General features: G+C 42.2%; 1 protein-coding gene across 14 annotated transcripts; it reads right to left on the bottom strand.

The window, feature by feature from the left end:
• Positions 1-5,056: 5,056 nt before the first annotated feature.
• PPFIBP1 (PPFIA binding protein 1) lies at positions 5,057-171,141 on the bottom strand. Of its 14 annotated transcripts, XM_067559294.1 has the most exons (33): positions 170,988-171,141; positions 127,641-127,729; positions 122,950-123,044; positions 119,636-119,744; positions 82,427-82,524; positions 80,021-80,226; positions 69,205-69,291; positions 66,902-67,015; positions 66,205-66,336; positions 58,253-58,345; positions 57,639-57,731; positions 55,596-55,710; positions 53,939-53,971; positions 52,350-52,411; positions 51,066-51,150; positions 42,134-42,291; positions 39,083-39,213; positions 37,361-37,414; positions 29,938-29,998; positions 28,847-28,876; positions 27,101-27,272; positions 25,778-25,810; positions 23,202-23,343; positions 22,538-22,666; positions 20,591-20,741; positions 18,928-19,039; positions 17,872-17,960; positions 11,501-11,623; positions 10,208-10,333; positions 9,002-9,190; positions 8,141-8,320; positions 7,714-7,779; positions 5,057-6,861 (listed from the first exon to the last, which is right to left on the bottom strand). In XM_067559294.1, exons 5-33 carry the CDS (start codon positions 82,488-82,490, stop codon positions 6,775-6,777), a joined length of 3,117 nt encoding a protein of 1,038 aa, XP_067415395.1. In that variant the 5' UTR covers positions 82,491-82,524; positions 119,636-119,744; positions 122,950-123,044; positions 127,641-127,729; positions 170,988-171,141; the 3' UTR covers positions 5,057-6,774. The 14 variants fall into 14 exon arrangements, with proteins under 14 accessions (XP_067415395.1, XP_067415398.1, XP_067415396.1 ...); XM_067559297.1 differs by lacking the exons at positions 119,636-119,744; positions 122,950-123,044 and adding an exon at positions 127,368-127,409; XM_067559295.1 differs by lacking the exon at positions 119,636-119,744.
• Positions 171,142-213,273: the final 42,132 nt, after the last annotated feature.

Genomic DNA, 213,273 nt, shown 5'->3' with positions numbered 1-213,273 from the left:
AGGGCCTTGGTTCCCCTGCCTCTCCCTCTCATTTGCTGCCATGACTACCCAAAGATTCCAGAAGGGGATGGGTATAGAGGCACTCGTAGTCCTTAGACAGGACAAAGTATTTCCTCTCCACCTTTTTGGCAGTCAGGGGAATGGAGGCTGGGGTCTGCCACACTGCCTTCATGGATTGTTGAACTGTCTTTATGAGAGGCAGGGCTATCCTGGTTGGTCCTGACGGGGTTAAAATATTCATCATTGGGTCCTCCCTCCCTTTGGAGACCTCCTCGACCTGGAGCCCCAGATTTTGGGCAACTCTACGAAGGAGTTCCTGGTAGGCCCTACTGTCCTTCACTGCTGGTGCCGGTGAAGAGCCAGCAACTGCTTTGTTTGGCAAAGAGGGTGATGATTCCCTTACTGGGGAGGTCTCCAGACCCTCTGTGCCCAAGGGATTCCACAGTACTGGTTGTTCAAGTTCGGTGCTGGGATCGGCGACATCTGACTCAGTGATGTGGCTGCTGTCATATTCGGTGCTGGAGTCAGTGTCAAACCTGGGAATGGTCTCTGCCCAGGGCTACTGGTATCTGCTCCCAGATGCCATCAAGAGAGAACGTCCAGAGACCGCCTGAGCTTGGTGAAAAGCCAAAGGGGTCCAGAAGAGTCACTGGGCCAGGATCTGCCATTTGGTTCGCCATGGGATGGAGAAGGGGTGAGTGGTCTCCAGACTCTGGTACCTCCCTCTCTCCTGGTGCTGACTCCGCCCAGAGGTGTATGACTCTGTCTCTGAGTTGGATCCTTAGCGTTTGCTCCTTGGAGAACAAGGTGATCCAGTGCCCTTCAGTGCCGGCAAAGGGTGCCAGGATGATGGTTGATGGGGCATTATCATGGGCTTCCCCTTAGAGGGTATCACATGCTTCCTCGGCACTGGGACCGACCTCTGCCTCTGCTGCTCTTTCACTAGTCTGCTTTCGATCAGCTCCCTGGCAGCCTTGAAAGTCTCTGGAGTGGAGGGGGGTAAGGTCGTAGGCACCAGATTCAATGCACCCCTCTCCCTGGCTGGAGGCTATGGTATTGTGGCAGTGGTGGCCTGGCACGGGTTGCACTCCACTTGTGTTCTTATGCCCTGATCGTTTGGGAATTGGTGAGTGACCACTGTCTGTTTTCCTTTGGTTCTTCTTTAGAATAGGGGAACAAGAGTGGTGTCGTGCTCTTGAGGCATCCCTTGCTGCTAAAGACCCATGGCAGTGCAGAGGGTCTCTTGAACCAGATTTCTTCCTCGGCACCGAATCTCACATCGACACCAGAGAGCACTGGATTGAGGTTGACGTGTTGGGCACCGGTTTCGACGGGCTCAGAGATGGTCGGAGGGCTGCCTCCATGAGGATAAGCATTAACGTCATTGATTACATCACAACGTCATTGATTACATCACAACGTAATCACAATGTACATCACAACGTACATCACAACGTCATTGATTACATCACAACGTAATTGTTATTGATGTAATCAATGATGGGCTAATCCTGTGGTTTTCAATGGGGTACACATACCCCTAGGAGTACACAAACTGTCATCAGGGGGTAGGCGAGAAAAATCCTGTACTAGCGGACAACACATTTTATTTAGTAAGACTTGGCAATCTAATCATAGGTATATTATTCACCTATCTCAGATGGTGAAACACAGTAGACTACGTTATGTGGAAAGGAGTATGCAGTCTAAAAAGTTTGAAAAAGAACAGTTACTTACCTCATAACTGTTGTTTTTTGAGACTCCCGGATCCACAACAGTGGGTGGAGACCCTTTCTAGGCTAACTCCAGCTTCTCTGAAGCTCTCTTAGCCGAATTCAGCGCCAGTGAACACTTCCTCTCTGAGGGTGCCGTCTTTTTTGGCACCGGGGATGACGAACGATGCCGTGGGACCGCCAACGCCAGCGGAGTGCTTTTCAACAAGGCCGCAGTACTCAGTCCTGAGTCCGATCTCGGCTCCGACGCCGGTCTGAGCGCTGCTTCAATCAGAAGGGCCTTGAGTCTTATATCTCGGTCCTTCTTGGTTCTCGGGCAAAAGCTCTTACAAATTTTGCACTTCAGGGAGAGGTGGGCTTCCCCCAAGCACTTCAGACAGCTCTGATGTGGGTTGCTCAGTGGCATTACAAGAAGCACAGGGCTTGAATCCTGGGAACCGGGGCATGCCCCAACCCTGGGAGCTTCCTTAGTTGTGAACCTAGTTAACTATTAACAACTTTCTAGAATTTTGAAACTATATACACTGGTACTAAATAGATAGAAAACCACTAGGAGGACGGAGACTTGCGAAAGCAAGAGAGTTGTTCCAGCACCGTCACGGGTGGTAAGAAGGAACTGAGAGGAAGGGGGCCGGCAGCACTATATATGCAAGTGCATATGTGCGCCGCTGCAGAGGGCGCTAGATCCATCCCTACGGGTACCGCTAGGGGACAAACTTCGAGCACTGGTGCGTGTGGCGCACACACACATCTACATTCAGAATGGACATGAGCAAGCACTCGAAGAAGAACCAGTGGGCTAATCTCAAAAGGCTTGGTTTGGATAAGCACCGTAGATAGCTCAAGGACCCCTTCTGCCCATCATTTTAAATAAACATACAGAAAAATTTTATTTATTGTATTCTAGCTTCCGTTGTTCATTCTCCTCCATTTCCTGAGAGAGGGGCTGGAACAGGGAATGCACTGCCACAGACTACCTATATCAGTGTTTCTCAACATTTTAAGAAGCAAGTATCCCCTAACTTCTGAACATTTTAATAAGTACCCCAACACTCAATTTTCCATGGGATTTTATATTTACAGACTAATGTGAGCCATATGTTGGAAGAAGGGCTGAGTATATAAGACTGTGATATGACAGATGTCAGATCTAGTGTGGGTAGGATTACCACCTTTACACCAGGGGTGCACAACCCAACTATGTACCTAGGCTAGAGGTGATGTTGGCCAAAGCTACGAGGCTTTAAGCGGCATGCCAATGCTGCGGAATATAAAGCGCCGTGCCAAATTTTTTTGCCATAGATTTGAGAGGAGGAAGGGGTGAGAGAGAGACAGGGAAGGAGGGCGAGAGAGAGAGACAGGAAAAGAGGCAACTGGTAAAATCTGGGGCTGTCATAGAGCAGTGAAATTGACAAGTTTTCTGGGCACTGGGCTTTGAGTCAGGGAGGGGGGCCTGCCACCCAGGAGGTGGGCGACTGCCACCCAATCCGAGCTGAGGCAGAGGAGTTTTCTGTGCTGGCTGGGACCCAGGGATGTGGGCAGGCAGCTGCTGCCCATCTTCAACCAGGGTGCTGGAAGTTGTACCTCGGCTTGGAGCCGGGGTGTGGGTGGCTGTCACTCAGCTGTGAGCCCAGCTCATGAGACGCAGGAGGCTGCCACTGGGCTCCCACCTGGGAGCTGGGACCTGGCAGGAAGTGGGGGGCTGCTGCCCGCCTCCCCCAGAAGCTGGTGGCTGCTGCCTGCCTCCCAGCTGAGAGCTGTGACCTGGCGGGAAGCAGGGGGCTGTGATCTGGCGGGAAGTGTGCTGCTGCCACCAGGCTTCCCCAAAAGTCAGCAGCTGCCACCCTGCCTCCCCTTCTCTGCCTGTGTCTTGCATACCCCTAGGGATACGCGTACCACAGGTTGAGAAACTATGACCTATATGCCCTTGGGCAAGTCACTTAACCTATCTGTGCCTCTGTTTCCCAACTGCAAAACCAGATTTTGTGAAGCTTAACTACTGTTTGCAAAGCACTTTGAAATTCTCTATGCAAAAATGCCAAATGTCATTTCACTCTTTACAGTGTAAATCCACTATGGCAAGGTATCAAGAGATCAATGAGTCAACTAACGTGGTTTTGAGAGATCATTATTGAACAACCCAAGAACAGAGCGCAGAGCCTTTTCATTACATTTCTGCCATCAGGCTGAGCTGGTTTACGTCTTGCTCTCAGAAATAAAACACAAGATCCCTTGGGCTAGCCGGTTCTTTGATTTCTAATGGGACCTTACAAATGGGATGGATGAACAAACATATAACCACTGGGATTCTGTTTGGCTTTTTTTTTTTTTTTTAAATGATGGGAACAGAACTTTCCAGAAAATTAATTTGAAAAGTATTCTAAGATCTATTGAAACTATGAAGACAGACACACACTTGAGATACTGTTTTAAAAATGCAAAAGCCCAGAAGTATTTGGCATTTTCCAACTGACTTTATTTGCTTTTACACAGCAATACATATTAGTTTATGTTGCCCTCTTTACACACAAAAATTGAAATATAAAAAAGTGTGTGTTTGTTTTAACTGTCTGACTTTATTTTAACATTTATATTACTCTCTCCATAAAATAATCAAAAAGTTCAGATGACAAGGTAGCTTGGACAGGATGGCCTTTTTCCAACCAGTAAACTGTCAAAAAGAATGATTTTGAATAGATCTCTGTTCACATTCAAATTAAAAACAAATGAATATCTAAACCTGTCAATAGGCTTATTGATAGGGCTGGATAAAAAAAAGCTTTCTGTGAATATTTGTTTCAATATTTCAATATGTATGTTTGTAACCCTCTTGGGATCCCTTTCTGGGAATATTTTAGCTATTGTGTTTACTTCCAAGAAAAATTTGCAAAAGTGTGAATTTTAAGCAAATATTGGTTCCTAAGGGCAGGGACCCATATCTTCTTGTGTTTTTGCAGTGCCTAGCACAACAGGACCCAGATCCTGAATGGGCCTGGTTGGGCACTACTTCAATACAAAGAATAATTATGTTGCTGAATATTCACAAAAAGCAAACTTCAAAATGACTATCACAAGTATTCATACTGGAAACATGATTCTAAGAGTTACACTTAGCCAGTCAGGGAACCATATGACTTATCTGTCCTATCAAAATAGCTCAAATGTCAAATCATCACAAGGAATTGCTGATGAACAAGCTATAGACCAAGAATTATTTGCAGAAACGATTCTGTCAGTAATTTTGAATGATGAATACAAAATTCATTATGAATTATTGGCCTGGCACCTGTTAGTAAAGAATGAATAACAGAGTTCAATGTAATACATAACATAATTGGGTCTACTGAATTTATTGTAGTTATAAATAAATATAAACCTAGGCTGCACATCCTTTAAAGAACCAGACTGATAACAGTTCATACGGGTTATACCGCTAAATATCAGAAAAAGTCTTCAGTCCCTCCCAGCAAATTGTAGAAGCCCACATTAAAACTCTTGAAAACGTCTTGATTGCCTTTCCAACTTCTGTAACAAAACTTCGACAGAAATTGCCATAAGCCTGGCATTGTTCATATAAGCAATTTATGTAGAACAGTGTCCCTCCCAACGCTTGTAACAAGAACTATGATGAAAAGTATGATGAAACCCTTCTGTTAAAGCGAAACAACACAGTAATTTAATTACTCTAGCTGCAGTTTTTCTTTACAAACAATGAAGCATCATGCCGTTGTGCTACAATACATGCAACATTAACACCCTAACAATCATTATTTTTACAGACAAAGAGCTAGAGTTTTTTGGCAAGAATTATCATGTTCTATAAAACATGTGACAAAGGATTTTCACCGACTAGTTAGAATTTTAGAAACCTGATTATTTCAAAGCAAAAAAGAGTTGTGCTTTACAGAGGCATAAATATTAGGCAATGTGTGTTTTGGCATTGACTTATTTTTGAGGCAAAATCCTACCTTAGGTTTAACACTGTGAAATTATTCATTTCCTATATGTTTACATAACTTTTGCAACTATACAAGCCATCCTATTGGAAATACAACACAAAAACATCCTTCCCCACACTGAGCATTCCTCAGTTTCAAGCTGTAAATTTTCCAGAATATTTAAAAAAACCTAAAACCTTATTTTAAAACTATAACTGCTAATTGGTGGGGGGGAGGAGGAGAACATGGGGGAGGACAAAAATAAAAGAAATCTCAGATATTATAGAGTTAGAAATGATGCAAGCAGACCTACATTTCACAATAGCTTCATCCCAAACATAAGAATGTTGACAACACTAAGCAAAACTTTAAAACATAAGGAAGCAAACAGTTCAAAGATCAGTCTGACTTTTCCAGTAACCAGCTGGTTTGCAAACTGGGATCATCCCTTTTTAAAAAAAAAAAAAAATTGAACCTTTCACCACTTTATGTCACAAAATAAAACTTCTGCTTTACATGCACTTCATATAATATTTTTTTAATATAAAACAGTATAAAAATAAGACAGCAACAGTCAAGCGTTACCTTGAGTTTTGAACAGGGCATTGGCTCCTGCAGGCCTACACTGGATACTACAGGAAAGACCTGGTACTTACTTTGGACAAATCCATTAAAATAGGACACCAGTGATATCTTTTTTTTCACCTGAAAGCCACAGTGAATGCTGATGCAGGTTATCTACAAGTTGAATATTCTACTTAATGTTTCATGTTATTTGAAAAACAGTACATTTCACTACATGAATAAGCATGAAGAGCATCATGGTAACAAATTTTAAATGCAATACTTTGAAATATGTGTCACAGGTTTGTACATTAAATATAATAAAATCAATTATACTACCACTAACCAGTGTCTGGTTGGTTTATTTTTTATGGCAACTTAAGAATAGGCACCTTTTCTCCTTATCCACCCAAAAATATCACTTCTAACAAACAGAAGCAAGAGCAATGGTAATGTACATGATCTGCTGCCCATCACATATAACGATGATGTTTCTAGCATGTAAAACTGAATTCTTGATTGGTATTTGGCGGTTACTGTCACACATTTGAATCTTCATCTGTTATACTGGTGCTGGGAGAACGAGTAGCAAAGTCTTTAAACATTTCATCTTCTTTTAACATGTGCTGCAACAAAAACAAAGAATTAACACACAGACGCTCACAAAATTAAGAACTCAGAATTGTCTATTCTCAGGAAAATACAATGGAATTGTAGTGAATCCTCTGGTGAAGTGATTGGCCCCAGGCCTCTGCTACATCCAGTGCATGCTGGGTGCAGATGACAGTAGAGAACCATTTGCAGTTCACTGATCCTGGGGCTGTTTTGGTACAGAATGGTGCAGGATTGCTCTATAGTATTCCTGGCTGGCTCTGGCCCATAAAGGGACATCTACCAGCCAGGGATTGCCAGAGCACAGTGGCCACACTCTTCTTTCCCACCCGGATTGCTCCTACACCACTAGTGATGTAGGAGTGAGCTACAGGAGGCTCTACACACTCCCTGGGGACTCCTCCCCACCAGGGGAACCTTCAGCTGGGGTATCTGGCTATTGTCTAGCCCCTTTGCCATATGGTGCAAAAGGACTTGATTTAGGTTCAGGTTGGAGCCCATTATTTTACAGAAAACTAAACCAAACCAAATGACAGATCTGACATTCTTTGTGGAGATTCGCTATAATCAGAACTTTGATTTGCACAATAATTCTGGATTTTTCAGTCTACTTAGGTATAGATGGCGTTTCACAATATCAAAACTAACTTTCAGCAAGTTCCACGATAGACTGAAACCTGCCCAAAGCAACTATTCAAAGGACTGAAAAAAATCAGCTCCTCAACACTGAAGGCTTGCTCAGAGTGAAGCAGAGTTGTACTCAACATGCTGGTCAATCTCTTAATACAGGAGGCTGGCTAAGGTTTTGTACTATGCTCAAAACATGGATATTTTACTTCTATTTTAGTAATATTTTTAAAGCTTACTGTCAAGTTGTTGATGCCTTCAGAGAATGCTCCTATTTGCCTCACTGTCCCTTCTGAATCTTCCATCTACAAGAAACAGGGTCACAGGAAAAATATAATTTACGCTAATCTGTGGTGGTGATTAAATAAATTCATTAAACAACAAACATGCTACATTATGGCATATGTGATAAGACAACCTGGGGGAGTAAGTTTTGGGCATTGTGGAAAAGGTTACTTATGCCAAATTAAGGTCCAAGTTTTATGCGTAAGTAGTTCGTATGGACTTGTGTCAGGAACTATATTTTTTGGCAGTACCAGGGTGTTCCAGGACTGCTACTGATAAGGAGTTAAACAAGCCAAGACAAACAGCACTGAAACAGTAAGGGTATGCCATTCAAACGCAACAATACAATCACAGAATCTAAACAGCAAAAGCTGGTTTCACCTGCTCCAATCTATCCAAATCGTCGTCATCATACACTCGGATATCCAAGCCAGGCTTAAATCCTTTCTTAGACCCACTTCCAGATGCCTGTCCCAGTTCCATCGGGCACACATACTCTTCCACATCATCCTGCTTCTTCTTCCTCAGACTTCCAAAATTGCTGAAGGCAAGCTTCTTTGGCTTAAAAAGTTGGAAAAAATCATCATGAAATAAGGAACTCAGTAATTTACGCACGCTTGGATTCACTAAAACCTTTATTCTTGCATCATCTATTTAACTGCAAGCGCATAATGGAGGCTCAGATCCAACAGCTCTCCTAAACACATTGGCCTGAATATTTCAAACTTCACTACAATCTCAGCCTGGAAGAAACAGATCCTCATTGTTCTTATTTGTGTACCAGCAGCACCTTGAGGTTCACAACTGAGATCAGGGTCCCATTGTGTTAAACACTGAGCACACACAGAGTGTGAGACTGTCTCTGTCCCAAACGGCTTACAATTGTATATGGTCAGGGCAAAAGGCAGGAGAAAGGAAGTATTATCTTCATTTATAGTTGGGAAACTAAGGCACAGAGAGATCACACAAGGTCTCTCAGAAAATCTGTGGCTGAGCCAGGAACTGACTGATTATCCTCCCATTCTAAAAAGCACTTGCCCCTGAGCAGGGATTTGAATTTTGGGATCTCAGATTAAAAGCCCAATACTCTACTAACTGAGCTAGCTTTCCTCCCTTCTCCCCCACAAGGCCTTAGGGAACAATACTCTGATCGCTTGGAAAACCACAACATGTCTAGCAAAGCGGCAGTTGGCTACTTAAAATGAGCACACACAACCACTGGACAGTCAAGTCTTGACCTACCTTCACTTTGGCAGTAGCAGTTAAAAGGACATAGTCTGGAGATTCCATGGCTTCCCGCTTTTGGTGTTGGGCATCCTGACCAATCAGTAAATTGAAATGGGTTGCCAAATGGCGTCTCAGCAGCGTCTTGTTTGGTGGGATGTTCAGCAACTGTGCCATGGTTTCCACATTAAAACGAGGTTCCAGGACCTATGAACCAGACCATGGAGATTCAAACTGAAATCAACACCCTTTGATTAGGCCCTGGCAATGACAGCAGCCAGGCACTTTTGAGGTTTCGTAACCATTTTTAGGGGAAATGTACCACAAAAGAGTTAACATCTGATGGGTTTAGAAAATGTTACTCCTGTGGTTTTACAGAGTTCTCACTGGAAACGAACCAGTAAGCATGAGAAAGCAATAGACTGAGCCACCATCATGTTTAAAATATGCATTCATTTACGGCAAAAGATGTTCCCACCACCCCCTTTTAAAAAAGTATATATATATGTCACTGCGATGGGATGAATGAAGAGAGAGAGATGGAGAGATCCCTTCATAAACTGATAATGATATGCTCGTGTGTAATTTTCATTTCCATTTTAAGGTTGGATACTTTATTTAAGCTTAACAGCAATGATAATGGAAAGTGAACAGGCATACAATGGAAGTGTTCTGTGTGGCGTGCTTCTCAAAGAGCAAAGCGAAGTTCTGCATTCTATAATCAGTTTCGATATAAGAATCGTATCTACCAGCCTAGTTATTTACATTGCTCTTTTGATTGTGGAATCTGAGCCAGCAGAGATTAATATTACTATAAGAAGATGATTTCTACTAATGACAGTGCCTGAAATCCAGAAGGGTCCCAACATACTTTATGAAGTGATGTACAAATTATACACAGGAATCAAAATATTCACCTAATGCAGAAGCACATCCAGCTTTTTAACAGCACACAGCAACACTATAGAACAGTTTGGGGCAAGAAGTGGAGAATGCCTTATCTAAATGGGAATGCAAGGGAAAATAGTTACCGAAATGGCCAACACGCTAGGGTTTATAAAGTTCCTAACAACAAGGAGCTTACTGAAGAGGACAGCCCAATGTACAGACTGAAGTGAAAAGGAGGTTGATAAAATGGCAAAACTTAGTTAACACTTGATTTTAGCCATAGTTAGTTTTAAAACAATCTGAACTCTCTCATAAGTGAAAAACTAAAACCCTTACCATAAGTCCACCATGCACACCGCTTCCTCTCAAATTAGGTGCATATTCTGCTAGGTCAACTGAGCGTAACCACTCCATGACCCGGTGATTGGTCCACTGAGTAACCTCTGATGGAGCGATGTTATTCTGTAAACAGGAATAGGGGAAGCCATGAGGATTTCTTAGTTCCTTTAATTCAGTCCCTCTCTTCCCTTAACTTTAACCAACCTTCCACTCTCAAATGCATAACACTTTTCTTTTTGATTGGTACTTTGTGGCATTTCATACCATCAAACTTGAGATGTGCCTAGGAGCTGGGGCTAGAGGCAGAGCTGGCGTGGGAGCAGAGGAGAAGGTGGAGGGGTGCTGGGGTAGGGGCAGAGCTGGGTGGGGCCCGTGGGGACTGGCCCAGGCCCTGCCACACACCCCCTCTGCATCCCCTTAAGGGGGGGGCGTGCCCCACAGTTTGGGGACCAGTAGCCTAGACCAAAATCCCAGATCCAACCCCTCCCCCCTAAATAGTGGGAAATTTCAAATCAGATCTAATGTTTATGGGTCCAGCCCATGTCTTCATTAGAGATACTGTACTAGGAGGCACCCTATAATGTTCCTGACAAGTTGAACAGATGTCCTTCTCCACCCTCTCTGACTGCTGTCTCTTGTTCATCATCCATATCTCCGAGTCCGGTATTTCAAGATCATTTATAAATGTGTGTTGAACAGGCTGATGGCACTCCTGTTGAAATGTGGAGATAACGAAAGCTACCTCCTGCTCCTGTGAATGTTATGATGAATCTTGAACCACAGTTCAGGTGGCCTTATCTTAGTTTCATAATTCCATTTCAAGAACAAGCTGACTTTAAGACAAACACAGCTACAGCAGTAGCCCAAGATAATATTTGATTATGAGGTTCAACCCATTTTAGAAGGTAAATATTGAGAAGTCTTTATGAAATCTGTAGTTAACAAGGCTTCAGAGGAACGGTGCACCCAATACAAGACAATTAGTAGCTTGCACTGTTGTCCTTAAAATAGCATAACAGAATATATTCCAGAAACAGTCAGTCAGAAACTAAAGACAGAGATTTGACAAGAGAAAGTGACTCAATGAGCTGGTGTAAGGAGAAGAAAAGGAGCCAGAGTTCCAGATAGGTAAGGCACAACATGAAAGTTGAAGGAAGAGAACAAGATAAGGGACAGAGAAGAGCTGGAATAGGCAGCAGTCAATGCTGGGGGTGAGTAAACCAAGAATTACTTGTAAGGAAAGCCAGTGGATTACTCCCCATAATTTATCCTTCACTTAAAACTGGTTACCTCGTCAGACGGCCTCCTGCGCAGACAATTGGGTTCAAAGTTATTTATCCTCAGGACCTGAATGGCTCTTTTAATGCTCAGATGGTGGAGGACACTAACAACTTTCAAGGAGAGCAAGTCATCCTGTGAAAAATGAAAAAGGTGTGAAAACACACACACACACTTTTGGAATCTATACTAAAGTATCCCCTGAAAAGATAGGTTTAGGTGTCTGCCCACAGTGACCCATTCAAGAAACGCTGGGATAGCTTCTCCCTCTGATAATTTTGAAGGATAAAAAAATAATTTGTGCCAGACGAGAGCCCTGCCTCCCCCCTACATTTCCCAGAATTGTGTCCACCAGCTATTGTGCGACTTCCTCCCAAAGAGCACAGAAGCTAGTGCAAAGGATTCTGGGAAACGATTAGGAGAGAGAGTGCCATAACCTGTCATCACTGAAGCAACCAGCAACAATGTAACTTTCTGAATACAGGATATCAAACTCATTTTAAATTTTAATCCAGCCTAGGCATGAGCTTTCTCATGGCAAAAAAAGAAAAAATGAAAAATCCATCCATAGTGCTAAGATGAAAACACGAGAGTCCCCACGAAGAGAGAGGCACCTCCTATAGTAAAATAAAGAAACAGTCATACTGGTCTCAAGCCTACAGTAGCTGAGAAATGTTTTTCAGGTGCTTCTGATAAGGAACTGGATGGTCAAGTGACTGACAACAAGACCACTAACTCACCGGGGAGGAAAAATGCTACTACATAAAGGCTGGTGAGAGGTCTGTGTGAAATGATTTGGTGGCTGCAGGCACCTGTAAAGCCAAGGTGAATTAAATCATTAAAACCACCTGTGATGGGCACTTAAACCCTGCACTGACAGAGCCCTGCCTCTGTGAATTATGCATGGTAGGGAGGAACTTTGAACGGGGGAAGCTGCAATCAGCAAGGGGGAAGCCCTGAGAAGGGAGTGACTGGAGAGCTCCTGCAACAGCAGGAGGAATCGTCACACCAGAAGCCTCTCAGCTGGGCGAGGAGTCCATCAACTCCCAGAAGTAAGCCCAACAGGGAGGGGGCAACTCAGCTACCCAGTTATCAGGACTCCAGGCACCCCTGAAGTAAGGTGATGCTGCTGACTTTTTTTGCCTTGTTATTGAGCCCCCACCCCAGCGGGGCTTGGTTTGTGCTGACCTGAACTTTTGCCTACCCTGCCCCCTCCCCTGAAGTGAAGTAAACAGGCCCACAAGGGCGGGGCCACCACCAGGACTACAGGTATGTCTAAACGGAGATAAACCACCCGTGGTTGGCCAGTTGACTTGGGTTTGTAGGGCCAAAAAATTGCTTGTAGATGTTGAGGCTGAGGCTGGAGCCCAGTTCCTGGGACCCTGCAAGGGTGGAGGGTCCCAAAGCTAAAGCTCCAGCCGAAGCCCAAATGTCTACGCAGCAATTTTTAAGCCCCGCAGCCCGAGGCAGCTGACCTGGGCCAGCTGCGGCTGTGCTGCAGGACTTTTACCTGCTGTAGATGTACCCTATGGGCCCGTACAAGGCCAGATCTGTGGTAGAAACTGGGTGTGGTGAGCAGCCACAGCCAAGCTAGGGTAGCAAACCAGAAAGACTCCTTTTACACTTCCATCAAAAGTGGCATCCTATTATCAGTCTCACAAAGACACAAAGGTCTGAATGGGATGAGAGTGAGTTACCACCTCACCTCCAGGTCATGGTTGAGGCACATGCTACCTATTTGGTGAAGAAAGAGAAGATTTAATTCTCCGGGACTGTCAACGTGGCACCTTTCACATGAGCTCTGAACTCACGCTTTATACAATGCCTCTCATCAGGAAGGTGAAGGAAAAATGACAGCGGCTCATATCCTTCTAAGTACAATACAGTCCTTCCTGCACATGGTCAGTGACACAATTGAAAGGAGGTTATGCTGTCTCTTCACTATAGTTTTGATATACATTTTAATCTCAATGACAAATAAACTCAAGGTTTAAAGCCACTCTGCAACTACAATAGCAGACTACATGCACTAACTTTGCTTTGACCTCATGCAGCTTTCCCTCACATCATCTCAAAATCTCAGGATTTTTTCAAACCTAGATACAGCTAATAACCAGACAGATAAAGCTTTTTATTACTACTTCCAGAGCAAAGAAATGATATATTTTCATTTGCTCAAGTACATATCAAAACATGTCCACCTTCTGGATCATTCAGTGAATAGGGATGCACCCAGAATTTTTAATCCTGTTTATTTTTCAGGGATGTTTGTGGCTGTTACTCAGTTGCAGACCCAGATTTATTCAGTGTGAAAGATCACACTTGGCTTTTCCACATCTGTTTTCACTTCAGCATCTAACCTCAGAAGATTCACACATCAGGAAAAGAACAATATATATATATATATATATATATATATATATCTCCCCCCCCCCCACACACACACATGCTTTGTTAAAACTGAGGTGTATGTGAGATGCTTAGCCAAATTTTACAGCTCTCACAGCTACTGTATTTTCAAACAAATGTCTTAATAAAAATACCTTTACAGTCACATACCACATTTCACTCTGAAGGATCCTAAATTACATTACCAATATTATAAATATTAAATGCAAAAGCTACATTATTGCAATATTTTTGCATAGTTAAGAACTCAAAATCAGGAGATGTCTAAGTTAATGCTGCACATTCAACCAGAACTGTGCCATGAAACAATGTTTATTTAGTTGAAGTCTCAAAGTCTAAATCACAAAGTTTAATTCATTGGTGGTGTAAGTAGATGCAACTCTACTGCCTTCAATGGATTTAGACATACTTATCAGACTTACTGATAGGCAATCTGGCTTCACACATTTCAGTGCTATTTACATTAAATTAATACTAGAGTTCAGATTGTGTTCTAACTTCCATTCTAACCACTGTATGTCCAGGGAACTATAAGAAAATGTCATGGAAAATCCAGTAGTTCACAGAGGTTTATGCATATATTTTCTTTGGTTTCACGTTGCAGCATTTTCCACAAAACCCCCTTAGATCCTGAAAAAAATGTTGCTTTGAATTTCAGGCTCAAATTACTCCAAAAAAACCAACATGAAACTTCACTAAAATTGCTCAGCTTCACCTGGTTCCATGTCAAAGTCATACAAAACTTAGATTTTTACATGGTTTAAAACATAAAACCCCTAAAATCTGGTCAGGTGAATTCAAAATGAACTCAGGTTCACTCACGTTTCACCAGCTTTAGCTTTAGCGAATTTTATGATGAAAGTGGCCTAAATTTTGAGTTTGAATTTCTTGTTTGAGTTTGAACCAAGTGAGTTTCAAAATGAAATTTAAAAACCACATGACTTTGCAGACATCTCTATTTACAGTTAATTATTTAGAATAATTCAGTTATTACAATTCATTAGGTCCCTGAGCATGGTTCGGACTTTGCCTAAAACACAGTAATGGATTTAAAAGTAGGAAGGTACAGTCCCTGCTACACACATCTCCTTCTTTCTCTTTACACGTAAATTACACTGGTTTTAAATGCCAAATGGTGCAAATAGATTATACTTCTTTATAATCAACTTTCAACCCCTGTGTAATTTATACCATTGTTTAAGTCACTGCTGAACTGATCACAGCCTTCTATGGGACCTGCTGGCCAGAGAGTTTTCAACAGAGGCTTAAAAAGTAGGAGCAAATCAGGTCTTAAAAGTATGTATTCTATTTTATATTAATGGCCCAAACACAAAAAAAGAAGGCAAATTCAGAAAAATATGCTATGTAAACAGAGTATTTAGCACATTTTTTTCAAAATTTACATGAGGCAGACAGCTAACTCACACTGGGTAAAATTCACCACAAAATTCACCATGGCCCACAGTTCTAAAGGTACCTAAAGAAGCTGATAGGTGCCTACTGGGATTGACAAAAGCACCTAAATGAGTAAAGCGCCAAGACCCTATTGATTTCAATGGGAATTAGGCACCTAACCTGCTTCAGTGCTTTTGAAAATCCCACTCTGCATCTTTAGGTGCCTTAATACCTACATAAATTTGGCTGTACCACAATTTCCCTTGATTTAAGAGCACTTAAGGGCTTATGTGGGATCACAGGCATTGTGCTGAACCTCTGCACAAGAGCGAATTTCATTGCATGCGTGTCCTTTTCTTTTTCCTCTGCAATAGTTCATATGAATTTGAAAAAGCAAACCCAGCGGTATGTACAATCGTCATTATTTATCAACTGCCAAAACGGAACATGTAGCTCCGTGTTTGTACTGTAAATAAGTTAATATGGGAAGATCCTAGTCTGTGCTAGTGTACAGAATGCACAAAGAATGTACAAACAATACTTTGTCAGGAGATGGTAACATTTAGCATGGTCATGGTACAAGATATTAGAAAATACTTTTGTGGCTGATTTCTTTTTTTTTTTTTTTTTTAAATACATATTGTATATGATCCTCAATTTCCATTCAAATCTGTAGGAAAGAACAGAGCCTTGCCTCCTCAATTGCATTATGCCTTATCTGGCCTTCAAACAAAACACTCTGAGCCAACTTCACTCATGGTGTTGTAAGGCGGGAGACCTAGATCAGAAGTTGGTCTGATATATTTTAAAAATACCACCTGAATTATATAAAACTTAGTCTTTATTGTTAATAATCATAGTTTAAAGATTAAAGGAAACTGCGCTGATTTTCCTACCCTAGTCATCCAAACAGTAACAATATACTGAACATTTAAGATTAAATTTCTTAGAGAGAAGAATGATGTCCCTCTACTTGAAATAGTTAATATGAATTTGAACAAAGGCCCAATTTTCAGTAGGTGGATGGATGCTAAAGATGTGACTACAAAATTTACACACACAAAATGTGTCTGCAAACACTGCACACTTGCATTTGAAAATCATGCAATTTTGTGTGCAAATGAAATAGGCACAAGGTTACCCCATTTACACATATACATTTATACACACAATTCTCAAATTTTCAGGCACAATGGAGATGAGTGAGTACATTTTGCAAGTTACTTTACATTATTATCTTTGAAAACTTGGCCCTTAAAATATTCTATATTAGTGATAACCTGTGAACCAATCACATATGTAGTACTATTTGGATTTATATCTTCTGCAGGATGTAGATTTTAGAAGGCAGCATACCACTGAATACACTTAAAAACGTCTGAAATTCCAATACAAGATATTTGCACACAACATTGTGGGAGGACACACACGGACAATTACAGTATGCTTTTACATAAATATTTGATTTCAAAACTCATTTCAAACGGTGGGAAATTTCTAACATGCTGATATTTATTAAACACTACTCTGCTATTATTCAGCATATTTGTAGAAAAGATTTTTGGAAAATTCAACAATTTTAATATTACCTGCAGAAAATCCCACAAGGCAAATAAGCTGTTTTTCTGTTGAACAGTTTTATTACGATAGATTTTGTAAAAGCAAATAAGGTTAATCTTCTAAATTTGCTCATTTAAGTGAACTATAGTTATCTTCCTTATAATAGAGCTATTTACTATGGGGAAAATTCATCCCTGTATAGAAGGCTAGCACAAGACTTATCACCATTTAAGTCCCCTCTTAAACCCTCAGAATTTGGCCTAAGTCATGCATAGGCATTCTGCTGGCCTTCTGCACGTGGGAGAATATTACTCTATGTAGTTACTACAGAGATGATAAATAATAAGGAAAAAGCCTACTGATTTCCATTTTCTGAGTGCATGGTAAAATAAACTTTAGTTTGGTAATACTTTTGGAATCACCATGATACACAGCAGGAAGAGCAAGTTTCTTTAGGTTACTGAGGTCTGGTCTACACTGCCGCGCTATGTCAACATGTACTTACGTCTTCACGACGCTACATCGATGGCAGAGTGTCTCCTGTTGATCTGCCTTCCGCCTTTCTGGGAGGTGGACTAATTCAGTGGATGGGAGACCTGCTCAATCAATGCTGCTGCATTGTAGACATGCGGCATCAATTGAACAGGTCTGTGTAGACTCGCTCAGTTGATGGGAGAGTGCTCTCCGGTTGACTCAATTAGCCCACTTCCACGAAAGGTGGAAGGCAGCGTCAATGGGAGACTTCCTCCTGTAGACGTAGTGTCGTGAAGACGCCGCACTGTGCAGACCTAAGTACGTTAACATGAGATACACTAGTTACGTTATGGAAATAGCATATCTCCCATCGACCCAGTGTGGCAGTGTAGCCCAGACCCGAGTCTCCAATTTACCACCTAGAACTGTGTTATTCTGTACAAAACAAACAAACAAACAAACAAACAAAAAAAAACCCAACAAACAAAAACAACCAAAACCAAGAACACAAAAAAATGCCAGAAAACAGCCTGCTGTTTACTTACAACACTCATGTAATGGAGCATTCGACCATCCACCCTTCCTTCATCAAATTGAGTCTTATACTGGGGAAGTCCAATGTCATCCAACCACCCTAAGAAAAACACGTACTACTAAGTCAAAAACCTTTAGACTAATGACAGTTATGTATCTAGCCAGCACTCTCCATGTTATCATTACTCTCAGGTATTCATAGAAACTTGAATTATCCAGGACCCTTAACCCCCTTGCCCCTATCTTAGGGTACGTTTATACTGTACATTCCTTACAGCAGCATGTAGATTACATATGCAGCACCCCCCGACATGGGTATAAACAGCCATGTGGATGGTGAGGCACTGCTTAAGTGAGTAAAGACATGCCTGAACCCTTAGGGTATGTGCCCTATGTGGTTCTCTACATGCCCAAGCAGTGCCTCCCCCTTTATACTGCCACTTTTAGCAGTGGAGTCCCGCTGGCAGGGATTTTCCTTACCTCAGGGAAAGGCTCTGCAGCAGATAAAGGCCCTGACAGTAGGGAGAGGTTCCGGCAGCTACCCGCTGCTGGAGCCTCTCCCCACCACAGGGAGCTGCCGGAGCCTCTCTAGGGAAGGCTCCAGCTGCTCCCTGTGGCGGGGAAATGTACCAACAGCAGGGAGCTGCCAGATCCTTTCGCCGCCACAGTGAAAGATTCTGGCAGCAGGGGAAGGCTCCAGCATGTCTCAGCTGCCTTCCCCCCGACAGAGCCGTGTACTGCCATGTTTAACTACAAACAACATCAGGACACCTAGGGAGGTGTGGAATTCCATCCTTACAGGTTTTTAAGCTGAGGCTTGACAAATCCCTGACTGGGATGATATAGCTGAGGTTAGTCCTGCTTTGAGCAGGGGGTTGGACTAGATGACCTTCTAAGGTCCTTCCAACTCTAATATTCTATGATTCTATGATTCTATGAGGACACAGCCTGATGTTCACTGCTGCTCAGAGCTATGCACAGCCTACACGCTGCTGCCAGTAGTGCGCAGTGTAGACCTACTTTTAGAACGCACAGATGCTATTATATTAAAGTGCAATGAATCTTACTGGTAACCCAGTTGTAATCCAGTTTTCCATGATTGTTTTCTTCTTCCGACCCCAGTGCCTGAAGAGCGAGCTGAAGTTTCTTCCGATGCAGTGGATGCTTTATTCCAAGTTCCTGTGAAGACAAAGAAACCAAAGCACTTAATTTCTAGCTCAGCAGCACATGGATTTTATGTTGTCTACACAGAATCAAAATGTAAAAATAACCAACATCCATTTTACCCAACCCACAAACTAACACAGAAACTCCAACACTACAGGCTAATTTTGCCCGCCCACCCACCCACCCACACAGAGCAGTTGCTGTTGAAATTAACAAATTGTATGCTCACATGTATCTGAGGACAGATCTGGTCAGGTGTCTAAATTTAGATATACAAATCCATAATGAGGCATCTATATGAACATACCTTGATGTTTGTTGAGCACCCACCACACCCCAAGATGCCAATGGGAGTGCAACTGCTCAGCACTTCTGAAAAATTAGGCCACTTATTTACGTGCCTAACGGATTTAGATGCCTCGTCCCTTTGGTGATTGCTAGCCCCAGTATTCTTATGTGGGGCAAAAACAGCCTGCTCACTAAATTGTGATGGTATTCAGCATCATATTTTAAGGGATAATATACTTATCTACCTACCTACCTCAGATTTAGGCAGATAAGGCTGCGAGGTTTAGTTAGTTGTTAGCTATAAAGTACTTTGAAAACATGAAATGCTACATAAATGCTAAGGAATAAGTGCTTCCAAAGGCATAGGATATTCCTTCCCAATACTGTGGCAAGTGCAGCTGTCACAGGAACTCTTCAAACAGTTTTTCGTTGTTTAACTAATCACTGATATCAAACATAAACCTGGGGGCATCTGTAGGCTAGAGTGGCTATTATGACCATATACATTTTTGATTTAAAAATAAACTGTTTTTCGATGTTGCATTATACTGTATAACCACCACTTTGAATAGCAGCTTTGAACTAACCCAGGACTACTTAAGGAAGTGGATGCCTTATTTGTTTATAACAGCAAACAAAGCTAAAAATTCAGTAGAGCCAGACTCGTGACTGAAGTAAACTATGAGAAATGCTGTGGGTCCAAAGCAGGAAAAGAATTAACTTTTCCTCATCTGAATGTTATTGAAAAACTGTGGCTTGGACAATTTAAATTTAGAAGTTATATAAATTGAGGGCCTGGTTCTCCAGTGTCTTGCATCTTGTATGCCCCACCACTTTGTACAGTAGTGAATGACAGCACAACCAGACCAGAATAATAGCTTTTTACATTCACCTTGCATCGGTGTAAATAAAGGCACAAGGTGAAAGACAATGGAGAATCAGGACCACAAATCAATGGTATTGTAACAAGTGATTACCTTATTTGAATGTATTTTTAAATGTAACATATGGAAGAGTTAGTTGATGTGCCAATGTTTATGGCAGCTAAATTGTACATTTAATTACTTCTTTTATTATGGAACATTAAAATTCATACTAAAGTTAGGCACAAAACAATTTGTTTTGTATTACTAAAGATAATGTATTCTAAAGATTCACTTGCTGGGCTTTTCGATTTTAATTGCTGCATCTCACAGCCCTGACTTACACACACACAAAATGTACACCAATGCTTAACATTTATCACAGTATAAATATTGTTCTGACATTTCTTACCTTTTCCAGATCCTGCTGAGAAGCTTGCAAGAGAGTCTGCCCAGACAGTATCCAGTGTTTGCCATGATTCATGTATGAACCTAAACCCTGGCCCTGGAGCCAGTTGCAAACTTGCTCCTTTGTCCATTTAGCAAATGGCATATCCAGGTCACTAAAGCAGAAGAAAAATTAAAAATAAAAACAAAAACATTACAAGGAAAAACTATTACAACTTCATAGTGTTTTTGAGAGCCGAAACCATACACAGCAAAAGATGTGTGCCTGTGTTATTTAGACAGTAAGCCATTTGGGAGAAGGTATGTCTACTGCTCTGAGTCTATACAATGCCTAGAAAATGGGGCCCTAATCTCAGTTGTTGAGTTCGAGGCACTACTATAATAAACATGATGTGGAATCAAAGAATTAATCATAAAATTGATTAATAGAATGCCTGGTCTGAAACTGGTCATAGAAGGGCTGGCCTGAAGTTGTAGCCTGAAACTGAAATAGAAGCCCCAGGCTAAACCATTAACAGAATGCCTCAACTGAAAGTAGGATAAAGATGTTAAAATCCCACAAGAGGTCTCTGAACCACACCCCAGATACAAGTTCTCTGTTATAAGCCTGAAGCCTTTTGAAGTCTGTGAACAGACTTGACCTGTTTTGATAAGTACCAGTACCTGCCCCCCTTTGTCTTACTGGCCCCATAGACACTCACTCCATAAAAATTAGCATCTAAACAGGTATTGTGTAACCACCCATCTTCAGGTGTTAGCCAGGGTCCCTGAAAACTACATTGTATACTCAAGTGACTCCTTGGGCATTCCTGTGAGGGCGTCTGGTGTGCCCCACTGGGCATTGTGATTGATTAACAGTTTATATGCAACAGGAAAGACAAATTCCACTATACGATCAACATGTAAATGAACCTAAGCAACCCCTATATAAAGTCTTTTGTGTCTGGTAGCCAGGTGAAGTACATTTGCCCAGCATCCAGACATGCTGCTTGACTTCCCTATAGCCACCTGGGTTTTCCCTATGGCTATAGTATTCCCCATAGCTCTGGTTAGCTGATTGTGTGTGTCACAATTAAAGCTGCACCTGATCCAACTCTAAAATGTAGCAGTGTGATTTTTTTTCCACGACAATGATGATGATGTTTATTATTCATCATCATAATCTGTGCACTCCAGGCTGGCTAAAACTTCAAAATCCAACTGAAATATTTTATTTACTTAAAATAACTGAAGATACTCCAGTGACCTACCTTATAATGAAAGGAACTTTCACAGCGTCTGAGTTGACCGAGGCCTTGATCATGCCTGAAATCCATGTGATGGGACTGACATGTGCACCCCAGTACAGCTGCATTCACTTCAGTGTATCTCCATATAGGCAGATCCTGAGCCCATTCACCTGACAGTCCCACTACAGTCAACGGGATTGCACTCAGGGGCAAGATTCAGCCCATGTGAATCTCACGGCAGGACTGTGGGCCATACTTAGGCCTTGTCTACACTTCAAAAATAAGTCAACATATATTATGTTGACTTACGGCCACTGCAGTAATTACTACGGTGGCTGACATCCACACTACCCTCCTTCGGTCGGTGGAGTGTGTCCTCACCAGGAGCACTTCCTCTGACCTAAGAGGGGCAGTGTGAGGGGAGCTGCGCGACCGGTCTCTCAGCTTCCTGCCGGGAACCCCACAGGCCGACTTTTGTTGACAAAAACTCTTTAATGTACTAAGGGCTGGTCTACACTAATTTCCTGACCATCCTCTGAAGGAGGGCAACGTCCCAAAGAGCCAGGGCTTGCCTGTTGCCTTTTGCTAGCAATGCTAATGTTACTCTAACTTCACTTTTGCAAAGCACAATTCCTCTTAATACAGTAGTAAAATGAAAGCCTACAAAGGCAAATTGAAGTGGAAAACCACTGCATGTTCTGGTTCAGTGCAGTTCCTCTTACTTGTTAGACTGTCCAAGATCTCGAGACCAGCCCAGTCTTGGTCCTGCAGTCGCTCTTGTCCCTCCTCTTTTGAACTCCACCTCAGACATATCATCCGGGTTAAATGTGGTAGACTGGCTTCTTTTAAGTCTAAGTAAAGAAGGCAAAGCACATTTAAAATTCTTTGCATCACATATGATAACCAGGAATAAATCCCTTTATTGTCCCAACCACAGAATACACTGTGGAATTTTGAAATAACCTGCAATACATTTTGCACCTTTTCATCTGCACTAAGCTCAATTAGGTCTATTTTTAAAACTGGGAGAGTCTAGACCAGAGCTACTTGGTTGGAGGAAGAGGAAAGAAAGATGAGAAGCTGAGGACAAAGAAATAAGATTGAGAGACTAAAAAGCCACAAATATATGCCAGATGTGGCAGTGACTTTGTGATAAGGATAACTATTTACTAGGAACTGTGTTGAGACCACTAAGTGAATCCACATAGGCCACCAAAGAGATTTCAAATAGGAATGACTATGTCATGTCCAGCTTGAGCTGCATTTCTGGTGACCTAGATATGAAAGGTTATGTATCATTAGCAATCCCCTCTAATGATGCAGCCCTACATGACGTTCACTTTTCCTTTTCCTTTTAAAAAAACACCAAACGGACAAAAAACTAACCTTCCAAATAGTTTCTTGATTCCTCTGGCCTTCTTCTTGGAGTCCGGAGAAGACGGAGACATCTGCCCACCATCAGTTTCTTTCGGCCGAGGGGGCAAACCAGCTAGGTCCAAATGATCTGCAGATCCCTTTTCTGTTTCGGCTATTACAAAACAAACCCCAGTAGAACTTCATCTGGCAGTACTTCATCTGTATTTCATATTATGAGCACATTTCTGAATTCTGTAATTACTCCTGCTGCAATTACTGTGAATCATCAATTTAAGAAGACGGAGAGCCAAAGGAGTTAAAATGTATTCCTTTCTGTGGTCTATTGTTTGAAAACTGGTAGCACTCAATACCATCAATAGCATTCATTAAGTACATTGCACCAAAAGAGGGCAAGACCCTTTATGAATGATTGATAAATTAAAGCCTTACGTAACTCTGCCAGGGAAGCATTATTTCCCCCCATTTTACAGACAGATACACTGAGGCACAAGGAAGCCTTGCAGAAATCCAGTGGCACAGCAGGATTACCCTAACCACTATAAAGCATTTCCACCCTAGCGTTGTTGATAAAAAAATGCCATTTCTGATTTGATCCTCATCTAGCAAGATCTATCAACAGCCAACTCCTTCTGACTCAAAAATGCAATCGGGAAAAGCGGGCCTTCCGCTTCTGCACATAGTGGAATATTTTTCTCCTTTACAGACAGTTACCATGAACTTTGGGTTGTGTCCTGACTAAAAAGCCATTGCTTCTTATTTAATAGAGACAGGACGGCTACATCTAACATCCACCACTGCACTGGGAAACAACATGTTACCCTCCAGGATGGAAATCTTACATCTTTATCCTGTATTTGTCTACAGAGACTTCATATCCAGCCCAGGTAAACCTGAGGACTACTCAAGAAAGTATTTGGTAACCAAAATTATAAAATGAAAAGTAAACAATAGAGAAACAGATGATTAAATAAATTGCAGAATCTAATATTCTACTTAAGCAGAGATGTGCCAGCAAGTGCCATACAGCTGTGGGCAAACAAATGATGAAGAGTTTATTTACATCACTTATTTGCTAATGGAAGCTTAAAACAAAATCATAGAAGAGTGAATATAAATCTACTGCCTGAGTCTGTTAAGGTGAAACAGCCATTGCCAAAATGTAGGCCCTAGAGTACACAGAGCAGTTTGTGGCCATCTTTATCTTTAATATGGATGGGCAGCTACAGGCACCATTATTTCTTTTAAAAAATAAACCCTTTATTGCCTTTCAAGAGAAAACAATGTTCAGTGAAGCAACTGCAAGTCATTTGGGTCAAGATGAAGCATGGTATGCTGGGACTTGCAGTTTAAGACCTCAGAGTTAATGATGAAGGTGGATGACATTTGCTCCAATTAATGCAAGTTCGGCATGGCCCTGTGGCTCCTGGCAACTCGCCAGCGTGGCCCTTAATTGGACAAAGTTTTGATGCCCTAGGGGTCCCATGTTAGCAATATCTTATATCAATTTTATATCAATATTTTATAGCAATGAAGAGAAGCAACTATATCATTTATTTTAACATGTGCTTTCTGACCACTTCACCTCTACTGTTGGGTGAATGAGGTCTTCTCTGTTGGAGGATAGATCTACGGTATAGGTAGGGTATTTTAGAAAGGAATCTAACTTAGGAAAAAACACATTTAAGCAGCATGCTTGTTGGGGAATATCAGAACATGGTTGAATGAATCAGAAGCAGAGGTTTGTGGGTACTAGAATGCCTGCTCACTGTATCTCCTTCTCTGAAATAATCCTTCAGAATAGCTGTTTTATGAAAGAGACGTTTGGAAATTTGGAACACTAATGAGAAATAAGGAGATTAGCTCTGTTTCTGTCATGTCTTAGGACCATATTCACCTTTAGTTACCATAACTGATTTAGGGTTACATGGGTATACATAAAGGCAAAACATTCCATTCCGATTCCTATACTGCCATTGTCACCAGCATAGCTGAGTACCTGCCAGAACTACCAGACTATTGTTTGTCATGTGTGGTTCTTTCTCCCTTACGTTTATTACATTCATTATTTGGGAAAGAGGACTTGTGTATCCCTCCCCTCAGTGCCACCTCAATTAAAGCATTACAAATACTTCCAAAATTCATGTTGCATTACCTGTTAGCACCTTCCAGAAGCACTGAGTTGGATGACAACACAAAGAGATGATGATCCGACTAATAACCAAGTCATTATGATAAAGTGAGCAGAACATGTGGCTAGGCCTCTGTAGATTACACACACTTCTACAATTACCACCCATTCTCTACCTTCATTTTTGCCTTGATGGGTAACCTTTGTGTTTGGAGGTTCATTAACCTTTGCAAGCCTACCCACAACATGTCTCATTAGTACTGGTTATCATGAAACAATGCAGCAGACTTTTAGTAGTAGGCCAGCGTTCCAGAGAAAATTTGTTTTAGTGTTGTATAAAAGTTTCAACATAGAGATCTTGTTTCTAGTTTTGTTTTAAACGTGCATGGCCATAACCAGCTGTTAGCAGCAATCATGACAGAGCACTGGTACAGGCAGACATGCAGGACTACTATACCTAAAGTAGGTGCACTTGCACTTCGACTGCGATCTTCAGATATCCAAACAATGCACATAACCACACGCAGCACAATGGGAGAGAACACGCAGAATGACAAGGTAAAACACACATCAAAATTTACACTGGCAAAATATAAGAAAGGGGAGAAAAGTAAAACAGACACATGCACCACACACAGCACTGAATTCACACAAAGATTAGGATTACTGATAACTGTTAATCCCTTCCTCACCAAAAAGTAATATAGCAAAGTTATATATTAATGAGAGTAAAACATCCTGATGATTTCAGTCAGCATTTGAGCACAAGAAAATAATAGATTGCATGTGTAATAATAGTTGTGCCTGTGCCTCACAATACCCCTGTGAGGGATACAAGTATTATTGACTAGTTTTCCAGATGGATACACTGAAACATACACAATGTAAGTGAGTTTCTCAAATTGACAAAGCAAATCCAAAGCAGAGCAAGGAACAGAATCCAGGCTCCCACTCCTCTACTCTACTCTGACCCCGCTGTTTTCAGATAAGAAGGATTATTTTAAAATTGCAATTTGTTACATTGTAGCTGTCATATGAAGAAATGGGCACAAAAACATCTTAACGGGACGAAACAACTGGTCTAACAATGGATAATAAATCTGTTTCATGTAGGCCAATCAATTTTCATAACATATATGGGAGAGGAAGACATGGGTCCTATATAACGAGGCTGTGGGTAAATTAACTCCCTGGGGCAAGGTATCAGAAAGACCATAAAGTGGAAGTCTTTTCTTCTGGACAAGGAGGCAGAAATCCCTTTAAACTTCTGAAGGATGGAGGTTTTTCACCGCTCCTCTCCCAGGGGGAAAATTAAAATTCTGGGTGGATGTATCTCAGGTGCACACATTCTACAAACACTTTTAATAATAGATGGAAGACGACTTGAGTAGAGGTGCTATTGTAGGTATAATATTGGATTGTGGTAACAACACTGCCCTTGTGATAAGACTAAGATCTGGAGCAGAGGTTGGGGTGGAAGAAAAATGCCTATGAGCTGCTGTGTTTCAGTAAGAAAATTGCTGCTTTAAAACTGCTGCATGCTACAGAGTCAGAGCATAAAGGCCAGGGCCAGGGTTGGACTGAACTCGTATGCAATAGCAATAGCACAGCACTTTTTTTGTGCAGCCATAAGTGTCTCCATACAGCCTTTGGGTCAGACCGTGGCTGGCCCTGCCCCTGTTTATGATAGCTACAACACGCATAAAAAGAAACCCTCATCTCTTATTAAGAACTCCTATTCAAAATACCCTGGAGACGCTTTCAGGAGCACGATACCTACCCAAATTAGGTGCACTCGCTGTCCTCTTGGTATTTTTTATCTTGAAAAAGCCTCGTCCGAATGAAGATCTGGCTTTCCGGGAACCAAAACTATCCTCATCACTGGTGCCACTATGGCTTGGGGATTTTGGAGGGAGGGTTCCACCTTTGTTACCTTCCACGGGAGCTTTAGTCTAATTAGTCAGGGAAACAAAACTTTTGAACTCAATATTATTGCACTATAAAATACCTTTGAATTGTGCACCATCAATTTTGAAAGGTAATTTGGAAATAAAGGTAGTATTTTCACTGTAAAATAGACTATAGCATGCATATACTGACTCTGGATTAAATAAGCAAGATCTTCAGTTAAACGTGTTCAGGACTCAGTTATATTTATTATCTCTTCAACAGTAGCATTTCTGTACTAAAATGTTTCAGATCTTGCAAAAGTGGTACTTTAAAAGAATAAATTGAACACACATTCACACAGGGCTTGGTCCTGTGAAGTCCTGAGCTCCCTCATCTCCCACTGATAGAAGTTTCTGGAAAAAAGGAGGAAGAACAAGCACCTTATGACTGGCCAGTTCTCTGCAGATTGCCAGAAAGTCTCCATGGACCATCAGCGGTTTGCAAGAGCAGAGTATGAAAACCACTGGACTAGTAGCCTATTTCCATTGTCCAATGGAGAGAAATGGAAGCAGCTAGTAAGCAGCATAAGCGGTGACACATAAATTAGATTTGTATAATTCTGGCAGTTTTGATAATCTAAAATAATTGTAAAATAAATAAGCATCTTTCTTTTTATTTATTCTGGGTTTTTGAAACAGTTTTTAACCTCCCATGGTCTCTTACTGATTAGCTAAGTAAACACAGTAAAGTCTCAAACATAAGAATTCTCTTTTTGCTGAAAAATCACAGCTTTAGAAGTGGTATTTGAGATACTATGATTTGTCTCCATTACTTAGAATAGGAAATAGTGGCTCCACGCTAGGTATCACTGCATGGTAGCGGCTAGTAAATGGCTACTTTTTAATGGCAACCACAGCAAAAAGAGAACAGCAACTCTACTACAATACATTGTGAACTTGGAAGGTTTCTAAGGAACAAAAACACGACAATTTTAAATGCTACAAAGCTAACAACAAATCTGAGACCTGGCTTTGTTAGTTCATAGTGCAGCAATGTGTAACTGCACAGGGTTACAGGGCTGGAGACTATCAATCCCTTGATCCTGGGCTGACAAGGGATGAGCATGCTGAAGCAGCAGAGCGCACTTCGCCATTTGGGAACAGGAGCCACTTGTGCTGCTTTGTGAGGAATCCTCTGGCTGGCCCAGGGGTTTTGATTTTGGCTGTAAGCCCCATGGAGTCCTACTTAGCCAGGACAGCCTACCACAATAAGGGGTGTCTTTGGGGCAGAGTGAGTAAAGGTGACAAGAGAACCTTAACACCTCAACAGAGTGATTTGAAGATGTTCCCCACATTCTCTTGGAACAAACAATAGCTAACGGGTGATTTTATTTATTCTCAGCCAGTCAAAACGAAGACCCATATATGAGAAGAAAAGAGTGCGAGAGAGAATATAAACTTGACACAAAGTAATAGTGGAGATCCAAATAGATTCTTTGTATCACACTCCAGAATCTTGCTTGCAGTTCTGCTATTCTCCCTTAAAATGTCTGACACTGAATGTTAATAAAACTATGCTAATTAACACACACACTGTTTTCTGCATTGCTTCACACAAAGATGCATATGAAAGTTACCTCTGCTGGTTTCTGTACAGTTTCTTTGTCCTGTTTGGGAAGGATTGAGAAGTGTTAAAATTCTTATTTATCACAGTTATTTAATTAATTTAAATTTAAAATAGTCAAGTTCTTATTGAGATATTTTTCCTCTTCTATTTTTCAAAAGAAATCACATAAGAACTATACTTCCCATAGATTAACGCCATTCTTTATTTTCCCCCATGCACACAGTTCTGTTTAGGTTCTGGATTTCATAATATAGTCCTTTTTAGGTCCTGATTTATTAACAGCTTTGCACAACCACGATTGGTTTTAATTATAAAAATTAATATTAATGCAGTGGTGGTAAGAAGTATCTCTCTTTGAACGCAGTGCAAATAAATCTTATGAGGTATAATTGCAGGTTTGCCCTACCACTGCTCTGCAAATAGCAATCAGCCTGAACTACAACTACTTATCTGAGTTTTGGGGATTTGGATAAAATGGGACTCAGATCTAAGCCACCTGTTGAGTTTTGGTTTTTGGTATGATAGATAAAGGTTTTTAATCCTAAGAAAAACTCGCCTTCTCCATATTCACCCATCACGACTGCTGAGATGCTGCGGTTCCCTTATTTTTAACTTGACCTGCTAATTTACATGAAAATGACAAACTGCCTCATCTTTACTAGGATTTTGCTCTAGTTAGGTAACTTGAGTTAAGAATACACATTTTTACCTATTAAGACACAGCTTTGGAGTGCAAGAGATTTACTTATGTAAATACCCTACAGTAAGAGGATAGGCCCCTAAATATTCAGGGACAGATTTTCTCCTTCACTAATATTCACAGGATTTTGTTGCAAATGAGACCATAGCCAACTGTAAATTGAATGACCAGAGCTATGCTCGGCTCCAAACCTAATCCGGGGCGGTCAGGCAGAGTTGGTGGACGAAATGGCTTCATGCCACCTAAGAGGCCTCCACCACCATGACGAATTCTCAACCAGCCAGTTCCAGTCAGATTCCAATTGCTTGCACCACTCAGGGGGCCAGAACTGAGGTAGACAATTTGGTCCTCAGTATTAAGGGGAAAGAAAGGAATAAAAAACAAAACAAAACAAAACCAACCACTTCTGATGCCTCTTTCTTCAAATTGCCCAGACTGCTGGATTTTTGCAGGGCTGAAGCTCTACAATAAGAACATAAAAATTAAAATTAAAATAATTATGAGTTGATGGAGCTAGACCCCATTGTCTCAAAGGCAAATGTATTCTCAAGATCTATATAAAGATTGTATTACAATATAATTTAAAATGGTCAACAGCAAAGGAATTTTGAGTTAAGGCAAGTACTCCCTTGTTAATTCCTCCTATGTGGTGGTTAGAAATTGCCAGGAGATCTTCCATAGCATAGTAGTAATTATGCTAAGGTACAAGAGGATGAGCTAATGCTGGAGTGACAGGATGTTTACCTCTGAAATTCTTCACTTCTTATTTTAAGCTACATTTTCCAAGAGATAGACTGAACATACACATCCAAAACATGTACTTGCAGGAAACACACTGCATGCATAACTTGCAATCCCTTAGTATTTAATTTGCATGTGTTAATCTCTTAGTATTTAATTTGCATGCATACAGTAACCGTTTTATACAGGTTTCATTCATGCAATTTAGGTGGACATTTAAAAATTCTCTCAATGTTATTTCACTTTTTAAGAAATGTATATACATATTAAAAACAAAATAAATATTTTTAAAGGACAGTCCTTAAAGGAAAGAAGTTACTCACCTTGTGTAGTAACCATGCTTCTTCAAGATGTGGCCCCCTATGGGTGCTCTGCCCGCTGTAGGTGTGTCTGCATCCCTCCATTGCTGATTGGAGAACTTTGGTAGCAGCGCCCATGGGGCCTGCATATGTGCGCTCTCACTTTGTGCTGTGCCTCGAGGCTAGCCAGTGCATGCGAGCTAACCGCCCTCAGTTCCTTCTCTACTGCAGAGCCATGAGAACTCCGAGGCAGAGCGGAGCAGGTTGGGCAGTAGAGCACCCATAGGGACATACATCTTGAAGAACCATCGTTACTGCACAAGGTGAGTAACTTCTTCCTCAAGTAGTGTCCCTAAGGGTGCTTCAGTGTAGGTGATTACCGAGCAGTACCCCTTTTGGAGGGCTGGGACTTCGGAGTCACGTCAGTTACAGATGACAGTACTCTAGAGCCAAAGATGGCATCAGAGGCAGAGTCCTGGGTGATTGCTAAATGTTCTGCGAAGATGTGGACTGACACCCATACTGCCGCTGTGCAGATCTCTGAGACAGGGACATCCTCAAAGAAGGCGACAGAGGAGGAGATTGATCTCATGGAATGTGTATGGATTGAGTCTGGAGGGGTCATGTTACGGATTTGGTAGCATTCTCTGATGCAATTCAAGACTCACTTGGAGAGCCTTTGGGCTGATATCACTGAGCCCGTAGATCTTTCCGCAATGGAGATGAATAGTTTAGGAGACTGCCTGAAGGCCTTTGTCCTATCACGGTAGAATGCCAGGGCTCTCCTGACATCTAAGGTATGCAGTATGGCTCCCATATTGTCTTGGTGAGCCTTAGGGTAGAAGGCTGGAATATGAATAGACTGATTCATGTGAAACTATAAGTGCATTTTAAGGATGAACCTATGGGGCCTAAGCATAACCTTATTTGGGAAGAACACTGTGCATAGGGGATGTGCCCTCGGGGCTACTATTTCCCAATTCTTCAAGTCAAGGTAATCGCAATCAGAGAGACCAGTTTTATTGATAGGTATGTTAGCAAACAGGTGGCCTTAGGTTCAAAAAGGGGCCTCGATCAGCTCTTATCATTAGGTTTAGGTCCTGTGTGGGGGTAAGGAAGTCGAGGTTGATGGAAGAGGTTAGTTATTCCCTTCAGGAACCTTTTAATGGTTGGTTGTGATAGAACTGAGTACCCTTCCACAAGTTGGTGAAATGCTGTAATAGCTGCCAGGTGGACTTTGAGGGAACCCCGGGATAACCCTGATTTTTTAAGGGTCTGGGCATATTCCAGACTATGCGGAAGAATTATTGAGACTGGAGAGATTTGTTGGGATGTGCACCAAATCTGGAACCTGGACCATATCTGCAGGTAAGTGTGTCGTATGGAGGACCCTCTAATGTGTAGTAGAATCTCCTGTATTTCCTTTGAGCATGAGCTGTCTAGCTGCTGGAACCACATTGGAGCCATGCTTTGAGGTGGAGGATCCCTAGGATGGGATGTATGATATGCCCCTTGACCTGAGAGAGAAGATGCGGAGTGGCCGGAAGGGAGATCGGTGGGCACATCGTGAGCTGCAACAGGTAAAGGTACTAGGCCTGTCTCGGCCACATGGGAGCAATCAGAATTACATGGGCTCTGTCCGTCTTTATCTTTAACAGGACCTTTAGCAGGAGAGGAAACGTAGGGAAGGGGTAAAGAAAGTCCTTTTCCCATAAAAGGAGAAGAGCATCGCCCAGAGAGTGCTGACTGGTTCATGCCCTGGAACAGTACCTCAGGCACTTCTTGTTCTGGTAAGTGCCAAACAGGTCTGTGGATGATGTTCCCTATTGTGGAACCATGTCGTGAAGTATTACCGGGTGCATCTCCCACTCGTGATCATGTGGGAATTTGCAACAGTTTGTCTGTTACTGAATTTTGCATGCCTGGGAGGTAAGCTGTGGACAGGGTGACAAGAGAAATGCACCAGTTCTATAGTTTCATTGCCTCGGAACACAGATAGGGCAATCTGGCTTGCCCCTGGCGGTTGATAGAATACATACAGGCTACGGTGTCCATTAGGATCTTTATATGTGATCAGCGGGAGGAAATGGGCGCAGGCATGCCGACTGCTCTCAATCCAAGGAGGTTGATATGCAGAGATATCTCTGCAGGTGACCATTTGTCTTGTGCTGTGAAACCATTTAAATGTGCACCCCATCATATAAGGGATGCATCAGTGGTACAAAGTGATAAAGCGGAGTTTGAAGAAAGGGGATGGCCTTGCCTGTATTGGTTGGGTTCTTCCACCAATCCAAGGCGTTCCTTATCCTGATGGGTACTGACGGGAGTCTTACTACACTGTCCCTGTTAGGTCTGTAAACAGAGCCAAACCATATCTGTAGGCATTGCATATGCAACCTGGCATGTGGAATCACCACTGTGCTAGCTGCCATATGCCCCAGGAGTTGGAGGCAGATTCTGGCTGGCACCTGAGGGCTGCATTGAGCCGTGTCTCTGAGCAAGATCAGGGATAGAAACCTGTCTCAAGGTAGAAAGGCTTTGACCTGCCATGCCAAAGGTCGGACCCTATGAACTCTAGATGTTGCACTGGTGTGAGGGTCGACTTCTGGGAATTGATCTGCTGGTCCAATTCCATGAACAAGTGTCTTGTGTCCTCGATGGCTCGAGAAGCTTCCTGAAGTAAAAGGGGTCTGAGGAGACACTTGTCTAAGTAAGGGTAGATCATGATCCCTTGCGAACGTAGATGGGCAGCCACAACCGAGAGGACTTTGGAGAACACCCTTGGGGCCAAAGACAATCCGAAGAGTAGAACTCTGTATTGGTAATGGTCATGCTCCAAGGTGAATCTTAGGAAATGTCTGAGCTGGTAGTATCAAAATGTGAAAGTAGGCATCTTGTAGGTCGAGGGCCAAAAACCAATCTCCTTGTTCCAGTGATGGAACGATTGTTGATATGGTGAACATCCTGAACTTCTGAGCTTTGATGAACTTATTGAGAGTTCTGCAGTCCAGGATGGGTCTTCAACCTCCCTTCCTCTTGGGTACTAGGAATTAGCGAGAGTAGAATCCTTTGCCTTGAAGATGTTGAGGTACTGGGTCTATGGCTCCTAACTGTAGGAGGCAATCTATCTCCTGCCGTAACAGACTCTCATGAGAAGGAGAGTCCCTGAAGAGGGATGGGGAAGGATGTTGTGGAGGTGGTAGGAAGGTGAAGTGGATGGAATAACCAGATCTGACGATCTCTAGGATCCACCTGCTCAAGGTTATGTGCTTCCAGGCACAGCAGAATGCTGACAAATGGTGGCTGAACGGGTGCATGGATAGGAGTGGGGAGTGGTCTTGTAGCACCTCTACCTGCCCATTAAAAGTGGTGTTTTTGGGCAGGTGGTTGAGTTGAGGACTGGGAGCTGGAAGGCTTATGTCTCAAGAATTTTCCCTTTTTCCTCGGGGTTCATAGCCCTGCCGTGATGGAAATTGAGACAAATGAAGTCTTTGTTGGTATTGAGGGCTAAAGTATCTCTTTTGCCCTGATGTGCAGGTTCCTAGAGACCTTAGACTGGCCCTGAAATCCTTTAAGAAGTGGAGAGAGGCTTCTAAACAAAGAGTTTCACACCCTCAAAGGGGAGGCCTTCCACCATGATCTGTACCTCCTTCCGGAATCCCAAGAAGTGGAGCCACGATGACCATCTCATCACCACTGCTGCAGAGATGGTCCTAGAAGCTATGTCAGCAGCGTCAAGGGCTGATTGCAAAGACATCTTTTCCACCAATTGCCCCTCCTGGATGATGGCCTTAAAAGGAGTCTCAGGAGGTCTCCAGCAATTTATCAATAAAATCATGTAGTTTGTTGTCGTTCGCATAGTCATATTTTGCCATGAGTGCCTGGTAGTTGGCAATCTGAAGTTGTAAGGTGGTTGAGGAGTATGCCTTTCTATGAAAAGGTCCAGTTGCTTCCAGTCTCCATCGTAGGGTGTAGACCAGGAGTGGTGTTATCTGTCATGAGCGTTCACAATGTCCACCATGATGGAATTGGGTAGCGAGTGGGTAAATAAGAACTCAGTCTTTTATGGGGACAGAATACTTTTTGTCTGCCCACTTGTATTTCAGGGCCACCGAGGCGGGGTTGGTCACACTGTCTTAGTTGGATCTAAGAGAGCCTTGTTGATTGGGCAGGCGATTTTGGAGGTGGCTGAAGCATGGAGGATGTCGATAAGCTGATTGTGCATGTCTTTAACCTCCTCCAAAGGTATGTGGAGTGTATCCGCCACTCTTTTTGCCAGCTCCTGGAACACATAGAAGTCTTCTGCCATGGATGGTGGTGACGGTATGACCACTTTGTCTGGGGATGAGGAGGATTTGGCCTTGGGTGTGACCTCTTCATCTGTGTCCACCTCTTGCTCCTCCACCTCTTGGGGTTCTGAGGCCTGCGATGCGGCAACCGAGGGTGCATGTCTGGGAAGTTCATGCGTGATGCTTGGTGCCTCCGAGGCAGGCTGTTGGAGCGCTGCCCAAGTGTCCCAGTTTGGCCACTGTGGTGGCATAGGGCCCGGTGGAGGTGCCCCTGGGTATCTGCACCAGGAGGTGGCTGGCAGTACATTCCCAGACCCTGTTGATATTGGGTCCCATATGGAGCTTGGGAGAAGTATACAGAAACCTCATCAGGCTCACTGTCTGATCCCTCGCTTGACATCAAAGGGGCATGGCACGACTGTAGGGAAAAACCCCTTGATCGGCCATGGCTAGGTTCCAGGATCTCGATATCGAGATGTGGGGAGTTGGGATCTTCTAACACAGCCCGACGACGACACCTTGTCTGTACTGATCTCTCTGATGCCCAATGGGCCAATGCTGCTAGCGGTACAGACACTAGCTCGCATACCAGGAGCATCCTTGGGCGCTTGCCCACATGTCTCTGTAGCAGAGCTTTGGTGCATATGTGAAAAGGGTCCATGGGTCTATCAGTGGTACTGGACATTGGCGGTCACCATGAGGCATGGGTGCTGGATGATCTCCAAGTCTACGGTGCTGAGGATACTGAGCGATATGAAGATCGCTTTCAGTTATCCCTGGGCTTGCTGAGGGGCCTTCCCATTCTCTTTTTCGACTTGTGAGAGGAGTCCCCTGACTGTTTCTTGACCCAATATTCTTCCAAGTCAAAGGTTGAGGGGAAGACTCACGCCTGCACAAGGGCTTTGGTTGGAGAGCTGCCTCCATAAATATAATTTTCTGGCAGCATGCTCTGTCCTTGCAGGATCTCAGTTGGAGCTCTTAGGAGAGGGAAAACTTTTGTTGCATTATCCCTTGTGGAGGCAGTGAATGCACTGGGTGAATTGACAAGTTTTCTGGGCACTGGGCTTTGAACCAGGGAGGGGGGCTGCCACCTGGGCAAGTTGCAGGCAGCTGCTGCCTGGCTGCCAACCCGGGAGGTGGGTGATTGCCACCCAGTCCAAGATGGGGCAGAGAAGGCTTCCACACTGGCTGGGACCCAGGGATGTGGGCAGGTGGCTGCTGCCCGTCTTCAAGCCGGGGTGCTAGAGACTGTCCCTTGGCTCAGAGCCAGGGCGCAGGTGGCTGCCACCCAGCTGCAAACCCAACTCACAAGATGCAGGAGGCTGCCACCAGGCTCCCACCTGGAAGCTGGGACCCGGCAGGAAGCAGGGAGCTGTTGCCCCTCTCCCCTTCACTCTGTTTTTCTCCACATACCCCCTGCCTGTGTCTTGCGTACCACAGGTTGAGAAACTATGGTCTACACTATAAAGTTCGGTCCACATATGACGCCTTGCGTCGACCTAATTGTGCATGTGTCTACACTTAAATTTGTCTCCCACTAATGTAGGCACCCCATTATGCCAACATAATAACACCATCTCCCCAAGCAGCATCGAGTCATGTTCGATGTACCGAGGTCAATGCAGCATGAGTGTAGACATAGACTTATTTATGTTGACCCTAACAGTCCTCCAGTAGCTGTCCCACAGCCTGACGCTAACTGCTCTGGTCACAACTGTGAACTCCACTGTCCAGGGTCATGGAGACTAAAGGGCCCCCTACCCCTTTAAATCTCTGCAAATTTTTGAAATGCCCTTTCCCAAGTCCAGCTTGGTGAGTATACCTAACAGCTCTCCACAGACTTGCCACTTTTACACAGAACTGCATGCCATACGTGGCAGAGACCCCATTGCCACCCCACAGACCACTGTGGATACCTCCGAGGAGACCGAGACAGAAACTCCTGCCATGAACAGTGAGGATGAGGAGGAAGATGGGGGACTTGTGACAGGGGTCCAGCTCCAAAACGAGCCAGGACATGTTTGAGATTCCACCGCAGTCAAGTCGAGCATGGGTGAGCCCAGTGCAGGGGAAGGAACCTCAGGTCAGTGTGCAAATGTGTTTCCCATCACAATGATACACTGATGGCACCCCCAACTTAACAGGATGCCGCTAGCGACTTTTCATTAATGTACTTGTATTAGAAGTACAACAAAGAGCAGTAGCATTGCTATCTGCTTTCCATTTCCCTGTAGAGTTGGGGAAGGGAGGCCATGCGGAGCAGTTTGTTTATGTACACAGGGATGTCTTTCGAATCCTCCTGAGAGATCTCAATGAAACTTTCATAGAGGTAGTCAACGCTAAAATGATCAGAGCAGAAAATTATCAACATCACTACATTTTTTTAAAATGAATTAACATGGTTAGAATTTACACCCATTTTCATGTGATCATTAAAATAATTTTTTTAAAACGTGTCTAAGTAGAATCATTTCCTTAGCTGATATGGTACTTACAATGGACTGTCACTCAGCTGAGTTTCTGCGGAGGAACCTGGTGTTTTCCCTTCACTGTAAAACAGATATGGTACTACAGCATGAGATATCTAAGAATCTCATTAATAGATCCTATTGATACAGAATTCCTATTGTCTCAACTAGTGAATTTTATTTCTCTCTTTTCATCTGAATGGCTAAATATTACCACAAATCAAATCTTTCCTTCGGTCATCTCCTGTTATAAAAGGAAACAAGGTGGGAGTGAACTCAAGAAGCATGGCAAAGACTTCCTACATCACTGCAAGCACTGCAGGCTGATCAATATATTCAGGTTTGAGTCTGAGTAAATTAAGAGGTCACAGCATGTGTAATGTCTCACATGCCATTGCAATAATTGAGGACACAAGCAGCTTATGATAGGAACTCCAGCAATGAGTCCGGTCAAAGTGTTTTCTTTAAAAATAGAGAAAATGAACAAGAAACAAGATTTCACATTGCCTAAGGTTAGAGCTACATGAATTGCAGCACAGCATGAAGAAATACGGGAACCAGTGGAAGAGTGTGAAGGAGGGAGGGAGAGCAGAGAAAGGCAGAGGCCCTCATTCAGGAAAACACTTAAGCACAAGTGCTGTCCTGGATGGAGATGCTTTCCTCGATCAGGGCCAAAATAAAGCACACTTCAACTCTTGTCTGCTCTAGTTTTTACAATAAAGTCAAAGATAAAGTCTTATGTCAATGAGATTTCATGGCATTTGGATTCCTAACATCCAATATTACTATAGATAAAAATAATGGTTCAGATCTTCAAATACCAACTAAGGAATTTAGCCAAACACCCATTAGATTTGCTGGCATCCAGAATTAAACAATTTATATGAAGTAAAAACAATTATTCTGATTGCCCACTGCGTTACCTTAGTTTTATAGTCATCCCTGTCACAGGGTGACTGGTCCCTTTAAGGGGGAAATGGAGCCAGCTACACCTGTGCCATAATTTGTTGCTTCACTGCCTGAGGGGGCAGGGCTATGGAGGGCCAAGTGATAGCTTAATGGACACTTAAGCCTTGTAAAAGGGCTGAGAGAGATCAGTCTTACCTGTGGAAATCTCTGAGCCAGAGTCTGCAGGGAAAGGGTACTCCAGTGGAACCAGCCTGGCGACCCCGTGCTTGATACTGGAGCAGGGGGCTGGGTGCTGTATCCCAGAGCCGTAAAGACTCTCAAAGGTAGCCCAGAAACTGGGAATAGGTCCCAGAAGGTGGGATGAAAAGGAAACCCTCAAACGGTAGAAGAACCTTTTTCTTTGTTGGGACCTTTTAAGAGGTTAAGTTTTGTTTTTGCTCCAGCACTGACTGGTATGAGCTGAGGAGACCCACCTCGGGAAAGGAAACTGAGGCAGGAAGCACCTATCGTTACACAGTCAGCCAGTAGGGGGCACCAAGGAGCAACCGCACCTCACAACAATGCTATCATGCCTTCTTTCTTGGAAAGCACATAGCACACTATTGGTGCTTTAATGAATAACGACGACAACAGGAATGCCCACTTTTTTAGACTTAGAAAGGTGTGTTTGGTGAGCATACAGTTTAATCCCAGATGGACATTATATGTGCCAGGGCTAACTTGAGGAAACTGACTTAATACTCTAATTGTCCAGGCACTAACAAAAACAATTTCACCTAACATTTTGCAACAAAATGTTGGCTTCACACACCAGTTAGAAATAGTTTGTGATAACTATACCTCACTTCACTTGCAATGTCTGGGTTAGGCTGTACTTTCACTTTTTCTGTCGCTGCTTCTGAGCTTTTGGTTGTTGGTGAAAAAGAAGGGATTGAAACTTGCAAGATGCTGGTGTGAATCTGTAGTGAATTCTAAAAGAAGAAAGAATACGTCACCACAATGGGCAAAAACTATACAATCACTGAATAAAAATAAGAATAAAATATAACAGCTACAAAAATAGAAGTCTGACACAGAGTGTCTTCAGAGCATATGGTTTGATTTATTTTCTTTTTACTATAAACGTAGTTTAGGGCTTATAAAGATGGGCCAGGCTGACAACACTGGAGCTTAAAACCCTCTATTGGTATACAGAGCAGGTACAACAGGATCAATAAAAGCAGCATAAGCCTCTTGATGCTGCCTGGTCCATGTGTCTCCCCCTTGGGCCCACCCAATGGCGTGAAACAATAGTTCACTCTCCATCTCTGTTCAGTCCTTGGCTGCTCTGAGACATCCAACAAGGGTGCCAATTATTTAAATTTGAAAGAAAATAAATAGATTGATTCAAGTGCTTCTCTCTGGCTCCAGGCACTAAGGCCCTGATTCAGCAAAGCATTTAAACACACGCTTAAGGACTCTGCTGAATCTGGGCTTTAGGCCTAATCCTAACATTGATTTATGCATGCGTAACTTTATGCACAGGACCCATCCCATTGGGTTCAATGGGACTACTCACATGCATATCAGAACATTACATTAAATTGTATCTATAACATTCAAAGATAAAAGCAATCCCTGGAAGATTCCTATAGAATTTAATAGCAAACTGTAAGTTTCCTATACGTTATTTGAAACATTCCATAGGATTTAACAAAAATTATATGCTATCTTCTTCAATTATATAGCAGGGTTCAAAACATCCTGTAGAAAAGTTATTTTTATTTCTATTAAATTCTGTAGGGATTTTTTAAAGTAATTTCTCTAACATCCTATTAAATATCTACATAATGTTAATAGTTGAATTCACTTTATGCACTTATGTAAATCCATCCCTGGTCAGTGAAGCACTTAGGCAGGTGCTTACCTTTATGCACGTGCTTAAGTCCCATTAAATGTAACTTCAGTGGGACATAACCATGTGTTTAAGTGATTTGCAGAAATGAGGCCCCAACAGAGAGTTACAATATATAAATTAACACTAAACGTAAAAGAAAATGATAATAAAAATTGAAAATTAAATATATCTCAGATATTAATAAAAACAAGAAATAGTTTAAATATATCATGCATAACAGGTCAGTATGTCAGCTAAAAAAGATCCCCATTATTTTACCATGCAAATGCGAGACATGCTTGTGAAGAAAACTGCTGGTAGAATGCAGCTGGATTTCTCCACTATCTCCACCTGTTGTCTCTTGTCTTATATTTAAATTGTAAGCTCTTTGGGCCAGGGATTTTGGCTGGCTTTGTACAACCTCCGGAACAATGGGGTCCCAGTCCATGACTAGAGCTTCTAGGTAATAAAGTAATACATTTCCACCATTGTTCTCTATTTCTTTAAAAATAAATCAAGAAAACAATGTGCGAATATATCAATTGAACCATGGAGGCAAACACCCTATTCCAACCTGTTCAGAGACTTCCAGAAGGCAGAAGCGCTGGACTTGTAAATACACTAAATAAAAACTAGGGCCTTAATCCTGCTAATACCTACACAAATGAGTAACCTTTCCCATATGAGTAATCCTATAGATGTCAACAAGGCTTACTCATGTGTATAACGTTACTTGCTCATGTGTCTGCCAGATCAAAACCATTGCGAGTAATTATGAGATCTTCTCAGGCCATTTAAACTTGCTCACATTAGCACATTTTATAAATAAATGGTAGAGCAATTATTCACACTTAAGGCACCAGACAAGCCAAGACAGCTTGCATATTCTAAGATCACAATTAAAAAAAAAAAAAGTGGATGGGGCAGGGCAAGGAAATAAGTATAAATAATATAATATATCATATCCAGGAAGAAAAGGATTGAAGAGTCTTGAAGACACAGCAAATTTAGCTATTCGGAGAAGGATTCATCACATTATTTCATTGTAAGATATTGCCTGACACTATACAGAACAGTCATGATACAGCACACATTGTTAGTGCCCAATCCTGCACTGCCCGTCCACCTGGATCTCCAGATGAAGGAATTCAGGGCCAAGCCCTAGGTTTAAAGGGACATTACTGACTTCAAAGAATCACACTTCCCTCTGAAACTTTCTGACCCACTATTTGTTACAAGTTACCCTGAAGATGACTATAAATGAAACATGTGGGAGGGAGGAGCAGGGGAAAGAGATAGTATTTTTCAAAACAGCAAGAGTCCTCTGGCACCTTAAAGACTAACAAATTTATATGGGCATAAGCTTTCGTGAGCAGAAACCCACTTTGTCAGTATCTTTCAGTTTGCTTGCTTAATGCATTTGATAGCATTTGGTTTACAGCTGTGTTCACGGGTATAGTCAGTTTCCCATTGCACGAATGCTTTGACGGGAGAGAGAAATATTTTAAATATATGAAAACAGGCTTGTAAAATCAGGGATGTTGGCATGGGGGGGATCATAAACTACTTGTAACTTTTTTTTTTGACTGTGTCCCTTTAAATATACTATAGTATATATTTTAGCTGATTTAGAATAGTCTCAGTTTACTTTAGATAAGTGAAAATAAGCTTTTAAATAAGATTTTACATAAAAACAATGAGAACACAGTTCCAGAAACTCTCAAGTTTGATATTGAAATAATTTCTGGACTTTTAAATGAATTAAATATGATTTTTTGTGTGTGTGTTTTCAAATTTGGTTCTGTGATTTTAAAAAATCTAAAGTAAAACCTAATTCTTAAGAGTTGGTGGCTTTCACACAAATCCTATACGGGTGAGGACTTTCCAGACAAAATGGGGAAGTTTTACTGAAACTGCCTAACCAGGGAGAAAACGTAAAAAGTGGGTGTTTGGTTTCTGAAGCGTGAGTAATGTTATCAAGTAGTGATACACTGAGAGAAAATATAGAACAATACCTCTTCGGGATCAGTGGTGTTAAACTCTTCATGGCTCGGAGAGCTGATTACTGGGATAGGAGATGGACTTTTCTCTTGATCAATTAAACTCTGCATGTCCAATAAAACCGCTGAAACAGATCCTGAATTTAAAAATTCTTCACATTCACCTTCTTTGCCTGACAGAAGAGAGATGCAAACATATTGGCTTTAGTTCTCTACATAGGAGTATTGTTCTCATGGAGGACAAAGCCAGGACTCTTATTTATGGGCTCAACAGGGTGGGGGATGATGGTGATAGGAGGAGACAGGGTGTGAGGGTGGGGTCGGATGGCTGGCTTCTTTAACCCCTTCCTGACAGGCATCACGATTTCCCAACACAGTTTAAAGTAAAACTCCACCAATAAAAACATGCATCAGTGCTTAATAGCAGGAGCTCCAATTCCAGCAGTACCAAAGCAGTATACAAGTACCCTGTAGGCAGCAATGGTATCATTTTTGTTGCAGTGCCAATGCAACAAAAGGCAAGTAAAGATTCACACTATAAGCCAGATCCTTAACTGATGTATCTTGGCACAGCGCCATTGGCTTTAATGGAGTTATGCCAACTTCCAGCTTAAGATCTGGCCTGAAAAATCCCTAATTTGGAGTTCGATGTTTGGGAAACGTTAGGCACAAACCCTGCACACTAATGATCCAACTGGACTTTTTTTTTTAAATCCAAGAGGGTTGAATTTCATGAAAGTCATGGTTTTAAATAAATGGACCTTCCCAAAATGCGTGCGATTAGTGGGTTCTAGACAGATTCTTTAAGGTTTATTTAGGGTTTATGTGGAACCAGAAAGCACAGTCCTCATTTAAACACATGGGGTAGGATGTTTTGCTGTGCCAGTAAGAGGCAAGGCACAGAACAGTGAGGCCCAAGCAAAGGGACTAAGGTGGCTTGGTGCCTTCCCAATCCTGGGATTACTCAAGATGCCACTGTGGGTCCTTGGGTAATGTAACCCTGAAGAGCTGCCTGTCTCCGGCTGCCTATGGGTAGCAGCAATGCCTGGAATCCACACAGTGCTTCATGCTGTGGCCCTGCCCCATCCGACTCTGGGCATGTCCTGTCCACTCTCATACTGGCCTCTGATATGCATCCAAAGCGGGGTTTATGGTGGGGCCCTCATAGGGCAGTGTAAGCCACTGTGTGTAAAGCCTGAGCTGGGGGAACTTTCCCCTAGCTGGATCCAGCTATCTAATGGCTCTTTTACACAACTGTAGCAGCATATAGGGGCTGTGGTGGATGGGAGCATCCGGCTCATGCAATTATATTTCGTAATTACAACAGCAGAAACCCATTCCCTCCACACTGGGTTCCTTTTCAATATGCTGAACATTCTTTGGGTTCATTAACATATCAAACCACAAAACATTGCACAGACACACTTCTTTTCCCATATTCATTGAATGAAAAAGGGGGAGAGAGACATGTTTGTCTCAAATTTAAGATCAAGAATCAAAATCTGTCTCCATTGTGCCATTCACTATCTATGGGGAAAATGGGGAACAAAGCTCAGATCAGTAAATAACTGGAAAAAGAACAGTCAGAATCAATTACTATACTAGCTCCTAAATAAGAAAAAAAATTATCTGCCAGTTTGTACAGTGCCACAAATCAATTGCGTCTCATTCTGTCAATTCACTACCATGTTAGAGTTTGTATATTCTGCTTTCACTGACAGCATGGCCATTCTTTAATTAGTTCAGTAATTTTGAAAGGTATGGATTTCTACACTTCTGATCAATACCAAAGTACCACACGACTGACAATGACACGAAAAAGCACTCAGGCGTTCACAGCGCTGTGTTTCTAGAAAATAACAAACCCACAGTTTATTGCCAAAGTAAAATCTCAATTTTATTGCCCCCTTTTCTCTAGCTGAAAACACTGTGTTCTGTGAAGCATGCAAGAGATAGAGGTTCTTCAGATAAAATAGACTGTTTTATCATTTCCTTTCCTGGCATGTACAGTATCATAAATGTGCACGCTTAATCTTGCTTTCAAAACTTCTCTCTCTCATTATGTTTCCATTATTAAATAGGCTGCTTTGTCATACCAACCGCTGCTCTTTTCATGTAAGTGCTCAAATTCACGACATAGGTATATGACGTTTGCATACAGAAATGCAAGCTGGGGTCTAATGACACTGGTAAATAAATTACCTGCCACGAGGAGTTGAGTGCTCTCAGTTCCCAGAAGGACCATGCTCTTACATCCTGATCCAAAGCCCACTGAAGTCAGCAGAATGACTGCTACTGACTTCAACGGACTTAGAGTCAGGCTCTTAGTAAGTGAGGAAAGACTGCTTTCACCATGCCACTTATCTAAACAGGAATCTGTAAAAGTGCTTCTATGTGCATTATGCAGGATGATAAAGACGATGTAAAACAGCATATTCACTATCCCATTAACAGGAAGGCATTTCAATGATCATTGATGTAATGCAACTGCTTCCTATGAGTGGCTAATGCAGTATGAACTGGTGATTTTCTCTGGGCATTGCAACAGGGGCAGAGAAGATGGATTGGGTGCCTTGTTTCAAAAATGAAACCTAGCACGGTGGGTTTTTCATTTGTGTTTAATGCTAATGTTTTGAAAGGTCAAATGCACTCAAACCACAAACACACCCCTGCAACTTTGACTTCACCTTCATGAAATTTCTCTCTTTCCTTTAAAAATGGTCCTAGGACCCGCTGGGGAGGAGCCTTGCTCCTACAAACCCTTTGAGGGCCAGGAGATCCAACAGCTCTTAGGGGGATGGGGAGATCCCCCTTATTCTGTTGACCACAAAATATCCTGCAAATCAGAGTCCCAACAAAGCACATCCTGTGCTATGGTCCAATTCATCTGGATCTCTGGAGGTCCTCAGGATGAAGGCTCCTCTTCCGCAGAGTTTAGGAGCAGCACAGCAGTGAGACTTCCTTCTAGTCTATTTCCTAATGGCTGGGACTCTCCTCCTAAGGCTTGCAGAAGTGAGGCTGGCAGGTGGCTTTGGAGTCAGCAAAATGGGGGGGAGGGGGAAGAGAGGGAAAGGGAAGATTCTTCCTTATGCATCCTGCTGCTAACCCACAGGTTTTGCAGCCTACATCCCAGCAGGCCCAGATCAGAGGATCCCCAGGCACAGGTATTTGTCTGATCTCGCCAGAGCTGCAAGTTAGCTTGTGCAACAGCACTGCTCAGTCAGGAACCCTCCTGCTGCCTTGCAGTGTTACTGACTCCCTAGACTTCCAGTCTGCCCTTGATTCGGTTCCTGTTCCTGCTGCAGCTTTGCCTAAGCCTTGTTCAAGCCTGCTCCAGCCTTGTCCATGCCCTAATCCCATCTTGCACCAACCTGTTACTGATCCACTCCAGCCCTGACCCCACCTCCTGGCCTGCCAGACAGATTCCAACCTGGCTTTGACCTTTGGCCTGTATCCGGAGTCCTACTGATTTGGCTAGCCTATAGACCTTGACATTGGTTCTGATCCACAGCCTGTCACCAGACCACAGTTTCAGCACTGCCCTCGGCCCAGTCACAACTCTACAGCTGGTACCTGTTCTCAGCCACAGCTCCAATCACCGGGTCTCACTGCCTAGAACCCAGAGCCTATCACGTTGTCCTTAATTCTACTAGACATATTTCCCCTTGTATCCGCTGCTTCCCTTATCCATTTTCTACAATTCCTAACTGCTGATTATTATTCATTATTATACACTTCCCCTTTTGTCCATTTGTTTTTTATATATAATTTTTATAGCTGCCTTCACTTGCCCTCTAAAGCAAGTGTTTTTTAACCATCATGGCCTTCTTCCACAATTGTGGCTTTCTGGGCATGTAGTAAGGTGCCCTTAAATGATTCTCAATTATTATTCACATTTTTCTGACTAATTTCTTCCTGCCAGCTGATCTGGCTCATAACTGTTTTCAACTTTGTGAAACTGGCTCTATTAAAGCACCACGTATATACATTACTGGGCTGGACTTTATGCTGCTCACACATTATAAACGTGATCAAGTCACAATCACTTGTACCTAACATGTAGAGAGTAATGCCCCTTTTCCACTCAGAGACTGAAAAACCTGAACCCTCCACTGAAATGAGTTAGCTATTCTGCTCCCTGTCCACTGCCAATCTTCACTCCTTGAGAGGCTCAGTGCAGCCCACCACATCCTATCCCCAACAATCGTAGGAATCCTCAATCTTGAGCCTTAGGATCTTCATCGGGGTCGCCTACAGAGTTAATACACATCCGCCCATCCCCACACTCTCAACAAGCCAAACAGCCTGGTCAGGGACTAACAAGTCCGTTTTCAGTCTTGTGGAGGTTTGGGGTTAGTCCTTTGAAACCTTCCAAAGGTTCACAGTGAGAAAATGTTCCCGATGCAAGGTAATTCAGCACTGCAAGTCACTGGGCTGCCTTTATAAGTTATGCAGTCTGTATACTCTCAAAGTCTATTGGAAAAATGTGAGGCAGCCTTCCAGCTGGTAAAATGCCAACATCTATTTTAATAATTATTGAGCAAGACTAAATCTTTTAGGAATAGATGAGCTAGAAGATACAACCTATGCAATGAATGAGGCAGGGGTTTTGTGGAAAATACAGTAATGTGATCATGTAGTGAAAGACTATCATAATGCATATGCACAAGGGGGCTAAATTAAGATTGCACAGATAAGAAGTTACTCATCTTGTGCTGTAACGATGTTTCTTTGAGATGTGTCCCCCTACGGGTGCTCCACTGTAGGTGTGTCTGCGTCCCCGTGCTGCTGATCAGAGAACTTTGGTAGCAGTGTCTGTTGGGCCCGCACATGCACTGTCTCTCCTCATGCTACACCATGAAGCCAGCCAGGGTGTGCGGGCTAGCCATCCTCACTTCTTTCCCCACCGCAGAGTCATAAATAGAGAAACTACATAGTAGAGAGGAGGAGGGCGGATTGTGGAGCACCTCTTGGGGGACACATCTTGAAGAAACAACAAGGTGAGTAACTTCTTCTTCGAGTAATGTCCCTATAGGTGCTTCACGGTAGGTGATTATTGAGCAGTACCCCTGTTGGAGGGCTGGGACTTTCGAGTCGGGTCAGTTTCAGATGACAGTACCGTGGAGCAAAAGGTGGCATCGAAGGCGAAGTCCCCAGTGATTGCACAGTGCTCTGCAAAAGTGTGGACAGACGCCCTTGTTGCTGCTCTGCAGATCTCTGAGATAGGGACATCTTTGAAGAAAGTGACAGATGAGGAGATCGATCTTGTGGCATGTGTATGGATTGAGTCTGGAGGGGTCACACTGCAAGTTTGGTAGTACTGTCTGATGCAATTCAAGACCCACTTAGAGAGTTTTAGGGCTGATATTGCTGAGCCCTTGGATCTTTCCATCACAGAGAGAAAAAATCTAGGGGATCTTCTGAAGGTAGAATACCAGGGCTCTCCTCACATCTAAGGTATGTAGTATGGCCCCTTCCCCCTATTGTGTTGGTGAGGCTTGGGGTAAAAGATAGGAAGGTGGATTGATTGAACAAGGTGAAATTAAGTTACCTTAAGGGGAAATTTTGGAGGCGGCCTGAGTGTAACCTTGTCTGGAAAGAATACTGCTCCATCAAAGCTGCCATCTCCCCTATTCTTCTAGCCGATGTAATTGCCATCAGAGAGGCAGTTTTCACTGATAGGTATGTTAGCGAACAGGTGGCCATAGGTTCGAAGAGGGGCCTAGTCAGCCCTTTCAGTACCAGATTTAGATCCCACGAGGGAGCCGGGAGTCGAGGTTGCGGGAAGAGGCTCATTATACCCTTAAGGAACCATTTAGTGGCTGAGTGTGATAGTACCGAGTACCCCTCTATGCGTTGGTAAAAAGCTGTGATAGCTGCTAGATGGACCCTGAGAGAGATTAGGGATAACCCCAATTTTTTAAGGGTCAGAGCAATACGTCAGAATACGTGGAAGAGCTGCTGATCTTGGAGAGATCTGTTGGAACGTGCACTAAATATGAAATCTGGATCATTTCTGCAGTTAAGTGTGTCATGTGGAGGACTTTCTACTGTGTAACAGAACCTCTGTACTTCCTCTGAGCATGAGCTTTCTAGATGCTGGAACCACATAGGAGCCATGCTTTAAGGTGGAAAATCCCCAATTTGGGGTGTAGGGTACGTCCTCTGTCTTGTGAGAGGAGATGATGAGGGTCAAAAGAGAGATCAGCAGGCATGTCACGAGATGCATCCAGTAAGGATACCAGGTTTGTCTCAGCCAAGTAGGACCCTCAGGTTCACTATCCGATCCCTCACTTGACAATGGATGGGCATGATTTGATTGCAGAGATATGCCCTGTGCCCGGCAAAGGTTCAGTGCCACAACATTACTGAAGGGCAGAAAGTCGGTTGCCTTTGTCATGCCTACGTCACCGGCATGGTGGGATTCCACTGGTACTGACTGTTCTAGTGGCAATGGCGGGGGAGATGGAGACCTCATTTGTACCAAATTCTCTAATGCTGGGTGGGTCATTGTCACTGGTGGTACAGATGTCGACTTGCGTACCAGGAGCGCCTTCCTAGGATGTTTGCCCTTATCTCTCAATACTAAAGATTCCATGCCCATACCCAAAGGGTCCATTGGCCTGTCAGTGGCACCAGATATCAACCGTCACCATGAGGCATAGGTGCCAGACTGTGGTCTCAGTGTCAGCAATTTCGAGGATACCAAATAAGATGGTGATCGCTTTTGGTTATCCCTAGAGTCGCTAAAGAGCCTTCCTGCTCTTTTTTTTTTTTTTTAAACTTGTGAGAGGAGTTCCTGGTCCATTTCTTTGACCCACTATCCTTTGAAGATGAAGGTTGAGGGGAGGACTCATGCCTGCCGGAACGTTGGGGTCGAAGAGATTCCTCCATGAAGATGATTTTTTGGGGATGCTCTCTGTCCTTGCAAAAACAACGAGAGTTCTGTAGCACTTTAAAGACTAACAAATTTAATTTCAGCAGGCATAAGCTTTCGTGATAGATAACTTCTCCAAAAAAACTCCAAAAACAGACTTCAAAGAGAAACTGCTGAGTTAGAATTTCTCTGCAAACTTGACACATTCAAACTGGGTTTAGACAGGGATTTGGAATGGCTCTCTCATTACAAGAAGTAATTTGCTCTGATCACCCATTCTCACCTCCTACTCAATGATTGTCATTAGGCCTCAAGTACCTGGCTTTTATCCACCTACCCCATTGTTATCTACATCCTTGGATATGTATATGTTGCCTCCTATATATGTTACCTATTTGCTGTATCATTTCTACCAACTGCATCTGAGGAAGTGAGCTGAAGCTCACGAAAGCTTATGCCTGCTGAAATTAAATTTGTTAGTCTTTCAAGTGCTACAGAACTCTCGTTTTTGCTGTATACAAACTAACATGGCTACCCCTCTGGAACTCTTCTGTCCTTGCAGGATCTCGGTTGGAGCTCTTGGCAGAGGGAACACTTTTGTTGGATGTGGCCCTCGCTGAGGCAGTGTATGAACTGGGGAGTGCTTGTCCGTGGAGTTGCCTCACTGCAAGTGTGGTACTTCTTGAAGCCTGGAGAGCCAGGCATACCCTACACTCCAGAGGAGTCCTGCCACCGGGGGTTGACAAAAGAACCAAGTCCTTTGTCTTTTTTGTTGGCAACCCCCAAATCAACAGTAGAACAAAGAAAAAAAACAAAAAAGGCTTCAAAGGAAACGAAACATTAGCAATTGTAAAAGAGTTAACGATCCACGAATGGATAGGTAAAGCTCTCTCTCTAGCCAGGGGCGGTAGAGAAGAAACTGAGGACGGTTAGCCTGTCTGTGCTGGCTTGTTTCGTGGCATAGCACAAGGAGAAACAGCGCAAGTGTGGGCCCAACAGACACTGCTACCAAAGTTCTCTGATCAGCAGTGCAGGGCTACAGACACACCTACAGTAGCGCACCCACAGGGACACTACTCGAAGAACCTTAATTCTGGCATTTTTTAACTTTTGAGTGTTTGATTAGGAAACCTGATTACATTTTCTAAGCACAGAATTCTGACACTTGAGCTATGGGACTAAGCACATGATCTGGCAATAAAGAAATCTGTGATTCCAGAAGGGGATAGGCCATTGGTACCATGTACTGGCTCTAAGAGATGGTCAGGAGGAGCCTGGCCCAGCCTGGTTCTCTCTCTCTTCCCATCCTCCAAAAGAGATTGGGGGGGGGGGGGAGGAAAGGGGGGCTTGTTCCAAGTCATGTCCTCCAGAGGGAGGACGGGATCCTGGGGCCACATGCTGGATCCAGAGGTTGTGATGAGGATGGGGAGAGCCCAAGCCTGGCTCTCTCCCGCCTATCTTCTACTGGGACAGTTGCTCCGGCAGCCCTCAGACAGTCCCAGTGTGGTAAATGCTGCTGCAGTGGTGGTGGTGTGAGCTCAGCTCTTTAGAATGTCCAGTTATTATTTTGGCAGGCTACTGAGTTTCCCTGAGGAATGTGAGCAAGGTGGGGGAGTGGAGGGGATGGGATGTGTTTTTTTTTTTTTTTTTTTTTAACAGTTTAAACCTCAATGAAATTTCATGGGACAAAGAAAAGGAACTTCTTTAACCCAAGGACTTTCCCCTTGATGAATTTCACAGGCCTGTGGCAATCAGTGGAGGTGACAGCTTCTCAAAAAAGAAAAAAGGTCACAAGAATCTTTTACAATGGAAAGCGCCAGGGAACCTAAATTATAGGCGTCACTACTTGCTCCCTATGAAATCATCAAGGTCAATCCTCGCTGGTGTAAACTGGTGTAACTGCATTGCTTGCAATGGAACTATACCAATTTACATCAGTTTAGGAACTGGCTCTTAATGTACTCTTATCTGGAAAGATAATAAATCCAAGAGTTAAATATCTATTGGTATCACAGTATGTGCACAGTTTAAATGCTAGCAGAGTGGGAAATCTTTGCACTTGCACTGTACCTTTTTTACCCTGAGCCAATATTACCATGTCTTGCACTTTCTTATACCGATTCAGGGATTGTCGCAGCTCTTCTATCTTCCGATCCTAAAATAAAGGGGGGGATCCATCCTGTGATTGTGATTTCTTTTATGAAGAGTCAAAAATAAAAAATAAAAACCTAATAAATGAAATTGTCTAACAGATTTTAAGAAACTAGAGGAGGATAAAAACTCAGAGCTTGAAGAGTGCTGAAAATCCAAAACTGGATCTATATTTGGGGAAAGCTGGTTTCTGTATAATGGACGTAACCAAAACTCAGGATCTAAATACAGAGGATTCAAATACCCCCAAACTTTAAGATGGATCTCAAATTTTGCAGCTTCAACCCATCTCCAAAAGAAAACTAAAACACCATATATATGTAGATATTAAGATATCATCTGCCATTTTTAAAGAAATGGATACTCAAGCCATGTCTACACTTACAAGCTTACAGCAGCACAGCTGTACATAGCTCTCCTGTCAACATAATAAAAACAGCGGTGGTAGCTATGCACACAAGCACTTATGCCAACATAAGCGCTAATGTAGACATAACCTCAGACTATTGTTTTAGACCAGTGGTTCTCAACCTGTGGCCCAATCAGCACATAGCTGTGGTCCATGTGACATCCTCAAGGTCATACAAGTAGTACATATATCTTGTGGATGCAGCTCAAATAATATACAGAGAGCTACATATGTGGCCCACAATGGCAAATAGGCTGAGAACCACTGTTTTAGAGGCTTAGATGACTAATAGAGCCAAATTCCCAAAGACATCTGCAAAATTTACGTGAACTCATATGCATACACAAAACGATATATGCATCCGCAAATGGTGTGCATCCACATTCCACAGGTGCTATATACCTTATAGAAAGCTCCTTTTTAAATTTGACCATAATAACTCATGACACTTACATGTAGTGCTTTACATTTTCAAAGCACTTTACAAGAAGGTCTTGAGATGCAAACCTTTACTCATGAGAGTAGTCCCATTGAATTCAAAGGCACTACACTTGTGTGAATAAGGATTATTTGCATGGACAAAGTTTGCAGTATACAATTTATAAGTGCCTATTTGTGGTCCCAACAGACACAATTGCAATACACCTATTAACTTAAATGAGAACAGAATTGGACCTTTACTAATTAATCTTCAAAATGGACTTTAACAATTTACATCCGGCCCATGTGCTGACTGTACTAGAGGTGTACCTTCATACAATGAATGAATGCTGAACTAATGACTCTTTTGCTACCTTTTCTTCATTCGCTGCCATTAGAGACTCCATAGCCTTCTTCATTTTCTGTACCTCTATATCTAAAAATACACAACACAATTGAACAAGTCAGATTAAATGAGAGAGTAAATGGAAGAAAAAAATCCTGACAATTTCTGAAGCTATGTTTACAAGAAATAAACAAAATGCAAACCACTAAAATTATTTCAATCTGAAATAGACAGCAAGATTCAGAACATTCTCTCCATGGAAGCAGTTTTCAATAACTAAATGACTGAATTTAGCAAATATTTATATCCTAAATAATGCTAAGAAAACTGCTAAATCAATGAATGATGACTTTCCTGTTTTCTTTAATCCTTTAAATAATGGAATAATTATAAATAAGAGTTCCAAAATAAAAACAGTACAACAGGAGTGCAATAAAACAATCCATTATGACAACAGCCAAACATTCCATAAGGTGTTTATAAACCCAGTTACACAAAGCAATGGAATTTAAGCAATGGATTGTGGACATAGTGAGTAAAGCATTGTGTCATGATGCTTAGTCACAACCCCAAATGGATGTAGAAATGAGAACAGCATGATGAAATGGTATATGTATTCACTGTGATGAGCAGTCATGCTAGAATGTGTATTGTAGTTTAGATTTGGAAAAGGAACCTTAAAACAGAGATGAATACAAATTGTGCTTCATCTATAATCCTCACTTACAAAATATGTAAATGCCACCATTTATTATGGCAATCAAAGAGGATATTTTTTTTTGTTTTTTGTTTTTTGTTTTTTTTTAAGAGGTGGGGATGTTCTTTGTTTCTATTAGAAATCTACCTATTTGGAATGAGCAAATGAAGCTTTAAAATGTTACAAATGTAGAAAAGTGACTTAAAGCACGAACAAGAAAAAATTCTGCTCTGTAACATCACAGATTGGTGTTTTAACCTCCTACTGATTATCGCACACCAACAAATATAACTACTAAGGGTTACTGCTAAAGGGGTGAAGAAAGTTCTTCCTCAGGAAAACATAAGATCAAAGAAAGATGTATAAAATATATCATCCTGCACATGATTGGATAAATCCAGCTGTTTAAAGTTAGATATACAAATTCTCTGCTGGTGCAACTCCACTGACTTCAGTCAAGTTATGCCAGAAGAGAATTTGGCCTCCTGTATTGTGACTAAACTTAATACAGAGGGAAAAATTTTATTTGTATGTGCCTTTTATGAAGAAAAATCTAATTATTCAACCATCTGTAGAAGTACTTTTTAGCCAGATCAATTTAATATTTTACAAGCCATTCTACCAAGAGCTATATTTAGCAGGCGTGTAACAAGTATAGCAGAAATGAACAAGCTCTCTCTCAGGCTGCTTCAGGAAACCAAAGATTTTGTTTACTAGATTTTCAATAAAATATTCATATTAAAAGTCACAGTGTATTTATCTTTTCAACCTCTTTTCATTTCTAATAGTGTAACTAAGGATTATAGATGAGGCAACCTAACAGCTTTTGTTAAAGCCGTTTTAAAAATACATGCAGAAAGCTATTCTGGAAAGAACTTCTGAAGTATAAATGCTTGTGGAAAGACACCAGGAAATCTTACTTTTGTCTTTGAGCTTCTTTCTACAATTTTCATCTGTGCAGGAAAACCCAGTGGATTTGAAATTAGCATACAGGTTATGACATTAAATACAATTTAACATTATATGCTGTTACTTTTGGAGTCATCAGTGAATCATTCCTTACCTTCTTACAACAAGAGCGAAATAAACAACATTTACAATTTAGGGGCCCAATCCTATAAACTTGCACACAAGTAGTCCCTACTCACTTGCTGAAGCCAAATATAATTACTTTCTAAGGGCTACTAGCATGAGAATCTATATTAAGATTGGGCTTTATACAAGGCCTGAGTATTTTTGTCCACCTGTATGTTTTCACATACATTGTCTCATATAGTACTTATTCCAACAGACTGCTCTTACCGTAACACTAGACATGAAATATCTTACACTTGTACTAGCAACTAATAGTATATGACAGAACATAATTGTTCAGGTAATCATAAATCTGCAAACATGGCATATAATCTGCAAATATTTCAATTGCATTCATTGCAAAAAATGCATTATTTAATATTGTCGGAACAGAACAGAACCTTGGTTCATTCACAGAAATGGCTGGGAGATTCTTGTGCGTTACTGAACTTTGCAAATTATGGCTCAGTACCACAAGTCAATGGAATCATGGAAGCTGAGGATGCTCAGCACCTTCTGGGAAAAAGCTCAATATGAATAATAAATGCCATAAAAATAAATAATAGTAAATTAGTGAGTAAGTGAACAAACAAAAATCGCAAGGATAATGCATACAATGTATTTTATTCATTCATCTTGGCAACTGTCATCCAGTTTTATTTATTTATAAGTACAACAATACTTTACAATAGTCTAGCAAATGTAATGAAGAATATTTTACAAAAATAATGAAAACTTAGTAATCTTAAACCTGACAACAGCAGGTGTATGTTACTGAGAAATGAAGCGAGAACTGGTCAAAAAATGCCAATTATTTTTTGTGGCAAATTTTAGGGGGGCAGGTACCCTTTTTAAAATCCCCCTAACATTTTGACAAAACCCACAAAACCGACTAAAATTTTTTATAAAAAAAAAAAAAATAAAAAATTGGTTTAGGTTTCCAGTTTTCCACTGGGAAACCGGAAAAATGTTGACTACAATGAAAATTCTCCATGAGAATTCAGGTTTAATTAGGGCTCAGCTAGGGTGTAAGCGGGACTTCCAAGTAGTGCATTTAAGCCTTGTGCAGGCCCTGAATTTCACCCAAGTAGGCCTGGTCTACATTTAAAATTTTTGGCAACACAGATATATATGTTGGTTAAGGTTGTGATTTTCTTTACCTCTAACCGACTTAGCTATGCAAAGCCCCCACGTAGACACAGTTATACCAGCAAAAAAGTCCCTTTCTAGGGTAGACAGTGTCTTAGAATTGTAAATACTTGGTTACCTTATTTTAAAGCAAAGCAACAACCTATTATTGTAGGTTTTATGATTGCTTTGCAAATACTTGCAGAATATGTTAAAAGGAAATAAATATGCTGGCAAAACATGTAAGGAAATTGAGGTTTACCACAATAATTCCCTTATAACAACTGACACAATTATTTAAAACAGGTAAGCCAGAACTACAATTGTGCAAGAGATACCTCTAGACACTTAACAGAGAGCCTCTTTTGTTCTTACCTCTCTCAGTTATTTCAACTCCTTCTCCTTTCATCTTGCAAACCAACTTTTCTTGTAACCTTCTTACTTCTGCTTCCTTCTGTTCCAATTTCTCTTTCAAAGATGCCAGTTCATCCTGTATAGATACATAATCATTTAGCCATAAGAAGAACTAGGTTTAAGTTTTGAAGAGGATTTTAAAATATTTTTTTACCATTTAAGTTAGAGATGACTCCCAACCGAAAGCTCCTAAGAAGCCCAAGGGGAAGAGCCTCATTTGATGCAAATTGTCATAGGCCCATTGCAATAACAATTAACATCATTTGAGAATCTGTCCCCAGAACTTTGCATCTGAACCTTGCAGCAAAGTTGCTATCTCTGTAACAGGATAGACAGCCCCAAACTTTTCCGTACAAGTCCCAATACCAATTTAAATGCATGATTATTTTTTTGTCTGAATAAAAAATAGCACTGGGAAAAAAGGGGTATTTTTGGAAGCATGCGTAAATGGTAAAAACTATTATGCGTAATAATTGACTCGCTATATTTTCAGCGTAGGATTTTATCAAGTAATATTTGAACACACAGGATGTGTATGCTTATTGCATGCGTTCAATGGTAAATAGATGTTGCTTTATTTCTCTTTAAATACAGTGTTGCCTCAAAACAGGCCATGAACAGTTTTATCAATACATACAACTGGCTGTGAAATAAAATCAATCATAGCATAATAAAAGTAAAACACTCTGAAAAGCAATTCAGACAAAATGAAAAAAATAAAGCACAGGAAGTTTTAGCAGTGAAGCTCTAAATAAGGAAACCAAACCAAACCTCCCGGAATAGATATTCCATCTAAGCTCACTTTGCATTCTGATAACATAGGATTAGGCCACTGCACCTACAAAGATGAGTTCGCCTACAATTTGCACTTGAGAAGGATTTGCTATTGCAACATCTCTGCAATGATTTGGTTTTGTAGAACCAAAAATCAAAGAGGGTGGCTTGAATATGGGTCCCATTTCACTGGAACATTCGAAGCTCAGATGGTGTTTGTGGTCTGATAAACGCCTCTGATCTGTATCTATCCCCATGACACGGACCCAGATTAAGTTTTATTTGCAAATTTGGGCCAAATTCTGCTCACCTTAACAACACGTCCCTTTGGCTTCAATAGGACTCTGATAGGAGTAGCTACAACAGGATTTTACCCTTTGTGGGCAGATATTTTATCATTATGTGATGGTATTTGCCCAACTTCCTTTTTAAAAACAAAACTCTAACTTGCCTTTGCAATTTCTAACTGTTCTACTAAATCCTGAGACCAATAAGATAAACTGTAACATTGGATTTAAATACCTTTCTAAGCTTCACTGACAATGGCAATGTTTCCAGAAAAAGGGCCGGATCTTGCATTCTCCAGGCACTCCCAATTGATACTGACTTCAGTGGGAGGTTTGGTTGCACAGGGCATGCAGGTTTGGGCCCTACATTCTTCCACAACTGTATCCCTATCTTGGAAACTTTAAGCATTTTTAGTATAAGAATTGAGATTTAAATGCGAGTTGCATTCATTTTCTGATGTAGGGTACTTTTTCCAATGAACTCAGCACATAGTCTGTTAATTTATGTTAATAATATATGAGGAAGATGTATTACAACAATTATTTTCTTGTTTAAAAATCCATTAACCAGTCTTTGGTAAGAAATTACTGAGAAATCAGTGCGCATATCTGTGCTTCTCTAAGAAATCAGTAAGAGCTTTTTCTAAATAATGACTGAAGTGGAGGAGTGAAAATTACCCCTTTGAAGAGGGATAATTTAAATTTAAAATTAAGTTGTGGGTAACCCACCCAAGGCCTGTGCACCACTGAAATCCCTCTGAAGTCCAATTTATGCATTAAAAATAATTTGTAAAGAACATCTCACTTCAGAAGGTTTAGTTTCTAGCGGAAAGAGCACACTGCACATGAACAGAAAGTAATCGATAAAGAACACAGACAGCAAGATGCAACACAGACCACGAAGCAGTGGTGTAGAAAGGATTCAAAACAGGCCCTACTACACCTTTAATATCTGGCATTTTTGCTCCATCCGCTGCTTTTCATACTGCATCTGACCCACTTTGATTTTCATACTAGAAAGTTTGGCCATTAAAGACTGGTAACAGAGACAGAGGAGTGAGAGAAAACTAATGACAGAAAAGAAACAAGGCTAGATAGCTCACAAAACTCATAGAGGAGTTAGATCGAGGAGTTAGATACTTAGAGAAATGGCATGCTAGAATTGTTCGGGTTATTTTTAACACATTTAAAAGAAAATAATGCTCTGTTTTTGTCCCACCCTTGGTCCATGCCTTTCTCGTTACAAACGACGTTCCCTGACCCACAAGAATATAAATATCTAAACAGAATTTAAATACAAAAATTGCTGCTTCTAGCTAGTTAACTAATGCAACAGTGCCTCTCAGAAATGGGGCTGATCTGAACACCCCAAACTTCTGTGTTGAGCTTGAAATTTGGTAATGGCCTCTATTTGTTTTGGTTTTTTTTTTTAAATGAGCACCACAAAAGTCCTGGATTGGCAAACTCCCAAGACTTCAGGATGGTTGAAGACCAGATCCAGTTCCAAAGTTTGCAGCTTACACCCATCTTTCCCCTCTTTCTCTCAGTGTAACTTACTTTGGTAGATTTAAGCTTCTTCTCGTACTGAAGTCTTTCATTATTCATTTCTCCCACTCTTAACCGTAATTCACTGATTTCCTGCACCAAACCCTAAGTGAAAGGAAAAAGAAAGAAAAACCCAGAAAAATTCAATAAATAAAATAGAACAACAGCTCAACAACCACACATTAGTGGGGAAGTAAAAACAAAGCAATAAAAAAAAAAAAAAAAACAACAACCCCACACACACTGCATACAGACATTTCAGAGTTCAAAATCAGGTCAGGACAAATATTCAAGCAAGTCAGAGCTTGGTGGACCATTCATGGGCTCCAATTCCAAATTCCTACATTCCTGCACTAAATCCAGGAACGAAGGAGAGAAGCTTTCAGTGGCTGATACGCTCCCTGTGTTCTTTCTGGCCCCCAAGTAAAGTTAGAGCAGTCCACATCCCCCCCCCCCCCTTTTAAAGCCCTTTTATATTTCCAGAGAAGCACAGAGAGACCTTCATGTAACTGAGAATCAGGTCCACGGATTTCCTGGTTTCCTCTTCAAAGCACCAAATTGAAGCATGCAGGAAACAATTAGCTGATTTATCAACTTCTAATTAAAATAGCAGCCTGATCCTCCCCCATCCTGCACCTGGTAGCATTTGATAACCATTTTGCACAGGTGTGAATGACAAAGGAAATGGAGAATCTGTCCCAGTAGCTCTTCAATATCAATATTTCTATGCAACTAGGTCATTTCTGGTCTTATCGCTAAAATACAAATGATAAAATAGTCGTCACACACAATAAAAGCCACTGGCTTCATAAATGTGAATATATAAGCAAGTTACATTTAACCAAAACTAACAACAACAAGATAAAACAGACCTATTATTAGAGAACAGTGAGAAAAGATTACACAATGTGAACCTGAATTATGCTCACCTTTTTTGTGCCAGTACTCCCAATGGATGACATATATTGTCACTGAAATGAATGGGAAATTATCCAGAGTGTCTCATGTTTCTGGTCACATTAAGTTAGAGTGCGTTGCAATACTGTCTACCTGGGGCTAAATGCAACTGCCATAAAAGGCTAAAATTTGTGCAGCACAGAGCTGCGTTCATCATTAGCAAGAAAATCTGCTGCAGACACTGTCGTGTGCTTTATCAACTCCACCGACTCCCCAGTTGCTTCCGAACATGGCTCACAGTCCTAACCATAATGGATTGGGATCTGACTTCTGCAAAAAAGATTGCCTTACCCTTCTTGACCCTTTCGAAGCAGCTACATGCCACAAAAAGTGATGCAGCTAGCGACAAGCAGGTTTCGACATTCCAGTAGTAAGGGGATAGAGCATCCTTAGCTGTGGAATACCAGCTGTAGAACTCTTTGCTAAAAGAGATCAGACTAAACCCAAGGTTGACTGTGTTTCAATCAAGATGCAAGGAAGTACTGATGATGATCACCCCCATTTTACACTGAGGCAGACACAGATTAAGAGATTTGCCCGAGGTCAAACAGGAAGTTTATGGCAGAGCCAGGAATTGAAACCAAGTGTCCCAGGGCCTTACACACTAGACTATCCCTCCTCTCAAATAAACTTCCAAACTGACCTGCCAAACCTTTGAAGGGTTATTCATCTCGAATTATAAAGAAAAGGAAGTGTGCATCCCTTATATCTGTATTTGCGGAGCAGAGGGGAAGGAACTGCACTAGATTACATAAACATCCTCAGGTAGTTAAACCAAGTGAATGACCTGGAGGAGAAATGGGCAGCGTATCTGGAATCCTAAACTTCTCTAACCCAGAACATGCCACTGGACAGAAAGTCTCTCCATAAAAATAAACAAAGCCTGGATTGCTAGAAAATAACAGAAAAGGTACTGATCTTCCTATTTGGCAGGGGAAAACATTTACCCGAGTGCTGAGGCCTGAAGGAAGTTACCTTTCTCTTCATCACATCTATTCCATTATTCTGAGGTTTACACACTGATCCCCAGCGAAGTATTACATTTTGGCTACAAGTGAATTCTTAAGATGCACTGCAGCTATTGTAATGCTGGTCCGTCTGAAAAGCATTCAAGCATATTAGCTTTTTATGAGTCCTGGGAAACAGGCACAGGAGGATGGAAAAATGACTAAAACCTAGTTTAACAACTTTCAAGCCCCAGAGGACAACATGGTGCTCAGTTTTACCAGTTTCCCACATAAGGGACTGCAATCTACTTTCGTTCACTCCTGCCAATGACAGGCACCCTTCTTAGAGGGCAAGCCTCCCCATCAGTTCCATTCAAGGACTTTTAGGGGTGGCTGGAATGACTTGCCTTCCAGCCTCTGTTCCAGGTGTTCTCCATCTACCTGCCTTTTAGCTAGTTCACTAGTTGTACTGTGTTAGATACCCAGTGAATCTGAAGACCACGTAGGAATATTTTTATTTCTTAGCTAAGATCAGACAAGAAGCAAGAGGTAGATAAATCTTACAGAAGGGGGGAGGGAATTTAATGAACTTTTATTACCCAGAACCATGACTGCAACTTAATTTAAACCACTTCTGTTGGCCGGTGGGCACTTTTGGCAGCCAGAGTTACATGAGGTCTCTGACTGGGTCATTTGCTGAGTTCTGAGAGCTCTAGTCTCAGAACCTTGCTTCATTTGGAAGGTGGTAGAACACACCACCCTCCCGCCAAACGGGAATCAGGTTTATTATCCAGGACTGATGCGTCATGCAGAAGCACCCATGCTCTCTTGGAGGCTTAGTGGCACCTCTAGCCAGGATCAAGCACTACAGCATTATTGGGATTGGTGTATTACTGCAGTATCAGACTTGTGACGGACTGGGCTGCTCCTCTGAATGGAGAAGCAGTAACAATAGGAATAGGGAGGAGCATGTCCAGGCTTCTCCCCATCCGATTGGCTTTCACTGTTTCTTGCCGTCTAGTTTTAGTTAGCCATTGGTGCATAGTTCAATTCAGCTGTGGCCTTCCCTGCCACTTTGAAACAGTTGATGCATGTGTCTTTGGAGCATGCACTCTGCAAAACACATTTGCTGTGAATGCAGTGAATGTCTCAAAGAGACATAAATTAATGCCCTTGACAACAATAGCGGGCCAACTAAGAAAGCTCAGACCATTTAAAATGGTAAATTTCAATAGTGAACCACAAACAGAACTGAAGAAGCTGCAATTCTGAACTGGGGGGAAGAGGAGGGAACTATGTTTTTGTAGTTAAACTGATTAAACAAGTAACGGGAAAACACTATAAAACTTGCCATATAAAACAGCTCTTCTCCATCTACTTCAAAAAATGTACATTTGACTTGAAGGTTAGAGTATATAGCTACACCTCATGCAAGTTAAGCTACCGGAACTAGAAAGATAATTAAAAGGGAGATCATTAAGAGTCTGTTAATGATCAGTATGTTAGTGTACAACTTTATGAGTCCATCTCCGATTCTCAATTTAGAGACAAAGTGGGACCTGACAGAGCATGTCAGTTTTCTTATAAACATACACGATTAAATACCTTGAACTGTAGCTTGGCTCATGAAAAATGTTGAAGATTTCAAACAAGTCCCTGCCCACTGGCCTTAGATTAGTGTATTGCTTTTGTCAGAATAGATTGGGGGTTTTTTGGTTTTGTTTTGGGTTTTTTGCTATATGTTGACTTCAAAACAACAGATTATTAATTTTGTATGTCTGTAATTGATGAGGTTATTGTGTATAACTTTAGCATGAACTATTTGACATTGAAAATACCAGAAAAAGAAATCCATCAAATTCTTATTCAAAATCCCTTTAAAAGAAACACTTCCTACAAGAAGTTAATTTAATGAAAAAAATTAACTTTAAAATAGAACTGTTAAGATGTGCACACAACCTCACTGAGTAATCTTATTACTGTAAGCCAAGCATTTTCTCAGCCCATCCTCTATTGTTAGCTAATTTGCCTTTCTGTGTCATATCTAACATTAGATTGTAACTCTTCAGGGCAGAAACTGTGTCTTTTTATTTATTCTATTAAGTGCCTCATACATATTTGGGTGCTGTATAATTTATAATTATCGTAATTAAAATACCGTACGACTATTGCAAAGGGACAAAAAGAATTAAAGAACATCTATAATCACATTTCGAAAAACATAAATATTACCAATATGTTTTTCAGAAGAAAATTTTACAATTCATTTCCTGCCAAAGACTGTTATATACGATATTCTACTCTAAATTACATTCCTCTGTCCATTTTCCAAGGCAGAGAAATAGCTTAAAAGTCCATAGTTTATACAAAACCTTGGCCACCAGCCCACATGGGCCAGATCATGTCCCTGCACTGATGGTCCTGGGTGGAAGAGGGGGCACAAGCATCCCCCTCCTCTGTTATGCATCTACACAGTGGATAGCCACAATCCTGGTCTTTGCACTCCTTGGCCCTGCTCCCCCTCTTCTGTACCACACAGTGAACTGCAGTTAGCCTGGACTCTTAATAGGAAGGAAGGAAGGAAGGAAGGAAGATCTTGTGATTAGGCATTGGACCAGGACTCAGAAGATCTAGATTCAATCTGCAGCTCTGCCACTGACTTTCTGTGTGACCTGGGGCAAATCATCTAGATTCAGATTTTCAATGGCACCTAACTTCTTCAGTGTTCTTTGAAAATCCCAGTCAATCCTTTTGTGCTTCAGTTCCTGCATCAACTGCTTGTGTCATCTTTTCCCCCCATCCTTTGCCTATTTTATTGATTTAAATTATGAACTTTTCAGCACAGGAACTGATGCTTACATGGCACAAGTATAGCAGGCCCCAATGTTGATGGCGGCCTCTGTGGGTTACTGAAATACAAATAGGTACAACAGGCCACGGTCAGAATACTCCTGGGACCTGGTGCTAGTGCGCTCTATATCTGCACCACATAGGGCGACTAGATAGCAAGTGTGAAAAATCAGGACAAGGGGTAGGGGGTAATAGGCGCCTATATAAGAAAAAGCCCTGAATATCAGGACTGTCTCTATAAAAATCAGGACATCTGGTCACCCTAGCACCACATTCCCCAGACTCTTCAGATATGGTGATGTGAAACCACAGTATCATCATTAGGCTCTGATCAAAAGCCTGCTGAGACCAACAGGAATCTTATTAACGTCAGAGGATCAAGCCCGGAGTGGGAAAAGTGAAACACCAATACCAGACAGTTTTTTATTGAACCTGCTCAACTTGCATTTAACCTCTCCTCTGAAAACACAAGTAAAAGGGTTAAAATGATAGCCTTGGTTAGCCTAAGGGTTAAAATGATACCTGTATATAAATGTCCAAAAGTCAGAAGACAAAATGCAGCTGTTATGCTCCAATATTGGTTTCCCCTAGACAGTTTTTGTTGATTGTGCTTTCTCCTGGATATGGACTTTCTGTTTGGTTTTGGTGTTTTTGAGCCTGTGAATGGCACAAAGATGTTTGTGCCTGTGAATGGTACAAAAAGCTAGAGGACAGGATTTTCAAAGCACTCCGCATCAGCCTCATTGAAATCAACTGACCATTGACTTCAGTGGAAGTACAGTTATGTCAACACTGAGCACTTTCGAAAATTCTATTCCCCAAAACGATAGGGCATAGATATGCAGAGTGGTCACCAAGTCTTTACCGCCATGAAGGGCTGGCACATGGAACTAATAGATTCCGTAACAAAGTAAGCAGCTCTATGTTGCCTTAAAAAAAAGACATTTTAGTAATAGCTTATTAGTTCTGGCATGGATGTCCTGCAAATAAAACGATATTATTCTTAAATACAATTATTAATTATGATAATTAAGTGCTATTTAAGTTTAATGTTATTTTATTACAGTATCTTTTTTTATCCTCATAAAGGACCATGATTAGGCATATTCGGAGGCATCTAAGAGAACTCTTGGTATTAATAGCTACCATGCAGGTAAGCCTTTTGCACAGAGTCTACGGTTGCAGTGCATGATGTGGAAAAGTCATCTCTTGATCCCCATACTGTGACCTCTTTTCCTGGAACAGTGCTAGTTCCACCTCCACTTTCTCCATTTGTTGTCTGAATTCTGCTATTACGTTATGGAGTGACTGCAGTGCAGAGGGAAATGAAAGAAGGGGATAATAGGAAAGATTGGAAAAAACTGTAATCAAAATATGAAGACAAAAAGAGAGTAAAGGCAAGCACTGAAGCACTTTTGTTACCTGTTTCAGAAAACTTATTTAAGAAACCAAGTGATGCAGATAGAGAGTAGAATTCAGTTTCAGCAGTAAGTCTTTACTGTGAGCAGTTGGGTTAAATGTTACCTCCCCAAAAACCATTTGCTATTAGTACTGATGTGTTTACCCATCACTCACTGCTCAGTGAGGGCTTTGGGGTCAAATCACATTGTATCTTTTATGTTTTCTACATTAAGGAAAAATTTCATATTTTATTGAGCATCACTTGGGTTAGTACAGAACGTTACAAGCTGTGGAAGTTCAAAGTACCAGCCAGTTATAACTTGACTGATTCACCACCGCACTAGCAATACCTAGAAGAATTCAACCTGCCCTTGCCAGATTGAAAACTTATTTCTACAAATCTGCTCTGTATGGTACTTGTCTGAACTGGTACGTTTGCTGCTTTAAAGCAATGGCAATCATTCATATAAAACTGGGATCAGACTGCAGGGAAAAGGCAATAGAACTCAATGCAAGCTCTGCTCACAGCTCCACAGCAGCTAAAGTGATGAATGTTGACATTTAAATTATCATCATTAGCCTTCAGAATGAGCACACTATTGATGTTAATTGGGCTTGACATTCCTCCCAGGATTACATTGTTTCTTTCTCGCCATAGATTCATTCACATTTGGAATCCTACCTATGCAGCATCAAGGGTAAGAAACTTAATTTAAGCTCTGATTTTATGAAAAGAAACTTATCTTCAACAACATGTGCAGCCACCAGAAGATTGTTGGCATGGGATAGCTCACCGCTGCATGATAGCTCCATCTCACCCCCACTGTTACCACACAGAACTGGGCTGGCCAGTTTGGTCCTTGTAACAGAAAACCACTATAAAACAGTCAGTTTAAAACTTAAGCCCAGAAAAGTGCATGTACTGTGTCCAACAGGCAGCAAGCAGACTGGCTTACCTGCTGGTGAGCTTCACCAGAGAACTCCATCTGCCAAAAAGAAATTAAAACACATGCTTGTTGGGCTCATTAAGGGCTTGATTATGCTGCCCGAAAAGGAAGTGCAGGGGTGCCCTTCCCCACCCTCACTGGGAGCACAGAGTGGCATTCAGTGTTCAAAAATGGTAAAAACATTTGCAGTGAAGACAAGCCCAACATCTCCCAGGTACACAGTGGCAGCACACTCATTCCTAAGTTGCCACTTACTAGCCCATGTGCAGCCAGAAGAAGCAGAACCACGGGACGCAATTCTGCCTGATTCAAGCTGTTCATGGAGAGGAGGACCCTTTATAGTCATCCCCCCCAGCCCCCTTCCCCAATCCCTGTGCACCATGTAAAAGTCTGACGGAATCCTGACTTAAGTTAAGATCTGCTGGCATTTTGGACATCTGAGACACATCTCACACGCTGGGTGAAATGCTGGCTCCACTGAAAAGTCAATGGCAAAATTCCCACTGACTTCAACAGGGCCAGGATTTACATTCTGACTCGTCAAATGAGTGAGATTGAAAAGAACTATCAGAGAAATATTGTATGGCTCTAACTGAACATCACTGCAAAGTCTTGCACTGCAACAGCAACATGCTTGAAAAATCTGCTGTGACATACATGAGCCACGCTCTGAAAGAATGTGACCTGTCACCTTGGAACACAGCAAGGCAACGTACCTGTTTATTTCCCCCCATGAGAAAGTCCATCTTAAATCCCTTTTGTTTCTGAGTAAGAATTTCCAAATTCAAGTCAGTCATTTTTGTAAAATAGAGAAACTGAGGCAACATGAAGCTCTGAGGATCAATCCATCTGCTTTACTCACCTCTGTGTCTCCATATCTATCCTCGTAGTCTAATCTGTCCTTCTCTACAGCCGTTAGCTTTAGCTTCAAATTGGAAATTTCTGCCATAAGGTCCAATTTCTGAGTTTCAAGGGATGTTCTACTCAAAAGCTCCTGAGATTCAAGATGGAGAACAGAGTTATTCTTCTGACGAGGAAAAATTACATGCTTAACACCACATGAAGATAGGCCCCAAAAAACAGACAACAGGAAAGTGGCCTTCCTGCACCTAGAGGCTTCTTGTGTAGAAAGGCAGGACTCCTCTTCCAATCTATCAAGCCAAAGGACACAAGCCCCAGTTAACCTGACTGAATGACTACCTTGACTGTTAAATGCTGCCTCTCTCCCCAATCAGGACTCAGCGTCTAACCTTAGTTTATCCGGGGATTTTTCCCAGGAACATCCAGTTCCACCCAGTTAAGAAAAACTCTCCAATGAGAGTAGAACTGGATCCTTACTCTGTGGGATGGCATGGACATGACTAAGAATTAGACCAATTTTAACAAATAAGTAAAAACGTAAATAAGAAAGTTTATCTGTTCATCCTGTGTTCCAAAATTTTGTACTAAATAGACTAGTTATACTGAAGCAGACAAAACAGTATTCAGTGATACCGCACACACCTCTACTAAGCACTGACAACAAGAGAAATGAAATTGCTCTAGCTTCCTCGCAATACCTGTTGCAGCATCTCTTCTGTGGCATTCAGCTTCTCCCTGTGCTCCTCTAGACAGCACTCTAAATCTCGAATCTTTTCTCCTTGTGCCTCCACCTGGTCAGTAAGCACACTTACCTGTAGAGTACAGAAATATGAAAATCCATAACTACCTCCAAATTATATAGCACCTATCACCCTGAAGGACAATGAACAAATAAGAGGCAATCTCTGAGGTAACTGCACTTAGGAGGCATTCTGCAATAGTTACACTGTACGTGCTGAGGAAGAACGTAAGAGTTGCCATAGTGAGTCAGATCACGGTCCATCTTGCCCAGTATCCTGTCTCTGACAGTGGCCCATACCAGAGCTTCAGGGGAGATAAAAAGAACAAGGCAATTATGGAGTGGATCCACCCTTGTCTTCCACTCCTGGTAGTCAGATGTTTAGGCTCATCCTATGCATGGGATTGCATTCCTAACCATCTCGACTAACAGCCACTCATGGACCTATTTTAACCCAGTTATATTTTTGGCCATCACAACATCCCATGGCAAAGAGTTCCACACATCAATTCTGTGTTGTGAGAAAAGTACTTCATCTTGTTTGTCTTAAACCTGCTACTAATCATTTTATAGACTTCTATCATAACTGCCCTTAGTTGTCTCTTTTCTAAGATGAACAACCCTAATTTTTTTTAGTCTCTCCTCATATGAAAGTCGTTCAATAACCTTGATCACCATTTTTGCCCTCCTCTGAACCTTTTCTGGTTCCATTATATCCTTTTTGAGAAGGGGCAACCAGAACTGCACACAGTATTCAAGGTATGGGCGCACCATGGATTTACAGAGGGGCATTAAGATATTTTCTGTCTTATTTTCTCTCTCTTTCCTAATAGTTCTTAAGATGCTTTTAGCCTTTTTGACTGCTGCAGACTACTGAGCAGAAGTTTTCAGAGAACTATCCATGGTGACTCCAAGAGCTCTTTCTTAGGTAGTAACAGCTAATTTAGGACCCATCATTGTATAAACATAGTTGTGATTATGTTTTCCAATGTGCATTACTTTGCATTTATCAACACTGAATTTCATCTGCCATTTTGCTGACTAGTCACCCAGTTTTGTAATTACTCTGTAACTCCTGCCAGTCTGCTTTGGACTTAACTATCTTGAATAATTTTGTATCATCTGCAAAGTTTACCACATCACTGTTCATCCCCTTTTCCAAATCATTAATGAATATGTTGAACAGCATAGGTCCCAGTACAGATTCTTGGGGACCCCCCTGTTTATCTCTCTCCATTGTGAAAACTGACCATTTATTCCTAACCCTTGTTTCTTATCTTTTAACCAGTTACTGATCCATGAGAGGACTTCCCTGGATCCCATGACTACTTTGGGCTTGTTTATACTTGAAATGTTACAGCGGCACAGTTGCAACACTACAGCTGCGCCAATGTAGCGCTTCAGTGTAGACCTACCTACGCCAACAGGAGGCATAGGTAATCCACCTCCCTGAGAGGGGAGCTAGGTCAACAGATAGGGTTGACATTGGGGAGTGGGTCATCTTAACTACATTGCTCAGGGTATGGCAGACAGTAATTGTCCAAAGGTGCAATTCAGCCAGGATCCCAGGGTTTTATACTTCCTTTCTGAAATGTACCATGGGATCTTAAATTGGAACAGCTGGGCGGGGTCTCATTTTGCCTGGGAATCTGCATGTCTACCAGCACTATGCTTTTGAGGCTCATGCTACATCATTATTTTGCTACTAAATCAGATTCAAAGGTATCTTGTATCACCAATGACACTTTGTAGAACATCTTAGCTGATCCAGCTATTGAACAGTCCAGATCTTGCTTAGCTATTAGTTACTTTATAATGCTCATGACACTAGCTGCATCATACTACAAATAAGATGACATGACCCCTGCCCTTACAATTTTCAGACATGATGCAACAAAGGAGGTTAACAAAAACTGGGAGAAGTTAAAGCAAGAAGGACCAGGACAACAACACTAAGATACGAGTCTTTCCCGAATAAAAAATAATAGTAAATAAAAATACATAGGTGTCTTAGTTGTATGATTCCTTTAAGGTGTCAAAGAAGATGTGGGTCTGAAGGAGGGGATATGAATGAGAGAAGGTAGAGGCCTTGTAAACAAGCTCAACTAGCACGATTCAATAAACGCACAGTCCAAAGGTGGCTTAGCTGCAGACCAACACTCACAACTTTTCATTCAGTCATTTACCACAGAACGCCCAATTTAACACCCATCTAAATACACAAGGGGGGGGGGGGGGAAACTAACTTTGGAGAAGACTTACTTGCAGAACAAGAGATTCCTTATCATTTTCCAGACGCGCAAGCCTTTCTTGATAGACATCTCCATTACCAGATATATGTCCATTAATCTGAAAAAGAAATAAAAGTTTGGTTTATATGCTATCATGTTGTTAGCATTTTTCATCAATATAACTTCAAAATAATGGAACCCTAGAAACTCCAGCTAAATGCAGTATTGCTGGTCACTTCAAGAAAGAAGTTTAAAATGTAAAAGGCTAGATCGTCACCTGGTGTAAACTGGGGTCAATGGAGTTATTCATATTTATTATGAATAACAATTCTATAGCAGTGTTAACTTGCACAGTTTAAAAAACAGATTTTATTTCTAACATTTTCCTGGCTTAAAAGGGTTACAATATAAAGAAAAGACAGGCAAACAGAAGACACAGGACTACAGTTCAGCACAAGGATTGTGTGGGGATTTAAAGACGAGAAGGAAGAAATTGGTCCTCTGTGACCCAATTCCACATATTCACTTACTGCACATTCAGCATTTTAAAAAATGCCTGCATGATTTACCATGCTGAGACACACTAGCAAAGAGATGCGTACCTCAAGAAATTTGCCAAGTGAAAAAACAACACAGTTTCAAAATATCCTATCTGATGTGAAAGAAAACTAATTGTTATTTCAAATATTATTTACAAGCAACATGCTGAATGATAGTACAGACGGAGGTTTTGGGGATTTTTGTGGTTTTTTACACACGCACGCACACAAAATACAATGCATCCCTTCACAACATCAAATGCATTTTACTGGATAATGCAAAACTTTGCACTGTGAATACATTCTTTTAAGAAGTTGCCTCAGCTTGAAGAAGAAAAAAATGTGTTGATACTGTCCAGGAGCCAGAAACTGAAAACATATCAGGAAAATGAATAATCCGAAAGACCTCCTCCTTTTCATAATTATTCCAACAGAAAAATGTAAACTAGCTTAAGAGAGTACAGAATTTGATTTAATTCACACAGATCTTTCACTCTCAAAGTCATCTCAAAGCATCTTACAATATCAGCAATGATTAAACTGTTTAAAAACATTCCTCCTATCATATAAATCACTGGGGAAAGCATGGGAGCCCGATACAAGCCAATGAAGACAATGGAAAGGCTCGCATTGACTTCAGTAGTCTTTCGATCAGGGCCGGTTTCTTTCCTTCTTTTTATCTTCTCAGTACACAATGAAAGAAATTCCCTGGGTTGGATCTAATGACCACCTGTTTTGGCGGCCTGCATGAGTCAGCAGAACAGCCCTGCAACTCTGTACACACTCCTAGAATCAGACATCCTGTTGCACTCTGGCAAACTGCAGTACAACATGCAAAAGATAATGGAAGATCACTCAGTTCAAAATTATAGACAATATTAAGCAGTTAAAGGTTAAACCCTCAAGAAACTGGGGTAAATCTGCCATTTGCTGTAATGGAGCGTAGCGACAGAAAGTGTGCTTCTTCTTACCATGCAGTATCTCTCTGGTATGCCAGGGTACCTAGAAGCACCACTTTCCCAGGAAGGCAAGAATTTGTGTCTTATACTCAAGTGATCAATACTAGCACAAGGGTTAATATTCTCAGAGGAGCAGGAAGCATGCCCCAAAGTACACTGCAGCTTTCCATCATGTGTGCGCCTCTTCTGTGCCAGAAGGATTCCTTGTGCAGAGGAATAACCTGCCAGTATCCCTGCTCATCCCGGTTCGGCTTGATTTGAAGCATCAGGGCAAGGCTTAGCCATAGTCTGTGTTTATATAAAATTGTTCTGGCGTTCACTGGAATTTAGCTGAAGTAATCGGGATTTAACTCACAGACAAGTGAGAAAAACAGGCCAAACAAGTCCAAGAGCTCCCCCATGTAAACTCTTCTTAATTGCTAAGGGAAGGATTTTCTTTTAAAATTACATAATTTTACATAGTGTGAATAATGTGAAAAACAAATTTTCATAGACATTGTTGCTGTTCTGTAGATGAATGTTACATAATAGATCTCTGTTTAGCTTTTTTGTAATCACAATGGTGAAAATATTAATGTTTCATCATTTGACTTGCGTATCCATTGAAAAATAAGGTTACTTACCAGTAACTGATGTTTTTCGAGATGTGTTGCTCATGTCCATTCCACTATAGGTGAGTGCACGCCTCCGTGCACGGTTCCCAGAACTTTTTTCCCCTTAGCAGACCCCGTAGGGCTGGCTCTGGTGCCCCCTGGAGTCCCACGCACATGCCGCGGTATATGAGGCACTGCCAGCCCTACACCCCCTCAGTCCCTTCTTTCTGCCAAGTCCAGCAGCGGGGACAGGGGGTGGGATGTGGAATGGATATGAGCAACACATCTCGAAAAACATCAGTTACTGGTAAGTAACCTTGTTTTCTTCGAGTGGTTGCTCATGTCCATTCCCCTATAGGTGACTAACAAGCAATACCTTGGAGGTGGGTCAGAGTTACCAGTGAGCTGCTCTCAGCACTGCTCTGCCAAATCCCATGTCCACTCTCCCCTGCTGGACGATGGCATAGTGGGACATGAAGGTATGCACCGATGACCAGGTGGAGGCTTTGCAGATGTCCTGCAGGGGCACTCTTTCCAGGAAGGCTGTAGACAAGACTTGAGCTCTGGTTGAGCTCGCTGTGATGGTTCCTAGAAGCAGCACCCTCGCCAGCTCGTAGCAGAACCTGGTGCATGATGTAATCCATGAGGAGATGCGTTGGGTGGAGACAGGTAAGCCTTTCATCCGGTCAGCCACTAAAACAAACAGCTGCATCAATTTCCGGAATGGCTTTGTATGCTCAATGTAGAAGGCCAGGGCTCGTCTCACGTCCAGCGAATGCCATCTCTTCTCCTTCTCCAAACTGTGTGGTTTGGGAAAAAATACAGGGAGAAAAATACCTTGGTTACAATGAAATTGGGAAACCACCTTGGGCAGGAACACTGGATGCAGCCTCAATTGCATCTTATCCTTATAAAATACTGTATAAGGGGGCTCCGAGGTCAAGGCCCTAATTTCAGAGACCTCCTACCTGAGGTAATGGCCACCAGGAAGGCTACCTTCCATGAATGCATGAGCAGAAGGTATGAAGCCATGGGTTCAAAGGGGGGGCCCTGTGAGTCTCGAGAGGACCAGGCTGAGATCCCCGTGAGGCATCGGGTCATGGACCTGTGGATAAAGCCTCTCCACCCCTTGAGGAACCTGACCAACATGGGATGGGAGAACAGGGATCTCCCCTCTAGCGGCTGATGGAAGACCGAAATGGCTGACAGGTGAACCTTCAGCAAGGCCAGCACCAGACTCTGGAGCTTTAGATGGAGCAGGTACTCCAGGATCGCCTGTCTAGGCGAGAGGCTGTCGGAATACCCTGGGACTCCACCCAACAAGTAAACCGCCTCCACTTAGCCCGATACACGACCTGTGTAGAAGGTTTCCTGCTGCCTAGCAGGACTTGCTGGACCTGCACTGAGCAGGCTCTCCCCCTCCATCAGCCACAGAGCCTCCAGATCGTGAGGTGCAGGGAGTCGAGGTCCGGGTGCTACAGGTGACCATGGTCCTGGGAGAGAAGGTCGTGCCGTCTCAGGAGCCCCAGAGGCAGGGTGATCGAAAGGTCAAGCAGTATGCTGAACCAGTGCTGTCTCGGCCAGGCCAGAGCAATGAGTATAACATCCGCCCTGTCCCTCTTTATTTTGAGCAGGACCTTGGGCAGGAGCGGAATGGGCAGAAACGCGTACATGAGAATCCCCATCCAGTCGATGAGGAACATGTCGGAAATCGAACCAGTCTCGCGACCCCAGAGCGCGCAGAACCTCAGGTACTTCGTGTTCCAAGCCAATGCAAAAAGGTCCAGTTGGGGAACACCCCACTTCTGGAAGATCGTAGTCACGACGTCCAGATGCAAGGACCAGTCGTGGCGGGGTAGAAACAACCTGCTGAAGCGATCTGCCTCGTCGTTCCTCACTCCTGGGAGATGAGAGGCAGTCAAGTGGAAATCGTGCCTCACAGCAAAGTCCCACAGATGGATAGCTTCCTCGCAGAGGGCCAAGGAGCGTGCTCCCCCCTGCCTGTTTATGTAAAACATGGCTGCGGTGCTGTCCATCAGCACCTGTACCACTCTTCTTGTCAGGAATCAGAGGAACACCCTGCACGTTAGGCGAATGGCCCTCAGCTCCTTCACATTGATGTTCAAGTGTCTCTCTTCCCCCAACCAGAGCCCCTGAGTGCTTAGGTCGGTGCTGATGTGGGCTCCCCATTCCACATCCAAGGAGTTGGAGATTAGGGTGACCGACGAGACCAGTTCCCTGAATGGAACGCCCTTCAACACTGCCCTGGAGTCCACCACCAGTTTAGGGAGGCTAGGACAGGTGGTGGAAACTGTGACCACCCGATCCAATGGGTGTCTGCTCAGCACATATACCGAGGCCAACTAAGCCTGAAGTGGTCTAAGCCTCAGGTGACCTAATCTCACTCTGTATGTGCAAGCCGCCATGTGGCCTAACTGCTGTAGGTAGTGCCTGGCTGTTGTCGTGGGGCATCGGTGCAGCTGGAAAATAGTAGAGACCACTGCCTCGAAATGTGGCTGAGGCAGGAAGGCTCTGGCCTGGGAAGCATCCAGGGTGGCCCCAATGACCTCTATGCACTGCACCGTGGTTAGCATGGACTTCTGCTCGTTTATGAGCAGTCCCAGCCTGTTGCATGTGGAACAAATGAAGGTCATGCTCTCCTGCACTTGAGACCTGGCCCTGCCCCTGATCAGCCAATCGTCCAGGAAGGGAAACATTTGCACACCCTTTCATCTCAGGTGGGCAGCCACTACCGCCGTGCATTTGATGAACACCCTTGAAGCTGAAGATAGGCCAAAGAGTAGGGCTGTAAATTGGTAGTGGGAGCTAGCCACCGTGAAGTGGAGGAAGCGCCTGTGGCTGGGGAGAATGGACACATGAAAGTATGCATCCTTGAGGTCGAGGACGGCATACCAGTCTCCTGGATCCAGAGAAGGGATTATGAAGGCTAGGGAAACCATGCGAAACCTGAGTCGTTTGACATATTTGTTTAGACGCAGGTCTAATATGGGTCTCAGTCCCCCTTTCGCCTTGGGGATGAGGAAGTACCTCGAATAGAACCCCTTCCCCCTTCTGTCTTGAGGGACTATTTCCACTGCTCCTATGTTGAGGAGGGTGTCCACTTCCTGCAAGAGAAGTTGCTTGTGAGAGGGGTGCCTGAAGAGGAACGTAGAGGGAGGGTTGATGGGGGGGTAGATGTAAACTGTAGGGCATAGCCCCCAGAGACTATCCCAAGGACCCAGCGGTCCAACGTGATCTTTATCCATTCGGGATAGAAGGGTCTTAACCTGTTTAGGAAGGGACGGGGGGGATCCAGGAGAGCAGTAGGAGCACCACCCTCGGGCGCACCATCAAAACTGTCTCCTCCGGTTGCCCGGCCCCCTGGGGGGCCGCTGCTGGGGGCTGAGGATGAGCTGGGGGGCTGATTTCTCCTTCTAAACCCCCTATTCCTGTCCCTATTTCTTTAGGGTTGAAAGGGCCTAGGCAAAGGCCTTGGCTGCTGGTGCCCCTGGGGCCGTGACTGCCACCTGGAAGTCTGAGGCATGTACAGGCCCAGGGAGCAAAGCATGGCCCTGGAGTCCTTCAGACCGTGCAGCTTCGCATAGGTCTGATTGGAGAATAGGGCCAACCCATCAAAGGGGAGGTCCTGGATAGATTGCTGCCCCTCCTGGAACAGGCCCAAGGATTGCAGCCACGAGCACCTTCTCATGGCAATGGCGGATGCTATGGCCCTACCCCGCGCGTCAACAGCGTAACTGGACATCTGGAGTGCTGCCCTAGTCACTATGGTTCTTTCCTCCATGATGGTGGTAAAGTCTGCGGCCTGGTCCTGGGGCAAGGCCTCAGCAAACTGCCTGAGGGAGTCCCACAATTTAAAATTATATCCATCCAGGAGGGCCTGATAGTTGGCAATCCTGAACTGAAGGCTTGCCATGGAATAAACCTCTCCCCCAAACAAGTCCAGTTTTTTGTCATCTTTGTTCTTGGGAGTGGACTCTGGCTGACTTTACCTGTCCCACTGGTTGGCCGCGTCTACCACCAGGGTTCCCGGGGCTGGGTGAGTGAACAGATACTCAAACCCTTCGGCTGGGACATAATACTTTTTCTTGGCCACCTTTGATGTAGGGGCTACCGAGGAAGGGGCTTGCCATAGGGCCTTTACGATTTTGAAGACCCTTTCGTGGACTGGTAGGGCCACCCACCACCAGCACATTAAAGAGGCTATCATCATCCTCTTCTAACTCCTTCACCTCTAGCCCCAAGTTGGAGGCCACCCTCTTGAGCTGCTCCTGGTGTGCCCTGAAATCCTCCAGTGACGCCATGTGGTCTCGGGACACTGCCTCGTCCGGTGAGGAGGAAGAGGACTGACGAGGCGCGTCCTATGGTTGCTCCCCCTCCTGACGAAGGACTGCACCAGTAGAGGGTCCCTCCATGGGGTCCAACTCCTTGCCCGAGGAGTGATGTCTATGCGTACTCTCCTGTGCCTGAGGCACGGACTGCACCCCGATGCCAGGATGGATTGTGGCCCCAGTCCCATCTGGATGCCCCATGGGGCCCAATAAGGCCATTGTTGCGGCCATTAGCCCTGGGGCCAACCTGGGGCTAACTGCGCCACCTGCTGTGACGCCTTGTGGGGGTATCGACTGTCTCGATGACTGTCCCCCCATGGGACCCCGAGCCACTAGACCGGTGCGCTGCCGTGCACATCCTCGGTCCTGGGCGGCCTTCCATGCTGGGGACCGTCCTCTCAATGCCTCCGACCTGGAGGACGACGAGGACTGCCTCCGTAACCACGAGCGGTGCCGACGGACGGAGGTGCACTCCGAAGAGCTAGAGTTACCAGAGCGTCATCTCGGTACCGATGATTTGTGGTGCCGCTTGCCTTTCAGTGACCGAGACCGGCGCTGCTCCGAAGTCTGCGGTGCCTAGCTGGACTCTGGCAACCGGGTTCCATGTCGTGGACTGCGCTGTGCCAGGTCCTTGGATGGCGACCGAATTCTGTGCCGCTTCGGTGCGGGCGAACTCCTCGGTGCCGGGGATCTGGATTGGGAGCTGTCCAAGTGCTGCCTGGCAGACCTCGACCGGTGCCACCTCCTGGCATGCGCTGTCTCCGGTGGCGGGGATTGACATTGGCGCTGAGAGCAACTGCTGTCCCGTGTCGAAGAAGGCTGGCTCAACGACACCAACCTGGAGCAACTGCTGGGGGAGCGTTCCTGCTCTACCCCCAGAGGCCATCTTGCGGGAGATCTTCCGCCCCGTACCAGGGATCTCTACCGCCCCTTGGGGGGACCCAATGCAGGTTTGCCCCGGGACACCAGCCCCTTCTCTCTCAGTGGGGAAGGGGAGGAGGGGGGCGCGGAGATGACCTAGGCAAGGCCATCAAGGCTCTTTCTGCCTGAAAAGGAAAAAGCCTCCGGTGTCGGCAGGGGCACTCTCTCCTGACTCCTGGAAGTGGGAGGCTCCCTGCTCGAAGATGCAGGCACCAGAAAGGACTCGACAGGCTGGGTTCGGTGCATCTCCGCACTTGACCCTGCCCGTACGGACAGCGCAGGGGAGTGTCCGTGCGCTACTCGCTGTTTCTTCCTCTTTGGCACCGGTGATGTTGCTCAGTGCCAAGTTGCGGTCAATGCCAGTGGTGCACCCTGCACCAAGGTTACGCTCGGTGCAGAGGTGGAGCGGGCCGGCTCGGATGCCAGGCAGAGCACTGCCTCTATGAGCAGGGCTTTTAACCAGATTTCTCGGTCCTTCTGTGTCCGTGGTTTAAAAGCTCTGCAGATCTTACATTTTTCTTTTCTGTGCGCTTCCCCCAAGCACCGATCATGGGGGTCGCTGAACGGGAAGGCCTTCCCACAGGAGGCACATAGCTCGAATCCCAGCGACCGGGGCATAGCCCAGCTGCTCTAAATCCCCTCAGGGACTTGCTTATCTAACTACACTTAACTATCACTTAACAACTACTTAAAACAACAACAGTTCAAAGAAGGGAAATAGAACTTGCAATGCTAGTTCCAGCAACCGTCAAGGGAGGAAAGAAGGAACTGAGAGGGCGTAGGGCCAGCAGTGCCTCATATACTGCGGCATGTGTGCGGGACTCCAGGGGGCACCAGAGCCAGCCCTACGGGATCTGCTAAGGGGAAAAAAGTTCCGGGAACTGTGCACGAAGGCGTGCACTCACCTATAGTGGAATGGACATGAGCAATCACTCAAAGAACAACAATTTCATTTTGTTTTTACATGCTTACTGTATAAAATCCTGCCATCCTTCCTGTGTGAGTCATCCCAACGGGTCTACACATGTGAATACAGCAGGAAAGATTTGGTTTGAGGTCAGGAAAAACCATGAGAATAACTTGAGACAGTCAATTTTAATATTGTAGGATTGAAAGAAATACCTACTGACTGTACCTTCTTATACAGAACTGATGACTTGGAGGAATGCCAATCCAGACCCTTTCCCATTTAGGTCACTAGTTCAAATTACCATCTGCAACAGCAGTAATTGACTGTCATTACTATTGACAGCTGTATGGTGGTCTATGTGAAATGAATTTGGTGATCTCATTCCAGTTCCTAATAGGCAGGCACATCTGCATCATAAAACCACCGCCATAACTGGCACCATTTGGCATCCTTATTGATAGTCTTAGCAGAGAAACTGAATGGACCTGGAGACATAACTATTGTCTCGCTGCTACAGATGGCCCCTCCAGCTCACGCATAAGGCATACTACTGGCAGACCAGCATAACCAAACTTGTACTGTCCTTGCTTTACCTGCAGAGATTTTTCATTCACCATGGAAATAATTTATTCAGCACCTTTCACAAGCATTTGATTTTAAAATTATATAATCTCTTGGACAGCACATGATTAAGTCCCATGTTTACATCCGTTCCACACAGACTTGCTATTAGCTAGAGTTGATGTTGATGTTCATTACTGTAAATTACAGACCTTAGAGGTGCTGAAAATATAGATAACTTTATATATTTGGAAGAAATGAATCCTGTATCATTCCATCTCCCCCTTCTGACATCCATGTGTTATGACATTTTGGCTTTTGATCACAGATTGCAGCACTGAGGGGGTGTGATCCAAAGCCTGTTGAAGTCAATGAAAAGACTTCCACTGACTTCAGAAGGCTTTAGATCAGGCCCTGGTCACTTGAATAGCATAAAGCAAAAGCTACTTCAAAAAATACAGCTCTCCTCCTAGAATCTTCAGTAAGAGAAAAAGTTCAGTCAGCTGTATTATTCCCAGGACCAGTATCTCTCAACTGAGATTTCATAGAACTACAAGTGCCACTAGATGGCATCTGAAAATTCTAGCAACAAAAAGCATTACATTCTTAAGGGGGCAAATTTTCAAAAATGGCCCCTAATGGCATTCAGTGTGGTGAAGGTTACTAATAGAATGCAGTCTTCAGAACACAAGAACAGTCGCCCCAAGGTCCACCTAGTCTGGTATCAGGTCTCCAATAGCAAACAGCACTAGATTCTTCAGGGGAAGTTGCAAAACCCTGCAGTAGGCACATAAGGGATAATCTACCCTCTGCCCTTCCTTGCATTAGATGTCATTCTGATCTCGCTAACACTTAAGAGACTGACAAATGCTGAAGTATGAGGTCAAATGTATAATTTTCACTTCCACCATCAGGGCTCCCCCTGAGATATGTATTCCCTAAGCCATCAAACCAGCACCAAAAGGTATCCACAAACAAGGAAGACACCAATATTCTTTCACTTGCACCTGCAAGCAAGTACTGTACATCAGGAATACTGCAACCAGAAGGGGATTAGAATTACAAAATTATGGGTGCAAAATTAAAGGTCAGGCTGAGACCTTTTTGAAAATGTTCCCCCCTATATTATGTCTTACATTTACTGTGCATAATTACTTACTATCTGGTCACCCTAGAAAGCACAGAGGAAGTGTGAAAAATTGGGACAGGGGGTTAGGGAGGTACAAGGTGCCTATATAAAACAAAGTCCTGAATATCGGGACTCTCCCTATAAAATCGGAGTATCTGGTCACCCTAGTGATTTTTCCTAGGTCACACACTACTACAGAGTAACGCTCAGCTCTCAAATGTAGTGGTAACAAGACAGGAGCAAGGGACAAGTAAAACTGACAAGTACACACTGATGCGTCTTCAAAGCGAGGATGTAAAAAACTGGAATTCACAGGCACAGAAAGTAACTCGAACAGATTTGGGTCTCTAATATGCAATTTATGCTGAATAATACGATATACCACTAATTTCCTTTGTAAACCAATATAAGAGTCCGTTAAAGATGCTATCATTCTAAAAGTTTTCCTGATGGATTATTAGTACCAAAAAGTTTAAATAGTAGGTCTGATAATTTTTCCATCAAAACTAATTTTCGATGGAAAATTGGGTTTCAACTAACTAAAATTTTCACTAACAGTGTCTCTGCTTTCCAGAGAAAACTCTGATTTTTTCATAAAAATATTGAAAAGCCCGATCAATAGAAACATTTCTCACTAAGAGGAGACACTGTGGTGCATCATGGAAAATGTAGTCTGACTAGATTATAAAGGACAATGAGATCATGAAGCTGTGCAGCAGCTTTTCTGAACCAAATTATTTCCCATTTTGTCTCGAATATTTTGGTTTTCCATTTTTGGCTGAAAATTCAAAATTTTCTGTAGAAAATATAAACCCATTTTCTGACCAGCTGTAGCATGTAAAACAACACACCAATATTTTATAAGACAGACAAGATGATATTGTACCATTTGGCTTTGGAGCCATTCAATCAAAGCTTCTGCTGTTGAATCTGGGACTTGACATCTCAATCCTTCTTTTTCATCTGCTTCCATCATCTCTAATAAACCTCGCAAATCCTCCACAAGGTGCAGCGCTCGCAGGCTCCCCATGAATGGAGAGGTAGGTGACTGACAATCAAATATACCATTGGAATACTCCAAAGCCTTGGAACCTAGACAAAGCAAGGTAAAGGGACAATGATTACGTTAGATAAACCACAAGAGTAAATAAAATAAATAAATATAATTATGAGACTTCCTATAATATATATAGAAAGTCAAGTACCTACAAGGATACCGAGCAACAAATATTTAATACCTACAAAATTCAGACCTGGATCTGGATTTTGAACCTCCCAGATTTTAAAGATGTTTGGATGCAGGCTCATCTCCATGTTATAGCACAGACATAGATAATTCTTCACTGATATAGATCTGGTGTCCTGATGCTACCTATAACTTGTATCTTTTCTACAATTTTAATCCATAGTGAATCTAACATGATATATCAAGGGCTGTTTAGACTATCTTGCAGCAGAATAATATGCCAATACAAAGCTCACTGGAGTTCAAGGGCACAGCTCCCCATACTACCAGAGTTTGGGAATACTGTGGAAGAAACATGCTCAGCCCTAGCCATATCCTGTGTCACTCTGTAGTTATTACATGACCCAAGAGTGACACTGAAGGGTTCCATAAGGAATTGCATTCAACATTTTTCACTCAAAAAGACAGGTTACCCTGATGCAAGGTCTTGAAAGCCTTTTTAAAAAAAAGAGAATAAACAAAGAGGGAGAGAAAGGAAATATTGAATGACTTCCTCTAAAATTAAAACGCTAAACTCAAACAAGGTGGATATCGTGGTGTTCACACATGCTTATTAATAGGCAAAAGTCATCATTCATGAAGAGAAAGGCTGTTCACTCTAATTTAAAGGTTAAATAAGAAACGGAGAAATTCAGAGTGAAGGCTGATTTAAATTAGCCTAGCTAATTCTGCCTGGATATTGCAATACACTGATTTGAGACAGTCATGTCTATAATGACTTAATACTGTAATGCCAAGGCACAATGAGACATTAATGACAAAGTATCAACTTTTGTGCTGTTAATGTTTGGATATTGCAGATACATGCAGAATATATACGTCCTCCTAAGCCTTCACTTGTCTGCCAGTCTGGAAAATGCAAGCATTCCAATTGTTAATTCCCTTTGAAAAAATAAGAGAGAAAAATCCACTGCAGAAGCATAGGAGGGTGATAGGGTAGATTTAACAACTCCTTTGCAATATTATTTAAAAGGTTATAAAAAGACATATGTAACTAAGTTTTTGGTGACTTAAACCTCCTGATAACCACACTTCATTTTTACTTGAAACCTTATGCTGTCCAGGCCTACTTGGGCCCCTCATAATACAGATTTGTGACCAGATCTGTATATGAACTTCTACTTACAGAGATTTTTTAAAGACAGGCTGTATCAATCCTAGTACATCATTATGACCCACTGTATCCGCTGCATGTGTGCCAAAGATCTTTAAGATAGCATTGTGGAGAAAAGTCAGTTCCAGCAAAACAAGCACTTTTTTAAACTATTTTTTTAAGGAAATTATAATAAAGTGGGACTGTTGAAGCCTTCATATCTCGGATGCTGCCTACGCAGAATACTTCCATTTGAACAGCTGTTTGGATAGCTCTGTTGGAATGGGATCAAACTAAAAACCTCTGTCTGCTTTGTTTCTCTGACTGTTCTATATGACTATTATTTCACAGCTCACTGGACACAACTGTAAGAGTTCAGGAAGTAATATTCTTTTTGATGTCTCTCCCCAGCCCAGTAAAAATTTATGAGTATATTGCTTATACTTATGAAAACATTAAAGTTAGAAATAAACCCAAACCAAAGCCCTGAGTCAAAAAGCCCCTACTCTGAAGAGATCAAAACTTCACTTCTTGATCTGAATTTGTCCCATTCAGGCCCATTTAATTAATTTCTCTGAAGACTTAAGTGAGGTACAGTGCTACACAAGCTTTTCCTTCCTGATGCCCCCTATTTTTCAAACACACTCTGATCCTCATTTGAAACATCCTTGACTATTCCAGTCCTTCAAGTTGAACCAATCAAGTTCACCAATGGGTTTGTGAAGTACAGTGATGGGGGAGGGAGAAGAAAAGCTGCAATTGAATCAGCACTACGTTTTTGCAAGGATTTGTGACATCCTCTTTCAAATCTGTTTCCACCCTTTGAGTTTCACAAGTAGTTAATAGAGAGTCATCAAAAACAGTCCTATTTGTATCCTCTTTATACTGGAACTCAGCCATGCAGAGATGAAAGGAGGATTTGAACTGGACAAACAAACAGCATAATGTTTTACCTGCTATAATGCCGTCCATCTGTTCCAAAGCTGCAGCCAGCATGTCACTTGCATCACCCATCATCTTCCTGCTTCTCAAGAGTACTCACTGCTAAATCCTAACAAGAAATGATATGATAATTCTGTTACATGGACACAAATACGTCAAAAGTCTCAATTATGCAAATCAGTCTGCAAGTGGCTATTAATTTCACTGTTGTACTAATTCAGATGGAATACACGGGCCAAAAGTGTTCACATAACCCAGTAATTGTCCAACATTAAACAGTATATAACAAGTTCTGGGGTTTGGTAAACAGTTAGTCCTATGGCAAACAACCATTAAAAATCCTTGTAATTTTTTATTAAAGATACAGAGAAGGAAAACAATTAAAGCCTCTTCAATTAAAGGCATCAAGTCAGTCTTTCTTGTATTTAGTAACACCCATTGTTCCCTTTCATTTTAGTTGGAGAGAGTTTTCAGAAGTCCCCCTCACTCCCCTTGTCTGACAGCCTCTTAAGATGGTATTAAAGATGGTAACAACTGTCCTTTTGAGGAAGAAAGAAGAAATTAGTTGAAATGGGCTCGAGCTGCTGTTGATGCTGCTGCTGTTAAAGTCCAATCCCATTTTATTTCAGGTGATCTTTGGGATTCAGATGGAACTGGTAGGGTTGGTGGTGCCATCTGGATCCTTCTCTCTGGCCCACTCAGGTCAGGACATCTCTTGGGCTCAGGATGACAAAGGCCGGGGTCCAAGCAGTCATGGGGGGGGAAGCAGTCATGATGGCAAAGTTGCTCCAGTAGCCTCTGTCTGTTCTTATTCTCCTCCCCACTGAAAAAAGTCCATTTTTAAGGACCCAAAAAGGGAGTGGTGGGTGGAATAGCTCCCCTGTCACTATTTTGTCCACCAATTAGGCCTAATATCTGACATAACAATTCTGGTTCATTAATTTTTGGTTCCACATTTTTTACTACTACTAAGCATTTCAGTCTTTTGAGTTATATTAGTAGGCCTCTTTGTTTAGACTAATTCAGTGTTTTGGTCTCGCTTTCATACCTTTTAATGACATTCATTATTACTACTTTCTGCCAACATTTATTTTTATAGCTTATTGCAACATCTCATGACCTTTCATATATATATATATATATATATATATATATATATATATATATTTTTTTTTTTTTTTTTTTTAAACAATTGAGCTTACAATTACGGTACATTTGTAAGTCCAATCATCACAGCATCACTCAGTGTCCTCTCATTTTAGTCATGTTCGTACGTGCTTACTGCCTGTTTCATAAAACATTGGTTGTCCTCTAATTCCCACCAGCAGTGGCATGTGAAGCTTCAGACAATTCACACTGCAGAAACCGCACACTGACAGCCAACTGAAATTTGCCAGAAGGGAGGTAAACTGAGGATGAAGCTTCAATTGCGGCAATAGTCTGAGTGTCTGCTTTATAGCTCCCTATGGCCCCACTTCTCTTCTGAGGGCCCTCATGAATCAAAGAGTCTCTCACGGGATGAGAAAGGAAAAACAACTACTTTGGATAACAGGGCACTGTTCTATATCAATGGTGCACCTGGGGGAAAGAACCCAATTTCAGATAATCCAGGTTTCAGGAACAGGAGTTCAGGTAAGGAGGGGTCTAGTGTTCTGTGCATTACTTCAATAGAGACCGAGGAAAAACAGACCATGTGTAATTTTAGAACTTCTCTAAAAGTTTCTAAATATATATCACTTGCCTTATTGTGACTGGATCCAGAGAAACAAGATGACAAATGAGGGCAAAATAAAAAATGCCATTGTTCTTCACAAATACCAAATAAAATAAATTAGCAAATGAAAATACAAAATAGTTTCTTGCACTTAAGGAGAGTGCTTCTAGTTATCTTTTAACAACAGTTAGCAGTGTGTGAACCAAATTGTCCCCTAGGACAACTGCAGTGAAGACAATGGAGTTACACCACAATTAATCTAAACCCAGAACATTAAAATCCCTCTTTATTCCTCAATTTCTAAAAGCAGGATTGTTTTGCAGAGACACATTTCAAGTAGAGTTTGGAAAAGCTAATCTGCTGGACACACTTCCCAAGATGATGAGCTGGGAGTTTTGGAATTTAAATGGGTGATTTAAAGAAGGAAGCAGTATTTTTAAGTTTTGGTCCTCAAAATGGATTTCTTAGTTGAATCACACCCACTTTTCCAGCTGCAACAACTCATTCTTATTTCCTGTTATCCCTTAGCTCATGAGAACATTCAACTTTCCAAAAAAAAAAAAAAAAAAAAAAAAAAAAAACAAAAACAAAAACAACATAAAGAGGCTTTTAAAGATGCCTTCCGTTGCACCAATTTCAACTGACTGCTTCAGAGTAGGCCCAGAACAGAATGAACAGCAAGATCAGCTACAGTCTCTCACTACTCTGTCTAGCTGAGGCAACCGGGGATTATCCCAGTTTAGCAGATATCAACAGGGGCCAAAGTCAAATGCACAAATGGCAGCAATCTTAGGAGTAGCTCGTCCGCCAGAGTTCAGGTCTCTATGGCTCTTACTTTAAACTAAGTGAAGGGAAGAATTCACCCCTCGCCCCAAAGTATTTACAGCTACTGAATTTTGCCTAATTAATCAGCTTGCCTAATTCATTTTAAGTCTAATGCTCCATGAAGTTCAGAGACAAGTTGGCGTAGCTTACTAGAAAGCAACAAAAACAAACAAGCAAGCAACAAACATACAAGTCAAAAAACATCCTGCACCTGTGCAGGAGATTTTATATCTCTATACAAAGCAGACAATATTTACTGCTTATGTAAAAAGATCCTTGTAGCCAACATAAAATCCGAGCCAAAATGATTGCTATCTCAGAGCTTCCTAACATTTGCTTATTACACCCACGGAAGAACGTGTGGCTCCTTTGCCTTCACCGAAGTTTTAGGGCATTAGGCCACAAACTCTTGTTCAATGAATTATTGTGCTACTATTACACTGAAATTGTATAGAAATCAACACAAGCATATACTCAGCATTCTCATCTATCCAGGTACATATATGGATGATCTCACCATGGTATCCGAGCACCTCACAAACAATGATTTATCCTTGCAACAACCTTTTATGAGGTAGAAAAGTATTTTATCCACATTTTTACAAATGGAGAACTGACAAACAGATTAAAGGCCTGATGCAAAGTCCACTGAAGTCAATGGAAGCCTTTTCAGTGTTTTGCCCAAGGTCACACAAGAAGTCTATGGAATTACTGAGATTAAACCCAGATCTAATTCCCAGTACATTGCGTTAACTAGGGTGGCCAGGTGTCCTGATTTTATAGGAACAATCCCGATATTTAGGGCTTTTATTTATATAGGTGCCTATTACCCCCCCCCCCAAACTCCTGTCCCGATTTTTCACACTTGCTATCTGGTCACCCTAGCCTTAACTGCAAAATCAGTAGGACACCTGAAGATGGTAAAAGGAAAAATTTGGGCTACCACTGTTATTAGGACTCTTAGCGGAACAATACTTCCAATAAGACCCTAAGATTTCAGACTACTGAGTCAACACAGTGTAAACCATCCTCTTCCCTTCCTTATATCTCCTCCTCCTCCCTTTTTCTAACCACCTAATTTCCAAGATTGAAAATCTGGTGAGAGGCAGATGGGTACTCTGAAGCACATATATGGGTAACAGTGAAGTTGCTGGGTGACTGGATTGACAAGGGGCCAGTAATGCAATAAGGAGCCTTCCACCTCTATGTCAAAGCTTAAATCCCAGCCCAGACCAGCAGAGACAGGAAGTTACTAATGTCTGAAAGCCGTTCACAGTCCTATGTCAAATGAGGTAGTGATGACAGTTCAGTTTCTATCGTACACATGCCACATCGTGAAAACCACCACCATGGTTGTTACTCTGGCTGACAGTCTCAGACGAGAGGCCAAAGACTGAATGACCACGAAAACTGAACCACCATCTTGCCCTTAGGGCTGGTCCCATTTCAAGCCAAGTCTGTATCACACCGGTGTGCGAAAGTTTGAGCTGCTGTTTCCCATACCTTACCTCTGGGTACGACTTCAGTAGAACTGGAGGTATAATGTCCAGCTTGGGTAGATGCACACATGCTAGCTTTGATCGAGCTAGTGTGCCACACATAGGCAGAGGAACCACAGCTGCGCAACTAGCCACCAGAGTATGTAGCTAAGGTCTCAGACGGACTGGCCTCCAGTGGTTATCCTTTACCACTGCTGCTACCCTATTTTCAGTGCACCAGCTCAGTCAGAGCTAGCACGTGTACAGCTACCTAAGCTGGACATCATAGAATCATAGAGTTGGAAGGGACCTCAGAGGTCATCTAGTCCAACCCCCTGCTCAAAGCAGGACTAACCTCAGCTAAATAATCCCAGCCAGGGCTTTGTCAAGCCTCATCTTAAAAACTTCTAAAGATGGAGATTCCACCACTTCCCTAGGTAACCCATTCCAGTGTTTCACCACCCTCCTAGTGAAAAACTTTTTCCTAATATCCAACCTAGACCTCCCCCCCCTGCAACTTGAGACCATTGCTCCTTGTTCTGTCATCTGCCACCACCAAGAACAGCCTAGCCCCATCCTCCCTGGAACCCCTTTTCAGGTAGTTAAAGGCTGCTACCAAATCCCTTCTCTTTTGCAGACTAAGCAAGCCCAGTTCCCTTAGCCTCTCCTCATAAGTCCTGTGCTCCAGCCCCCTAATCATTTTTGTTGCCCTCTGCTGGACTCTCTCCAACTTGTCTACATCCTTTTTGTAGTGGGGGGCCCAAAACTGGACACAATACTCTAAATGCGACATCACCAATGCCGAATAGAGGGGAATAATCACTTCCCGCGATCTGCTGGCAATGCTCCTACTAATGCAGCCCAATATGCTATTAGCCTTCTTGACAACCAGGGCACACTGCTGACTCATATCCAGCTTCTTATCCACTGGTACCCACAGGTAACACCTCCAGCAGCAGCATAGACATATCTTTTGTGGCTGGAAGACTGGACTCTCCAGGACTGCCAATCTGGATCCCCTCATAAGCACCATGTTCACCTTTTAAAAAATGCAGTTGTCTTAACCAAGCAAGTCACCCTGTTGAAAGGGAGTTTACACACATGCACTGTACTTACACGCAGAAGTATACTTAAGCATGTGCTTAACTTTAAACACGTCAGTAGTTCCATCAAAGGCATTGTATTTGCATGCTTAAAGTTAAGCATGTGCTTTAGTTCTTTGCTGAATCAGAGCCATGGAAATCAGAGATGCACTGTAGTTTCTATTCTTGCATAATGAAGATGCAAGTCACAGGGATACTCTAAAATGTTGAGGCTTACATCTGGTACACATTAGTCTGTGTGAGAGAACACTTGTACTATAAACATAGATACCGCACAAGGCTAAACAAAAATCAGACAGGGAAAATCACTAACCTTTTGCATGCCCTGCCACATCGTCTTCTCAAAAGGTCAACTATTTTCAGCATCATTGGCAATATTCAGCTCCAATATAAGCAATAAGGAAAGCTATCCATCTAATCTTTGGTGTAAATTATAGAACGTAGATCCCTAAAAAGCAAAAATATTCTGAAGTTTCCCTACACAATTGTCATTTTCTTGGTAGAAACCACCTGCTAGGTAACTTTTACTGCAGACCGCCAGCTATCTCTGCTGAAATGTTACACTAAAGAAGGCTAATGAGCATCTTATCTTTTACATCAAAGCTTTTCTTGCAGCAAATCAGCAAGAAGAGGATCTGAATTTTAAGGATACATTTTGAATGATGGAATAAAGACTACTGAACTTAGGCTTTGTCTACACTAGCACTTTTGTTGGCCAAGGGTGTGAAAAAAACATGCCCCCGAGTGACGTAAATTTCACCGACAAAATTGGAGGGTGCTATGTTGGCAGGAGACAGTCTCCCTCCAACATGGGTACCGCCACTCGTTGGGGGTGGTTTAATTATGCCGGCAGGAGAGCTCTCTCCCATTGGCATAGAGTGGCTACACAGGAGACCTTACAGCAGGGCAGTGCTATAAGGTCTCTAGTGGAGACATAGCTTGACATAACGACATGTGTGTTTTATTATGTAGTTACCGAAGTTACAGAAGCTGCAGTAATTTTTGAAACGGAAAAAGTAACATGTGGATGAGCTGAATACAAAAAGGAATAACCAAAACAAAGATTGTAGCTTTCTAGAAGTAGCTTCAGGTTTTTGGCATAACGTAGGTAAGCAATAAAGATCAAACAATATATTTCCTGCCATAATATACAGTAAATCTTCCTTAAAATATCTATGGGTCAGCTGCCTATATGTTTGATTAGGGGGGTGGTCTCCTCTTCCTTTGAAGTTTGCTTAGACAATTAAGGACCTCTTGCCCTTCTCTTCCCAGATATAGCATAAGAATCTTCATGAATAGAGAACGTGAATGGTCATCTTTAGATTTATCTCAAGTCCTCCATGGCAGAGAGCTTAAAGAGAAACCTCAGAACTTCTTCCGCTCTAGACAAAATGCTGGTTCCCTGTTGCACTGTGGACCAAGGGCCTTATACTGCAAAGTGAGGCGGACCCTGATCTGCCATTTGTTTTAATGGGAATAAAAAGCCCTCAGCATAGCTCAGGAACAGGACTCCTATAAAGACCTTCATAGTGGGAGGAACTAAATAAGACAGATAAGATGCTGCCCATAGCTTTGATAAGGAGCAGAATAATCTCATTGTTACTTTGTGCTCCCCCCAATATCTGTTCCTTGCCTTATGCTTAGAATGTAAGATCTTTGGGGCAGGGACTGTCTGTCACATGTTTGTACGGTGCTTAGCAAACAATGGGGCTAGGGCATCTAGGCATCACCACTATACGAAAAATGAACCATTTTGCTTCATCAGGGCAAAACAAGCTCACAATTTTCAGCTAAATACATTGCCCACTTACTGCATTTTTCTTCTGAACAAAGACTTTGTCTGTACTGGGCTATTGTTCCTAAAAATGACCCCACCAAAGCTACCATCAATACAGCTCTACTAAGAGCGGCAACAGCGAGAAGTACTAGCGTAGCTAGGGCCCAGGTGGGCACTAGTGTTTTAACCAGTGTCATCTAGCCCTGCTCTAAGCAGGGTTGGACAACACGGTGGTTAAAACACAGGCAGCCAGTGTAAAGTAGAGCTCCTACAAGAGGAGTTGCCCTGGGGGGTAGGAGCAGTGGCAAATGTTAAAAAAATAAAGTCCAGTGAAGCAAAAAAAGGAAATATCACTGCCTTTTGTAACCCAAAAGACTTCTCCAAACATCCGCTGGTCACCTCTCAGAGAACATCTGCTGTCAAACTGAGCAGGCCAGAGGCTAGGAAATTGAGAGGTAAAGGACCGTTGGAGACTATATAGCAAGATCTTGTTTCCCTAACTATTCGGCTCTATGAAGTGGTAATTTAAAACCAACATAGCTTGATTTGAACATAATGAGCTGGTCATTCCCCCTCACCCATCCCTCCCAGACAGTGCATCATCTGCGTTCAAGGAAGTGAAACCACTGAGATAACAAGAATAGTGGAAGTGTTCTTCCCGTGCTCCAGAAACAGTTGTTTTTATTATTATTTACATAGCACCAATGCTATATGTATGGCATTCAAATGACAGGAAGGAAGAGGAAGACTCTGTGCTCCAAGAAATTTACAACAGACAAAAAACAAGGCAAGAAAAGACAATGCACCATAGAGAGAGGAAAAGAAGGGGGGACATCATAAAGCAGAAGGAACGGGGAATACAGGACATGCATTTTTGGGACAGGCATTCCAAATCATTTTATGTACCAAAATAGTAGCCACACTTGCCTTGTACATATTAAATGAATCATCTGATATGTTAGATGTTGCTAACACAAATAAAATAAGAGGAAGGACAATAATAATGAGACACCAAAAGGATGAATTGCTGACTTCTGAAACAGACTGTGTGGCATCTAACAAGGCTGCATATGAAAAAATGATACTTGTTGATGAATAGAATAGTTTCTTTTTTTAAATTTACTTTATTCTAAAGGAGGTAAAACCCTACCAAACCCTAGAACAAGCTAGACAGTCAGGTAACACTGATGGAAAAAACAATTTGAACAATCCCACGGAGTTGTGAAGCAGTCAATGCCCTTGGAAATCTTTTATTAACTAAAGAGGTTGTCCACACAATCACCCATAGCTAATATAGAACACCAGGACAAACAGAATAAATCATTTTCTCTTATTCACAAAGATAAGGAGAGAGGAAAGGGGAAAACATCAAGAAAGAACAGATGGGTCCAAATGTATAACACAGAAGGTGAGAGAAACAGACGTTTGCATACAGACAAAGAGAGACATGGAATTCATCCCTGATACAACCGTACTCTGTGTGTGCACGCGCGCACACACACCAGTTCAAACTACAATTATTTCTATCATCAATTAGAATGACTCATCAGTTGCTGACATTCCCAGAATGTGTCTGGCTGTTACATATAAGGAGTTATTTTGTCTTTCTTGTTAAATATCCTTTCTGCTAGTTCCCTCCACCACCACCACAAACCCTTCTGGCTACCTCACCAGTGCAGATGTATTCCAAACCACTTAAAAGAGAAAATGAAAGACAAACCACAGAGAAAAGAAAACACTGCTTTGCAAGAAAACCTAAGGAAAGCCAAAATATTCAGCATCCTGGAGCTTATGCTGCAGTACTCATTCACATAAAGCTCACATCAGCTTCAACTGGAGATTTGCCTGAAGGAGGATTTCAGGATCCTCAACGAAGATGCCAAACCAAAAAGAAGTGCTTAAACATTTTACATATATTCAAAATTATACATAACTTTCTCTCCCAGAGACTATCTATTCTAGCTCAAAAATGCATCTACAGTGGCAACATTTCCAAAAGCGTGCTCTAGTTTGGGTGCCGTTGCTTTTGGAGGCACATATTCTGAAGTCAATGGCAGATTTTGGTGCTCAGCCCCTTTGAAAAGAACGCTTCAACTGTCTCAAAATTATTAGCATCCAAAATTAGTTGACTTTTGCAAAACTATGGCCGAAACGTTTAGATGATTGAAGTCTGCACTAAGCGATGTGGTTAATTGAAGAAAGGTCAATGTCTACCAGTCTTCTTTAGTCCAAGTCTGAGCTCCATACTCTTACAAAGAAACAGCTCCTCATTGGGGCAGAGATAATACGTGGAGGGCCCACATACTGATATGTTAGGGGCACTCAAAAAGTTCTCTATATGCAATTTGAAACAAATGTAGTGGAGGTATCCAAGGCCAGAAGGAATTTAGACAGAAAACCCTTGGGAATTCATTCTCATCAGATAAATCAGAAACCATATGGCTGGAGCCTATTGCCTAACTGTTCAAAGAAAACCAGCAGCGTCTGAAGTCTTGCTTTCACTGAAAGAGAAAGCTTCAAAACCTGCCAGAATGTAGAGAGGCACATGTTGCCTTCTTTTGAGCTCTGAGAAGTTAAAACATCCTTCAGGTTTAAAGAAAAGTCATTAAGTTCTTTCAGTGCATCGAAGAACTCTATGCATGACTACTACTTTGCTCTCATGGTCTTTTGCAATTTCATACTCGTGTCTGCAGTTCCTATATGTATAAAAATGATTAATTCCCTCCTATATAAACCCAGGGCCAAATTCTTCTCCCATTAACACAAAAGTTGGTATCCATTATGTTTAGAGAGTTCAATCACCCCTGACTGAAATAAAGAAGGTGCCCTAAAGAACCTTATTAAAATCTAGACAAGAAGATTGTTCTCTCTTCTGCACAGCAAACAGCACAAAGTGCTATAAAATTACCTTTAAAAATATTCATAACTGTGCTTTTTCAACTTCAGGCAAAACTGAAAAGAGCCAAGGATAGGTGGGATTAAAGGCATGTTTATTTCAATACATTCTGACTTGCATCAAGAGAAATATTTATAAGCACGCTCTATTTGTAAATTTTCTTCAGGAATCTATCAATGTCCAGATTTATTTTGAGTAAAATCTCCAATTCCGTATTTCCTGTCAGCACCAGCTTACTTACATTTGGTGAAAAATATGCATATAAAAATTATCCAATTAGTTATAGCTATCAGCTCTGTCTTCTTCTGGTCAATACAAAGTACATCAATCAGAATTATTTTATTAATTCTCATGAAAAGAAGATCTAATAATAATTTAGGACACTACAACATTCCCACTGGAGAGAAAAAAGAGAGAGAAGAAAGAAAATCAAGAGTTTCACACATAACAAGTGTTAGTCACAATGCTTAACATACTTCTGAAAGGTGCACGGATACTACAGCGATGAAGACAATATAAAAAACAGACAATAGCTCGTATGCCTTTGTCTATTAAATTAAAGAGCCCTCCTCTATGAAACATCTTCTCTCTAAGCAGTTACTTGCAAAATATAATCAAGTTACACGTTATAGTTATCTTATTAAAAAGAAGTCTATCAATCTTCTTCAGTCTCCCATTATAAGGCAGATTTTCCAGTTCTCAAATTATTCCTATGCCTCTTCTCTGAGCACTTCCCAATTTTTCAACATCCTTTTTGAAGTGTGGACACAACACAGCATTTCAGTAACGGTCTCACTAACGCTGCAGACAAAAATAATACTAACCTCCCCACTCCTGTTCCAACTCTCTGTTCCCTTGCTTATATACCCAAGAATCATGTTTACCCTCTTAATCACAAGATTGAATTGGGAGGTCATGTTCAGTTGGTTATCCACCATGACCTTCTCCTTTTCAGAGACACTACATACAAGGACAGAGTCCCCTATCCCATAAGTATGACCTATATGCTTTGTCCCTAGAGGTGTAACCTTGCATTTGGCTTTATTGAAACATTTGTTTGCACCAATTTACCAATCTAGATTGCTCTCTCTATGTGACCTGTCTTAATCATTATATACATGTTCTGAGAAGGACTAGGAGTACAAAATCCTAATAAAGGATCAGGTAAGTACTAAGCATTACTGTCATTTATTGTGATATAAGATGCATGTCTTGGTTAGCCAGTTCCCACATTCCTTTCTGATGCATTTTAAGACTGGAAATGTGGTACGCAGTAATTACCAATCTTTGTTATATTTGTTTCTTAGCCAGAGGAAACAACTGGGGGGGGGGGGGGGTGGAGAGGGGAAAGAATAGCTAGTAAAGAGGTTATTCTCTTAACAGCCTATCTCAAAAAAATCCACCAAAAAAATCAATATTTATATTTTGTAAAGGGGTGGGTGAAAGGAGAAGCTATTCCATGCAAAGAATCAATACGCCAAATTTCAACCTAGAGCAAATTAATTCTATCAAGTTACAAAATCCACTAAGATGATGCTATGGGATTTTTTTTTTTTTTAAATGCGGAAAAACAACACATCCTTAACCATCAGCATTGCTAGGTGAGGCTGTATTTCATGAAAAGAAATGTCACCTCAGACACATTTATGTTTATTTGTGCTCTCTCTAGAGAGCCAAAACAAGCAAAAAACCCATACTTTACAAAGAAATCTTTGTACAATACATTTCAATTATCAACACACTTGTTTGGAACACAAAATATCTAGAGTCAGCTGAATAATTTCCCATAGGATGTTCTAAAGGCTACAAAGCTAATAGCTTGTTGTATAGTTAAACAGGATCAAACTGGTTAATTATGTTTTGCTCCCTGCATGACACCGCACCTCTGCAAATAATTAAACACATGAAATGTTGGTTTATTAAAGGCAATGTAAAGAGCAAAGAAAGGACACTACCACTACCCTTTCCCTGGAGAGGCACTTTATTGTCCATTCCACATCTTCTAAGTCCAAAAAGTCTCATGGTTGTATTTATTTTTAAATTTACTATTAACTTCTTAAAGAAAGTCCATGTGGTTGGTTGGTTGTTTTTTAGAGGGTGGCAGAAAAAAGGTGAAAGGTGCAGAAGCAAAACAATTAACAAGTAATTTATTTTTTATAAAATTACTTTGGGTATTTTTAGTAGTTCTATAAAAAAGGCTTAGCTTCAAATCTGTTGAGCCATCAGGAGTTCCAGCCCTGAAAACACACAGTATAACTGTATTCAGAACATTACTCTGGTGCTCAAGGAAGGAGAATAAATAAGCTTTAAAGTTAAATAAAATAAATGTTGGCAAGGCAGTAATTTAATGGAAACAAGTTGGAAATATATCTTAATACAGGACAGAAAATAAACTGCCTATGATCCAAATTTATCTCAAGACCTTTTTTGAGCAGTGTGTTAGAATCTGTGCCTTAGGCAAGTAAACAAATAGGTGATGAAAACGATGATCGAAGACATTTGCCTTATACTACAATATGTACTGTAGCTAGAACCAAATTGCAATTTGTAACACCTTCTGCCAGCACAGGAAAAAAGTCACCTTACCTATCAATCTCTGGATCAGGTAATTAAGAGTATTTTCATTCTGTATACAATGTAAGTGCAGATTGAGGAACAGGAATTAAATTTGACCTGATTTTAACAGTGAGTGAATTTTTCAAAGAGAAACAAGTAAAGGAAAATTACACATGTGGGTAGCAGGCTCAAATCATAGTATTGGGACAGGTAAATTGTAACCAGATTGTTAGTCTGAATGAAAGAGGTTATAACTGCATAGAAGTAGTCATCCCAGACACACCAAAAGAAGTGCTCAGAGCAGACCTGATCATACAACAAGAGGAAGTGAAAGATGCAGAGAAAAAGAAAAAGATGCATGTTTAGGAAAAGTTAAGTGCAGCTCAGATATGACATGAAGAAACTATTAAAGAAAGAAGAGGTACGTGGGCAGACTAATGGCAAGAAACTTCCCAAGACTGCAGATTAGCTCACTGGAAGGATCAGTGTTAAAATAGAACTAGCAAACAATATTGATTTATGACATCTCCTTCCCTTCTCCCAAACCTACATGTTCATGACAACGCATAGAACATGCTTCTTCAGCAGGAGCATTTCCCGCAGAATACTTCTTAGTGCAGAACATCTACTCCATCTAGCCTGCGTTTGAGCCCTGCTATCATTGTTTCCGAGTCACTAAAAAGCTGCTTTGCAAAGTGAGACGCTAATGTCCTTTCACTCTATCCCCAGGGCATGAAGATTTATCTGGACACCACACAAAAACATTTTGGAGGGTTCTTGTGTACTACTGTGGGATGTTAAAAATCCCATGGTTAAGGTTAAGAATGTGTCATGATTATTTTTAATAAAAGTCAGGGAGAGGTCATGGACAATAAACAAATATTCAGGGAAGCCATGACCTTTCCCTAATTTTTACTTAAAATAACTATGTATGACAAAATGGGGCTGACGGGGGGAGGGGGGGCGGGCGGCGGCGATGAGAGCAGTGGGGCAAGTTGTCCATCCCCCTCCCCTACCCCACTCTGCCTGCTGAAGCTGGGAGCTCTGGATCCGCAGCCTACAACTGTGATGAACTGCTTTCTCCTCAAGCTGGGAGCCATTGCTGGGCCACACTCCCATCTCTTGCCAACCCAGGAACTCAAAGACAGACCAATCCTTGAACTCCAAGTCCTCAAGACAGCAGACACTGATGTTAGTCTAACAAACCATTTTAATCTTCTTTTGTTGGAATCAGTTACACACTGACTTATCAAAAGAACACTGGAATTTGCCAGACTAGATCAGACCTGAGATCCATCTAGTCCAGTATTCTGTCTGTGACAGCAGCCAGCACCAAATGGTTCATGGAAAAATGTAAGAACCTTGCAGTAAGAAGATGTGGGATAATCTGCCCCTTTCACTTGATGTCTCATCCTGATCCTCCAATAGTTAAAGACTGGCTTTAGCCCTGAACCATGAGAATCAACATCCCTCCAAAAACTGTATCATTAATAACTCTTGATTTTCATAAAAATGCCCAATCCCTTTTTGAATCTTGTTAAATTCTTGGCCTCAATGACTTCCTGTGGTAAGGAGTTCTGTAGTCTAATTACTCAAGTGATTAGACTTTTATCAGTTTTGAATTTGCCATCTTTTTTTTTTTTTGTTTGTGTTATGACAGGGAGAACAGAAGTTCCAGATCTACCTTCTCTAGACCATTCATTATATTTTATACTTTTAGCCTGTCCTCCTTTCTAAGGTAAACAATCCCAATCTTTGCACTCTCTCTTCATATGAAAGCTTTTCCTATGCTGGTGATTCATTCCCATCACCCTTCTCTGAATCCCCTCTAATTCGGTCATGTGCTTTTTCAAATGAGGCGTGAATTGGTTGCTATGAGTATTCACTATTTATATCCTGTGATTAGTTACTTATGTTGCACAGTTTCTGCATCATCACTGGACGATCCAAGTTTTTAAAATCATGAAGAGTCTCTTTTTCTGCTCACCAATTACCTGAAAATCAGATCACGATTTTTTACAAATTTACTTTCTGGTGAAACATTTGCCATTTTTTTAGTGAATAAAAACAATCTTTTCTAAAGGTAATGAGCATATTTCCCATGTTAATACTCATGCAAATGTATTTACATGTTTACCTGAGATATTGTTGCTTTACACAAACATTCTTTTGATAAAAAACTAACTTAGGCAAATGTTTACAAATAAACAAGTAAAAGGGGGAGTCTGAATACCAACTCAAAGAATCACTGGATTTTATTCTCAAAAATATTTAATTTTTTTTTTTAAAATAGTTGCTAAACTCCAGTTACTGACATCAAAACGATTTTGAGCTTGTGCAAATGCTAAAGAATACAAAAAATAGCTTTAAATCCTATCACATGCTTCAAAACTAAGGATTCTTTGCCCTGAATTTCATCATGGATCTTTGTTACAGTATCTGAAATAGAATGTACAATCATACAGGGCCAAATTTTTTACTGATGTACATGGGTGGAACTTTGAAGTCAATGGAACCATCCCCATTTACCTCAGCAGAGAGTTTGGCCCAAAAACCTAAGTTCCTTTAAGATCCTTTAGTAAAAAGCACCATGTACAAAGAAGATAAATATTTTTTTTTACAATTCAAAAGGATGGCAACGTTCCTACAATTCAGTCCAGTTATTTATTTGTTTATATTGGGAAAGCCAGGAAAGTTCTCACCCAGTTACCAGCTCCCTGCTTCTAAAATGTGCAATAGTTTTCCAGCCATGGAATGTCTTTTCTCAGGCTCCCCAGTATACTTTTCTAGACTTTGCATTATAAAGAAATTAAATATGGTAAAACTAGAGATAGCATTAAGACTCCACATTTGGATCCAGAGTGATTAGCATGGTATAAATACCTTGGCAGATAGACACACACACACACACACACACACACACACACACACACACACACACACACACACACACACACACACACACACACACACACACACACACACACACACACAGAGGTTATAGAAATAGAAACTGGGATTCGTAAACATCCCAAAGTCTCAGATCCAAGGTTTATGGTTTAGGCTCATCTCTAATTACAAAATCTACTATTTACCTTGGCCTGCAGTTTTGAAGTGTTTTTTGTTGCTTGTCTATCCTAACTTTTGCATCCCTCTATTTTTAAGGAATTTCAGAAACATAGTATAGGGCAAGTTAGTTTCTTTGGTGAAGGACAAGTTAGCACCAGGCAAGGAATTTCAGAGAGCTAAATACAGTAATAGTCTATCATACAAAGTAGACTCTTGGCTGTAAACATTGTTTGGATTTAGCTCTGCCACTAATGTACAAGTGCTCCGAGGGCAAGGGGAGACTTAGGAGTATGCGTAGATGTACTTCATACTATGCAGTTGATATTTCATTGGTTAATTATTCCGTCAATCTTTTCAATGGTTCATGTTAAATAATCTGAGAAATCAATACATTCATTTTCTCACACATTCTGCTTAGATCAGCTGATTAGGAAAACACAGTAAAGACATTCATTTCTAGCTCTTGGACTATAAATACAAGCAAGGAAATACCATACATTCCCCATCAACAGAATATTGACATTCTGTGGCCACACAATCCATGAAACAAGAGAGACATTGTTCATTAAGGGTCCTAAAATTGACTCTCCAAAAAACTAGAGAACCACCAAAATCGCAGATCAGAAGCCATGTTCAGATCAGATTTCACAGCTCATGCCTCTCTCTTTAACTGTTTAACTGAATGAATCCAAACACCAAAATTGGAGGAAAATAAACCCTACAATTTGAAAAAAATTCCAATTTGGATTTCAAACCTGCAATTATATGAGTGTTTGGATCAAAGGTTTTGATGTGGCTGATTATGACATTCAGATCGAGAGTTTTGCTTCAGGCCCTGCAAAATAATCCACTACATACATCAAAACTATTAAGACATCATTTTTGCCACATGGATGAGTATTGTGATCAGGACCCCAACATACACTCTGGCTGTGCATTTGCCATGAAATACCACAGGTTTGCTCTCCAACAATTTCAGTTTTAGTTTTTTCAGAAAACATGTATTTAGCCCCCATGGTTGTGAAGAAAACCTTGAAAAAAAAAGGGAACAGGTATAAATGGATGCAGAATTGTCTTCTTCTGACTGCAGAGAGACAGCAATAATAAATCTAAGTCCTGAGCTACATACTGATTTTGTGCCAGTAAAACTACCTCAGTTAGGGGTGCTGTTTTTCATGAAATAATTAAACCATACCCAACACTCTAGTGTAGACCAGTTATACTGGTATAAAGGAGTCTCCTACCAGTATCACTTATTCCTCTTCCTCTATGGAGATAACCTATACTGGTATAAGGGTTTAAGTCACCTTTATACCACCATAACTGTGTCCACACTAGGAGAGTGGCATTGCTTTAGCTATACCGGTGTATAGTTAAAGAGGTAGAACTGTTGTGCGTAGACAAGGCCTAACACAAGATTGTGAGCTGCGCCACAAATCTCAATGGGGTATTAATTATGAAAACTAAAAAGGACAAGTTAAATGTTAATATGTTAACTACAGCCCTACTGAACATTTTAGATTAAGCATCCAGCTAATGTGCTGATCCCACATTACCTTCTATTAACATGTAGGTGCCAGATGCTCCAAGTGCTTCTACACAAGTGCCAAAACTTGTAGTTTTCCCAGTTGAGAATGCAGAATCTGTGGCACACTGGCTATTGAGACATTAGAATACATAGGCAAACAAATATTTACCTGAAACTGCCACAGAATTGCCAACTGCCACATTAGAGTGCTACAGTAACAAAGGGATGTTGCAGTGGATTAATATGCTGAAACTTGCGTATAGTTGGCCCACTACTGCCAACTCTTGTGATTTTTATTACAAGTATCATGATATTTGATCTATTTCTTAAAGCCACCTTGCTGCAAGCCAAGTAAATGCATGAGAAACTTAGCACTCATTTTCAAAAAAAAAAAAAATATATATATATATATATATTTCTAGCCTTCATGTTTGCAAGGAAAAAGTCTGAAAATGTGACCTGAGAGCACCTTTCAGGCTTCAAAACCCAGAAGGTAAATTAAAAAACCCAAAATGTAAAAATGCATTATTCCCAATCATTTGGAATACTGTTACGGGAAGGGCTCTGCAGGCATTTCCACCACACAGCATGAGTTTCTATGTTTTCTGCCTTGGCCATCTGAAACCAAAGGAAGATAAGACTTGGCATGTGTGAGATCCTGGTTTTCAAGAATATCCCCTCTCCAATTAAAGAGTAAAAGTTATAAACCAGAAAACGTAACATCCCATCACATTTTGGCCCAATTTTCAGATTCTGTCCTACTAAATTCAAATCATGCCTTCGTTGTTTGGGGTTTTTTTTGGTTGGTTGGTTGGTTGTGGTAATTTTAAAGTCCTTTATCAAGAGTTTGTAATGGAGATATGAACAGTTTATTTTTACATTACGAATTTGATAATCTGATCTTTACTTCTCTAATTACTATGAGTCTAACGCAAACCAATTTACCCTAGATAACAGATGACCTTAGTCACTGTAATAAAATGAAATATCTCATCTGGAGTCATTAAAATGTTTGACAAGAGGAACTGAAAATTTCTAGGTATACAGTTCAAGTTGACATAACTTCTAGGTTTGAAAAATATTTACCATGTGCATACAGCAGCTTATAAACCCCCAAAACTGTTATGCTAGACCCTGAACCTTAGTTTGAATCAGACAGATACCGGAAAGCCTTGCATGGCTATTTTCAATTTTTTGTTTTGTTTTTTCATTGGGGGCACAGTAGTATAAGTGGCAATAGGGCTTTTTTGCACAACCACTGTTTCAGGATCCAATCCTGCATGGTGCTGAGTACCTTCAGTTCCTATAGTGAAGTCCTAGTCCCACTCAAGTTAATGGCAATGTATCTACTGACTTCAATGAGGATGAAATCCTAGCTGCTGAATACTATCCAGGATCAGGCTTTAACTAGCAGTATGTTAGCTACAAAACAAAAATACAGTGCTTGAAAAACTCTCCTCAAAATGCCATACTGGTGAGTAGCAAAAAACCTGTTATTAGTGCAACCAGACATTGTTCTTCACAATGTCCCATGCTATGGGTTGCTTTTGACAGAAAGCCACGTGCTGTAATGCCTCGACATTACTGGGCTGAGTCGACTGTCCCACGCAAGTTTTAACTTCAGACTTGCCCGGTTTCTCATTCTGAAGGCTATTTTAAAGTCGTCTTTCACCTCTATTCACATATATGATTATGGGTCTGGCAAAATGAAAGCCACAACTCTACTAAGTATAATGTTTAACAAAAGGTTCTGCTATCCCTCTTGATATACTTGCACAGCTGATAAATATAGCTGAGTGTTTTCATCACAGAGGTTTACGCATATTGCTGGCAAACATCAAGTCTGTCTCCCTACTTATAGCTGTTAAACTTTCTTATGAAAACTCACAAGTAGGTCATTTAGAACAAATGTAGGTATGTCTAGCAGACTGAGAAAAATTCAATTGCCCAGAAACAAGCAGAAGTGAGTGCTGTCTGGGCTTATCGCTGAGTTTACTGATAGATCTACGGATGGGTCTATGGCAGGGCAATCTTCTTTGTACATTGGATTTGCACAGGGTTGGAAATTTTATATTCTCTTTGATGACACACAGACTTGGAATCTAGGACAGCTGAGGGAATTGCAGAGGAAATAAAAAATGTCTGTAGGAGTTGTGTGGGTTAATGCAGAATAACTCAAATAAAAGCTAGTTGGCCTGAATTTGTTATTAATCATGTTTATTATTGTAGCACCTAGGGACCAACCTTCAAAGATCAAGGCCCCATTGCGCTCGGCACTGTACAAACATGCAGTCCCTGCCCTGAAAGCATAAGTAGATAGGACAGACAAAAGGTAGAGAAAGAGGTATAACATAGAAGCAGAGTGAACAATGAGATAGTGATAAAGCTCATGTTAGCACCGTATTTTTTTATTCTGGGTGAACTTTATTTGTGAGGGGATAAGGTAAACAGAAAGACGCTGAAGCGAGGGCAACTGAGGAGGCAGGAATGGGTTGGTGCAAACAGCCAGTCAGCACAGGAGACAGACTGTCCAGTCAAAACTGAAAAAAAAAAAAAAAAAAAAAAAAAAATCTCTAATGACTTCAGCAGCAGCAGCAGCAAGTCCCTGCTTAAGCTGCTGCTGCTCTGCTGGCTACACTCTGGCTGGCTCCTTCCCACAGCAGCTTTCCCAAAGGCCAGATGGAAGGGGGAAGTGAAACATCACATGTTCTAGTGCCCCTAGAGGGAATTCCCCATGTACAGTTCTCAGGGTGAGGGGCTCTGGGGGATTTCGGTTATTCAGCAGCAACTATTATAGCCTAATGGCAACGGTGTGCACACCAAATTTAAAGAAGAGTAGTTGTGCGCTGCATGAGCCACACCCGTGAACCTGCTATTCTGGATCTCCACAAGAAATTGTTCTTATTTTTAAAGTTTGAATTTATTTTGAAAGACATTTTCAAATGTTAAGTTCCAAAAGACAACAGTAACTTCAAGGTCTCGCTGATGACTTTAAAGATACCGTGAGCTATTTCTAAGATAGCCACTATGTTCACTGGTTTGCTAGTATGGCCAAAGCACTGAAGGTAATGGAAAAAAAAAATCATTTGACTCTCACCCATCTGGAATGCATTGCAGAAACTGAGTCAGAAGCTCACAGCCTGAGGGAGAGGCATTCTTAAGGAGATCAAGACAGGCACATCCATGGGCATTTTAAACTGTATTTCATAAACTTAAATCAGCCTTGTAACTGAAGTCTCTTAACATTTTAAGAGGCAGCTTTCTGTTTGTGGCTTTGCAAATGATAGAAAGTGCTATGCTGGAAGTCATGTTAATGAGACAATCTTGGCCTTTATGTCCAAAAACTTATTCTTATCAGTGGTAGATTTTCAGCGTAAACATGGCTCGTCTTTAGAAGCAAAGCTGCACAAAAATAAAATGTAATGTATAGACCTGAAGCGGTCAGTGAAGGTATGGATGCCAGATTCACTAGGCTACAGCTGCCACCATTCATATGATTTCAATGTCTGGACTCCTTGCACAGTGGCCTAGAAATAAGAGGCTGGTCCATTATGGTACAGTACAGACTGACAATCGGCTAGACCAGGAAGGGCTTGGCAAAACATGGCCGGTCCATCTTCTAAGAATGCCAACCTGAAGGGAGTTGAGAGGTGAAAAATTTCTCCAGAGTAGGCATTCTCCCTGCTCTGTCTACTTTTTAAAAAAATTAGTTAACATTTATGCCTCGGCAAATAATTTGTAGCAAGTAAAATTGACACAAAATTCTTTTAATAGATTGTGTGAAGATACTGGAATAGTTTAAGTACTCTAGACTGCAGAGTGTTTTATATTTAGATGAGGCAGAGATTTTAGAAGCGACTGTGTTTTATTATTGTGTTTCTAATATTTATGTTGCTGCCAGCAGATAGGGCTGTCGAGCACTTAATGTTATTAAGGCAAGAAGTGCATAGAGTAAATTTCACTTCAATATAATGGAGTGTGCAAAAGCTGGGTCCATTAGGGAGTGCTGGCTAGCCTACATCTTAGATAGTGCAGTTGTGTTTGATGCTTCCCCAGAATATCAATTCTGTTGCCAATTCTCACAATATCATGATTCTTGCAATATGTTTTTCTTAAAGCCCCACTCCTGCAGACAAGTGATCCATGAAGATTTCAGCTTTAAATAGGTTTCTATCCCTCATGGTTAGAAAATGGAGTATGAGGGCACTCGAGAGGCTCAAACACAAGGCGACAAAAAAGAACCCAACTTTTTTTTTTTTAATCTCATGATTTGAAGGGACCTGACTCATGGATTTTTGAACATTTGACGTTGGCAACTAAAAACATATCTTTGAGAGTGTAAGAGGGTGTTCACTCTAGTAAAAATACCTTTCACAAAATCAACCGCCAAGTTTGGATCCAAATTTGAACTTCCCCAAAGTTCAAGCTGTTTGTATTTAGCAACTTGTATTAGGTCCATACCTCTGTTTTCTTTGAGGAATAATATAAGCTGTTTCCATCTCAGCCCTCTGTAGACTTTACAAACACCCAAGTTCAGGAACATTATTTAGAGACATCTACTGCCAGTCAGAATGGCAGTGAACAATTTATCTAGCAAATGTAGACCTTTTAGCGGTTTGTGAACTTGTCACTATCATTACTAATTTCTTTGGACCATGGAGTGTTTGCAAACTGTTGATAGCAACTATCATTCCAATATTCAGCATTCATGATTTGCTGTGACTGCTCTCCCAAGACACAGTCTTTTTTCTGTTCCCTGACTGAGTGACCTATCCTTTACAAAACTTCCACCCAAAAATTGTACTTCTATTCATGTTTGCAAAAAGTGAGCAAGGAGTAAGCCCCGCTAAACTGAAATGCAGTTCAGAATGTCTGCACCTATCTTTTCTTTCCCACTATTTGCTCTGCTCTATTGCCAGCTCAGGCTTTGCAAACTTAGGTTTAAAAAAAAAAAAAAAAAAAAAAAAAAAAAAAAAGTAGTTTTGGTTACCAGATAACATGGGGGATTCTCTCTCATACTGGGTCCTTATTCCAGATGTTTTATGCAAGAATTCACGTAAGGAGTTGATGAGCAGTCAGTCTTCCCAAACTCTCACTCTACCACAACAGGAAATACACACATTTAACAGATGTGCATGCCTGGACTAAGTAAACCACTTCATCATATTATAACCCTTCTCCTTCCAGATCCCCTCCCTGCTCTGTGTTAGTCTCACTTGTTACATCACATCAAATAGTATCCCTTTGGGGCAGTGATCTTGGCCAAGATTTTCAAAAGTGACTAGTTATTTTGGATGACTAATCTGACACTAGAGCCGGTCACAATTTTTCATTGAAAATATTTTTTTAAATGAAAATTTTTTTTCAATCAAAATGAGAGTTGCTGTGCAAAAATTCCATTTTCTATTAATTTTCTTAAATTGTCATTACACAAATGCCAAAAAAAATTAGGCTGGCTGAGCAACCTTTTTTTTTTTTTAAAATAGAAAAACCAAAATTTTTTGCCCAACTGGATGAATTTTTTTGGTTTTCAGTTGCTGAAAATCAAAATATTTTGTGGGTTTGTTTGTTTTGTTTTTTAACAGCACACCAAAAAAAAGTAGAAAATTTTAGATGAAAAAGAAAAAAAAAGGAAAAAAAAAAGCAATTTTCACTTTTGTCTAAATTGTTCATGGAACAAGAAGTGTCCCCAACCAGTTCTATCTGAGGTGTGTTAAAGGGGCCCACATTTCAGAAAGTGCTAAACAACTGGCCTCTGAAAACCAGGCCTCTTTAAGACCTTGTCTACATTAGAGTGTTGTTGACGCAAGTTACAGCAATGATCAAAAAGCACTATAATTTTTATCACTTGTACATGTCCACACAGCACTCATTTTGTCACCAAACCATGTCCACGGTTGGAACTCTAGCATCAACAGTGAGAACAGTGCAATGTGGGCTACTATCCCACTGTGCAACTTGCCACCTTGTGCCAATAAGAGTTGTGGGAAGGCAAAGGATCACAGTGTATCATGGGTGCGGGCTCAATGTCCCATGATGCACGGATTTCAATCCCGTCATCCATGGGTTTCCAACTGCGTTTCACAGCATTTTTCAATGCCCCCAGTTTCCTGCGCACCCGCCCTCTCTATCTGAAAGGATGGATCCTGCACTGCTTTTCACTGTTGTCAGTGTTCTGAACATATCGTGGCTGGACACTCAGTATATCATGAGCTCCCAATTGGAATAGGAATCTGAGGCATCTGACCCATTATGTCCCATGCAAACAAACTGCATCAGATTACTGTTTGTATTCATAGAGCATCTGTGCACAATGCACCAACACTTTTGGATGCGTGAGACAAGCAGAATGGTGGGATTGCATTAGCAGCAAGGAGCACTTCAACAAGTTGAGCAGGCGCCGAATGATTGTTGAATGGGCATTTGGCAGATTAAAGGCTCGCTGGAGGTGCCTTTCTGGTAGGTTAGACCTCAAATGAGGACAATATTCCCATGGTTATAGCCGCCTTCTGTGTGCTCCATAATTTATGTGAAGTGAAGGGTGAAAAAAAGTTTGTCCCTAGCTGGAGCGCAGAGGCGGATCACCTTGCAGGTGACTATAAGCAGCCTGATGCCAGGGCTGTTAGAGAGACACAATGAGGGGGCCATTCAAATCAGGGAGGCTTGAGGTACTCTTTTGACAATGAGCCCCAATAAGATGTCTCTGTAAACAGCAATGTGTCGTGCTGACTGCTATCCAGCTTGCACTGTGTATCAATGAGAGGTGCAACCAGCGTGTGCAAAGAATTGCTTATCCTTCAGAGAGCATGTCTTCATTAAACAATTATTCACAACACAGAAAACTGGGCAGGAAGGGAGAAAGCAATGAGGGGCAGTGTGGACTATGACCGCTGGATGCAAGTCCAGCTATCGTTCTGGTAGCTGTCTGAAGGGATGGAGTGAACAGGGTACCAAGATGGGCCAGGAGTTTGGTATGAACGTGCGGGTAGAATATGGGGAGGGCAGAGAAAGCAGTTGTTTTGGTTGCAAAGGGAGGTGAGCATGCTTGAATTCAGTCTGCAGCATTGTGAGTGATGTTAGCAGCTCCGTTTGCTCCTCCATGGCTTTTATCATGTGGTTATGACCTGCTATCACTTGCTCCTGGTTTTCCCTCCTCTCCTGCCTATCAATTTTTTGATTTTCGGTCACTGTGTGTGTCTGTGATGGGGCAAGGGGTACTCTCAAGCTGGAGAAAAGGTTCTGGGCGGTTGTTTGGGATATTAATGCAGGTAGATAGGGACAAAATTTCAAATAGTGTTACCATTTTCCACAAGCAGGGGCCATAAAAGCCGACCACACCACCACCACCGTTTTGGCACAAAAAGCTGACTTTGGAAAGAAGGCTGTAGCATAGATCAGCCAAGACAAGGTTGAGGTACCTGAAATCGCTAGTCACTTCTGAAAACTTATTTGTATTTAAAATATCTCTCTCTAAACAAAAAAGAAATACCAGACATGCCCACTTGCAACACACTTGTGTTCTGTCTGATGTAAGAACTGAAGAGTGAGTATACCTGCTCTGCTGTGAATAAACACATTTTTATTTAAATAATGTATCTTCCAGGTCATTGAGAGATTAAGTATTAAATTAAAAGGATAGCTGAACAGGAAACAGAACACATTTTTCACAATTCGTCGATGCATTTCACTAAAATGTCAAAACTTTCCTACCTAGCCTGACAAGAGCTGATATCTCTCCAATGCTGAAATAAGCAAGCTTTGAAAGTGCATCTCCTCCCAGATTGTCCTTGTATCTAAATCAGCCTTGTGCGGAGATTTCCACTTGGAAATAGAGCTTTTTACTAGGATGCTTTTAGTAACATTATTTTTGGTGTCAAGAGATCAAATGGAAATGCATGAACAGGGTTTAATCCTGCCAGGGGCTGAGAACTCAAATCCCAAGACAGCAAAGAATTTAAGCATAGCCTTAACTTTAAGTAATCCTGTCGACTTCAATGGGGTTCTGTTTAGATGGAAGAGTCTGCCTCCACAAAGCTGTCCTGAAGTGAGTAGGGTCCACTTTACATGTATCTGATTACATTAGGAAGGCTCTGATAGACTCCGTGACCTAATTAGTGAAATGAATTAGTAGCATATGCCCACTTCTTCATAAAGAGGTGTCAGAATCAAACAGTGCACTGTCATAACTGGCACCCCTGGCTGGTTGGCAGTTTTGGCAGACAGGCTGAAGACTGAATCTGATTCTCAGCCAAAACGGAGGCTGCTCTAGGTTACAGTAGCAGCCCATTGTCAAAGCAGGGTAGGGAAGTTGTTCTTGCTGTACACTGCAGTTAAAGGAAAGAACAGTGTTGGCTTTCCAACTAATCACTTAAAGCTCTATGGCTAAACCCCATCCTTGGTGTCAGGGGAGCTAGATCAGAGAAGCGTGGCTCACACTCAGGCACTATTTAAGGCAAGTTGTTGAAATGCTGATTCTCACTGAATAAATAATACATCTGTAAAAAAAAGACTTCTTTTCCTTAAGGCTTTTCCCACTGAAATTTCTTTTGTCAAGGCGGACTCTAAGGCTGGTTCAGGACTCATTAAAAATAGAAGAATTGTGTTCAGCGATGTTTATATTGAGTTTAAAAGCATTGTGGATTCTCTTTCAATGACTAAAGTTACGACATGCTTTTCCCTCCCACCCGCCACAAGGAAAGAAAGAATCTTACAAATTCTATTCTAGGATCCCAGAAGACACTAGTCATGCTGAGACCTCAATGGTGTGAAATTCTAATCATATTAAAGGGAAAAGTGAGCCAAACATGCAAAAATGTTAACCTGCAGCAAATGCATTTATATTTATTTTTGGTGTATTATGGATTAAACTAGAGTTTCTTTCCAGCACAGAGAAATTGATATTTTATATTTTGACATAAAAATAGGAAAAATCTTTATGCATTGTAGCATTTGTGTATGTTTCCAAATGATAACTCCACAGTAATTTACAGCAATAGGATAAGTATCAGTGGTACTAAATAGGCTGACACTGAAATCAATGGGACTACCGACAATTTATGGTATTACTCAATGTGTATGAGAGTGGCAGTGTAGGACGGGCTCCTGCCCGGTCCAGTCCTGGCGGCCCTTCCGCAGGCCCAGGCTCAGAGGAAGGCCACTGCGCCTTCCTACACAACAGGGGAATGTTATTCTTTTAGTCTTTCGCCCCGGCCCTCAGGCAGGGCGGGCGAGCAAGGAGTCTTTCGCCCCGGCCCTCAGGCAGGGCGGGCGAGCAAGGAGTCTTTCGCCCCGGCCCTCAGGCAGGGCGGGCGAGCAAGGAGTCTTTCGCCCCGGCCCTCAGGCAGGGCGGGCGAGCAAGGAGTCTTTCGCCCCGGCCCTCAGGCAGGGCGGGCGAGCAAGGAGTCTTTCGCCCCGGCCCTCAGGCAGGGCGGGCGAGCAAGGAGTCTTTCGCCCCGGCCCTCAGGCAGGGCGGGCGAGCAAGGAGTCTTTCGCCCCGGCCCTCAGGCAGGGCGGGCGAGCAATGAGCAGTGGCTCGAGTTTAGCGGGCGGTAGAGGCTATTTCCCTTTTGGGGATTGGCAAGGATCAAGGGGGAGGGGAGGGGGGACGCAGGCCCACCCAACTCCACTGCGTCCCAGCCCAGGGCCTTAGCAGTGGCACGGGTGTTGCCACTCAGTCGGCGGGGCTCCTGCCACAACATGCCGACTGGGCGTTACCCCTAGTACAGCCACACCTCTGGCTGTCCCTGGGCTTCTTCCTCCCCGGGTTCCCCGGTACCTATGTCCGTGGGGTCCTCTGGGTCGTCAGGGTACACCGCACGGGGTAGGCCAGTCAGTCCTTCTGTGTCCACGGGGGGTAGGTTGGGAAGCTCCTCAGCGAGGGGCAGCTCCTCCAGATCGCAGGGCTGGGGGTACAGTTCAGCCTCCGGCAACTCCTCCAGGTCGGTTCCTGCCTCCAGGGGCTGGGCGTCTGGCAGCTAGTCCAGGTCCGGACCGGCTTCTGGGCGGAACTCCCAGCTCTCCGGTTCAGGGGGTTCGTCCCAGCCGCTGCGGGCCTGAGGCTTGGCCCAGCGCCTCAGGCCTGGAGACCTCGGCCAGTCCAGAGGGCCCGGAGGCCCAACCCAAGCCTTAGAGGCGTGTCGCCGGGGCCGCAAGGCCGGGAGGGGGTTACCTGCGGCAGTAGCCTGGCGTGGTTCAGCCCCTTGCTGCAGCCGGCGAGGCAGCGCGTCTTTCTCCGCTGGCAGCCTTCTCCCTTCTGGGCTGTAGGGCCTGATTTTTATAGCTGCCGCCCTCCCTAAGGCTCCGCCCCCCTGCTGCAGGGTTGGCCGCCCGGCAGGACCTATCGGGGCCCAGCTGTCTGGTTGCCGGGCAGACTGGGCTGCCGGCCAGTCTAGAGTCTGATTGGGTGCCTGTGGCCCTTCCGCGGGCCCAGGCTCAGAGGAAGGCCACTGCGCCTTCCTACAGGCAGACTAACCTACACTTAAATTTTCTCCAGTAAGGCTATACTGGCAAAGCTATACATACCAGCAAAATCCTCCTAATCTAGACAACTTCTGCTGGTATAGTACCGTTTATACCAGTTCAACAAACAAAATAAACTATCCCAGCAAAAGCATCTTTATGCCAGCGTAACTGCAACTACATTAGGGCTCTTTCCTAATCAACATCACTATTCTAACTAGACTAACAAAAGTTTCTAATGTAGACCTAGTCTTACAGAATATTTATTTTTAAAACTAGAAAAAATATCACTAATGTATGAAATTCTCATGGATGAACTTCCAAAGCTGTGTGATAAATGTGTGCGTTGAGTGTTGCATGCACAACCACTTGCTTACACAATTAGCTACATAACTTATGTTTGAAAAAACCTGTGTTTATACAGTATGCTACTACAAAAATTCATGACTTGATGCTGCAATCAAATTTGTAGGGCATATGCCAGACCCCACTGTGGGGATTCACAAGGGTGCAGGGATTAGGCTGCATGCAACAGAAAGCATGATCAATGCCTTAGAAAACAGTTTGGCCCCCCAAAAATAAAAAGTGGGTTTTGGCGTTTAAGTAACACATTCTATTAAGCATATATTTCTCTCAGTACAATAGGCTTTAATTAAAAAAATAAACTATTGAGCACTCTTTAGAACTGTAAAAAGAAGTTTGGTTTTCCTTATTTTCCCCAACATAGGGGTATGTACAATAGAATCTGAGGTCAAAATATTAATAAAATATTAAACACTGAGTACAGAGTTTTCTATAAATTATATACTGTCTTGTGCACCATTGGCATTTATCAGTTACTCTTCTATAGTACTATGCAGTGCTTTTCTAAAATGGAATAATAAAACGCTTTACATAAGAACTATCCCCAATTATATACCTTACACTGCAAGTTATCTTTTGATCTCAACTCTTGGGTCCGCACTTCTCAAAGTCAAGTGAATGGGGGTCTCTCAGAGAAGCCCGACTCCTCTATTGGGGTCAAGGAAGGGAGAGAGGATATGCAGGAGGCCCAGGTGAGTTGAAAAATGTAGCTGATGTACCATCCACTATCCACACAGCAGTTAACTGAGGAAGCTGCAGAAAAACGTTTCCCAGCCTTGCACATTTCTGTAATGCACTTGGAAATAAATCTAAATTTGTTCTAATCGCTATTACAGATTTCCTAAACACCAGTTCAAACTCTAAAGTTCATCTTCTTTATAACTAGGTCTGGCCATAGATACCCTTTACAAAATGCCATAATTTTGCCCAGAAGAAAAGATAATGAAAGGGAGCACATCCCGTAATGGCAAATGCCAGGGTACTGAACTTTGAATGGTTTATTTCTGAATCAGAGTTTTTGAGGTTATTTTAAATCTTTCTTGACAGTTCCAATTAGCAAACTTCTGTTTCTTGCGGTAGTTTCATAAATCAAAAGTGCTTTCAGTCTTCATACAGTATTTTAATGAAATATCATCTCTGCTACATTATTTGATTTGCACACAAAATTTGCCTTTTTTAATGAGATAATCTTAAGTAGCTTTCAGAGGAAGTACAAGTTAGCATTCTTGACATTTGTCTTTGTGCATCTACTTGGTGGGGTTTTAAAAAAATAAAACTATTTAAATTTGCTTTAGAAAAAAGCATGGTGCTGGAACAAATGAGCAGTATATCACATGCAATAATTTGCAGAGATTGCAAAATCTGAATCAGCTTTATCACTAATTAAAAACTAGGAAAGTAGCAGAATTTAAAATTTTTTGCTCGCATTAAATGATTGCAATCTAAAGAAAAAACTAGAAAAATAAATTGGCAAGACTGAACTATTTAAATATCAACCCATATTTTTAAACTTAGGGATCAGAAACAGAGTGTGAGACTGTAGCATTTCTGACCTACTTGTACTGATTTTTACAAGCCCTGCTTTAACATGAGTCAAATAAAATTATTGTGATTAAAGGGTAAGATTGTGGCATGGAGATCACAGAACCTGGCGCTCCTGGCTGTCGATGCGGGCGGGGGAGGGGGGGAATTCATCAGAGCTTCGAGCCATGGGCCCCATGGGGGGGAGGGAGGGAAGGAAGGAGGAGTGCACAGACCCAGAGCCCCCAGATCCCTGCCTCTGCAGGCAGCGGGGGAGGGTGGGGGAGAAAGGAGAACCCTGCCCCGCTGATCTCATCTCAGCCCCATTTTGTCATAGATGTTATTTTTAGTAAAGAAGTCAGAGAGGTCAGTGCTTCCCTGAATTTTTTTTTTTGGATTGCCCGTGACCTCTCCCTGACGTCTACTAAAAATAACCGTGACAAAATCTTAACCTTAATTATGATTTAAGGAAATTTGCTTGTTGAACTGTGAATCTTAAAGGTTGCTTTTACTACACTGCAACAATGACTATTACCATGAGTGCCACTGTTGCAGCGCTTGAGAACCTGCCTTTTTGAAGTCACAAAAGATAGTAAGAGTAATGACCTCTTTCTCAGGGCACACCGTGTTCACTCAGCAGACCGGTGACGGAGCTAGGACCAAAACCTCGGTATCCTGAGTTGTAGTCCAATGCCCTAGCTGCAGAATCACACTGTCTTCCAGTGTGAGAAAGATGCTATTATTATTACTATTACTACTACTTAAAGAGATGAATGGAAAGGGGATTTCCCCAGCCGTGCGCACACCCTCCCCCTCCCCTCACTGCGCTCCCTCCCATTATGCACCTTGGTAAAAGCAGGGAGATGAAAGTCAGGACTGCTGAGCTATACTCCCAGTTCTGCCACAGACCCAATTAGTAATCTTGGGCGAGCTGCTTATTACTTCATGGGCTAGCTTTGCCATTGGTACCAAGAAGATAAACACCTCCCTCCCGCCCAACCGCAGTGGTTTGCTACGAGATTTTTTTTTAGCAGTTCTTTCAGATCCTAGGTGAAAAGCATTACACAAATACAGAGTATTATTTTTACCACATGCTGACCTTTAATTCACTCCCTCAGTGAAAAGGCCCATGTCACTGCAACATTTTGAACGTGGACATGGGTAGCCGCAACACGAGTGCCACTACAAGCTCTCTCCAGAAGGGCTTTGGAGGGAGGAACAGCACAGAGTGTCACGGCCCAGGAGAAAGCAGTCCATTTTCTAGCTGGAAAGACTTTGCTAAAATTACATGTTGCTAAAATTACATCTATAATGCTGAGAGATGGGACAAGCAATTTAGCTGGTTATCGTAGAGGAAATTCATTTCGTAGAAATGCCTTGTATAAACCAATTAGAATTGCATCAGTCCCAAAAAATATTCACATGCCTACATTTGTTACCATTTTCAGTTTATAACAGGAACAATTCTTTGTGCAATATATTTCCTGGTGATGCTTTTACAGGCATGGAATGGAGCAGTATCCTCATTCCACTGCCTTCCAGACTCATTCACATCCCTAGCATAGCTCTTAACCTTGCAGAGCGTGGGATGGCTTGAACGAGTCAACACTGCTGCTACCAGGGAGAATGGGGGCTCTCAGAACAGCCTCTACCCTCTTCCATTATCCTGTGAAAGGAACTGAGCACAGGCAACATGGAGCAAGGAAAGCTGCCAAATACTCCTCCATATTGTGACAGGTTCTTGCAGGTGCAGCAGCAGCCTCATAGGATCAAGGAAGTGTTGGTAGCTCTCTGGAAGCTCTTAACACTTGGGTTAATTCTACTCCTATAGCGGCCTGTGGGGAAGCTGGCTTCTAGGGCTGGACATGATGGGAGCTCGCAATTTTCTACGGTCAAACAGGACCTCTAACTAGGGAACCAATAAGGAAAGGACTGAGGATCTCAAGCTCCAAGAAATAGGGGAGCCAGCAGGAGAAAGTGACAGTCACCACAGAAAGGAGGGAAAGGGGTGTTGTTGTGGGGGGATGGAGAGAGGACAGATGGGTTGGGGCACCATTTGCATTCTGTTACACCTTGTGGTGAACGTCACAGAGAAGCATGTGCAATTACAAGCTCTCTCTAGGAAATAGCACTAACCTGATGTGACAAGTAGGGAAGACCTTGTTTGCTAACAACTAGTGAACGGTAAGTGGCTACCAGAAATGCTCTCCCCTAATCAGAGATACTGAAGCATCCCCTACATGGACAGCTTGGGAAAGGACACTTATGGTATGTATGGTCTCCAGTATATTGGGAGGAGAGGTGCAGTTAAAGACAAAACTCCCGCACTAAAATGGCTGGCTTGGGCACTTGAAAGAGACAGGCCAGATCAAATTCTCTTCTTAGAACAGAAATCTTTTTCAGGTCTGTAACCAACACTGAGATAATGAAGCCATATGGCTCCAGCTGGAGGAAAACTTTCACACAAGTATTATCCCAGTTCCCTATACCATGAAGGCATTTAGGGTGTGTCTATGCTGCAAGAAAGCCCCACAGCACCAAGTCTCAGAGGGTCTCAGAGCCTGGGCTTCAACTCTAGCCTGACCGTCTGCATTGCAGTTTTAAAGCCCTACAGCCTGAGACCCAAGGACCCAAGTTAGCTGATCCAGGCCAGCCACAGCTATGCTGCAGGTTTTTTTATTGCAGTGTAAACATACCTATAGGGATAAATTCAGTGTTAATGGATGCAACTCCTAATAAGTATTACTGTTTAAATTAAGTTAATACCTGTACAATACTCTCCATCAACACATCTGAGTGCCTTGCTAAGGTGGGTGAGCATTAACCCGTTTACAGATAGCGAAAGTGAGGCACCTTGCCTACGGTCATTCAGTGAATCAATGCCAGATCTGAAAAGTGAACCCAGGTTTCCTGAGCCCACTTTAATGCTCTATCCAGTAAATGACATCTCCTCCAAGACTGAAGTTAGTCTCTTGAGTTCATCCTCCACCATTGTTGAATACAGCTCTATGCTGAATTGCTGGCTGAAAGATCTGACTTGCATTGTGGGAAAGTTTAAAATTATATTGCCAAGGCCATTTTCATCAATGGTTTCTATTTGTACTTAGGGTGGATAGGACATTCCAACTGGGCCTAGATATTCTGTTGAATGGCACCTTACAAACTAGGAGGGGTCAAACATTATCGTTTGTATTGACTGAGCTAAAGAGCTGAGAGGGGCTTCACGCGTTCTCTTTTAGTTTGCTAATTCCACCTCCCCCAAATCAATAGACATTTGACTATTGATGCCTAGAACATTCCCAGAAATTTTGGAAATTGATGGGTTGCAAGGTTCAAAAATGGTCAGCTCAGCCAATAATATGTATAACTACGACAGGGTCGCTGTCTCAAGTGCAACTATGATTTCAATTTAATAACAGGTACAGTAAGTAAGTATATGCGCTGTATTATGGGGGGCTTTTTTCTGGATGTGATATTTGCAGGTGGTGTTTAATGCCTCACACACAGAAATAGAAGAAGGTACCAAACAGGACAGGAACACAGATGCACAGACACATGAGGCACTGCAAAGGTGTCTTCTGTGTCTCTTCAGCAGCAAAGTATATCTTGCAGGTTTCTCATTCAAGTATTCACCCAGCCTGATGCTACTTAGTTTGTGGGATCTGACAGGATCACAACAAGGTAGCATGGCTGCAGGCCAGAAAGCTTGTATTGTGCAGAGTTTGTGTGACCTTTTACATCACTTAGGTTTTACTGATTCCAAAATACCATCTGCAAATGCACAGTGACAGTCATATAACTGCACATGCTTCTCTTATTTTATGCAAGCAAAGAAGCAGGAGCACCAGCAAAGCTGCAATGTATTTATGGATAATAAATATTTTCTCAGCTGTATATAGATCCAGCATAGCATGGATTATGGAGTATGCTATGGCTGTTGTACCATATTGTAAATTATGCACAATATGTATTTTTAATAATGCAGCCTCTAAACGTAACTACTTTTTGGTGGTAGAAATTAATAGACGTTGACAAGTAAACTTAAATGCATGAAAGGGACAGTTCTGAGTCCAACACATCATGTTTCACTGTATACTAATATTTGTTGCTGACAGAGGGTGCTTTACAATGCAGATAAAAGATGTGTTCTCCACTTTATCTATCCATCTTAGGTACTTATCTGACCGCCATTACCATCGTATCTGAACTCCTTCAAATATTTAATGTATATATCCTCACAAAACCCCTATGAGACAGGGAAATGTTATCTTTATTTTACAGGTAGAAAACTAAATACAGAGAGACTAAGTGACTTGACCAAAATCACACAGGAAATCCAAGGCAGAAGTGGGGAATTGAATCTGGACCTCCCAAGTCCCAGGTTACCACTTTAGCCACTGGACCCCATCTTTCCTTTCTTCCACCCACAAGAGCTTATTCTACCTTATTGGTATATTATGCTCCAATATAAAATTACTGAAAAGCCTTCCTCCAGTTTTGTGCTATTGTGGGGGTAGGAATCCTATACAGTATACTCTTGTTTATCCTAAATTCTGTTATCTGAACTTCTGCATTACCCAAATCCCACCCTTGTCCCCCAGCAGGAGATACCTGCTCTCTGCAGCTTGTACCTCATGCTAAGGGACAAGGAAGTAATTTGGATAACGCAGGGCTTCCAATAATAGAGCAGAGACACACATACTCCGGCCAGACTGTGAGGAGGACAACCACAAGCCCCCGGCCATGGGGGAGGCTACCCTGCTGCTGAATGGCTCCTGCAGCAGTACAAGGAGCCCTCCACAGCTTTGCAGGGGTGAGCAAGCGGGTCCGTGACAGTGGAGCTGCAGAGGGCTCCCACACAGCCGGTAACACCTGATCCCTGCAGATGCAAGGTGCGGGGCTGGAAGGGGAGGCTGCAGCCGTGGTGGGGCGCAGCAGAGACCCCCAGCCAGGACTGGGAGGAGGAGGAGAACAATGATGGCAAGACTCTAGCCATGGGAGAGGCCACCCTGCTGCTGAATGGCTCCTGCCCTCTCAATTATCCAAACTGCTGATTACCCAAATAAAATTGGTGTCCCCCATGCTATTGAGATAAATCATGAGTACTCTGTACGTACAAAGTTATGCTTCTCTGAACCAAAAAGATTGGATGGGGGAATGTCCACCCACCCCCAACTTCGGTCTGTGTTCAGTTACATACCACAGTGGTATCTGGTACCACATAAAAACCAATGGGGACAGATATGTTGGTATGCTGATCCTTTACATAGAGATACCAACAGAACCAGCTTTATCAGAGAACCTCTGGCTGAACAAGAAGAAGCAGTGCTGCTTGTCTCAGCTGGTAGTTAAACTGTAGGCAACTCTCACAGCAGGCAACAATAGTAATCTGGACACTCTTCTATTGCATAATATTTTAAAATAACCTTTCCCTTATCTTTCTTTCGCTCCATACCTTCTATTTCACTTTCAATTCTCTCTTTTTTTTTAAAAAAAAAACCTCATCATTTATCTACAGAGAGATATTCTCGCTAAATATTTAATTATTTATACAGCATGAGAAGGACTCTGTAGCCCAGTGGTCAGGGCACTCACCTGCAGTGTGGGAGACCCAAGTCCCTGTTCCAAGGACTAGATATTAATGCAAATGGAGCAGCTTCAACAGGAGCCATTGAGAAAGACCCATACCAGAATACCCAGTGGTAAAGGCACTCTCTCCTGAGAGGTGCAAGATGTGAGTTCAAATCCCTGCCCAAATCAGGCAGAGGTGGGAATTTAACCTGAGTCCCCCACTTCCTGGGTGAAAACCCTAACTCAGTATGCTAAAGAATTATAAGGGGGAAGACGCCATCAACTCCTCCAGCAGTTTTGTTTTGTGCAAGGCAGATCTATTAGGCAGCCTTTGAGAACGCCTACTGAATCAGGCTCCACAGGTGAGATGGGGAATGCCTAGTCTGAGGCTCAACCTTGCAACGAATGGTCACTATTTCTTAGTCCTAGAGACAAAGTTTAAACTATTTTCTTCTTCAGACCACAAGCAGCAACTACTTTGAGACAAGGATTTTAGAGGGGCCAGTTCTTTTATGCCTTCCCTCGTATTTTTTTTTTTTTTAAACAGTCAAATTTGTTCTTATTAAATAAATATTGTCTTTTGCATCTGTGTAGAGAAGAGACATCAAAATAATCTATAGACTAGATATAATCACATGCAGCATCCACTTAAAGTAAGCAGAAATTCTAGACTATTACATCAAAAATGTACTTTAAAAGAACATTCAAGTTCTACAGTTAAGAAATGTCAAAGTTAAGGCTGCAGATGCTGTATCAAATCAGAACAGAACATGGAATGCCGTGAGTTGAGAGCTATTGTTAAAAATGTACTATATATGTGTTGAATGCAATTTTCAAAGACTCAAAACTCAGCCAGATCACCACTATTTTTTGCCAGATCACATCAAAAGGCACTTTTCCTCAGGGAGAATTATTTCCCTGCCAAATTTTCCAGTTTTTTTGTCTTCTAAAAATGCCTGAGCTGTTTCTTACTCAAAATTAAAAATTTTTACAGAAACCAGTCCTAGGAAATTTCACCTCAAAAGGTCATAGTTACAACTGACTGAAGTGAAGGGGCTTTTCTGTTGTGCATGTAAGCACAAACAGCAGCCAGAATTTGGCCCTTCATTTTCATTCATAAGTTGAACCATAAATGTCTCTATTTTTTCTTTTTATAAGCAATATTGATGTGCATGGAAGAGTCAGGCCCACTGGGTGCTTGTACACATGGGGCACAGAGATCAGCAAATGTCACCTAGTAATCACACCAAGCACTTAAGGCTGGCCTTAGCGAGTGAAGCAGGTACATGGCTAAATCTTGACTGCAGGGTTAATGCAAGTTATCTACGCTCAAGTTAACATCTCCTACTCATGGGAGAGCTGGTACACGGTGAAACAACACTGGTGCTGCACAGAGTGATTGGGTTAGCAGCTGATGAGCTGTGCGAACTCAAACTGTAGCCTGTTTCCCCAGTAGGCCAGCCAATTGGAGTTAAAAGCACCACCAGACCCAAATTTTGCATGTGGACAGAACTCAAGTCAGGGCAACGCTCCAATTACAACTCAAGTTAACTCTGCAGTGAAGATAAATCCTGTGTTTAGTCAGGTGTTGCCCCAAAGCATTTTAGGTAAATTTAACACACTCATCTGCGATAGAGATCACGCAGCTCGGCTATAGAAATAACTAGAGCCGGGGCGAGGCGGGTGGGGGAAAAGAAAGGGGTTTAGTCCTTGGTTAAAAACCCTTAATCTCTCTGGTGTAAGACATTCCTAAGGAAATTAATCATTTATAGATTCTGGAGGCCAGAGGGAACCAATATGATCTCCTGCATAGCACAGGCCATAGGAGTTCTGTATCAAGTCCAGTAACTTGTGTTTCAGCTAGAGTGCATCTTACAGAAAGACACTATGCCTGCTGCCTTATGATACAAAAAACTCGAAGTGAGCTGGGTTGGTCCAGGTCAGTATTTAGAGAAGAAACTTCCCTACCCTGCCCCAGGACATGGCGATGGTGATCTGGTAGGTGTCACTCTGACCTCTGAATGAATTCAGAACCACTTCACCAGCATGGAGCTACAGGATGAATTAATGATTCGGAACTAATGGCCAAGGCAAAAGTGGTCAACCAGCCATGAATCCTCACAAAAGGTGTTGTGTTTTGATCAATATTGCTTAAATCGTCAGCAGTTAAGGATGTGGGACAGGAAAAATGTGCCTGGCACCATTGCTAGATGGAAATTCCAACCACTTGGTCACCCCCCTGGAGTGGTTTCTCTTTTCTTGATTTTTCTATGAGGAAAGTATTTTCAAAATAGAACATACACTATACAGTAACTACTTAGGCTTGTGGAACCTGCAACAGCCCTTTCTGTTATTGTTTACCTTGCACACGAAACATGCTTCTGTCCAAAGACTCCGGAACTTGTCTTAATCAACGTGCAACTCATTGCATTTCAGCTGCAGATCTGACTGCAATCCTGCAGTGATGAGACTATTTAAAGACAGCCAATTACAGCAACTTTAACATCACTTTTCCACTAGTTCAGTAACTCAAAGTGGAAACATACCTCACTGCATTTAAACAGAATAAAATCCAAATGTACATTAGAATCTCATTTATCTGAACCCCCTTCTTATCTAATACTGGGTTGAACATCTGACAAGACATGCATAAAATCGGCAATAAAAAGTTCCACATTTAATAGAATAAACTCCACGTCCCTTAGTCTATTCAGATAAACGGAACTCTAGTTTATATGGGCCTGAGTTTTCATCACCTTTAAGCTTTGAACAGCTGCACAAAGTGAATGTGAAATACTACTGCTCTGATCCGGTAGCATTTTACACACACACACACACACACACACACACACACACACACACACACACACCCCTTTGCACAGGTATAAATGGTGGTGCAGAGAATCAGGACCAATATTCCAATCCTCTCCCCTAAAAAATGGAGGGATTGGCAGTTTTTACATTGTTCCAGTTAGGTAGCTTTAATTTTAAAAGTATGGTCTTAAGGTAAAAGATTTATCAAATCACTCAGTAGAATTTTATTTCATTAATAGGCCAATAAAATGGAACTGTTTCACCTTGCTACTTTCATGTGATATTTTTGTGCATGCTATTGTTGGTGTCCAAATGAAAAATGGTGCTTATAACTATATATGGCATTTATTCTGCCGGGGGGGCGGGGAAATGTACTGATAAGCTAAAAATTAGATACAAGACCCTGTGGATATAAACTATGCCATTTATATATTGGATGAAAAAAGTGCTAGAGGCATTTCAGATGACCAATGTCATATGACCAATATCCCCTGCCTTTGGCTGAAAGCCAATTATTTTAATATTATGATTTTGAAATGTGCTGTGTTCCTGAAAAGGCGTGAAGACACTTTGCACGATTCTGGCTAACCTCCAAATGCTGAATTAATAACTTCAGGAGGTTCTTAAACTTTCAACTTTTGAACAAATCTATTCCCATTTTTACACTTCCCATAAGTACATATAGTTTTAAAAAGTTGAGACAGGCCTGAACCACAAGGTTTGATTTTAAATAGAATCCAGATCTGAACTGCCATCCTCCCCCCACACACCCCGACCCGCCAAGCAAGGTTTATTTAAGAGGTTTAAGCCCTGGGGTTCCTGATTGGGCCAGTCTCTTTCACCAGTATTATTGCTTTATGTTCATAGGACAGAACAACCTCAATACTGTCATGCTCAGGAAAAAACAGACTCTATAAGTAGAAGAGTGTCAGTCCATAGTGGTTCCCATTCTAAATTACCATTTGACAAGTATGTTTTAAGAGAATCTGTATGGCTATTTAAAGTAATGTTATCAATTTTATACCTTATCATCCACACCTTGACATTTTTCCAATTCCTAAACCTTAATCAGGTTTATTAAAGTCTGATTAAAGTCAGAGGGAAGGCTGATTGGTTTAACCATCAGACTGGAAACACTTAGGTTCCTAGGAATCACTGTTTCAAAACTTGGCAGCATCAACTCATCCTCTCGAGACAGAGAACACTGAGAAGCATGCAGTTTGCTGTGTGGAAATTTTACTGACAAGATCATAAAGAGCTCAGGTCCTATCTGCTGCTCTCTGTAGATCTTCACAGACCGCATGACCCTTTCCAAAGAGCAGGAGCTTGCTTTGGTGCCCCTGGTAAACAAAGTCTCCCAAACACATGCATTATCCAGCATTATTCTGCACTGGTTGGCAGGCATCCTCCACTCCAGTGAGGCATGTGTGTGTAAGGTATGCAGCTTGAGAAGCATGTCGGGATCCATCAGGTTGGATGGTGCTATGTAAGTTAATTAGCAAACGTTTGTCTCTGACACTAGCTGATGTGATTTCTTGCACAGAAAGAACCACTCCTACCTGAGTTTTGCATATTCAATTAGATAAGTATCAATCATACTTCAGGTCCTTCACTCAGTACAATACACATAGTGGAGTTATTTTACATTGGTTTTAGATCTTCTACAGATAGTATCTTTAAATTACTATTTTAGGAGATGAATGCAACATGCATTAAAGACTCGTAAAGACACAGGAGAGCTGAATTAAGGTAGTACAGGGAGCCTTGAGGCTGGGACTTCCTAACTTTTTAATGCTGTAGTTCGCAACCTTCTTGTTATTTTAAATATTTTTAATATAATTTCCTAACTTAAAAAAACTGACGCTAACTGGGGAAAAACAACAAACCAAATTTACATCATGTGGAACCACAAATTGGATCATCAGCAGGATCATTAAATCCACAGCACAAACTTCTACCACTTGAGCGAAGAAAATACATGGTGGTAGAAGTAGGCTGATTACATGGATCATGAACTAGAGGGGGATGACTTTACCACTGGGATTTATTGCTACTTGCTGACAGCAGAGTAACACACTCAGGACCCCTGGGTTTGATTTTCAGGTTCTGGAGGGAAATATGCTCTGGGGGTTATAGACCCTTCTTATCCTGTTCCCCCACAGGCTTGTTTCTGTTCCCCACCCTCCAACTCCTGGGCCCCACCCTTCTGCTCCTATCCTCCTCCCCATCTATGCCAAAATACCCCTCCAGATCACCCTTCCCTCCCATTGCTCCCATCCAACCCCCACCTCGTGTCCCCCGCCCCCATCTGCCTATCCCACTAGCTCCTGTCTCTCACTGCTTCATGCCACCAGCTAACCACATATTTCTCAGCCCCGTGCTAAGTCAAGCTCCTTCCTCCTTCTCCGTGGTGCCTGGCGGAATTTGAGAGTGAGAGTGAGAGTGAGAGTGAGACTCCCAGATCTCAGTTCTGCACCACTGCAGCTAGGAGCAGCAATTGCAGGGGAAGGTCCTGCTAACCCCTCCAGCTTCCGGGATGGAGCTTCTAGGTTACTTGATGGGGATGGCACATGCAGTTTGGTTGGCATGCAGGGCTGAAGCAGGCAGAACAGATGGAACCCTCAGCGAGTTTAGCAGCCAAACAAACAAGTCCTGACCAAGATTTGCACACTACAATTTTTCCACAGGCTTAGAACATGGCCAAATGTATGTGAATTTTCATAGGGAAAAGCAAAAAAGGCCCATCCTTCCCAGCCAGATACAACCCCTGCCAAATTTCAAGTCTCTGCTCCAGAGCATGGAGGCATTAGTGCTTTTCAAAATATTTCTTACTGCTAATTAACATAGGCAACATATTATACCTTCAGCCTGTCCTTGGAAACACATGAACCATTTTTGCTGGAACTTTCCATGCTGGGTGTCTGCCTCAGGCTGAAGCTTTTTGGAAGTTTTCTTACTGGAGGGTTCAAGATTGGCACAGTTATAAGCAATTGAAACCAAGGTCTAACAATGGGAAATGTCACGCAACCATAAGCTATAGGTGGAGCTACCTACACCACCTATAATAAAGCCAGTTGCTAATGTATGCATGTTAAAATACACACAAGATAAACAGCACCATGTCAAAATTTTAAATGCATATACATTAGCCACTAGTTTTATAGATTTTCATACTACTATGTGGTGCTCTTCTACTGACCCTGAAATTACATTTGGCTAGATAGGAGCACTTCCTACCCAGAACCAAAACCTCCTTAAGTTCAGTGGGGAGAGGGTTACAGGTTCACGACAGTCCATATGTAAATCCTCAGAGCTGTACTGACATCTGTCAGTGATTCAGGTACATGAACAAAGGTGCTGTGGGGGTGACAAGACACTATTAAGTTGAAGTATGTACTAGTTGAACAAAACATAATACTTTCAGATACATTCAAAATGGCAGAGAGGAAGAATTTAAAAAGAGGGGAAATCAGTGTTTGCCAAATAAAAAAGACTAAGGGCCAAATCTGGCTCTCAGCTATGCCTGTGTAGATACATGCATGGGAGCGCCTCTCAATTCTTGCTCCCCCACTCCTCGCCATGCATGCACATGCACCCATGCGCGTGCACAAAATTTGGGGATTAAATAATATGGTATTACTACCAGTGGATAACTGAAAACTAAAACACTCTTTTTATAACATGCTTTTAAAAAGAGGAAGCGAAAGAACTGTCTGCCCCAGCTAGAAGTTTAGCCTCTCCAAGAGACGACTATATTTCCTGCCTGAAATGCAGAAATAAAAAGCTCCCATCACCCTTGCTATTTGGTGTGGAACAGACAATTGGATATGCCCTAGTAGTTCAGTCTTGAACTCAAAGATGGGTGGGGGTAGGATTTTATATTACTAATTAGAGCTGATAGCTGAAAAAGCCCTCTCTCCAGCCTTCATCTTTAGCAGTCCAGTAAATGGAGCATGCCCATGATAAGGCTGGTTAGTAACACAATACCCTTGTCAGAAAAAATTCATCAAGTGTGGCAGTGTGGGCCAGACATAAGCAGTGCAAGCCACTTTGAAGCACCATGTGGGAAGCACCGTGGGATTTTTTTTAAAACAAGAGGAAGATATTCCCAATGCTATTTCCACTTCTCTGCCTCAGCCCCTTTTCACCAAGAACAGATGAAATACCTGAAATTTCCCAACAGGATTGTCTGGCTCTGACACTATTCAGGTCTCAGATTATCTTCCTTAACCTTTGTGAAATAATCAAATAAAACTGGTCTCCTTTTTTCCAGAGAAATTATTTTTAGCATAACTAACATTAGCAGTCAATGATTATTAGTATGATTTACATGGCTAATCTATTGGGAATGTCTTAATTTGATAATTCAGTGAAGTGAATTACCTATTCTGTAAAGTGCCTATTGCACTTTTGGGCACCATAAACTAACCAAACAACTATAAGTCTAAGTCTGGTGCATGCCCTACTAATCCTTAGCCAGAGTCACTGATTTTTAAAACTATTTCTACTGATGAGAATCTCAAAAGGGGACTGATCCAACAATTTGTCTTGAAGTTGGGCGAGGGGGGGGGGGGGAATGGGGGGGGGGGACCATGGATTTTTGAGAATTGTATTGTGCCCAAGATGCATAATTCAGGTTCATTTTCTATAAGTATCCAAAGATCAAGATGCTTATCTGAAGAAGCTCAAGAGTCTGCACAACTGGGCTGGGACCTTGTTAAAACAAAAGTGCCCTCCTATTATTTCCGGCTTTACTAGTTCCAGAAATAAAAAGAACATTTTCCCAACTCCACAAAAAAAGGTTCATTTTGAATTCAGCTTTACAAATGGGAGACAGTCTGAAGTAGGGATTGGAACGCGGAGGAAGGATTCTCTTTTTTTTTTTTTTTTTTTTTTTGGGGGGGGGGGGGGGAAGAAGAAGAAGAAGAAGAGAGAAGGAATTCCTCCAAACTGGTTCACCAGTCCCTAATAATTTATTTCTCCTATACTCTAATAAATCAAACACACACCTCTTTAGGCTAACACACACTAGCCACTCCTTCTCATACATCCAAACACTCAGAGAAATGTCACCCAATCAAATTAACAATAATGAAAACTGTACATAATAAATCAAACACAAGCTATCATGAAACAAGACATTATTTCATCACTTGATCAGGTCACTCTGCTTGATCATTCCCCTTTTAGTCACATCTCAAGCCCCATCCCTCATTTGTACATTGTTTACTTGGTCCAGATTCCTGTAATCAGATCCAAACAAGCAGATTCATGCAATCAATAGGGAGGGCTCTGCCTACATGAATCTAATTGCAGGTTTGAGATCTTAGACTTCATATTCTTTGGGGCAGAGACCATCTCTTCAGAATTTGCAAAAGTCACTATGCAAATCACATCATCACTTTACAAGTAAATAATTAATAATAATGGTTAACAAGGCTAGGCTAAATAATTTAAAAAATAAAAAGAGACATCCGCCCCAAGTATCTGACTGAATATTTCTCTCGTCTTTTACTGTTGATATAAATTAAATTAATCTTACCTTTCTTTAAATAAAGTTTCATTAGCAGAGAAAGTTTGCAAAGGGTGTGGTACTGTTTTAGCACAGAACTGAGAGCCAGTACCTCTAGTTCTCTAATTTCACTGTGAAAATGATTTGCCCTGCCCTCCATTTCATAGCCAAAGGCAGGTCACTGAACCGCTCTGGTTCTGTTTGTCCCATCTAACAGGTGGGAAACTATAATTACTAACTACTACACAGTTTTGTTGTAACAACTAATTACTTAATGTTTGTATAGCTCTTTGAAGATCAAAAGTGCCACCTAAGTGCCAAGTAGTATTATTAGATGATGAAACAATGTATTTTCTCCCTCAAGGTACTTAAGGAAAAAACAAACAGGCAACTGTCTTTCTAATAAGATGAGGTACTCAGAAAGTGGGACATTTTAGAATAGATTGCATAACCTTTTTCAAATTCAGAAAGATTATTCCAACCACAAACTTTATAGGATGATGCATCCAAGAAAAGAAAAATATCACTCAATTGACTTTCTGCTGGCAGAATAAGCTTGTCTAAATAAATATGAAAAGTCTCAGTCTTGGAGAGGGGAAACAACATCTCGGGGAAATTGAAATCATATTGAAAAGCTCTGAGGTCGAAGAATTTATAATTTCTGAATATAAAGTTATTGCCAGTATCAGAGATGTTAATTTAATAAAAAACTGGAGAGGAAATGAAAAAAAACTATTCTACAAAGAGGTCACATGCTAGATAAATCGAGCAGTGTGCTTAAATATTTATGTATTTTCTCCCTGTCCCGTTGTATTGGGGATCATGGTCAGTGTTTTGGGTGAACAGAAGGCAAAACAGAGCATTTCTATTGCCTAAACCATTAGTGAAACATTTTTACATTATGAAGCCCAGGAACACCCAATTTTCTACAAGCAGCAGCATTTGTTAAAAAGGAGGGAGGGAGGAATAAAGCTCCACTAATCCCCTTCTCCCTTTTAAATTCTGTCATCCCTTCCCCTGCCATCAGTAAGAAAAGAATGGAACAATCCACTTTAATGAATGTGTAGAACAGGCCCACACTACTAGTCAATGAGTTTACTATGCTTCGTTTGCACATATCAATTCCATACAGCAGGAAGAGTCTTCTTTACGCAGATGTGCTGGCATTTTGCCTCCATGCTTGAATGGATTGGCAGCAAGTGTTCAGTGCTCTCAGATATTGTTCGGGCTTTATCTCTGCTCCTTCCCTCAAATTTGAGGTTAAGTTCATTCATACTATGAACAACACAACAACATCTGCCAGGGCTTGTCCAGGCAAGAGAAGAATGAATTGAAGAAGTGTTTATGTGGCCTTACGTCTCACTGTACCTAGCTGTGAATCAAATCAAACTATGACACTCTTCAATTAGCATTCAGGCTACTGATGTGTATTGGCAACCTTAACCATAATTCACTTTTTGTAACATATATACTCCGTGCGTGCGTGCATATGGCAAAGCAGCCAAAGATGAACTCAGCAATAGGTGGAATCAAGTCCCCTACCGACGGAGAAAACAAAAACAAGAAGTAGGTGGCTGTTTTGAAGATCAGCACACTTGAAGGAATATGATGCCTAACAAGCCACATTGGGTTTGTGTTAAAGGCCATATTCCTATTGAGGGCTATGTGCTAGTAACCACATGATATACAATACAGTGATATAACAGCAGGATGCATATTAAGGTCCCAGTTCTACTGCCTTAAAGCAGGGGGAAAACTTTCACTGACCTGAATGGAAGTTTTGCTTGCATAAATTAGAGGATCGGGGCCCTTGAGTGATACCAAAATAAAAGAATATTGCAAATCAAAGGAGGCAGCATTATTACTAAGACAGGTATCAATTTACAATTCATTAAAGGGATTTTATACAGTAAAAATTTTCCCTAACTTTGGAAACATTCAATAGCCCCTTGAGAGGATAAATGTACAAGCAACAAAGATGACTATGGCCATTAAAAATGCCAATAATGAGGATGATTCAGCAGGCTGGGGATTACTCACACTGGAAAAGGAGACTTAATGCTGATCTTTACTGAAGCTCTTCAGACTATACAGATGATTAACGAGTTGATCCATGCAAACTTTTGACACTAAAAAAAAAAACAAGAAATCTTGAGTTATTAATCAGCACAAAGTTTGAGGTAACTTTTTAAGCATAAACAACTTTATCAGAAATCATACAGGATGAGGGAGAAACGGGGTGACATATGTAAGTGAACGTTAAAGACATAGGAGACTACACCAAAGGGCAAGAGTAGAAAAAGCAGGAAACGCAGATTGGAAACAAATCATTTATCCCCAATTTTTTTTTTCTTTTTCTTTTTTATAAACACTATGGTTTCATATTTCTCTCTACTGGCCAAGATGATCAAAACATGCAGCAGTGAGGCAGAGGAGACAAAAATGCTTTGCAGTAGGCTTGCCTTTAATCTCGGGGGTCTACAGAGAGCACTCCATAGAGTTGGGGACCTACAGGTCAGAACATGAGAAAGCCAACAGCACTACTCCCTTGAGCACCAGGCAGACTTTTGGCTTGAAGCAGCATTACCTGCCTTCACAAATTCTACCCCACATTTGTGATCAAAATGAAGCCAGTGAAATTTGATGGCTTCAGTTCAATTTCTCCTTGAGACTTTACATGCTTTCAAACATGAAGCGCAAAGCAAAATTCAGGGGATAAGAATCTAGTTGAATAAAACAGAAATTATTTCCGTGAACCCCCCTACAAGAGGGTAATGTAAGAAACAGTAAATTAGGCATGAGTTTCCAATGAGGTATGACAGCTAAAAAATACATGTACTTTGGGCCATATACATAAAAGGTAACATCACTGAGCAGGATAGTAAAAACAGTCTCTCTCTATGGCTCTGCTGCAACCGCATTTAGATATAACATGTTCAGGGTTAAATACAGACAGCTTGACTAAGTGATGGTTGGAGTAACATGAGATAATCTATCAATATTCAAATGGGTATAAACACAAAGAAATGAAGGAAATATAGTGTGTGGCACATGCAGGCATAGCTAGGAGAAATGCATGATATTTAGAAAAGGAATATTGAATACTGAATATCAGGGAAAACTGTCAATGAGATGCATTAGGCTATGGAATAGTCTGCTGAGAGCAGTGGTGAAAGCTCACTGCCCCCAAAACTCTTAAAACTAAACTGGATAAAAACACTAGCAAACAATTGTATAGTGGCAGGGAGTTGGGCTAGATGAGCTAATTCGTTTTCTAAAATCTAGCTTCGATTTCTAAAGGCAAGAACGTGGCATCACACAGGTCAATCGTATTTTTAACATAAGACACAAGCACTTGATGATGTATGTCGTCAAAGCATGGTGAAATCATCAACTAAATGAATCTATTACCCCGTAAGTGAATTTAAGAAAACACACACTGATGGGTGCTGCAGCATCTAACAAATGGTTCCTGCAGCTGCTAACCTCTGTCATAATTCTGAGACACAAAGACAGCGTCAAGATAAGGCGTCATACAGATTCAGGCCCTGATCCTGCAAAAGGTCACAAGTGTGGACCCTTGTCCTCAAGGCAGCAGGACTCCACATAGGCAGAAGGGGCTGCTCAGGCAGATACCTTTGCAGGAAAGGGGCCTCAAGCTTTTGAACAAGAATAACTATGTTAATTTGAGCTCTAGTCAGCAGCTAGGAAAAAATGTATCTGCCAGATGGAAAAGGGACAAAATCTGATAGGCGGAAAAAACCATCTGAGGTTTCTAAAAATGGCACTGCAGAACGCCACATACAAAAGTAGACAGCTAGGGAAAAAGTTACTTGACAGTGTTATTCTGAGTGTGTCTGGTCTAATACCGAGGGCTCCAATGGAAAACAAATAACCCGTCTCTGTCGTCTTCATCCCATGTGTTAAACTGATAAGATGCTCAAATCTCACTAATTGGCAGAACCTATAGGGTTGAGGCTTCACATTTTGGGGCCCAGACACAGTAGCGGGTCAGAGGGCAGCACAGTAGGCAGTGATGATGCACGCCCTTGCACGAGATCAGCAGCTAGCTGCCGGCTGAAATGAGCAAGGGCTGCTCATTTGGCAGGAAGCTCAAAGATGCAGCAATAGGAGGAAGAGAGCAGTCCAGCCTGGGCAGGCTGGGAGCAAGAGTCTGAAGAGGAGTAGGAGTAGGAAAGAAAAGTCTTCCCCAGCATGTGAGGTGCGGTGGGGGATCATAAATTTGCTTTAGTCAGTACCCCAATTGGCCTTTACTCACTCTCGCTGACAGCATCATGGCCAATTTGTCTCTCTCATCTATTGTGGCCTTTATGAAGATCTGTCTTAAGGAAAAGAGAAACAGAATGTGCCGGTACAGGAATGCTTCAGGGTGAAGCTTTTTTTTCTGGTTATGTGGCGTCCATCCATCTTATTTAATTTTAATAAGGAGAGCTGCATTCACCCATTTCTACCCTGAACACTGAGATTTGGTTAATTTGTTCTTCCATCAGGGTGTGCAGGTAACATTTGTTTATAAATACCGCAGTAATTCTGAGTCTCTTTCCAAGGGCTATTTATGTAAATCAAAGATGGTCTTTGTTAGTCTGGTATGACAGAAAACAAGAAGCTTCGGATATTTCCTCTTCAACAGATTCAGGGTTAAGCATACAAAGCCTACACTTCAAGCAACCAGTATGGTCACTACTTTAGAGAGGTGGGAAAAAATGTAAAGACATATCCCATAAGAGAAATTTTAACTACGTTGTGAGCTGCTACCACAAAGATGAATCAGAGTATTTTCATTTTGTTCAGACAATTAGTGTGCCCATGCTAAATCTTCAAAATAGCTTCTCTCTCTCTCTCTTAAACCTACTTTAGTTTTACTAATAAACCCATACATATTTCCCAGACCCCAAATCGTAGGGCTAATGGTCTCAGAAAGTGCACCCTGGAGCCTCCTATCATATTATACTTCTGTAAGGGACCTATTTTTAGAGGTAAGCCCCAAAACAAAAACATTTAATATCTCCATGTGGCTGGATGCCATCTTACCTCAATATTTTTGCTAAAGGAAGAGTTCAAGGGGGCTCAATATTTTCAGTGCTGGCCCTTGGCTAGCCATTGAGATCCACAACCATCACCACCACTGAAGAAATGCCATTCGAGCACCTGCTGCCAGTGAAGCCTCTTTGCTCCCACACTAGCAAAAAAGTTGGCTGATAACCTGCCATACCAGTAGCTTCCTCAATATTCCCATGCAGTTTATAGTTTTAAAAATCCAAGAAGTCACCCAGTTTATGGATAAATAGGGCAACTTTCATAACAAAGGAAGCAAAGAAGCAATTTTTAAAATGATTGAAATAACTATCCCACTGTTTTCTGCTGTGTTTCACATCACACAGAGACATAAGATACAAACATATGATATTCTTGCTGGAAGGCTGAAACATAATGCTGTTCTATGTTTTAGACTTCACAAGACACAAGAACCCAAAACAGAGAGAGAAAAAGCAGGCTGCTCTCTAACACAGAGCAGCACAAATCACCCCACTTTACTTTAGGTGGTCTGAAGAAGTGACTAACTTCCCTACAAATCCCTCTTCTTGTAATTAGGACCCAGAAAAACCCAGAGAATTTAAAATGACAGATCACAATTTGATCACAATTTTCAGTACATCACATTTTCAAGATTACCTCTGTGTTGTGACTTCTGAGGAAAAGGCAATAATTGATTTTGAAGACTTTTTATATACGTAATAGGAAGGCAGGCTGCATGCCCTGCATGGTGCTGTGTCCCTGATTTCCACCAAGAACAGGGAATTCTGGGAGATGCAAGACCTGCTGTGTCTAATGGCAGAGAGACCAGGAAAAAAAGGATTGTCCCATCAGAGGGCCTGGAAAAGAGCTTAGGGGGAAGCTTTTTAAGATGATGGTAAAAGGGTCTGGGAAAATAGCCAGAGGGCTATCAAGGGATAATATACTCTGAGGAGGTGTTACTTATGGCAGGGCAAGGCAGTAGCCTTGTGGAGGGAGAGAAATGATGGTTAGACCAGACACCAGCTTCATTGTTGAAGGCCCCAAAGGTGGCTCTTATAGAAGAAGGAGAAAGGGCGTGAACTCACTTTTGACTGTGAGGGACTAGCAGGGGTTGTTGCTGCTGTTTCCAGAATAAACGAGAAGAATGACAAACCTTCAAGCAATGGTTGTGACCCAGGCAGACAAAGTGAAGATTGGGACTTTTATCTGGAAAACGTTGACTTTTTGCAGTTTAGCTGGAGAGCTAAATTACCCATCAGTGATTCAAACTAGGGAACAGATACATCTACATGGTGCAGGATAAACATAATTTACAATACCAAATACCATCAAAAGTATGTATCAGCCAATATCTTGGTTATATGATTTATCTAGGCTTATTAAATATTACAGTGCTAGGCCCTCTATAAATGTTAGACAGGATAGATATTAAACAGCAAGATTCTACAATTTTCTCACTCTCTCTTGATATATATATTAAAATGAAGTTTTATATCCATCTATCTCAGTAGCTAGTTGGCTGCGTTTTAGAACTGATATTTGCTATTTAAAGCAGTTTGCAGACAATACGGAAGCATATCTCCACAGAAGAAAATTACCTCTTTAAATTCACTACAGAATTTCAGATTCTGTGCATTCCAATAAGAAAGGGGGAGAGAGGAAAAAAAAAAAGCTAAGGTATGATTCGTTAATTTTTCCACAAATATTATGGCATAGTTTTTGAGGTAACAGAGAAATATACAATACATAGTTCTTCTAATGTATCCCTACTATGTAGTAGGCAGAGACAGTAATGTGATATAAACATGACTACACAATACAGAAAACTGAATTGATGGAGTCCTTTCCAGACCTTAACCTATTAACGAGGGAGAAAACAGGGAACTAACTCAAACCACCAATGCATCTTAACATGTCTGAAATTCCACTTCACCATGCCAAAGGGAGGGTTTTTATATTATGACCACTCATTTCTTTTATAGAACAGGGAGACAGAACTAGCCACTGGACAAAAGAAAAGCTAAAAATGGCATGGAACTACAATCCAAGGAGTGAGGATCTGAAAGACTGATTTAGGAGTGTGTGTTGGCAGCAGTTTAACTGTTTTGTACCAGACGGTGCTGCACACACAGATTCTATTTCTTCTTTGTACCTGTTGCAAGCTCTCTTTCAAAGGCATTTTTGGAAGTATGTTATCTGGAAGACTGGAACCCAGTGGTCTGTTTTATATCTGTTCATTGACAAAGAATCAGGCTGGGTTGATCTATTTACTTTTATTCCTGATGCAAGATTTTTTTTTTTTTAAGTAAATTCTTTAAATATTAAAAAGTTGTTACATTTCCTTTCACTACAGAATAGAGGGATAAAATGAAGTCTTTCAAAGGGATCATAAGACAAGTCAGATTACTTCTCCAACCCACCTACCCGCTTATTCATTATTGTCCAAGTGGGCTATTAAAAGATGCAGTTGTGACACTGCACCTGAATCTCTGAAGAAAAAGTTTGGTAAATTCCATTAGCCCCAGAAAGAAAAAATATACTTTAAAAACTTACATTTATACAGCTTCCTCCAACCCAGATCCAAAGCACTTTACAAACTTAACTGACAAACTACGAGGAATCCTGGCTGTATTGAACTTATGGGCCAAATCTTCACCCGAGGTTTACACGTGGCAAGCAACATACAGCTTTGTGAACTGGCTGATCAGCCATGTTGAGGGTGCACTTCAGGCAGCTGCACTAGAAGGGAGGGCAAGATGACAAAAAGTATCTGCTCTGTGGACAGATGTCTGAGTTATTTTGGCAACAGGAGCTTATGCAAATAAGCTTCCCTACCCCTGAGCAGCTCCATGCTTCCCCCTCTGTGCCTCAGTTTCCTCATCTGTAAAATGAGGATAATGATATTGACCTCCTTTGTAAAATGCTTTGAGATCTACTGATATAAAGTACATCACAAGAGCTAGGTATTATTCATTATTAATCATATAATATTTATTATTATTATTATGATACATATCCTGACCTTCTCCCCCCCATGGTGGGATCTTGGGAAAGGAACAATGGACTTTTTCCCCTCCTTTTCTCTCTCTCTCTCCTTTTTTTTAATGGGGGGAGTGTTTTGGGTGTGTCTGGGTGTCCTCTGGGGTTTTCTCCTTTGATAACACTCCCCCTTTCAGGAAGATGGGGGTGTTCTTCAGTCTCATTGCCCCCCATCACTACCGCTTGGCAACAGCTCCACTGCAGAGAAATCACCCAGGACAAGTCAAGTCTTTAGACCACACAGCCGATTCCACCTCAGTCCCCCCAGACTACCTCTTCCTCCCCAAGAACCTGTCTGTATTTATGGCAACTGGGTTGAGCAGAGAGCCAGAGTTCACTCAGTTGTAGATGTTGTAAAGGAGCTGGCCCATAGGAGATGTTCTCCCCCTGCAGGATCCCAGTGGATTACACAGCTTTTCCGAGTTTCGCATCATAGATGAATGGCCTTTTTGCCAGGAACTGGCCCTCCATTTTTAACCTCCTCTGCAATAACCACATGCCCCGTACATACTGTATTGTATGTATAAATGATGTAAAGCTGCCCCAGAACTGAAAAGCTCCGATTGACAGATGCTTCCCTAACAACCCTAATGCCACTGCTACTTGTACATTTTATCTTGATCTATACCAAAAGCCAGGGAGAAGAGTTTTGGAACCTTTTCCCCCTTCTCTCAGTTTTTTTACTCTTCATATTTAGCTTACTTTAAGTTTCTTTGAGAGTAAAACATTTTTTAATGCAAGGGGGATTTTTTTTAATGAAAGAAAAAGGATACTAATACATATTTCTAAAGTAATCGCCACAGTAATAATAATACATATTATTTATACCACCCAGCTGTCATGCAGCAGTTTTCATCAATGACGACTGTGCACAAGGTTGGGGCAGGATGGAAGCGTGGATTTATACTGAGGCCTTAAATAGTCAAACAGCAAAACACTGAGGAAATGTTTGTTTTCCTGTTTCAGGGAAGCCCAGTGATTTCTTAGCAAAAAAGTAAGTCAACTCCCTGTTCATGGCTGATGAATATCTATTACTTCAATAAAATATTTGGTAAGTCACCATACGACGAGCATTAAGCCAAAACTGTTTTGAACTGAAGTTATGAGGATTACTATTTGAAGAAAACAATGTGCTCACCATATTGATACACAGCACCTCATCATACCAAATATCAAAATGCACCAGTAATCACGCAGTGAGGTCAGCAAACTTCCAGAAATAAATGTTTTCAACTCCCGCTGCCAAGCCAGCAGAGGGACCAGGTAATGAATCTCTTCATAATGCCATTATGGAAGTTGAGTTTATTTTTAGATCATGTTATTGTAATGATACCCGAAATGTTGGCCCTCGAGCCTTGGAGCATCATTTGTGTGTTCAGTAGAGGTATGCACAATGAAAAGCAAAAAACACGCCCATAAAGCCTACCCGCCAGTGGGTTTCACTACAAACTCAGAGCTGAGCCCAAGCTCAGCATAACAAGGATTGATGAAAATGCTGGAGTTTGAAGTGAATTTCACTTTGGGTTTCTGCATTCCTTCAACTCCAAAGCTCAGAGTGAAACTAATGCTCAGGATGCATTCCTTGTGACTGAAACTTAATGTATGCATGAACACCTGAGACCAAAACCACTGGTATTTCATGCTACAGCTACTAACCACTACAAAAATTTTGAAGTTGAAAAAACCAAACAAAAAACCTAAACAAACCAAAACAGGTCACTAAACTCATATACCAGCATTGTAGGATATAGGCTACATATCGGATAGCTACTGCAAATAATATCTAGTGAATATGGTTTGTGTCTCAAAATTCAATTACACATTCTGTGATTTGGGTTTTCTTTGATGTTCAGAAAGCCAGCTGATTCAGCAAGTTTCCAACTTCAAAAGGCATTGTTCTGCAATGAGTGATATGAAAGCTACAGTAGTTACACATTTAAATTACAAAAACACCCAAAACAGGTAACATTAAATTGCCAGTTTAATTCAGAGTAAAAAGTTGGAACTCCATCCTTAATGCCCTGTTTTTCAACATACAAAGTGCACAGGAAATCCCTTCACACATACTACATGGAGACCTCGATAAAAATGCCTACTCACAGCCTGGGGTATCAAGAAATGAGTTTACTAATACTCAGCACTCATTTAGTACTTTCCACCTAAAAGGATCTCCAAGCACTTTAACATTAATCCGGCCTCACGTATACCCTTGTGATATAAATGTTATCCCCATTCTATAGATGAGGAAGCTGAGGCAAAGTGGCAAAGCCCTTTGACCAAGGAAACACAATGAGGAACATGGCCCTTTCTTCCATTCTTCACTCTAAATACTCTTGATTATTTTTTATCTATATGAAAAGGAAATTGACCTCAATTCATCATGTGAGTTATGGACATTAACCTCAGAAAACTGCATCAAAAAACATACATACACTGAGAACACTGGTAAGTGCTAAATGAATTGATCTGTCAGGTATAAACATCTGCAACATGGATGAAAATAAAACGGCAAATCTTTTAAATGTAGTCTTCAGGTAACTGACTGCTCAGGGGTTAGAAGGGAAACTAGACATGACCTACACTAGGAAAAAATTTAAGTCTATGACTAATTTCTATATTAATCACTGACTGAGTCAACTCTAAAATTAAAAAAGAAGTTCGGCACTAATTGTGCCATTTAGTTTATGCTGTAACACAGAATCACAATTTTTTTGTTTTAACTTGATTTTTAAAAAAATACAGTACCGACATTATGCTGTTTATTTTTTCTGCATAATCCTCAGTCAATGAACAATGGGTGAAAGATGCAGAAATTAAAAATTAATCTTCCAACTGCTCCTCTTTAATCTACAAGTCCAATATGAAGTTGACTACAAAATCTCATACCCCAACTCTTCTCTGTTGTATAAATAAGGTGGTAATCAGTCGTCAAATCAGATATCCAAGAGATCTCCCATCTCTCATTGTGCAAAAAAAAAAAAAAAAAAAAGACATTTTCTAGCATGAATTAAACAAAATGATTAAAACTATTTGTCGTGTAAGCATTATGTCTGCCTTTTAGTTCGATCAAGTTTGTTGGTATTACTTTGGCTAAATTCATTGATCTTGCTAATCATATGACAGCAAAGCACAGGTTACAACCTGCAGTTAATAGTGAAATTAACAGCAAGCCATTCCCCTACCCTTATAGAAATTCCAGGAGTCTATTAAACTCTTAACTGATGTCTGATACACTGGGGTCCACAATAACCCTGAAAACACCATTTTTACTCACTACTTTCTTTTCCAGAAAGACAGTTTAAAAAGATGCAATTAGATTACAAAATAAACCCATCAACACTACTTGACCTGTTTTGTCTTTCAGATAAATAGCACTAGGTTTTATTTATGTTGGTAGTTTATAAACTACCATTTCCTCATTGTGATGCCAGAATGCAAAAATCTTACCCGCATAGCTGCTAGAAACATTAGGATCTGTTTTACTCAAGGACTTTCCTTAAACCCATTGCAACATTTTATTTAAGCAGTAAGTAAAGATACAGCCACTAGCATTAAATACTCCAATTTAACTGACAATTCTAGTGTATTATCCTCAGAGAAAAAACATCATTAGCTTTCAATCTATCTACGTCTCTAAAGAAGTCAGTGTCTTGCAACAACAGATTTGTTTTTCTCGCAGGGAAAATACCAACAATGCACTGCATATACTACCCAAAAAGTTTCACAATTTATTTTTCATGTCTGGAGGAAAAGTAGGCTCTGATTAGACCCTAAAGAATAAAGCATATCTCTCCAAGAGTAGGTTTTCAAATAGCGTAGCATCAAACTAAAATTACTATTTCTTTTGAACAAATGCACAGTTTTTCAAAAAAGGAAAAACTTCTCTCCTCCTCCCCCCTCAAAAAAAAAAAAAGGAGAATGGACGGCTCAAGGTATTGGTGATGGGATTACAGCACCTTTTCACTTCTAGGTCACCAATTCAAATCCAAGCCAATCATGTAATGATTGAAATGTACAGCCACTGGATTTTTGGGTGATCTTTAAATAAATTAAATAAATGTGTTCCCGGCCCATTTCTCAATGGACAGATGTCCACCACACCTACAGAAACCACACCATCATAACTGGGCAGTCTCTCCAAAGAGGCAACAGACTGAATGCGCATGGATACTGAACTACTTTATTACCACTTCAGGTGCACCAGGTCAAGGCAATGTGGGGAATTTTGTACTGCTGCCACCTATGTTGTACCTATCCTGTGGCTAGCAATGGTCACCCACATCAGATGTCAGCCTGGCACCCTTCATGATTGAGCTCATTAGTATTATGACAGCATCCAGAGGCCAGGACCTCATTGTGCTAGGCACTGTACAAACAAAACAAAAAAGACTATAAGCTCTTTGGGGCTATCTAAGTGTAAGACTATCGACAACAGATGGATAAAACAGATGGCAACCAAGAGAAAACAAACAATGAGACAAAACTGGTCATAAAAGTAAAGAAGATGAGCCACTGGCACATAATGTCCTCAGCCCTTCCACAACGAATCAATGTATCCCAGCTGAACCAGAAATAAAACAGTGCAACAAAAGCAGCACATTTATTTATGTCCCTTCCAAAGAGACCAGTTCAATTAATTCTTTTGTTTCATCTGCCAAGTTTTCAAAGTGGCGGAAATGCAAGCTGTTCAAAGCAAGATACAGTAGCTAATTAGAAAATTATCTACGGGGAACCTGCACTGTCTTTCACAGCTATTAAAAACAAACCAACCAACCTACTTATATAGTGTAATACCTTCATTTAAAAGCCATCTTGAATAGCTCACCTTTCAAGTGCAGCCACAGGGGACAGTTATTACATGTGGCTCCTAAATGAAGATGTACAGTATTTTTTATTATTATTATATCAGAGACCTAAAATCAGAAAAGTTTAGCTAAAGAAAAATGTTATTGCTAAATCTGATAAAAGTTTTGAACATGTGGGAAAAGGCCGAATTTCACCCTCCAATCATGTTTCTACTGTTTACATTGAATGAATTTAACTAAAAATTCCTATTTAGGATTAGATTTTGACAGGTTCTTACATAGGTGCTTGATGGGAGAACACAAAGAACTTCCTTATGCCCTGCATATCTTGCATAAGGACCAGTCACAGTCACAACCCATGCACTCAGAGATTACTCCCTCCGAGCAGCCCTGGGGATGCACATCACTCACATGCAGAGCAGACCAGGTGCAAAAGAACGGAGGAAGCAGGTTGCACCATCCTAAAAAATATGTCCAGTCCGCACATTTCCAACCCTGAAGCAACAGGAATTACAATCTAGCTTTTATAATGCTACAATGCAATTTACTTTTTTCCTTTGGTAGACAGCTCTTCAGAGACAGCAACAGCAAAATGCTCTAATGGCAACATCAAACCCAAGAAAAGAGGAAGAGGTTTTCAGGGGAATACTTCCATTTATACAGAGGGATCCCAAACAACTTTATATTAAAAACCTATAGAAGAATTACTTCATCTTGTATTGAAATGCAGCCACTGCCAGCAGCGCACTGTAACCCAGTGGAACTGTTAAGGACAGCAAGTGAAAACTACTGCACCCAATTGCAACTAATGGGGGAATTTTAGGTAAGCTGAATACACGTGTTATTTTGCCAGAACAGAGATACACACTCCTGTGTTTTTGACAATTGCCGCTAAAACTTTAAAGACCATGAGCTGTCAGTGTAACATCTTCATGACAGTCAGAAACTCCATTTTATGTCTCCTCCAAAAGACACCACACTGCCCCATAACCCCACCATGGGGAATCCACTCAGAAGGAAGAGTGTCACTTCCTGAAGCACTAACACCATTTCATGTATCACCCAGTTGTTCTTTGGGGCTAATACACACGAGTTCTGGGCAGGTCCAATTCTAGATTGAGAGACAGTGGGGGAAGGAGGGTTACAACAGTATTGGTAACAGGAGATAGCTCTAAAATTCTAGTATAGATGAGGGAACTCAATGTAGCAATCTAGGGGGTGGGGCCCAACACTTGTCTTCAGGAAGGAGAAAAGTTGTGCTTTAGAAGCCCTAAGCGTTGCAGGGTGCAGATTTAAAGAGAAGAGGTGACTCAGTAGCCTGGAAGAAGGGAAGAGATTGTCAGATTGAGCAGCACAAGGGAGCAATCCACAACTGCAGTTACCTGCAAGAAAGAGACAGAAGGAGCCAAATGAGAGAATAGGAGAATGGGTGAAGGCACAGCGAAGTAGAATGGATCAAGTCCATCAAGACTTTACAAATGAAGTCAGTAATTCTGAACTGTCTTTGACTACTGCAAAGTTAATAATGAAGCTAACTAGTTCTTCTCCTTTTCGCAGAGAAACTTAAATCTATTTTCCTTAAAAACAGTCACCAACATGCAGTATCACAATTTTTCTTCCAGGGTCAATTTTCCAAGTCAGTTGGGCATCTACTAGACCACCTTCTGCTGCAGTGTGAAATCAGTGAGATTTAAAAACTTTACCCAGATACCACCCTGCTCATTACACAACAGCAATCCTCATGTGTATAGAAGCAATACAGTTTGTTATAATGTATTTTCCCTTCTCCGCCTGAAGCACAATTTCTCATTCAAAGGGTTTTTGTATAACTCCTTTATTTGAGAAAAATGTGCCAGCAAGGAATAGAGTGTTTCCGCCATCCCCACCTTCACATTATGAATCTGCCAAGGAAATGCTTAGAAACAAATTATTTTGATAGTAGCCTATTTCATGGCTCAACTTCGGGGAATAGGTTTCCAATGTAGAATTTGTTTGTTTTGTTTTTTTAAAGTGTACCGTATGAAGCCAGATATGGTGGGTCATTATAAAAGAATGTCACATAAAACTGAACATTTTATGAAGCATGCCTTGTGGAAAAATAGATACAATCATTTAAGGTTTACTCCCTTGCCTTTACTTACAGCAACTCCCTTAAAAAACACTGCTAAATCTAAGAGCTTGTCTACACAACAGGTTATGGCGGTATAACGTACGTCGCTCTGGGATGTGAATGAGCCACCCCCTGAGCGACGCAAGTTACACCAGTGTGGATAGTGCTAGGTCAACGGGTGAGCTGCTACCACCTCTTGGGGAGGTAGTTTTGTTATGCCGGTGGCACAGAGCATCTTCCCCAGACATGCCACAGCAGCGCAGCTGTATTGGTGCAGCTGCATCATGGTAGCGCTTCTAGTGTAGATTAGCCCTAAAAGCACAACCGGGGCAAAGCAAAAGGATTACTGGGTCTGATTCTGCACTCCCACCCATGTAAATCAAGGATAACTCCACTGCAGTAAATGCAGTTACATCTGCGTAAAACCAGAACAATAAAGGAAAAGAATGAGGTCCATCTAAATACATTCTGATAGGTTGATAGCAGCACAGTCAGACAAGAATGCAGGATGGTCACCTCCTCCACCTCGCTCAGACTTTTTAGAGATACAGTGATCCTAACTGGTATTTAAGTTGTGGGCTCCTGTCCTGCTTTTGGATTGGGGAGCCATTGACACTTGACTTCTAACTGCAGCTCTGAGGGGCTTGGGCAAGTCACTCCACCACTCTGCTTCACATTCCCATCAGTCAAAAACGAAAGACTAATGTGGTTGTCATTGGAGAGCCAACAATTATGCCAGAGCAGGACTCTCAGCAGGGAGAAATAACTGTGTAAGTGTGGTGGGTTATGGGTAAGTGTTGACTTGAAGAGGGACCATTGTCTGAACACTTAAGAGCACCTGTACATTACTACAACGAGGTAGTGTATCTAAACATCACCGTGGTATGCAAGTGCTCCTAATAGTAGGTACAGTAGAACCTCAGAGTTACGAACACCAGACTTACAAACTGACTGGTCAACCACACATCTCATTTTGAACTGGAAGTATGCAATCAGGGAGCAGCAGAGATTTAAAAAAGCAAATACAGTTAAACTAATAAAAAATGAAAGGAAAAGCAGCATTTTTCTTCTGCATAGGAAAGTTTCAAAGCTCTATTAAGTCAATATTCAGTTGTGAACTTTTGAAAGAACAACCATAACATTTTCTTCGGCATTACGAACATTTCAGAGTTATGAACAACCTCCATTCCTGAGGTGTTCATAACTCTGAGGTTCCACTGTACAAAGTAGTAGTCCCTTTTAAAAGTAATCATTATCATCCTGATTGTACATTTTGAAAATGTTATGCAAACATGTAAGAACAGAAAGTGCTACATTAGTGCGAATTATTATTTCTTACTCAGGATGGGCCTAACCACAAAATCTAGATCTGTATCTGAACTTCCCTATCGCTCCAAACTGAGGTTTTCGGTCCTGGCCCAACTCTATTTCCTATCCGATACACAGGCATGAAACTTGCATCCCTCTCTTTCAGCACATGCACATAATTACATCTAAACCTAAGAGCTTTACCTGTTTAAAACCATTTGTCCCCAAAAAAGGAGCAGGCTGTAACTGCAGACCCCAGGAAGCATAGCAAATTTTAAAAAGTAGGCTTGCAAAGTGCAAAATTCAATCTAAGCAGCCAACAGCTGAAGAAAGATTCTTCTGCAATACAAACATATGCTTCTGTCTATTCCTAAATAGCGTTCTCCTATACAGCAATGTGCTCTCTGTTATCACCACTGAGGGGTAGCGAAGTCTGATTGTTCTACATTAATCATTAGTGATTTGACTCAATATCCAAGGGCTAAATTTTTTACTGACAGTCTACATGCTATGATTTAATATTCAAAGATGTCTACAAATTATAAACTACAAAGTCACTTCTAATAAATTCCTTTCAGGTACAGGTAGTCAAAGCTTCTGTGCAGAGATGTGGCTGTAGTTAAAATAAGCTTCGTGAAGTACCAACTAAGATTAACACCACACGTGAAGACCAGAAACATTTCTGAAGATTGAATTTAGTACAATCTATCTTCGGAATCTACTAAAAGGTTTCAGAGTCTGTTGCTATCAATCTCTTCTGTTCCTAGCCATAATGTCAAGCGTGTCTAGCTGTAACAAGTATTCAGTCAGACTTGCAGCAAATTGAGGATTGCCACTTGCATTTTTCCATCTAGCAACCACAGGTCTTTAAATGACAAAATAAAGCCTATGATGATGTGTGATGCAGGAAAAGGACAGAAAGGCTCAAACTAGCTCAACAGGAAGTTCTGATAGTGTATGCCAATAACCATGTGCTCTCTCTTTTTGAACATAAAGGGACCGTTTCTGATCTCATGCGCACACATTTTACATTGATGCAACTCCCCTGACTGAATGAAGTAACTCCTGAATTTACGCTGGTTTGAGCCAGATCTTAATTAGTCCCGTAGGACCACATTGTCTGTAATACTTGCACACAATAAGTGCAGAGAAGATGCCTGTTGGAAGATCTCCTCCCTCTTCTGAAACTCTCCCAAATCCGTCCAACATGTCAGTTCCAGACCCTCTATGGCAGGCGCCGCGAAAAGGCATTCTAGTGATGAGTCCCTGGGGTCCGGTCCAGACATCTGCATGCATATGCCTACTGCTTCAGTAACAGGAACCATTCACTCACCCACCAGGGATGTTGTGCTTCCAGCAGGAGCCATCAGAACTTGGGATATGAGAGAGGGCAGCACTGTTGGTCAGAAGATGACCGTATAAGAAGAAATAACAGACATCCATTTTAGAGCCATTTTACAAGATGGACCAGAATTTGGTCCACATTAGAAACTTAGAAAGAGATTCTCTGCCCCATTTTGCTCCCTTTGTGCCACTCAGATGGCATAAAAGAAGCAGACACTAGCCACATCCCCCTAATCTGGAAGGAAGGGGGCAAAGAGTAGCCACATTCTCCACAGTTCCTCATTCAGGAAACGGCCAGAGTCACGAAATTATGGCTGAGTACACTGCACTCTGTGTACACTCAGTTGGCAAATGATCTTTTGGGGACTACTACTAGCTGACGCAAGTTAGAGCAGTCTATAGCAATGGCATCCCCCGGGGGTACACAGAGTTCTTCCAGGGGGTACATCAACTCATCTCCATATTTGCCTAGTTTTACAACAGGATACATAAAAAGCACTAGCAAAGTCAGTACAAACTAAAATTTCATACAATGAAATGTTTATACTGCTCTGTATACTATCCACTGAAATGCAAGTACTATATTTATATTCCAATTGATTTATTCTATAACTATATGGTAAAAAGGCAAAAGTAAGCCATTTTTCAGTAATGTGCTGAGACACTTTTGCATTTTTATGTCTGATTTTGTAAGCAAGTAGTTTTTAAGTGAGGTGAAACCGGAGGGTACGCAAGACAAATCTGAAAGGGGTACAGTAGTCTGGAAAGGTTGAGAGCCACTGGTCTATAGGCTACCAGGAGCTAGATGCAGAATCAGAGAGCTGTAACCTGCTCCCTGTCAACCTTCCTCTCTGCTTTGAGCATAAGTAGGTTATCAGGATCCACATCTGCATAATCAAAAATTAACGTTCTATACAACAGTATAACTACAAGAGTTGGGAACTTCAGTTCTGCCAAAAATAGGACTTCTTGGAAAACAGAGTCAGGCAAAATGCAAGAGATCTAACAGACAAAAGGCCTTAGAATCAGTACTATTTTGTCCAGAAATATTCTCCAATAGCCATTTCGTTACATCACTCTATTTTCCTATTTAGCAAAAGATCAAGCTGTATTTTCTTTTATTCTATGATTTCCCTCAAATGAAAGACATTTCTCATGCCAAGAAAAAGCAAAATGAGACTTATTTATCCTATAAGATGCTGTGTCAAACTCTTCATGCAAAAAGAAATCATTGTTTTCCTAAAAAGGAACAGAAAGTGAAGAAGGAGCCAAAATTATTAGTACAGGGAACAGAAAACAAAGAAGAAAAGGACCATTGAAAGAACATATTCCCAGGAGCTCTCTCAAATAATTTAGGAAACACCAAGCACTGCAGTTATACTTCCTCTGACCTATAACATCAGGTGGTTATTTAAAAAAAAAAAAAAAAAAAAAAGTCATTGAATCTGAATGGATTACACCCAGACTCTGCATAAGCTGTGTAGTAAAGCAGAATACTGTACTTTAAAATATATTTCATTAGAATGTGTAGACACAGAAATCTGATTTGAGTGATTTTTTTTTTTTTAATGGAGCAAAAGTAAAGGACAGTTAACTGCCACTAACCTGCAAAGCAATTTTTTTTTTTTTTTTTTTTTAAAAGGCAGATCAAACTTCTCAATGGAAGCATGATTTAGAATCTCAGTGACACTTTTTCACATGCAAGCTGATAGGGAGACTCGCCACTGCTCCCAAAGCTGGGAAAAGAACCCAGGAATCTTGGACTCCCAGTCTCCCTCTCCCACCCACTTGACCCCACTGCCCTCTCACAGCCAGGTATAGAATTCATGAGTCCTGACTACCAACCACTTGCTCTAACCATTAGACACCACTCCTAGCTCAGAGCCGGGGACAGATGCAAATCAAATTAAACAGACTGGAATCAAGATGGGAAAGGTGAGTGGGGGGAGGAGCATTAGATTCTGCTGCTCTCTCTATTTCATGCAGTAGGGTTGTTGAAGATTGAACCAAATTAAGTTTTAGCATATTCCAGCTATAAACAAATTAATTATACAAGAAGTTATAATACAATGCATTTTATAATGTGAACTACCCAGAGATCCCTTAATCAGTCATTGAAATGCAACAATTCCTAGAGTAAAACCGAGCAACTGTTTAACACTGTACAGCAAAACACTAGGATAGAAAAGAGAATAATGAAATGTTAAATTGCTGCACGATTTCAATTAACTGACCAATTAACTAAGGGCTTGGCCTCACTGCAAAGTTATAACTGGAGTGTTGCCCCTAACTTAAGTCCCATCCACACACAGAACTTCTGAACTCAAGAGCAGTGGTGCTTTTAACTGAAGCTGGCTGGCCTGTCAGGGACATAGGCTAAGAATAAAGTTCAGGTGAGTGCAACTTGTCAGCTGCTAACACAACCATTCTGCAGCATGGATGCAGGCTATTGCCACTAGAGTGCCACTAGTCCTCCAATATCTCCTCACAATTCCCCCACCCCTCATGTGCCCAGAAAGGACAGAAACTTTCCCACAGTATCCTACGAAAGGATTCATAAAGCAGTTCAGCTTACTGCAGCACTAAAACCCATGAAATATAGCCCCTAACAGCCTTAGCATTACGCATGAGCAAGCGCAGGGCCAGAGTGGGCCCAACAACTCAAGTGTCATCTCCCAATGTGGCCACTCAAGTGAGGTAAGCTAATTCAAGAGGAGTAACAAGTGTAGAGAACTCAAATTAACACTGAGGTGGTGAGAGATCCTCAACTGGAATTTAGCCAGGAAACCTGGGTAATAACCCTACACTTGCTAAAAGCATCTTGGGATTTTTAATTATTACAAGTGACTGGGGACCTCAGTTTTCACTCATCTGAAAGATATTTTTCTTTATGAGTCTATCAGATCTGGCAGTCATTAAGTAATTTTTTCCCCCATTATTGCCTTGTCTTATTGTTTTCCATTTTCAAAAACACATTCAAGCACTGGTGAATCAAGCCATGGAAATAGGAGTTTACTTTTTATTTTTTTTTAAATATAAAAACATTTTTCAATACTCCCTTCTCCCTCCACAAGATACCATTAGAAATTTTAAAGAAACAATTATATATCCAAGTCTTGTGTCCTTTGATAGCAAATTAAATCTTAGGCCTTGTCTACAGTAGAAAGTTGTTGATGCAAGTTACAGCACTTTTCGATCACTTTAATTACAGCACTTGCACCTGTCCACACAGCGCTCACTGTATCGCTGGAGCCATCCACACTCAGTGCTCTAGCATCAACGAGAGTGCAATGCACTGTGGGCAGCTATCCCACTGTGCAACTCGCCATTTTGTGCTGCTAGGAGTTGTGGGAAGGAGTTTGCGCCGCAATGCATCATGGGCGCGGGTTCTACATCCCATGATGTAGTGATTTCCGTCCAGTCATTCCGGGGATTTCCGACAGCGTTTCGCAGCATTTTTCAATGGCTCGTTGTTTCCTGAGCGCCCGCCATCTCTATCTGAAAGGATGGATCTTGCACTGCTCTCCACTGGTGCTGTCAGTGTTCTGAACACATCACAGCTGGTCACGCAGTATTTCATGACTGCCCAATCGGAACTGGAATCTGAGGAGCCTGACCTGATGTGTGCCATGCAAACAAACAGCACCGCATTTCTGTTTGCAGTCATGGAGCACTGCATACGGTGCACCGCCGCTTTTGGCCACGTGAGACAAGCACTGAGTGGTGGGATCACATCGTTATGCAGATCTGGGATGATGAACACTGGCTGCAGAACTTTCGAATGTGCAAAGCCACCTTCATGGAATTGTGTGTGGAGCTCGCCCCTGCAGTACAAGAACACACAAATGAAAACTGCCCTCTCGGTGGAGCAGCGCGTGGCGATCACCGTATGGAAGTTGGCAACTCCAGACTGCTACCAGTCGGTCGCTAATCAGTTTGGAGTCAGGAACTCCACCACTGGCATTCTGTTTTTGCAAGTGTGCAGGGCCATTAGTCACATACTGATATGAAGGACTGAGACTTTGAGCAATATTTATGAAATAGTCGCTGGCTTCGCAGTGATGGGATTCCCTAAGTGTGGCAGGGCAATAGATGGCACACATATCCCAATTTTGGACCTGGACGATCTTGCGATGGAGTACATAAACAGAAAGGGATACGTCTCTATAGTACTGCAGGCGCTTGTGGATCACCATGGGCATTTCACCGACATCAATTCGGGTTGGTCAGGGAAAGTGCATAACACACACATCTTCAAGAACACTGGCCTGTACAGAAAGCCGCAAGCAGGGACTTTCTTTCCAGACCAAGAAATTCCAGTGGGGGGGGGAGGGACGTTGAAATACCCATAATGATCCTGGGAGACCCGCCTAGCCTTTACTGCAATGGCTCATGAAGCCTTATATGGGCAATCTGAATAGCAGCAGGAAGCATTTTAATAATAGGCTGAGCAAGTGCCAAATGACCATTGAATTTGCATTTGACAGATTAAAGGCTTGCTGGAGGTGCCTTTATAGTAGTCTACATCTCAATAAGGACATTATTCCCATGGTTATAGCCACCTGCTGTGTGCTCCATAATATTTGTGAAGCAGGGTGAAAAGTTTGCAGGGCACAATGGGGGAAAGAAGGAGGGAGAAGACCATTCAAATCAGGGAGTCCTTGAGGTATTCTTGACAATGAGTCCCAATAAGGTGTCATTGTAAACAGCAATGTGTCATGCTGACTGCTATTCAGCTTTCATTGTGTATCAAGGAGCGGTGCAACCAGCGTGTGCAAGAGACACAGTGCTTATTCTTCAAACTTTATGTCTTTCTTAAAAAACAGTAATTGACAACAAACAAAAATGGGGCTGGAGGGGAGAAAGTGGTGAGGGGCAGTGTGAGCTATCACAATTGTGTGCAGGTCCGGCTATCATTCTTGTAGCTGTCTGGATAGGTGGAATGAAGGGGTTACCAAGAGAGGCCGGTGACTTTGGTAGGCATGTGTGGGTGGAGTCTGTGGAGGGTATGGACAGCAGTTCTGTATCAGCTGCGGGGGGAATACATTATTTCAGTCTGCAGCGTGATTAGTAACTTTAGCAGCTCTGTTTGCTCCTCTATGGCTTTTATCATGTGCTCATGACCTGCCATTATTTGCTCCTGATTTTCCTTTCTGTCCTGGAGATTCTTGTGTCTCCATGCCCTTTTTTCATTCTTGTCCATGTCAGAGGAGCAGAGGAGTTCTTGGAACATCCCCTCTTTGCTCCTCTGAGGCCTTTTTCTTATCAACTGCAGCCATTCGGCAGGTGTTGGATGTTTGACTGCCAACACCACATCTGTAGAAGCACAACCAACAGTAGCGTTATTGTCAGTGCAACAGATATATTTAACAGTAATGCTGTCTCACTGTACCCTGGCAAGCACACAGCTACATGGTGAAGCAGGGAATGGTGAGTGTTTCCTCAGGAGGCTAGAGGGAGCCATAAACCCGGGAAAGAGGTTACAGGTTGAAGATTGTTTGGGGTTTCAATAAAGGTCGACAGGGAAAAAATTGTAAATTGTGTCACTGTTTTCCACAGGTGGGGGTCATAGCAGCCGATATCTCACTCCTCGGAGTAAGCAGGGATGCTAGAGTGCATCTCCTCTATGCAAGCAACTTCAAACCAGGCCTCTATGCTACTGCCTGTGTGACGCTTTGGTCCCTGCACAAGTGATTGCCGATTGGTGTGGCAAAGTCTCCTTCAACAATGGAAGCAACAAAACAGCTCTGCCAAGAAACCTTCAGCTGCTGATTTGTGAGTACCTCCAGGAAAGTTCTCTTGAGCTCTCTCTGGAGGATTCCCACAAAATCTCCGCATGCATTAACACGCTTCTCCACTGCACTGCCTAGTTGAAGGAGGGGGGATGGGAAGCACATGCAAACATCTACTATTGTGCATTTCTATCCTTCAACCACCTCTATAATGCAAAAAACCAAAGGACAGTTTTACTTCACATACACAAGCAGCAGATTAAAAAAAACACTCATCTGAGCACCCCTCTGCTGCATCCGGCACACCAGAGCTGAAGGACTAGGACTGGCTGCAACCTTCTGGGGTCGAGAAGAGCTGATTCACCATCTCAAACAAACAAACTGGTCCCCAGCTCCAGGTCGTCCTCCAACTTCATCTCCTCATCAACAACTCCTTTGCTGGAGTTGATTCTGGTGTCTGCTGGGCCCCGGGCCAAGGAGGCATCCATGGTTGTCTTGGGGATAGAGATGGGGTCACCGCTGAGGAGGGCTTCCAGCTCCTTATAGAAGCAGCAGCTCTTTGGCTGTGCACCAGAGCGATGGTTTGAGTCCCTAGCCTTTTGGTAGCTCTGCTGCAGCTCCTTGATTTTTGCTCAGCACTGAAGTGTGTCCTGTTCATAGCCCCTCTCCACCATGGCTCGAGAAATCTGGCCATAGGTATCAGTTCATATGGCTGGAGCGGAGTTGGGACTGCATGGCCGACTCTCCACAAATGCTGATGAGATCCAGCAGCTCTGGTGTGCTCCAAGCCAGAAAGCATTTGATATGTGCTATGGTCATCTGGGAAGGTGTGATGGGAGCTCTCCACGCCAACCAAGCAGGAAGTGGAATTAAAAAGATCACAGACTTTAAATGGGGAGTGGTGAGTAGCTGAAGGACAGTGGAGTTCAAACTGCTGGTCAGGATGGGCACTGTGGGACTCTTCCTGGAGGCCACATCCCACGACATAACCAAGCGTGGTGTCTACACAGATGCTTTGTCAATAAAAGTTTGTTGATGAAAGTGCTACACCTCTCGTCAAGATGGTTTTACTTTGTCAATAAGACAGGGCAGTTCATCGGCGGAGAGATGATTGCAATGTGTACACCAGCAGCTTTTTGTCAACAAAAAGCTGACTTTGGTCAGCAAAACTCTCTAGTGTAGAGGAGGCCTTAGTGAAGCACTCGCTTTTCTATAAAGTATCTGTTTATGGCCATTAAATCTCTATGACAACTCAATTTGTAGCAAAGATAATCAAGTGCTCCATATTACTGTAGGAAGTTTATCATGTGCTTTGAGGAAGGATCTTGTGCAAAACTTTGTCCATAAGTTTACCACCACCATTTACTATTCTGCCTATTCAGTCAGACAGACAGAAAACAAATTACACGAACACATGCAGGTGGCTATTTGTTCCGTCTGCAGACCAAGCTGTTTCACAATCTTAAAATCTAGCGGTCTCTGGGCACCAGCTAATGAAATACAACCAAACTGCTGCTACAACGAATTCCATGAAAGCAGATTTCACTGATCGGGTTCTCTCCATTCTTAATGAACCTACTGCTCCTATCTGCCTAATCCTGAGAGATACTGAGCCCTCATAGCGCCCACTGACTTTTGAGAGAGCTGTGGGATCTCAACAAAGCCTAGGATCAGGCCCTCAAAGCCTTTACCAACTTGCAGTTTGTAAGGCATTTTCAACACACATTTAAATGCCACCACTGCAATGACAAGAAGTTGAAGATGTTTGTTTGGCAGTGTATATTCTGCCCAGTAACAGCAGGGGGGCCAAGAGGCGACATGGCCTAGAATACAAGCGTGTCAACTAAGATCTAACACACCCTCGGCTCAATCCTGCAACCAACTCCATAAAGGCAGCCCCCTCTGCCTGCACAGATCCCTGACATGGATTTCAACAGAGCCTTATGCTGCAAGACAGCGAGATGACCTAACGATAGACAGACAAAACACGCAGAATGGAACCACATATTTTATTTCACTTTTTCTTAAAAGTTCCTATATTATAGCAACCTACATGGAGCTTGGAGGGCTCAGCACAAGTTGCAGGAGAGAAGCGTTTGGAGGAAATCCCAGGGGGGAGGGGGGAAAAAAAAAATCAGTCTCTGTGCACATGGCTAGGATGCTAAATGGAGTTCTCTCTGTAAATAGTTCTCTCAATAGAGAACCAGATTAGATTTACAAACATAGAGTCTCCTTATGCTGTTCCCTAGCATGTGATACTTCAGATATGGTGTTTAATTTTGGAAGAGAAAAAAAAACAATTTTAACAAAACCAAACCCTGATTCAGCTCAGAACATGCGTGTTAAGTTTCAGCCTGGGGCAGAGTTATACCCAGGACTCAACAAGCACACATTTTTGTGCTCAGTACTCACCCTACGTTCATTCAACTAAATGTTAAAATTAAATAACGTAATGCAGTCTCAGTTCAAGCCCTAGTTATATACCCTGCCCCCGGCTTTTCCTTAAGGAGGAAAATAACCAAGAAAACCACCAATCAACCTAGCAGCAACACAAGTTAACAAGTCCCAATCTGCAATATCTGAAATGCTGAGAATGAATGCTACAGGCACTAAGCCAATGATGTACAGTCTGGGGGGACAGTCTCCTTGAAAAAGCTTCATAAAAACTAAAATAGGTATGTTCTTCTCTACCTTTCAGGCACATCACCTCATCTGGCTAGGGGTATGGGTACCATGGGGGGGTATGCAGAGGTCTTCCAGGGGGTACGTAGACTCATCTAGATATTTGCCTAGTTTTACAACAGGCTACATGAGAAGCACTAGCAAAGTCAGTACAAACTAAAAGATTTCACACAGATTGACTTGTTTATACTGCTCTCTATATACTATATCCCTGTTTCTCAACCTGGACGTTGCAATTTATTTTAAAATTATATGGTTAAAAAGGAGAAAGCAAGCAATGTTTCGGTAATAATGTGCTGTGACACTTCTGTATTTTTAGGTCTGATTTTGTCAGCAAGTAGTTTTTAAATGAGGTGAAACTTGGGGCATGGAAGACAAATAAGCCTTCTGGAAGGGGAACAGTAATCTGGAAAGGTTGAGAACCACTGTTAAAAAACACCAGGTTGATTTATTAACTTAGATTCTTGACTGCCAATGGATTCATATGTAGTCATAACCAGCACACAGTAAGTCGACAGATATTGGAACATGGAATTAATCAATCTAAACAACAGGACTATTCTGTGTAAATGCTGCATTTTACAGATTGATGTTGGGAGATATGGGCCTGCTCTTCTTCCCACTGAAGGTGCCTCCATGTTATATGTGCGGCAACATAAACCGTGCCCAGTGCTTTACAGACAAATGCAATTAACACCCCTGCACAAACAGCTTATAATCAAAGGTCCCAAACCTGCAAGTTGACTTCAGTGGGGCTACATCTGAATTTAATAAACTTGCAGGGTGTAGAGGGAGGGGAAGACAAGGGTGACAACAATTAGACAATGTAGTCGCTTTGGTTAATAATTCATCTGTGCTGAGTTAGGAGTTCATAAAGGATTACTAACCCTAGGCTTTGTAGGCCTAATGGCACAAGTGTGCTTCATCAGTGCCCATTATACAATTTTTGGGTAATGATTCAGTACAGGCTCAGAGGGAAAAATGCCACTTAGTGACCAGCTAAATTTCCAATGAACACCTAATTATTGGCCAGGCCTAATGAGATCATCCCACTTTGAGAAGCCTGATGACATCCCAGCACTAGGACAAAATTGCCCATATCCATGCTCCTAGTGCTGGCTGTGTCTCCCTGATCCTTTGGCTGGTTTATATGTTTGATAATGGCCCCAGTGTGAATTAAGTTGGCCATGGGGCCGTTCTAACTTGCACCACAGCTGAGACCTTACCATATGGAGGGTTCTGCTCTGCTGGGATGACTCTCTCTTCCCTTCCCCTAATGCTGGCAGGGGAGAGGGAGGCAGCTGGCACTGGAGCCGGCTTCACCAGACTTATGCTAGCTGAGAGTTCCCCTCCCTCAGCCAGGAGAATTCTCTACTGGCCCCTTACAGCCAGAAGCCAGCCCTTTTGCTCACTCTGAGTATCACAGAGGGATCAGAACCTTGCTCATCTTAGCCAAGACCCACCTATTCTTCTGGTTTTCACATTTCTGCCTCATGTTCTAATGCTACAGCACATGTAGAGGAGCAGGAGTTTCCAAAAAGCCAGCTGTGTATCCTGTGGCACACATGGGTTATATCTAACCAACAAGAGTTTCAGCTGGGCTTCACTAATGGCCCTGCTCTACTCCCTTGTCCCTCCCCCCACCCCCACATCCCTATTTACAGCTTTTTTCCATTTGAGCCTCTAAATTCTTATCAAGATTTGAACCTCCTCATGCACCAAGAAGGAGCGAGTTCATAAGCCTGAACAAAACCCCTGCATATCTTTTGTTTAGTTGCCTTGGAGAGGAGGATTATGGGTACAGTGAAGCAGGGTGGTGCTTTCATTTTTACTAGAGTAGTTGAAGTAAAGTAGTCCACCTAATCTCTTTATTCGTAACGCCTACACAATCAACTTTATGTGCTGGCTTGTCTCAAAACTTTGCAGAAGCCAATCAGACTGGGACAACTTTTGGAAGAACCCACTTCTCATTTTTCATATATTTTAAATTATGCAACACTGTGTGCTATAATTCTGGATCTACCATGCGATAAATATTGGAATTTGGACTTACATGACATGTGATTATACATCAGTTCTGCTAGAAACTTGGAGAACCTCTCCCTGTCTTTTCACTTTAATTCACTGTCTACTGTTTATACAGTGCTGTTATTAGCATGTATGGGGCTTCAGATATACAACAAAAGGCCTCTGCTCCAGAGAGTGTACACTCAAAACCAGACAAGAGTTAGACAAAAAGGGCCACAACATAAACTGGTTGGATTGGGTTGTATATTCGTGGTCTTAATTCGGAGTTTGACTTTAAAAAAAAAGAACATTTTATGTTTATATAGTAAAGAGACTGAGATTAAGTAGTAGGCGGTAAGTCACGTCACAATGCACTCTCGAAGGCGTTCAAATACTATGGTGAGGAGCACTGGATAAGAATCTACAGAGGATAGAATATGTGTAAGAGCAGGGGGTGGATGTCAAAGAGGAGGCAAAGGAAAGACATACAAATAATGCCTGTGTACAAGTTCTAGGTGCCTTGACAACTACACTTATAATCAATTAAAATATCACCCAGCAGCCCAATATAACAGAAAAATAAAAAACCACCCAGAAAACAAAAACAGCAAGTTCCACCACACTCGACCCAATGCCCCAAGCTCTCAGCTCACATCAGAAGCCCCAAAACCTGCTTTTGCCATATGCCCTAAAAATTAATAAATCTGGTCTATTTCAGACTATATGTATTAAATGATGATACTTACACTTATGAAATAAACAGCAGGATCTTATTCAGGGGGAGACAAGGCAATATACCGCCTTTATTGTGAATACTGAAGTTTCAAAAAGCAATTGCCCACACACACACACACACACACACACACCTGCAGAACACGTGTGTATAATTACCAGCCTAACAGTTGCTCGAGCCAGCCCAGTGGCCAGATGGGCTAAACACAAGGAAGGCGCCGGGCTCTGTCAGTCATGAATCCGATGCTCCTAGATGTTTGCAGAAGGAACTTAAAGTCTCCTTGTCTTTATTCCATTTTTATAGAGATTCATTCCCCATATAGATCTATGGGTCTTGATGTGTTATGCCGCTTTTGCATCCTGGTGTGACTATTAATTACCCATCTGTTGTTGCAAGCATGACCATTTGTGGGGGTTTTTTTGGTGGGTTTTTTATATTTTTGTTTTGTTTTTGGCATGAACTTTTCTGGACTTGGGGTTATTTGGAGTCACGTTCTTTGGCCATTTGGATTGTAAAAAGTTGTTGCAATGAAGTCTTGCTTCACTTTTTTTGTTATTAGGGAGACTTAAAATTGCCTTTTTACTTTATTATTATACATACACTATATTTTAGTTATGCTAGCTAACTTTTACTTCAAAGAAAAAAACTCAAAACAAAAATGACAACTTTCAATTAAAAAACTACATTTTTATATATTATTTAGTTATTTAAGAAAAAGAGGGGAGTAAAAGTTATTACAATCCTAAAAATGTGAAGGCGAATTAGCCTTCAATGGGAATTATTCCACTAACATAGAACAAAGAACATGCACAGTAAATGTTCTTAGATATGAGCCAGACAGTTGCTTGTGTAATAAAAGGCCTTAAAGTATTTCTAAACAGCAGACTGAACTGTGATATATTATAGACAAAACACAAACAGAACTACGAGATGTTACAAGCAGAATGTTCCCAAACACATGTAAACATAATTATAGTAACAGGGTCCCAGGATGTTAACAGTATTCAGAAGGCAGAAATAATTGTAACAAGGCAAAATAGTTGCTCTCGGTCTACGTTGTCCCCCTTTTGATTCTTAAATCCAAAACGGGTTGAATGGGTCACCATTTATGCAACTGTCTGAGAGCAGTGTACTGAGAGGCAATCTGAGTGCACAGTTTTAATTTTGCATTCATTCGTTTTATTTAATGACACATAAGCACATGCCAATAAAACATACACAGCTTAGAATTAGAACAACCAACAGAGGGTGTAGCAGTACAGACAGTATTTCCTTAGTTGTGGGTGACCAACCCGTAAAAATATTATACTATTATATTATTATAATTATAAATGTTAGCATACCTCCATTTGCATGCATTATTTGTATGGTTTGATTTTTTATATTTTTGGAAGTCTGTTGTAATAGTTGGATGACCTCATTCCCTTTTAATAAATGGTCTGTCAGTTCTTGCCAATCTAAGCCAATACTGACAAGTTCATGCGGTGATTTAGACAAAGAAGATAACAGGTGAAAACCAGGCCCCCACTGAAATAGTGGCAAAACTTCCATTGGCTTTAATGGAGTCACAATTTCAGCCATCCTTCAGTGCCCAACTAGCTTACAATACAAGAGCCAGGTTTTGATACTTAACACAAGTAAAGGTAACACCTTATCAACAAGCGGTCCCTATGATTTCAGGTGGGCCACTTTTGGAACAAGGTACTCTTCAGTGTGACTAAAGCCAGAGGTTAAAATATAACATTGACAAGAAAAAGAGAGCAGGGTATGTGTGTCTTTCCAGTTTTTCAACTGTTAAAGAACAAATCTTGCAACCATTACTCAGGCATGTTAGCCTTAAGTACATGTTCTACACCACCACTGAGGAAATCAATCTCCACCTAATAGATAGAAAAATAAAATGAAAACCCACATCCTATCCACTGGTGGTCACTGAAAGATAACATGGCACATTTTGGAAAAATAGGGACTTAAACTGCAGCGTCATAGCAAAATTCCAGTTTTGGTAAATACACAGTGACTACCTGCACATTTACCATAAAATGCCATGTTTCTCCAAAGAGGCAGCCTCATACAAGTTTTTCCTTTATAGAAAAGATCATTTTGGGATCTCTCTTTTAATGATAAACATTATCATCAATTGAAACTATTACTATTCTCCCTTCTCCAGGTTGTGTGTATGTATGTTTTTAAATAAAAACAGATTATATCTACCTTAAACAAAAGATTTTCCACCCTTTATATTCTCCAATTTTGTTTTTCAATACACCAGTGACCATACCAACAGGGTTGAACATAATATCAAAAGAAAATGTTAGATGCTTCTTTTAGTATATATTAAGCTTACGTGATAAAGTTTATTAGGGAAGCACAGTGAAGCATATGAATGCCCTTTCAGAAACATAAGCAATAGTTCTCACAGTTTGCATTTACATAAACCTAACATTAAAATAGACTCTCCTATGTATTTGGTTACATCTATGCAATGCCAGTGAGGTGAATGGAATAACACTGGTACAAATAAGGGCACAAACAGGGCACAAGTGTGTGTTTTGCTGACCTTCTACACACACATTGTTACTATATTTCACTGAGAGCAAGATTACATTTCAGAGCAATGCAAAACAGCTGGACAAAGTTCTAAATGAACTTCTAACTGAAACAATCAGAGCCAGATATTTATTTTGAGGTATCTATCAACTGTGCCCATCACAGTTTATTGTGTGTTACACTTCTGTGATGATTTCATCACAAATTAGTGCAAACACTTGAGCGTTCTGTGTAAGTGTGAGGTTTCAAGCTAGAAATTATTTACTTTCATCTCACTCATTGCAGTTTTGAGAGAATAAATCAAATTAGACATGTACAAGTTAAACAGTACTAAAGCTCACATGCTGGGAACTGTTCAAACAACAATTCAATTAGTTTGCCACAAAATTAGCTGGGATCCAGTTGGGCACATTTCAAAGCATAAAAGGGAGAGCTTTAAGATCTTTTCAGACCTTGACTGAAGATCAGATCAGATTGACTCATCCTGGTTAGTCTAACAGAAGTAGTTTCTCTACAAAGAATTTAGATCCATTATCCCATTAATTTACAAAGATTTATTTTACTGCACTACCAACTTGAAGAAAGAGAAGTTACTATAATAGCTGAACATGTTTGCTGCTGCAAACTTGCTATAATTGCTTAACTAATGCAAATAATTTCAAGTATATCCTGAAGGACTGCATGGGATAATTGTGTGGTGCCATCTCTTCCATAGATATTACACAAGTACTTTTCATATATGATTGTGGAGCCAGTTCTGTTTTTTACTCTTGCTGTCATAACTACCCAGAGCTAGCTGATTTATTTGTAAAATTCCTAGAAAGAGGGAATGAAAGGAGAAGGTTTAAACCCCAAAAGGCCTCAAAGCTGTGGGCTGAAGTTGGTAGGATCTGTAGCCATGGGAGTTCCACACTAGCAACTCAACCTGCTACTAGCATGAACTGCCACATAAACGCTATAAAGCTGCTAGCAAAGCCAGCTTCCATCTCCTCCTCCATTTTCAATAAGCCTTGCATATTGCCCCTAAGCCCCACCACCATATAATACGGAGGTGAGAGGGTGACAGCCTCCCACCTGCGTCCAAAAACAAAACGTCTAGCTGCCAGTGCCACAGCCCTGGTGGTAATGCACCTTGTCCAGAAAGAGGGGGTCTCTGGGGTCATACAGTACACCTACCAGACATGCAAGCAACCTCAGCACTGATCTGATGGGTGGTGCTCTGGAATCCTGCAAGGGTTCTGTTATAGCAGCGTTGCTTGTGTTAGTGTGGAATTCCAATTGTTACCATCACTTTCAACATACTTCGCAACTGCAATGCAAACTACTGAAGATGGAAGGAAAATACATTCAACAGCTGGCAAGTTATAGAATATGTAGAACCAAGTCACAAGGGGAATTCTCCATGATTGCCACAACAGATAAGATACTGCCTAGAGCCAACAGCTCCCCAGTGACTGGCATGGGTGTCTCTGAATGGTTAAATTAGAAATCTTATCCAGAATAGCAACAAGTTCATAGGCCTTGCTTGGCATGCTAGGTAAGAAGATTCCCCCTTAATTCTTTTCTACTTCCCCTATGTGTTACAGCCTAGCGATGGATTATCGGCTGAGCTGAGCAACTCTGCCCTTAACCTTCTTTCTAACAACTGAACTGTAGTTACTTTTACAGATTATACAGCAATCTGACCTTCAGTTATCATTTTGATCATGCTGTCTGAAGTCACCCTGGGAGAACACTGGAATCCCTTTTATCATATGGGCACCTGAGCCTCAGCTTTAGGATAGGAGGGTCTCTTTCTACCTTGTTTTATGGCCAACCAGCATGTCAAGGAATTATAAAACTAAGGACATATATGGAAAACTCTGTGCCACGTGGATAATGCTGTGCAAAAAATTAGGGACTCAGATGTCATTCTATGAATACAGTTAAACACACACACACACACACACACACACACACACACACACACTGTAAGATTTTTTTTGTCACCTTAGATTTAAAAAGTTCCTTTTACCAAAAATATTTATTCTGAAATTAATTTTTTTTAAAATCAGTCTCAACAATGGAGCTCAACCCACAGAATTCTCTCTGTGGAACAAATCACTAGGACAAGCAGGAAGTTCACTTGTACCACCCTTACAACAACATCATTTGGTTTTTATCTCTATGTTGCATGAACAATCTGAAGCAAAGCCAGCCACACCCCTGACAATGGAATGGTGAACAAGAAATTAACCATTATTTCAGTGACACCTGCACTGTCAAGGTTAAACTCACCTATAAAGGACATCTGAAGTGACAAACTACCTAGAAGAGGGTGGGTGTATCATCAATGTTACTTTTTTAGCTTCCTTTGGAGGCAGTGTGAGGTAGGAGGGAGTCAAAAGGGAGAAAGGGATTAATCAGTTTTAAACTCCCCCAGCAAGTGACTTAGACTCGGTCTATACTTTAGAGTTATAGCAACATAGTTATGCCGGTCAGGGGTGTGAAATTGCCGGTCAGGGGTGTGAAATTGCCATGGTATTCTCGTTACCCAATTCTGTTCTACTTGGTTTTTATACCCTACCCACCACCATTGTATCTGAGCTCCTAACACACCCCAGCTATCTACAATGGACAAGTTCCCTGAACATTCCTGGTGGGGTTGGACGGTTTATTAATAGTCTGCTCAAGAGAAAGTCTAGTGGTTAGGCTGGTAATCTGGGACTCAGGAGACTGGACTCAAAGAAATCCCAAGACACTACAAGCATGTATGAACATACATAATGAGGAAATCACATTAGTAAAAGCTCATCCAGTCCATCTCCCTGCCAGTATCCCTTATGAAAGAGTCCACTGAAATTTAACAGTGAATAACCACCTTTCCATGGAATGTTTAATACCAGCCCACAAAATTCTACAGCAGAAAAAGCAATTCTCTATTAAACTATAGGCTGTTAGAATAATTTCTATAGAAGTCTAATAGGACATCTCAGCAGCAGGAAGTTTTTCCTGAGATGCAGTCTAAACAGCAACAGCTCCCCAGGGAAGGCATTAATTATAATTATTAGAATGCTTTTTTGAGTCATATCATAGGATCTTAATTTGGCCCTATGGACATCTTTATCTGTCAATTTTACATGCCCATTTTCAGAGGTTTCCCGCCTCCAGTGACCCTACGTTTTCTTTGTCTTAATCTTATTGCATCTCTCCTAATTACAAATTCCTCTTGGCCTGGGCCAGCCTCAACAACTGACCTTCTTCACTAATGCTTACACCTTTCAGATACTTGTAGAAGTGTTATATTTCTGGCTGAACTTCAGGCACTGGTTAGCCAAGATGTGCATCATATTTACTAGAGACAGACCTGGGGTGTATAACCCTGATCTAACACTTCCTAACTTCGGGGAAGTTCACCTCCAGACTTCATGGGTGACTCCGATCCTTTTAAGTGGACTGAAACCAAAACCCAACTCCAACTGATCAACTCCAAGCTTTAGGAAAATTCAGCTCAGGAGCCAAACTGCAGCTTTTCAAGAAATTGACCATTTCCTTATAATTGGAGTAGGTTATGCTGGACAAAAAACAAAGAAATTTGGAGGAAACAGCAGTCTAGTGGGTAGGTCACAGGACTGGCAGTCAAGAGACTTTGGCTCTATTTCCTGGTCCATCACTGATTCTCTGTGTGACTGTCACTTCTCTTTGCAGCTGCTTCCTTTCTCACCCATTGTCCGCCTTGTCTAGTTAGATAACGCGCTCTTTCAGGTATGGCCTGTGTGTTTGCAAAGGGCCCAAAAGTTGGCTCTAGGTGCTACTGCAATACAAAGAAGAAGAAACAAAGGGCCAAAGCAACCCTGGGGGTAAATATCCTTAATTCACACAGACTTCAATTGCACCTGCTTACTCCAGGGACGAGATTGGCTCTGAGGGCTCTGCAGCCTTCATGGGCATAACAGGGCAGAATGATTCTAGTTTCCTTGATTCATGCCACTGAACGGGTTTCTTTTGCCGAGACGAAAGGGGTACAGTAGACTGAATTAAGGGGGCAGAGTCAGCATTCTCTCTGAATGCAGGTACTTGGATTGAACTCACCTAATACCAGTGCTGCTTTAAATTAAAATCATTCAGTCCAACCACAGTTGACTCATGTAACCAGCACAGAATTAAAATACAGATGACTTTGCACGCTAGAGAGAACAGACAGGCAGCTATGTGTAAAGCTATCACAGATTCAGAGTGCTGCCCTTCCCACTGGTACTAAAACACCACCCTGTTAACTTGGTAAATGCATGTGTTTTTAATTTTATCCTTCTGTCATTCATACAAGGTACTGTAGAGGTAGGGCCTAGAAAACAAGATTATTTGTTAACAGATTTAAAAAAAGTCACCTTGCTATGTTTGCCAGTCTCCAGCTTAAAACACATTTAGTAGTTGAAATTCCCCTTTCATAAACATTCAAATGTTTGAAAGCTTTTGGTAACCAGAACTTGTATTCTATGCTTATACTTGAATTGGAAGTTCTACATTTTCCAGAGGCATTTACCTAAAAACTGACTTGTCATTAAGACACTTTTGACCAATCATAAAACAAGTACAAAGTTACTCAAAAAACTCCCCCAAATCCAACCTCCATTTTATGGTCCTGACTTTTCCATTCCTCTGTTATTTTAATCAAAGCTGTCATGAAAAACAGTCAAATAAAGTTGCTCTCTCAAATCAGTCTCATAGGGTCCCATAAAAGCCATTGAAAATAACTACTGGTTATAAATCTGTATATTGTAAAACAAATATAAATCCTATAATTAGATGTCTGTCTGTCAATGCAAACATTCTCTGATAAAGGAGTTCAGGTACTGCAGTAAGTGGTTCTCAAGTCTGAAACACTCTCCAGTAAGATTTAGAAGAAAACTTTAAATGAAGGGCACCTACATAGACAGATCAGCATACAACTTCCCCCCCAGAAGTTCCAGTGAAGTCACTGGGACTGTTCTCATAAGGGCTACTCATGTAAGGGCTGAAGGACAATGCCAAGCATAAGAGTGTAAGTGCTAATGTACCATCCATGCAATGTGCTGTTACAAAGACGTCAAGATAAAAATCACAGCACTAGCAACCAGGAACTCCTTAGTTAGCTCTAGTCCTGGCTCTAATGCCTTGGCGAAAGAAGCACAGTTCAGTTATCTGAACAGAGGACTGGGAGTCAGGACATCCTGAGTTTAATACAAGCTATGATGCTGATTTCCTCTCTGGTCTTGGACAAATCACTCAAACTTCCTGACTAAATCTCCCCACGTGATGAATGGGGGTAATATTTATCACATCACAAGGGTGTTTGTGAGGATTAACGTTTGTTCAGTGTTTAAAAAATGTGGAAGTGCTATACAAGCATTACTACTACTAGAACATATTTGTTATCAATAACACTTTGTAATATTAGAACATTAAAAAAATATAATGGTCTGTCCATCATTTATGTAGTTAGCTCAAAAAAGGTTCTAACTAGGTAGGCACCTAAACCCATATTTAAGCTCTTAAATAAGCTGCTTCTTTATGTGAAATTTACTTTTTACATTTGGATCGTACATAGAAAATGAAATAATGGATCTACCAAAGTTATTTTCACTGTCTGATTCCCATGACTTAACAGGTTGTGCAATTGTGTTTGGGGTTCACAAAACAAGTGGAAGTATTAAAAGTCACATTTGTGCTGCAACTGAAAATCAAACATTTGTATTCACACATACTCATGCCTTGGGGCCCCAAATGAAAGGGACTAACATAAACCATAGAGAATACTTAACCCCCTACTGTATGTTCCTCTCCTTTTTGCAGTGCAGCAGAGAGAAAATGGTAGGAATGTCTTTAAAATGTTGTGGGTAGCTGTACAAGGAAAGTGAAGGGAGGAGAATGTTCTGTTGTCTGCACAGATACCCCTTTCAGTGCACTTGAGGTCACTTTTCTTGGAGTCATAGATTCCAAGGCCAGAAGGGACTATAGTGATCATCTAGTCTAACAGACCATAGAAATTCCCCCAAATTAATTCCTAGGGCAGATCTTTACAAAAAAAAAACACAGTTGTGATTTTAAAATTGTCATTGATGGAGACTCCACCACTGGTAAGTTGTTCCAATGGTCAGTTATTCTCACTGTTAAATTTTCACACCTTATTTTCAGTCTGAATTTGTCTTCCTTCAATTTCCAGCTGTTGGATCATGTTATACCTTTCTCTGCTAGATAACATGGCCCATCATTAAACATTTGTTCCCCATGTAGGTACTTACGGACTGCAATCAAATCGCCCCTTAATCTTCTCTTTGTTAAGACTGACTGAAGGAGCTCAATCAATTTATCACTATAAGACAAATTTTCAAAGCCTTTAATCATTCTTATGGCTCTTCTTTGAACCTTTCTCCAATGTATCAACATTCTTCCTGAATTGTGGACACCAGAACAGGACACCCAGTCTTCTAGCAGCAGTCACACCTGTGCCAAATACAGAGGTCAAATAACCTCTTTATTTCTACTTGAGAATCCTTTGTTTATACATCCAAAGACTGCATTAGCTCTTTTGGCCACAGCAACGCACTAGGAGCTAACGCTCAGCTGATTATCCACCACAACCCACAAATCTTTTTCAGAGTCACTGCTTCCCAGGATAGTCCCCTATCGTGTAAGCATGGTCTACATTCTTTGTTCCTAAACTTATACATTTACATTCACCTCTCTTAAAATGTTTGCGGGGAAGAGGGGGAGCGTGCCAGGAATGGAGGACAGGAGAGGAACAGCCACTAAGTAGCATGTCCCTCCACTTAGATAGGACCATTTCTGGCTGAAACTGCTAAAGCAGCATTCACTCCCTCCACATTTAGAGGAAGCAAAGGGTTTAACAGGAGCCTGGCAGCATGGCATACAAGTTGCGGAGCTACCCTTTCCACCTTGAGAGAAATGTGAAGGAGCAGCATATCTTGAGGGGAATCCATGGAATTTAAGTCACGATTTCTCACAGTTGCACAGCCTCTGCAGCTAATTAAGGTTTGCCTGCTGACCTGGCCAAAAGCCCCAAACCTTGCCCAAGTTTTCAGGTAACTGTTGCCTTCCCTCACAAATTATCTCCACGCAGGAGGGAATGACAGAGGCCAAAGCAAGGCTACCGCTGCAGTTTGTGCTGCATGGAAATGTTTAAATAAAACAAATCGTTTTGTTACACGGTTGATTTGGTGTGGGCTTTTGACAAACACAGACACACGTTCATCGCAAACAAAGCTTTTATCCACCATACTTTTCCTATCTACAACAAGGATACAAAGGAATAGTCTCTGAAAGCTACGAACATGGGAAACAGTACACGTTCACAGGAAGGACAATACACATCACAGGTAAGTGATTGCAAATCCAGTCTGATGACTAATTAACAGACAATTCCAAAACCTTTAGTAAAAATAAAAACCACCACACTGATAACCAGTTTGTTCCCTACAATTAGAAAAATAGCAGAAAGCCACTATCCTTAGCCTGATCCGAATAAAAAATACAAGTCTTCTTGTTCAGTCAGAAAAGCAACTGCATAATTCACAGCACCCTGAAAAATGTTCACAGTTAATCCCCTTGCTGGATATTTTGTTTAACAACAATCAAACAAGGCCAATCTCCACAGGAAAGATCTGAAAACACAGTATCCCACTGATAGAGCCATTGTTTTCCTCAATTGAGTCAATATCATTTGAAGCCTTGGCTGTACAACAACTGTGTAAAGAAATAAAGTTAGATATATAACCCAACAGTGAAGCATTCATATTTTCAGGTAACCCATTGGCTAGAGAAAGTTTAGCGCTCTGAGAAAAAGGACTGATCTGACAAGACAAAATACCTCTTAGGGATAATGCTCACCCTCTCTCACAGGGTGCTGTGAAGATTAGCATTCATACAGCACACTGAAGATAAAACTTGCTATATATTATCATTAATTTCCTTAGCTGTCTTTCCATAGCTCTAAGCATCCTCATCACCTACCTAATACAGTAGTACTGGACACATCTCAAAATTCAGTGGGTAGGCCCAATTCACCTCTCACCAATTTTTCCCCACCTTTCACTGAAGTAAGAGTTAACAGGCATAAAACCAGTGCGAGAGAAGAATCAGGCTCAGTATTTCTATTAAAAAAGAAAGAAAGAAAGATGTTGCAACATACTTATTGGCTAGTTCTATTAAACAGATTATGAAAAAAGGCTCGGATGACACTCTCTAACAGGGAGCCTATATTGCAATCACCAGGTGGGACTGCAGCTCGTGCACATATACCTGAGCTAGCTTTGATCTAGCTACCGGAGCTGTGAAGCCACAGCAGTGTGGGCTTCAGCATAAGCTAATCAAGGCCACCCAGAACTTGAGTAATTAATTAATCAGCTGTCTAGCTAGTGCTGAAGCCCATGCGGCCCTGGCTTCACTATTCCAGTACCAGAGCTAGCCATATTAAAGTCAGCTCAGGTATGTCTTCAGAAGCTGCAATCAGACCCTGTGATTACAATGTAGGCACACTTAGGAGTACATCTTCACTGATGGTGGCAGATCGATCTATCTGGATCGATTGAGCAGGTCTTCACTGCCCACTCAATCAATCGGGAAGTCGACACTTTAAAACCACCCCCTCAATTGGCATAGTTCCATTGGCGCAGCAGTGAAGACGCTGTATAGAAGAGGAGTTATGAAGTCAATGGAAGTTATGCAAGCTATGTAGAGTAGCTTGCATAACTCCCGTCGACTGCCATCGAATTTCAAGGTAAGTCTAGACCAGGCCTTAGTTGGGCATCTAATTCCCATTTGAGCCTTCGGATATCTTCCCCCTGGACTGTACGCTCTTCAGGGTAGGGATTGTCTCTCACTAAGGCATGTCAAGATTAGATCCCAGAGCCAGACCGATGATTAATTTCAAATGAACTAAAAAATGATTGGCAATAGTGAACGCTTACTATTAGGGGAGGTCACTATTAACTGTAAATATGCAAAGATCCAGGGGGTGGGGTTGATTGTTTTTATTAGGCTACAGTTTCCCCATCTGAAAAGCATGGATAATGATACTAATCTCCTTTGTAGAGTACTTAAAAAGATTTATATGCAAGCTAGGGGACATCATCAGGTCTCTATTTGAGATTAACCTTGCACAGAAATATACAGTAAATCTGCCCCCCCCCCCCAAAAAAAAAAAAAACTGTCAGAAGTTATCAGCTTAGAACATTTAAAAACTTAACCATATTCATATTTTTAAAATGCAAGAACAAAATAGGTCACACAGTAATTGTGTAGCTTTAAAGCAGCAGCAGCATTTGAATTTCTCTTTGAAGTCTGAAAATAATAAGTTCAACAACAGAAGCAGCTGTCTTGGGTATACCGTCCTGCTGACATGCATACCACCATCATGAGAGCAGTTACCTTGCTTTTGTCTCCATGCTTCTGTATGTACCTGGGAGCTTTTCTGACCATGTCTGAACTGCATGAGTATTCACACAGCACTCCGTTATCTCCTAAAGCCCTGTCCAAACATGCACTGGACTATTTCTATTGTGGTAGCAGCTAAATGCCGCTATCAGGACCAAGTCCCTTTCTACTAGACGCCGTACAAACACATAAGGAGATAAAATCCCTCCTGCAAACAGCTCAAATCTAAGGGCTCTATATATAAAATCTAGGATGGATTCTCTGGGGAAAGCAGCTTCTTTGGTTGTTCCAAGACTTGATCAAGAATTGGAGGGAATGTGTGTGTACATCAAGGGCAAAATCTGTGATTACAGAGGCATCCCTTGGGAGTAGAACTGCTGCACCAGGTGAGGGCAGCAGGGCCTCCTAGGGCCATGCAACGTGTGGACTTCTTGTGCAAAACTTAGGTCTGCAGGGAATGGTTGAGCATGCAGTCAGGATGGGGTGTGGAAAATGTGCATCCCAAAGACCCGCTGCCATACAGATCCTGCCTGGTGGGAGGCATGCGTTTGGGCTACAGAGTCTACTCTCCAGAGAGCCACTGGGCAGGTTAGTGGAGGTAGTGAAGTGGGGGAGTAGAGCTGGGAAGGAAGGATTCTTACCAACACCCCACAGTCCCTGTGGCACAGAGCAGAGGGAAGCTCACTAGGAGTAGGAGACTGGGCCAAATTCAGTGCTGACTTACATCCCATGCGACACCATGACCTCAAGTTGTTTATAGAGCATACATTGTCTCCGTATGTCCCCTAAATTTCACATGTATTCAGTAAACTAGCGATATGACTGACCAGAATTACTACAACACCCAGAACTTTAAACCAAAGAGTGTGGATTTCAGTTTTAATACCAGTGTGCAGGACAGACCCATTTAAATATCCTTCAGTAAAGCTGTTAAATGCAAACACTAACTAGAAATGGGACCGAACTAGAAAGCCAGCTATGAATACACTGGAATTAAGGAGGTATTCAGATGTGGAGCCGAACACTGGGGCTCAGGCTATCCCTGACATTCATGTAAGAGGATTGATGGGTGTTAAGTGTAAAAGGGAATTATTCAAAGGAAGCATGCTTCAAAAACTGGAGTGATGCCACTGAAACCAAAGAAACACCATCCGCCAGGCCAAGCTCTCAGAAAAACACATGCAACTCCCATTGACTTCAAAGAGAATAATAAACTCTGGATTCCAGGACTGATAACATCAATCAATCAGTGAGCGGTACAATACATATTTGTTATCATATCAGCATCACTTTGGCTAACTGGAAATGGGTTGGGGGTTTTTTAAAATCAAGGTTATGAATTAATAAATAACGCAATACATATCACTTCTGTAGTACTTTCCAGGAGAGGATCTTAAAGCATGATACCAACTTTAATGGCCTGTGCCTCACAACATCCCTGCAAGGTAGATATTATTGCCCCCCAGTCCAGAGAGAAGGAAAGTGAGGCACTCAGATCTTAGGAGATTTGATACACAAGCCAGCATCAGTGCAAAGAAGAGAACCCAGATCTCCTGGTTCCCAATCTAGTGCTCTAACACTGGTTCACTGATCACCTTGCTACTGAATTTATTGGAATCTACACTTGTGATCTTATCAAAAATTAGAAGTCACACTTGCCCTTCAGAAATTTAAGTTCTCAAGCGATTACTATTGCCTTTAATAGAAGCAATAAATCTGGATTTGGCACACCAAGATATTTTACTGTCAGATATTTGATCACACAAGCATGAAGAATATTTTCGCTTGGGAGGGCGCAGTATGAGGAATGCAGATACTGGTTTTGCTCAGCCCTGCTGCCATTTCAGTATGTGCCATAACAAATGACTTATGCATTGTAGTTGTAGCCATGTCAGTCTCAGGATATCAGAGACAAGGTGGGTGAAATAATATCTTTTATTGGACTAACTCACCAACATTGAGCCCAATAAAAGATATTACCTCACCCATTGTGTCTCACCAACCAATGACTTACACATTTTATTACTGAAATCTTTTCTGGGGTCAAAACAAACAGAACCAGCAAAGTCCCAATATTACCGATATAGCTAAAGTTCAATTTAGTTGAAGCAATACAACCCTTGTGCATAGAAAAGCATCTTTGCATAAGAGGCAAAGGGATACAGTCCCCCCCATGGGAATACAGTTACACCAGTACAACTACTGCCCTAAGGGAAGGTAAATAAGCGACTACAGTAGGAGGCATCTTTATACCGGTACAGCTGAATCCACACTAGCAAAAGCTTAACCAGAAGAGTTGTACATTACAAGAACTGTGTGTGTATCAGGCCCTAGAGATGGAAACATTTGCTAATTCAAGGTGCACCTAGCTTTTTAGTTTTAGTGGTTGTATTTGGAAGAGTCCTACTAAATACTGGAAATGCTAAGCATTAAATCTAAGCACACCTTTCCCCACCACCTTCTTAAAAGTTGCATGTCTCCAACGCAGTGGTCCTGAACTATGGGCTGCACCTCCCAGGGAGCATGGAGAAATGTCCAGGGAACACGCTGAGGTCTGAGCCAGTCCCCACAGTGTGGGGTCGGGGAGGGAGCGCCACCCAGCCCCACTCTGACCCAGCCCCGCCCCCTGGACCCCGCTCCCAGCCAGCCGGCAGACATGTTTTATTACTGGTAAGGAGGAGCACAAGAGGAAAAGTTTGGGGACCACTTCTCCATGGCTTGTAGCTAGTAACTTTCAACCTCAACCCTCCTACTACAATGCATCGTCTTATGCAGTAAGAGAAGCATGGCATGTTTAAATTTAGCCCTTCCACTCAACCTCATTTTTCAAGCCTATTAAGTGACCAGTTAGAGTCCAGAAGTCTAAATTTTGTCATCACCTGTTTACTGCCCTTCCCCCCCCCCCACTTGCCATGAGGCCATTCAATATAACATCACTCTAGTCCTATGACTCTGGGTGCCAGCTAGCCATTTATTCACAGTGAAGCTGATTCCTGTTCCTTGTGGAACTAATACAAGGTGGAGAAGAAAGGGGGTAACTTTCCTTTGGACTATGGAAAGTCAACTGGAAGTGGAACATGACATCAGTCTAGACTCTGTCAGTCAAACCCTGGCTAAAGATCCAGAAACAGGCAATGCCTGTTGATGGGAGAGGGAATAGCTCTCTCCCATCAAGTGGCTATACAATCTCTAAATAGGGGTTAAAAGCCAACCTAGAAGTAAGGCAGGCAGGTGTGTCTTTTAAAGTTTTAAATAGTTTGCTCCCTGCCAACCTGATACAGGCAGCTCAATCTCAGCCATTTTTAGTAGTCAAAAGGTGGGTTTGCCTTGCTGCAGTGAATAAGCAATATCCAGATGGTCTGCTAACTTTATTCTGGCTTCCAGTTTCTCAGGCAGGAGGGGAAATAAAGACGTCTATGTTCACAAGAGCCCTTCATTTCCCAGACAGAGCAGAACTTTAAAAGCAACAGAAAATGCTCCTATGTTAAAACTTTGGGGGAGGGGGGAGTGGCTGGGATGAGCAGACGTTTCCCCATGATGAGGCTGCTTTCCATATTAGAGACAGGTTTGCAATTAACACACTGCAATTGAATTTCACACATCCTCCCACAGAATGCAAGTAACTTATTAAGTGTCAGTTTTTTAATAAAATAAAAAATCACCTGCAGTTTTTCTTGGGGACGATAAAACCCACAGTGCTAATAAAGTTCCAGAGGGGGTAGCCCTGTTAGTCTGTATACAGCAAAAACAACAAGAGTTCCGTAGCACTTTAAAGACTAACAAATTTAAATTCTGCAGGCATAAGCTTTCCTGGGCTGCAACCCACTTCATCAGATGCAAGAAATAGAAATCCATTTCTAATTTAGTCAAATTATTTAGTCTTCAAAGACTAATAAATAATAATAATAATAATAATAACTTTTAAAGTGCCACAGGACTCTCCTTGTTAGTGCTAATAAACTTTTCTTCTATCAGATGATTTCATTGAGAACCACATGTTCTCAGTCACTAAACTGAAACAAATTAAGTCTGTTATCTGAGACAGAACAGGAAGCGTTGGTTGATTGTAATGCTCTTTTCCACATGGCAGGGTGTGAGCCTGAAGCCAAAAACTAATGGCACCTGAAGGCGTCAGGTTCCCACCCCCCCCAAGAAATCCTCCTTCCCGCATTTCTCCAAAGAGAGGGAAACAACGTAAACACCCACAAATCCTTACACACACCAGATTGGAAAGGTACCACACAGCACCCCCTCACTCCCTCCGCTTTTTCTGGCTGCAAGCTCCCTGCGATTTCTTTCAGACTCTGCTACCTCCCTCCCTCCCACCAAAGCCTTCCAACTATTTCAAACAAACCCTCCCCCTAACGAACACGGCAATGATGGAAGAGAGGCTGAATTAGGTACTTTCTCACCCCCCCGGCAGCTTTGCACGATCCGCGCTAAAGAGGGAGCTGAAGATAAATACACCCCAGGCACAAGGGAGCAGGAAAAGTGACTGGTGTTGTTTTGGGAGAGGGAGGAGGAGGAGCAGAAGCTGCAGAGAGCAGCTGCAGACAGCCCCGTGTTGCAATACCAACCCCTCTTTCCCGGACTTCCACCCACCCCCAAAGTGCCACCAGAGCCGCTTACCTGGGGGCAAAACAGCCAAGCCCTTCCCCAAAGTTCTGCTACGCCTTGCCCTAGGCTGAGAGCAGGACCCTCCCCATCGAGCGCCAGGCTTCCCCCTCTGGGCTCGCCCTCCGCCTCCCGCGCCGAGCCGAGCCAGGACTCCCTCCGAGGAAGGACTGAGGCTGAACTGGGAGCTGACGTCACCACCCCTCTTCCAGGTACCTCCCTCCCCGCAGGGAATGGCCAAAGAGGGTCGGGGCGGGGCTGTCACGGCAGCCCGCACGCTCTGGCTGATTGGGGCTGGGACCAGTCACTCAGAGAAGTCAGACACTTTGGGGGCGTTCCAGGGGTGGGCTCTGGTCTGGAGCGAGCCGTGCTGGAGTCTGGAGATAAGAGGTTTTTTTGCGGGGAGGCGGGTGTGATTGTCCTAGTGGAAGGGGAGGCGGTGGTTTCGGGAAGCACCCAGCCCGCAGAAGTCGGGCACGTCGTTAATGAGAAAGTCATCCATTCTTATTCTGTTACTAGCTCCAGAGCCCAAGGAAGGCGTAAACAAATCCACCTTGGGAGCCGCAGAAAAAGCAGCAGCAATGCCGTGATGCAGCACGTTGTCTCTCTGGGCAAGGTTTCCCCAGCAGCTTGTTCAGAACTGGGATAAGCGCAAACTCTCGCACAGAACTCCGAGCCCCTCCCCCCCAAACCGTCAAAGTTCAACTTCTTGCAACACTCCACACACACACACACACACACACGCACCAAGTCTTGCAACTCCCCACCCCCGGACACACACACCAAAATCAACTTCTTGCAACTCTCCTCCCACGCACCAAAGATCATCTTCTTGCAACTCACACACACACACCCCAAAGATCAACTCCGTGTAACACATACTGAAACTCCTGTGTCTGTTCCCAGCTAGACCCCAGAAACTGGTGGCACCCTGCAGAACGTTGCCTAAAAACAAGAGCAGTGAGGGAAACGGACTGCTTCCTCCCACTCTGCATTCCCTTAATCTCCTGCACGCAAACATCCCCGGAGTTTGGCTCCCTCTAATTATAAAGCATGCTCGCAGCATTTGGATTTCAATACAGGGCTTTATTCAGAGCAGCAAATATTCACTAACTCAGCACACACTCAAATTCTGAATGAGCCAAAAAACAGGAAGTACCATCACAAACAATTCCTTCCTTTAGGGCTATCAGTAAAGTCATCGCTTTTACTATATGTTTGGGATCGTCTAACAATTATGCAAACCACTTTTAAGCCACCTACCTTTAAAAATTAATAGTAATAAAATAATATAAAAGCAAGCAAGGATATTACTCTGTATAGTGCCCTCTTTGTAATAGTACCCTCCGGAGATGGAGGCTACTGGGCCCCTGCCATGTGATGGGATATTAACCTTTTGTAATCCCAGACTGATAGTACCTGAATGGAGCCAGAAAATAAAATTAAAGCTCTTACCAACAGTCCTGTGTGTCTTATCTTTATTACCTTTTGGCTTCATTGTTACTTAAACAACCCTACCACACCGTAGAACATCTTTCTTTCTCAACTAGCTGCTTCTGAGTCAGAAGCCAATTGCGAATCATCTGTGGATGGCACCCTCTTGTTGGCCCATGATCTTTGTTGCACTGTGTAACTTGTCCACTCTCCACCTCAATTATAAATAGCACAGGGTGTTATTTCCGTCACTCTCCTACAAAAAATGAGCCATTTGCCCTTTTTCCAAAATTCACATAAAAAAAAATTCCACAAAATGTATCCTTCAAGAAAGGGATGGGAGAAAGAAAGAACCACACATGACAGATGCTAGTCATGTCACTCTGGAAATTCCATGTGCTCAGATAGTACAGTGATAAGTGGCAATATAAGACTCTGATTAGAATAGAATTGTGATCTCACTTATACTAGTATAAACCAATTAAGTTTATGGGATGACATGGGTGTATAACTGTTACGAGATTGTAACCCAGCATCCATTGATTCCAGCCACCCAAACTATCCCCTAGATTAGCCACCTCTACCAGATTTCCCTCTCACAAGTTGAAATGGCCAGCAAAAGTCCTATGAACCACTTAGATCCCACAGAAATCCTATGTCAGGATTTATCTGGATTTAACTGAAGCCTGGGCTTTTTGCTGGCTGTCTGCACAAGTGTGAATTTCTCACACAATGAATTGGCATTGTCCTAAAAACATTATTGTTCTTTTTTGGACCTTCTCTATTCCTGATAGTTTCTCAGAAATTAGGTGACTAATTGCAATACTCAAGGTGAGGATATACAGTAGCATCAATTTCTACAATGCAGTTTCTATATAGCCTAACAACTTACTAGCTGTAATGCGCCAAGAAAACATCTTCCTCATTTCATTTGTTCAGGATGACTTCCTGGATCATTGTGTTGAGAAGTTACAATACAGTCAAAACCCATCAGTGTGTATGGAAGCAATTGTATTTTACCTGAAACAGATCTACTGGAAATGTATCTGTCATTCTATTGCCTAGTTACTTAATGTTGGTTGCTCTTCCTGGACATTCACCCAAGCCTTGACTAACTATTTTGAGTCTTGAACATATTTTGCCACTTTGCTATGCACCTTCTGTTCCAGACAATTAATAAATATTAGGACTGGGCTCAAACACAAAAATCCTGGCCAAGCACCTCACTTCTCCTGTCAGTTTTGAAGAAGTTTGGATCTGGACTCAGATCTTAATACAATTTTGACCCAATATTGATCCCTGGTGAACCACACTACTAACCTCTGCCTGTGTTCCAAATTGGCCATTTATTTCTGTTCATTCTTTGTTTTTTGACTCTTAACTAGTTTTTAATCTGGAAAGTCAAAGAGCAACACTTAGGAATCTAGTCCAAACAGACCTATTTTGGTAGGAGGGCTGTGTGAGTGAGTTTTGTCTGAAAACAAATCTAAACTGACAGAGCATTTATGACCATTGTTTGAATTCTTTCATTAAAGAAAATACCTTGCAAGTCAAGACAAATCTCTGATAAGGTTTTCTGCTTTGCTTATCTCTCATCTCCCAAAATAGCTTAGCCCTTATTGCTTCAGGCTGAATTGTAAGAAAGGTTGTTGCTGTATGCACTCTTGAAAAGGCAACATTTGAGAAAACAAACATCTCACCAAACCCTTCTGGGAAGGCAGCAGGAGATTATCACAACCAGATATTTGTTCTAGAATGTTTTACATTGTTTAATATATTTTGCACAATGACAGTAGTCACTGTATTTCTGGTTCAAAATCAGCATGTACTGTTGAGCCTATAATTTTGAGAGCTGCCAGAGGCATTTTGAAGATACATACTGTACATGACCTCGCCTTTTTAGCTTCAGTGAATAGCTTAAATGTTTGTATAGATTAGCAAGGATATATCATTTTAAATGTTCAAAGCACTATACAGAAGAACTAATTCATCTGCACAGAGTATCTGTCTATTTTAGGTACTTAGATGGCCTCCATTACTGTAGTATCTGAGCATCCCACAATCTTTAATGCAATTATCCTTACGATGCCCATGTAAGATGCTATTACCCCATTCCACACACACTTACTTGAGATAGGCAAGTAAATATGATTGTGATGGAATGTATTCCTGTATTCACACCCTACACACATTGTAATAATCTCTGTACAAACTATGTCATGTAAGGTATCATCTGAAAACTCATAATTTGCTGATCAGTATCATCCTGATAAAATACGTGAGGCAACTTTGTATGTGAACACAACTCTATGGTGTTATTAACACATAAACTGAGGTTGGCAAACAGGTCTGTCTTAAACAAAGGAATGGGTGCTCTGCTTAAATTGCATTCAAGCAGTAAACAGACTCATCAAGCAGGAAGGGAAACAAAGGAAGTGCAAACAGGTGAGAAAAAAGCAGCCAGGAACATCCCTCCACACAGACCTTTTGTCTCCTGGTACCCAGCTGGAAATGTTTTTCAAAAGGGGGACTGAAACTATAAAAAAAGGGACATACACTCCAAGCACCCTTTCCTCTCTCCCTGTCCATTGAATTCACTGCAACGGAAGTAACAAAGGAAGCCTTTATTGGATTCTGGGAGATGGGTCCTGACCTAGAGAGTTTGGTCAGTAAGACTGCATAGTTAATCCACCTCCCTGAGAGGTGGTAGCTATGTTGATGAGAGAAATTCTCTCGCCGACATAGTGCTATCTAAATGTGGGGTTAGGTGGGTATAACTACATCCCCCAGGGGTGTGGATTTTTCACACCTTTGAATGATGTAGTTATACTGTTATAGGTCTGTAGTGTATACATGGACTAAGATCCCCTCGTGTTTCAGCTGTGTTTCACCATTGTGACAGAAGATGATCCATGGACCACCTGCAATCCAGAGACCACAGACTATAAACCCTTGTTCTAGATATTTGGAGAAGAGAGAATCTGTCCTATGGACATAACATCTTACATTTAGATAGCATCTTCTATCCCCAAACACCCCTTAGTGTATCACAATCTTCAACAGACAACCTATACAAAGGAAATCACTTCACTCACCAGTCAAACCCTGTCACCTCAGAAGTGGAATGTGGCAGGTATTTACAATAGTCCTTACTCTTGAGGGAGAAGGGCAAGTACCATGGGAGCTATAATGGCTGCAGATGATCAGGACCTCAGATTTCTCTCATCTGAAGGACAGCACCTCTGCGGTGCCCCGCTAACATCATGCCCAGGTACTGTATCAATATTTACTCAGCATATCTCTACGCCACGGCCGCACAGCTACGGCACTGCACCTGTGCTGCTGTAGCACCATAGTTAGGGTGACCATATGTCCTGTTTGGCCAGGACAGTCCCCTTTTTAAGCCCTGTCCCCGGACATCCCAACTTTTTTGGCAAAACTGGGCTTTTGTCCATTTGCTCTTGTCAACTGACCAGTAGGCAAGAGGAATGGGACAAATGCCCTGTTTTGCTAAAAAAAAGTGAGGCGCGCCCACGCTAGTGGGGCATGGGGAATTTGGGGGAGTGGGGGAGGCAAGCGGCAACATCAGCCCCACGTGGTGGGGCTTGGGTGAGCAGCGATGCCAGGCAGCCCCGGCCAGCCTCGCGCAGAGGAGCAGGGACACAGGTGAGCAGGTGCGGGTGAACCCAGCTCTGGCAAGCGGCTCAGGTCAGTTCCATATGGGGGGATGGGCAGCTCAGGCGAGCTCTGTGCAGTGTCGCTTTTTCTCTTTTGGGAAATATGGTCATCTTAACCCTGGTGTAGATGCTACGTCGATGGAAGGGGGTTGTTCCACTGATGCAGTTAATCCACCTCTTCCGTCAATATAGCTGCATCTAACCTGGGCTTAGGGTGATTTAACTACAGCGCTCAGGGCATGACATTTTTCACAGCCCAGTGAGACATAGCTAGGTTGATCTGATTTTTAAGTGTAGACCAGGTCTCAGAGGCAGGGCCTCACACAGAATGAGCTGCCAAGTAAATTGTGGCAAGAAGTGTCTTCCTTTTTATAGCACCAGCTTATTGTGCTCCAGAATCTGACACTGCCGGCTGAAGTCCCCTAGCATAGACACAGTTATACCAGCAAACTGTGCTTTTACCCCTGTTTTGCATGAGGGGTGGGGGGAGTGGAATAAGTTATAGCTGCAAACGTGCAGTTTGTGGATAGAAGCTGCTTCCATACTAGGAGCACTTAGCCAGTGTAGGATCGTGGTATAATTATTCCGGTAAAGTGCTCCTAGTGCAGGCCAGACCTCAGTGTCATGAACTTAACTATGACAATGCCAATCATTTTAACCGAAACACAGAGCTAATGTTGGCTGTAATGGCAGACATTGGAACCGGGGGCAGCAGTCTGACGTCAAAATAATGTAGCAGGGAATGAAGATATCAATCCCCTTCCCACATGTAAAATTGCCTCCAACTCTTCTTATAAACAGGAGGAGATGCAGCCCCCCTCTCACTGTCGAAAGCTTCAACTGACTCCCACACTGTCCTGGGTGAAAAAAAATGCCCCAACATTGTGCCCTAAACATCTGTCAAACCTCTAGCTTCACCTACCCCCAGCTGTGCAACAACTCCTACAAGGCAGTTAGGCATTTTAAAAACAAAAACTACAGAACAATGAAAACGAGATCTTTGGGGCAAATTGAATACATTAAATATAATGTTGAAATAAGATGCTTAAAGAGACACTTTACTGAATGTGCCGTACTGGCAGAGAAGCCTTTCACATGACAGTGATGCAGAAGTCAGGAACTCCTGCCCTGTTTGCCCCTGCCCTAAATTGCTCAGAAGGAAGACTGAGACCCAGCCAATGACCAATACTGCCTCTGTCCTTGGGATTTTCTTCTATCCCAATACAGGGCACAGCCAAAAGATTCAGGTGTGTGATCTGATAAGGTCATAGCCTAAGATGGCATGGCTGCAATCAGAAGAAAAGAATCTAGCAGCTTTTCATTTCAGAATTTCAGATCAGTGGTAAGTGGAATTATCTGGCTGTGGAGCATTGGCCTGTAGACTTGGTATAACACAATCCTTCAGCAGATGCTTCAGAGAAGATGCAATTTGCTAAATCCTATGCTTGTGTTAATCATGCTCCCTTTGGTTCTCTATTTGGTGAGATGCTCAATAAAACAAATTATATCCCTTTCAAGGTTATGCTTCTCTCAAATATTTTCTCTTACTTGGAAGCTCTGTGTGATTATTCCCTCCATTACGGCACAAGCAGGGAAAGAGAGGTCAACAGCCACTACAAATTCTTTTCTAGTGAGTAAGAAATCTTCAAATAAAAAGCCTTTATACACCAACATGTGTGAAACAGAGTAATTAATTCCTGGAATCTGTCCAGATTGAACAGGGAGACAAACTGCAGATGAGTTTCAATGGATATCCGTAAGAGTGATGTAACAATAAAATGTATACGCTCCACTTACATTGAGTATGCATGAGGGACAACCTCCTGGTGGGAGCAGGAAACACTGAGGTAATCAAATGAAAGAGCATTTTTTTAGTGGCAGTGATTTAATTGTTGCCAAGATTTGGTGTTTGAAAGGGACTTTGTCTTCCTGTTATATTTGGTGATCACTTCTATTGGGAGCAGTGAAGATATTGCATCTTGACATCCTTATGTCAAATTTCTAGGCCCCTTGTCCCTGCAAGAACCTTGCTTTTCTACCTCAGATTTTCCGGTTTTGCATTTTAATATAAATATGCCTTAATCTGAATGTAATATTCACTGAGTTCATGCAAGTACAGTGTTCATATAACTCTCTCTAGATCTGAAGAGAATTTTTCACTAATTCCTGCGTGATGTCCTTATTAAAGTTGACTGCTGGATCAAGCCCCAGTGAGAATACCCTCTAGTGTTGAAGAAGTTTGGATTCAGGCCTGGAAAAAATCTACAGAGACTTACCCAAAGCTATAAAATTAGCTATCAAATGTAAGACAGTCAGAAAACGAGTGTAAGCGGCAAAGTAATCAAACTTGCATTGACGAGGCCTTCTGTGGATGTGCAAAATGAGTGTAATTCTACTCTCTCTCTACACACACACACAGCCGTGCAATGTTCACCCAACACTAATTATCAGGGCAAAGAAACCTAAGTCTATTGAAGTAATGAGAAATGGTCTCAGGGTAGAGCAGGATTGATTGACACAGCAATAAACAACAAAGGTGCATTTTCTATCTGTACCTAATAATGTCTCTTAGGATTAGTCCAGCTGATTTGTAACATCTGCTGTGTCTGAGTGGTTTTTTTTTCCTTTAGACACTTACAAACCGATTGTAGCAGCACACCTGGCCTGTCAATTATATCATGCCTCATCCCAGCCCTACACTTGGGCACACACACCTATCTTATTTTGAGTGTTCAACACCATAATATCCCCACTTAGAGTTGCAGCCTTAATCCTTAGGAAGAGTCGGACGTGCTCATTTTACACCTATTCTGAACCTCTGCTACAGCATCTTGCCTAGTATGCTTTAGTCACAGAAATGACATCCTCTCACAATTTCCTCCTTAATCACCTTGCTATTTATTAGAGAAGTGTGTGGAAGAGTGGTGCTTTATTTTTACTTGAACTCTTTTAATCAGTTGCATGAAAGTTTCTCTGAGTATACCTTGGTCCAATTTGCTCCAAGCTGCAGTGTGTAAAAGTACATCTACACTACAATTAGACACCCGTGGCTGGCCTGTGCCGGCTGACTTGGACTTGTGGGGCTTGGGTTAAGGGGCTGTTTAATTGCAATGTAGAGGTCCAGGGTTGGGCTGGAGCTGAGGATCTAGGACCCATTGAGGTGGGAGGGTCCCAGACTTCAGGCTGCAGCCTGAGCCCAAACATCTATACCGCAATTAAACATCCCCTTAGCCCAAGCCCCAGGAGTCCAAGTCAGCTGGCACGTGCCAGCTACAGGTGTCTAACTGTAGTGTAAATATATCCTAAGGGCATTGGAAGCCCAGGTCTATGTGACCCAGGCTTGTGGACTCAGTGTTTTCCAAGCCTGCACTTGAATATCCACAGTGCATTGTAAACCTGGGTTTACAATTGCTGGACCTGCATCTCACAGCCATGCTAATGCAGCAATATTGCATTTTGCAGACTTTCGGACTTGCATCCAAAATGCAAAATGACAGGGCTTGGATTTGAGTCTCAGCAGAACTCATGCTCTGATTTGTCCCCCTAGCAGGGTCCTAGGACCTGAGTCCTGAGTGCTTGCTGACCTGAGCTGGACTGATTTGTGTGTGGATGGTAGGGAGGCTGGGGTTCAAATAGGAGTCAGAGCTAGGCTTAGTGTGCAGTGTAGACATACGCTAAGGTGCACCAGGATTAAAAAATGTTGGTGACCTTAAACAAGGTCCTTGTCAGATTATGTTAACTGGGGTTGTATGTACAGTTTGTATTTTATGTATGTCACCCTTCATCAAACACGATCATTCAGATAATAAAAATCACCATAAGGATACGTTACAGATCTATTGTGCTTTTCATTAGATATTCTCAAAGCACTTTGAAATTTCAGCCTCCTGTGAGATATGGAAGAAGTGTTAGCTCCATTTTGCAGATGGAGAAAATGAGGTACAAAGAACCTAAGTAATTGACTTATACACACACAAATCGGGAACACAACCTCAGTTTGCTGACACCCATGCTTGTGCTTTAACCACAAACCTAGCTTTCCTGCTTTAAAAAGAGGAAGACAATACATGTTCAGTCATTCCCCGTAAAATCTGACAACAGTATTTAAAGCCCACAAGATCTCCAGGGAAGGTCACAATATCCTCCTTCTATGTGAACAGGAACTGCGTTTACTTCCCATTTCCAAGAATTTATGACACTTGTATTTGCTTGTTCCTGGACTGACATCTTTAAAATGTATTATGTGGTTTGAAAATCCTTGACTCACTGATTTAGGAAATAACTGTATCCTAGGAGCCCCATTCATTCCTCCCGTGTGTGGGATAGAAATGAGTGTTTTAAGGTGCCAAGTAATTTTATTTGTAATCTAGAGAAACAAGAAATGGCATGCCAGATCTTAATAACTGTCTCTCTTAATACCAATTCAGGGAAGTGACTCCCACACTTTTAGTCACATGGGGGTCTTGCCATGCCTCAGGGGACACCACTACTAAAGACAAGCCAAAAAGTATAGTTATTAACTAAGACTATTTTATTAAGAAGGAAAGAAAGAAAGAAAGAAAGAAACTATGACAAAACTAAACAGAACTCAGGCAGTAACCAATGGTTACTTCAGATACAGTGTTTTCTGTATGTCTTTCTGTGAAGAGCTTTCAGCAGAGATACCTTAAGAATGGGTCCTCTTTTGGTGGGAACACTCTCCTCTAGGTAAGATCAGACAAATAATATTATTCCCAAAATTAGTAGTGAGTCCTGTTTCCATGTATCATAGAAACTAGAACAGTTTGTAGCTGGGCAAAGGAATATCATTTAAAGGTTGATTAATTTACTTTGGTTTCTTATGGGTAACCTGAACAGTTTATAAATAGCAAAGGTAAGTGATTTTATGAAGTGATCAAAACTATGATTTTAACCTATGAAACCAAAGACAATATTTAAATTTGTTACCTAAGAAATGTGTTACTTATCTAATAAGTATTTTCCAACGGAAAACTGATCTGCCAGACTTTTTTTAACCTGTTCTCATTATCCTGTTGCAGAAATGGTACTGGGTCAGAAGAATGCTTCTTCTTGATGTTTTGCTGTGGCTTCTGTGTTCTTATCTATTATGTTGCCGCTACTGTTGAGATAAGATGAGATGAATGGGGTGAACCAAGGGCATAAGAAAACATAAGAAAGCAAGCATGCATAAGACTAAGTGTGAGTGAGCATATAAATGTAAGAATATGAGAACAAGAGTATAAAGGTGTGGGAGCCTGTGCGTATCTGAGTCCAGAGTAATTTATACTTTTCTTTTTTCAGTTTCACTCAATGTGGAAGGCACACCTCTTTCAGGGCTTGTCTGGATTCAAATATCAGCCACTGTCACCTTTCACTTGCTTAACACCTTCATTGGCTAGTCATGGGAGCATCTTCAACTCATGAATATGCAATCTGCTAATACATATGCAGCAGGGTTGTAATTCTTCAACTTCATGGATAATTGCTTTTGGGTTTGTGGCAGGAAATTCTCAGAACATCTTGAAAGAGAGTTAAAACGCTATCTTTATTTTATTCAGTTAATTTTCGGATATATCCCTTTACTTTCATCACAGTTTAGTAGGAGTTGAAATTCTGTTTCAAAAGAATCCAGACACACCTATTTCCTATATAAGCCTTTCAGCCCTTAAAAAAGTCTCTTTTAAACTTAAATGATTCTTAAAGAAAGTCTTTAAACTTAAATGGTCATCAAAGAAGTTACTGTCCTATCTTCCTACCAACTATGAAGAGATTCATGTCTTCCTGAGCTTGGCAAGTTGTTTCTTAAGCTTTGCCAAACAACTATTTAATTCCCCAGTTAATATACATTTTTATACTGATATGGCATAGTAACCAGTTGTAGCATCAGTTGCTATACTTGTACATAAAACCTCTTACTATTCGCATAACAATGGTTTCAGGCAGCTATTACATGAACGTTTGCATTTAGATATAAAACATTTGCAAATAAACATTTCAAAGGACGCTTATGCCTTCTTAAGCATTTGAGGACCAGTAAAGTGTCATATGCTTAAGGTCTCAGGCTGCCAGTACTAAAATATTTCTAAAAATTATAGATGATAGTTTCCTAACTCAAATATATTGCATCTAACACAGGGGAATTCTGTATTAGATCTCATCTTGACAGATAACAGGAATAGATATTTGAACTAAAAATTAGTGGTAGCTCAGGTGCAAATGCTCATGTCTTGATTACATTTAATATGTGCAAACAGAGTAAAGTCTAATCAGTAATATATGAACTTGGTGTTTTTAAAAGGCCAATTTCACAAAGCTGAAAATAATAATGCACCAAAAGCTAGAAAGAATTTAAACAGAAAAAAATATGAATGGTACCTGAGAACTGCTTAAGAACACCTTACAAGATGCATAAAAAGCTACAGTCAAGAAAGAAGGCTATGTTAGTCAAAAACAACCAGCCTGGCTTACAGGAGAAGTGAAAGCAGCTACAAAAAATGTAAAAAGCCCCAATATAGTATATAATAAAAGGGGAAGTTGATAGCAGTTAATATAAATTAGAAGATACAAAGGATAAAAAACTGATAAGGGAAGCAAAAGGACATAAGGCGAAATCTATGGTCAAAAAAATAAAAAGGAGGGTTTTTTTAAGTATGCAAGAACAAAAGGAATCCTATTGTTCATTACTAGATAAACATGGTAGAATTGTCAATAATAATGCAGAAAAGGCAGAAGTGTTCAATAAATATTTCTGTTCTCTATTTGGGAAAAAAGCAGATGATGTATTCCTATAATATAATGATGATATGCTTTCCATTTCAACAGTAACTATGGGTGTTGTTACACATCAACCACTAAAATCAGATGTTTTAAAATCAACAAGTCCAGATAACTTGCATGCAAGAATTTTAAAAGAGACGATTAAGGTGCTAGAGTGTTAATGTTGATTTTCAATAAAGTCTTGGAACACTCGGGAAGTTCCAGAGGACTGGAAAAAAGTTAATATTGTGCCAGTATTTTTAAAGAATAAACAGGATGATCTGGGTAACTGTGGGCCTGTCAACCTGATGTCAACCCTGGGCAAAATAATGGAATGGCTGATAAAGGGCTTGATTAATGAAGGATTAAAGAAGAGTGATATAATTAATGCCAATCAACATCAGTTCATCGAAAATAGGTCTTATTAAATTAACTTGGTATTATTTTTTTCAAGATTACAAGTTTGGTTGATAAAGATAGTAGTATTGATGTAATACACTTATAGAAGTCTAAGACATTTGACCTGATACTTCAAGGTATTTTTATTAATAAACTGGAATGATATAAAATCAATACTGTACACATTAAATAGTTTAAAAACTGGCTAACTGATAGGTTTCAAAATGTAATTGTAAACGGGGAATCATCAGTGGGTATGTTTCTAGCAGGTCCTTCAGGGATTGGTTCTTGTTCTTATACTTTTTAACATTTTTATCAATGACTTGGAACAAACAAAAAAAATCATCACTAGAGAATAGGATAGGTCAGTGATACAGAACAATCTGGATTGCTTGCTAAGTGGGGCTCAGGAAAACAATATGTGTTTTAGGATGGCCAGATGTAAGGGCCTACATCTGGGAACAAAGAATGTAGGCCATATGTATACAATGAGGGACTGTATCTTGTGAAGCAGTGTCTCTGAAAAAGACTTGGGGGTCATTGTGGTTAATCAGTGTAACATGAACATGCAGTGGAAGATTGTGGCCAAAAGAGCTAATGCGGTCCTTGGAAGTATAAACAGGGGAATCATGAGTAAGAGTATTGGCACTGGCGTGATTACTACTGGAATACTGTGTCCAGGCTTCAAGAAGGATGTGGAAAAGTTGGGGATGGTTCAAAGAAGAGTCACAAGAATGATTAAAGGATTGGAAAACATGCCTTATAGTGAAAGATTCAAGGAGCTCAATCAATTTAGTTTAACAAAGAGAAGGTTAAGAGGTGACCTGATCAGTTTATAAGTAGCTTCCTGGGGAACAGAAATTTGATAACAGAGAACTCTTCTAGAAAAGGTATAACAAGAACCCACGACTGGAATCTGAAAATAGACAAATTCAGACTAAAAATATGGTGCAAATTGTTAACAGTTAGGATAATTAACCACTGGAACAGTTTACCAAGGACTGTGGTAGGATTCTCCCTCAATGGAAGTTTTAAAATCAAGACTGGTTGTTTTTTAAAAGATGTGTTCTGGTTCAAGCATGGCCATTGGACTTAAAGCAGGAACTAATACAAGGAAATCCTCTGGCGTGTGTGTTATGCAAGAGGTCAGACTATATGACCATGATGATCCCCTCTGGCCTTAAAATATATGACTTATTTAAAGTATTTATGAGGAAATGTAAGTCAGATGTAACCAATATCTTCTGTAAAAGATTTTCCAACCATAAATGTTCTCCTTAGTATTTGAAGAATGAAGACCTTAGAGTATTTATAAAATAAATAAGTTTCAATGAGGATATTACTAAAATTCTTTGTGTGAGTTAACAATTAAAGGTTGTTTTCTTTGCAAAGAGATGGGGGGAAATAGACCCTTGTTGAGTTTGTTTGATGTCTGATATCACATCTTAAGCACCACTCCTCTTTGGAATATCCTAAATAAAGAACATCCTCACATTATTTTACCCAGCCAGGTCTCTTTCTAAAAACATATATCTTACAAAGTTTGTATTCTTGAGATAAAGATCATGTCTATACCAGACTAGTGTCTTATACAAAGAGGTATGTGTCTTGTTTTCTGAGAAGACACTTTTGTTTATTGTTTGTCTTATGGTCAAATGATTCCTAGATAAACAAACTGCCATTTACAGTACATTTACAATTTGCAATCAAAGACATAAGAATATAATTATGGCCATGCTGGGTCAGACCAATGACCCATCTAGCTCAGTAGCCTGTCTTCCGACAGTGGCTAATGCCAGATGCTTCAAAGGAAACAGAACAGGGCAATTATCACATGATCTTGCAATCTGATCTGGCAATCAGAGGCTTAGGAACACTGAGAGCATGGGGTTGCATCCCTGACCATCTTGGCTAATAGCCATTAATGGACCTAGCCTCCATGAACTTATCTAATTCTTTTTTGAACCTAGTAAGAGTTTTGGCCTTCACAACATCCCCTAGCAATGAGTTCAACAGGTTGACTATGAAGAAGTACTTCTTTTTGTTGGTTTTGAACCCGCTAAATATTCATTTCATTGGGTGACTCTTGTGTTATGTGAAGGGGTAAATAATATTTTCTTATTGACTTTTGCCACACCGATTTTATAGACCTCTATCATATCCATATCCCTTAATCATCTTTTTCAAGCTGAACAAACCCTTTTTAAACTCGCCTCATATTGAAGCTGTTCTATACCCTTAATCATTTCTGTTGCCCTTCTCTGTATTTTTTCCTGTTGTAATACGGTATATCTTTTTTGAGATGGGATGACCAGAACTGCATGCAATATTGAAGGTGTGGGCGCACCATAGATTTATATAATGGCAAAAATGAAACCCTGATGAATTATTCTATACAAGGCACAAATCACAATAACTGGCACTTATTTACATTTTTCAAACAAACATAATGTAAAAGAAAATAACAGAATGGTAGAGCAACATAGACATGCTAAAGCTGCGCTCCAGAGTCTGTGTGAACACACATGGAAGTGGTATGGTTTATGGCTAAGGAGGTGTCATCTCTTTGGAACTTTTGGTGTCTGTTACTGTATCTCAGAAAGAAAAGCTTTCCTAGGCATTCACTTAATTAGTTTGAACATTTAATTTACATTTTGTTTAATTAAATAAGTAACTAAAAACATTAGTGTGTGATTGATCATATTCTCCAAGCATAACGTGTATAACCTTAATTGTAATTATCTTCTAAAATTCAGTAGAGGGAAAGTCAAAATTGTAATAACCTAAAATAAGAATAAATAATATTTTAAATAACCATTTCTGCATCAGTATTGAGGCTATGCCCTCTACATGAAGCTCCACTGAAGCCAATTGCATGACACCAGGACTTAATTTGTTCCCAGAGCTATGATCTGTGTTTCTGTCATACTGCAAGTCTCAAAGTTCCCCTTTTAATACCTCTGAGCATGAACATCATGGATAATTTCCACAGTCTTGTCATCTTGCACTTCTTTCCTTCTCGTACACCAGTTCTGTACTTCTGACTCTGGTTGGTGGGTCTAGCCTTTCCCCTGGCTCACAGAAGATATGGACGAACGAGTGTGGATAAATTAAGAACCCACCCAAAACTTTATCCAACATCAGAAACAAAATTAACTGCAGTCTCTTGTGAGGTTTGGAAAAGTTTAGCTAACATTTTTTCATTTGCATTTTTCCTGCCTGACAGCAGAAATAGCAGATAATTAATTTGACTCACACTCACATAAGACCTCCCTGAATCCTCAGGATACCCACGTCAAACTGGGTAAATCACAGAGTATTCCCCTCTCACCCACAATCTTGGCTAGTAACTATAGCCACACAACTGATTTTAAAAATGTTTAAACAGTTTGGCAGTGTCCACACTGGCTAGTTTACGTTATGTTACCATGGTTTTAACCTGAAGTAATTTTAAACCATGTATACACATAATCAGCTAGATTCCCAGTTTATTGCTGTAGCTCCATTTTATACCAGCTAAGGATCTGGCGCATTAGTTAATCCCAGTCAGTGAGAATGGGCACAATGTATTTTCAAGACTCGGCACATTATAGTATAGATATGGGTCATTGTGGTTTACTCTGATAGCTTTGAACCTCGTGAGCTAGGCAATACTCCAAAAGGCTCTGAAGTTAGGAACAGATGAGTATCCATACATTTGGATACCCACAGAAACTTAGTTAACGCTCGAATCCGGAATTTGAATTGGAAATTTCATGAGAGGTGTCTTCCACATAAAGGATTGTCAGCAGTCTTCTCCAGCTTTGGGTGGGCTATGAGTATTCTTGCCTGAATCTTTTTTCTGGATGTACAGACGCACACAAACCCAAACGCAGACACGCACGTGTGAGTAAAGCGTCAACACGGTGTTCAGAGGACTACACCTGAGAAAACAAGAGGAAAGATGACTAGACTGAGTTGCATGAAGAATTTTTTAGTAAAAACGTATGCCATGACTGGAGCAAGAGGTGAAGGAATGTTGCTTTGCCCCTCACCCCACATCACCTGACATCCACAAAGTCCTGGTTTCTGGAACTGTTCATGTTGGTGAGCACCCGCTTGGTTAATCTGTGTTGTTTGCAAATGGGGATAGCGTTTCCTACAATAACACATCTGTAAATGATTTTTTGTGGCTAACGCCGCTTGGATCAAGATCAGATGCATATAAAAAAGGGGAAACTTTTCTGCTTGAGTCGATCTGGTATGGCTAACTCACTGCTGGAGCAGTTGCCAACTGAGACCTCTGAGTTTGATCCAGGTCTCTCTTGGCTAGTAAAGGCACGAGGGAACAATAGTGGAACCATGGTTGGAGTTAATTGTCAATGCTTCTCTCTTGGGGGTCGGGGGCAAGATGCCAACTTCGTTTTTAAAAAAACATAGCTAACCCTGGCTCAAGAAATAATCCAGTTGGCAATGACAGTCTTCCAGATTGTTGCCTGCTGGTCTTGAATCTTCCATTTTTTGGGGGGTGGGGTAGGGGGCAGAATAATCAAGAAGCTTCTGGAAGAAGAGCTCCAACAGCATCTGGTGTGCTACCTTCATTCGGACCTGATGTCAGTTTGCTTTCCATTTGAACTCCATTTGCTGCGCTGGTTGATCCTGCCAGTGGGTGATGTCCAGGTGTCTATGCTGATTCCCTTAAATCTTCCAGCAGCCTTGGCTACTATTAACTATCAGGTGATGACAATTCATTTGAAGACTGCAGAGGAGCTAGATGCAATCGCCGTTTCTGAGAGATTGCAGAGGACAGTCCTGGGCAATTGCTCATCTGTGCAGGTGCTACAGACTTCCCGTCAGTCACCCCGCCAGTTCAACAGATACACGAAGCCATTAGGAGTGGGAGTGAGGAATGGTGGGTTGTGACAGCTTCAGGTGGCAGAGACACCCAGCTATTACTTCTTCCATCTTCACTAACCAACTCAGCGCAGCTGAGCAACTTGCCTGGTGTCTGAAAGACTGGGCTGAAGCTCAGTGCAGATAAGATGGAGGTGTCCCTTATACAGTAGGGGAAGTAACGGGATGAAAAGGCAGAGGATCCCTGACTGAAGGGGAATGTCTGCTGTTTGTTAAGGGGGGTCTTGCTAGATTTTCAGTTTCTACGGGATGTACATCTAACAGCAATCACCAAAGGTGCTTTGCACCAGTGTTTCTCAACGACCGTTCATGGACTGACACCAGTCCTTGGGATCTCCCTGACACAGTATAGGAAGCCGGTCCCTGTTATCAAAAAGGCTGAGAAACACTGCTTTGCACAACGGTGCTTAGCAAGAAGGCTGCAGCTTTCTCTTTTGGATGGGGACTGTAACATGGTCTTCCCTGCTTCTGCCAACATGAGGCTTGCTTGTTGCAAAGAGCTCCGCATCAGTGGCGTACTGAATGGGGGGTGGGGAGGGACCAGGTCCCCAGGTGCTAGCCTGGGGGGCAGCACTGGGCTGTCCCTTCACGACACACGGGGGAGGGGGGGCACAGGAGGCTCTGAGGGGTTGCTGGATGGAGCCCAGGGGCAGGCGGAGGGGTGGGGAGCTGTGGCTGACCAGGAGAAGCTCCCTCCCACTACCCTTTGGCCAGGGGTCTGAGGCTGCCCTGCCCAAGCTGGCACTGGGCTGCTGGGATGGAGCAGGAGAGGCAGGCACTGCACGGTGGGTAAGTGTGGGGGAGGAGGGGAGGAAACACCAGAAAGTCCCCCGCACAGGAGGAAGAAAGCTGGGGAACCCTCCTGCCTTGCCCTGCCGAGGAGGGGGGGGGGGGAGCATGAGACCGGGTGGGCTGTAAATGCAGGCTTGGCCCCTGGGCGTCGGAGACCCATGGTACGCCACTGCTCCGCATGAAAACTGCGCTATCAAAGTGAAGCTTATTAAATAGGATTTCACATCACCTCTGTGCTCCATACTCTGCACTTGCTGCCTAATCCATTTCCAGGTGTACTTTAGGGCAGCATTTTTAACTTATCACACCCTAAATAGTCTGGGCTCTGCCTTAAGAGACTGCATCACTCCCTCGGCAATTCCATGGCAGCTGGGCTCAGCTGAGTTGATTCACTGAGTTAGCAGTCCCATGATTTCTAAACGAGAATGGTGCTGATGGCAGCACACTTCCAGTGAGGACTTGACATTGGAACTTGCTTCTCTCCTTGGTCTGCCACAGCCAGGATTTGATAGCCTGCAGGGCCCCCTGCAAAACCCACGCTTTTCCTTTTGGAGAAGAGGGACGAGGCAATGGGATTTTGGAGTAGAGGGCTGGGGATGGCCTTCTGCTGACAGTCAAGTGTACAATATTTCATGTTTAATTTCTCCTGTTTTCTTGTTGAACTGTTGCAATCAAATATACATGGAAACATACGCAGAGTAACTGTGAGCATTTAAGCCTTTTGCTTTTTTTAAAAAAAATCAGTTTCCACGTTTTTGCATGAACTGGGTGTATTCCCCGTCCGCCCCTCCCCCCATTTACTAAATTGGGCTCACGTTAATGTGAGCTCAGCTCGGTTTGTTCTGCACTGGCTTAAGCAAACTGGATTATGTTCAATTAGCTACCTTATTTTTAGTCTAAAGGAGCCAAATACTTGGAAGTAATAGTATGGGTTTGTTAGAAAATAATAATAATAATAATAAAAAGTATACATAAGCTGTGGAGCTTGAAACAACATTTCTTAAAATTAAACCAAATTCATGGAAATGTATTTCCTGCAGTAGCATGTAATCCCAGAGTGGCAGGGAAAGGGGGTGTATGGAATAGCCAGCCACATAGCTATTGTAATAGCCTGAAGCCAATATAACCAAGAACATAAGTAAATTAATAAAATAATACAATCAACAATGTATAGCGGCATCTCGCAGCTCAGAAAACTTCATGTTTTGCCTCCAGCCTGCCTTCCCACCTCCCTGGCTGCACAATATCTGATGGCTCAGTGACCGTGAAGATGAAAAAAAAATCTCTTCACTCAAATGATCCAGAGAATGAATTCAACAAGAAGTTTAAAATTAACTTTAAAGTGACTCTTCCGATGCCACCCCCACCACCTTCGATGTGCCTCTAAATGCAGCTTGCACTACACAGGCGCATACTTTGATGCCGTAGGAGCTTTTACAAAGGAAAATTGGCCTACCCGGCAAACACTGCTTTAGCACACAACTGCTCTTTTCTGATGAATGTTTATGGAAATGAAAAAGGAATGGCCTGCTGTCCAGAGGCACCGACCCACCGGGTGCTCAGCACCTCTCAAACTTAGGTTGTAATGGCACTCTCTGAGGCACAGTTTAGGCGAAATTCTGCTCTCAGATACACTGGTGTAAAGCCAAAGTCAGTCTTGAAATCAACGTGATTGAGAGCAGAATTTGACCCCACAGGATCTGTGCAAACCATCTTGCGTCACTCAGCCACCACAATCCGACCTGCAACACTGCTGCTAACGCCTCACCTCACCTGAACAAAGACTGCCAGTTATGCTGAATTGTGCCTACTGGAGCAGTGCTTAATGGTGTGTGTCATGGGGTGCAAATACCCCAATGCTGGTCCAGCAAACAAAGAGTTAATACAGGCACTGCTGGCCACTTCTGATTGGCTGCCTCATAGCAGATGGGAGGATAAAAGGGCTGGGAAGCAGAGTGGCGGGGTGAGCAGACTACAGAAAGGAATTCCTGCCAGCAAACTACTAAAGAGCTGCCCAGAGACAACAGCCCAGGAGGGGACGAACTGACCGACAGGCTGGAGAGCCTGCAGAGATCCAAGGGAAGGTCAGAAGCAGCTCAGGGAATTGTTAGAGTTAAAGAACCCTGATTTTGTTTATCTAACTTAAGGGCCCTGAGTTGGAACCCAATGGAGTGGGCAGGCATGCGTTCCCCTACCTACCTCCTGGAAGACGTGGAACTGAAGAAAGGCTTTTCAGACTCCGGGGCACCAGGATTAGACTGGCTAGGTGAGCCCAGGGGCTCCACCACACTTGGCCAGAGGGGGCGCCGTTGCACTGATGCATTGCCCCACAGTGTCGCTTAATCACAATTGGGGAAGGTAGCACTGGGAAAGGAAGAGAAGGCCGTGAAGAACATCTTGGATCTGCTGCTGTACGGATCCACCAACTGCCAGCCACTGATGAGCAGAACTGGAGCAGCTACAGGATCTAACATTATGGCCTCAGGATTCTGCAGCCTGAGGTGGGAGAAGAGGGAAGATCCCCCTTCTCCCCAACTCCCATGGAAAAGAAAAAACAGCTCACAGTCTAGCTACTCAGACTTTGCACCTGGATTTGCCCTAAAATTCTATAGCAGCTTTCATCCAAGGATCTCAAAGTGCTAATTAAGCATCGCACCATGCTATTGCGTAACAGCAGTTTAGCACTCACATAACGCCTTTCATCTATGAGCCTCATAACATTTTATAAAGAAAGGGAACTGTTATTATCCCCTTGTCACAGATGGGGAATTGGACTGTAGAAAAGGTAAACAGCTTATCCATGGCAATTAAAAACCAGGAATGCTGATTTCTAGTTCTCCAACCATCAGACTACACACCCTCCCCTAAAATATGCTGTAATAGAGTATCTTATTTGGTATTATAATCTGCTGATGTTATATTGCATTTTATGACAAATATATAGCAAGTTAAACCAAAGTAAAAAAGAAGAAACAGCTACAGCCAGCCTTAGAGGACATTTCAGTACCTCCAGCCAAAATCTGGACTGTTTCCTCTGATTAAATAAAAGATAGTTCTTAACATCACAGGCCTTTTGTGTACTGTATCACCTCTCAGCTGATGAAATCCCTAGCGGCAACGATAATCCGTTTGGGCTGTCAGCTACTGTAGTTGTATTATGTATGCAGTCATACTTTTAAATTAAACATGTCTTATTTTACATATAGTGGAACATGAATGCAAACTGCACTCCCACTTTTCCGAAAAAATTATGCAGCCGATCCCTTCTGTGTTAAGACAGACATCAAAGGTGCACTAGAAAACTGACACAGGCCCACTAAGGACACGAGCCATCCAAAAACAATCTAGACTATTTCAGGAATTCATCTCCTTCAATCCCGAACACAACAGTAGCACTTCAAAAACAGAGGCGGGATAGGTTTTAATTCTGTTCAGAATGCAGATCTTCCCTCTTTATTGGTCTCAGGGCTTTTTTTTTATCCTGGAATTTTGCTTTTGCTTTGGAAGCATCAGGGTGCCTGATACTAATGCAGTTCTGTCAGTATCTCTTGGCATTTCACAGGTGAAGACCGCATCCAGTCTCCTTTTAACACTGAAGAGCTGATATTTCAGTATCACAAACTAAAAAGAAGACGTTACCTAGTGAAGTTTGATGGGCTGCGTTATGCACCAGATCAGACTAGATGATCACAGTCTGGTCCCTTCCAGCCTTGGAATTTATGAAGCTAGTAGAATCAAAGAATTTTATACACTTTTTTCTTTAAAGGGGTTTTTGTGCCAAATTTTGCCCCCCACAGATGTACCTGTGCTGTTCTCAGTGACTTTGCTAGGGGTTATGTGCAAACCACTTGTGAAATTCTTCCCTGGATTACGGACCCAAGAAAGGCCCTCAGCTTGGAGAATCCTGTGGCAGCCCTGCACAGAGAGTGATAGGGTGCCGGGGGAGGAGTTGTGCCAGGACGGGAGTAAAAAAAGAGACGAGATCCATGACGATGAGTGGAATAGAGTATCTTGCCACTTTTAACTGCATCCGGAAATGAATCCTCAGCTAGGGCAGGCATCTGAGGATACAGGTGATGTGGCTGTGCTTCTTTGTACATGTGAGAAGATGAGGAGAATATTCTGCACATGTTGGAGACTGGAGAGCTGGGATTTGTTTTAATAGTCCAAGAAAGAGATAAGAAAGCCAGGGGTGAAGATTTCACTGGCAGTGCTGATCAGGCAGTGGCAGACATTGGACTTGTCGCTGAAGTGGTGTTGTGTGAGCAGTGCCCTTGATACCATAATACAAGAGAGCAGCTACAACCCATTATGTAGTAAACTAGTGGTAGCACCTCACACTGGCATGCAGGAGACCCAGGAATTACCTGTCCTAGTCATTCTCCATGAACCGGTAGGGACTGGGAATGCTGCAGAGGCAGCACACTTAGCCCTTGGGGGGACTCATCTGACAGATTAAGAGGGGTGTTACAGGCAGAAAAGGGAGTTCTGTCCATTTCTCTCCAGCTAAATTAATGATGACCACTGGGTAGAGCCTTCAGAATGGAAGTCGAATGGAGTTAAAATGAGGAAAATGGACTGTTCCATCAGAGATGCTAGTTCTAGCAAAAACTAATTGTCTCTAAATAATAGGTATGTAAACAGGGCCATTTCAGTCTGTATCTACAGTCAAGAGACCATGGATTAGAGAGTCTTGTATACAGCTAACATATAAGACACTTTCATTGTATCAGTACTTTGCACATTAAAGATTCTCTGGGAACAAATTTCCACAATGGACTGATCATCCATCATACCCATGATCTTCATATGAAGGATCCCTGCTGACCGATTGACTAGATTATGGGACAGGCAGAAAGAACAGATATTAGTCATTTATAAATTCTAAAAATAACAGTTTCAAATAGTTTGGAAGCATCAGGTCACACAACAGCTAACCTAAATCACTATGCAATCTCATTACCACTGCCCTGACCTTCTCTTCCCCTTCCTGCACCATTGCATGTTCTAGCTACTTGTGTTCTGCTTCAAATGACACTATAAACTCTTTGAGGTAGGGGCTATGTATTAGGAGCACCTAGTACAACGGAGCCTCCAGTAAAAAAAAGATCCAAAACTGATTAAAAGGTGTAGCCAATTGTTTGACTACACTCGCGGTTCATTCTTAAAAATGGCCTAGAGACCAAATAACTGAACGTAGCCCAATTTATCGTCTAAAGACAAAATAGTGCCATACGAAAAGGAGACATACATACCCTCCTTCTGGGAACCAAATTCCTACAGCGTGTTCAACTTACACAGAGGCGTGCTTCAAAGGTACGCTTTTCAACAAGCAGTATGTATAGTAGCATTATACACATTATAAAACTTTATATATATGACTAAAATCCAATCCACCACTTCGTACCAGTTCTGTAAATTGTTGTTCTATACCTTCCTTATCTTTGTTTTGGATGCCAGCACTCCAGGTACTGGTCCATGAAGATACCTCCCATATACTTTCCCATATCTCATTTTGAATACTACATTCCAAGTGTTGATGAACCATGAAAATACTCCTTAACTATATTTCATACAAAGTATTCATGCATATTTGCTTTGACAAGTTTCCTATTTTTTAATGCCAAAGCTGACTTCAGCTTTGCAAAGGGTTGTGGGATACTTGACGTGGGTAAACAGAACTGTGGGAAGAGCATAGTACATTCAGTTAACATATTATATACAATGTATATTGTATAAATACAGGCACATAAGACCTATTCATATAGTGTATACTATGCCTAACATATATGTATTCCCTAACAGGCTGGATGTTGATGCTAGATAAATGCATACTGGAAATGAGGCAATTTTTTTTTTTTTAACAGTGAGGGTAATTATTTAATGGAACAACTCACCCAGGGTCATGGTGAATTCTACATTGTTGGCAATTTTTTAAATCAAGACTGGGATGTTTTGTTTTCAAAAAGATCTGCTTTACTTCAAACAGGAATTATTTTGGGGAAGTTCTATGTCTTGTGTAATACAGGACGAGCTGATCACAATGCTTCTTTCTGGTCCAATAATCTATTAATCAATCTTGACTGCAGCATGTGAATGCTACCACAATAAAACAATACTAGTAAGGTAAGGCTGTTCTCTTTAAGGGAGGCACTCATATGAAATGAGCTGCACTGCGGAGCTGTGAACTTTGTGCCTGTGTGTTCAGTGGGTGGATAGCATCATTTATTTATTTGTACGTATTCTGCATTTTAACTGAGTATCTACTGGTACGTGCCCACTTTACGAAGAAATGTATCTCCAGTTAGTTTGATAAAAATGAGTAGACAGCACAAAACAGTATTAAAGCAGTATGTTGCCAGCATGAGCAAGCAGTTCTGGAGGGAACATTTTTTTAGCCTAAACTGATGCAAACTTTCTTCATAATAACTTGTTCTGAAGCATTTGCAGCTGTGTAGTCACTAGGGAGTCATCTGGCTAGGCTGTATGTATTTGTTCACATCTGTTAGGAAAATCAGAAGCAAATGCAGAATCTAGTGCTCTGAAACATTGGGCAAAATCCTTACCTGGTATAAATCAGCATAATTTAATTGACTTCAATGTTCCCATGCCAACATACAGCAGCTGAGGACTGACCCAATATGTGGATTTGTGGCACTCTCAGGAGAGTTTGGGAACATAAGCCAATGAATGAATTACAACGAACAATAAATATAATGTGTTTTCATGTGACTCATAAATCTTGCTCCAATATTGTTCATATGATCTAGGAAAACTATCCATTTTCCTTCGATCAGCATTATGGCATTTCAAAAGAAAAGAAAATCTTATAAACATGAATGAACTGAGAACTTTGACTGAAAATTTGCCATCTTATTGTCGTATTTCTGGCATGACTGAAAATGGCAGTTTTCTTTTTGTTTCCAGCCTTATGAGTGAACACAACAAAATAAAAGAGATTATCAATAAAATGAAACTGAAGCATGTGGCAAGCATGTCTACGAAACGCATAGCATGTCCCACACATGCATTTTGGCTGTGGTCATCTAGAATGTGTCAAATACAAGATAGAAGTGGTTTTTTTCCATAGCCTAGTTAATTGACATAGGCAAATCATGTGCCTACTACACCTTTCACTTCACTAACGTCCCTTACTGGTGCTGCAATCCCGACTCAGTAATGTTGCAATGCATCTCACTCCCAAATAGTGAGACTACGCTTAGCTGTCACAGGGTCGTCAGAGCAGCAATGTAGGAGAACATTTTAATTCATGTTAATTTTGCATTTTAATTGGTGGGAGGCACCAGGCATGAGTCCAGGACCTCTGACAGGAATTCTGGACCTCCAGGCAGAACACTCACTGCTGCATCACTCTGTCCCCGTCCTCCTCTCTTCCACACTGCCCCTTCCCCCAGGTGGCGAGCGACAGCAGGGGGCTGAGCGGGGAGGGGGAGGAAGGGGCATGGCGAGCAGCACTGGGGGGGGGGGAGGCATGGCTGCAGGGAGGGCAGGTGGGGAAAAGGGGGTGTGGAAAAGAATAGGGGGACCAAGCGGGGAGTTGGGCTGATGGGGGGGGATGTGTCACTATTGGCGAGCGGGGCGGGGTCTGGGGCGGAGCAGGGGTAGACTGTGAGCAGGAGCCCTAGCCTCCCAAGGGAAAACTTTCACCTCACTGTCCAAGGCCCAGGCCCTTTTTAAAATCACCGAGCCCCTGAACAATTGCTTCCCTTGGCCCCCCCCCTGTTGACGGGCATGCATGAGTCATTAAGGGTGGTTTATAGATCCCTAAAATACAGTTTATTCTGGGGTAGAGACAAAGGTTGAGAATCACTGATCTGGATGGTCAACAGAGAATCTGCTTTCCAAAAGGGATTTATTTGGACAATGTTTTCACATCTTTCTCATTGCTGGACCCTCTAATACCTGTGAAAATGATCCTGTGAAGTGTTGAGCATCCATAGATATTACAAGGTCCAGGCAAGTGCCTTCAACTTCTGTTGACGCCTTAACTTCTTGTAAGATTGGTCCCTGTGCCATCTACATTCAACCTGAGCAAAAGTAAAAAAGATAAAGATGGGCCAAAACAGAACCTTGAATTTGAACCCTTCGGATTTTTTGGGGTGTGTGTGTGTGTGAAGTGGATTAAAATCCCCAGAAGTGAATGTGCTCCTATACTTTTGATTCAGAGTTGATCCCAAACCACAAAGGGTTCTCTTTCTATATTCTTTGTATTTGTCACACAGGAGTAGCTATTTTCACAGGTTTTGGGGCCAAAATGGTGCATATCCCATGATATCAACTGTTCCCATGAGCTTTCTATAAATGAAGACAACATCTTGTCAGAATACTTTTCAGGATTTCAGTGTTTTTTGGTCTTAGTCTTAAACCTAATCTGAACATCACCTTGTCCTCTTGTGTCTAGTAACATGCATGTTGTACTGACCATTTTTTGCCTGTTCCATTCATGGTGTTGTTTGGTACATCACCACCTACACAGTGAACTCTATATCTGGTTAATAATCCTCAGCATCTTTTTTTAAATGGCATGGGATTAATTTCTTTAAACTAAAAAAACAAGATTTTATATAACCTGAATAAGTTATACGGAAGTAATTTGCAATAATAAAAAAGGAATATAACCCTGATTGCCTTGGACATTGTCAAGTTTGGGTGTACCTGTGATTCAACAGATATCTTAGATGAAGGCTAGGAGACATCTGGATGAGATATTGTGGGACAGGAAATACTACATACAGCAGCGTAGCACAGAGCTGGTTTATTGCATTACTCTGATCACCAACTAACACCTGTTTCAAAACTTAATTGAAAAAGAAAATCAGAATTAGCACTCAGGTTAGAATTTCATCAGGCTAACAGAAAATCTAACAGTGTTTGAGGAAATGCAGAAGCTTTTGGTTAATGTTTTGCTTTTCTGTGCATGAATTTTCCTTTTCGGTATACATCACATAAATTCTGCTGGTGAACAGCTTTCTCTCAGCTGGAGATGTGTCATGAATTAATTAGCCCTGAAAAATGGCATGGCTGGTTGTGAGTGCAGCTCCTCGTAAGTAACTTATGCTTGGTTCGCCATGCTTGTTTCCTGCTTTTCAAGTGTTATCACCATAGTCAGTTATTCTAAGGCTGCAGAGTGCAAAGTTCTGCAACAGGCAAACAGCCAATATCAGCAAACAGATTTTTTTCTGTGTTTTTAACTCCCAGCGTTCTCAATATAATTTTCTTCTTCAGAGGCTTCATAGCAAAAGGCCAGCATCAGCAGAATAGCTTTCATGTTTCAGTACTGGCAATTTAAAAAAACAAAACAAAAACTATTGTCTAATGCCTTGACATGTGTGTGTATATATATATATATATATATATATATATATACATACACACACACACACATGAACTTTCCAGTCTGTGTTTGGGCTGGAATCCAAACTACAGCATAGATTTCATTACATTTTCAGGACTGTGCATACTTACCATATGCCTGGGATATGAACATAGTCCCTTGTCCTTAAATGTGGCAGTTATCAAATCTCCACCACTTGAGAAGCAGCTGGGAAGGCTCATCATAGCCTGATATCTTAGGTACTTCTATGGCCTCCATTATTGTAGTATCTGAGCACCTCAAAATCTTTAATGTATTTATCTTCAACACAACCCTAGGAAGTAGAGCAGTGGTATTAGTACATAGGAACTATTAGCAAATGGGGAACTAAAGGTCAGTGAAACTAAGTGACTTGTTCAAGGTCAAACAGGAAGTCTGTGACAAGGTAGGAATATTGAACCTGGGTTTTCCCTGTTCCAGGCTAACAGCCTAATTCCTGGTCCACCCTTTTCATTCTTCCTTAGTAACCTTGAATTTAAATTATATATATGTCTAAGCATTGCTTCAGTGGCTGAAGCAAAGCATTGTGTCATCAGCACATTGAGGTCAGCTAAGAGGTGTCCACCAAGACAAATCCCGGCTCCTTTCACTTGTGAAAACCTTCCAAGATTTGTCTCATAATAAATTCTGTATATATACTAAAAATATACCTTTGTCTTACACCCTTGCCCAATGGAAGGCCATTCACTTTCACCTACTGCTGATTTCACGATGGCCTGTTGTTGGTGACACAGACGTGCGATGAGTTAAATGAGATGCTATGGAACCCTCTTGTCGGCTACTATCCTCCAAAGATGGTCATCTTGGATCGTATCAAATGCTTTTGTGTAGTCAGTAAAGCACATGATCAATAGCTAATTGTACTCCCTGCGTTTTCAATGTGATGGATTTTTGCAGTTTGGTGTGTTGTGCCTCGGCCCTCTATGAAACTAACTTCTTGTGAGGGTAGTTCTGCTTCTAGCTTTTGTTTCATGCAATCCTACATTATGTAGAGTAGAACTTTGCTTGTGTGCGATATCAGGGACATGCTCCGATAGTTACTACACTCTGTAAAAACAGTTAGTGAGGAATATGGATTATTCCTGAATGTGACAAAACCTAATTGCATGTACATTGACAACTAATGAGCAAGATGGAAGCTGACATCATGATTAACAGACAAGCTATACAGGCAGAAGATGAACTTAATTATCTGGGATCATATATATCCCGACTTATACACTTAGATCCAACCAGTGAGGCTATTCCAAAGAAAACAGAAAATGACTAGGGATGACTCACTCAGCTATAGCCTCCCTTAAGTAAGTGTGGAAAAACCATGGCATTGTGAAATGTACAAAGGTATGAGTGGTGCCAGGTTTTTTTCATAGCAATTTATAGATGTGAATTGTGGAAAGAAAATTTAAGTTTTAGAAATGTGGTGCTGGTAAAGACTGTTGCATTTCTTTGGACAGGGGGAAAAAAGAAAAAAAAAGAAAAAGAAATGTCTATTCTCCTTCCTCTACCCCCATATTGAACATTTTATGTGTGCACACACACATCCCCCCTCCTATAATCCTTCCTCATTCTCCTTTGCCCCACAAGGTTACCAGTTGAAATCCCACGCAAATTGAAGTTACTAGTGGTTCCTGTTGGTGGTGCCAGTCCAGTTTCTGGGGCACCAGTATCCACACATCACAAAACAATCACAGCTGACACTCAGTTAGAACCCTTGGTTGCAAACTCAACAGAGGCACCAAATACTGAACTCTAGAACCAGAGGTGGAACTTGAACACAAGAGGTGATTGCTCTCCATCAGGGTTAAGGCATATTGAAAGGGATTATGGAATGGAATGATCTGTGGATTAGGAGTTTACAGTGTGAATTTACCGTGGGACAAGTCATTTAACCTCTGTATCTAAGTTTCTCCGTGGATAAATTGGCAAGAATACTTGTTCGCCTCACAGGAATGTTTGTGAGGATTAGTTAATGTTGTACACTGCTTTGAAGACGGAAAGTACTATATATATAAGTATTACTTTGGTGTTCACATGCTGTACCTTTTCTGAAGATAGATGATTTCATTTCCAGCAGTCAATCAAGGGTACCTTTTACAACAGTATCTAATTCAGTTATGAAAAACAGATGAGAGAAAAAGTCATAAAAACGTCAAGATGCACAAGACTGATAATATTTAATACTTGCCCTCAAGTTAAAAATCAAATTAGAAAATGAGGCACAATTTAACTGAGAATGATTGGTGGGATTTGGGTACAATGGAATAAACTACCAGTGGAAGTGGTAGATTTCCCATCTCTTGTTGTCTTCGGATCAAGGCTGGATAACTTTCTGGAAGCTATGCTTTAGCCAAACACAAGTTATGCTTTAGTAAACCCAAGTTTAGGTAACGGGGGGTAATTGGTGAAATGTGTTATACAGGAGATTAGATTGCATGATCAAATGGTTCCTTCTGACTTTAAGTGTATAAATATTGTGGGGGAAGGGGGAATATATGAACTTGGTGGCTCAGATATAATCAAACCGAAAACATCCTGATAGCTAATGCAAAAAGAAAACCTGACTAGTAAGATTTTGTAAACCATAAATCAAACCCACGCTGGTTTGCTCCTTCCTCCCTCTCAAACAAAGGTGGGATTTGGATACAATGGAACCCAGAACTTATCCAACCTTGGGTTTGCAGTGAAAAAAGTGTCATCTGGCAAAACTGAAACATGAAAACTAATAGCCTCTTAAATCCCTCTCTAATCTCAATTACACTTTTTGTCTTGGCACCTCACCTTCCTCCGTCTGTTGCACTTGGAAAAGGGGAGTAATGTATGGGGGAGACAGGGTGTATGATTTTTTAAAGAAAAACAGGGTTACTTACCAGTAACTGTTGTTCTTCGAGATGTGTTGCTCATATCCATTCCATTTAGGTGAGTGCGCGCCCCGTGCACGAGCCTGCGGAAAACTTTTCTGCCCTAGCAACCCAGCGGTCGGTCTCGGCGCCCCCTGGAGTGGCGCGCGTATAGCGCGGTATATAGGACGCCACCGACCGCGCGGGTCCCCAGTCCCTTCTTTCTGCCGACTCCGACAGCGGGGATGGAGGGTGGGTTTGGAATGGATATGAGCAACACATCTCGAAGAACAACAGTTACTGGTAAGTAACCCTGTTTTCTCTCTTCGAGAGTTGCTCATATGCATTCCATTTAGGTGATTACATAGCCATACCGTTGGCGGCGGGAAGGAGTCAGTGGCGTGAAGCCCTTCTCAGCACGGCTCTGCCAACTGCTGCATCCTCTCTTGCTTGTTGCACGATGGCATAATGAGATGTGAAGGTATGGACCGATGACCAGGTTGCAGCTCTGCAGATATCCTGTAGGGGCACTCGTTCCAGGAAAGCCGCCGAGGTGGCTTGGGCCCTGGTAGAGTGCGCTGTAATCGGTCCCGGGAGTGGTACCTTCGCCATCTCGTAACAGGTGCGGATGCAGGTGGTGATCCAGGAGGAGATGCACTGGGTGGAGACAGGTGAGCCTTTCATGCGGTCCGCCACTGCGACGAAGAGCTGCGTGGACTTCCGGTTGCGGCTTAGTCCGGTCTATATAGAAGGCTAAGGCTCGCCTGACATCCAGTGAGTGCCATCTCCGCTCCTCCTCCGATCCGTGTGGTTTGGGAAAGAACACGGGGAGGAAAATATCCTGATTATAATGAAACTGGGACACCACCTTAGGGAGGAAGGCCGGGTGGGGTCTCAGTCGCACTTTATCTTTGAAAAATACTGTGTAAGGAGGGTCTGAGGTTAGGGCTCTTAGCTCGGAGACCCTCCTAGCCGATGTAATGGCTACGAGGAAGGCTACCTTCCATGATAGGACTAGAAGAGGGCATGTAGCCATAGGCTCAAAGGGGGGACCTGTGAGGATAGTGAGAACTAGGTTTAAGTCCCAGAGAGGCAGGGGATCACGAACTTGTGGGAAAAGCCTCTCTATTCCCTTGAGAAACCTGATGGACATCGGGTGGGAGAATATAGACCTCCCCTCCACTGGGCAATGGAAGGCCGAGATGGCCGCCAGATGCACTCTTAAGGAGGCCAGGGCAAGGCCCTGCATCTTTAGATGGAGGAGGTAGTCTAATATAGCCTGGATAGTTGAGTCCAGAGGCAAAATACCACGTGACTGTGCCCAGTAAGTGAAGCGTTTCCACTTTGCCCGATAAACCACCTGGGTGGAAGGTTTCCTGCTCCCCAGCAGGACGCTTTGGACTTGTGCGGAACAAGCCCTCTCTCCTTCTGTCAACCATGGAGCCTCCATGCCGTCAGGTGGAGGGAGTCCAAGTCTGGGTGGAGCAGGCGACCCTGTTCCTGGGAGAGGAGATCGTATCGTCTCGGGAGCGGGAGCGGTGCGGCGATGGAAAGGTCGAGCAGCATACTGTACCAGTGCTGTCTCGGCCATGCCGGTGCGATCAGGATGATGTCCGCTCTGTCCCTCTTGACTTTCAAGAGTACCCTGGGGAGCAGTGGGGTCGGTGGAAAAGCATAGAGAAGTGGCCCCGACCAGTCTATCAGGAACGCGTCCGAAATTGAGTTCTGTTCTCGCCCTCGCAGGGAGCAGAATAGTGGGCATTTCGCGTTCTGTCGCGTGGCAAAGAGGTCCAGATGGGGAACTCCCCACTTGCGGAAGAGAAACGCTGTAATCTCCCCATGAAGTGACCATTCGTGGCGGGGAAAAAACGACCTGCTGAGGCGGTCTGCCTCGTCGTTCCTCACCCCTGGTAGGTGAGATGCCACCAAGTGGAAGTCGTTTCTCACCGCAAGGTCCCATAGTTGTAGCGCCTCGCGACACAGGTTCGAGGAACGCGCCCCGCCTTGTCTGTTGATGTAAAACATCGTGGCGGTGTTGTCCGTAAGGACTTGTATCACCCGCCCCCTGAGAAAGCGGAGAAAAACCTTGCAAGCGAGAAGGACTGCTCGGAGTTCCCGAATGTTTATATGGAGCAGTCTGTCTTGCATTGACCACTGACCTTGAGTACTCAGGCTGTGGGTAATGTGAGCCCCCCACCCGATATCGGAGGCATCTGTGATCAATGTTACAGAGGGGATCAGGTCCGAGAATGGGACTCCTTCCATTACTTGTCTCTGGTCTGTCCACCAGTTCAGTGACGTTAGGACCTGGGGTGGGACGGTGACTACCCTGCCCAGAGAGTGTCTGGCTGGGGCATATACCGATGCTAACCAGCCCTGCAGAGGCCTGAGTCTGAGGCGAGCCAGCCTGACCACGTATGTGCATGCCGCCATGTGCCCCAACAGCTGCAGGCAGCGCCTGGCTGTTGTTGTAGGAAATGTCTGTAACTCGAGTATGATGGCAGTCATGGCTTGGAAGCGAGCTAGTGGAAGGAAGGCCCTGGCCTGTACTGCGTCTAGAGTGGCCCCAATAAATTCTATGCGCTGTACTGGGGTCAGCGTGGATTTCTGCTCGTTTATGAGCAGCCCCAGTCTGTTGCATGTCACGCACGTTAGGGCTAAACTGTTTGTTACATGGAGTCTGGATCTTCCCCGAAGTAACCAATCGTCCAGATAGGGGAAGATCTGGACCCCTTTGCGCCTCAGGTAGGCCGCCACCACCGCTATACACTTGGTGAAGACCCTGGGCGCTGAAGAAAGGCCAAAGGGGAGGGCTGTAAACTGGTAGTGGCCACCAGCTACCATAAACCGTAGGAAACGTCTGTGGCCAGGGAGGATAGACACGTGGAAATATGCGTCTTTCAAGTCGAGAGCGGCATACCAATCTCCAGGATCTAATGTGGGAATGATGGAGGCGAGGGAGACCATGTGGAACTTGAGCCGCCTGATGAACCTGTTGAGGCGGCGGAGGTCCAGAATGGGCCGGAGGCCCCCTTTGCCTTGGGAATAAGGAAATACCGGGAATAAAACCCCCTGCCCCTTTCCATAGGTGGGACTTCCTCTACTGCCCCTAGGCGGAGCAGGGAGCGGACCTCCTGAAGGAGGAGTTGCTCGTGAGAGGGGTCCCTGAAGAGGGACGGGGTAGGGGGAGAGTCCGGTGGGAAGGCCGAGAGCTGTAAGGCGTAACCCCTCCGCACCACACTTAACACCCAGCGGTCCGAGGTTATGCCCCGCCACTCTCGGAGGAAGGGGCGAAGCCTGTCTTTGAAGGGTAAGGGAAGATCCTGGTCGACCACGGGGCCGTTGGAATGGTAAAGTTGCCGCTCCCGAGCGTCTCGTCAAAAGGGGCGCTTGCCATTCTTGCGCGGGCCTGATTGGGAGCCCTTGGCTGGCCCGGAGCAGTTCCGGCGGTTGTTCTGCCGGAAACGGTCCCCGGTCCTCCTAGGTTGGGTCTGGCGGGGGGCAGTCTAGGAGCGGCTTGCTGCTGCCTCTGGGGCTGTTGTTTGCCCTGGCGCCTCGTCGCTTGCGGTACATACAACCCCAACGATCTCAAGGTGGCCCTAGAGTCTTTTAGGGCATGCAGTTTACTGTCCGTCTTGTCTGAGAACAGGCCCGTGCCCTCAAAGGGGAGATCTTGGATGGCCTGTTGCACCTCGTTCGAGAGGCCAGAGGACTGCAGCCAGGACGACCGGCGCATCACTATGCCGGATGCCATGGCCCGGCCTGCCGCATCGGTCGCATCACTGGCAGACTGCAGTGTAGCGCCCCCCACCGTTGACCCTTCCTGAAGCACCGTGGTAAAGTCCAGTGCAAGATCTGGAGGAAGGGCCGACGTAAACCGCTGGAGCGAAGCCCAAAGGTTCAAATTATAGCGCCCCAAAAGTGCCTGGTGGTTTGCTATGCGGAGCTGAAGAGCAGCGGTCGAGTACACTTTTCTCCCAAAGAGGTCTAATTTTTTATATTCCTTATTTTTGGGAGTATTGGCCTGGGCACCCTGCCGCTCCCTCTGATTCACGGCGTCTACCACTAACGTGCCCGGGGCTGGATGGTTGTAAAGGTACTCGAAACCTTGCTGCGGCACATAGTATTTCCGCTCCGCAGTTTTTGACGTTGGAGCCACCGAGGCCGGAGTCTCCCAGATGGGCCTGACCAGTTTCAGTACTCGGTCGTGTACTGGGAGCGCAACTCTAGACGGGCCTGCAGAGGCCGGGATACCAAAAATGGGGTCCTCCTCCTCCGAGAGCTCCTTAAGGTCTATGTTAAGGTTCTCCGCCAGCCTCTTAAGGAGTTCCTGATGCGCCTTAAAATCAGGCAAGGGGGTCCTCTGATCCCTGGACGTTGTATCAGGGGGGGAAGAGGAGGAGGACTGCAACAGTGGACCCGTGGAGGGCCCTTCCATAGGGTCGGAATCATACTCCGACGACTGTTCTTCCGCTTGCGGGCGCTCCTCCTGCGGTCCTCCCTGGGGTGGGGGAGGGGGCTGCGGTTTTGAGGAGGAGGGGAGTGACCCTGTCCCCTGAATTGTCTGAGGCGGCCAAGGTCCCCAATAAGGCCACTGCCAAGGGCCTTGCCCCCATGTCGGTACCGGGCCCGGTACCGGGTAAGGTGGCATGGGTGGGTGAGCCGGGCTCGGAGATCTCCGGCTCTTTTTGCGTTGCCCCTTAGATGGAGAGGGGCTACGCGCTGAAGGGGAGCGGTGGTGGTGCTTGCTGCGTCGGGGAGACGGAGAGTTGCTGGAGGAAGAGGAGTACCTCCGTGATTTATATCGGCGTTTGCCGGTGTGGCCCCTAGGGCTTCTCGAGCGTCGTCTCTCCGTAGTAAACTGCGGTACCGGCGAGGTGTCCGGTGCCGAGGCGCCCGGTGCCGGGGCTCGCTTGGGGCTACGGGAGCGAGACCGGGAAACGTCCCGGTGCCAATGATGGTGCACCGGGCTACGAGAGAAGGGCCTTTGATGGTACCGCCCTTCCCTCGGTACCGAGGCCTCGGAACGCCGTTGGTGCGGCGCATCCTTTCTCGGTGCCGGACGATGTGTCGGAGAGCAAGTTGGCGACCTCGGTCTATCTCGGTACCTTATAATGTCTTTCGGTACCGGGGATCAGGAACGGTGGTAGTGCCCTGATGCCTTCGAGCGTACCGGGATAGCTGATACGTGTCGGTACCGCTCTCGTACCCTCGGTGCCAGAGGGTGATGTGGGCTCGAAGTAGGGGCATCGCGTGACGAACGGCGGGACGGGCTCGGAGTTCGGGAATGCAAACGGGCCCTGAGTGGTGGGGTGTCCCGTTGCCTCTCTCCGCGTATTGCCGGGGAACGGGACCGGTGCCGTGTATGGGGCACCGGGATCCGCACCTGACTGCATTCAGATGATCGGGGACGATCTGCAGTCTTTGTCGGCACCGGAGCCGGTGAAGGGCGGTGCCGAGAGCCCGAGGACGAACAGGAGCGGTGTCGTGGCTCTGACGTCCGGGTCTTTTCCCGCCGTGTTGAGCGGTGCCGGGGCTCCGAAGTTCTTGTATGTGACGCGGAGCTCTCCCGGGAACCTCCAGAGCACCCACGGTGCCGTGCCTTGGAGGAGCTCGACGACGCACGGTCGGAGCTGGGGGGAGGATGTTGCTCTCCCTCTCCCCGACCGTCTGGGGGGAGACACCGAGTCCTGTCTCGACCTCCCACCGGAGTAGCCCAGCGCGGGCTTACCCCGAGACGCTGTCCCCGATGCCCTCGGCCGAGGGGGGGACGGAGGCATGGGCAAGGCCATGAGGGCTCGTGCCGCGGTGAACGCCTCGGGCGTCGACGGCCCTTGCAGAGGCGCTCCCCCACGCCCCGGGGTCGGGGGAGGCTCTCTACGAGGAGATGCCGGTGCCGGGACGATTTCAACGGCACGTGGCTGGGGCATCTCCTGCATCACCCCCTGCTGTGCTGGTCGCAGGGGGGAGTCCATAGATACAGCCGTTGGCCGTTTTTTCTTCTTCGGTGCCGTCTTGGGCGGTACCGATGGTGTTGCGGTCGGTGCCGGTGGTGCACTGCGCACCGACGAGACGCTCGGTGCCGCGGGTGATCTGGACGGCTCCGAGTCGGGACGAAGTGCCGTCTCCATCAAGATCGCCCGGAGGTGAGCGTCTCTATCTTTTTGAGTGCGGGGTTTGAATGCCTTGCATATGCGACACTTGTCCTTGCGGTGTTGTTCTCCTAGGCACCGAAGGCAGCGATCATGGGGGTCGATGACAGAGAACACCTTCCTGCAAGCCGCACAAGATTTAAACCCGGTGGAGCCCGGCATGGCTCCTAAGGGAGCCCCTAAGGGCTAACTATTTACACTATCTTAATATCTACACTAACTATGTACTATAAAATAACAAAGAACTTATCTACAATATAATGGTAGGTTGCTACTTGCTGAAAGGCAAGGGGCAGACGTTCCACTGACCGTCACGGGCAGAAAGAAGGAACTGGGGACCCGCGCAGTCGGTGGCGTCCTATATACCGCGCTATACGCACGCCACTCCAGGGGGCGCCGAGACCGACCGCTGGGTTGCTAGGGCAGAAAAGTTTTCCGCAGGCTCGTGCACGGGGCGCGCACTCACCTAAATGGAATGCATATGAGCAACTCTCGAAGAGAGAACCTGATGGAGTTAGATGCTCACTTTCCACTAAAATGGAATGGTAGTTGGGTGCCAAACTTCCTAAGGCTCTTTTGAAAATGCTAGCCAGTGTAATCTAGGAGTATGATAATGCATAAACCGCTGCAGCTGTGCCACTGTAACACTTCAGAGAAGCCACTACCTATGCTGATGGGAGAGGTTCTCCCATCAGTGTAGGTACTTCACCTCCCCAAGAGGTGGTAGCTAGGTTGATGGGAGAATTCTTCCATCGATCTAGTGCTGCCTACAGTGGGGGGAGGGGGGAAGGATAGGTTGGTTTAACTGTGTTGCTCAGAGATGTGGGTTTTTCACACCTCTGAGCAAGTTGTTCTGACCTAATTTCCTACTGAAGACCATGCGTAGGGCAGGTCTTTTGAGTCCTCATTTCATCTAGGTTTAAAAATAAAACAGGCAAATATATACGTTGGAATTAGCTAGGCCAACTACTTAACAAGCTTGAGTTCTGACTGCTCAGAGTTCCTTGAATACATCTAAATCATAATTGTAACTAATTATTTTAACTCATCTGAAAGAAACCATCTTCAATTCCTGATGATGATTACTCATCTTAAAATAGATGACAGGAAAAAACTGTAGAAACACAAGTGATTTAGGAACCTGAATGTAATTAGTGGGATTTAGGATCTTTAGTCTCTCTTGAAAATGGGATTTATGAGCCTAAGTTACTTAGATGATTTTTGAAAATTTTATCTCACAGCTAATCTCTACAGATATAAAAAATAAGAATAGTTAGAGAGAAGATAGTTTTGAGAAACTGATAGGCACAATTAAAAATCTGGGAATTGTATACTGATCTTTCATATAAGGCAAGTCATATCTGTTGTGGTGATGTTAGCATCTAGTTTTGCACAGTTTTGCTTAATTCAGTTTTGTCATTGAAATCACATGCTTATCTTGGCTTTGCTCTTAGTTGAGTTTATCGTTGCCAAGGGAGAGCTTTTGTAGAACCATTCAACAGTTTTACAGTAGCTATGGAATTTCACCATCTGTCCGCCCCTTGGACTGTTGAGTGGTCTTTGTGAGGCACAGAAAAGTAGAGAGAGAAATTTTACTAAAAGTAAAAGTAAGAAAGAACTATTCACAGATTTTCTGTAGATAATGACCAACACATATCTTCAAAAACCAGTTCAACTAAAGTGGCTGTACTAAGATCAGAGGAGATATAAAACTGAATGATCATTAATCATCCATGGTCATTTTTCCAAGACTATAGTAACCAGGTCAAATTTCAATTCTGGTAATTATGTTCTGCCTACATAAAATTATACCTGTAATTCCATTTGGAATTATCTCCCTGAAATTCTTAATTCCTGTTCTAAAATGTGTGTTTTAAACTGTTAAAACAATTGTTATCCTTCTTTCAAAAGTGATCGAAGTGATTTGAACTGCAGGATTGGCCCCTAATTTGTATATTAGGCCTGACCCCGCACATATTTATTAAGCATATGAGTAACTCTCAACAGAACTGCTCATGTGAGTAAAGTTACCTATGTGTTTCAGTGCTGGAAAGATCAGGTTTTTAGTTACAGATATAAAGTACATCCTTGTGGAGGAAAGAAACACATACAATTATTGAAGATACGATTTGGTCACAAAGGTCACGGATTCCATGACTAACAGATGTCTTTGAGTTCTTCGGTTTCAGCCTTGGGAAGCAGGGCTCAGGGAAGGAGCGCCACCTCCATCCCTTGACTCGCCCTCAGCAGCCCACCCAGTTTGTAGGTCAGTCAGCATCAACACCTCTGTGCCCAGCAGAGATTTGTGGTTGTCATGACCATATCAATTTTAAACATTTTTACCTGGACTATTCTATGAATTTTGCCTAATTTTATCGTGACATAATCGTAACCATAACATTTATTATTATACAGCTTCATGTAACACAGCCACTTCTGGAACATTTGAGTCAAGACCATTGTTATTTGGTACATGCCACTCTTTAAAAAGGTTATCTTGCACAAACAATCCCTCTAGTTAGTTTTATTAAATTAAATTAAATTCTAATTACATTGCTTCTGAACAATTACAGAGAATTGTTCTTTTCTAAATTGATTTGAATTTAAGTCATGAAATGTCATATCTTCAAGGAGAAAACATGAATAAAAATATTCACTTCTATAGCACTTTATGGCTGAAATTTTCAAAGCCATCTAAGTTAGCTGTAATAGGAATTGGGCATTGTGACAAAGTGACTCACCAGCTGTTGTGCTGTCTTGTGGCTGGGTGTATTGTTATATATTTTTTCTTCTCTATAGCCACACTGACCAGTCATTCAGGTCCTTATGTGGTCTCCATTTTGTGACTAGTTCCTCCAGCCAGGTCACATTTAGTCTCACCCTTTTTGGGGTAAACCAGAGTTCAGCTCAACAATAGTTCCATGACCTCAGGTCATGTCATCAGCCTGAATCCAGGCCCGATAGTCCTTTCACCCCATTTGTCTGGGATCTGAACCTGGTTTCCCTCAGTGGAGATTGTAGGGGAACCCAGTCCCTCTCTCTACCTTGGGTTGAATCCCAGGGACCCTGTAGCCAACAGTTATCTGTATCAGTCTGTATCATCAGATATCTTGCTTTTCCCTTGGACTACTTCCAGTGTTAGCCTGCTTTCTCCTCATTGCATTGTTGGTAAGGGTCTGCCCTGGGTTAGGCCCCTGGTCCCAGTTCCCAATGTGACAAAGGAAAGAAATTTAAACTAACAAATAAAGACTGGCACCAGCCTTTCTATCCCACAAGGATCCTTTGCCATCTGTGCTCCCACTCCACACCACAAGAGACCAAATGTAGCTTGTCTCTCGGGTAGCTGAAGATGCAAATTTTGTCTCCTTCCGAGGGCTGGCCCTGCTGAACTGGGCTTCTCCCTTTTTAAGGCTCTTCCTTCAAGTCTCAGGATTTCACCCACAATTTTGACTGTTAGAATGAAAATCAAAGTTTAGATCTTCCTAACACATATTACAAGTACTACAGTTTCTGGTCTTGTTGCTCAGTGAAGATCAACAATTCTCAATGCCTCTGAAAAACAAAAATTGATGAAGAGAAAAATTAAGGGTGGATAATCAAATAATTCCAGGGTTCTGGCTAATTCTACCATAGCCATCTAATAATGTAGGATTATCCTGGTTAATTCAGAGCATCATACATAGAAATTGTACACTATTTCCTTGAAAAATATTGATTCAAGGTTTTGATTAACTAGGAGTGGAGGATCTATTCTCCCCTTAGTTCAGGCACATAACTTTCATCATCAACCTGAGTTACTCTTGCAAACACAAGAACATTGCTAAGAATTGTTAGCCATCTTTGTTCAGTGTTGCCCTCTTAAAAGATTTTCTGCAATCTCAACACAAAACCTATTCCCCATACCTTTCTCCACGACATAAGTTGTTTAGTGGGAACCAAGTCTTCTAATTTCTTGTTCCAAAAATATTTGAACAACTTCAACATTATATTATTTTACTAGGATGGAAGAGACACCAGAATTGCAACGTAGATCATCAGAGTCTAAATTTGGAAAGCTTTTTTCCTGTTATTCTTAATATATTTGAGTTTGGCTAATCAAGATTAGAGTAAGGTAATCACAGTAGACAAGAAACAGAAAGATGTATAGTTGAGTTATAAATGATATGCTAAATTTTCCATTAATACTTCCAGAAGTCTGACTTGTGTTGTCTTCTTGGAAGTGAAGTGTTTTAATTCCACAAGCTCTCTCATAATGCATCTCACCTTCCCTAAGTTCTTTAAGACCAGATGTCAAATTCTGCCCTTAGGTCCACTTGTGGAAACCTAAAGTCAAACAGATTACAAAGGTTTAACTGAGGACTGAATTTGACTCAGTAGGATTGATTTATTTCTTAGTCACTCACAGCCCATAAAATCAGGAGCAGTTCCACTGAAAAATACTTTTTTTTCATCACAGAATAACTGGAATAAAATATTAACTTCAGGAGGCCAATCCTATAAATGTTCTGTACACAGTGTGCCTTTGGGATTATGCTTTGGATCACTTATTTGAACTACTTGTCCAAACTAAGTAGTCTGCTAATAGTATAAAATATGTTTTCCTGTAGCTGTGTCTAACTTTTCATTCTGTTTGATATTTGTTCATATCTAATCTCCCACAAGGCTAGATTGTTTCCCAGGATTTCCTTCCAGATCACCCTTGAGAGAACTCTGAAATACTGATCTCTCATTTTCTGGGATATGCGATACACATTTTTATCTTGAAAATTTAAATGTTCCTTGCAGAAGTTGAACACAAAATACCATAAGAGATATAACATACTGCAGCAAACTAAACAATTGCTTTTCGGATGACAACTTAACACCATATTGTAACTTACTTTAATACACTGAGTTTCAAGAACTGTATAAGAAAACCTTTCTAACAATGTAATTACAAAGCAACACATCACCAATGACAGTTATCTATATGACAATTCAAGTGGCAGTTTCCTAATATGAAGAAGGATCTTAACATAATCTTTTTATAGTGTTCATATAATAAATCTTCAACAAGAGACTCTGCCCTTGAAGAACTCTTTAAAATAAAATGTTAGTACGGAAACAAAAACTAGGGTAAATATTCAAGACCCAGGTACTATGCAGGTAAGAACTTTATATAATATAAATATATGTTCTACTGTACTAGAAAGCTTAGCTAATATAGAAGTATTGTTACCTTTGGAGTTGTAAAATTGAACTCTGAAGGAAAGTTAGAAAACATACAACTGAGTTTAACAAGAACTTAACAGAACATGAGAGAAATGAAATTGCATGAGCTTTCACAGGGAATCAAATGACAGCCACTCAAAAAACTACATAAAAGCTTTTCATCATCAGAACAAGTTTTCATCAGCTGATTGTACTCTAAGGAATTACATTTACTAGCATCTTCTGAACATATACTTTTTAGAGACTAACCATTTCTTGAGAGATTCTAAAAGTATCTGATATTGCAATTATGTTGGACTCTGAAATGAAGGATGATGGGATTCTGAAAGACTCCATCGACCAGAAATGTGTACAGGGAAGGGAGGGAATTGAGGAATGGATTCACTTTGGACTGAGTGGACTTGTAGGCTCTCAGGTTTTACATTGTTTTGTTTTTGAATGCAGTTATGTAACAACAAAAATTCTACATTTATAAGTTGCACCTTCACGATACAGAGATGGCATTGCAGTACTTTTATGAGGTCACTTGAAAAATACTATTTCTTTTGTTTATCCTTTTTACAGTGCAAATATTTGTAATAAAAATAATAATAATATAAAGCGAGCATGGTACAGTTTGATTCTGTGTTGTAATGGGAATCAATATAGTTGAAAATGTAGAAAAACATCCACAAATATTTATAATAAATTTAAATTGTTATTCTATTGTTGTTTAACAGTGCAATTAAAACTGCAATTAACCACAATTCATTTTTT

Source organism: Emydura macquarii, unplaced genomic scaffold (genome assembly GCF_026122565.2).
Source record: "Emydura macquarii macquarii isolate MOO-44397 ecotype Brisbane River unplaced genomic scaffold, CSIRO-AGI_Emac_v2 contig_2205, whole genome shotgun sequence".
Taxonomy (NCBI): Eukaryota; Metazoa; Chordata; order Testudines; family Chelidae; genus Emydura; species Emydura macquarii.
The sequence above is the reverse complement of the archived record's forward strand: the minus strand, read 5'-3'. Positions and strand labels throughout refer to the sequence as shown.

Coding starts and splice junctions, on each gene's coding strand:
- PPFIBP1 (XM_067559297.1), bottom strand. CDS start 82,490: ATGATGGGTGATGCAAGTGACATGCTGGCTGCAGCTTTGGAACAGATG. Junction 53,972..55,595: donor AGTTGAAATAACTGAGAGAG/GTAAGAACAAAA, acceptor TTTCCTGCACAG/ATGAAAATTGTAGAAAGAAG. Junction 8,321..9,001: donor CTGCTACTGCCAAAGTGAAG/GTAGGTCAAGAC, acceptor CAACTTTTTAAG/CCAAAGAAGCTTGCCTTCAG.